Source organism: Macrotis lagotis, chromosome 3 (assembly GCF_037893015.1).
Source record: "Macrotis lagotis isolate mMagLag1 chromosome 3, bilby.v1.9.chrom.fasta, whole genome shotgun sequence".
NCBI classification, from domain to species: Eukaryota; Metazoa; Chordata; class Mammalia; order Peramelemorphia; family Peramelidae; genus Macrotis; species Macrotis lagotis.
The window spans coordinates 219,675,526-219,963,883 of record NC_133660.1 but is presented as its reverse complement, the minus strand read 5'-3'; the positions used below and the strand labels follow the sequence as shown (position 1 = coordinate 219,963,883).

The window sequence follows — 288,358 nt, the reverse complement described above, 5'->3', positions numbered from 1 at the left end:
GCATTCCCCACCCTGTTTTAGGCCTGGTTGTTCCTGTTGAGCAAGGCAACTGTTGAATGACTCCTTTTTTCCCCCTAAGGACAAAATACATTGCTGGCCAGGCCTGAATAAGAGCCTTGAATCTGAGCCATAGTTTCCTGTCCTAGGTTGCCCAGGACTGCTACTCTTCAGCCTCCACCCCCTTAAATAGTATTTGTATTAGTGGGCTGATGATCCCCAAATCCCTTGTCCCCAGGGTAGGGGTAGGTGGGTAGGTGGGTCTGCTTCAGACCAACTTGTGAGTTCAGTTCCTGTCCACATGCTTCAACTTGAACCACTGTGCTTGGGAGGAAGTTTCACAAACAGATACTACCCCGAGAAAATACTGTGACACACTGAACAGTCGAAGGCAAGTCATTCTAAAGATATCACACCTCATCAGAGGCTCAGCATGTTGAAAGAACTCTCATGTAGTTCAGGGAGGGTCTAGGATTTAGCTTGATGTGAACTGATGAGATCCTCCAAAAGAGGAAAGAGAAGAGGGCCTAGGATAGAGTTTAAGTAAATTCCAATGGTTAATGGGTATGACATGAATAAAGTATTCAGCAAAAAAGATACTGAAGAGGAGTGATCAGACAATCAGTAAAGCACAGTGCCATGAAAAATCTAGAGAGAAGAGATATCTAGGAATGTGGGGAGGCAACAGTGTCAAATGCTAGGAGACTTTTTTTGTTGGCCAAGATGTTGCCTATGCAGCCCAGGCCTTGCCTTTGCAGAGGGTTTTATCCTCCTTTATGTCCAGGTTCTGACTTAACAGTGATTTGTTACCAACTCAGTCTTGTCTTTTACCTCGGTATTCTCAGGGTTCAGACTTTGTTTGGGATTGGGATCCTCCTTGCTGGCTTGCAATTTAGCTGCTGGGTCCTCTGCTGTTGTTAAGCTGTATGGACCTGGATTGTATTGTGGCTAAAAACCTCCTGCTGGCTTTCCCACTCTCAAGCCTCCTGGACTTTACTTCCCCTTTTCCCCCAAAGAGACAGACCTTCATTGAAGATCCTCCTTGATGTCTGCAGTTGAAAACTTTGAATCTTCTCTTTTTCTTGGTGGGATCTATAGTGTGAATGTCAGAGTAGAGGCTTCATTTATCTTTGGTAGGGAAAAGCTTCAGGAGCATGTTAGCTTTATGCTGCCATTTTGGCTCTGCCCAGGAAGTCTCCCACTATGAGAATTTTTTAAAGACCATTGGATTCAGCAACAAAGAGATCACTGGGAACTTTAGAGGGGGCAGTTTCTTTGAATGATGATGTCAGGAGCCAGATTTTTTAGAACTGAGAGGAGAAGTAGAGGCACAAGGACTGACATGAAAAGGGAGATACAGGATGATAGAAAGTATAATAAGAAGTTGGGTGGTAGGAATGTTTAGAATAATAAGATAATCAGATCAAATGAGAGTTTTTTTAGGACAGGGAAACATGGATCTTTTATAAATAGCAGGGAAGAAGCCAATAGACAAAGTGAGATCGAAGATTAATGAGACAATACTGATAATCCTTTTTGAGTTGAAATCTGGTCTAAAATACTTAGTAGCTGTCTTAGGTAAGTCATTTACCTGGGTAAGTCATTTATCTTTGTTTGCTTTAATTTCTTCATCTGTAAAAATGAATTGGAAGTACCATACTGATCAAACTACCAAATAACTACTTTACTGAGCTAGAAAAAATAGTAACAAAATTCATCTGGAACATCAAAAGGGCAAGAATAGCAAGGGAACTGATAAAAAAAAAATGTAAAGGAAAGTGGCCTAGCTCTACAAGATCTAAATCTATACTATAAAGTGATTGTCATCAAAATTACCTGATACTGGTTAAGAAACAGAGTCATGGATCAGTGGCTTAGGAGAGGCTCAAAAGAAACTGCAGGAAATGACGACAGCAATCTACTATTTGACAAACTCCAAGACATCAGCTTCTGGAATAAAAACTCACTATTTGACAAAAATTTTGGGGAAAACTGGAAAATAGTATAAGCAAAAACTAGGCATAGACCCACATCTCACACCCTTTACTAAAATAAGGTCAAAATGGGTACAGGATTTAGACATAAAGGACAACACTATAGATATATTAATAGATCAAGAAATACTCTATCAGATCTATGGAAATGGGATAAATTTATGACCAAACAAGAATCAGAGCACATTATAAACTGCAAAATGAATGATTTTGACTATATTAAATTAAAAAGGTTTTGCATTAATAACATCAATGCTGAAAAAATTAAAAGGAAAACAGAACGTCGGGAAACAATCTTCACAACTAAGTGTTCTGATAAAGGTCTCATTTCTAAAATATATAGAGAATTGTATCAGATTTATAAGGTGACAGGATTCCTCAGTTGATAAATGGTCAAAGAATATGAATAGGTAGTTTTCAAATGAAGAAATTAAAGTTATAAATAATCATATGAAAATATACTCCAAATCATTATTGATTAGAGAATGCAAATTAAAACAAGATGAGAAAAAGGGAAAATGATCAATGCTGGAGAGTTTCTAGGAGTCTTGGGATATTGTTGCATTGCTGATGGAATTGTGAATGGATCCAACCATTCTGGAGAATAATATGGAACTATGCCCAAAGAACAATAAAACTGTTCATACCCTTTTTTTTTTTGTTTAGTTTTTGCAAGACAAATGGGGTTAAGTGGCTTACCCAAGGCCACACAGCTAGGTAATTATTAAGTGTCTGAGGCCGGATTTGAACTCAGGTACTCCTGACTCCAGGGTCAGTGCTCTATCCACTGTACCACCTAGCCACCCCCTGTTCATACCCTTTGACCTAGTATATCCAATTCTAGGTCTATATCCAAAAAAATCATAAAAATTTGGAAAAGTCCTACATGTTCCAAAATATTCATAGCAACTCTTTTTGAGGTAGCAAAGTTAATCATTCCCCAATTGGAAATTGAGGGGATGCCCTTCAATTGGGGAATGATTAAGTTATGGCACATGAATACTGTGTATTGAATATTATTGTTCTATATTGAGTATTATTGTTCTATAAGACACCATAAATAGTTGGACTCTAGAGAAGCATGGAATGACTTAGAGGATCTGATGATGAGCAAAGGGAGTAGAACCAAGAGAAAGAACAATGTACACATCAACAACATTGTGAGATGATGGAAGTGGCTCCTCTCAGCAGTTCAGGGAGCTAGGACAACCACATTAGACTGGCTATAGACAATGTTATCCCAATCCAGAGGAAGGAAAAACAAAACAAAACAAAGCCAACCCTTCAGAATCTGATGAACATTTTATAAAAATTATCTCTTGTGTATTTCTTTCCCTTAATCCTCATTCCTCATACCAAAAATGGCTACTCTGTAAACATGTTTATCACAAATATGTATGTATAATGTTAACCTGACTGTTCATCATTGAGGGGAGGGGGGATGAGAAGGGAGGGGAGAAAAAAATTTAAAAAAAGAATTGAAAAAGGTAATGGGAAACCACTCTATAGCTTTTGCCAAGAAAATCCCAAATAGGGTCACAGAGGTTCCGACACAACTGGATAACAAAAATTGACAAATTTATTAAAAAAAAACAAGGTAAGATCAAGGGCACATGTAAAGGGATGGTCTTGGCAAATAGGAGGGACATCTCTTTAAGAGTGAACGACAGACTTAGAAACAGACTCAGAGAAAGTTATGACTTCCTTTGCAAAGTGGAGATTGGGAAGAGTGGAAAAAAGATAAGATATTCAGATCTTTATGGCTGGGAAACCAAAAGGGGAAATTAAATGACTAGGCTCTTGGGACTCAAAGATGTCTTTCCCTTCTCTTGACCCTTTACTTACTTGACCCTTGGCACATTAATAGCTGGAAGGACAGCAATTTGGTCCTTGGTCATTCAGTCCATCAATAAGCATTTTATTAAGAAATTATTACTATGCAGACAGTGGATACAGCGCTGGGCTTTAAGTTAGTAATACCTGAGTTTAAATATGGCTTCAGGGGTGGCTAGGTGGCGCAGTGGATAGAGCACTGGCCCTGGAGTCAGGATGATCTGAGTTCAAATCCGGTCTCAGACACTTAATAATTTACCTAGCTGTGTGGCCTTGGGCAAGCCACTTAACCCCAATGGCTTCAGATCCTTTCTAGCTGTGTAACCCTGGGCAAGTCATTTAACCCTCTTTGATCCAGTTTCCTCATCTATAAAATGAGTTGGAGCAGGAAATGGCAAACACTCCGGTGTCATTGCCAAGAAAATTTCAAATGAGTTCATAAAGATTCAGACAAAACTGAAACTACTAAGCAATAGCAACCATGTATCCAGAGCTGGTTTCCTGGCCTTAACAAGTAACTTCATCTCTTTTGTCTCAGTTTCTTCCTTTGTAAAAGAATTACTCTCTACAATTCTATAATTTTGAAACATTGTATGGCATATCTTAATGATATCTTCCTCCATACTTAGCCACCTGGCCATCCCAACTGTCCCAGCCTGGGAGTGTAATGATAATAATAGCTGACATTTATGTAGTGATTTACATCCATCATCTCACACAATCTTGCTTCAGCCCACCCTTACTCCAGTCTCTTTCCTTTCAATAAAGCCTCCAGAGAGTTGCCAGAATCATCTCAGATGTTCAGTCTTGACCAAATTACTCCTCTATTTGAAGACTTTCAGTAAAGTCCCAGTTTCCTACAGCAAGTAATTACCAGAAGAGATTATAATCTCAATGCAGAGGCCTCCCAAGTCTGCATATTTAGCCTTGCTCTCCCTCCAATATCTAGTCTAACATTCCTACAGCCTGAAGGACATCTTCACCTGGATGTCTCACTGGCATCTCACAAATCCAAGCCATAACTCATATTTTTCTCTAAATTCATCCTTCTTCCAAAACTTCCCATTTCTACAGAGAGCACCAATAACCCAGATTCATAATGGTGTTATGCCCTACTTTTCTCTCTTCCTTCCCCTCATTTTCTCCTCCCCCCCTCCCCATATCAAATCAACGATCAAGTCTTATCAATTCTACCTCTACCTCTAGAACATATCTCTCATCTGTCTCATTAGAGGCACTCCCTTAGTTCAAGCCTATACCCCTTCTCTCACCTGGACTGTTGGAATAGCCCTTTAATTGGTCTTCCTGTTTCCAGTCTCTCCCCTCTCTAATCTAACTTCTACAGTTGCCAAATTGCTATTCCTAAAATTTAGATTTGACCCTGTTACCTCCTTATTCAAACACCTGGAATGGCTCCCTTTTGCTGCTAGCATCTACATTTCTGATCTTATTTTATATCACTCCCATCCTCACCATTGTCTTATAGAATGCTTTAATTCCTACCTGCAACCCTTCCTGATATTCTTGAAATTGCTTTATAAATTATTTTGTATATAATAATTATTTCCTTATCTGTTCATGTTATATCTCTCAGAAAATGAAACCTCCTTGAAGTCAGGGTTATTTCATTTATATCTGTACATCTCTAGCCTTTAACACAAGTCTTGCTATAAATAGGCACTTACAAATCATTGGCTACATTGAACTGAAGTCAGAATTTAAACCCAAATCTTTGGACTTTCAGTCCATACTGTTGTAGCTGTTGAGTTATTTCAGTAATGTCAAATTCCCCATGACCCCATTTAGGGTATTCTTGGCAAAGACACTGTAGTGATTTCTTTCCTTCTCCAGATTATTTTATAGATGAGGAAACTGGGGCAGCTAGGTGGCACAATGGATAGAGCACTGGCCCTGGAGTCAGGAGTACCTGAGTTCAAATCCGGCCTCAGACACTTAATAATGACCCAGCTGTGTGGCCTTGGGCAAGCCACTTAACCCCATTGCCTTGCAAAAAAAAAATAAAAAGATTAGATGAGGAAACTGAGGCAAACAGGATGAAGTGACTTGCCCAGAGTCACATACCTGGTAAGTGTCTGAGGTCGGGGGCAGCTAGGTGGTGCAGCAAATAGAGCATGGGCCCTGGAGTCAGGAGATCCTGAGTTCAAATCCGACCTCAGACTTATTAAGGCTCTTAATTAAGGGCCTTAATAATTACATAGCTGTGTTACCTTGGGCAAGGCACTTAACCCCCTGCTTTGCAAAAAAACAAACAAACAAAAAGTGTCTGAGGTCAGATTTGAATTAAGGTCTTCCCTACTCCAGACTTGATGCTGCATTCATGGCCTGGGCTTTGCTACTGCCACTTAATTCAGGAAGACAATGGGATCACTCAATAGGGGCCCTGAAGTTCCATACTTTAAAAAGATTTTAGCCCTTACTTTAATCTGTGAAAAAGCTACCGGAGAACAGACCTCTCCAACTGGTGAGAGGGAGTGGGGAATGGAGCAGAATTAGTGATGACTTATGTTGCAGTGAAAACAAAGCAGTTTGCATGTGAATTTTTGAGTGTAAGTCACCTCAAGTCAGCAAGAATTTACTAAGCATCTACTTGTGCCAGTCATCATGCTGAGCACTGGGTATACAAAGAAAGGCAAAAGAATAGTACTGCCCTCAAGGAGCTCATGCTCTGATGGGGGAGACAACATGCAAACAACTATCTAGCAATAAGGTGACAGTGGAATAAATTAGATGAAATGTTGGGGGCATGGCATTAGCATTAACAAAGACAGAGCAAGATTTCTGGTAAAAGGTGGAGATTGGAAGAAGTCAGGTAAGCTAGAAGGTGGAAGGGAAGAGGGAGAGAATTCCAGGGATGGGAAGTCAATTCCAAGATGGGGTGTCAGACTGTCTTGAGTGAGCCACCGTGAGGCTGGTGCCACTGGATTATGGAGTATGTGAGAGACAAGGAGTTGTAAGAATGGAAAGAGAGGAAGAAGAAAGTTAGGACTTCAAACAGGATTTTATAGTTGATGCAGGAGCTGATAGGGGGCTGCTAAAGTTTGTTGAGGAGAAGTGTGACATGGCAAGGGCAGCTGGGTGGAGGAGGGCTTGGAGTGGTCAGAAACTTGAGGCAGGGAGACCACCCTGCAGGCTACTGCAGTGTGAGGTGATGAGAGCCTGGATTAGGGTATGGGTGGGGTCAGTAGAGAGAAGGGGGTACATGCACAAGAGATGTGCTAAAGATAGAATTAACAGGAGTGCTTTTTCCATCCCACTTGCCTATAAATTTAAAAAGTCACAGAATGAGTATACAATCTTCAGTTTTCTGTTTGGAAGGACTCCCTCTTCTCAGGGAAGCTGCTGCCAAATATTCTCAATGAACCCCTTTTGGATGAGATGACTGTGTCTGGACTTCTGGGCCGAAGCATCCAGGAGGCACAGGCTTGCCTGGAAGTTGGGAGACTGGGACATTGGACAGCAGTTTTCCCCCTTGCTGAGCCTCAGTTCCCTCCCCTGTAGAATGACAGGACCGGACAAAATCATTTATAGTTAAGAACTGCTCCATGATAAAGGCTATGATTAATTTCTCTTTATCTGTAGATATGGCATCTAAATATTTTCAATTGTTTTGTTTCTAGGAATTTCTTAGTTCAAGAAAGTTTTCTTTGTTTTTTGTGTGTATTTTTTTAGGTTTTTGCAAGGCAATGGGGTTAAGTGACTTGCCCAAGGCCACACAGCTAGGTAATTATTAAGTGTCTGAGGCTGGATTTGAACTCAGGTCTTCCTGACTCCAGGGCCAGTGCTCTATCCACTGCACCACCTAGCCGCCCTAAGAAAGTTTTTTTTGTTAACCAAATTTCACAGCAAAGATCATTTTTGGTGGCTCAATATGTATACCAGACACATTTTGTGTATTTGTGTGTATGTAGACACATACTTGGATTGTGGACATTCATGTAATACTAATAATAATGATAATAATAGCAAGCATTTATATGACACTTTAAAGTATGCAGAGCACTTAACATGTTATCTCACTTAATTCTAATAACAACAAATGGAAATAGGTACTATTTTATCCTCTTTTGATAGTTGAGGAAACTGAGGCAGAGTTAGGTGACTTGCCCTTGGGTCATACAGCCAATAAGTATTTGAATCAGGATTTCAACTCAGGTCTTCCCGGCTCCAGGCCTGGCACTCTGTCCGTAGTATCTCCTAACTGCCTTATATATTGTATATATGAGTTTGAATATATGTGAACTGTAGTGTTTGTGTGTTTGTGTATGTGTATATATATTGTGTTATATGAGTACATATATAGGTATGTGAATGTATGTCTGTATTGTGTGCTTATGTCTGCACGTTTTTATTTATATATATTTACATGTACCAGAATATATGTATTACTTAAATATACATTTGTACAGCTGTGGCTTTGTGTGAGAATATATGTTTCCCAAAGACAATATATGTGAATGCGGGTATGAATTTGTACTGTCTACAAAAAAAGCATATGTGTGTGTATTGTATAGGAGTGAGAGAATGTGTGAATGTGTTAGAGAATGTGTGTGTGTGTATGTGTGTGTGCACTTGCATATGTGTGTGTAAAGGGAAAGGAATATTCCTGGTTTTGGCCAATGACCATGAAAACAAACTTTTTTCAACGGTTTAAAAAAATCAGGAATTTAAAACAGTTCAACGGGCATGGGGGTGGGAGCAGGCGTTGGATTTAAAATTGGATATAGAAACAGCCGTATGTGAGAGAGTACTTTGCTCAACACGAGAGAGAAAAAGGACCAGAAATCTTGGTTATGAATAAGAGCTAATGTTGGAAATTACTGGTCTATGGAAACAGAGGCCAATGTATGGGCTACACAGTGAGTGTTTGTGTGACTGGGGGCTCACATGGGGGAAGGGGAAAGAGCAATGGATAAGGAGTCAACTGAGCTAGGTTTGGATATTGGTTCTACCACTTCTTACCAAGGTGGTCTCAGAAAAACCACTTCTATGGCATCAGTTCTCTCATCTATAAAATGAGGTTTAGGATAGATGAGTCTCTGATCTAAATATGATAGATGTGATGATATGAAGACATGATGATATGATATAAATATGCTGGAGGAGAGGGAAACTCCAGGCTGGGTACTCTCAAGTTTATGAATCATAAAATACAATTTATTTGTCTCCAGAGACCTCTACACTTTTCACAATGTGTGAATTTGGTCATATCAGTAAACTCTCAAGTCTGTTTCCTCATCATGAAAGGAGGAGACTAGAATAGGTGATTTCCAAAGTTCCTTCTGGGTCTAAATCCCATGAACTATGCCCTCTGAGGATGGAAAGCTCTGCCTTCTTTTCTCAAAACCAGTGGAGGGACACCTTGATTCTTGAAGCCTGGGTTTGAATCCCAGTTCAGTTGTTATTTTTTACCTATCTGACCTTGATTAAATCCTGTATCCTCTTAGAGTCTTAGTTTCTTCATTTTACAAATAAGGAAGTTAAATTAGATGACTAGATTCTTTCTAACTCAACATTTATGATCTGATTTTCCTCTGATCCTAGTTTGGATAGGTTATTGTCAAGAGCAGGCTGAGATATGGGAGCTCAAATACCAGCAAAGCTTAGGAGAAAGGACTCAGGTCCTGCTGATGCAGACTTCAGGTAAGGTCAAATTAGAATCCATCTCTGAAGGGAGACGGCTCACTTAAGTCTGACTTTCTAGGTTTAAGGTGATTAAAACTGACCAGCACCATCAGCAACAATAGATATAGTGAACACAGCAGTCTGAGTGTAAAGAATGTTTGTGAGTGATTTCTAGTATATAGATTGATGCATTAACTTTTTTATGAAGAATCTGGTTTCAATTAGATGCCTATATATTTCTTATCTGTGGTCCCCAGGGAAGTTTTCTCTAGTAGTAGCATGTTCATTAGGGCAATGCAAGTGCTCATGAGAACAGTCACTGACAGCCTTGATGCCTCCAGCTGAGGTCTTCCCCCATCCCAAAGTCAACAGGGAATGGGATTTTCTAACAGACTCTAAACTCATGGTACTATTATTTTAAAAAGAGAAATATTAAGAACACAAACACCAAAGTTTAGGGCAAATTTTTTGTTTATTTTCAATCTACCAACAAATCAAAACCAGAACAGAAGGATTATTGGATAGAGAGTCTAGTTAGTTAGGGATCTCTAAAGTTCCTTCTGTTGCCAGAGTTCTTAATTTGGGAGTGTATATACTTTTTTTTTAAATAAACATTTCAATATGACCAGTTTCCTTTGTAATTCTCTGAATTTTATTTTATACATTTAAAAACATTATTTTAAGAAAGGGTCCAAAGATTTTTACCAGATCACCAAAGAAGTTCATGACACAAAAATTGTTAAGACCTCATGTTCTATTGAGAATATTCAATACTCAAAGTAATTTTCATCTAGGCATTCTAAGATCTATGTTCTAAGGAGTCTCCCATCTCTGACATTCCAGTTTCTAAAGTCCCTTCCAAATCTGGCATTCCTCATCTGAAGAGTCCTTCCAAATTAAATTCCATTTCCAATTCTTAAAGGTTTTCCCAAGGTTGTTTCCTGCTATATATGCTGAACCTAGTTATCTATTCCTCTCCTCTAAGCAAATGAGATGGTGGTAGGAGATTTAGCAAAGAATATCAGATAGTCTTTGCCCTTGAGGTTCAGGGAGTCCAGCTGGGGAGATAAGATAAACACACAAATGGAAATATAAATAACTCTGGAGGAGGAGATCCTTGAGCTAGGTGATTTAATCTAGAGGCTAAGAGATAGGGAGATTTCAGGGAAGAGAGATGAGTTTTGAGCAATAAAATCAACATGGAATCCCTCTCTTCCATACACAGCATGGTCTGAAGCAGCTAGGTGGTACAATGGTTAGACCAAGGGCTTTCTGTCTATATATACCTCAAATAACCTTGGCCAACTCATTTAATCCCTGCCTCAGTTTCCTTAACTGTAAAATGAAGTTGATAATCCCACCTACTTTCCTGGTTGTTGTAAAGCTCAAATGAGGTAATTATAAAGTCCTCAGCACAATGTTTAGCACATATTAGGCACTATATAAATTGCTAGTTTTTATATTATCTTGAATCTGAGGAGAGGAGAGACAAGGATAAGATAGTCCTTCTGGCCCTTAGGCAGAAGGGGAAGCTTTGGGCACTTGATGAGTGGGATGATTTAGAGAGGAGGAGGAGGACTTGGTGGACAACATCCTAGACATTCTCTGCCCAGTGTCCTGGTGGTCTCTATAACTTTCTGATATCTCTTATTCTCTATAATCCTGATAGCATTCTTTTTCATCCTTTCTAGGAGCTGTGATTTCATTGGCAAGGCTATTCTCCACCTTCTGTAGACCACAGCCCCTTTATATCTTTGTAGATGGTCTTATGAAGTTGCTTTGGCATTAAAAAAATCATTCTTTAGTGACTAGTCTCTTTGATTTTGTCAATGCTCTTGTGTGATGAGTAATAATAATAATTCATATTTTCATAACATTTTGAGGTAGCATGAGGTGACAATGTAGATGTTATTATTCCCATTTTACATATGAGTAAACTAAGGTTTAGGGAAATGCAGTAACTTGTCCAGATTCACATAGATAGCAATTCAGAGACTTTCTTCTGACTCCTAGGGTTCTTCCTATGGTGCACAATGTCTTCTGCCTAAGTGTTTATTTGAAAACAAATATTCAAAACTAGCCATTAATAAGAGACCATATTTTTCCATTTGACTTGTCTAAGTTGTCCTGAATTGGAAAAATTTCTCCTCCCCATCCCAAACTTTTTTATTTTTAATTTTAACGCAATGGGGTTAAGAATGACTTGCCCAAGGTTACACAGCTAGGCATTTATTAAGTGTCTGAGGCCAAATTTGAACTCAGGTCCTCCTGATTCCAGGGTTGGTGCTCTATCCACTATGCCACCCAGCTGTCCCCCAAGCTTTTTATTGGTTATGTCATTTTAAAATGTTTTTGGAATGTTATTTTAAGATTGCTTAGTGAGAAATGATGGGAGAATTCATCTAGAATGTGCCCTTTTCTCCACTGTCTTGGCTCTGTCTAGGACCAAAAGGAATGAAGCTTTCCTCTCTCATGCAACAATTTCAATAATTGAGGAAAGCAGTTATGACAGCCAATATAGAAATCTTGAACTGGCATTTCAAATAAACCTGAAAATATCTCACCTTGATCAATTCTACCCTGGAGGACAAGGCTCCTTAATTAGGTTCTTGTTTCAATCCAATATCACATTTTAGTTTCACTACAGTTCTTTTGGGAGATCAAGACAAGGATAATTATTAATGTTTTATAGATGAGGAAACTGAGTCACAGAGAATTTTAATGAGTTTTCCAAGGTCTTGCATCAGGTAAATGAAGGAATCAACATTAGAATTTACAAACTGAAAAGTTCAAAGAGTCATAAATTAAGAGCCAGCTGGGATCTTAAAGGACATCATGTCCAGCCTCCTAATCATACAGAAGTGGAAACTGAGGCACAGAGAAGTTGACTTGCCTAGGATCACACTGCCAGTAAGTATCTAAGCAAGGATTTGAAAAAAAGGAGAATAGGCATTTATTATGTATCAGACATTAGGCTTAGTGCTTTTACCAATATTAAAGTCAGATCTTTCTAATTCCAGATTCAGTGCTCTCTCTATATTCACACACACATACACATGCACACAAACACACACACTTCTGCCCTCACTACCACTGGGTATTCTCCCCATTTGGGAAGATCACAATCAATTTTTGTGTTTGTAGACAATCTTATGAAGTTGATTGTCTTAAGCAATGTTTTCTCCTTTATTTTCTGCCTTCATTTGGGCTGGTTTGCCCAGTTGCTAGGACCACATTCGAAGTCTTCCCTTCTTGACAGGACTGCTTAGAACTTGTGTGCCACTGACTGGTCCTGAAGAAACTGAGGTCAGAGAATGTCAGAGGAGGACTCTGGGAGGAGATATTTATGATGACTGATAACAAAGGCAGTATCATGTGGTCATAGTCTGGCCTTGGAGTGAGAAAGATTTGGGTTCAAATTCTAAATCTGAGAATTCTGGCTTTGTCACCTTGAACATTTAAATCGCTTTAATATCTTGGTGTCCTTAGGCAGTTATCTAAAGTTAGGAGCTACTGAACATGTGCTCATCTGTACTGGCAGAATTTCCTTACTGGGTGTTCTCTATACCAATGAAATCACAGGTCTAGTTGAAATAATAGTAACAGTAATAACACCTCATATATATATATATATATATATATATATATATATATATATATATATATATATAGTATTCTCTTGTCACAAAGATACTTCTTACAACCATATATGAAATGGGTAGGCTAGATTTTATCTCATTTTTAATAGCTTAAAAAACTGAGCCTCTCAGATTAGTTTTATTGTGATATTGAAAAGGAGTGATCATAATGAAGAAATCAGTCATTCTTATTATTAAGGCCTACCATACCTATTTATTGAATATCTTTATTCATTATTTATTCATCCATTTACTTATTTATTAAATCATCCATCCATCATTCACTTATTTATTTATTTGTTTGTTTGTTTGTTTGTTTTAGGAGCAAACCATGGAAGGACAAAAGCATCTGGAAACTTCTGCGAACAGATCCCTCATGCACCCTGGCATGACCACAGCTCATATGCTGGGATGAACTCTGGCAGTGAACTTCCAGTGAACAGGATCATTGATGTGGATGGTGTCAAGGGTGGGCCCAACAACCTGTTGCCTTCCTCAGAGTCTGATGGCAACCTCAGCTTTGAAGGATCTATCTCAGAGCTTCGAATGTGCCAGGGAAGGACACGCACAGGCGTGTATAGAACATCAGACCTCCCAAGTCTACTCACTGTGAAGAGTGAGAAACACAAGAGCACAGAGAACCAATATAAAGCAACTTTTGTCTAAGTTGCAAGACTTATTTTATACTTTAAATTTCAGAAATGTTTTTTTCCTCTTCCCTTCTATTTAATGATACTACTACTACTAATAATGCTTACAGGTTTACACAGTACCATATACACACTATCTCATTACACCTATCTGAAACAGGCAGTACAGGTATTATTGTTCCCATTTTACAGATGGAGAAAATGCCAGGGAAGTGACTAGCTTGCAATCAGACAATGTATTGGTAGTTGTGCTAGGAGTCAAAACCCTGTCTTTTGTTTTCAAGTCCAATACTAGACAACCTCTCTATCTCCCTGCTCCCTTAGATGTTCTGAATTCTCTCTTGGGATGACCTCTGTCCTGAAAATGACCTTTGCCATGCTGAAGGCAAGACCTGTGTTTACTGAAGTCAGAGATCTTGTATTTGTGTCTTGTCTCAGTCATCTGCTCCCTCTATAAACTCAAGAAAATCTCTGAACCTTTCTAAGCTTTGGATTCCTGCTTAGTAAAATGAAGCAGTTGGATTGGATGACCTCCAAAGCAGAATCTACCTCTGACATTTTAACTCTGCAATCTATGAGTCATTCCCAATCAGACTTACTCAGGACCCATTCCTCACTCATGTGTGAACACGTTAATGTTCCTCCTGAAATATTGGGTTAAAAAGTAGAGGAAATGGGCTCTCTAAGAAATCTGACCTTGGAAAATGTTTTGAGGGCAATGAGGAACAAACATGAAAGCACAATTGTCTATTTAAGCCAGATGGCTAATATTTATGATTATACCTAGATAACCCTGTGCAATGATTAGAATCCTAGACTGATCTCTGGGAGTGTAATGACTTGATTCCATTTGGAGCTCTGCTGTTACCTAACATCATTGTTACCTAAAATGAAGGTGTTGGATTAGTTAACCTCTAAGATCACTTTGGGGCAGCTCAGTGGTAGAGTGATTAGAGCACTAGGTCTAGAGTTGAAAGACTCATCTTCCTGAGTATTGACCTAGAATTAGACACTTACTAGCTGTGTGACCCTGGGCAAGTCATTTAATTTGTTTGCCTGAGTTTTCTCATCTGTAGAATGAACTGGAGCAGGAAATGGCAAACTATTCCAGTATCTTTGCCATGAAAATTTCAAATGGGAGCACGAAGACTCAGACACGACTGAAACAACTGAACAACAAAACCAACAAAAATAACCCTTTTATCTCTGACATTTTACATTGAACATGAGGCTTCTGCCAGATCTTGATAAAGATTCTTTTCTAACGTTGAAACTTTACATTCTGTTTTCTGTGGTCAGATTGTCTACATTCTAAAGTTTAAAAGTAATTGCCAGAACTAATATATTTCTTCAAATGGTTCCTTCTACCGCTCATCTTCTGTTCTAAGGACTAACATTCCATATTTATATTCTAAGGTCCTTTTTAGATCAGACAGTCTATATTCTAGATTCTAAGTTCCTTTTTTATTGCCATTAGCAATTTGCTAAAAACTAGGTGGTTCAGTGGAGAGTGCCAGACCTTGCACTTGAGAAGACTTGAGATCAAATCCTGACTCAGATATTTACTCACTTTGTAACCCTGAGTAAATCACTTAACCACTCTCTGCCTCAGTTTCCTCACTTGTAAAATGGAGTCATTAATAGCACTGACCTCTCAGAGTTGTTGTGAGTCTCAAATGAGAAAATATCTAAAATATTTAGGGCACTGCTTAGGCACATATCAAAACTTAATAAATGTTTGTTTCCTTTTTTTCCTTCTTCTGAGATACAAAAGATCCCCTACCTAAAAAACTAGGTATTAAAAGAAGAATGAAGTATATTGTGAGTTGACTAGAGCAAGGAACATTTTCTCTCTAGTTTCTATAGCTATAACTACCATAAATGGAGGCCACATTTTTCCTATTAGGTTGTGTTCTTTTAATTATATTTTTATTTTGATTTTAAAATTCTTTCCTTTCCTTCTTCCCATCTCCCACTCATTGAGAAGACAAGAGTTAATACTCATTATACACAGGAAGTCGTGTAAAACATATCCATATTAGTCTTGTTTCTATCAGATTGTATAGAAACTATGAATTAAATATATTTTCAAAGAAGGATCAGATGATTTAACTCTGACAAAAACGGGAAATGTTTCACCAAATGTAGGAGTGTATTCAGTGGTTGTCATAGTTACCTGAGAAATAAAGAAACTGCAGGGAACTTTGCTTACTCCCTTCTAAACCAGAGGAAGTGACAATAGTATGTCATCCTCAGTGATATTTCCCAAATATGCATCTCCTCAATGTGAAAGTGACCTTCCTTGGGGAATGACAACACTGTGCTGCTATATGCTGGGAAACTTGATGACTTAGCTTATCTACTGATGAAATGCCACCTTGGTTTTATTGATTCACAGTTGACATGAAACAGGAAATTTGTTTCTTCCTTCCTTTTCTGTTGTCCTATTGTTTTTCATTATATGGAAACTCCTCCCAAGTAGGTTAAACTGAGTATCCAAGGCAAGGGATAGTCCAGAAGGCATCTGGGAACACTGGGTTTTGTACTGTTCGTGTCTTAACTAGAAATCAAACAGTCACACTTAATAATTACCTAGCTATGTAATCTTGGGCTTAAGTTCCTTAATCCCTTTGTCTTAAATAAAAAACAAAAAGAAATCAAACAGTCATAGAATCCAAAAAGAAGGATCCAAGGCCATCTAGTCCAGTTGTATCTTCCCAAGACTCCTCACTATATTATCTGATAAGTGGTTAAGTAATCTCTAATTGAAGACCTCCAGTGAAGGGAACTCTTTACCTCCAAAGCAACCCATTACACTTTGGGATAGCTTCATTTATTAGAATTGCTTTTTTTCTTAGAGCAAGAATAAATTTGCCCCTCTGCTAATTCCACCTTCTTAGACCAAGCCAAAGAAATCTAACCTGTCTTTCAAAGGAAAGCTCTTCAAATACTTGGAGATTACTAACATGATGTCTCTAATTCCCATTTCTTTTAACTAGTTTTCACATGCAGTGATCTCAAGACTGTTTATCCTCCTGGTTGCCTTTCTCTGCATGTTCTCTTGCTTATCAGTGATATCCTTCCTAATATGTGGCATTCAGAACTCAACACATCATTTGAAATATGATCTAAGCAGGACAGAAAATGGTAGGACTATCCACTCTATTGTATAGCCCATGAAAATCTCTTTATAGCATAAGATAATTTTAGCTCTCCTGGCTTCAGTGTCATACTCTTGTCTCATATGGAAGTTCCAGTCCCCCAAGACCTCCAGATTCTTAAAAAAGAGAATGAATTGCTAGCCCTTTCTCCCCTTTATTGTATTCACAAAACATTTTTTGAGCACAAGTATAAGATGTATTTTTCCTTATTTACTTTCATATTTTACATTTGGCTCAGATCTGTTGAGATCTTTTTGGATACTAACACCGCTTTCCAATGTGTTAATTATCTCTCCTAGCTGTCTGTTATCTGCAAATTTGATAAGCCTGAGACCTATCCCCTCATTTTGCAGATAAGTCCTAGAGAGCTCAGATCACTTCCTCAGGTAATAGCTTACAGACCTGTGCGTTTCTAGGGTCCCCCCTTTCCTGACAAAGACACGTTTTCTACACATCCATTTGAATTCTCTCTTCCAAAGTACTCTTAGGTACAAGATCTCAAGAGACACTGTCCAGTGCAAGATTCATTGAGGATCCAGGACCTTTTTTTTTTAAAACTATAAAAGAAAGGGAGATTAAACTTTTTGTTTTTGTACTCATAGTGCAAAACTAGGAACAAGATGGGCAGTTGCAGAAAGCAGATTTTGGAAGGATATTAGGAAAACTGCTAAACAATTAGTACAAAATAGAATGTGCTGCCTTGGCCAACTTGCTTTGGTAATGAGTTCCCTATTCCTGGTGGTGTTCAACAAGAAGTTAAATGACCACATCTTGGGGATGTACTAAGGGATTCCTCCTTAGGTACAGGATGGATTAGATACCTTTAGAGGTTCCTTACTATGTTGAAATTCTGTGATTCTGGGAAGGGTTTGGGAAATATTACTTAACTCACCCCTCCAAGGATGTTTTTTGGATCCTCAAGGGTTTTTTCAAAAACAGCTTGAATACTTGAGAACTACATGTTAAATTTTCAGTATGAACATTTACACTTGAATATCAGCAAATGTTACAAATTAGGGCATTGTTTTGTTAGTTATCTGCAGTTAGAAAGTGATGGGAAAAATGTTAATAATACAGATTTCACTCAAAACTTACATTTTTTTCTTTCCAGAGAGTCTATTGTTAAACAAAAGGCATTCTTCTGATCAAGTCCCATATATATATATATATATATATATACCAAATTATAGCAACATTTTGGTGGTAGCAACACACTGGATACAAGTGGGTGTGTGGCAATTAAGAATGGGCAAATTTTGGTTGGGTAATGTAATGGAGTGCTATAACATGAAATGATAATTATGAGGGATTCCAATAAAAATAGGAAGGCTAGTATTAACTGATTCAGAGCAAAGTAGGCAGCACTAAGAGAATGGTGACTTACCCAGTGACTACAGTAATCAAGAAGAAATAATGCTAATAGACAACTGAATAGGATTAATTGTAACAACTAAAACCAAATAATTAAACACACTTCATTCCTCTTGAATAAGAAGTAGGGGAGACTATGAGAGTAAAATGTTACATATACTGCTGATAACTAAGGTCATTTTATTGATCAGTTTAAACTAATTTTTTCAGTTACAAAGTTCAGTGTGGAAGTTGATTTTATTTTTTAATGACTGGTATAAAAAACTAAAAGCATTAATAAAACTTTTTTTAAGTGAATAAGGTGGAATAAATGATCTTTAATATTTTGTGTTAAAAATTCTTCCTTGTATTAATATCTTATGTTTTAATTTGCCTTCTATCTTTAACATTTTGTGTTCAATATTGAAGTTCTTCATTACCTACATGACTTTAGGCAAACCATTAGTTCCCTCATGTAGAAAACAAGGGAGCTGGACCAGGTGATCTCTGAGAACCTTTCCTCCTATATCCTTATGAGATGGTTCAGTAGATAGACTTGAGTTCAAATCTGACCTCAGATACTTAAAAGCTGTCAAATCATTTAATCTCTTTTTGCCTCAGTTTCTTTATCTGTAAAATGAAAATAATAACAGCATGCAAACTTATATGGTATTATGAATATCAAATATGATATTTGCTCCTGCTAGAAGTGTTCTATAAATATTTATTCCTTTTCCAGCTCTAACCCTGTGATTTTTATGATCCTTTCTTCAAGGAACATGTCTTACTTGAAGGTTTCCTTGGCATGCCCAAGAGAAACTCATCTCTTCTTTCTTAAGTTTCTCACAGCACTTTACCTTTTTCTCTTTATCTCTGTGTTTAAGAGCTATTTATATACTTATTCTTTTCTAACTAGATTATCACCTTAAGAAAAGGACCTGGGGGCGACTAGGTTGGTTGAGAGCCTGGGTGAATAGTGGGATGGTGATACCTTTAAGAGTTAAAGTGGGGGTACAGTGGCACAGTGGATAGAGCACCAGTCCTGGAGTCAGGAGTACTTGGGTTCAAATCTGGTCTCAGACACTTAAGAATTACCTAGCTGTGTGGCCTTGGGCAAGCCACTTAACTCCATTTGCCTTGCAAAAACCTAAAAAAAAAAGGACCTGTATTAGGTCAGTTTTTTTTTTATTCCTGCAGCCTTGTACAAAGTAGATTTTGTTGTTGTACAATGTTTTTCAGTTGTGTCCGACTTTTGGGTTTTGTTTTTTTTGGGGGGGGGAATACTGGAGTATTACCATTTCCCTCTCCAACTCATTTTACAGATAAGAAAACTGAGGCAAGCAGAGTGAAATGACTTGTCCAGGGTCATACAGCTACTAAATATTTGAGGTTGAATTTGAACTCAGGAAGAAAAATCTTCCTGACTCCTAGCCTGGAACTCTAGCCAAGGTACCATCTAACTGTCCTTACAAAATAGATGCTTGATGATACATGTTTGATTGATTTTAAATGGTGAATTCTAAAGGACCTTTCAGCTCCAATCAAATTAAATTTTAAGTGTGAGATTGTGGAGTTAGAAATCATAGAACACAAATAGTGTGGTATTACGAAAAGAGTGTTTAGTTTGTTGTCAAACATTGTTGCTGCCATTTACAAGCTGTGTAACTTTAGGCAGATTATTTAATCTTGCTAGATCCAAGGTTCTTTATCTGTAAAATGAGGATGTTGGACTAGACATCCTCCAGTGAGTCATGCAAAATTGTGTATGGTCACTCAAATCCTATTCAGGATGAATATGGAAACATGCAGAACCACAACTCCCCTTCCCCTCCTAGTGAGGCCTCAGTCTTTGACAGAATATTCTCTGTGCATTTATGCAAACCTTATCTTGGCCCTGAGATTGAGAGTCTCGGTTTGGAGCTCTTCAGAGGCCAACCTTCAGTCTGGCTTGAGATTTTGTCAGCGATTCTGTGTTGTTGTTCGGTTATGTCTGATTCTTTGTGATCCCATTTGGGGTTTCTGCAGAGGTTTTCCATTTCTTTCTCAAGCTCACTTTACAGATGAGGAAACTGAGAAAAACAGGGAGAAATGACTTGCCCAGGGTCTCTATGCATCTTATAAATGTCTGAGGCCGGATTTTAAACTTGCCTTCCTGACTCCAGGCCTAGTACTCCATCTACTGTGCCCCCTAGATCCCCAAGATCCTATAAGCTTATGGATTTGTAAAGTAATGTTCATCCCCATTATCTGGTTTATTGAAATCCCCCAAAAGATGATTCAACTTTCTCTCCAAAAGTTGGGACCAATTTTCTGCTAACTTTTTCTTCTTTTTTTGCTGAGTTGACTGAACACACTTTATACTTTTGCATCATGTAGACACAGCTGTGGCGTCTGGGATTATCCTTACTCAATACCCTCAGTGATAGGGATGAGATCTCACCTTTCCATATGAATGAAAACAGCAGTCCTTTGGCTGGTGAGCAGAGAAAAATCTTTCCATAGCAGAGGTCTGAGCACAAAGGAAGGTCTGTGCAGCCTTGATGGTTTCAGGGAAATGGTGATTTGGTTGAAATCCCCAAATGTGAATTTTGAGAAAGAAGGTTGTCTTTTAAAAGTTATTAAAAAGGGGGGAGGGGGAGTTTTCATAAATCCAAAGGCAGTTTGGCCCTCTGCCTGGAGAACACAATGCCGTGAGCCAAGGAACATGGGAAGGAGAAGCCAAAATAATCCATCAGCTTTTCACTTGGGTTGCATTCAGAGCTGCCTATGAAAACAGAACCATATAGACAACGAAACTTTCAAAGGACTGTTTCAAATAATAATAATAAGTTGCATTTTCAGAGTTCTAAGTTTTGCAAACTGCTTTTCTCAACCCTCTAAGAGATAGAAAAAGTATTACCATTCCCTTTTTACAGATGAGCAAAATTAATATTCAAGAGAGAAAGTGATTTGTCTAAAGTCTCAGAGCGTGATATAATATTTCCCCAATGAACTTGGATGTAAAAGTATTTTGAGTTTGAAATATATTGACAAAATTCATTTTCAAAAGTAGATCTTGATGAGATTAATCAGGCTGAAGAGGAACTAGAGATCAAGCAATGAGGATCAATAGAAGGAAATATTTAGCCTAAGGAAAAGATAATGTAGGGTATACCCAAACTATACCTCAAAGTCTTTAAAGAGTGGTCACATGGGAAGGGAATAAATTTATTCTTCTTAGCTCTAGAAGGCAGAACTATAAGGAGTGGGTAGAAAGTTCAGTGAGACAGATTTGAAATCAACGGGATAAAAAAAAATACCCTTAACAATCATAGTTAAAAATAAACGACCTGCCTCAAAACATAGCATGTTTTCCAGCACTGGAAGCCATTAAGGTAGATAACCACTTTGTTGAGGATGTTGTAATAGTAATTGTATTTCAATTGTTTTTCAGTTGTATCCCATTTGGGGCTATTCATTTCCTTCTCCAGCTCATATTACAAATGAGGGAACTGAGTCAACCTAGATCAAGTGACTTGTCTAAGGGTTATACAGCATAGTAAGTGTCTGAGGCTGGATTTGATATTAGGAGGAGCAATCTTCCTGATACCAGGACCTAAGAATATCTTTTTTTTTAATGGGTTAGACCTTATAATGATGATAACTATTAATAAAGTAGCAATTTAAGGTTTGCAAGCATATCCATATTTTATTTCATAGCCACTCTGTGAGGTGGGTGCTATTATTCCTATGTTCCAGATTAGGAAAATGAGACAAACTTGATTAAATGACTTGATCTGGTTCATACAACTAGATAACTGTCTAGGGCAGAATTTGAACTCAGATCTTCCTGACTCTACTGTACCATTTAGCTGTCTCATAAGATTTAGATTTTGTGATTCTTTGAAGTGAGGGTCAAGAACATCCTTGGGAATAGGAGAGGGTGACAGATAGGAATATTTTAAAACCTGTTTTCATTCTAAAAGAAGTTGTTATACATAAATATTTTTGATCTATGCATTATTTTATCTCTTAATATTTCATAGAGAAAAATTCTGCTAAAATCAAAACACGTCACAGACCTTACCACTCAAAGTTCAGGAAACATTAAGATACTGTAGAGAACAGTTTGGGAAATGTTGCCTAAAGTTATATAACTAGCCTAGGACTTGGGACTGTTCAGAATTCCAAATGAATAAATCACCCAGGAAGATCTGTTCCCCTACAGAGTGGGCAAGGTTGAAGGCAGCCCCAGGTTGTGGAGCTTACCAAAATCATGCACCAGGCTAATGCCACTGAAACCGAAACAGTCCCCCCCCACAATATTCCAGCAAAATGATTTGTAATTTGTAATTTGGAAATGATTCTGTGCTAGTGATCGTCTTTGACCTTGGAGAGGAAGGTAATTTTTGCCAACCTGGTTAGCAAAGCAATTTGTATCCAATCACAGAAACCTCTTTTTATAGGAAAGAAAGAAAAAAAGAGAGACCAAACTATTTAATAATGATGATAACTAGTTTTATAGAGCATTTTAAGCTTTGCAAAGCACTTTTTTATAAATATTATCCATTTTGTCCTGGAGAGTTGGTGCTATTACTATCATTTTGTGGATCAGAAAATTGAACCAGAAAAAGGTTGAGGGACTTGCACATGATCATATGATCTGAAGCTAAATTTGAACTCTGGTCTTCCTGACTCTAGGTCCAGGTCTCTATCTCCTGCACTACTTGGATAAATGTTTGCTAATTTTATTTAATGAATTGAATTGGATGAACCCCTGTCAATATCAAGATATTTTTGAGGAAATTAAGATTGGATTAAGTGACTTCAGGGGTTCATTCCAGCTCTGTGATGTCATTTAATAAAGATCTTTTGAAGAAATAGACATTGGATCTAAAATTGTAATGATTTATTATTGTGAATTCTAATTCTGCTGGGTTTGACCTTTAAGCATAATGTGTTTTTGACACTTCCTACTCAACTGCTTTTGGATCCTTCTCTTACCTCAACGGTCTTTATTTACCCAAGATCTACTTGCTTTCTCTCCTTGTTAGCTAGTTAGTTATGTTACAGAAAATTTTCTGAAAACTCATTCATACTAAGGTGTCAGTGACTGATAAAGCCTTAGAACAAGTGTGTCCAACCCCAAACCCAAGGGCATGCGACCTCAAAACTCATTCATACAGCATTATTACATTTTATTATTATACTCATTGGTAATATGGATAACATTGAGGTCATAAATAAATGTCAAATTCTATATTTGGTCCTTAATAAGTTTTTGTTGGGTGATGTGACCCAAAAGAGCTACAAAGTTATATACCCATGCCTTAGAGAATACCCTCCTGGGCTCCTAGACTGCTTGTATTTTAAAAGGGTCCCAAATAGTTCACCAAAGTTGTAGAAATCTGACATCAGTGTGTAAAAATTCTGCCACCTCTAATTGCAAGAAAATATATGCCTGAGAAAAGAGGGTGGGGGGTCTAAAGCTTTACTCTAGGAAGTAGTTGTTGCAAGTCTTTGTGATACAGACTTACTATCACTTACACTATTTATTTATTTATTTTTGGCCAAAGGCCTCTAGCAGTTTTGGTTGGGCATAGGAGACTTCATTTATCAGAGACACAACACAGGGGGGAACAGACACAGGAAAAGTTATGTAATAATAATGTTAATTCACCTTTATATGGGCCCTTGATGATTTAATCCTTACTATAGCCCTTAATAAGTAATCGGGTAGTGAAAGTATAATTATTCCCATTTAAGGGTAGAGGAAGTAGGTTCAGACAGTCAAGCCCAGACCTTCTGACCTAGGTCCAGGTTCTTTTCAGAGTGCCCATGGCTCTATTTTTATTTAGACCCAAAGCTAGAAATTTCTCACAAAACTTGAGACTGGGAATAGGTTGTGGGGCTCTATGATTTATAGAATCAAATACATATGTGTGTGTATGTATATATATATATATATATATATATGCATATGTAGATATCCATGCATATACATATACAAATATGAGTGTATATACTTTTTAATTTATTCATTCATCTATCCATTCCTTCATTCCTCCATTTATTTATGTAATTTATTTATTGTCATTCGCTTATTTATTTATTCATTCACTCATCCATTTTTGTTAGTTTGTTTATATAACCAAATATAGAGTCAGACTATCTCTTATCCTACTTTCTGTAACTTACTCATACCAAGTCTAAGACTGCCAAATAGCTCACTGTAGCAGCAGTGACTAGTCAGTCTTCTTGTTTGGGGACAGATAAATTGGAAAAGCTGTGTATAGTCAGAAAATAGATGGGGGCCAACCTGAGAGTAATTGATCCTCTTTTAATGTTTGAAATCTCTGTGTATTCAGGAATGCAACCCAAGCTAATTTCAAATAAATTAAGAGCATGTGTATCTAGTCTATAAGAGTCAGTCAATAAACATATTTTAAGCATCTACAGGATGGCAGACATTGTATGCTCAATGCAGAGGAAGACAAAAGACAGTTCCAGCTTTCAAGGAGATCAGTCTAATGGGTGAGACAACATATGAACAACTATGTACATATTAATTATAAATTGGAAATAATCAGAGGAGGGAAGACACTGAAATTAAAATGCAGACAGAGGGTGCTGGCCTGTTGTGTGTTTAAGTGGATGATTGGAGTCTAGAACTAGAGATTCTCACCCCTCACCCTTCTCCATTACATAGTTATTCCAAGATTGAATGCTTTCACATAAAAATCTCATTGGTTCAGAGACTATAGTTTATTGTAGGTTTAGGATTCCCTGATTGCCTTGGTAGAGAAGTTGTTCTTGATAATTGGACTATCTCTCCAAAATGGACTATTTCTTGTCTGTTTAAACATTCAAGGCCTTTCACAGTGCTCTCAGTTCAAGTTTAGCTGAAAGGTATGGAATTAGGCAATAATACAAACTAAGCATGAATAGGAAAGGTAGCACAAGATTATAATGAATCTTGAATAAAGAGTGCAAAAGTTTAAACTTTATCTAATCAAGTCAAGGGGAAAACACTGAAGGGTTTTATACAGAGATTACAGAATGAGATCTGGAAGGCTCTCCAGAAAAAAGAAACTGAAAACCAAGATCATAGAAAAGCATCTCAGAAGGTATGACCTACATCTGAAGAAAAACACTCTTTAGAGCATCCCTGACAAGTGGTCTTCCAATCTTCCCTTAAAGGCAAGGCATTGAGTAGAATTGCATTTTTTTGTTATCTTCTTACCCTTCCCCACCACCTTATGTTCACCCAATTCTTATTTAAGGTAGATGGCTGAGTTTTAAGATTGTAAAGTAAAAGCCTTTTCAGTGTTGGCCATTCAAATCAACAATTTGGCAAGCATTTATTGAATATCTACTTTGTGTCAAACCATCTGCCCATCTGCTAAACATTAAGCTTGCAGTGACAAACAGAAAGGTGACTAACACTTAGGTGCTTGATAAATATTTATTGACTGATAGAAATAAAACAGGCACTGCCTTCAAAAGACCTACATTATCTTGAGAGGAAACACATACACAGATAAGTAAATTCAAGATATTTACAAAGCATTTTTGGAAGGGGTGAGGGGAGTCAAAGCAATTATATTTACCCTCAAACTCTATATACCTTTACCTCACATGTCGTACCATAGACTTGAATTAATTGAAATTGATTACATTTATAGTAGACATTAACAGAAGATCAAAAAACCTCCTTGGAACCAACTTATTATAAAATGTTTCAACCTAGAAATTGTTTTCTATAGGAGATTCATTAGGTCCCAGAATCTTTCGGTGAAAGGATTATATATATATATATATTTTTAGGTTTTTGCAAGGCAAATGGGGTTAAGTGGCTTGCCCAAGACCACACAGCTAGGTAATTATTCAGTGTCTGAGACCAGATTTGAACCCAGGTACTCCTGACTCCAAGGCTGGTGCTTTATCCACTATGCTACCTAGCCACCCCTGAAAGGACTATTTTTTTGAGGATGGTCAGCAAAGCGGCAAGTAAAATTTTCTTCACAGACTTGCCTATGTCAGGATAATTTGCCATTAAATTGGTAGGAGTAGAATGGAAAAGAGAGAAAGGAAAGGGGAGAAGTAAGGAAGACATTAGCCTCTAATACAATAATACATTATCTTACTTCTGTTGTGTCATTTTTGTTAGAGCTTAAACTTGCAAAGATGTTATTAACAAAAGCTTACATTCATATATCATATTCCCAAATCACCTTCCATACCTAGTTATAGTTGTACAGGAACTCCTTATAATTCAGTGTTATGCAAATGGAACTCATGCTCTCATGGAACCAACTAAGATGGAAACTCTGTAAAGGTCTGATGACAGTCTTTGATGGCTAAATATGTGGAAACTCAGCTATGAAGCTGGTGTTTCAGTGATGGAATTAATAGGATCCAATGAGTGGTTGTGTTTAATTGCACAAAAGGCAAAGGGAAGAGTCAGACATAATCCACGGATTCTGGAATAGGGGAGAGGAAAAAAAACAAATGGAGGGGCTAATGGCAGAAATAGTGAGGTTGAAAAGAAATAAATTTAGTCTCTATTAAGCAGCATGAAGGTATGAGAACCAAGCTAAATCTACAGATGAAGAATATTATAAATCCTCTCTTCTCCTTACCCAGTTTCACAAAGTGGGAGCCTTCCTCAATTTCTTGGCACTGAAGATCCTTAACACCCACATAATAGAGGTCAATGCTATCTTCATTCATTGTCAGATTGAAATGAGTCCTCCATCAAAGACATGCCTCCAGAGAGAGGCTGACCAGGGTCCATGTTAACCAGAGTCCACCACTCTGGTGAAAAGATTATGAAATTTGGTGAATTAGAATGGAACAATAACAGTAAAATGATACTATGCTAGATTGCTCTCCCTTGCAGTGACCAGGAGGACATATAGCTTTTTTTTTTAAATTAACTTTATTCTAACCTTTCTTTCTCTGGTTCATAACAACAAAGAGTAGATCCCAAACTAGTCCTGATAGGTTACAGATATAAAGAATTTTAGGATATTAGACTTAGAAGGGCTCTTAGAACTTAGAAAACAGAGTGTTGGATCTGTGACCATGAAATGTCAGAGATGGAAGGGACATAGGGATCTCTTAGACCAAGACTTTCTCATTTTACCAAGACATGAACAACAGAGAGGACTAGAGACAGGAAATATATTACCTACGTTTACAAAAGCAAGTTGATTGAAGCTCTTCTCCCAATGAGAATAGTTTTTCTATTATGTCATACTACTTGGTAATTAAGACTTACCCACAAATGTCTCTTAGGAAATGTTTGTGTGTGTGCACAATGATGTGCTGTCCAACCAGAATGGGAAAAACCATAGGTTCTGACTCATTCGAGTATCTTCTCTGCCTTGTCCCCTTCTTACAAATTAAGGAAGAGAATCTCTTTGGTTCTCCCCTACACTTCTCTACCTTCCTACCTCAGGGGAATAGTAACTGGAGATAGTGGGGGAAGACATATCCCCAGATTCTGCTTCCTGATTTTGCACAAAATACGGGAAAAGACCGTGGCAGGTTAGAAGCAGATCAGGTCACAGTTCCTGTCTTAAATAGGAAGAGGTTAAGACAGAAATAAACATTGAAATTTTCTCTGAGATGTAACTAAATCTTGATTCTATCCTTCCTTTGACTTACCCTACATGGACAAATGCTGGGGTTGGTTTGGGTGGAGAAGATACCAAGGTAGGGAATTTCTTAAGAAAAGGAGCAGCACCAAGACCTGAGGGTACTTTCAATCAATCAATCAATCAACTAATAAGCATTTATTAAATGATTGCAAATTATCATGCATTATTCTCTGAACTTAGAAAAAAAGCAAATACAGGCTCTTCTCTCAAAGAGTTTACAATCAATGTTGATACTATATGATATACAAATGAAGCTTTGGGCAGCTAGGTGGTGCAGTGGATAGAGCCCTGGCCTTGGAGCCAGGAGGATGGGAGTTTGGAGTTTGAATCCAACCTCAGATACTTGGCACTTACTAGCTGTGTGATCTTGATCAAGTCACTTAACCCTAATTGCCTCACATCCAGGGTCATCTCCAGTCATCCTGATTTTTATCTGGCCCCTGGACCCAGATGAATCTGGAGGAGAAAGTGGGGCTGGTGCCTTAGCACAGCACCCCTTCACTCAAATCCAATTCATGTGCTTGTCATGGCATCACCTCCCCTAAGGTCATGGTCTTCTTTGAGAATGAAGGACAAACATCAACATATGAACCTAGGAGGGAATTGTAGGAAGATGGCTGAAAAGGCAAGAAATATGTGGCTCTCCCAAATTCACCCATAAATAGCTTAAAACAACATCTCAAACTAAGTTTTAGAGCAGTAGAAATAATTATAACTCAGGGTAAAGCAATCCACCAATCTATGACAACTTGGGAGGATGTCAAGAAAGATCTGACTTTCCTGGATGGTTGATTGAAGGGCAGATACCTAGGGATATATACCTGAGTCAATAAATAGCAAGTCCTAGAAGAAGCTGTTTCAGCTCTGGGAACTTTCTACTTGTGGACTATGGAGAAGTCTGGTTGATGATCTCGCTGGACATGAAAGCCAGGTGTGCTGACCAATCATGGTCCTAAGCTGTGGCTGCAGGTGAGGAGAAGGGAGCACATACTAGTGAATATGATGGCAGATATTGTAAGAATTGATGAGTAGGTTGATTTTATTTTATTTTTTGGTTTTTGCAAGACAAGTGACTTTTTCCAAGGTCACACAACTAGCAAGTATCAAGTGTCTGAGACTGCATTTGAACTTAGGTTCTACTCACGCCAAGGCCAGTGTGCCACCTAGCTGCCCCGACCAGTTTGATTTTAGGAGAACATGGAAAGACTTGCATGAAATAATGAAGAGTGAAATTAGCTGAATATTGTATACAGTTACAGCAATGTTGTAAAGTAGTAAATGTAAAGAGTAAATGTGAATGACTAAGCTATTCTGAGTTATATGAATATTTAAATGAACTAAAAGGACCTCTGAAAGAAAATGTTATCTACTTTCAGAGAAAGAACTGATATATGGAACTAAGTTTGTGTTAAATGTTGGCCTTCTCTCATATGATTTGGGAGGAAGGGAAGGAAGCAGTTTGAAACACAATACAATGAAAAAAATTGGAAAAAAAGTAAAGAAAATTAAAATTGCATTACCATAGTTAAAAAAACCCATACATATCAAATGTAAACATATGACATTATCATAGTTAAACTATTTTGTAGAAGTTTTAAAATATGTATAAATGTTTTACATATATAAACAGGAAAATTTTGATTAATTATATCTTTATACATAGAAATATTGGCATTAATTAGAATAGTTGAGAACATTAATTCATAGTGTGCCTGTTACCCTTCCTCCATTAGTCTCCGTGCTTTGCCAGGAAACACAAACCAACCCTTTGGTTTGTGCTTTGGAACGCACTCAGGTTATTTCCCTGATGCTACAGAAACTGCTGGTGCTTTCCCCCGGAGTGTCATTGCAACAGGCAGAGAACATCAACTCTTCATGGCCATATGAGGAAGTGGAGAAGCTATGGGGTGGTGGGAGTAGGGGTGAGGAATCTCTCTTTCCTTTTCATGTTCACAATCCTCAAGTCAATAAGAGATCTGCCAATAACACTTACTCTACATTTCTCTCCTTCTGCAAAAAAGGCCCAGATAATGATTCAGCCTAGCTGGAGAGGTACCATCCTGAAGGGAAAGGGATTGGAATACTGATAGTCAGTCCTGTTCTCTCAGAAGTTGCTTGAGGCAGGGACCTAGGCTGTGAAAAAGTCAATTCTGAGCCTTGTAGTCGAGCCCTGAGGAGTAAATCAAAATTAGAGTGTTCAAAGCTGGCTTGAGTCCCCTAGAAACTCCAGCAAGGAATAATGGCATAGGACCCCCGTTGCTGGTTTTTGGAACTGGAACCATGTTGAAGAGAGAAGGTCGGAAGCATTTATATTGTGCTGTAAGAGGTGAAATTCTTGGACGCACTCAAGATGGACCAGAGTGAAAACATTTGTCAAGAATGTTTTCATTAATCAAGAATGAAAGTTGGAGTATCATCAAAGATGACTGGATATCATCATAGTTCCAATTGTAAACAATGCCATCTAGTGATCCAGTGGTTATTCTAATAACTCCCTGGGTAGCTTCTGGGAAACCAATGTCTTTGGGTTCCAGGGGAAATATGGTTGCAGGGCTGAGTAGAACAACTTAAACACCTTATTGAAGATTAGACCTTTGTGAGACAGGTTAGCCATATCAAAAACTACAAATGTGCCGAGCTGACAGAATATTGAAAGGTTAGGTAAGTTGTCATCAAAAATCACCATGCTGGTATTAGCCTGGTCTTGCTGGGAGGCCATGATGCCTCAATGACACAGGAGAAAAATCAAATCCATAAGGCCAGGGACTCCTACAGCATCCAAACATCACCAAAAGTCCTCTTTCCTATCAAATCAGGTCAAGAAGTGATATGGCAGATGGAAGAGAAGGATGCTTCTGTACAACACTCCCCTCACTATAATCAACACAATGTGCAAATCATGTTATCATGCATATGTTGACATGTTCCCCTTTGAATACAAATGACAACTATTAGTAAATCTGTCATCATAGAAGCAAAAGTCATAAAAATGTGTAAATGGGGAAAAGGCTAAAAGATTTCTAAAGGAAGAAAATTTAGTTAAAAACATGGGGTGCAAGCAGATAAATCAGCACAGAAGATGCTAAAATTAGGAGGATTGAAGCATACCAAAACATCCAAGAGATTACAAATCTCTCCAAATAAGTCAAAGGAAACTGAACCAATACCTGATGGGAAGCAAAACTGTATGGATTCCCAAGTGAGCAGGAAATCACAACAGGACTATTCAGAAGGTTCATGAGAGAAATCAAAATCTTGAGAGGTTAGAAGGGAACAAATGGAAAAATATTTGGCCTGGATGGCAGAAACAATGAGCAGAATGGGAGCACTTGAACTCATGGTAGAGAGGCTCTTCAAAGAAGTGAAAGACAGACCAATAGAATGGAAAAATAGATTAAAGTGAAGATTCATCTAGAAGAGAAGTAAATCACGAGGATATTAAAAGGAAATTAGAGGGGGTGGAGCCAAGATGGCGACAAGAAGGGATCCAGTCTTAGGAGTTCTCTGATAAAACTCATAAGCTAAGGACTCTAACTAAACTTTTGAGAGACAGAACCCACAAAGGGACCCAGAGAGGCAGTTCTCCTACTCAAGGTAACCTGGAAAAGAGCAGAAAGGCTCTGCTCCCTGGGGTTGGAGGGGCAGCCAGCCAGAGGGGTGGCCCACCAGAGCCAAAGAAATTCAGCCTCCTGGAGGCAGCCCCAGGGCGCTGGGAGCCTCAGCTCACAGCAGCGGGGGGAGTCTCCTGAGCTGCACCCTGGGGAGCACCAGGCACAAAGTGGGGGAACAGCGGGGGGACCTCTGCCAGAGCTAGCATGTGGAGCCTAGCCCTCAGGGCACACAGTCAGCAGCTTGGTCTTTCTGCAGCCCAGAGCTGGAAACAGAAGCAGGCAGAGCCGGGAAGCAGGAGCCCCCAGGGCATGAGCCCATTGAGCTGAGGGAGGGGAGTGAAGAGAGACTGCCAAGCTCTGTCCTCTGCCCCTGGAACAGGACTCTGGGGCTCTGACCACATTAAGATCCTGATTGCAGTACAGGCCCCCCCCCCCCCCCCATAGAACACCAGGGCCCCCTCACCTCGGCCCCGTGGCAGAGTGGGGCACTTATGGTCATTCACAGACCAGGAGGGAGGACAGAGCCTCACACACTGAGACCCTTGTGGGAGTGTCCCAAAAGCTCAGGAAACACCCCAAAACCAGGCCCAGGCTGGGAAAATGAGCAAGCAGAGAAACAAAAGGAAGACTATTGAGAAATGTTTTGCAAATGAGCCCAAGAAGGATCAAAATACTCAGTCTGAAGATGAGGAAGCACAAGCTCCTGCATCTAAAGAGTCCAAGAAAAACAGAAATTGGTCTCAGGCTATGACAGAGCTCAAAAAAGACTTTGAAAATCAAATGAGGGAGTTGGAAGAAAAACTGGGAAAAGAAAGGAGAGAGATGCAGGAAAAACATGAAAATGAAGTCAGCAGCGTAGTCAAGGAAATCCAAAAAAATGCTGAAGAAAATAGCATGCTAAAAACCAGCTTAGGTCAAATGGATAAAACAGTTCAAAAAGTTATTGAGGAGAAGAATGCTTTAAAAAGCAAAATTGGCCAGATGGAAAAAGAGATAAGAAAACTCTCTGAGGAGAACAAATCCTTCAGACAAAGAATAGAATTCAGGGAGATTGATGAATTTACCAGAAATCAGGAATCAGTACTTCAAAACCAAAAAAAAATGAAAAATTAGAAGAAAATGTGAAATATCTCATTGAAAAAACAAGTGATATGGAAAACAGACTTAGGAAAGATAATTTTAAAATTATTGGAATACCTGAAAGTCATGATCAGGAAAAGAGCCTTGACATCATTTTTAAAGAATTACTACAGGAACATTGCCCTAATATTCTAGAAGCAGGGGGCAAAATAGAAATGGAGAGAATTCACTAATCCCCCCGAGAAAGAGATCCCAAAAAACCAACCCCTAGGAATATTATAGCCAAGTTCCAGAACTCCCAAGTCAAAGAGAAACTATTACAAGCAGCCAGAAGGACACAGTTCAAATATCGTGGAGCTTCAGTCAGGATCACACAGGACTTAGCAGCAGCTACATTGGAAGCTCCTAGGGCTTGGAATACAATATACCGGAAGGCAAAAGAGCTTAGAATGCAGCCAAGAATGAACTACCCAGCAAGGCTGAATGTCCTCTTCCAGGGGAAGAAGATGGACTTTCAATGAACCAGGGGAATTTCAAATGTTCCTTTTGGAATGTCCAGAGCTGAACAGAAGGTTTGATCTTCAGATACAGGACTCAGGTGAAGCATGGAGATTGGAGGAGAGGGGGGAAATAGGAGGGACTTAATGAGGATGAACTGCATGTATAGAAAAATGATACTGATAATATTCATATGAACCTTCTCAGTTAATATAGAGCAGGTAGAGGGAGCTTTTACAGTTGAAGCACAGGAGAAAGCTGTATTCGAAGATAAAATATGGTGTAAAAATGGAGTCAATAGAAAAAAGGGAAATGGAATGGGAGAAAGAAAAAGGAGAGGGGGAATAGTCCAAGATATTTCACATGATATTTTTTTTTATTACAATGAGCTATTGCAATGATATGGAAGGGGGGAGGCAAGGGGGAATGAGGGAACCTTTGCTCTCATCAGAGATGGCTAGGAGAGGAAACAGCAAATATACTCAATGGGGTATAGACATCTGGAGTAAGAAGGAGGGGGGAGCAGGGGGAAGGGGCGGGGATGTGAATAAAGGAGGAGAGGATGGACCATGGGGGGAGAGTGGTCAGATATAACACATTTTCTTTTTTACTTCTTGCAAGGGGCTGGGATTGGAAGGCCTGCCCAGGACCATAGGGCCAGGTGGATGCTAGGCCTAAGGGGTGGTATGGGGGCTCAGGGCTTCTTGGCCCCAGGACCAGGGATCTGTATGCTGAGCCAGTCAACGACCCTACAGCAGAGTCAGAGTGAAAGGAGAGAGAAAATAGAGTACATGGTAGTGGAGAAATAAGAAAGGAGGGAGTTGCGATCAGCAATGGCAACAGTGGAAAAATATGGAAGTAACTTTTGTGATGGACTTATCATAAAGAATGAGATCCACCCATGACAGAGTTGTTGGTGTTGGAACAAAGACCGAAGCACATTTTTTGTTATTATTATTTGGGGGAGGGTGCAGGGCAAGTGGGGCTGGGTGGCCTGCCTGGGGCCACATAGCAGGGTGATCTTTGGGTGTCTGGGGCCGGATTCAGACCCAGGTGCTCCTGGCTCAAGGGCCAATGCTCTGTCTGCCACCCAGCCACCCCTACTATTATTACTATTTTATTTTATTTTGGGTCTTTTTTTTCCCCTTCTTTTTTGGTTTTTGCAGGGCAGTGGGGATTGGGTGGCTTGTGTGTCACATGGCTGGCTGATTATTGGGTTTATGAGGCTGGATATGGATTTGGGTGCTCATGGCTCCAGGGCTGGTGCTTCGTCCATTGCACCACCTGGACATACCTACAATTATTACTATTATTTTTTTAATTTTAATTTTTTTCTCTCCCCTTTACTTTTTTCGCCCAAGCAAATCTATCTATATTCATGGGGGGAGGGGTATTTTGTTTACTTGTAAACAAGAATATTTTATTAATGTAAAAAAAATTTGTAGAAAATGAGAATAAAAAAAGGAAATTAGATCTTTATACAAGCAAAACCATTGATCTGGAAGATAGGAGGAATAGGAAAGATAATAAATAGATGTTTACACACACTGCAGAACTTCTGAATCTAGAAAAGAATACAAAGATGGCCCCTAGAAAAAATAACTCTCTTGCTGGAGATCTCCAAACAGAAGCTGATAGGTACACTTATCATGGAATCTGGAGAGGAAGATGCTCTGGCACTAGAAGGGAGGTTATACTAAATGACTTTGCTAATAAGAACCCTCCCAACTCTGAGATTCTACGTCCCAAAGTCCCTCCAGTTCTGACACGCTAAACTCCATGTCCTAAGTTTTAAGATCCCTTTTCTGTCTGACAAGCTATGTAATTCTTCTTACAGCTAATACAAAAAAGTCCATATAAAAAGACCATAACAGATAGCACTGACAAATTGAGACACTGAGAGCATCTCATTTAACGCCCTGGTTTTGCAAACTGATGTTGAAGATTGTACAGATAGTAAATAGCAAAAGCAGATTCGAACCCATATTCCCTGACTCCATATCCAGAGATAAAATTCATTAAGGGTCTGAGTAGTTAAGGAAGTTTAACTCTGGGGAGGGAGAGAGCGAAGCAACTTTAAATGACAAGGATAATTTGAAGGTGAAAGGAAGGAAAGCAGGTGTCCAAGGGCTTGGGAGCAAGAGGATTGGGAGTGAAGAAAACTTTTGGCTTGATTTTTCTAAAAACAATTTCCCCTATGTCCCCTGGAGCTGTTAATCATTAATATTGTTAAGCAAACTCCCTAACCCCAAACTTTTTTTTGGTTGCTTCGCGGAGGGAACAAGGGCTTCCAGTAACCGTGGACTGCGGTTTGGTTCTCTAAGAAGCCTTACTCTTGGCTCCATTCTCCTCTCTGTAAGCCAAGGAGCCAGGGAAAGGGAGCAGGTCTCTGTGACTGGCCAATTGCCCTTTGTGCTAGGCCACTGGCTCAGAAGGAATCATGAAATACTGGTTTTGGATCCCAGGCCTTTTGCTGCTTCTGACCCAGAGTGCGGCCCAACCTGAGGCTAGCAGGGTGAGTCTTACTGAGAGATGCTGCCCTGATAGGAGGGCATAGGTCTCCCAGGGGGTTGGCAGAAGTTCTTGACCTTAAAAACTGAACTAATCTAGCAGAAGCAAATAATGCTCGATGTCTAACTTGCTTTATGACCTTGGGGAAGTCATTTGGGAAGATCTGCTAAGAATGTCTTTACAATGTCAGGACAGAGGCAGAAAAATGATGTGCTAAAATTTTGAATTAGAAAAGGCCTTAGAAATCATTTACTCTCTTCATTTAGGCAGGGGGGACCAAATCCCAGAGACTTTAGGTCACATAGGCAGTGAGTAGCTGAGTGAGGATTTGGACTTCAGGTACCTGATGATAAAAGCCAATGTTCTTTCTTCTTTACCATGTAGCCTGCTAACTTTTTATACTTTAGGGCAGTGGTGTCAGACAACTTAAAACAGAGACCACTAATCATTCATAAGAGTCCTTGGGAGTCATATATTGACTTAGTTTCAAAATATAATGCTATCTATATTTTATTGTATTTTTATTTACTTTGTTGAATGGTTTCCAATTACATTTTAGTAGGGCTTGGGCAAGACTCAATAGGGTGGTGGACTGTGAGCACTCCTTTTGACACCTCTGCTTAAGGGTCTCAAGGATCTTTGCCCCCATTAATGTGAGTCCTTTCTTTCCCATTGCATGATCCTAACAGCTCTATGCTTTAGTAAATGGTTTCATAAGCTGCTGTGGTAAATGTGTCTGTCCATATGGATATATATGCAGGCACCTGTATTTGCCTGTGTAGACATGCATCCCCTGATGGCCACCTCCCTGTGCTGAGCCTCCCTACTTAGAACTTGGCTGGGTTGGTCCTCAGACAGGGGCATAACCTTTGATAACCCAAATCATGCCCATGCCAGGATGTAGGAGATATCATGAAGTCATGGAAAGGAAACTGGATTTGAAGTCAGTGGGACCTCATTTAGATCCCGGTTTTTCTCTTTCCTATACTTGTGAGCTTGAAAAATTCATCTCTAAGGGTCTAAGCTATCTCCTCTACAACTGAAGGGGCTAGGCTAGTTCATCTTCAGGGTCTCTTTCAACTTTAAATCTACAAGATATCAGATGAATATTTCAATAGGGACCATACTCCTATAGCATATTAAAAGAAACTCTACAAGGTGCTTTCTGATTCCTTAACTTATGGACTCTTGATTGACTCTTTTGCAAGCATCTACCTATCTCTCTACCCTCCTACTCCTCTCTCTATATATATATTTGTCTGTCTGTCTTTAACAATCTAACCACTTATCTATCTAATCTGTTGATCTGCATCTGTCATCTCTCTACCAACTATCCATCTAACTTTATCTAATCTATCTATCATCTATGTATCTACTTAGCTTTCTTCCTGTTCTTCTGTCTGTCCACCCATCCATTTGTTTGTCTGTCTATCTATCTTTATCTATCTCTCTCTCTCTATCTATCATGTATCTATCATTATCTATCTATCTATGTATCTATGTATCTATGTATCTATGTATCTATCTATCTATCCTTTCATCTATCAAATCTATCTGTTTGTCTATCTGTCAATCCATCTATCCATCCATCCATGCATCAGAGTTCAGTGGGAGAGACTGACCAGGGATTATTATCCTCATTTCCCAAATGGAGAGACAAAAGGTCCTGTTTCTAGAAAACTTTTCTATCTATAGAGCATCCTCTACACCCCCCCCCCCCACACAGACCAATCTTGTGAGCTAGTGGATATAATTAAAGAAATGGAGTGTCTTGTTCAATAGAAAGAGGGGTAGCTTGGTGGTGCAATGAATAATAGATCAACTGGCTCTGGAATCAGGAGGACCTGAGTTCAATTCAACCTCAGACACTAGTTGTGGGACCCTGGGCAAGTCACCTAATCCCTACTGCCTCAAACAATCAAGGAACACCAAAGGGGTTGAATATCTGAGGATATCAGGGGAAAATATTATTGTAATTTAACACGGGAGAAAACTGAGTCCTAGAGATGTGGAGCAACCACCTAAGGTCACAGAACTTGAAAGTGTCAGAGTAGAGATCTGTGAAGAGCCCTGTGGCAATCAGTTTGCACTGTGGCAATCCACTAAGCCAAAGTCACGTCATTAGTTTGAGGCTGCGCCCTATCTGACTTCCCAGTTCAAGGTTCTTTTACCCAAACTAACCTGCCCTTCTTTAGCACATGTAGGTAGTGTCCCAGGACAAACCGGAAGCCCTGAGTGAGGCTTTGATTCATTCTTGTCCAGACATTGGTGTGTGGTCTGGAAGCATGAAAGAACAGAGCTCAGTACTCACTGTTCACCCCTCCCAACCTTCCCCTTCCTCTCCTGCTCCCCCACTCCCCTGCATACTCTACCTGGCCACCTGCCAGTATATTTGCAGAGAAAGGACAGGTTGGTAGCAGATGCTTCTTATTTTAACTGAGACTTACAATGTACCTTTTTTTCTCTCCAACCTACCACCCCTCTCTTAAAAATTCTCAAAAAATGCACAGAAATGTCAGAACAGAGATCTTAGACCAGGAATGAGGTATCTTTTTTCTTCCAAGGGACATTTGGATATTTATAACATCATTTTAAGGCTCTATTTGGTCAAATATTTAATTAATTCACCCTTAAAAAGCTCCTAGATTTATTGAATTTCAAGTCCCACCTGCCATTGCCTTGGCAATGCCAGACTCATATAACCTGCCTGTTGGAGGTTCCTGCCCCGACTTAGACTATAGAACAAAGAATCATCTTTATTTGGAAATCAAGTCACCAAGCATATATTAAGAATCTATTATGTAAGGGCAAGTGATGCAGTGGATAGAGCACCAGTCCTGGAGTCAGGAGGACCTGAGTTCAAAGCTGACCTCAGACACTTAATAATCACCTAGCTGGGTGGCTTTGGGCAAGTCATTTAACCCCATTGTCTTTCAAAAAATAAAAAAAAGTATCTACTCTGTACCATCTTTTATGCTGAACATCAAGAATACAAAGAAAGGTAAAAAATAATGACTGACCTCAAGGAACTCATAATCTAATGGGAGAGAACATGTTAATGACTAGGTACAAGCAAGATAAATGAAAAATAAATTAAAGATCATCTCAGGAGGAAAGTTCCAGTATTAAGGAAGGTTCTAGTATTAAGGGGTCAGGGAAAGTATTCTTGAAGAGGTAGGTATTTTAACTGAAAATTAACAGAAGGCAGGGAAGCCAGGAGGCAGAGAATTCTAGATATGGAAGACAACCAATGAAAATGCACAGAGTAAAGAAATGGAAGAGCAAGAGGGATAGCTTGGTGGTGCAGTCAATAGATCAACTAGCTCTGGAATCAGGAGGACCTGCACTCAAATTCATCCTCAGTTGTGTGACCCTGGGCAAGTCACTTTATCCCGATTGCCTCAAACAATCAAGGAACACCAAAGGAGATGAATAATCTGAGAATATCTGGGGAAGTAAGGTGTGAGGAAACTGGAAAGACTGGAAGGGTAATGAAGGGTTTTAAAAGTCATACAGAGAATTTTTGTCTTTAGTCTTAGAGGTAATAGGGAGCTTGGAGTTTATAGGTTAGGAGAGATGCTGGATCTAGGGTCTACAGACCCTAGAAATCCTACTCTAATTCTAAATGAAGAAAGCAATTAGGCCTCTTTCGTTCCTGGCATTCCTCTCCCTAATAGAGACCCCTGGTTTTCTGGGATTATACCTGGAAAACTAAAAGATTTCAACTTTGGTATCTTTCTTGACCAGTAATCAATCAAATACTTACTATATTGCTCAACACTGAAGATTCAAAGATAAAAATTAAAAAAAAAACATACTCAAAGAGCTCACAGTCTAAAGGCAACTTTGTAATCATTTGTGCTTTTGTACAAAATGTCTCTCTCTAATATATATGTATCAGAACAGTCTCATATGTATATATATTTTTTAGCAAGAGGGAGGTATTGTTTTGGAATTTTTTAAGACTTTTTAGATTTTTTTTTTTTTTGCAAGGCAATGGAATTAAGTGACTTGATTTGAACTCAGGTCCTCCTGACTCCAGGGCCAGGCTCTATCCACTAAGCAACCTAACTGCCCTGGGAGATATTGCTTTGGGAGAGAGAGAGAGAGATGGTATTAGCTGAGGATCCAGAAAGACTTCAGACAGTGTTGGCCTCATTACATGTGAACCCTTGGTTCAGGATGCTGATGGTCTGTACATAGAATAAGATTATCATTAGCTTCTTTATCATTATTTTTTTTTTTTAGGTTTTTGCAAGGCAATGGGGTTAAGTGGCTTGCCCAAGGCCACACAGCTAGGTCGTTATTAAGTGTCTGAGACCGGATTTGAACCCAGGTACTCCTGACTCCAGGGCCGGTGCTTTATCCACTATGCCACCTAGCTGCCCCTTTATCATTATTTTTGATACTGTGTGAATAATCCAACAATAGCCGGAAGAGCCCCTTTTATTCTATCCACCATCATCAGCCACTGAAAGGTCTCCTGACCCCAGTTCAGAGCTCTAGCCATGAAGACAAGGAGAAGGCCCACATGGTCACTCTAAGGCAATCATAATTACAGTGGATTTGCCCTTTTTATCATGGAGGAATTCCTGCTTTCCAAAGCCTTTCCACCAAATATAGGGGTCCTAAGCTCTTAGAGGGAATCCTTTCCTTTAGGTAAAACAAGAGTATTAGTATTTACTCATGTATACTGTCACCTCCTAGATAAGTAATGACCTTTCATCTGCCACTATTTATCTATTCCCTTTCATAAGACTGCCCCTTCCCTTGCAAAAGGGCTTCTGGGAGGGAATATTCACTGAGAATTCACAAGAAGAATTCACAATCTACCCTTAAGGGTAGATTTCCCATTAACTGTAGTTCTGTGGGTGCTAAAGAAACCTCCAAGGAACTTTCTGACCCCACAATCCACAGTAGAAGCATAGGGGATCCTGGAGCAGACTTGGATTTAACAATATCTGGATTTAAATCCTGCCTTTAACACTTAGAAGCTGTGTAATTTATTTTTTAAATTTTATTTAAATTTTTTCCAATGAGTTCTCAACATTCATTTTTGTAAAGTTTTCTCCCTCCTTCCCTTCCCTCCCCTCTTCCCAAGATAGAAAGTAATTTGATTATACATGCTTAATCATGTTAAACATATTTCCATATTAGTCATGCTGTGAGAGAAAAATTAGAACAAAAGGGAAAAATGAGAAAGAAATAAAAACAAATAAAAATGAAAATAGTGTGTTTTGATCTGCATTCAGACTCCACAGCTCTTTCTCTGGATGTGGATGGTATTTTCTATCATAAGTCTTTTGGAATTGTCTTTGATCACTGTATTGTTGAGAAGAGCTAAGTCATCATAGTGTTGCTGTTACTATGTACAATATTCTCCTGGTTTTGCTCGCTTCATTCATCATCAGTTCTTGTATGCCTTTCTAGATTTTTCTGAAATCTAATCATCATTCCTTCTAGAAAAATAATATTCCATTACATTTATATACCACAACTTAGTCATTTCCCAGTTTCAATCTTTGTCATCAGGGCAGCTAGGTGGCAGAGTGACTAGAACACTGACTTTGGAGAATAGGAGTTCAAATGCAACCTCAGACACTTGATACTTACAACTGTGTGACTTTGGGCAAGTCACTTAACCCTGATTGTCTCATATTCAGGGCCATCTCCAGTCATCCTGATTCATATCTGGTCACTTGACTCAGATGGTTCTGGAGGAGAAAGTGAGGCTGGTGACTTAGCACAGTCACTCAAAACTCCACTCAAATCCCATTCATGGCATCATCTTCCTGATATGATCTTCTTCAAGAATGAAGGACAAAACATCAGTCTTTGCCATCACAAAAAGAGATGCTTTGAATATTTTTGTACATGTGGGTCTTTTTGCCTTTTTGATGCTCTCTTTGGTGTATAGATCTAAGAGTAATATTGCTGCATGAAAGGATATACACAGTTTTATAACTCTTTGGGCATAGTTCCAAAATGCTTTCCAGAATGGTTGGATAAGTTCATAACTCCATCAACAGTGAATAAATGTCCCAGTTTTCCTAAATCCCCTCTAATGTTTATCATTTCCATTTTCTGATATTAGCCAGAAGCTGTGTAATTCTGGATCAATGAGTTTATCTCTGTATGTCTCATTTTCCTCATCTATAAAATGAAGGAATTGAAGTAAATGGCCTCTGGGATCCTTCCCAGCTCTAAATCTATGATTCTAAAAGTGAAGCAGAAGATGGGAAAAAAGAAGTTCCAGTTGGTGGAAATTTGGTGACTTTCCCTTATTGTTGTTCAGTCATTTTCAATGGTTTCTGACTCTTTGTGCACCAGTTTGGGGTTTTCTTGGCAAAGATACCCAAGTGTTTTGCCATTTTCTTCTTCAGCTCATTTTAGATATGAGACAAGGAGGGTTAAATGACTTTCCCAGGATCACAGAACTAGTCAATATCTGAGGTCAGATTTGAACCCCACTGCACCATCTCAATCCCTTAGCCCTTCCATATCGACTGCCTAGTATCCCGTGATTTTGCCTGGATTATACTAGGAGTGGAGAGGGAAAAAGAGAGAAGGTCCCAGAGAAAAGGAACTTAAGGTATTTGCCCCCATTTATTTTGCCCAGTCTTCCAAATTCCTAAAACATATTTGTGTGAGAAAAGGCCTGATGGAAGAGGAATTTCATCACTTCTTCTGAATTCTCCCTCATAGACTTTGCCAAGATTTCTCTGTTCTTGGGATTGTATAAAATGGGGGGAGAAGATTCAGAGAAGGGGGATTTCCTAAGCTAATTTGTACTTCCCATTTTTTTTTTGTAGAATAGGACGGAATCCCCAGACTTCAATGTGGCTGGAGAAAGACGTGTGGACCAAGAGATTCTAGAATCCAGAGGTATAGCTTTCTAGAACCCCTCCTTTAGAGTCCGTATTCTGTGCCCTCAAGAGGAAGTGTGTTACAGAGGAAAGAATTGGGTTTGAATCCTGTGTGACCTCAGACAAGTCATCTCACATCTGTGATCTTCCTCTTTCTCAAATATAAAAATGAGAGAATCAGACCCAGAGGTTCCTGCTGACCCTAAATCTATGAGGCTAGGATCTATCTAGCCCATGTTCAGTTCAGCCCAGACCCCGGGGTTCTTGTTCTGCTGCTCCAAAAGTCCCTTCTCACTCTACCTTAGGCAGTAAAGTAGTAAACACAGTGAATAAATAGAGGCTTTGGAATTCAAACTCTTCCTGAAACCCTATTATTTGTGTGTCCCAGGGCAAATCTGTGAACTTTTCTGAGGGTCAGTTGCATCATCTATAAGATGAAGATACTAAAAGAATTCACAGGGTTGTGAGTATCAAATGAGAAAACACATTTCAGGTCCTTAAATCTTTAGATATTCTATGCATGCTAGTTATCACAATTATTATTTTTATTGTTATTATTATTATTTTTATCATTTTACCATCTGTTCCACAGCAGGTCCACACCTTTCTAAAAAGCCCCCCCCCCAATTTCTTTCTGTGGTCCTCTTTTCCTCCTCTCTTCAGATGTTTTAACCTAATTGTTGAAGGACCCTTAGCCTCTCCCAGGTTTGAGGCACTGAAGAAGCTGGCATTATAAATGACTGTAATGACTTCCAATTGACTAATCAGTGCCTGGCCCATTGGGAGGGAGTGTTCAAATGCTTCCTGGCTAAGGCTGCTTTTAGGTTTACAAAGGACTTTCTTCGCAACAACATTGTGAGAGGCAGTACAAGAAGCAATATCCACTGTTTACAGATGAGGAAACTGAGGCAAAAAGATTTTTTTTGCCCAAAGACTCACAGCTACTAAGTGGAATAAGTGAGAATCAAACCCAAGTCTTTGGATTGCCTGAACAGTGTTTCCACACCTAATAGCTATACAAGATAATATTCGTTTTGGGAGTATACATGATCAGGAGACCAGAGGCAAGGTCACAGTGAACAGGATGACTCAGGAAAGATTTCATGGAGGAGAAGGGGTTTGGGGATTCAAAGGATGGGAAAGGTCTGAAAGGTAGTCAAATAGATATATAGCCAGATTATTCATGCAGACACACACACACACACACACACACACACACACACACACACACGCACATACACGCACACACAGAGGAGAGAAAAAGAAGAGAGAGAGACAGAGAGAGAGAGAGAGAGAGAGAGAGAGAGAGAGAGAGAGAGGTGGCAATGTACATTTATATAGAAAGAGAAAGAATGAGACAAGAATGAGGAAAAGAGAGACTACTAAGCACTTACTATATATTTTCAAGTACAAATTAACCATTTACTATGTGTATTGTACTGTGCTGAACATTGCATAAGGGGGAATACAAGTATGAAAGACAAAGCCTGTCCTCAAGGAGCTCATCTTCTAATAAGAGCTTATAGTTTAAGGCATAATAATGGGAGTTTGGAAGGATGTCAAGGGAGCAAAGGAAGCAGAGATGAAATGGGCAAAATATTCTAAATAAGGAGAAACTTTGTGAGCAAAGGCAAGGATGTAGAAGAGAGTATGGTCCTTTGGGGGGGGACAACAAGAAGTTCAGGTTGATTAGAACAGATGCAGCATGTGGAGAAGAATGGGGAGAGAAGACTGGAACCATGGCATGAGTTGGGGGGGGGGGGCTGGCAGGTAGGACAAGGAGGCGCAAAACAAAAAGAAAGGAATGAGAAGAATCTAATAGCTTCAACACAAATGGAGAATCATAAAATATCAGAATAGGGATGATCCAGAGAAAGCTGAAAGCTAGATCTGGGATGAATCTGTAATTGGAATGTAAAATATCAGAGATGGAAGGGACCTTATATCATAGATTTTTAGACTGGGAGATGCAGTAGAAAATAGGATATGGAATGTTAATGCTGAAAAGGGGAGCATATTGGGCCTAGAGACAAGGAGTTTTGAGTTCAAATCCAGCCTCAGACGGTTACTAGCTTACTAGGTTGATTTAGCTATTCAACCTTTGCAATTTCAGTTTCCTTCAACTGTAAAATGGGGATAACCATCTACCTCCCATGGTCATTGTGAAGAGTAAATGAGAAAAAATGTGAAAAGCATTTAGCACAGTCTGGCTACATAGTAAGCACATAATAAATGTTTGTTTCCTTCCTTTGTATAAAGGAGCTTAAGCTCATCTGGTCTAATCCTTTTGTTTTTACCAAGGAGGAAACTGAGGCTCAGAAAAGGGGAGGACACATAGCTATTGAGTTGTAAAACAGGGTCTCTTGATTTCTCAGCCAGTGCCCCTTTCCTTGCATTCTCAGTCCAGGAAAAGGAGCCTGGAAGGAATTTGTTAGACTCCAACAATTTGTGTTTAGACCAAGATTGGACCTGCCTGCTTCTCCTTTTGGTGAAAGGTTTCATGTCATTTCTGACCTGGCCTGGGTGCATGGGAGGAAGTTCAATTTCCGGGGTGAGATAGGGGTTTGACCACTTACCAGTAGAAAATAGGGATTTGGTAAAGGTTTGGGGAATGGAGAGAACAGACAAGGCAGATATTTTATTTTATTTGAATTTATTAAATATTTTATTTTCTCCTAGATACAGGTTAAAACAATTTTTATTTTTTATTTTTTGTACTCAAAGATTTTATTTATTTTGAATTTTATGATTTTCCCCCTAATCTTACTACCTCCCCCATCCCCCATTGTTTCCATGGTATACATTTGATCCAAATTGAATGTGATGAGAGAGAAATCATAGCCTTAAGGAAGAAACATAAAGTATAAGAGATAGCAAGATCAGACAATAAGATATCAGTAAAAACAATTTTTAACATTTTATGAGTTTTTATTTTTTGCAAGGCAATGGGGTTAAGTGAACTTGTCCAAGGTCACACAGCTAGGTAGTTATTAAGTTGGATTTGAACTCAGATCCTCCTGACTCCAGGACTAGTGCTCTATCCACTGTGCCACCTAGTTGCCCCTTAACATTTATTTTTAAATTTTGAATTCCAAATTCTCTTCTTTCCTCCTTCCCTACTCCTTTCATTGAGAATACAATCAATTCAATATAGATTATACATGTTTAGTTATGCCAAATATTTCCATAATAATCATGTGAAAGAAAATATAGACCACTCCTCAAAAATAATAAAATTAAAAAATCACGCTTCAGTCTGTATTCAGACAATATCAACTCTTTCTTTGGGGATGGAAAGCATTTTTCATCCTAAGTCCTTCAGAGCTGTCTTGGATCATTGTATTGCTGAGGACAGCTAAATCATTTACAACTGATCATCTTACAATATTGCTGGTTTTTTATACACAGACCATTTCACTCTACATTAGCTCATGTAAGTCTTTCCAGGTTTTTCTGAAAGCATCCTGCTAATCATTTCTTACAGCCCAGTAGCATTCTAATCATAATCAATGGTACAATTTGTTCAGTTGTTCCCCAAAGTTGTTCACCTCCATTTCCAATTCTTTGCCATCAGAAAAGAGTTATTATAAATATTTTTGTATTTAAAAGTCCTTTATGCATTTCTTATCTCTTTTGAGATATAGATTTAGGGATGGTAATTGCTAGGTCAAAAGAGTATGCACGATTTTGTTGCCCTTTGGACACAGTTCCAAATTATGAGCAGATATTTTAATGAGACCAGGGAGACAGGTCCTAATTGAGGCGCTGTGATTCTTTATGAACAAAAAATGTTTTAAGCACCTTATGGTTATCAAAATAATTTCATAGATAGTATTGCATTTCTCTTCACTTCTCCCAAACCTGTCAGATAAACCGAATAGGGATTATTGTCCACATCTTACAAATTTAAAGAACACCAACTAAGATACAAAGAATAAAGAAAATTAGTGCTAGAAGTAGAACAAGAACCTTAATTTCCTGTTGCCAATTCATTGTTTTTCCCACCACTTCATGTTGGTCCCCACCTACCAACATTGCTGGGTCTACTTAGATGTTTTCTTTAAGGAATGGGTTCATGGCTTTGTTCTGGGGGGAGACCTTCTTCTTTGACCAATCTATTCTGAGACACCAAGGCAAAGTAGAGAGGACTCAGCACCCACTGAAATTCCCTGGCTTGATTAGGGAAGGGAAGGAAGAGAAGCATCCTGCAGACCTAGGATGATAGGACACAGGGCTCAAAGGAACTTAGGGCAGAAATGTCAAACATGAGGCTTAAAACACTCCCAAACATTGTCAGAACCAGATGAAAAATGCCTTTGGGAAATATTTGAAAAAATAAGCAAAAATAAAAAAGATAACATTAACATTTAAAACTAAGTTAATATACTACAGTAGAGAGCCCTATGGTGGCCTGTATTTCAATTTGAGTTTGATACTTTTAACTTAGAGAAATATTTAGTCCAACCCTCTCTTCTTACACAGAAAAGGAAGGAAGCTTGCCCATGGTCATATAAATAAGTGGTAGAGCTGGGGACCAGAAGTTCCTGAGTGTTCTTGACGAGATTTGAACTGATCTTCTAATTCTCTGTTCTTTTGACTACAAGTATGTTTTTTATTAGAGAGCTGTTAAGCAGGCAGTTAAGCATGAGGGCTACCTTGCTACCTGAAACACTTCAGAGTGGCCCAAACTAGATTACAATTTTATTGGAAATGACAATTCCAAAAGACTTTTGATGGAAAATGCCACCCACATCCAGAGAAAGAACTATGGAGTCTGAATGCAGATGAAAGCAAACTATTTTCACTTTAAAAATTTTGTTTTGTGTTTTTTTCTCATGGTTTTCTCCATTTTGTTTTGATTTTTTCACAACTTGACTAATATAAATACAGGTTTAAGACAGTTGTATGTGTATAACCTATATCAGATTTCTTGTTGACTCGGGGAGAGAGACGGGAAATGAATGAGGGAGAAAAATAAAGAATTCAAAATCTTACTTAAATGAATGCTGAAAACTATCTTAACATGCAATTGGAAACAAATACAAAAATGTAATTGGGAAATATTTAAATTAATAAAACTGCAATAGGACATAGAGAAGTTAACATGTGAAATATAGGTACTTTGGGAGTCAAATATGCTTGAAACTTGAAATGCAGTTTTGACCGTGGCCCCTTATTCATTTTAGTCTATTGCCTGTTGGTCCTATACACCTTCCCATTCTTCCTTCCTTTGTAATCAAAATGTCCTGGGTTCTATCTTCTCATTTTTACTAGAAGCCCTCAGCTGTTTTTATCTTTCTATCTGATTTGATGAATTACTAATGTATGAATCCTCTACCATCCATGCTCTGGGGAGCAACTGGAGAATGGCTCTTATGCAGACAGAATGTCTAGAATGGGAGAGGAGCTAATCATACTGTATTCTGCTCTGGTCAGACTCCACCTGGGGTTTATCTTCTGTCTAGTCCAGGCAGGCAACACATTTTGGGAAAGACATTGACAGGATGGAGTTCAACCCTTATGGTGGGGGTTGGCGTCAACAAGAATTATGAGGGAACCCGACAGTTCTACAAGAACTGTTCTACAAGAACATTGAATGGGATAGGAAGGAAAAACATAAGAGAAGTTTTAAAAAAATGAACATAGTATCCATTCAAATTCTGTGTTTTTTACCCCCCTCTGGATGTGGATGATGTTGTCCATAATAGGTTTTTCCAGGGTTGTCCTAGATCTCTGAACTGCTGAGAGGAGTTGCATCCATAATAGTTGATCAGCTCAGTTATTGTTAATATGTAAAATGTTTTCTTGGTTCTGTTCCCTTCGTTCAGTAGCAATTACGTAATTCTTTACATACTTCTTTAGAGGCCAACCACTCATGGTTTACTATAGAACAATAGTACTCCATGACATTCGTTCGCCAATTGATGAACATTCCCTCAATTTCCAATTCTTTGCCACTACAAAAAAGAGCTGCTATAAATATTTTTTGAACATACAGGACTTTTCCCAATTTTGAGATTTCTTTTGGACATAGAAGTATTGGTATTGCTGAATCAAAGGGTATTATGAATTTTATTGCTCTTTGGGCATAGTTCCTTGTTGTTCTCCAGAATGGATGGATTATTCCACAACTCTACCAATAGTGCATTAATGTCCCAAACTTCCCACAACCTCTCCAGAATTGATTCTTTTCCCTTTTTGTTATCTTAGCTGATCTGATAGGTGTCAGGGGGCACCTCATAGTTATTTTAATTTATTTATTTAATCAATAATGATTTGAAGCATTTTTTCATATTATTATATATAGCTTTAAATTCTTCATTTGAAAACTGCTTTTTCTTATCCTTTGGCCATTTATCAATTGGGGAATGACTTGTAACTTACAAATTTGATTCAATTTTCTATATATTTTAGAAATGAGACCTTTATCAGAAAGAAAATTGTTTCCCAGCTTTCTGTTTTCCTTCTAATCTTGATTGTATTGGTTTTATTAGTACAAAACCTTTTAAATTTAATATAATCAAATCATCCATTTTGCCATTTATAATGGCAATAATAATTTAAAATTCTATATCTTATTTGACCATAAATTTCTCCCTTTTCCATAGATGTGTCAGATAGAATGTTTCTTGATCTGTTAATTGGTCTATGGTATTGTCTTTAACATCTAAATCTTCAACCCACTTTGACCTTATTTTGGTATAGTGTGTGAGATGTGGATCTAGCCTAGTTTTTGTCATACTATTTTCCAGTTTTTCCAACAGTTTTTATTGAATTGTGAGTTCTTATCCCAGAAGCTAATGCCTCTGGGTTGTTTCAGCTAACTTTCTTTGCTCCCCCCCCCATTAATTCTCTTGATAGTCTTGACATTTTATTGCTCCATATGAATTTTGTTACTATTTTTTTTCTAGCTCTGGAAAATAGTTTTTTGGTGTTTGATTGATGTGCCACTAAGTAAATAATTAAATTTGGGTAGAATTGTCATTTGGGGGGAGTAATTGTCATTTTAATTATATTATTATGCATATCTTATAATTACATATTTATAAATATATAATTATATGTATTAGATAATTTATTATTTTATTATATAGCTTGGCCTAACTATAAGCAATTGACATTTTTCCATTTGTTTAGCTCTGACTTTAAATTGTGTTCATACAGTTTATCTTGGGAAGTAGATTCCCAAGTATTTTATGTTGTCTATGGTTACTTTATTTTTTCTTTCTTTCTTTCTTTCTTTCTTTCTTTCTTTCTTTCTTTCTTTCTTTCTTTCTTTCAAAGAAAGATTTTATTTATTTTGAGTTTTACAATTTTTCCTCCATTCTTGCTTCCCTCCCTCCACCCCCAAGAGAAGGCATTCTGTTAGTGTTTACATTGGTTCCATGTTATACATTGATCTCAGTTGAATGTGATGACAGAGAAATCATATCCTTAAGGAAGAAAAATAAAGTATTAGATAGTAAAATTACATAATAATATAATGCTTTCTACCCCCTAATTTGACAGTAATAGTCTTTGTTCTTTGTTCAAAGTCCATAATTCTTTCTCTGGATACAGATGGTATTCTCCATTGCAGATAGCTTAAAATTTTCCCTGGTTTTTTCACTGAAGGGATGAGCAAGTCCATCAGGGTTGATCTATGGTTACTTTAAATGGAATTTCTCTTTCTATCTCTTGCTTTTGGGCTTTGCTGTTCATATATGGAAATACAGATGATTTATGTGGATTTATTTTATATGTTTCTATTTTGCTGAATTTAATTGTTTGAAGGAGTTTTTTAGTTGATTTTTAAAAGTTCTCTAAAGTTTTGCCTTCTTATTGCCAATTCTAATTCCTTCAATTTTTTTTCTTCTCGTATTCTTAAAGCTAATATTTCTAAGATTATATTGAATAGTAGTGGTGACAGTGGGCATTCTTGTTTCACCCCTGATCTTATTGGAAATGCTCCTAGTTTATTCCCATTTCAAAATAAAGTTTGTGTATGATTTTAGACAGTTACTGCTTAAGGAAAACTCCATTTATTCCTTTATTCTCTAATGTTTTTAAAAGGCATTTTTACCATCTATGAGATAATCAAATGATTTCTTTTGGTTTTGTTATTGATTTGTTCAATTATGTTGTGTTTTCATAATATTGAACCATTCCTGCCTACTTGATCATGGTGTATTACCCTAGTAATAACATGCTGCAATCTCTTTGCTAAAGTTTTGTTTAAGAATTTTGCATCGATATTCATTAAGGAGATTGATCTATAATTTTCTTTATTTTGGCTCCAGCATTACATTGGTGTCATAAGGGGAATTTAGCAGAGGTCCTTCTACTCCTATTTTTAAAAATAGTTTATATAGAATTAGAATTAATTGTTCCTTAAATTTTTGGTAGATTTCATTTGCAAATCCATCTGGACCTGTAGATTTTTTCTTAGGGTGTTTATTGATGGTTTCTTCAGTTTCTTTTTCTGGAAAGGGGGTATTTAAGTATTTTATTTCTTGTTCTGTTAATCTGGGTAGTATATATTTTTATAAATATTCATCCATTTCATTCAGTCAAATTTATTGGAATACAGCTGAGTAAAATAGCTCTGAATTAGCTCTTTAATTTCCTCCTCATTGATGGTGAACTCACCCTTTAAATTTTGATAGTGATAATTTGGTATTCTTTCTTTTTTTTAATCAGAATAACTAAAGGTTTATCTATTTTATTGTTTTTTTATAAAGCCAATTCTAATTTTGTTTATTAGATCAATGGTTTTCTTGCCTTCAATTTTATTAATATCTTCTTTAATTTTCAGAAATTCTAATTTGGCATTTAGAGACCTTTAATCTGTTATTTTTTAGCTTTTTTAGTTGCATGTATAATTCATTGATCTCCTCTTTCTCAATTTTATTCATATAAGTATTTAGAAATATAAAATTTTCCCCCAAAATTTCTTTGACTGCATCCCTTATATTTTGGTATGATGTCTCATTGTCATTTTCTTGGATGAAATAATTGATTAGTTCTATGATTTTTTATTTGATCCACATATTCTTTAAAATTAGGTTATTTAGTTTCCAATTAATTTTTGGTATATCTTTCCATGACTTTTTAATTACATGTAATTTTATTGTATCACAACCTGAAAAGTATGCATTTATTAATTTCTGCCTTTCAGCATGATCAATTTTGGTAAAAGGTGTCATGTACTTCAGAGAAAAAGGTACATTCTTTTCTATCCCCATTTATTTTTCTTCTGAGGATATCATATTTAAATTTTCTAATATTTTATTGACTTTCTTTATTTCCATTTAATAATGATATAACTTCATTGTCTATGGCACCATAGGTACTTTTAAGATGTGGTTTTTTTTCTTATCCCCTATTTTTGCTTTTATTTTTTTCTGAGATCAGGATTGCTACCCCTGATTTTTTTTTTTACTTTTGTTGAAGCATAATATATTTTGCTCTAGCTTTACCTTTACCTTTTGTGTGTCTCTTTGCTTCAATTGTATTTCTTGTAAACAACATATTGCAGAATTCCAATTTTTAATCCATTCTGTCATCTGCTTCATTTTATGGGAGAGTTCATCCTATTTGCATTTATAGTTAGGATTGCTAATCTTTCCCCCTTTATACATTTCTTTTTCTCTTTCCTCTTGTTCCTCACCAATGTTTTGTTCCCTTTCACCTTTGACTTTTCTTTTAAATTTTAACTTTACTTTTACCTCTACCTTCACTTTTTCCCTTCTTCCTCTCTTTTTCCTTCCCTCCCCCCCCCCACTTCCTTGTAGGGTGGATAGATTTTTAAACCTAATTGGTATTCCCTCTCTGGGTCAAATCTATTGAGAGTAGGATGTACTCAGTGTTCACGCCCTGACCTTCTTATGTCTTTATTCCTCTTAACTTGGTGTTATTTATCCACTAAATCCTAGACTTCACCTAGTATAATAGTCCTTCTTTGTATGTCTTCATTGTTTTAACCCTGCCATGTACCTACCTTTGTCAAAATATATTTCTTTTATCTGTCCTGATAGAATTCTCAAAGGTTCATTGATTGATTGCTTGCTTGATAAAAAGCATTATTTCATAGTCACTAAGTACACTCCTCTCTTCTGTCCCATTAGAAATTAAAAACTTCGGGGGCAGCTAGGTGGCGTAGTGGATAAAGCACGGGCCTTGGAGTCAGGAGTACCTGGGTTCAAATCCGGTCTCAGACACTTAATAATTACCTAGCTGTGTGGCCTTGGGCAAGCCACTTAAACCCCATTTGCCTTGCAAAAACCTAAAAAAAAAAGAAATTAAAAACTTCTCAAGCTTCATAAATCACCTCAATTTATAATTGATTTATACTGCCCCCTCTTTTCAAGCACCCTTGATGGACACACAATCCTCATCATGCAAAATTCAAATGATTTTGTGAACCATTTATATCTCTCCTCCACCAAGGGCACTCCCTCCAATTATAGCCAAATAATTTCACAATCTTTTCATGTCCAGTCCCTCATGTCCCTCCCTTTTGCTCTCTAACCATAGCATTATAACCCTTGTTAACTAAAGTAAGGATTAAGACAAAATCACTTCCTAATCTATTTATGACCAAACTTTCTAAGTAGACTCCCAGCCTCTGTCCCTATTGTCCTACAATCCTCCTTAACTAAAGTATCTAGTAAAGTAATGTGACTTCATGATTTAATTATATATAAATACTCTAAGTACTCTCCCTCCCTCTGTTTAAGTTCTCTGGGCTACCACCCTCATAGTCAACATTACTTCAAGTCTCATCTGTAACCATGTCGTCTAAGTATAATTCCTTCAGCTATATTCAACCCCTTAAGTGTGCTAAGAGACATATAATTCTCAAGAGTTTCAAGTGTTATCTTCCCTTATAGGAATATAATATATATATACATATATATATATATATATGCATATATATAGTTTAATGTTCTTGACTAGCATTCCCCTCCTTTTCCCTTTTCTTTATTATATATCTCTTGAATTTTGTATTTGAAGATCAAATTTTTGGTTTAGTTATGATCCTTTTATCAGAACATTTTGGAAATTTCTCTTTGGAAATCCTTCTTTTGTCCTTACAGAATATTCTGAATTTTGCAGAGTAGTTAATAGTTTATATTCCAAGGCTCTCTGCCCTCTGAAATATCATATTCCAGGCTGTCCGATCCTTTAATGTTGAAGCTGGTAAGTCCTGTGTAATTCTGATTGTACTTCCTTTGCATTTAAGTTGCTTCTTTTTGACTGCTTGAAGTATTTTCTCCTTTAGTTGAGAATTCTGGAATTTAACTATGATAGCCCTTGGAGTTTTTATTCTAGAGCCTCTTTCTAGAGGAGTTCTTTCAAGGATTATTTTGTCTTCTTGATCTAGTATATTAGAACAATTTCTTTCTTTCTTTTTTTTTTTTTAGGTTTTTTGCAAGGCAAATGGAGTTAAGTGGCTTTCCCAAGGCCACACAGCTAGGTAATTATTAAGTGTCTGAGACTGGATTTGAACCCAGGAACTCCTGACTCCAGGGCCAGTGCTTATCCACTGTGCCACCTAGCTGCCCCTAGAACAATTTTCATGATAATTTCATGCAAGTTATTTTCCAGGCTCTTTTTTGATTTAGGCTTTCTGGTAGACCAATAATTCATAATTTATCTCTTCTTGATCTATTTTCCAGGTTTTTTATTTTTACTTTATGTTGTCTTCAATTTTTTTAGCCTTTGGATTTTGTTTGATGGAATCTTGGTGTCTCATAGAGTCATAGTTTCCATTTGTCCAATTCTAATCTTCAGTTAGTTTTTGAGTTTCCTTTTCCAGTTGGTTAATTTTACTTTAAACAAGTTGCATTCTTTTTTTTTCAGTTGGATGATTTTATTTTTTGAAGAGTTACATCCTTTTTCAAGTTGGTCATTTTTACTTTTAAAGGAGTTGATTTCTTTGGTCATTTTTCACCATTTTCCTATATGACTCTCATTTCTTTTTTCCATTTTTCTTCTTCTCTTCTTTGGTTTTTAAACTCTTTTTTAAGTTCTTCCATGAGGTTTTGGATTTAAGTACAATTCATAAATTCATTTGAGAATTCTCATGTAGGTAATTTATCACTGAGATGGCATTTTTATCATCTCTATTTGAATAGTAACTTTCTATGGTTTGTGCTCCTTTTTTTTTTTTTGCTCATTTTGATAGCTGAGCTCTACTCCTGAGTTATAGTGAGTATAATTGTGAGTGTTTTTGTACTGGGATTGGGGTCTGATCCCTGACTTATTGCTTGCCAAGGTAGCCCAGGTATTACCTATGCAGAGGTTTGCATCATCTTTAATGGTCAGGCTTTGCCTATGGGGTAGTTTGCTCCCTACCCAACCCTGACTGTTGCTCCAGCATTCCCAGGGCTCAGAGTTTGTCTGAGGATGGGCCCTTCCCTGCTGACCTGCTATCTAACTGAACCAGGACCTAGGCTGCTGTCTAGTTGCCAGAATCTGGGCTGTGTTGTGACTAGAAGCCTCCCATGGCTTTTCCACTGACTTTCCCGCTCTTCTGCTTAGTTATTTTCTTTATTCCTCTAAAGAGATAGACCTTCACTGAAGATCCTCCATGATGTCTACTATAACTCTTTTTTTGGAGGGATCTGTAGCTTTAATGTCTGTTGGGAGTCTTCATTTAATGTTGTGTGGGGAAAAGCTCCAAGCGCATGCTAGTTTTATGCTGCCATCTTGGTTCTGCCTCAGAAGTCAATTAACCTTTTTCTATTTGGTCCTCTGATTCCAAGATGTAAGGATTCTTTGAATCTAAAAATTCTATAATTCAATCAAATGAATTTCATGAATTTAAGGATGAGTTTTAGCTAATCAGATCAATTCAACAAGTATTCATTGAATACTTCCTATGTACCAGACACCATGTGTAGTGTTAGGTAAATCAGCCCCCCCCCCCCAAAAAAAAGTACCTGCTCTCCAAAGGCTCATATTCTAATTTGGGAAACAAGAAATACACTTGAAAATAGATGCAAAATATATGCAAAGTAATTTGGGGTGGTATTAATAGCAGGAGTGGATAAGGAAAGGCCTCAGATGGAGGCAGTGCTTGAGGTAAGTTTTTGACAAGTCTGGGAATTCTAAGCACTGGGGTGAGGAGGAAGTAGAGAGTGCATTACAGGAACATACAAAGACACAGAGATGGGATTCAGAATTCTATGAATAAAATTATATGATTTTATGAGTGAGCAGTGATGAGAAATAGAGATCATATAGATCAGGCTTGCTATACAATATGCTTCCTCTTTCTGCTCTCTGATTAACTAACCAGTTTCAAGGGTGATGCCTAACCCTTATTACATTTTTTCCATTGTGTCTTCTAGTGTTCACCGAGGATGGCCAGCAATGCAGCTTTCCTTTTCGCTTTGGTGGGCGGATGTACCATTCTTGCACCTCTAATGTCAGGTCCCTGAAGAAATGGTAGGTCAGTCCAACCATCACTACCTTATTAGTCTCCTCCTTTTATAATCAATATTTATAGTCTTTCTTAAGAAGGTCTACCCCTTCCTATGTTGAGTAATGCTATGGGAAAGATGGGATATAGCATGTTCCAACAAACCCTTATTAATCTCTTACTACATTCAAGGCATTGGAACACACATATGCAAGAGACATAATCCCTGCCCTCAAGAAGTTTACATTCTACAAAGTGGATAGAGCACCAACCCTGGAATCAGGAGGACCTGAGTTCAAATCTGACCTCAGGGCAAATCACTTAACTATTGCCTTAACTATATAAATTTTCTTTTAGGTTTTTTTTTTCTGCAAGGCAAACGGGGTTAAGTGGCTTGCTCAAGACCACACAGCTAGGTAATTATTAAGTATCTGAGGCTGGATCTGAACTCAGGTACTCCTGACTCCAGGGCCAGTGCTCTATCCACTATTGTCACCTGGCCGCCCCTACTATATAAAATTTTAAGAAAGAAGTTTACATTCTAATGAAGGAAGGGCATAAATAATGTTTATAAAAAGGAGAGTGATATATGTAGAGGAAAGTTCTAGGTGAAATTTTCTGAGAAAATTGGGAGAAATTTCAATAGGCAGTTGGAAGGCTTCATGGAAAAGGTGGCACCTTAACTTTCCTTGAGGAAGGAGAGAAATTTCAATAGATTGGAATGGAGGTATTGTTGTTGTTGAGTCATTTAAGTCCTGACTCTTTGTGGCTCTATTTGGGGGTTTTCTTGACAAAAATACTGGAATAGTTTGCTGTTTCCTTCTTCAGGTCAACCTGAGGCAAACTGGATTAAATGACTTGCCCAGGATTACACTACTAGTAAATGTCTGAAATTAGATTTGGATGCATGAAGATGAGTCTTTCTGCCTCCAGGCCCATTACTCTCTCCACCTAACTGTCATCAGGATAGAGGTAGGGATATCTAAGCTAAGCATGAAAAACAGTGTGAATAAGACAAATGACAATATTACATTTTGAGGGATATGGCCCCTGTGAAGCTAAGTGACTAATATATCTATGAGTTGGTAAAGTTGGGTTGATAAATCTGGAAAACGTTCTATATTGGGGTTTCCACATTTATACAGACTTTCCATGAGACAGGGAAGTCACAGGAAGGCTTTAGAGAACTGAAAATTAAAACCATTTTGGGCAAGAGTCAGCATGAGGCTTCTCTGTTTTCTACCAGATGCACCCATACCCATATAATTCATTTTTAGTACAAGATGTGGTTCAAACCTTAGACATTTGGTCACTTGTTTGTCCTAATTGGGCCAAACCAAGAAAGTAGATGGGGCCCATAAAAAGTCAAGAGTCCACCTACTGGGCAACAATTCATGAATTCTAGAACCTGACATGTCCAGATAAAGAAAAAAACACATAGCTCAGGGAGCCCCTAGCCTTAGAATGCTTGGATAAGAAGGTTATAAATAGAAGAGAGAAGATCCTGGAATCCAGTTGGGTACTCAACAAATGGAACAGAGGGAAGGAGGAAGAGAAAGGGTAGGAGAGAGAGACTGAGGCTCTAGAGGACTGATAGACTCATAAATTCAAACAATTCCAGTGTTGGGAGCAATATATGGGTCTGTGCATCTCCTAGATAGCATCTTAATTCCCTAGGCTCATAGATTATCACAGCTGAAGGAAACTTTAGTGATCATCTAGTCCCACATTCTCATATGAAAGAAGAAGAAACTGAGGCCCAGAGAAGTCAGAACTTGACCAAAACCATCTCAGATCAGACTAGAATCCAGGTTATCCAATTCCTGGTGGAGGGCTTTTTTCAACCACAAAATTCAATTCAATTGAAACAAGCATTTATTAAGCACCTACTGTTTGCTAGACATACTAACCCATTGGAATACAGAGAAAAAAATTATATAGTTTCTGCCTTAGCAGCTTAAATTCTAAGTAGATTGTGAAGAGGGCAGAAAACAATATAGATGGATAGACAGACAGATGATTGTTGATGGTTATATTTATTTATATATGCTGTTTTCCCTTAGAATGTAATCTCCTGGGGCAGCTAGGTGGCACAGTGGATAGAGCACTGGTTCTGGAGTCAGGAGGACCAAGTTCAAATTTGACCCCAGAAACTTAATTACTTAGCTGTGTGATCTTGGGCAAGTCACTTAACTCCATTGTCCTGCAAAAACCAAAATAAAAAAAGAATGTAAGCACCTTGAAGGCAGGAATTATTTTGGTTTTTCCTGTCTATATCTATCTCTGTATCTATAGGAGATAGATAGATAAAGATAAATAGATATAGCTAAATAAGTGCAAAAGGAAATTCAAAAGAAACATCCAGGAGGGATTTGGTTAGGTAGAAGGTATATCTGATGAGAGATAAATCATAAGAAAGCACATGTAGACATTTTTAAGAGGAAAATGATATCTCATCTGAAGAAGATTTATCTTCTGGGAGAAAAAAGACTTGAAAAGTAATTTGGGACTGATTGTGATGTATTAGAATGGACTTTTAGGGAAAACTGATCATAGATGGTAAAATGGAAGATAAAAATAGACCAAAAAAACAAAACAGAAAAATCAGACATTACGTGTTCTGATGGACCCAGATTGTCTGACTTTCTTCAAATCACAATGTTTATTGTCTTGTTTGCAGGTGTGCAACCACACACAATTATGACCGAGACCGGAGGTGGGGATACTGCATCATGGCGCCCAAAGAGAACACAAGTAAATAAGATTTCCTCTCCTTGATATAAGCTGTTAGTGGATAGCCTGGATAAGTCCCTGGTTGAGAGGTTGTAGGAGGTTAGTCCTGTATAACTGGTGAGATGGGTGGCATGGATCCCTAAAGTAAATTTTAGCATGCATTAAACACCTACATTAGACTGGAAGTTCCTTGAAGGAACCGTCTTTTGCCTTTCTTTGTAGTCCTTTATTAGCATAGGGCTCTGTTCATAGTTGGCCATTAATAAGTACTTAGCGACTGGCCTGCTGTGTGCAAAGCCATATACTGCGCTAAGGGAACAGCAGAGCTCAGATAAAAAGAAGTTTCTGCCCTTGTGGAATTCACTAATCATAATAGTTCATATTTATGTAACACTTAAAGATTTGCAAAGTGCTTTTCCTCACAATATTGTTGTGGAAGAACTGGTATTATCTTCATTTTACAACTGAGGAAAAAGACTTAGAAAGGTTGAGTGACTTGCCTGGGGTCTCATGGAGAGTAGTATCAGAGGAAGGATTTGAAACTTAGGTCTTCCTAACTCAATGACAGCCTTTTTGTCTACAACTCTATCGTGTTCCCAGATGAAAATGATCCTTCTTTGAGATTTCTCATTGCACTTTATTTGGTATTCTCCTTCACACTCTCTTTTGTAGCATATTTATTTGAATGTATGTGCACACATATCCCTCCCAATTGATTTTGCAATCCTTGAGAGTAGGGGCCATGCTAATCTTTTTTATTTTTGGATACTCTGGGTCAAATGCACATCCATATAAACATTCTTGGTATAAGTAAAAATAGCAGACCTCAAAGAGTCAGTGAATCACAGGTGGATAAGAGGTTGGACTCACTGTGCATACAGAACCTACAAGAAGAGAAATTTCATGGGATACTGGCTATCTTTTTTTTTTTTTTGCAATTTTAACGTTTTATTTGTTTTCCGATTATATACAATTGTAGTATCTACCTAGTATTTTTTGTAAGGTTTTGAATTTTACATTTTTTCCCTCCCCTCCCCCCACAGAAGGCTGTCTGATAGTCTCTACATTGTTTCCATGCCATGCATTGATGTAAATTGAATGTTATAAGAGTAAACATAAGAATAAACATAACTCCCCTCCCCCCCAAGAAGATGGGAAACCTCAAGAATAGAGAGAGAGAGAAAAAGAATTTATTTCAGTTTATGTTCAGATTCCAATGACTGTCTCTGGAGTGAGCTGCTTTCTTTATCATAAGTCCATCAAAGAAGTTGCTTCAATATTTTTCCCACAGTTGCTATTATTAGCTGTATTTACTTCCATTCTATTCCTCTCCACTCTCATTTATTCTATTCTCTCTCCTTTCATCCTGGCCCTGTCCAAAAGTGTGTTGAATCTGAGTACCCTCTCCCTCGATCTTCCCTCTCTTCTATCACCTATTCCCCCCTCCCCTCTCCCCATTCCCCCTTATCCCGTCCCTTTCTTCTGATTTTTCTCTAGGGTAAGATGGATTTCCTCACCCTTCTAAATGACACTTGCCATCTTTACACACGCTGCTCACCATGTACCTAAGCAAACAGACCATCATGAAAATAATGGCAGCCTCAATGAACCCAATCTTCTCTCTGAAATGCTTAAACAAAGCATTTAGCATCAATAACTCCTCCACGATGTGATGCAGCTGTGAATCATTCCACAATTTCTGAAGCATCATAACTTCCTAACTACAGGTGATCCACAGAGACATGGAATTTGTAAGTTGACTGCAATGTGCAATTAGCAATGACCTGTATATAAAAATTAACATGAAAGACATCATCGAGGATATGTATAATTGGAGAATGATGTGGGCTGGTTATGTAGCGGGAGTGAAAAATAACAGATGGATACCCCAAGAGTGATAACTGGTACCCATAAAATATTAAAAGCACTTGAGGAAGGCCTATATCCTTTATGGAGCATTTCTAGAAAGACATGGACAAGAATTACCCAGGGTCAGAAGCCCTAGAGGAGCTTGATTTGTACAGTCCAAAGAGCATTCATCCTAATGAGCTCATTCATCCATTTGGAATATGGGAGTCAGAAAATTCTGAAATTGTAATTGGGGTTGGAAGAAAGCTCAGAGGTCCTCAAGCCTAACCTTTATCTGAACACCCTCCTCCCCCCACCCCCCCCATCCCAAAATGAGTATCCATGTTTTCTCTATAAGATCTCCAGTAATGGAGGAATCTGTCTTCAGGAGCAACTTCTTTCATGATTGGATAGCTCTAATTGTTAGCCAGATTTTCCTTCTATCTAGTTGAAATCATCTTCCCTCTAACTTTCTCTTTTGCTTTTTTTCCTCTCCCCTTTAGGACCCAGAAAAAACAAATTTAAACCATCATCTTGGGTTCAATCTTATAAAGACCCAAAGATATTTATTATGTTCCTCTTAAGTCTTTCCTTCTCCAGTCTATACTGTACTTTCCAAGCTTTTCAACCAATCCTGATCTGGACTGATTTCCTATTCCTCTCCCTTCTAGGTGCCCTTCTCTGGACATACCTTAGTTTGTTAATGTCCTTCAAAAAATACGATGTCCAGAGCTGAGCACAATACGGCTGCGTGGTCTGACCAGGACAAAGGATGAGAGAATTATCACCTCCCTTGGTCTGATAGGAGCTATCTCTTTTAATACCTTAGATTTTGGTTTCCTGTGTCACCCTGTAGAATCATGTTGAACTTGGAGACTGTGAAAATGCTGGCAGAGTTTGCCCAAATTGCCAGGTGTCCAACTGTGCTATAGCATTGGCTCAATGGGCAGTCAGTTATTTCAAAGTGGGCCCCCGAGTCAGTTGGCTGTGTTTCTCCGCGGTTTTCTCACACACGAATTAGTCTTCTTTCTGCTAAGCTGGTGGCCGAGGGAAATCTGTTACTTCTTGGACCTCAGCAAAGTCTCTGCCAATTCCCATTAATGATTTACCTTGAAGGAGTCAGTGTTTTTTAAAAAGATTCTTCCTGGACCAAACCACCTTTTCTTGTACCACTCCTGCCTGGAGGGAAAAGGAGGAGGAGGAAGAAGAACTGGTTTTAAAGGAAGATGGAAAACAATGTCAGTATTTATTTTATTTTATTTTTTTAAGTTTAAGGGAAACAGACTCCCTGGTCTTCTGGCCTGGGCCTGTTGGTTTGCAGTAGTGGTGGGGAGGGGGCCCTGCCTGCCAAAGCAGGGCCAGATCAGTTCAGAACTAGTCAAGAATACTAAGGGACCTTCAGTTAGTGAACAGAGGCTTCTCTGCATAGGGTCCTTCCACAGAGACTTGGAAGCAAGACATTCAGGGTTAGCCAATGGTAGCATTGTTGGGGTAGTGGGTGAAGGGAATAACAGAATCCTTTTCCCTCTCCTGTCTATAGCTTCTCAGATGGGTGAGCATCTCCCCCAATGAGATCTCTTGTCCTTTCAGAAGAAAATGGGGACAATCTAGTGCAATGGGAAGGAGTCCTGTACTGAGAGCCAGGGGGTCTAGTTCTTACCACAGCTCTGCCCCTAGAACTCTCAGTGTGGTACAACTCAAATATCAGAAGCTCTCACATCACTTGAAGGGTTCATGCACACTGGGGAGTATTTCTCACATCCCTTACCTACTGTTCCTCCCCAGAGAATCTGGGAACTTCATTATCTAATTCCTTCAGTCACCTCCCTTGCAAGCATATGGTTCACAAAGAGTGAAGTAAGGAAGGGTTGCTTTTTTAAAAAATGGGTCAAAGAAACAAGTTGAGTTCATAGACATTGTCAACATTTGCCAGAGATCTATAGAAGTCTATCCCTTATAATCATGGATTTCCAAAAGGAGTGGCCATCCACAGCAGCTCTCCTTAGCTCCCCACAGGTGATGGCCATTCATGACTGTTCAATCCATAGGTCAGTCTATGCAGTTTATAATGGGTCATGTGTGTCCAATCTGTAGTGTGTGGGCTGTATGGACCCTCAAAGTCCATTCATGTGGCATTATTGCAGTTCATTATTATTATATTCATTGGTAATGTATGGTCATTATACTCATGAGTTACATTGTAGTTATAAATAAATATTAAAATTCTATATGTGAGCCTTGACAAGTTTCTATTGTTTGATGAAGCCCAGGAGAATGAAAAGGTTGGGGGTGGCTAGGTGGTGTAGTGGGTAGAGCACCAGCCCTGGAGTCAGGAGTACCTGGGTTCAAATCCGGTCTCAGACACTTAATTACCTAGCTGTGTGGCCTTGGGCAAGCCACTCAACCCTGTTTGCCTTGCAAAAACCTAAAAATAAAGAATGAAAAGGTTGGACATCCAACACTCCACACCTGCTAATAGAGAGAGATCAGCTCCTGCCATTTCCTAGTGTTCTCCGCAGCTGCCAATCACTGATATTCATTGCCTCCTTTTCCAGAGAATGTGATTTCTGGCGTGGGCTCCCATCTCTGTCTGGTGAGGTGGAATATTTCACCTTCCCTGTCATGGAAGGATATGCATTAGATTATAAATCACTTAAGGAATGTGACCGCATTTCCCCTCTATAGCAGACAATTAATAAATGTTTATTGATTGATTGAGTGATTGATTGAATTAGTTTCAAACTACAGTGCCTCCACTTTTAACCCTTTCCTTTACATCTCACAAAAGTTTGTCTTAAAAATCAAGTGCAGGGGTGGCTAGGTGGCACAGTGGATGGAGTCAAGAGGACCTGAGTTCAAATCCAGCCTCAGACACTTAATAATTACCTAGCTGTGTGGCCTTGGGCAAGCCACTTAACCCAATTGCCTTGCAAAAACTAAAAAGAAAAAAAATCAAGTGCAAGTACCACTCACCCTTTCCATCTCAAAATTGCTTTCCTTCATCAGCATCATGTCAGAGACTGGGTGATTTAGTCTGATGTGATGTGTTTCCAACCTGTATCCCACTTGTTTGACCTAATTTCTTTCCAATTGTCTCTGAGGACAATTGTGGGAATGTGGGTTTTTCTGGGCATGATTAGGCAAAGGCTATTCCAATTACCCAGGGCTTCTACCCACCATCTTTCTGGTTGGGTAAGAGGAACCAAATACACCCTGGCATTACCACATGCCAAAAGAGTGGAGGGAAATGGAAAAAATGATCACCACATTTGTTCTATACCCAACTCAGCTTAGACAATCAGTATTCTAAGACTCATTCCAGCTTTCGCATTTTTAGAACTTAGATCTTAATGTAAATGAGTTTGATATGTTAATTCCTTTTGGAAATATTTACAGGAAGAAGTAATCAAAGGAATTGAGCTGTATTGGTAGAATTTCAGGCGCTTGAGAAGAGTGAACCATATACTAAATTTATAGAATCGCAGGGTTATTAGGAACCACAGATGTCACTTAATCAAACAGACCTGAGCAGAAATCTTGCCTACAGTATCCTAATTAATAGTCAACAAGTATCTGCTTAAGTTATGAAAAAATAAGACAGAACTATTAAACTCTCACTTTTCTCCTGTGTTTATTTTTTCCTGCCAAGGAGAATTATTTTTGGACTGGAAGGTTAGAAGAAAAATAGCTCATCTGAAGAAGATATTGAGAACACTAATTTCAAGTAATTAGACCCAGATGAATTATGTACTGAAGTTCTAAAAGAATTGAAAGAAATGATTCTTTGTCACAGTGATCTTTGAAAATTTAAAGAGAATGCGACAGGTATGATGTTCTGGAGAAGGACAAATAATTTGATTCCCCCTCCATCTCAAAAGGTGGAGAATGAAGTCTACAAGCTAAAGTCAGTGATCTGGCCTTAAATTATTTAATTTAAATCAGAATTTTAGGACATGTTTTGAAAACAATGATTAGTGAAAATTAAGATGAAAATGTGGTGAACACAAAAAACCACCCTGGCTTTATTAAGAAGACTAACCTCTGGGGTGGCTAGGTGACACAGTGGATAGAGCACTGGTACTGGAGTCAGGAGGACCTGGGTTCAAATCCACACTAAAGCTGTGTAATCCTGGGTAAACTGTGTAACCACTATCTAACTTAGTTTCCTCATCTGTAAAATGAAAATGAGGATCAAATGAGGTGTTTGTAATTCACTTTGTAAATCTTAAAAAGCATTTTTCAAATGTCTATTATTATTATTATTATTATTATTACTTCTACTACTACAAACTTTCTTGCACCCTCACTTCCCATCCCCATATCACTATCCCTTCCTTTTCCATAGAGGACCAAACCTCCTATTTTACAGAAAAAAATCTAGATTATCTATTGAGAACTTATTTATTCTGTAACCCAAAATCCTATATATTTTCCTTCATCATTTTTTGGTAGCAATCTCTAAGGAAGAGGTGACCCTTTTTGTCAAGTATGTGTTTTTTAAACTTGTGTTCTTGATCTTTTCATCTCTTGTATCCCTTGGGCATTAGCCCTAGAGAGAATTTTCACCATTTTTTAAATTCTTGATCTCTTTCTATGGTTCTTTTCTAGTTGCCTACCCATATGCTCAGGTCTCCAATGTCCTTAGGAATTTTTTTAAAAAAGCAAACAACTCCAATTGACCTTGCCTTCCCCCTCAACCTATTAACCAATAACTGTCCTATTTTGTGCCATATTCCTATTCTTACTACTTCCACATCCTTACCATCCACAGGCTTCTCACAAGGCTTCCAGTCCTACCATTTGATTGAAAGAATAGTCTTTGAGATCACCAGTGATTTCTTACTCCTTGACTCCAATGGTGTTTTCTCAGTCCTTATCCATTTGGACTGCTTTGCAATTTTTGACCATAGATCATCCTTTCCTCTTCTTGGATACTCTATCTTTCCTCAACCTCTGTGATGCCAATCTCATTTGGTTCTCCTTCTGTCTCTTTTGCTATTTATCACTGAGCTCACATCACCTTAACATGGCTGTTTCACAAGGTCCTCTTCTCTCTTCCCTCTAGACTTTCTCATGGTGTGCTCATCAACTTCCATGGCTTCATTTATCATCGCTATATAAGTGATTTCCAAATCTATAATCCCTTTCCCGAACTATAGTCCTGATCTGCTACATGCTTGCTGGATGTCTACATTTGGATGTTCCGTCAGTATCTCAAATTTAACTTATCCAAAGCAGATCTCATAATCTCTCCCCTAAAGTATGACTCTTCTCCAAATGTCCCCCATTATTTTAAGTGTGATGGCTACAGGATAGGAATTATAGTATCCAACTTCATATCCTGCCTCAGATATTTACTAGCTGTGTGATCCTGGACAAGTCATTTAACATTTTTGTGCTTTATAAAGTCATACATTTAAGACTGGAAGGGATCTTATAAGTCCTTTTCATCCAAGTCCTTTTCAAATGAGGAAACTGAGACTCAGAGAGAGTTAAGTGACTTCCTAAGTTCCCATGAATGGGAAGTGGACAAGATAACATTTAAATCTAAGTCCCTTGGCTCCAAACATGGTGTTCTTTTCACTGTGTCATGTTGACTCTAGAATGACTAGATTCTTATCAAGCTTCCACATTATGCTTGTGCATTCATTGAATACTGTATAAACATTTTTTTTGGTAAGAGTTGGGGAAAACATAGAGATCAAGAAGAATAGCAAGCCTGTCCAGAAGGATCTTACAACCTAGTAAAGATGCTGGTGAAAGGTGGGGCATGTAATGCATATGCAGGAATTTTTATTGCTGTTGTTTGCTGTTTTTCATTCATTTCTGGCTCTTTGTGACCCCATTTGGGGTTTTCTTGGCAAAGATACTAGTGTGGTTTGCCATTTTCTCCTCCAGGTCGTTTTACAAATGGGGAAACTGAGGCAAATAGGGTTAAATGACTTGCCCAAGGTCACATAATTACTAAGTGTCTGAGACTGAATTTGAACTTAGGAAGATGAGTCTTTCCTAAGAGGAAAGGATGATCTATGGTCAAAAATTGCAAAGCAGTCCAAATGGATAAGGACTGAGAAAACACCATTGGAGTCAATATGTAAGGTGCACTAACCACTGTGCCACCTACTTCCCCCCTGAATGAATGTGCAACTCTATATAATAAGCTTATCACAACATAGAGTAGAAGAGCATGAGAAGAACAAAGTGATAAGCAGAATCAAAAGCGGATTCATTTGGGTTTGGAGGAGGCTTCTGGCTTGAGGATAAGATTTCAGTGACTGAAAATAAGGAATTGGGAGGGTTTGCAGAAAAGCCCAGATCTGCTTGGTTTTTCTCCTGTTTTCTCCCAGTTTTCCCAACATACTAGACACTTAGTAAATGTATAGTGAATTAAAGAATCGAATGAAGGTGTGATTAGAGGCAGGAGACTAGGAGTTTACTTCAGTTGGGTTTGAAAAATGGAGTTCACAGAGGAGAGAAATGATAGATGAGGCCAGAGATGCTGGTTTGGGACCAAAAATGGAAGGGCCTTGAACATCAGAAGAAGGGCTTTATATTTCATTGAGAAGCCATTGGAGGATCCCTTTAAGATTTCTGAGGAGTGAAGGGATCCCATCAAAGCTGAGGTTAACCTGGCTCTGGGGTGGGGGTGGGGTAAAATGGGGAGAAGGGAAGAGGAAGGGAAGAAGGTAAAGGGAGAAAGGAAAAGAGGGATGGAGAGAGAGGGAAGGAGAGACAGAGACACACAGAGAGACACAAACACACAAAGAGAGACAGAGTGACAGAGACAGAGACAGAGAGAGGCAGAAAGAATGAGAGAGCAGAAAGAAAGAGAAAGTGAGAGAATAGAGTGAGGAGAGTGAGTGAGAGAGAAAGAGAGACATACAGAAACAGAGAGAGGAAGTGAGAGAGAGGGGAGTGAAAGGAGAAAGTGAAAGAACGAGTGAGGAGAGTGAGAAAGAGAGAGACACCATACACATAAAGAGACAGAGAGACAGACACAGAGAGAGGACGTGAGAGAGTGAGATAGCAGGAGAAAAAAGAAAGACAATGAGAAAGTGAGAGAAAGAGGAGAATGAATGAGAGACAGACACACACACACAGATAGAGGGAATGAGAGAGTTAGACAGTAGAAGAAGAAAAAAGAAAGAGAATGAGAAAAAAAGTGAGAGAACAGTGTGAATGAGGAGACAGAGACAGAGACAGAGAAAGGAAGAGAGAGAAAAAAGAAAAAGAATGAGAGATAAAAAGTGAGAGACCAGAGTGAGACAGAGAGAAGGAGAGAGAGACAGAGACAGAGATAAAGAAAGCTACAGATGGACAGACCTAGGCAGAGAGGAGACAAACAAAATGTATGCAGAGGTGAATGAGGGGCTACTTTAGCCATTTGTGAGTGGACATTGCCACCTGGTGGTCACCTCTAAGAATGTCTCTGATGCTTCAGACAATAGAGCCCACCTGAAAGTTTTTAGGGGACTAGATCCCAGTTCTAAAGATGGGGAGGTGGGAGGGCCGTGTGAGCCCCTGTATGCATGCTTCTGCTTCAGTGTCTATGGCATGTCTGCTGCATGCCTTTGTGTACCAACATACCTGTGTGTTTATGCAAACACACACATTTCCATCTGTGTCCCAGGCAGAAGAGAAGAGGGTACAAAGGAAAAGGCCCAATGGATTGCCTTTGATGTAGGAGAAACTGGACTCCTTTGAATCCCTACTAATTCCTGTGTGACACAGGGCAAAGACCTTTCCCTTTTCTTGGGCCTCAGTTTCCTATTCTGTAAAACGAGAGGGTCAGTAGCGGAGAGAGGACTGGATTTTGAGTGAGAGGACCCGGACCTTCCTCCCTTATCCCCATCTGTAAAATGAAGAATTAGTTGTCCTCCAAGGTCCTGTCCAGCTCTAAATCTGTGACCCTCTGCCTGTGCATGGTGAGGGTTGGAGTGCTCTTATGTAAGTCTGTGAGAGCTTGTCTGGATATTTGTAGTGTCCATCTCTATCCAAGTGGGTTCATTGCATATGTTGTGTATGGACAGTTGTGTAAGGGTGAGTCTGCCTTGTTTGCATGTGTGTCAGAGTCATGGGATTTTGGGGGACCTAGTTCAGTTATTACCTGGGGAGAAATCCATTCTGTGGCATTTCTTGGTTTATTGGGTGACTTCAACTTCCTGAGCCCACCTGTTTAGGCCTTCTGGACTCCTTGCCGAGTGCTGATCATGCCCACAAAACACCTTGAGATGAGTGGAGGAATCTAGTGATGCCATATTTAAGATGGAGACAGCTTTGAAAAATCTCACCTTTGGAGGATGAATTGGTTGACTTAGTCTAGAATGGGGAAGAACTGTTGGAATCCCACAGACACATCATTTTCCTTTTTTTCTTGTTTTTCTTGCAAGGCAATGGGGTTAAGTGACTTGCCCAAGGTCACAAATCTAAGTTAATATTAAGTGTCTGAGGTTGAATTTGAATTCAGTTCCTCCTGATTCCAGGGCTGGTGCTCTATCCACAGAGGCAACTATTTCAATAAGACTTCACCACAGAATTATCCCTTTTTACTTAGGCAGCTAGGTGGTTCAGTAGATAGAGTGTTAAGTCTGAAGTCAGGAAGACTCATCTTCCTAAGTGTAAATATGCTTTCAGATATTAATTAACTGTATTGCGGAGGTCCAGCCTCTGCGGGGTCCTTGGAACCTGACAGGAGGGATAGAGTCGGCGAAATGAGTTGAGTCAACATAGGGGTTAAAGGCAGGAGCAGGTTGATTGTCAGCTGCTTGGATTTATTTTTATAGTCTCAGAATCATGCATGCATCAAGCAAGCTAAGATCATTTCCTTGGTTACAAAAGTGTACATTTTTCATTATCAATCATATAGTTCATATGGTTACAAGTTTGATCATGTAGTTAATTTTTACCCCTGCTTAGGCCATGATGACCTCAACCTGTCTGTTACCTAGTTTGTTGCTGCATTGTAAAATTATTAATTCATTTAAAGTTATTAATTAAGCAATTCATTTAATTGAAAGTTCTTTATATTTTCTGTGTAAGTAATGTTCTTCAATATACTCCCTTAACAATCTATTGTGAGGGTCTTTATGCTTGTCCACCCATCCGTTAACTCTTACAATAACCAATTTTTCTTTCAGGCCTTGTTGGTAGAAACCACGGTTTCTGTGACTTTTTTATTCTTTCCCAAGAAACTAAGGCTGTTAGAGTTCACATATTGGTCACCTATACTAACTATTCTTTCACCATCTTTATCATATATTCCTGTGTATAAGGGGGGCAAAACTATTAATTTCCCTGGAATTCTATCTGACCCATCTTGTATCTGTTTTCCCTGTATATATTCTGACATCTCCTTGGAATTCCCAGTGTTGGGTTTTCCAGAGATTTCATAATGTTGAAGTCTTTCGTATGCTGCAGGGAGAGGCAATCCTGTTAAATTTGGACAGAGTTCACAATATGTTTTATTCAAGGAATTTTCCTTCCTTTATAGTCATTCCACTATTAGGATGAGCAAGTATTGCAATCAATAATAAACCTATAAATATTGGTCTGCATGGAATCCATATATATATATATGTATATTGAAGAAGGAAATGTTGTTCCATCAGGTGGTGTAACTGCCTTGAGTCTTCTTGCTGCGACTGTGTCAAGCAGCTTAGAGACCCTGGCTCCCAACACTGTATGACCCCAGACAAGTCACCTAACTCTGTTTGCTTCAGTTTTCTCATCTGTAAGATGAGCTGGAAAGAAAATGACAAACCACTTCAAACCCTAAATGGGGTCATGAAGAAACAACTGAAATCACCCCAAAACAGGAAACTATTTTATTTTCTTTTTTTCCCGAACAAAGATAAGATATCAGAAATCTGAGAGTAGATTTTGGTCTCTGGGATTACACTAGCATAACTCCTGTGAAACTTTTGTTAACTATCCTATATCTGAGTCTCAAAGATAGAAGTCTCTTGGTCCAAGAGATGATGGAAAGCAGGACAGTTCTGGAATACCAAGACAAGAAAAGTACAAATGTTCTCAACCACCTGTCAGTCATGGAGAAACTCCTAGATACGAGACAGAAAGTCCAAATCCCAGAATCTAGCCTTCTAGCCAGGGAAAGAATATTTCTTACAGAGTAGTAGCCTCATAAAGAGAGAAGATCACCTATATGGGTCCCGAAGATAGACGGACAACAGAAAGTTTAAACAATAAATGTGAATCAAAAGAGTTTGGCTTTGTCCTATCCTGTTACCACAAATTAATTAGGCAGTGAAGGTAACCTAAGTGGAGAGTCTTACTGAATGAGCTCCAGGAAGAAGGTTCCATTTTCATTTTAGGCTACTACCATAACACCATGTTTTGTCTTTGGGGGTGAAAGTAGAGCTTAGCAGAATGCCAAGGTATTGCCTGTCTAGTTAGCCAAAGTCCATTGTCCTTGAGAAGGGGAGAAGAAAGGAGGGCAGGAATTCAAGTAACATCCTAAATGCCTTATGGGGAGAGTCTCCTCATCAGAGCAATACAATCTCAAGTTTATTCCTCTTGAAAGGGAAGTCCAAAACTACAGAGTGGTGCTAAGAGTCTGGAGAACTCTAGGATCTGGAGTAAAAGTGGGTCTCACTAGAGAGGCAGGAGGCTTATACCAATTGTTCATGGATTACTTTGAGTCCTATGTGTTTTCTGCATTATTTGTGGGGCAGAATATAGGCTTCCTTGTCCAATACATCTATTGTTAACTCAAATGCTTGTATAGAAAAAGGGAACTCATTTAGGCCCATATGGGGAGACATAGACATAGTTCTATTCCATCTACATTCTGAGATTTCCCAGAGAAAATATGGTAGAAGCCAAAGAGAAAAGTTTTTTTGGTGAACCCCCCCCCCATATTGAACTTGCTCTGTGTAAACTTATAGTCTGGGAGCTAGTGAACAGATTACACTTATATCAATAGTATTCTGGTCTTTTTTAAAAGTCCAACTGGAACAAGAACCTTGCTACCTCTTTTGAACATTTCTCTGTGTGCATATGTATCTATTTCTATCTAAAGGATGGTGTTGGATCTATACTTCTTTGTGTCTCCTCCTAGTCAAGAAAAATATTAATATTTAGGGGAAGTTTGCCTGTGGGGGCCCCCATCGTCCTTTCCCTCCAATATCATTAACCCTTCCCTTTACCACTGCTCAAGAATCTCATCCAGACCTCATTGCTCTTCCCTTGGACACAAATCATCTAATATTTAGGTTGAGTGTGATGAACCAATTATACTCTTTATGTAGCATATTTTAGAGCAGGGGTTCTTAACTTCTGTGTTATGGACCCCTTTGACAATCTGGTGAAGCCCTAATCAAAATAAGGTCTTAAAATGCATAAGGTAAAATCTACAGAATTACGAAGGAAATCAATTATGTAGAAATGTAAACACATTAAAAGCACATACAAGCTCAAGAATTTTTGATTTACAATATTATAAGGCTAAGTTACTATGAAAAACTTACTTTAATCAACATCAGTCACCCTAACTCCAGAGAGCTCACAATATAAAATGTCATACACCTCCAGATTCAGCCTGAAGGACTTCAGAATATAGATTGAAGTGCAGTTTTTCCTTTATTTTTTTCTTTCTTTATCCTTTCTTTCTTTATATGAGTATATAAAGGATATCATGTTTCTTGCCTTCTCAGTTGGAGGAGTATGAGTTGGAGGGAGGGGGAGAATGTAAAAATGAAAATTAAATTAAATTAAAAAAATTAAAAACAAAGAAAAAAACCCTGATTAAGAAGATTAAGAGATTCCAATGATGGAATTTATTACCCTGCCGAAGGTGAGTCGAGGGACATGTTTCTGGCCACAGAATAGGAGCACAATTTGGAGAGAAAAGTATGAAATTCAGACTCAGAAGTGCTGGGTTTGGGTTCTGGTTGGAGACACTAGCTGTCTCCAACCTTGAACAAGTCACTTCCCATCTCAGACTCACAATTCCCTCTGTGAAACTGAAGTCAATTCAAGTATTTATTAAGCGTTTCTTAGGTGCAGAAGGTACACTGTGCCAGGTGCGAGGTATCCCTATAAAGAAAAAAAATGAAATTTCCACTGTCCCTAAGAGCTTTACATTCTACTGAAGTAGGAATTGATTGAGACCATGCTGAAGTTCATTCTAATACTAAAACCTATGAACCTGTTTCCTCCCTTCTCACAAAGAGGTGCCTACCCTTGGTATAAGACCAGTCTCAGCTCCTGTTCTGCAACAAACCAGGTCTTTGAGATCGTTAAAGGAGAGTTTTCTACATGAACAGAGCATCTTGTCTAACCAGAAATTAACAGAATTTCCAGTTCATAGGCAATGCCTGAGAGAGGGAAGTGAAGAAGAGAAAACGAGACACCTCATGTCCCTGTATCTTCCAGGTCGCCTGGATTACTGTGCCTCCAAACCTTGTAGAAATGGAGGGTCCTGCTCCAACTCCCAAGACTCCACTTCCTATCACTGTGCCTGCCCTGAGGAATTCACTGGCAAGGACTGCGAAATGGGTAAGGAGCCCCTGCCCCCTCACTTGTAGCCCTGAGGAACAGCTTGGGGATCTGGGAATGATGGACAGCCTTAAGAGAAGATGCCGGGTTTCAGATGACTTCTATCATCTGCTTCTGCAGGTTATTTTAGTAGAGTAGAAGACTGGATTGGAAGATAAGAGACCCCCAGGTGGAGAGCTTTGTTATGACACTTATTAGCTACATATTTTCTGGGCCACAATTTCCCTATATATTTCTATTTTATTTAAGGGGGATTGTTTGAGTTTTGGAAGGTCTATATCTGTAACTCCATTTGTGAGGGCCCTCCTGAATACCTGAATACGTTTGTACTACTGTGAATAGGCAATTTATAATCTTTTTTTTTTTGGGTGGGGTTGCAAAGCAATATGGAGTTAAGTGACTTACCCAAGGTCACACAGCTAGGCAATTATTGCCAGCACTTTATAGTCTTAAAGGGATGCTGAGAGAAAAGAAAGGATTCTAACCCTAAGGGCAGGACCCCTATTCATTAAGCAACACTGATTCTTTGTTCAAAAAGGAGTTATTTTTATGAAAGGAGATCAATCTAGTACCCTTCAGATCATTTTTGACATCTTTACATTTGGTTATCTAAATCTGACTCCATAACCCTCTCCACCCCAGTTTTTCATTTGTAAAATGGAAATACTAATAGTTTCTACTTCATAGGGTTGTTGTTCACCAACTGTGTAAAGAGTTATATAAATGATATCTCTTACTATTGTCATACCTTCAAAAAGTAAACTATTCTTTGTCTATCTCAGGACATAAATTCAGGTTCTAAATAGAAATTTTTTTATATAGCTCCCTAAAATCATAGGACACAGTTGGCCACCTGCTTCTGCTTTTCAGTATAGTGCTTTCTGACAAATATTTATTTTTTGTTGAATCATTGTTAGTAATAAGATATATTTTTATAGCATTTGGAGATGTACAATATACTTTTCTCACAACAAACCTATAAAGTAGCTTGTATACATATCATGATCCCCAACTGACTGATAGGGAAATGGAGGCATAGAAGGATGAAGGTTACCCAGTTGCAGTAGTCAGAGAATGGATGTAAATTTAGCTATTCTCTGAGAACAGTACTTGTTCCTTTACACGATACTGAAATCTGTACCTAGCCAGTCAGAGTCCTGGGCTTGGAGTTAGGAGGAAAAATAAAGGAAGATACTTTTAGGATGAAATCTTGTTTGGTTTTGCTACAACTTCTATATTTTCTTCCTCTTGAACAGAGAAATGCTTTGATGAAACCCGTTATGAGTATTTTGACATAGATGAAAGTTGGGCTCGAATCCATCAAGGGGTCGTAGAATGGTGTAATTGCTCCAGGGGTCACATTGACTGTGAGAAGATCCGATATACAGGTAGTTTCCCTGCCCACCCTTTGGCAAGTGTGGAACTAGGTAAAATAGGAGGGAGGGAACTATGGCAAGGGAATAAATGATGGGGAGGCTATCCAAATGGTACAGAGAAACAGAAGGGGGTGGGAAACATTACAGAATGTTAAAACTATAAAGAACATTAGAAAATTGGGTGTAAAATGCTGGAGACTGAAATGAAAAAATATTTTCAACAGATTGGACTAGAAAGGCCTTTAGAATGTAGCCACTGGGCGGCACTGTGGGAATGCACACCCAGCTGCCTGGTCTTCCAGTGGTGCCAGTGCGAACCAGGTTTATACGGATTACCATTCGCCTGTTGACTCCTTCTATATTACATCTCTTGGGCAAGAGCCCTAGATCTGGAGTTCAGGACTTAGTCTTGAATCTCTTCTGGTCCTTTGACATTGCATTTAGCTATTGGTAACTCTTACATTCACAGAATGATGTTAATCAAACACTTTTATTTAAGGATCTTCAGCTCAATAAATAGCTTAATTGGATAAAATCGAAATGTAATAAAAATAGAGCCATTATCATGTGGTCCCCTCCCTTTCACAAGGACCTCCAGGATGTACGATATTTTGTGAGTCAGAATCTTCTTCAAATAGCTCCTATTAATGTGTTTATTTTTACTAATCAGCAGAGGAATGCACTTAATTCAAAGTAAAGGAATTTAATAAAATAATATGAAAATAAAAATAACAGCAAACATTTCCACTATAAACCTTTGATCTCTCTATCCAATAAATATTTAACAAGATGTGAGGACAGGCATGGTGTATGGCACATACTCATGGGAGGGCATGTGGGGAGGAATGATTTATGCCTCAGATATAGCTTTCAGTTGCTCACTTCCAGTGAGATATCACTTCTCCACTGCCCTCTGACAAACATTATATAGCAACTCTTCCTAGTTGGCCATCACATCTCTCTTTCATTTGATATACTGTAAAGATATCCAGCTACCTTCAGAATCAACAAACATCCTCTCTAACATCTACTAGGGATTTGATTCAATTCCATTCAGTAAACCCTTAGTAAGAGCCTACTTTAAGTCATCAGAGATAGAAATAAGACAGTTCCTGCCCTCAAGGAGCTTACAATTTAATGGAAGAACTGGAAAATAAGAGGAGGAACCCACTAGGGAGCATCATATTCTGTGGGGTATTCAAATCAAGTAAAGTTGAAGATGGAAAGCGATGTAAGTAATGATTTCCTCTGAGGGAAAGCTATGTTTTTTTTTTTTTTCAAAGAGATCTCTCAGCCATTATCCTCCATCCATTGGGATGTGTTGTGATTAGTAAACTTCTGTAGGGAAGCTTTCTTACAGGGAATGGTTCCTGTTCAGCTATAGTCTCCAGCAGAGGTGCCACTCTCTTTAGGATCATCTACCACTTTGTTCTCCATTGACTGAGGAATTTTGTGCTTAGTAAAAACATCTCCTGAAGGGGAAGAATGCAGTTTCTCTGGCAAAATGCTCATAGAAAATAGAACAAATTATAACTGATTTTTGATTTCTTCTTCAAGGATCTATCCTTTTCCTATCCTCTCAGCATCCTTAGTTCAACTGTAACATCAATCAGCCAATAAATATCCACATATTAAGTATCTTATTATTATGTATCAGACCTTGTACAGGGTTACAAAGAAAGATAACAAAAATCACTCTGGCTTTTAGTTCTCATTTCACTGAAGCAAAGATCTTCAGGGTTCTACTTCTTTAAATGGAAAAGGATTGGGTGAATCTGTGATAAAAAACACTTTTATTTTCCCTTATAATGCTCCAGCTTTTTATGCAAATGACAAGGGTTGGAATGACTGGAGAAAGCTGGAAAACCTCATGACCTTGGTACTACTTCCTTTCTCATCTACTTTTTTTTGTTTTTAGGATATACCACAACCTTGTCTCTTCTGATCTATCTGCGCTCTTAATTAACAGTGATTTTATATCCTAATCGATTCCCATAGACCTAATCCTTCTCAGAGAGAGAAAATGCTTATGTTTCTCTCTGTGTCTCTTCCTCCTCTCAGCCAGACTGGGGTCAGAAATTTGAGGGGTTATGGGAAATGAATTATGTTTTCCTGGACTTCCCACTTCTACATGAGATGTCACATCTACCCGGAGATTAGAAAAATCAAGGTGAATTTTAATTGATTCTCATGGTCATATCTTCATGGACAAACAGGATACTGGGATGATGGCTCTTAGGTTCCCTGAGAATACCTGTTCTCCAGAGATTTAGAACTCTAGAACCTTGTTATGGGCCTCTAGAACCTTGTTATGGGCATTCTGCTCTCTGTCCTTAAAGCTCTGAACACTGAAATGAGGTGTGGCTTAAACATCTCCAAAGACTGATACCTTATGACATTGTCTGAATATGGTAGGAGACCCTGACTACCATTGTGTCCCTCCAGATTCTGTTCTTCTTGCCTCTACAAAATCATACCAAAAGTTAAGCATCATCATGTACCCATTTACCGAGGAGGAATTTGAGGCCTGGAGAGAAACGTGACTTATCTAAAATCATGCAATTGGTTACAGGGGCTGTTAAATGAACCCATATTTTCCTACTCCAAAGGCAATGGTCCTTTCTGTTGGGACCTAACTTTCAAGTTCCCTGTATCTCAAAATGATCCTATTCTTTCTTCTTTCTGCCACAAATATTTTCCCTAATACTCTGATCTAAACAATTTGGTAAACTAATTCATAGAAGCATGTCAGTGATGAAGAATGGTTTTCTGTGGCCAAGGGAAAGACTGGAACAAAAGATGACTGGAGAGGTCAATGCTGAACCCCAAAGAATGAAGCTCTAATGGTGGAATTTCAGGTCTTCTCTCAGATTGAATGTGAAGAGCATGTTTTGGAAGGGGAGTCTTTTCTGCACACCTCAGTCATATAGACAGTGCTTTTCCAATTAAGTGGACTATCTATTATTGTGGATCATTATTCAAGGAATAATTATTAAGGGATTATGCTCAATTCTAAGGATACATAAATGAAAAATGGCATAGTTCCTGCCTTCAAGGGTTTCATTATCTATTAGAAAGACATGCAGAAATAAGTATACTACCTGCTATAAAAGGATACTAGTTTACGTAGACTAGTAGAAGAGATTTGAGGAAGGAAGGAATCACTGTGGGCTAAGAGATTAGGAAGGCTTCCTTTGAACTGGACATTGAAAAAATGGAAGATTCTAACAGACATTTGTTTGAATGTAGAGCAGTGCCCATAAAAGCAGAGGTGAATGTGGAGAAAACAGGGAAGTTTGTGTGTAGAGTGGTGCCCATACAAACCAGGGAAGTGGAGTAGAGATGAAAGTGAAGAAAATGTTGTAATAGGGGCCTCGCTAAGCTCCCAGTGGAGGTGCTGAGGAATGAGAGAGAGGTGAGAGAGACCCCTAACGTGGTGTCTAGTTTATTGACCTCAAGAGCCCCAGTATAGGAACAAGAAAGGAATCTAGGGAAATTGAGATAATTCCTGCTCTATATAATGGGTCTTCCACCCACTCTCATCTGCAGCCTGCGTGAATAACCCGTGCCTTCATGATAGTGCCTGTAGAATGATTATCTCCACTGGGAAGACCATCTGTGCTTGCCAAGGGCTCTACACAGGGAAATATTGCAACATTGGTAAGTTGAGCTGCCAGTCGAAGAATTGTCTGCATTGCATAGAACATTCAAGATTAAATGGACCATAGAACATAGAATGCCAATACTGTGAGGGATTTTAGAACATGGGCCATTGGAGTTGGATAGTACTTTAGAACATACAACATGGAAAGTTCAAATTAGAAGATATAAGATGTTAGAACTGAGTGGGACCAGAGAACATGGAATATCAGAGCCAGAAGGGAAGTTAGAGCATAGAATAAAGGCTAGGAGAGCTGAGAGGGACTTTGGAACATGGAAAATAGAAAATTAGAACTAAAGAAGACTTAGCAATAGGACATTAGAACTGGAAGGGACCAGAGAAAACAAAATATCTGGGCTAGAAGGGAATTAGAACATGGAATATAGACTATGAGAGTTGAGATTTAATTATTAAACTGCAGATACCAGAGGGTTGCAGATATCACATGTGAAGAACTACTATTGAGGGTGTTTGGTAATTCACAGTGGGGAAAAGAGACAGAAGTAATACTCATGAACTTAGATGTCTATGAAGCAATACAAAAAATATTAGGAACTGGATTAGTGTCTGAATTTCAATTCTCTTATCTGTATAATGAAAGGAAAATATGTCATCTAAGGTCTATTTCAATTCTGATTTTCTATATTCTATATTTAAGATCAAGTTTGATTCCTGGCAAAATTCCTGACTATATCATTAAAGGAATATAGTTCATCAGTATTTTACAAAGGGAAATGGTGATCACCAAGAGCCAACTTGGGTTCATAAGTCATGCCAGATCAATTTCATTGAGTTTTTGGTAGGGTTACTAGACTGGATGATAAGAGAATCATATAAATACAGTTTTTAGGTTTTTAACAAAGCAATACAAATTTTATAAATTCAATAGTGACCAGCAAAAATAAATAATCAAATAAACATGCAAAATGAAGTGTAAATTCTTGTAAAATCTCATCATTAAATATGAAAGAATCAAATGAATTAGCAAGCAAACAACAAATATAAAATATTTCTGTTCTCTATCCCTTTCCAGTTCTGTATAAAATTCTATGAATCATTGGATTTCCTTCCTTCCTTCCTTCCTTCCTTCCTTCCTTCCTTCCTTCCTTCCTTCCTTCCTTCCTTCCTTCCTTCCTTCCTTCCTTCCTTCTTCTCCCTACTTTCCTGACTTTATTCCTTCCTCTGTTCCTTCTTTTTTTCCTTTCCTTTCTTATATGATTTCAATAAAAGTGTGTGTAATTCTGGTTCTCTGCAAAGCCTTTGACAGAATCATTCATACTTCCCTAGAGAACAAAATGAAGTGAGGTGGGCCAGGTGACAGTTTAGATAGATGGATGCAGAACCAGTTAAGCAATCACTTAAAAAAGAGCAGTTATGAATCAATCAGTGTCAACTTGGAGGTCTCTAGTGGGGTGTCTCAAGGATCTATCCTTTGCTCTCTATTGTTTAACTTTCCTAACAATGAGCTAAATAAAGGCAGAAGTAGTAGGTGTATCATTTTTGTAGACTACACCCAACTGGGAGGAATTGCAAACATATTAGATGCCCAGAATTCCCGTCCCCAGGGTCGGCTGGGTGGCACGGTGGATAGAGCACCAACCCTGAAATCAGGGGTACCTGAGTTCAAATCTGACCTTGGACACTTAGTAATTGCCTGGCTGTGTGGTCTTGGGCAAGTCACTTAACGCCATTGGCTTGCAAAAAAAAAACAACTTAAAAAAAATTCCCATCACCCCCACCTTTTTTTATCAACTAAAAAAGAGCTGATTCAAAAAAAGATGGAATTCAAAAGAGTCAAACACAACATTCTACAACAACCAAACATGGTGTGTGTGGGGTCACATGGTAGGTTCAATGCAAGGAAAATTTCCATATTAATTAGAATTATCTGGAAATGGAACAGGCTGCCTCAGAAAGTAGTAGGGTCTTTCTCCTTTGAACAAACTCTTGTTGAAGATATAAAAAGTGGAAATTTGGGGGGCTACAGATTGGATGGAATGACCTTTGACATCTTTTCCATTTCTGATATTCTAAGTGTCTGAACAGTTAGGTCTTTCAATTTAATATTCTATGTTCTTTGGTCTAAGGTCTCTTTCAAATCTAGCATTCTATGTTCCATAGCTGGTTCTAGCTCAACATTCTACATTCTATGTTCCAAGGGTCCTTCCTGACTTCCTCTGATTCTATGAAGGAAAGTCAAGAAAATGCTAGTTCAATCAGTCCATAAATATTTATTAAGTATTATATACTTATTGTGCTCTGCACTGGGGATGAAAAATAGCAACAGAGAATCCCTACCCTTAAAGAGTTCATATCTTGAGAAGTAGGTTTGGTTCAAATATTGAATTCCCAAGCTCATTTTGATTGGTTAAGTGGGAAAAAGAATTGGGAAGCTGCCTCCATAACTTTCTCAAGCCTGGAAGAGGATATGGAGGGAAGAATCCATGTTGGTCAATGCTCAGCAGGTATTTCCTACCCTCAGTTCCTGGGCAAACCTGCTACTCAGAGAATGGCACAGAATATCGGGGCATTGCCAAGAAGACCATGTCGGGCCAGAGCTGCTTGCCCTGGAATTCAGATGTGCTGTATCAGGAACTCCATGTGGATAGTGTAGAGAAGGCCATACACTTGGGACTGGGCCCTCACTCCTACTGCAGGTGAGTGTTCACCTAAGCTTGTCCCTATATGATCAAAACTCTTCAGGGTCTCTCTTACTCTCATCACAGGGGCAAGCAGACTCTCTGCAAATAGAAAAGCTAATAACATTTGGGGAGGGAAAACCTACATCATGGGTCATGCAGAGAGACCTTCTGCTGGTATAATCTCTTATTTTATATTTCCTCATCATAAGGATAATAATATTTGCACTACCAATTCCTTGGAGACATCCAAGTGTGAGTTGTTATAAGGAATAATAGCATATCTTGAAAAAAATATAGAAACTACAATCAGGAGACTAGGTTCTGATATTTTTTAGTCATATGACTTTGCGCATTTCAAATGGTGAGTGGAGTGACAGGAAAGTAGATTGACACACCCCATCTAGGAACAATGGCAGATTTCATTTTAATCATAGTTTGAAACTGGAAAGGGTCAGGGAGGAAGGTATATTTTGTCTATCAGCAAGGGAGTTGGCCAGGTCATGAAGGAGATGCTAAGAAAATATGAAGTGAGATCCTTATAGAAAGTGTAACACCTTGTTATAATCATATAATCAAATAATCATCTCATAAGTCTAAGGATAAGATAATGGTTTCTAAGGTTTAATAGTTTTACACATATACCCTCATGGATTTTAGGATTTTTATTTTAGCTGAAAAAATACGAGTACAATCACAATCATTTCATGACCCCCCAGTTACCAAGCCCTGCTAATATTTAGAAAGAAGTTTAGCTCTCTGCCTTAATTTACATTTTTATCTACTCCCTGCTTCTTTGTAGTTGAGACAATTTAGGTTGCTGCAAACATTTAGGTAATGAATTCAAAAATATATATAATTATTAAATATAATTATTTGAGTAAGATATATTACAGAATCTGTAGATAAATAGGCATGAGATTGAATCTTCTATTTCTTCTTCCTCAGCTTATAGGACCTTCTTTGATCTCACTTTTATCTGCCATTTCTCAGTCCCACCTTTTCTTTCTCCTATCCTTGGTTGTCCTTGTGCTATTGACTCTTTATGGCTTCTTGCCAGCTTGATCCCACTATTTCCTCTTTGTTTCCCACCTCTTGAAGTTTCTCTCTAGTTTCTAGACAGTTCAGAGTTACAATTTCTGAAATATTTTTTATAAGTTTCCAGGATGTGACCACTTCTCTCACATAATATCTTTTGTTAAATTACAAGATGTACAGGACCTGTTGTTATTGATTTTACACATACACAGAAAAAGAAAAAGAATAATAATAATAATAAGAAGAAGATAAGGAAGAGGAGGAGGAGGAAAAGAAAGAAAGAAAGAAGAAGAAGAAGAAGAAGAAGAAGAAGAAGAAAGAAAGAAAGAAAGAAAGAAAGAAAGAAAGAAAGAAAGAAAGAATTTTTACCTAATAAATGTAATTACTATTAAGAGAGATGAGATATCAATGTAACATCCTCCTTGGAGAAGACCTTATGAGCTTTATTGGGTTTCTTGACCTCTGAAAGCTCCAGGTTCTTTCTCATTCCTACTGGTTTGGCCTGAGCTTCAATTAGAAAAATCGAAACGACATCAAATTGTGGCACTCTTTCTAGAGTCACACCATAGAGGTTAAGCGAGCTTAATCTACCTTGTCAAGAAGCACACTGGCCTGCCTATTCTCTGAATCCTGGTATGACTTTGAACAAATGACTTCTTCTTAGGTCTCAGTTTCCTTCTCTGTTAAATGTGAGCATGAAACTAAATGATCTATGAGGTCCCTTCCAGCTCTGACATAATATATTTGAAGGTCCTTTTTCATACTCTTTGTTCTTAGACTGAAGACTTCTAGAAATTTCATTGTTTTGAGTTCTAACATTGTCTTCTAAGACTCTTTTTGCTCCTGGACCCTGAAGCACTCTGGTGAAGTATATGGAATCATTCTCAGTATCTTTTAAATACATAAAATAAAATACATAGATATACAAAGGAAGTCAATTCTATTGAAATACAGCTATCACAATATTAAAATAAAACAACTAACACCAAGTTTTCTAATTATGATTCATCATTTGAATAGAAAAATATACAGGTTGTATCCTATAAGCCTTTTGGGAGACTGGTTTCCAAAAAGTTCTTCTTGTTGGTATAGGGGGAATTTATCTTTAACCCTGGAGCCCCCTGGTCATATTCTTTAGTGATGGGAGGGCTAAGGGGATGAAGCTTGGCTCCCACAGCCTTATTGAATTGTTTCTCTCTTGAATCAGAAATCCCGATGGTGATGAGAAGCCGTGGTGTTACATCATGAAGGATAACACTCTCTCTTGGGAATACTGCAACATCTCAGCCTGTGGTAGGTGGGCTTTGAGCCAGGCAATGGGGAGAACTGCTGTTGTTTTAACTCATAGGCATGAAATACAGTGTCATCTAACCTCATAAAGTAAAAAAAAAAAAAACCAAACCAAACCAAACCAAACAGTTTTGCAATAAGATGCATTTTCGTGACTCCAGGGCTGGTGTTTTATCCACTACACCACCTAGCCACCCCAAATAATTTTGCTGTTTTTGATCTGAACTTGCCATTTCTTTAGGTTTTTACAAGGCAAATGGGGTTAAGTGGCTTGCCCAAGGCCACACAGCTAGGTAATTATTAAGTGTCTGAGACCGGATTTGAACCCAGGTACTCAAATAAGATGCATTTTCAAAAGCTTTGTAGGATTTTTTGGATTCCTCTGGTGTTCTCACTGAGGACATTCCTAGGAAATGTCTAGGAAACAGGAATAAAACCCCTGAGTATGTTTACCCTGCTTTATAGCCAGGAGTATGCTGGTAAATATTTAACAATAGACTGTCCAAAAAAGGCAGGACATATTTTTAATTTGAATCTACATAGAGAATATTTTCTCCATCACTTTCTTAAGTGCAGACAGTCGGAAAATAATAAATCAAGCCCTGATTTTAGTATTTGTTGATTCTTGAGGTATGAATTCTCACAGTGAAAATTTAACAATCTGCACCAACTATTTATGACTCACATGACTTTGTTCTTCATTCTCTCATTTGACCCTGTGAAGGTGACAGGGGTGAGTGGTGGGTTATGACATCTTGAGAGACAAAAGTAATGAACCCAGATTCAAATCCCAGTTCTGCTATCTACTAAAATGTTTGGCCATGAGTAAATTATTTCCTTTCTTTGGGCCTCAGTTTCCTCATTCTGAATCACAGAATCACCAAGATGGAAAGAACCTAAAAAAATCATTCAGCCCAGCCTAGCCCACACTTACAGGAGTATAGAATCCCTGACAAGTGGCAACAGCTGTTTGAAGACTTCTAGTGACAAGGAACTCACTAAATGTTAGGAAGATTTTCCTTGTGTTTAAATAAATTTTGACTCTTTGTAATATTTATCTCTTCCTTTAGAGCCAAGTAAAACAGGTTTAATGCCTCTTCCCTGTGTCAATTTTTTAAATCATTTCAGAAGTTAAGTGATGCATTCAGGGTCATATAACTATCTGAAGCAGGTCTTTAGGACACCTAGCCATCCTAGACCATCCTAGGGTTTTCGCTCCATTCACTGTCCTTATTCTTCCTCCTCTGAATGCATATCAGCTTGTCAACTTCCTCCTTAAAATGCAACATCAAAATGAGTGACTCAGTATTCCTAGTGTGGTATGACTAGGGTATATGATAAGCTTTGATTAATGCAAATGAATGGAAATTAAGTTTCCTATCACAATGATGCCTTATGTTGCCTTTACAGTCACCAAAATTTCTGCATCTTTTTCCTGAGAAATCAGAGGATTTAGATCTGAAATGGGACCTTAGTGACTATTTAGTACCACCCTTTTATTTTTATAAAGAAACTGAAGCACCAAAGGAGGGAGTTCTTGGCCCAAATTTGCATATGTAATAATTTACAGAGTTGGAATATGAAGCCGGATCAAACTTCCAGTTCAAAGTTCTTTCCTCTGAAGCATCTCTTCAAAGCATTGGGACTTTACATTACTATTAAACCTCACCTCATCCAGCTAGTCTTCCAGTCCTTTCTCTTTTTAACATTCTATCAAGTTCTGCCTTTTCTCCTGCTCCAGTGAACAATCCAAAGAGAGGGACTCGTTTCCACATGGAACTTTTCACGATTCCTGAGACTTCTCCAAAACGGACCTGTGGAAAGAGGCACAAGAAGAGGACATTCCTGAGACCTCGAATTATTGGAGGGTCATCCTCCTTGCCAGGATCCCACCCGTGGATGGCGGCTTTATACATTGGAGAGAATTTCTGTGCTGGCAGCCTCATCCACTCATGCTGGGTAGTATCAGCGGCCCATTGTTTCTCCAACAGGTAAGAGTATCCTTTTACTCCCATCATGTTGAGGAAGAACAGTTTTGGGGAAATTGATAATGATGGTGAAGATTGACTCACTTCTACTGAAATTTAATGAATGCCCAATGTATCCTTTTTCTCATATTCTTCCACTTGCCCTTAGCAAACCCATTCTCTGGAAAAGTTTTGAAGTTCCCGAACATTCACAGTCTGAATTACTTTTTCCCTTTCAGCAAGGAGTCTCCAACAACTGATGGAGATGTGGAGATAAGGGAGATTTGGGGGGAAGGGAGAACTTTCTCAGGATGAGATTGCCTGAATTTTTAGCAGGAAGCTTATTTTCCACCAGGTAAGGACAGCCATGACTTGGGGTAGAACTGAGAAAGAGAAACCTGAGCCAGGGCTCCTAGGGCAGAATATGGTGGAAGTTCATGTGACTAGAAAAAGAATTGGATCTGAAGTCAGGGGACCTTAGCTGGAATCCCAAATCTGCTAGACTCAGATACTGACTGTGTGAAACTGGATAAGGCACTTTAACTATCTACCTTGGTTTCCTTAACAGTAAAATGGAGACTTATAATAGAACCTACACAGCAAATGAGATATTTGTTAAGTGCTTAACTCAGTACAGAACCTTGCATACAGTGGGACTTTAATAAATGTTTACTTCCTTCCTCTCCTATTTGTTTGAATTTAAGGAAGGGACCTAGTCTCTTTGGACAAGGAAAAGGGGCATGGTAGCCAGAGAGAGGTGTTTTGGTATGAAATGAAACTTTACAGGGATGGCAAATTGCTAAATTCTCTGGATTCTGTAAGAACCATACAAGAGAATTCCTTTGAAAAAACATTAAAATATTAAAAAATATCAAGTGTTATATAGAAGCAAAGTATGAATGATCATCATGGAAGCTAGGTGGTGCAATGCATGGAGCACTGGGCACGGAGTGAGGAAGACTTACCTTCTTGAGTTAAAATCCAGCTTCAGACAGTGATTGTATGATTCTGGGCAAATCACTTAACCTTGTTTGCCCTAGTTTCTTCATCTATAAAATAAGCGAAGAAGGAAATCTTTGCCAAGAAAATCCCAAATGGGGATATGAAGAGTTAGACACAATTAAAATGCTTGAACAAAACCATGATGATTGAACAATTCAGTAAGCATTGCTAATGAAGATGGCAGTGGTATCACATTCTAAAAAGGACATGTACAAACTGGATTGAGTTCAAAATATGCCAGCTTGGAAGATGAAAGGTCTCTCCAGATGAAGAATCAGAGTGACAGAGTGGAGAGTTTGTTGGATACAGAGTTGGATGTTTTAGGTTCAAACCCTACATCTTCTTACCATCTTTGAAACTTTGGGCAAATCATTTAACCTCTTGGCTCAGTTTCTTTTCTATAAACTAAGGTGCTTAGACTAATTATCCTGTTAGTGTGCTTCCAGCTCCAAATCTCTGATTCTATGTCATATGAATATTGATTTAGTATATCTAGTCTATCTGGTTCCATGTTCAATGTCAACTTCTACTTAGTTTTCTTTAACTAAATTTCCCTAGGGATTCCTTTCAGAGAAAATTCTATGATTCAGTGATGATGATGTTCATGAAAAAGTGTCAGGGTGGATTGGTCTGTGATGTACTTCAGTTCTGGGAGACATTCCATTGTAGTCACTATTACACAACTGACTTCAAAACAAATGGTTGGATTTGATGGTCTAAAAGGTTCCTTATAGTTTTGATATTCATATGGATATCAATGTTGTGAATGGAACCCTAGAAGGTGAAATCCTTATGAATTGGGGAAGGGGAAGGTGGTAGTGGGGGGCCTCCTAGTTGCTCATGTCTCCAGAGGCACAGCACATGGAACGAAACCATGACCTACAGGACATCCTCCACAAGGACTTTGGAGAAATTGTTGTTCTTGGATAAGGCCACATGGTGGCAATCACACCACCCACAGTCAATAGCCTCTAGAATTATACTGGGCCCTGGAGATGTCAGAAATCTGGGGAGAGAGTGTGCTGGAATCAACTCCTATAAGTTCCAAAGAACTGATTGTTAAATTTTCAATTTGAGCATGTAAAACTCGGAAATCAGCTAATGCTAAAAATCAGGGTTCTATTTATTGTTTTGTTGTTTAACTCTGCGCTTCGAAAAGTGATGGAGAAAATGTTATTTATGCAAATTAAATTTGAAAGTGTGTATACATCAAAAAAACAAAAACAAAAACTGGTTGTTGGGGTAGCTCAGTGGTGTTGTGGATAGAACCCTGCCCTGAAGACAGGAAGAAGTAAATTCAATTTCAGTCTCAGACACTTACTAGCTATTTAACCATGGGCAAGTCACTGAACACCAACTATCTCAAAAAGAAGAAAAAAAGGAAAAAAGATTGATTGTTAAACCAATTTACCAGCATTTCACTGCTTGCACTGGTCTTCCTTCCACTGAACCAATAGAATTCTGCTGGGGATTCAGGATCCCCAGGAGATGAGGATTCTAGTTCAATTTGGTCACTGTCTTCAAAACAAGGTGGTGGTCTTAAAAAAAATCCCAAATAGCAGATATTCAGTATTTGTCACTGTTTTTAGTAATCTACTGGTGGTTTGTTCATTCACTGGGGGGGATTTGGGAGGTTCTTTACTTCTCTGAAACTCATTTTCCTTATATGATAAATGGGAATAATTACACTCACATCATCTTTCTTATATATTCACATAGGAAAGTTCTTTATAAGCCTCAAAGTACTGTTGTAGTGTGATCTATCTAATAGTTCAGTCTATATCTACTAATTGCTGCTTTTCTGTGGGTGGAGGATTTGCAGTTTCTTTTAGCTTTGATAATCTATGTTCTATAGTTTAAGGTCCCTTCCATGTCTGATATTCTATATTCCAATACTCTTATTAGTTCTGATATTCTATGCTCTGATTTTTTTCACAAATTTGATTTTTATTCATTTTTTTGTTTTTAATTGCCTAGATGTCTTCCCCTATGATAAAAATATTGAATCAAAAAAGAAAGAGGAAAAAGTGCTATAAAACCAACCCATACAATTTTAAAATTATTTTTTATGCAATGTTTCACCTCTCCATTCCCATCCTTCTTGCCTCTGCAAAGAAGTGGTAGAGAAGGCTTCTCTTTGAAATTCAAGTGTTTGTTCATGATTTTGAAACATTCAGATTATTGTTACTCTTTTTCCTTATTGTAGTCATCGTGCATCATTTATATTGTTTCCCTGGTTCATTTGCATTTTTGTCATTCCTGATGTCATAGTCCTCTTTGGAACAAAGGGTAGTTTTCCAGGTTGTAAGTTCTAAGGTCCTTCTCAGCTCTGCCTTTCTTTGCTCTACCGCCCCATTTAGGTCTGACACTGATATGGTATGGAGATTCCAAGGTTCTGTTAAGCTCAGCAATTCTGAGGTCTAAATATCTGTGAATCTGTGAATTTGAGGTTAAAGACTTTTATTAAGTCCTTCTTGGGCAGAGCCCTGGGTTTTGGAGAGAGCAATTTTGCCCTCATTTTTCCTTCCCAGTGGAGCTAGTAGGGTGGAGAATTTAAACATTTTGATCCCTAAAGTACCCATGCCCAAACGATCAAGATAAAGATTGACTCTCAAGGAATAAAAACCAAGGTTCAGCTCTTTTTTTGTGATAAGTAGATGTAGCATGGTAGAACCACTGACTTTATCATCCAGAAGAGACCTAGGTTCAAATTCTATATCAGTCTCTGTCTTTTTTTCCCCTCTGGAAAAAAAAATGGATTGTTAATACCTGCCTCATCACCCTCTTACATCTAAAATTAAATGATAGGTGTGCAAAAAGATTTGCAACTACAAATAAATGCCAGCTATTATTATCGTTATCATTCCATGTTTTCCAGTCCACCCAAGTCAAGTATTACAGTCGTCCTGGGCCAGCATTTCTTCAATACATCTACGGATGTAACACAAACATTTGAAGTTGAGAAATACATCCTGTATCCATTGTACTCTGTCTTCAACCCCAGTAATCATGATCTTGGTGAGTATTTTAAGGCTTCTGCACCAGACGTCAGACCCAGCTTTGGGCGTTCACAAGGACTGACCAAGGGAGGGCTGAAGTAGGGAGTCTGGTGAGAAAGAAGGAAGATGTCTGGTACAACCAGTCAGGGGAGCCAAGGTCAAAGTGGGAGAACTTGGGAGGAAGAAGTCAGAAGGTATCACAATCTTCTACAGAAGAGCATCACAGATAGTGAACCTCAGTTTAGGCAGCAGGAAAAATTGGGAGATCAGGAATTTCGGTTAGAATCTAGACTAGGATACTGAACAACAGAAACGGGATGCCAACAATACACACACACACACACACACAAATGGATTTCATTGAGGTCAGCAATTCATGACATCATCAGTATGGGTGCTTTCTCCATTGAAGAAGGTCACAGCCTCTCCCACCCTTCTGTTAATAGTCTTTGGGAGCCTCTATGGCCAAACCAATACCCCATGTGATGGCCAACTTTTTACTCATGAAATTCTCTAGCATCTTTGGTTTAGGGGATTTGGAATCAAATATCTTGGGTTTGATTACCAATAAAACCTGCCCCAATTTTACAGATGAGAAATAAATTACTGGAACTGGAACTGGAGTCAGAAAGACCCAAGTCCAAATCTAGCTTCAGATACATACTAGCTATGTAACCCAGGGCAAATCAGTTAACTGCTGTCTGCCTCAGTTTCCCCATCTGTAAAATGGGGATGATAATAATAGCACTTACTTTGCAGGGTTGTTGTGAGGATCAAATGAGATAATATTTATGAAAATAATTTAGCATATTTGTAAACATAACTGTGCTAAGTTCCTTTTTATAACTATTATCTCATTTGATCCTCACATTTTTCTAATTTAGTTGTTTTTGGTGACTGATCCACATGATCTCTTGATGGAGATACTAGAGTGATTTGTCATTTCCTTTTTCAGTTCATTTTTCACATGAGGAAATTGAGGCAAATACATTTAAGTGACTTGACCTGGGTCACACAGCTAATAAATGACTGAGGATGGATTTGGAATCTGTTCTGACTCCAGGTCTGTCTGTTTCTCTACCTAGCTGCCCTGGACATAGTAAGACCTATATGTTAATTATTGTTATACTTTATCACAAGGAGCATCAAAGGAAGCAGAAACCCTGGTTCTGCAATCTGGTTCTGACATGTCTTGGTCTTGTGCGATCTCTGAATTACAGCTGTCCTTTATGTTCACTTTACATATGGCACCAATCTACGGCTTCCTTGTACTAGTTAACTTTTCATGTGAGTGAATTTTAGTCTTCCCAATAAGAGATAAACACAGATTCAGTTGAGAATCTTTGATGTCCACTTGCTTCTTAGAAGCACTCAGTTGGGGCTAGATAAACATCTTCAATTCAATTTAATTCCACAAATTTCTCCAGTAGTTACTGTGTTTTCATCCTAGTTTGCTTGGGGAAATAGGGCTTGCCTCCAGAAAATAATACTGAATGATATGAATAATGTGAACAATAACAAAAAATCTTTTATTAAACTTGTTCCAAAAATTATACTAATCACTAATGATAAATAGAAAAAAAGAAAACAAAATAGTTCCTGCTTTATAGGAACTCATCCAATAATCATGGGAGCCTGGATGTAGAAGAATGTTAAGCTCTTGAGGGAGGGAAAATTCTGGAGGTCCTAAAAGGACAATGCCCAGGAAGATGGAAGACCCAAAGGACCTGTGCTTAAATCAGTAGGTCAGAATATGTGGTGGCACTCTGGTTATGGTAAGTAGGAGTGGTACAATTAATTGGATTCTGAAGAAGAGGAATGAATTTATAATTCTTTTGACTCAACTGTGGATAATTTCTCCCCTTTCTTCTGGGGCTTTGACATGGAAGAAAGATCTTTGAGTTTGGAGTCAGAAGACCTAGATATAAGTTGTTGCTCGGCTACTTACCAGCTGTGAGAAGTTGGTCATGATGTTTAACCTCACTGGGTCTCAGTTTACTCATCTGTAAAAATAAGGAGGTTGAATTTAGATGGATTTTAAAGTGCCATTCAAAAATCTAGAGCTTAAGTTTTTCTTCAAGAGGGTCATAGAATCCCAGGAATTGGTTTTTTTTTAACATTAATGGTCAGTTATGAAGGACAGAAATACTCTTGCCTCTTTAATGGTCAGTCTGATTCCCTATTTCAATTTCTTGCAGCTCTGATTAGGCTGAAGAAGAAGGGTGATCGCTGTGCTATGAAGTCACAGTTTGTCCAGCCCATCTGCCTCCCGGAGAATGGCATCACCTTTCCTGATAATCACAAATGCCAGATTGCAGGCTGGGGACACATGTATGAGAGTGAGTCTCCTGATAACTGTTGGTTCTGGGGACTCCTTGCTCATCTCCCTCCGTTGGCCCAGACCTGCCAAATCAGGGAATATTTTCCTCTGAGCTATGGGTTTTTCTATTGGATTGTCTTCAGGCTTTCCCCACCTTGTGCAAATATTACAGCTGGGGCTATCAGTAAGAAATGTATAGGATAATGAGATAGACTCGGTATAACTATGGGATACTACTTGTAATTGGAAAAGGAAATGGCAAACCATTTTAGTACCTTTGCCAAGAAATGACACGACCCAAATGGGGTCATGAAGAATCAGACGTGATTGAAAAATGAATGGGCAACAGCTATTTATAATTATTAGGGGGAGGAGACCTTGCCTTAACCTTTCTATGCTTATGACTGTCAGGGCTGTCAATCAGCATCTTGACCATCAGTTACAGGTTCAATTAATAGCTGTAGCATGGTTGGCAGTCCTGATGTCGATTGACAATAAGATCAGTCAGAGGTATAAGATGAAGGGATGCGAGAGGCCACTCCATCTGAGTATCGCCCTGCCCATTGATTAAACATAAGTAAAAAGAACTGGGCAGTTCTCTGAGAATATTAAATATGTACATGGAATATGCTGAATATGTTCATCAGCTTGCTGCTAAGCATTTCCCTTTATGACTTATATGTAAGCAATATGCTTCCAGCCAGAGCCTGGGCGTCATCTCATGGGGCTGTTCCAAGGTTAGACCATTCTTGTTTCTAACTGAAAGCTTTTTCCTTGGTTTCTTCTTAAAAGATGTTACGGGTTACTCCAGCTACTTACGAGAAGCCTTGCTCCCTCTCATTCCTGATCATAAATGTAGCAGCCCAGAGGTCTATGGTGCAGACATCACCCCCAATATGTTTTGTGCTGGTTACTTTGACTGCAAATCAGATGCCTGTCAGGTAAGGCTTGGGATGGGTAGTCCTAGACTTGTTTTGTTTCAGCCAAAGGAATGAGAGGAATAGCATGTGGTATAGTGGGAAAAGGGTTGGATTGGTAGCAGGGGACTTGAAAATGAATCCTGACTCTTCAACTCATTAGCTATGTGACCTTGGGCAAGTCATTTACCCTTTCTAGGTCTTAGTGTTATTCAGTCATTTTTCAACCATGTCTGACTCTTTGTAACCATATTTGTGGTTTTCTTGGCAAAAGATACTGGAGTTTTTTGCTATTTCCTTCTCCAGTTCATTTTATAGATGAGAAAACTGAGGCCATACCCAACTGGTATGTATCTGAGGTTAGATTTAAATATAGGTCTGACCCTGTATCCCCTGAGCCACCCAGCTGCCCTAGGTCTTTGTCTAAATCTTAAAAGATTTATAGTAGGAGGTAAGGAGAACTGAATAGATAATTTCCAAGGATGCTTTCAGATTTAAATCCTTGTGATTTAAATATGACCTTATCTGATGATATTTCTAGTCCCTTTGCTACTAAAAGTATCACCATTCTGTCAACATACCATTGTAATAAGCTCTAGACTAATTATTATCCTATCCATTACCCTTAACCAGACCCCCTTATCAAACTTTTTCTTTTCTATTATATGGAGAAGAGAAGTAGCATTGTGGGAAAATTCCTAGCTTTGGAGTGAGAGAACCTAAATTCTAGCTGTCTTACCTATTGCCTGTGTGACCTTCTTAAATTCTCTGCACCTCAGACTGTTTCCTCATCTGGAAAAGAAGGGGGATTGATTTAGGTGCTGTGGAGGATTCTTTCTGGTTCTAAATTCTATGATCTCATATGTCTGCCTCTAACCTCCCTTCAGCCACATCTCACCAACTGATCGGCTCTTGCTTACTCTTTCAATCTTCCATATGTCATCATCTCCCATTCCTCTATACCAATTACTCTCTGCCACCCCAGCTTCATAATAAATGGTCTCTATGACAGGGGCTGACCTTGGCTCCTTCTTAGAAAAAACATCCATCAATGAAGTTTGCTCATTTGGACCTTTCTCTCCTCTTTAAGTGATTCTCTCTTTCTCTCAGGCTCTGCAGAGATTCTGACAACCACAAACACTCCTTCCCCACAACAAACCTTCCTGGACCTCTATCTTTTCCCCACAATGTTCCCTGGAACACTAGCTTATCCAATCACAAATTTCAAAGCCCTAGTGCAAATCTAAAATGAAATACTTATGGAACCCTTAATGAAAACCAAGGAGTAGAGAATCGTGTGGGAAGAGCACAAGAAACATGGCTCAGGGGTGTTACTTATTAGTTGGGTGATTTAGGGTTCTCTGTGCCTTGGTTTTCTTCTTTAAAAATTAAAGAATTGTTAAACAATTTTTAAATTTCTCTCTATTTCTAAACCCATAATGCTAAAAGAATAGTGATTTTCATATAAAGATAGGAGATGACGATATCTAGTTAAGAGAACAGCTAGTAGTCCTGTTTGGAAGGAACATTGAGTTTGCAATGGGAATGTTATGAAATGAGTAGATCATGAAAGGCCAGAACCTTGAACGCTAGGCTAGGCTATTCCAGAGACAACAGGGAGTTAAGAAAAGTTTTTGAGCAAGGGAAGTGATATCATCACACCTATGACTTAGGAAAGTTATTTTGGTCATTTTATGAAAGGTGGATTGTGGAGAGGAAGAACTGGAAGCAGGGACACCAGTTGAGAGTCCATTACTATAGTCCAGGCAATAGGTGACGATGGCCTGAGTAAGGGAGATAATTTAGTGGGTGGAAAGGCAGGATATGAGGGATGCTGTGAAAGATAAATTTATAAGATCTGATAATGGATGGGAAATGGTGAAAATGAGAGAGAGAAAAATCAAGGGTGACTACAAGATTATTAGTCTGGATACCTGGGAGGATGGTGGCTTCTCAATGGAAATAACGGAGTCTGGAGAAGGGATAGATTTAGAGGGGAAGATAATGGTTCCATTTTAGAAATGTTGAATTTGAGATGCATATGAACTATACAGGAATAGAAATCCAGCAGGCCAACGTCTTTATTTATAGAGACTTGAAGTGAAGGAAGATAGAACTAATGATAGAACACAGAATATCATGCCTGGAAAGGGTCTTGGAATATGAAACGTGGATTATTGGAGCTGGAAGGAGCCTTGGAAAGAAGAAAGAATATCAGAACTGGAAAGGATCTCACAGACCACCTAGTCCAAATCTCATCTGTGATGGTTCATACAGTGAGTGGCAGAGCTGGGGTTCAGAATTATTCTTCCTATCTCCCAGATCACTGTTATACCCATACCTCCACAGTCCCTCTCTTCAAAGATGTTTGTCCAATTTTGAATCTGTTGAGTTCCAAAGAAAGGAGGCTCAATTCAATTACAGGCCACTATAATAAATAATAAAACAATGTTTTGAGGCTCTATTTAAACCTTCCAAGCTCCATGAAGCTGGAAACTAACCTAACACCCCATCTTGTGACTCTAAAAGCTGCTTCATAGTGCATCCCTACCCCTCCTCCCCCAGTAGCACCTGTTTCAGATTTGGCCCATTAAGCTCCAAATAGGGATTGTAGTATTTACCGAGTATTCTAGAATTCTGGGCTCTTTCCATGATTAGAGCCTGCTGGGATCATAAGGCCATTCTGATAGCATGATATCATAGTGCTTTCTTTCTGCCTTTCCCTAGGGGGTGATGAATTGTTAGATGAGTACATTTCATAACTTAGAGGCCGAATAGGACCTTGGAATCATGTAATCCAACTTGGTGGCTAAGTGAAGCTATGAATAGAACACCGGGCCCTAGAAGACCTGAGTTCAAATCCAGAATCAGAAACTTACTAGATATGTGACCCTGGGCAAGTCACTTAACTCCTGTCTGCCTTAGTTTCTTCATCTATAAAATGAGAATTACTTATCTCCAAGGAACAACTAGGTGACTCAGTAGATAGAGTGCCTGACCTGGAGGGAGGAAGATTCATCAAATCTGGACTCAGGGAGCACCTAGGTAGCAGGGGGTAGCTAGGTGGTGCAGTGAATAGAGCACTAGCCCTGGAGTTAGGAGGACCTAAGTTCAAATCTGACCTCAGACACTTACTAATTACCTATCTGTGTGACCTTGGGCAAGTCACTTAACCTCATTGCCTTGCAAAAACCTAAAAATAAAATCTGGCCTCAGACACTTGTGTGACCCTGGGCAAGTCACTTAACCCTCTTTGCTTCAGTTTCCTTATCTATAAAATGAGCTGAAGAAAGAAATGTCAAACCATTCTACTAAGAAAACTCCAAAAGGGATCATTAAGAGTTGGACATGACTGAAAAATGATTGAATAATAACAATAACCCAGTGTTGTTGTGAAGAATAAACGAGATAATATTCACAAAGCACGTAATACATTGCTGGCTCAAAATAGGTGCTTAATAAATGATTATTTTCATTTAACTGTTTCATTTTATAGATGAGGAAGCTGAGCCTCAGAAAATGACTTACCCAGGATCATATCTCAAATTAGTGTGTGAGTGGAGTCTCTTCATGCTCTCCTCTTTGGCCTCTCTAAGGATTAGTTATTTATTAATTTTGGTTCCAAGTCACTGGGCTAAGTCAATATTTCTGATCAGAGTTTAGAATAATGGAAGTCAGGGATTTTATTTAGCTATTAAAGAATATCAATATTTTCATGGCTTCTTGATTCATGAATATGAAACATAATTGAGACAGGACCACAACGTTTTCACATACTGTATACTAAGCAGATTAAATATCTCTTATTACAAGTACATCTGAATTGAATAACAATATTATGGAATCAATAAGCTCAGAGGGACCTTGGAGTGTCTCTAGAACAATCTCTCCCCAAAATATGAATCCTGACTGGAACATTCCCAGACAGTCATTGTTCAACCTTTGCTTGAACTCCTCCAAAAATGAGCCACTCATTACTTCAAGAGGCAAGCCTTTTTGATGAGACAGTTTGTAAGAGAAAATATTGTACAGTGGAAAAAATGAAAGTGAATTCAGCAAACCTGAATCCCAGGTCCTACTTATTAGCTGTGTTACCATGGGGCAAATTATTTAACCTCTCTGTCTCTTAGTTTCATCAACCTGCAAAATAAAAATAATTATATTAACATTAATAAAATTAATATTCACTTTGTGAACAATAAAACTATATAAATGTGAACTGTTGCTACATTATTGTTGAATGGCTTCAGTTAAGAAATTTTTCTTATATTGAAGCAAGACCCACTTTCTTGGAAATGAGGAAGGGAAAGGATTATGCATTTTATCTCTTGGTCACAAAAATTCCATCATTAGAACTTCAATTCCTTTGAGTTAATAATTTCATTTTTTAAAATGTAGTTTTTTTCCCTTAAGAGAGAAAGCCTTTAAAAATCAGAGAAACTGAGTTTATTAGGCTGATGTATCTTGTAATAATGGAGAGAGGAAGTTGTGAATGAGCATATATGTGTATACACATATATTATATATTTGGATGTTTGTGTGTATATTTAGATTTATGAAGCACATCCACATTCCAATCAGTGCAAATAATGAGTCCTCTGAAGGGGTCGAGCTATTTGAATTCATATAGCTTTTTTCCCCAATGGACTAGAAAACAATTGCCATATTTTATAATTCTAACTTCAAATAACACATTTGAATACATGAGACTTCGTGTACAACAGAGGATTCCTTATTCACACTAATCAGGACCTAACCGTAAATAGGGAATCCAGTAAAATTCAGGCAAGAGTGAGGCTGTAGCTATTTGCATCATTAGGGGCAGAATAAGGACTAGAATTCAGAATGCTTCACTGTTCAGTTATTATTATCTTCCCCTTTCCAAACCTGCTAGATGAAATATAACCATTCTTTGAAGTTAAGATGATTCACTCTTAGTTTCTAACCAACACAGGGTGATTCAGGTGGGCCCCTAGCCTGTGAAAAGAATGGAATTTCTTACCTTTATGGGATCATCAGCTGGGGCGATGGCTGTGGCAGGTTCAACAAGCCTGGTGTTTATACGCGAGTGACCAACTACGTGGATTGGATCAATGACAAGATACGACCTCCCAAGAAAACAACCACTGCCCCTGATGCCTGAGGCAAGCCATGGGGAATCTGCCTGACCCTGCTCTGCCTATGGACATCACTGGATAGATTCTTTATCACAAGTGTGTGATTGCTTTGAACAATGCTGACCCTTTGTAAGAATACTTTGCCATGATACAATAAAGCATTTTTGAAAGTTATAGTTGATCCAATGTCTGCAAATGTGAATCTCAGGAAACATTAAGACCTTTTCACCCAATGTACTATTGTATCAACACCCTTCTTGTTCCATCCTAAGAGATATATAAATATATGTGGTACAAGCCCCACTTTTAAGATTATCATCTACTGGAACAACAGAAGATAGGTGTGCACAGATGAAAAGTAAACAAATTAGCCCATCACTAGCACATGAAAAACCTGTAAAATGCAATGAGATCTAAGAAAGGAGAAAACATAGCTGAGGAAGAGATGGAGGAGGTTTTTTAAGGCACATTATTTGAGCCGGGTTTTGAAGGTTGGGTAAAATATCAGTAGGAAGAAATAGAGGAGGGCATTCCTAGTGTAGGAAACCTATGAGAAAAGGTGAAGAGGAGGAAAAGAGTAGAATATGTTCTAGAGACAATGTGTAATCCAATTTGGCTAAAGTGTAGACTACATGAAACAGACTTCAGAAGTCATTTTGTCTAAGCTGTACCTGAACAGAAAGTTCTTTTTCTTACAATTTTCCTACAATAAGTAGGAATCCAACATTTCCCAAAACACATCTGATGATGAAGAGTTCATAGCTGACCAAGGTAGCTTATTCCAATAGTTGATAGGATATTTTTCCTTACAATGAACTTATATAACCTCTCTGAAACTTTTACCCATGTGTCCTAGGACAAAGTAGAAAAATTCATTGTTGTAGTGGAAAGAACACTGCTGAATAGGAAACTTAACTCTACTATTTATTAGCTGGATTTATTATAAGGAAAGTGCATTGTAAAACTTAAAGTGCAATCATGATCATATGGGACACTTAGGTAGAGCAGTGGATAGAGCATTGGGCCTGGGATCAAGAAAATCTGAGTTCAAATAAAGCTTCACTAACTACTGTGTGATCCTTGACAAATCATTTAACTTTGCCTCAGTTTTCTCATCTGTAAAATGAACTGGAGAAGGAAATGGAAAATACTCCAGTATCTTTGCCAAGAAAACCCCAAATGGGGTCACCAAAAGTCAGACACAACTGAAATACCTGAACAAAACATGTTAATATGAATATTAACATTTCTCTTCCTCTGAATAGGACTAAACCAAAATCATTTTCTTGAGGCATCATTTTATTTTTTTAATCATATTTTATTTTTTCTACAATGACATGTAAAAACAATTTTTAACATTTGCTGTTTTTTTTAAAGATTTGAGTTCCAAATTCTCTCCTTCTGTCCTCTTCCTCCCCTGCCCTTAGATGGTAAGTAATCTGATATGATAAACCAAAATCATTTTAGAGAATTACAACTATTTCACTAAAAGAAATGATGAGCAGAATGCTCTTGGAAAAACTTGGAAAGACTTACAAGAGCTGAAGCAAAGTCAAATGTACTATGTACAAAGTATCAGCAATGTTGTAAGATGATCAGCTGTGAATAACTTAGCTTTCCTCAGCAATACAATGATCCAAGACAACTTTGAAGGACTTATGAACAATGCTATTCATGCCCAGAGAAAGAATTGGTGGTGTCTGAATATTTTTGAAGTATACTTTTTTACTTTATTTTTCTTGAGGGTTTTTTTGGAGGGGAGGGAATCTATATTTTCGTTTACAAACTGACTATTATGGAAATGTTTTACATGTACAACCTCTATCAATTTGCTTACCTCCCCACTAGGGGGAAAGGGGGTAGCAAGGAAGAGAGAGAATTTGGAACTTGAAATTTTAAAAGTGAACATTAAAATTGTTTTTACATATAACTGGGAAAAATAAAATATCAAATAAGAGAGAGAAAGAAAAAGAATCTCTATCCAAAGCTTTCTTTTGAAATTCTCTACAGGAAGGGACACTTCACAAATGGAGCATTTGATTCAAGAATTATTATTATTATTGATGATGATAGTAATAGTTAACATTTATGTAGCATTTCCTATTTACCAGGTCCTGGGCTGTGCTTTTTAAATAACCTCCTGTCTCATGATTCTTTCTTCAATTATTTATTAAATATCTAACAATTGCCAAGCATATGTCTGTTGTTATGTGAGTTGCCGCTGGAGACTTAGAAGACTAGTGCATCTTGTGAGTGATAGTTCTTAAATCCTTTCTGAGATTTCAAACTCCCTCTCCTTGTTCTGGCTTATGGTCACTAGGTCTTTGACTCCGGCTCAGCTCAGGATACCAATTACATGAAACTGTTTTTCTTCAACTGTGGTTGGATAGGTGAGAGAAAATGTAGGAACATAGTTATATTCCAGGTCTGGGATGTCATCTTGCCCCACCTTCAAGGACTATAACTCTTTCACTGTACAGAGAAGGAAACTGAGGAAAAAGAAAAGGAACTGACTTATCTAAGGTCACATAGTAAGTTTGTGACCAAACCAGGGTTCATTTAATCATACTGTCATACCATTTTCAGTAGCTTCCCTCCACTAGCATCCTCTACTTCCCCAAGAAAGAGGATGAAGAAATAGCTTTGAAGAAAACTGTGTCAACACTTATCTTGTAAAGAAACATGAAAAGAATTATTGAGAAAAGACTTTAATTGGTATTCAAAGTAATACTGAATGGTGAGACTGATTCTAGAAGTGAGAAGTCAAGAGTAACAGGGAGAGAAAGAGATGACTTTGACCTTAGTGTTTCTCATAGCTAAAATAATGTAAAAAATAATTATTAATATATACTACATTGTTAATAAATTATATAGCCTGTAACTTTTTTAAATGTAGGATTTGTTAAAAATTCATTGAGATCCAAGTAACTGCTTATAGGAAGAGAGGTTGTTCTGGTTTATTAAATAAATAATATTAATAATCTATAGTGGGAACTCAGAACTAATTTATTGGTTAATGCGAGAAAAATGTTGTATTTATAGCAATTAAATAAATAGCCAAACATACTCCATGGCTTACCTTAATATTTGGTATGAATGAAGATGAACATGGTAATGTGAACCATGGCAGCTACATGTGGGAACAGTAAACAAAATTCTGCTACGATAAGATCTTGGGCTCTAGAGCTGGTTAGGGCCCTTAGAGATCATGTAGCTCAAACCCCCTCAACCCCCCTCACAGAGGGGAAAGCCCAAAGTCAAACATGTGTAAGTAGTAAAGGTAGAATATGAATTCTGGTTCCTTGACTATATTGCCATTCTTCTTTCCATAGAACTATACTAGCTAGAACCCATGTCCTTATGATTCCCAGGTCTTGGCTCCTTATATCACAAAAAGTGAATATTTTTAGTCTCAGATGATATATTAACAACTATTGTCATTGCTCTCCTGGGAATTAGAAGACCCTGACTCTATCTAGTCCCAGTTGGTTCCTGGGATTTTAAAAAAAGTCACTTTCTGTCCAGGTTTCAAGTTCTTCCTATGTAAAATGAATGGATTGCATTAGATAATCTTTAAGGACTCCTTCAGTTCTAAAATTCAATATTCTTAAATGATCAGGTCTTCTTACAAGTCATAGATTATATTAGTGTAAGAAGGGATGATGCATTTTTTTCTCCCTTCTGTTCTGAGCCTCTAGGTTTCTGATTGGTCAGCGTTTACTATAACTATTCTGATTCATACACCATGCTGCTGTACCATAATCATTTTAATGCCATGCTTCTGTGGGCCTCTTACCTACCTTTCCTGTTCTGCATCTTAACTTTTTACCTCTAGCTCTGAGAATGGCAGTCAATAATACTATTCATTGCCAATGGATCCACTTTCTATACTTGTGACTTTCCTAACCAAAACACACCTTGCTGTCCTTCCCTCTCTTATATGTGTTATTTCCTTGAAGTGAAATGTAAGGTCCTTGAAGGTAGGGCAAGATGACATCCCAACCTAGAATATAAACAAAGGCATGATGGTAGTATAGTGTAAAGCATTTTCTATAGAAGAGAGGACTGTCCAGTTTGAAGCATAGACTATCTAGAGGATAGTAATATGATATAAGGCTGGTTAGGATAGCCTTGAATGACCAACAGAACCTGAATTTTCCTCAGATCCAGTATGGAGTTGTTGAAGGATTTTGAGGACAGGAAAGATGTGATTAAATCAAAACATAAGGTAGATTAGCCTGGCAGTATATGAAGGTTATTTTGAAGGGGAAAAATATTTCTATTATGGCTTGAATATCAATGATTTTATGAGAAGATTAAGTGACATATGGAGATTACAGTCTCTATAGGGAGATAAAATCCACATAGATGGAATAGAGACAGCACATGATTATATCCCCATATTGTCTCTGGCATCTGTAGTACAGGAGCTTATATTCAAGTCAAGTCCTTTGATTCTGTTGACTTTTTTTTAAAAAGAAAGATGGTAGGTAAGGGAGAGAGCATTGTTCCCTCCCCAAATGATAGTGTCTGTAAACTGTCTCCTAGAAAACACCCAAAAGGCAAGAAGCACAATTGGAAAAACTGATGAAAGGGCACAGTAAGTCAGCAGTATCAATTGTTCTTGTAAAAACCTGGTGGTAGACCTTGGTTCCAGTGACAGCAAGGAAAAAAAAGAGGATCCAGAAAAATTTTTTCAGGGTGGTCCTTTGCCTAATGGATACAACATGGCAAGATGTGTATCATTCACATACTCAGAATCTGGGTGTCTGGAATCAGCAACAAACTCATAAACAGATCTACTGAAGTCAATCTCTCTCCCTGGGGCAGTTTGAAATTCAGAAGACCAATCAAATCCTATGTTCCAGACCATATCCTCACCCCGGAGATAGGGGGTGTTTGGAGAAGAGTGAAGTGGTTTCACATAACCTCCAGTAGGAGACATTTCAAAGTTGGTCCTCCTACCCACATAGTTCCTTGGAGTGATATCCTGGGTGGGTTATTTTGCAATGGACCAGCATTCCATTAATGGATTTTAGTTCTTAGTTGAAACTCAGAGCCCCACAGAACATCAGAGCTAAGAAGGGCTTTTAAAACCATCATCACCATAATTATCACTGCAAGCTATAAAAACTTAACACCTGCTGAATACCGATTAAGATATGATGGTGACTACTAGCATTATACATCAGAAACTTGCTATCTTTCATGAATTGACAAATGACAAATCCCCCTACTACAAATAGAGACCTCAAAATATCTTAGAGAATTCAACCAGCAAACCATATTAGGACTGGACCATTAACACAAACTGAACTGTTGATCAGAATTGCCTGGACATAATGTTGATTCAGAAAAAATGACAAATGACAACTTATTCCAACTAATCATGATTTTCAAGTTCCTTAGAACAAAAAACGTTCAGAGTTTGATCAAAAGAGATCAAAATTGGGTCAAGGGACAAGGGGACAAGGAAGGGGTATAACACTATCATCTTATCTGCTACTGGAGCAATATCAAGGATGTTTTCAGGTAACCTAGAAACTAGAACAGATTCTTAACTTCTGGCTTATGAATGTGTTTTAAAAAATTTGATAAGTATATTTTTATATGATGGTTTTCTTTTAAATGCTATGTATTTTATTTAAGCATTTTAAATTATTATTCAGAAAGACAAAAAAGTTTATGACACAAAAAGATGAAGAAACCCTGAACAAGAGGATAAGCTTATATCCCATGTAACTACAAAAAAAGCAGATTTTTTTCCTTCACCTGTGCAATTGTTCATAGAATTCTATACAGAAACAGTAACAAGTTAGCTATTTGTTTTAGATTCACTTCTAGCTGAATACTATAATAATTAAAATGGATGAATAAAATGGATGAAAAAAATTTTAGTGCATCACACTGTATCAAAACTCTGTGCTAAGCATTGAGGATAAAAATAAAAAAGCAAAAATCATCCCTGATCTCAGGAAGCTCCCATTCTATTGGGGAGATAGATATGGAAGGACAACAGGGAAGGTTTCAGCTGCAAGACAGACTAAAAGGTCCTATGGTCCTTTGTGCAATGGCAAGGTAGATGGTAATACATCTTCTTTCTTTTTTTATGGTCTTATTTTTAATATTTTTCTCAATTGCACATAAAATATTTTTTTAATATTTGCATTAAACATTTTTTTAGTTTTTTGCAAGGCAAATGAGGTTAAGTGGCTTGCCCAAGGCCACCCAACTAGGTAATTATTAAGTGTCTGAGGCCAGATTTCAACTCAGGTACTCCTGACTCCAGGGCCAGTGCTCTATTCACTGTGCCACCTAGCTGCCCCCACATTTAAAAATTTTGAATTTCAAATTCTTTCTCCTTCCCTCCCACTCTTTCTGAGATAGTAAGCAATTTCGTGTGTGTGTGTGTATGAGTATGTGTATGTGTAGATCTGTGTCTATCCATATATATATATATATATATATATATATATATATATATATATATATAAAATCATGCCAAATATATTTTTATATTAGTCATGTGATGAACAAAAACACAGACCAAAAATACACTAACATAAAATAAAATGAAAAATAATATGCTTCAATCTGCATTCAGACTCCATCTGTACTTTTTCTGGGAGTGGATAACATTTTGCATCATGAGTCCTTTGTATTGCTGAGAATAGCTGAATCATTCAAGGCTGATCATAGTATAATATTGCTGTTACCATGTACTCCTGGTTCTGCTCATTTCACTTTAAAGCATCTTTAATGTCACTTTCATTGTAAAAACTTTAATTTTTGCTTTTATGTCATTTGATGGTATTCAGGACTTTGGTTCTTTCTTTCTGGGTCTTCAGTTAATGAAGATGCTTCAGAAACCATCAACAAGTTACAACTCCATAAGGATTGTTGTTATTTGCCCTTCTTTCTTGAAGAGGACTAATGGCATCCTGAGACTGATGTCTTGCAAATTGGATTTAAATGAGGCAGACCTACACAAAGTTGTTAGCCTCACTGTCTTCTCCAGATTCATCATAGCCCTGTGGCAAGACAAAAAGTCAAGATGACTGGTGATTATTCTACTGGATAGTCATGAAATCCAAGCTAAAATCTGGATCAGTTGTTTGCAGAACACTAAAATTATAGGACTTCTGAAATTTGGTATGTTTGAACATAATTGCTTTCATGTTATCTCTCAAATTAGACTATGAGATCCTTGAGGGCAGGGATTGCCTTTTACCATTCCTTGCATACCCAGGCTTGACATAATGCTGTGACATAGTAGTCACTTAATCAATATTTATTACCTGTTTACATTAGAGTCTGAAGCGGAGTGGTATACAAGGTCATTGTATTGTTAGTCTGACCCCCCTGGTATGGGCAGCCTTTTCCTTAGAAGCCTTCCTATTTCTTTCTAGGTTTGCCTAGCAAGTGAGCATGAATTGATATTGGTAGTTTTGGGTCTCTTCTCTACAAGGCTTACTTCTCTCACCAGGAGAACTAGGTGAGATAATAATAATAATAAAAATAATAAACAAACTGGGATAAAAAATTGTAAAATATAGAGACTTGGTTGAGGAAAGGATGCCCACTCTCCCTGTTGTCTGCTACTGGACTTGTATCAAAGATGCTGAAGGTGAGTCTACAGAAGATGAACACATATGCTAATATTTTTATTTAACAACAAAAAGTAGTTATTTTATCTATTTGCACAACACTCCACAAAACATTGAACATAAATGGATAATTACTCTGCCTGACTGAAGATAGTGCCCTGGTATTTTTTTTTTTTTTGGCGTTGGAATAAAAGGAAGCCCTTGTATGACATCCAAAATTGACAAAAGGATATTTATTTAGCCATAACTGGAGTATAGTCAATAACCATAAGCATTGTGGTCACCCGAATTTGATTCAGCTGAATGAAGCTACCTTGCTTGAGTTCACCATCTGGACATCAGAGAGCCCTTGGACTTCTTTTGGATACTTTGCACTTGGGTGACAAGGAAGTGATGTCAACAGTCTGAAACAAATAGAGAACAATAAAGAGAGACTATATAATTAAGAATTAGATTGTGTGCTTAAGGGATAAGGCTGAGCAATTTTAAAGAATAGAAAGATTACAATGTAGACCAATAAAGTCACCTGGGATAATCAGCAAATGTAGCTTGAGCTGAACCTTGGATAGGGATGGGGAAAACATATTTTAGGTGGAGGAATATTATGAAGCAGGTTTGCCTTGGGGATATGGAGGGAAATGACTTGGCTTAGAAATCGAGATCATCCTTCCTCCATTTGCTTAAATAATCTCTATAAAGTATGTAAGATAATGTCACTTCACTACTCAAAAATCTTCAGTTGCTCCCCAATGCCTGCTGAAAAAGTCTAAATTCCTTTCTTATCAAAGTCTTCTACAGTTTGATTCTGTCCTACTTTATCAGTGATGTTTACAATCAATATCCCAAACCCTCCATTCTCTTCTCCTCCTCTTCCTCTCTTCTATCTCTGTGCCTTTGCTCAAACTACATACTGTACCTGCAGTGAATTACCTACTACCACTTCTATCTTCATTTGCTGAGAAGCTCTCCTTTTTTCAAAACTAGAGTGCTATATTTTTCATGGAGTTTTCAGAATTTCCCCTTTCTCCATCCTCACAGTGAAGGTTATCTTTCTTTTCTCTAGTTTCTCATAACAATTTGCCTGGTGATTTTTTGAAGCCAGGATAGGTTTATTAGCAGCAATTCTCCTGACTCTTCTCTAATGAACAGATCAGATTTGGTGAACTCCTATCACCTTTCTTATTGAAGTCAATCTTTTGATTCTGATTTTGAATAGTAGCTCTCTAAGATGAGGCAGCTAAGTGGTACAGTGGAAAGTGTCCTGGGCTTGGAGCTAGAAAGAGCTGAATTCAACAAACATAGCCTCATCTAATACTAGCTGGACAAGTCACTTAACTTCTCTCCTTAACCAATGTCCTCAACTATGAAATGGGGATGAAAATAATAGCCCCTAGCTCCCAGGGTTAAAATTTGTAAAACACTTAGCATAGTGTCTGAAATTTAAGCATAGGAGATACTTAAAATAATTTCTTGCTTCCTTCCTTTCATTCACAGGACATAGCAAATGTCAACTGCTTCTGTTTATATTATTTGAGTCGAGTAGGCATGTCCTTGTAAGCATCCTTTATAATGGTAAACAAAGTAACATCTAATTCCATAGAATATTGAGCTGTATATTATGGACTCTGAGAATAACTATTCATCCTCTTCCTCTTTCTTGACAAAGATATGTTAATCTTTCTAAAACTGTCTTAGAACATGGGCCTTGGGTTTCATTAAAATGGCCTGGGTTTTTGTTAGGATAATTCCCCAATCTATTCTGGTTCATTTTACAGTTCCAAAAGAATACATTAAGGTTGCTATTGTTTAGATGCGAATTGCTTTAAATGGGTTCTCCTCATTTAGCTCTACCATTTAAATGAGTTCTACCTGTTTAATTCAGGATTCGAGTAAGTCTCAACATACTGCTACCACCATGCTAAATATCTTTTACTGGGACTAATCCAAACCCTGCCATCATTCTAAGACCTCTAAAACATAGAGACCTGTGAAAACCAGTGTTTACCATGATTCCTTAATACATAGGAGGCACTTATTCAATATTTATTGACAGATTGACTGCTATCTGTTAACCTCATTCCAGTTGTTCTAAGATTATTCAAGAAAAGGTACGAAAGTAGAAGGCAGCAGGGAGGAGAATGTGGGAGGGTAGAACTCTGTGACCACAGGGAACATAACTGGGGAGGATGGTTGCTGAAAACAAAGCTTCAGATATCTCAAGTGGTGTGATGTGTCAGGAGGACAGAGCAGCCGCCGAGCTAGACAAATCCTGCTCCAACATACTTGGCCTTGACCCCAGCTCCAGTGCTTGAAATACATGCAAGAATTGGGTAGGCAAGGGCTTTACAAACCAAGCAACTGCCCAGGGGAGGAAATAAGACTGTACAGGTGATGACTGATGAAGGAATCCCTGGAGAGAAAGACCCTAACCTCAAATTTTTCTTTTTTTTTATTCAAATCTTATAGTAAGAACACAAAATGACTTTAGCAAGTGCCAATAATTATTCCTCCATCATCAAAGCAAGATAAAGTGATGGGGACCACTCCCATATCTATGTTGCTGTAGAAAGTGCTTTTCCATATTCCCCATATGCCATAAATAGTACAATTAATAATATCTCCATTTTGAGAATCTGAGGCCTAGAGAGCTAAGGTTACTTTTTCAAGGTCAAAGGATAAGAGATGTAGAGGCTGATAGAGACTTTAAATGGCATCTAGTCCATTCATATCATTTACAGATGAGAAGATTGAGGATCAGGGTAATTTGCCTAGAGTCACAAAGATATTCATCTTCAAGTCTTCTGAATCCAAATTCTGCTCTATAATATTATGTGCATATATATTATACATACACATATACATATATTCACATATAAATATATCTACTTCTATATATACATATAACTATATATACACACATACACATATGTACATATATATTTATATATAAATAATTTCTCAATCACTTCTTACCTGACCAAGTTCCTGATTGCTTTTTTATTTGTGCAAGTTCTTTTATCCCCCCTTTCTGCTTTTTAGTTCCCTTTTATGGTACAGAGCTTTTCAACTCTCTTCCCCATTAGAATATAAGCTTATTGAGGGCAGGGACTGACTTTCTTTTTGTTTGTATATTTACAGCTAGATGCCAATGGTGAGAATTATGAACTCCGCCCCCCCCCAAATGGTCACATTATTCAAATTTGCACTACATGTTTCTGTTGGGTTGGAACTGATGACCATATTTTACACTGTAGCAAGGTTGTCCCTGACACGAAGGTGTCATTGTATAGGTAAAAGGGAGGAAATAATAATCTCTAGTCTAATAGGCAATTAAGTGGCACCGTGAATAGAACATCAGACCTGGAGTTAGGAAGACTTATCTTCTTTAGTTCAAATTCGACCTCAGATAATGAATAGTTAGGTGACACTGGGCAAGTTACTTAACCTTTTGCTTCAGTTCCTTATCTGTAAAATGAACAGAAGAAGGAAATGACAATCATTACAGTATATTTGCCAATTAAATTACAGAAGGGGCCAAGGAGAGTTTGGTACAAATGAAAACAACTGAACAAGTCTCTTCTTTATCCCATCCCCCTTCCTTCTCCAAGGGAGACATAATTTCCTGCCAGAAGAGAAACTTGACCATTCTGCTTTCCTTGGAGAGAAGGGTACTGGGCTAGAATTTTATCTATCTACTCTTTTACATATTATTAGTCCAGTTGATGCAGTTTTTAGGTTCAAGATAAATTTCTGATCTCTAGTCATTAAAGGAGAAAGGAGGACCCAAGCTTCCTATCAGTTTCACAAAGAATACATATAGTAAGTAATAAAGAAATTCATTTATTCAAGTCAACAGCAAAACAGAAATCAGAAAGTACATTTAAGAGAATATATATTAGACAATATGAAGTGAAGGAACTCTCTTCCAATTGCTCCATTGGGAGAAAGATAAGTCAACTCAATCTAGAGAGTCCTGGATCTCACCCAAAGGGGAAATTCCCAGAAGCTTCTTGTGTAGTAAGGTGGAGGCAAGGACATTATAGATATTGCTAGATCCTCTCATTCTGGCTTCTTCTCAGCAAAGAATTCTCTCTTTAGCCATCTGAAGGGGAGGTTGGCACCATTCATCTTTTTTCCTCAAACCTGGAAGCCAAAACCATTATCAGAAGCCAATATAGAGCTCAAAGATTGAATAAGCTAAAACACTCAAGAGACCGAAGTGCCTGAGCTCTCCTTCCCTCCACTCTCACCAACTCCTCATTCTTGCCCACCAAATGAAGGTACAGGCCAATTATCTCCATCAATGAGAAGAGAGTTCCATACTAGGGCTTTGGGACTCCAATTAGGCATACTTATAATTCCAAATAGCTAATTTGAATATATGCTACTCAAAGGGTTCATTATTTACAATAATATGGATTCAGTTGTTTCCAACTCTTAGTCCAAAGTCTCACACATAATGAATGCTTAATAAATTTAATTTAATCTCTCAATAGAAATATTATAATTTTCACATGATAATGATCCAGCCCACTTTGATGTCCCCCTCCTATGAATGTAACCACTAAATATCTTTCGACAGTTCCTCCTGAAAGGATATGAATAGAAGAATCTTCAGTTCCCTTATCTATCATCCTCTCTTCTATAGGGATGATAATACTTGCATTACCTGCCTTACAGGGTTGCTGTAAGGAAAGTGCAGATTATGGTTCAAACTGATGTTATTTTATTCAACAATCAGTGTCAGATGATGAGAGATATGTAGAGATAAGTGAGAACCAGTCATTGATCTCAATGATTTCCTAGTCCAAGAGAAGAGGTAAGAGTCTAATATGATTTCAAATTGGAGCAAGAGGATCAATATTAAATAATGAATAGATTGAAGAGTAAATAAATGAATGAAAAAGCATCGAGCACTGTGCTAAGTGCTGGGGCTACAAATAGAAGTTAGTCACTGCTCTCAAGGAGCTTACATTCTGTTTTTTTTGGTTTTCTTTTGTTTTTTAGGTTTTTGCAAGGCAAATGGGGTTAAGTGGCTTGCCCAAGGCCACACAGCTAGGTAATTATTAAGTGTCTGAGACCAGATTTGAACCCAGGTACTCCTGACTCCAGGGCTGGTGCTCTATCCACTACACCACCTAGCTGCCCCAAGGAGCTTACATTCTGATGGAGGAGAAATGCATATGGAAGGTTTTAGCTGCGAGACAGATTGAAAGATCCCTTGGTCTTTACTGTCATTTCCAATAAAAAAAATCATAGTTTCTTATGTTGAGCCATTTGAAAATGCAAAGGGCTTTGGTGGCAAGAATTTTCTTTCGTCTCTAGAAGCCTTGCCTGTAGCATTCACAGAAGCATTTACTAATGGGATTGCTTTCCTGGATAAAGGCTATGAGGGCTTGACTGGAAGAAGAATAATGAATCTGGGAGGTACTGCTATTCCCAGGGCTCTTAGGCTGACCTGATGGTTGATTACTGTTATTCAGCAGTTAGTACTGGTAGTGGTGAGAAAGATGGGCTTCTTTTCTATAGGAATATCTCCTCTGAATGATGTTTCTAGGTCCAGGATGCAAACAGGTTCAGTGATTTGGGAAAAGAAGGTGGCATTACTAATCCCAAGGCTCTTGGGTTCATGATCCTAAGACATCTTATTGGAGCCTTAGGGGAAATGTTGGTTAAGATGGTGGTAGGGTTGACTCACCTAGTGCAAGCTACTTTAAATGATTAAATAACTCCCAAACACAAATTTATTCTTTAACCCATGGTAAAAATATTTTTTAACAAATTACACTTCTGCACTCAGTGAAAGCCATTTTCCAGGAGACCTCTGAACCATATACCTGTCTTTTCTTTTTTGGACTTAGTGGTCTCTGGAGTCCAATAATACATTTTTTAAATTTTTTAAAGCTTCTTTATTTATTTTTCCAACTACATGTAATGGTAGTTTTAAACAATCAGCTTTTTTTTTTTTACATTTTCCTTCCTCCCTCCCTTCCTCCCCACCTCCCCTGAAAGAAAGGCAATGTAATATAGATTCTATATCTACAACCATGCTAAACATAGATCCATATTAATCATTTTATGAAAGAAAAATTATATCCAAATGGAAGAAAAAATAGAAAGAAAAAAGACACAATTCATAAGAACTTTTTTTAAAATTGAAGATAGTAAGCTTTGGTTTGCATTTAAACTCCACAGTTCCTTTTCGGGATATGGCTGGTATTCTCCATCACAAGTTTTTTAGTATTGTCTTTGATTATTGTATTGTAGAAATGATCAAGTCCATCATAGCTGATCATCACCTCATGCTGCTGTTAGTGGATATCATGTTCTTCTGGTCCTGCTCACTTCACTCTGCATCAGTTTGTGCAAGTTTTTCTAGGCTATTCTGAAGTCCTGTCCCTCATGATTTCTTATAGAACAATAGTGTTTCATCACATTCATATAACACAATATGTTCAATTATATCCCAATTGATGGGCATCCCTTCAATTTCCAGTTCTTTGATACTATGAAAAGAGTTGTTATATTTTTGTACATATGAGTTTTTTACCCTTTTTCATGATCTCTTTTAACCAATTACTGCCCATCTTTTCCTTCTTGTTTCCCCCAATAGCTCCACAGTCTTATTGTTTTTCCTTGATATTCTTTTTTAAAAAACTCATTTTCCCCTACCTACTCTCTTAAACAGACAATACTGCTTATAGGGCTAGCATTGGTAGAGCTCTACTCCATTCAATCTTCCCAAGGTCTTCTGAGTTCCGGTTTTGCCTCTTGTGTCTTATCTGAATCTCCCGTCCAGAGCCAAATGAGTGTTGACATCTGTCCTCTTTGTAAGAGGGAGTTCTATAGAGACAGACACAGTTATGGGCATGACAGTATCTGATAGAGGAGATGGCTAGCCTCTTAACTAAAAGATGAATGAATTTCCTCTGAGCCCCTCCTTCCCTAGAATTCTCTTGTCCTTGAGTGAATGCCAGTCTGACTGACTATTCTAAATCTCACTGTGTGCTGAACAGGCATTAGTGGATAAGAGAAATCCATTGACATTAAAAGATAAACAATGATGTAATATTTGACATTTATATTCTGCTTTATATTATACCTTCTCTCATGTGATAAAGTTTAAATACCTTCAGGGGACATTCAGGTTCTCTACAACTTAGGGACAACCTACTTTTTCAATTCATTTCATAAGATCCTAGAAATCAGAGCTGGAAAGGAGCTTTAAGACCATCTTGAGCAATTCTCTCCTTCCTTTCTGAGGAAACCGAGGACCTGAAAAGTTAAGTTGAATTACCTAAAGTCACAAAAGTAGTAAATAACTGAGCCAGAAAAATGTCTTGACTCTAAATCGAGTGGTCTTTCTGGAGTACCACACTGCTTTATCAATTCAATTAAATTCAATAATTCACTTCAGTGTAATAGGTTAGGAAAGCCAGGGATCAAATGAGTGAGTTTGACCAAGCAATTTCATGAAATTATAGACCTTTGATGGAAAAGTCCACTTGTCATGGAAGAAGACCAACATCCTTATCCTTTGCTGGGTGGAGAGAGAATTACAAGAAACTGCTCTTTTTGTTTCCAAGTAACTGAGGTTGCTTCCAAGATGATGGGTTGATCGAGACCCTGGACATAGCTAAAAGATCTGTCCCATTTCTGGTATATAATAGGGAATGGCCCATTCTTTTATAACCTTTATCCTTTAATGGAATGAACATTCTCTCTCTCTCTCTCTCTCTCTCTCTCTCTCTCTCTCTCTCTCTCTCTCTGTGTGTGTGTGTGTGTGTCAGAGAGAGAGAGAGAGAGAGAGAGAGAGAGAGAGAGAGAGAGAGAAAGTAGATTGCTGCATATTTCTGATGGACAAGAAGCAAGAGGGTTATCAGGACAGGGATAGAAATGGGTCAGCCATGTAATAGATTTGAAGGAAAAATAGATGGACAGCCTGTATGCTATACTCATACCCACAAAATATGTATTAAAAAAACCCTAAGAAGCTTCTAGTACCTTGGGTCTGTTGGAGGACATGGGCCTGAACTGAACTGGACAAGGTATGGATGTACCAATGGAGGGAACATTCACATGGATGGAATCATGGATCCTGCCAATGTATATGCAAGAAGGAACAACTACGCACTGGAAGCTCCCCAAATGAAGAAGCTCCATTTTCTTGTTACCTTCTTCAGTACCTAGGCCAGTGCCTTTGGAAAATAGTTTGTGGTTTCATCGGAGTGAGCTCTGCTAAAGCTCATCAGTCACCTCTTCCGGGCCACCAGGCCAAACCATTCGCCCCACTTTAGCAGTGGAGGAAGGTGGTGGTGGGGGGAAGGCAGCTCTTTATTCGGGGGCCAGTTTCTATGGATGGGGAGGCAGAGTGATGTGGAAGAAGGAGCATCTGGATTTGGGGTTTTCTCTGTGACTGGAGTGGGGATCGGGGCGAGTCCCCTGATACACCTCAGGCTCCCCATCTGTAAAATGGGGACAATCAGAGCCGTACCCCCACTTTGTATACCCCCAGCCCAGGGGAGGTGTGCCTGCTCGCCTTTCTGTCCCAGCTCTCTCTGGCCTCTCCCACACTTTGCCCGCCCCCTCCCCCTTTCCCCCGGCTGGTCAAGCAGTTCCCTCTTCTGTCAGCTCCTTCCCTCCCTCTCTGTCCCTGTCCGGGGCCCTAATAAAGCTATTTTGAAAGTGACCCAGTCGGTCTGGCTGCCCGAGCGCCCAGAGGGGGAGAGCTGGAGGAGGGAGAGGCCGGAGCTGAGGGCGCAGCTGTTTGGAACCATGACTGAAGATGACGGATTCGGTGGTGGTGGAGGGTCAGGTCAAATTGAGAGATGGAAAGAAGGTGAGGGGGCGCGCCCGGGACCTTCCCCCCCTCGCCGGGACCCCTGCCCCCTCCCCTGGAGAAGCGGGAGGCGGGGGTGGGGCGCTCAGCCCGCTGCGTAACGCTCTCCTTTTCTGTCCCCCCACAGTGGAAAACTAGGTGGCTGGTGTTGCGCAAGCCCTCCCCGGTAGCAGGTAAGGGCGCGGGGCGCCAGGAGGGGGCCTTCTGGGGAGGGGCGCCTGGCCTGAGGCCTGAGGGCGGCCAGGAGGGGAGCCCGCAGGTGAGGGGCGCCAGGCCGGGCACAGGTGACCAGGCCAGGCGGGGGGCAGGGGCTCTTGGGGAGAGGCCTCAGAATCCTGGAGAGCCGCTTAGGAGACGAGGGCGCGCGGTGCGGCGCCCCCCTTTCGGGGTCTGGGTAAGGGAGGCAGAGTGGGAGAAGGGGCGCATGGTAGGCTTCAGCCACGACGGAGCCTCCTGATTTGGACCGGGTCGGGGGCACCCCGACCCGGCTGCGAGGCCCACTGCTGGCTCCGGGGAACGATTGCTTCACCTGACCTTCTCTCCTCGGGGGGGTGGGGAGAAGGCTGGCATGCGTGTGTGTGTGTGTGTGTGGGGTGCACAGGGAAGAAGACCACCCAGACGCTGTCTTCCCCTCGCCCCAACATCAGCGGGAAGTCTCGCCCCTCGTGCCCCCCAAGCCCTCCCCAGGCCCTGATTGCTTTGCCCCTCATTATCTGCCAGCCTCTCGGTGCGAGCCGCGGGCCGCCCGAAATAGAAAGAGGATATTGAAGTCGACCCAAAGTGTAACAGGGAGAAGAGGGAAAGGTAACGGGATATGGGGAGGAGGGCGCTTCAGGCCGCACCCCCCACCGAAAGGCTGGGAGCCGCCTCTCCAACCTCTGGGCTCCCTCCTTCTCCCCTAATTGCCTGGCGGGGGCGGGGCGGGACACCCCGGCTCCAACCAGGGTCTTTTTAGAGAATGAGTCATAAATGACTCGGGACGCTAGGATCCTGGGTGACATGACTTTGTTTCCCACTCTGAGTCCATCATGAAACACCGGAGAGCTTGAACACCTAATAGTTCAGGCAGATAAAGAACAGCGTGGCTTAAAAAAACACTCCGATGGCTATGCACTAATAGTACAGCGTTAGGACTGGAAGGCATTTTAAAGGCCCTGGAGTCCCATCATCTCACTTTACAGCTGGGGAAGCAGATCTGGAGTGGAAGTCTTTTGTGAAGCCTTAGATAGGAAGGAAACTCAGAAAGAACAGGTGTTAGGCCTCAGAAGTAGCTGCATTTCTGAACTGAGTTGTGCAGCTGTACATGATGCATTCTTGTGAAGTTTTTCGTTCCTGTCATCTTGCCAGTTTGAATTGAATTGTAGAGTTGAATGATTGCCAAGAAACTAATTTAAAAGTGGGGGGGGAAGGTTTAGAGGTGGGCACATAACTATAAGATTTAGGCATGCCTGTTATCTATCTCCAGTCCGTTGTATTTTACAAACAAGGGATGATTTCCTAACCTTCCTAACCTGCCAGTCATCTCCCTCTTGGGTCTCTGTTTTCATAACTATGACTGGAGGGTCTGAAGGTTTTTAAAACGAATCATCCCTTGTTTGTAAAATATTACAACAGATTGGAAGTATAGGGATGCCTAGTTCTTATACTTATGTGCCCTCTTCTAAACCATTTTTCCCCTCTTTTAAATTAGCTGCTTGGGCATGAATAACATTCCAACCATTCTCCTTTCTCCACTTAAAGGATCTTCAATATTTTGGGCAAAAGGGAGTTATTTTCACTTTCTCCTATCCTCTGTCCTGGATTGGGGAAGAGAAGTAAAATTCAATTTTCTATAGAAAATTATTATTCAACATGCATTGGCTTTATCCATTTCAAGACCTCATTGAGCTGGTTTCTTGGATGAATTTGTTCTTTCAGTTCTTTGGTTTCAATAGTGTGGGCACACTTGTGCGGTCTTTAAGCATTGTTAGATTTGCAGCTGTTTGAGGAAACAGGTGTCTCCATACCATTAGGCATGCCAAAATTGTGTGTGTGTGTGTGTGTGTGTGTGTGTGTGTGTGTGTGTGTGTGTGTGAATGTGTGTTATCCCAGTGAATGGGGATGGTGGGATGTTCTCTTTTTGACCTAGGAAGTGATAGAAACATAGCTTCTTATTTTTATCCATATTATTAGATATTTTAGGTATTATATATTTAGGTATAATATATTTAGATATAAAATAGTGTATATTTTAGATATATAATTAGATGTAACATATCTAAAATTCCTTAACAGAATTAGGAGCTCAGTTCTGATTTATTACTCCCTAAGGATTAAAATAGGAGAGGTTCCTCTGTCAAGGTGTAGAAAGAGGCACTTACTTGGTTGAGCCATCAGTAGACAGACCATCAGGCTAAATGGGTAACACAGCTTCTAAGGATCAAAGTGGGAATTTTAAAAATTAAAGCATCTTGCAAAAGGTGCAGTTTTAGCTTAGACATGAAGAAATCTGGGAGGTGGAGATGAGAAGGGCATTCTATCATGGAGATAGCCAGGGAGAACGCTTGAAATTTTGAATTGGTTTGCCTAGTTTGAGGAATAGCCAAGGGCACCAGTGTTTATAGATGTGTGGATGTGGGTCTAAGTATAAAAATACTAAAAGGTAAGAAGGAACCAGGATAGGAAGAACTCTAAAAGTTGAACTAGTATTTTATATTTATCCCAGAGACAATAGGGAACCAGTCACTGGAGTTGATTGAACTGGTGGAGTGACACAGTCAAACTTAACAATGATTTATTTTTTTCTTCCCTTTCAGGCACAGTGAGATTTGAACTCAAGTCTTCATTTCCTGAGGTCCATCATTCCATCTCCAGGGCCAAAACAGAGCAACAAAGATCCAGATTTGGGATCTCATTATTGCCCCAAAGAGCAATATGGCAGAGGAGATAGAATGTTGAACCTCAAAACATATTTAGCCTGTCAGTAAGCCCATGTTGGTTAAATGCTTGCTGTTTCTCTCTGCCCTTTTACTCAGCTAGGCCATTTCAGGGCCTATGAATTCTGTCCCATGACTTCTCCCAAACATGTTTCTGTATTTCCACTCATTTATCTACCACCTTAATTTAGGTCTTTCTAGTTTCTTGTCTGAACAACTGTTGTAGCCTCCTAACTCAACCCCGCCCCCAACTCCCACTGCTTCCTCTCTCTAAGCCATCCTCTATACAGCTTCCAAAATAATATTCCATGCTCAAATACCTTTGGTGACTTTCTACTTCTAAGACAAAACTTGGGAGAGAGGGGGCTAGTCCTGAATTTCTTTGGTATAGAGAACTCATGAAATAAAGATTTATTCTAGTTCATGGAAATTTTCTTATATTTATATTTATATTTAATTTTATATACATACATATATATATATATACAAAATTTATATATACATTTTCTGCAACTTATAATCCTAAAGAGTTATACATAGTGTTTAAATGACCTATCCAAGGTCATACAACCAGCATATGTTAGACTTTCTCTCCATTGTCATGCTGCAAATTCTGTGTACTGTGGGTCACAGAGCTAGAACTTAGAGGGATCTGAGAGATCATCTAGTCCAATTCCTTCATTTTATAGATGAGACAATTGAGACTGAGAGACATAAAGTAACTTGTCTTAGGTGATGCAAATAATAGATATTAGAGTCAGTATTTGAACTCTGGACCTTTGATTCCAATCACTTTTTTCACTTCTACATAGTCATGATTTTTGCGACCTGTTTTCATTTCCCCCTCTTGGTTGGGTTTCATTTCAGATGCTTATTTATTCCATTAAAAAAAAGGTTTCTCCTCAACAGATTGGATAATTTTGTATCTTATATTGTAACTATACCAAACTCCAGAGCATCCATCCTATTTGGTGATCCCCAGAGCAATATAAAAGCAAGACATTATCATTATCATGGACCACATCTGCCGGCCATCCTGTCAGGAAATCCAATAGGCTTCTCATTAATTGTGTCTATCAACATGTCTTGGATAGTTACTCTACAAGGTGGAGATCTGGCTGGATATGTCACAGCTGAGTGCACACAGATGCCCATCCAGCATTCTCCCATTGATGTGATGTATGAGAGAACACCAAAATCTTAGAAGAATCAAATTTGTAAGGGAGATGAATGGCAATGGGAAAATGTGTGGTAAAGAAAGAAATCTTTAGTTTATTACCAATAATGACTTACTCATGAAAAATGGCTTAAGAGACAAGGTCACATCCAACAAGTCTTAGTCAGGACTTAAACCTAGGACTTACGGCTATGTAATTGGTGTTCTTTCCTCATTGCTTCTCACTATCGAAAAGTGGGGATATAGGAGAATCGGGAGCAAAAGAGGGAATTCTCTCAGGATGTGAGCAAGTATATATGAGAATGTTTCATGTGGGAAGGGACTGGACACATGGGAGTGTCAGTGGTTCTAAGATCTTGCCTAGAGGGTACAATTGATGTCGGGGAGTAGTGATAAGGACAGATAGGCAATGGTATCCTCCCTTAGAACTCTAGTATTTGTTCTGAATGCTCTATCCAAGGTCTTTCATGGCCAGCAGTTGTTTTAAACTTGTCACTCACCCTTAATCCCACATAGTAAATGTCCTGTTCCAGTTCCTCAAATTCCATTTCGAAGCCCCTGCAGCAGATTACCCTAGACACCTACTGTGTCTTCTCCTTTTCCCCTCCCTGTTCTTTCCCTTCCCACTCAGGAGGATGACCTCATTGCTTAGCTTGTTTGTCCAGTCTTCTCATTCTGAACTTTTCATCTCTCACACTGCCTTTCTGGAATGCCCTCCTTTCCATTCCTTCCCTCTGCCCAACCTTATCCTCCCTTCTGCCCTTTGAAGACCTCTAACAATCCTATGAGGGCTTTGCACAATCAGCCAGTGGATACCCTACTCTGTGTCCAGCACAGTGTTAGCTATTTCTGGGGGAAGTTGGATAAGTAAGGAGAAAGCCCCTTTCCTTGAAGAGCTTTAAATAAAATCCATGCTATGCTTTGGGGAGAGAGCCCATTATGTGGGATAGAGGCAGAAAACCTGTATTTGAATTCCCACTAGATTACCCACAACTGTCAATGACTTTGGATCTCTGAGTTTGAGACTTAACTTTTTCTTCTATAAAATGAATATAATAATAATGATGATGATGGTAATGATAAAAATAATAACTAATGTTTCTGTAACACCTTCTATGTGCTATCAGAGTCTAGGTTCAATGATTCTTATGAATATCTTCCTCATTTGATCATCACAACAATCCTGAGGGTCAGGTGCTATTATTATCATCATTCCAGTGAGCTTCTGTGTACTTGGCTCAGCTACCTTTGGTTATACATATTCAGTTAATTACCTTACCAATTCTAGAAGGTTTTGCCTTGTGGTAGAACTTGAAGTATTTTGGCATGCCCTTCAAGAATCCAAGGTTGCCCGCCTCAGCACCATGATGCATTGGAGAAGAAAAATGTCTTAGACTAGAGTCTAAAGATCTAGGTTCATATTTCAACTCTGTCATTCACTATATTTGTGACCTTGGGCAAATAAGTTCCCTTTTCTGTTATATCCCTTCTCTGCCCCTTCCTAATAGTATTTCCTACATTGTCAGGATAGAAGAATGTGGAACTTTTGGGTAGGGCAAAGGGGGTAAGAGGCCAGATCTGGCAGAAAGGAGAAGATGATATGGTTGGAAGACAAATTTCATTAGAAATGAGGCATAAAACAACCTGGGCAGCAGCTGTTTGCTTTGGAAATCTATTCAAAGGAAGCTGAATAAGAATGGTCTTGGAAAGACTTGAAAGCCCACTCTAAAACAGCTTTGCATGGGAACAGAAGTTGTTGGTTGAGATGAAGACAGGTAATGACTAAGTGACCTGCCCAATATTTCACCATTAAACATCAAGGACATTTTGAACACAGGTCTCTTGTCCAGTGTTTTTCCACTTAGTGTACAGTAGAATATTATAAAGTGGAAAAAGCATTTAGGATGAGCAATCAAAAGATCTGTTTTTTTGTTCCAATTCCACCTCTAACTTGGTTGACTGGTTGTTCTTCATTTTCAGAAAGGACCAAAATGTCACAGAAGGTCCAACTATGGCCGATAAGATCAATATGAGCTCAGAATAGACTATCATAGGTTTGGCACAAATAGTTAAGTGAACATTTGGGTTGTATTCTCCAAATTTGTGCATCTCATGTTTCTTTTGAGCTTCTTCAATTCCACTTTGCTTATAAAGAATTTTGCACCTTCTCTGATGAGGGCATGGCATGGGCAATCTGGTGCTAGTGTATTCCATGTCACATAATTCCAAAGTTCTTCAGAGTGATCTTGAGGTGCCCTTGCATCACTTCTGACCTTCATGTCCATTAACTCACAGTGTTAAATGAGGCAAGTCATTGAACTTTAGGTAGCACTTCTATTTTAAAAGATTCTCCATCCCAGCCAGCACTGCCCAGTGTTGAGAAGACACAGACACCAGGAAGGATGACTTTCCCTCTGTAGGATTTATTCACTATTGCATAGGGTCCTTCTTGTGTCCTTTTCCCAAAACTGATGACAACAGTGTAATCCAAAGGAAAGAACATAAGATTTGGAGCTAGAGGATGATTCTATTTCTTAGTACTTACTCTGTCTAACATTCTATGAATTATGAGCAGTGTGGGGACTTCAGAAGAGGCCTGGGGCTGAGGAAAAAGAAATTTTTTGTTTGAGATGTATGCAGGTTACATGATGTCTAAGACTAGGATAGATACATAGTTCTGGAAATAATCTGTGAAGAGATGATGATTGAAAACCTGGAAACTTATGAAGATCCCCTAGTTAAAGAACATAGAAAACAAAGCAAAAGGGGGTCCAGATCAGACTATGGGGTATACCTGAAGTTAGTAGGTATGACATGGATGAGATCTAGCAATGGAATCTAAGAAAGAATGGTTATCTAGGTAGGAGAAAAGTCAAGAAGGAGCAAGAAAACTAAGAGAGGAGAGGGGATCAAAGAGAAAAGGAGTCTGACATTGAAGGTTCATATCAGTTCTGTCATTCACTATTTTGTGACCTTGGGCAAATCAGTTTCCTTTTATGTTATATTCTTTCTCTATCCCTTCCTAGTAGTACTTTCTGCATAGTAAGGACAGAAAAATGTATGATAATAGGGTATAGCAAAGGGAACAATCGGTCATTCCTGGCAGTGAGTAAAGAGAAAAGACAAAGGAGAAGGTGAGATGGTTCAAAGGTAGATTAATTTAGAAATTGTGAATAAAACAATCAGGGCAACAGCTGTTTGTTTTAGGATCTTTGTAGGAATCTATTTGTAGATCAAAGGAAGCTGAATAAGGACAGCCAGTTAATTGGAAATGGCTTGAAAGTGTACTCTAAAACAGCATTGCATGGGGAAAGTGAGACAGAAGATGGTGACTGAGATGAGAACATGTAGTGGTTAAGTGACCTGCCCAGTATGCAACCAATAAGCTTCAGGGATGCTCAGTAAGAGGAAGATGGAGAAAATTTCATTAGATTCAACAGTTAATTAATCATTAGTAACTTTGAAGAGGCAATTAGATGAATAATGAGATTGGGAGTCAAAATGCAGAGTTTTTTTTTGATGACTTTTAAAAGGAAATTAGCCTTGATAGAAATTTAGAACCATAACTGATTTAGTTGGTAGCTCTAGTCAGGGTTTTTTAAGGAGAGACTTTGGCCTCTGTGAAGGCAGAAAACAAAATTCCAGTTTCTAGGGAGGGATTGGAAATGAGAGAACTGGATAAAATGGAAGGGGATAGGATCAAAGGTCATGTAGAGGTATTGACTTTAGCAAGGAGAAGAACCACCTTTTCAATAGGGACTAATACAGCCAAGAGGCAATGAGCATCAGTGGAAAAATTGCTAAGTTTGGAGTTAGGGACATGAGTTTGAATTCCGCCTCTTGATACCTGTGTAAAAGATATGGGTATATGGACAAGTCACTAAACCTTTTTGGGTCTGTTTCCTTTTTTGTGAAATGGAAGAATTGGCCTATTTGACCTCTTAGGGTATCTTCTACTTTTGTACTGATGATCCTACAATATAATAGTGGGAGATAATATTATAAAGGGAAAAGGAGGAACTTGTGGCCAATAACCTTGGTTATTTTTCTCCCCCTTTTCTCATTGGATTACATGACAAAGTTCTCATTTGAGAAGGGGTTGTGTGATAGGTTTGTGGAGAGAAGAGTTTTGAAACCCCTTTGAAACCATGACTCTGAGATGAGTCATAAGTCAGATAAAGAATTCATTAGGGAGGAGTAGAACACTGCCTTGCTACAGTGAGAACCCAGTTGAGATTAGATAATATACATTTGTAGTAGACCCGATCTGTTTAATTCCATGATTTGTTCCATGTTCATTCAGTAGTAGGTAAGTAGGAATGGAGGGGAGATCTGTGGTGGGAGTAAGCCAGGATTGAGGATTGAGTAGTGATAAGAAAAAGGAGCAAGGGATTCAAGAGTAGGGGATAGTACAGAGTTGAACTGATTCACTAAGGGATCAAAATTGGGAAAGGATCTGATTGTAGACAGCATAAGAGAAATGGCCTGGGAAAAGTATTGAAGGGTGGAAGGTTAGGAGGTTTGGAAAGTTTGGTGGTTTGGTGGTTTGGTGGAAGGTTAGGAGGTTAAGGAAGGTATGGTGAGGAGGAGGACTCTGTTGGGGGTAGTGTAAGGAGAATGGAAGAAGATTATGATTGAAGTTCTTGAATATGGAAGTGAACCCCTTGTGGAAAATAGAAGTAGTAAATAGGTTTCAAACCTAATTTTGCTGACTCCAAATACAGGGATTTTTTCTAAAAAACCACCCTGTTATGGGAAAAGTGATTGAAATTGGAAGATTATAGAGAATAACACAGTGCCCATTCCCAGTAGAGATTGTTCTATTCATTGTATTTATACCATAGTGCTTGGCATAATGTCTAATGTACAGAAAGGCTTAATAAATGGTTATTGGTTGATTGAAGTGTAACTTTCTTTGATGAACCTTGGGAACATAGTCTTAGAGATTACAAGTTGTCTAGTTCAATCATCTCATTTTACTGTTGAAGAAACCACAGAGAGATTTGGTGACTTTTAAAGTGTCACACAGGTAGTACGTGACAAGAATCAGAGTTTGAACCCAGATCTTAAATCTAGCACTTTTCCTACTGAATTTCTAGTTAGCTGTGGTGCCAAAGGAGACAGTCTTCTCAAATCAGAAGGATCATCTTTGAACTTGTATGTGAGGATTCATTCTTTAATACTCATTAGGGAGTAACCACAGCTATGCCTTTGAGGATAAGAAGAGGCATTCATGAATATTCCCATTGAACATCTGAGCAAACTGAAGATTGTTTCTTGATGGTGCTTTTATGTTCTCTTTTCCTCCAACTTCCTTCTTCTCAGTTCTATCCCATCAAATGTCTCTATTTTGAATAGTTCTTCTTGGATAGATTTCTCTATAAAATGATTCCCTTCCTTTGGAGCCCTAATGGCATTTGTGGGGAAGATGATTTTGTTTTAAACCCTGTTATGCTGATCTGTAGGATTCATTCTTTTTATTTCCAAAGGGATATATTTTATGCAATCAGGGTCTTTATTTAGAGTTGGAAATAGCCTATATTAGAGAGAAACCATGTAATATAATGAAAATAATACTGCTAGGATTTGGTATTAAAAGCTTTGAGTCTTGTTGCTAATAGTACATTTTTTTGACAACAGTCCATTTACTTAGCTTTTTTGAACTATAGAAATGAGATAATATGATGCTTTCTACCTTGGATTATTGTGAAGAAGACACTTTGATAAGCTCATGATTCTCTAGTTATTGGAGTTACTTTTGCTGCATTGCAGATGAAGATCATCAACAGTGATAAAAAAATGTCTTTTGGATAGAAGAGAAATGAAAGTTTCACGTTGATTCCCTTGGATTCTGTTTTTTTAAGTATTTTGATTTTATTTTTATTCTTTATTTCATTTAAAACTTTTATATTATGAATTTAGCAATTATCATCCAACATGAACATTTTATTATAGAAAGAACTAAAAGTATTATTTATGAAATACTGAACTTCTGTTAATATGGGTTTTTTGATTGCATTGTAACAAAATTGTTTTGTTCATGTCCCTTTCTGAACTTCTTTTTTTATGTTTTAATTTTTTTTGAAAATTTTTCTTTCTTTTCAAGGGATTTCAATAACTGTGTACTGTTTCTCTTTAGAACATTAATAGCCAGGTAGTATGGTAAATAGAGTGTTCTACTTGGAGTTGGGAAGAATTGGGTTTCAATGCTGTGTCTCAGATGCCATGGTTATTGGTGACTTTGGACAAATTACTTCACTTCTTGGCTCCTTCTTTTATAAAATGAGATATTATCCCTTGTTATAAAGACTTGCTGTAAGAATCAAAAGAGATAAAGTTGATAAAGAGATATAGATGTAAAGTGCTTTGAAAACCTTAAAGAGGTATATTATTGTCAACTATCATAATTATTAGTCAAAGTAAGTCCTCATGTTGATCATGTCTGAAAATGAATATCTCATTCTGTATTTCTAGGCTAATATTTTTCTGCTGAGTAATGAGAGACATGCTAGATTCTGTTTTCTTGAAAGGTTTTCAGGATTCCAAATGTAGACAGGATGTAACTTCTGTGTCTATGAGCCAAAGAGATTTTTATACATCTGCTTATCTAGTATTCCCACAGAGAGGAACAGCTGTCTGGGTAATAAATAACTTGTATAGCTGCCCAAGTCCCTGCTTGGATGTGAGCCTAAACTCACATTTCTGTAAAATACTTTTTTACTGATATTTTTATATCATTTTCATTTCTAAATGTATGTTTTCTCTCTCCTTAGCACTTTTCTTTGTTACAAAGACAAAGGATTAAAAAAGAGAAAAGACAAAAGAGAGACAAAAAAATCATTTATTAACTAGTGTATCAACCAATTATCTGAAGTGTTCTGTATTTATAGTGCCCCAGCTCTGCAAAGAAGGCTGGGAAATATGTTTTCTTTGTGGAATCTTGGTCCCCAGAGTTGTACTCACTTTTTGTTTTGTCTTTATTTTTTCTCATTAACACAGTTCTAGTTATTTTATATATTATTTTTAGTCTGCTTGCTTTACTTTGCATCAGTTCATATAAATCTTCCTATATTACTCTGTAGTCTTCAAATACTTTGTTTTAAACTGTACAGTGCTATTCTACTACATTCTTGGACCACAGTTTGTTTATCCAGGTTGTAATCAGTAGATTTCTCCTCCATTTCCATTTCTTTGCCACTTAAAATAAATGATTCTATGAAGATTTTGGTATCTAGGCTTTAATCTTTTACTTCTCAGTGGAGGTATGGAGCAAAGGGCATAGACATTTTAGTGGGTTTCTTAGCCTTCTTCTGAGTTACTTTCTAGAACAGTTAAATGAATTCACATATACACAGACAGAGTATTGTCTTCCCGTAGCCTATCCAACCTCTATTTTTCCCATATTTAGTTTTTTGGTCAATTTTCTCATCTTAATAAGCTGAAACTTTAGCATAGCTTTGATTTTAATTTCTCTTATTTAATGTTTTGAAGCATGCTTTCATTTCATTGTTAATAGTTACAGGTCTTATTTATTTATTTGTTTGTTTGTTTGTTTGTTTACAATTCTTTTGAGAGTTACTTGTTTGTAACCTTTGACTTTTATCCATTGAGAAATAACTCGGTGCTATACATATGTTTTAATTCCTTATCTATCCAAGCCTCTGTTTTATAAAAGGAAAATAGGGACTTAACTTGAATGAAATAACTGGTTTATTTCATGTTCGAGTTAGAGATTATTTGGATGTATATCTGTCATCTGAAGCATTCAAAGTCCTCCAGGATATAGTCCCCACCTAACTTTCCATTCCTATCTCCCATCACTCTTACCCTTCCTATTCTGAACATACAGACTCCTTGGATTCTTGTTTCAAGTATCCCTCTGGCTGGATTCCCTCTGTAGTTCTACCCTCCATCCCAGATCTTATTGGCCTTGCCTCATCTTTCCAAAGCCCAGCTCAAATTCCTTCTCCTACAATCTCTTTCAGCTCTAAATATAAGATTCTGTGAATCTGTGATGGTGCTCCCCCCTCAACCTCTAGCCAGAAGTCATAGCCAGGGTATCAGGTGAATAAAGCTTTGCTCCAGGAACCCACACAGGGAGAAGGCATTGCCCAATTCTGTGGTACCCTTGGCTAGTGACATCTTCCTACCATCCATGATTTGGACTCTTTAGGGGACAAGCTGCCCCTTCTGCCTACATTTATGATTTGCTGCCACTTCCCATCCTGTACTCCAGTTCATTCTTCACAAAGTTGTCAGAGTCATTTTCCTTATGTTCAGACCCTTGTGACTTCCTCACTTACTAGACTTTAAAATCCCCCTATTGTTTATGGTATAAAATAGAAATACCTCCATTTAGTTTTTTTAAAACTTCTTACAAATTAGCTCCAACTTATCTTTTCAGTTTCATTGCACATTATCTCCCTACCACACTCTGCAATCCAGTCAGATTGAGTTTCTTCCTTCTTCTTATAGGATATCCATCTCTTTAGTCTTATACTCCCTCCTTATCAGATCCCTCTTTTTCTTCAACACTCTGTCAGATATTGCCTTCTCCATGATGCTTTGCCCAATCCCTCAGCTGCTATGTTCTTTTTTTTTTAAGGATTTTTGAAAGGCAAATGGGGTTAAGTGGCTTGCCCAAGGCAACACAGCTAGGTAATTATTAAGTGTCTGAGACTCAGGTACTCCTAGCTGCTATGTCCTTTTGATCAAACTTGCTTGTATTTAGCTCTTTTGCATTTATTCTCTTTCTATTTATTCTGAATTTACCATGTACTTGTGTCACTTACTTGCCCCTTTCCCTCCATTGGAATCCAAGATTCTGAAGGTAAGTGTTGTTTCATTTTTTGTTGTTATATGTACAGTCCCTAGCATACTCATTAGCAACGTTTGGAATATGATAATTGTACAGTTGTTTTCAGTAGAATCTGACTCTCTGCAACCCCATTAGGGATTTTCTTGGCAGAGATACTGCAGTGGTTTGCCATTTCCTTCCCCAGGTCATTTTCTAGATGAGGAAATTGAGGCAAGCAGGGCTAAGTGACTTTTCCTTACAGCTAGTAAGTGTCTGGGGGCACATTGGAACTCAGGAAGATGAATCTTCCTGATTCCAAGCCACCTAGCTGGCACATGGTTAAGTGATTAAAATGCTTGCTGATTGACTACATCCTAGGTGAATTTGCCCTGGGTGACAGAATTGCTGTTTGTGGCTCTGCTTTCCTTCATCTGAGCTAACAATGCTTTATTTGTCTCTTTGCATACATTCCCACTCAACCTTTTGTCATTTGTCCTTTGGGTCTTTTCTCTCTGAAGGGAGGGGCAATGTCTTATGCATTTCTGTGTCCCACACTTCATTGGTGTATGGGAAGCTTGGTAAGTGTCTGCTAAATACATTTTTGGAGCCATTCTTTGGTCACAGTTTATTGATATTTTAGAAAAATGCAATGTTACTAGTTTCAGTGATGCTATCAGCTGCTATTCTGAAAAATAAACTTGGATTAGGTAATAGAACTGAAATTTAGACTTTGGGCTAGGATTTTGGCAATTGGGAAAATTGATTTGGGATTTTGACTTGGAATTCAGTGTCCTCAAGGATGAAGATGATGGCAAATACCAGCAATGCTAAACAGCTTATAAGCTTAACAGCTTATTCTCTCTTTTTTGTCTTTTTGATTTGGCTCATATTACATTACAATTGGGAGGATAATCAAGATAGTCTAAGCCCCCATTCTATACATGGGGAAACTGAAGTCCCAAAAGAAATGACTCCACTCAAGGCCATACATTGAGTTGGAGTAAAGTTCAAATGCAATCCAGATTTCTCAGGTATCAGACTAATGAACTTTTCCCCTAGAAGTTTCCTTCCTTCAAGGTCCATTTCATATGTTATCTCCTCTGTGAAGTCTTTGCTAGCTACTACAGCCAGACGTTATCTGTCTTTTGATCTCCCATAGCACTGTGTTTGTACCTCTTATGTATTTAAATCATCTGACTCATATTTGTGACTGTTATTAGATAAGTCTTCTCTCCTTTATTTGATTGTGAACTCCCTAAAGCATGATTTCTTTTCCTTTGGGGATATTCTTATTCTCCTTACTTGATTGCAGTCCCCTTGAAAATTAGGGTTGGAAGACCAGGGGGGTCCATATGCTTAACTAATAAGTTGGGTTTGTATTTCCATGACTCTCAACACAGAACCTTATAATAGTAGATACCTGGTAAATATTTGCTCCATGTTTCCATCTCATTCTCTAATAGCCCTTTTTTCTATTTCCATCATTTTTGATTGTCATTTCTAGACTGTCTATTGATGTTGGTGTACAAGGACAAATCTGAAAGAGCCAAGGGTTACAAGGAGAGGAGCAGTCTGACTCTAGAGGACATCTGCGGCCTTGATCCTGGTCTCCCCTACGAGGGCTTGACTCATACTCTAGCCATCATTTGCCTGTCCCAGGCTGTGATGCTAGGTTTTGAAAGCAAGGACACAATGTATGCTTGGGATATACGGATCCGCTACTCTTTGGGGGAAGGTAAACCGGTTGTCTGTACTTTTGTTTCTTATATGCCCATTTTTCTTTCTATTCCTTCAGGGGCCCACCTCCGTCTTGAAGCCCACTCTTGCTCATAGAGAGTTCTTACTTTTTTGAATGTTTGTAGTGATTCTCACTTTAGGGTGTAATAGGGAAGGGACTGAGTTCAGTCCACTTGGTGTAGTTGTCATTTAGTCATAAGAAAATAAATACTTGTTCTAGATGGGACACGGAATATCAGACCTCTTTCATTTTATAGAAAAAGAATTGAGTACCAGAGCTGGGAAGTGTTTTACCAATGATCATAGTGAGGGTGTGAAGACTGGAACTTTGTTCTTTTGCCATCTAATGTTTCTCCCTTTGTTAGCAGAGGACAAAAGATTCAGGAGAAAATTGAGTAGGTAGGCAAATTGGAAAGCAGATTGCCACAGTCACCTGAGATAAATACTTTTACTGAGCTGTCCCATAGGGGGATTTTAAAAGAACTCACAGCAGTTCATTCATTCCTTTGGACAGTGGCAGTTTAGAATTGGACATTATTTGTCCTCAGCTGAGCTAAGGTTGACCTTGACCTTCTCTACAATGAAAGGATTCTTGAAGTATCTTAGTGCTATAAATAAGACTATAGGGTGGCTGTTTGGTCTGAAGAATCCCAAAGTTGGAAGGTACTTCACAGGTCATTTAGTTCTCCCAACTCTTTCCTGAAGCAAGAATCTCTTCTACAGCATTCCTAAAAGCCAGTCTTTTCATGAAGATATCCAATTATGGGGAATTAATTCCACTCCTCCTCTTTATCACCAAACCAGCCCATTCTAGTATTATATTGCTTTTAGGAAGATTTTCCTTATGTTTCCAAACAGTAATGAGAGAGCATTTGGTTGTTTGGATAGGACCAGGAAAAGATAACCTTTGAGAAAAAAATGTGATGAATAAGGAAGCAGGCTGAGCCTGGACACCAGAAGGTGGCCTCTTTAAGAGCTTACACTCTTAATATTTTTCTAAGACTGAAAACCTGATGTGTTTTTAAAAAAAATCCTCCATGGGCTCCTGATGCCTTTGGGTTTGTGGAGTCATTGAATCTTCTTAGAAAGTTCCCCCTTATATGTCCACCCCTTAAAATGGCATGTCCTCACTGAACTCTGCACTAGTCACCATGGGAAACACAGTAGAAAGTATTCTCCCTGCCTTCACAGAATATAGATTATTAATAACCATGAAAAATAGAAGAATACAAGACAGCAGAGAGTTGATTGTTAAACTTTATAGTTTGAATAATAATGTAGTGGAGTTCAGAGAAAGAGGAAAACTATTTATTCTTTAGTAAATCATAACATAAAACACAATGCTAAAAGTAGAAGGGACTTTTGAGAACATGAAATCTAATTCCTTCACTTTATATAGAGGAAAATTCAAGTTTAAGTGAGGGGAATTGATGGGTTCAATGTCAGTCAGTGGAGTCATTAATGGAATAGCTAGCTTACAGTTAGGTAGTATTTCCTATGTATCAAATATGGTGTTAGGTGTTTTTCAGATATTATCTCACAGTTTACTTTTGCAGGACCTTGGAAAGCAGGTGCTATTATTATCCTCATTTTACAGATGAGGAAATAAAGGCAAACAGATGTTAAATGACTTGCCCAGGGACACATTTAATCAGTATCAGAGGCCAGATTTGAACTTGGGTCTTCCTGACTTCAGGTCAGTAATGCTCTATCTACTGAGCCACCTAGATCCTCTAACGAATGTTTGGGACTATAATCCACTTCTCTTAACTCTTTGTCCCTTATTTTAAATGTATATATATGAAAATCTTGATACAAAGGAGATGTACCATTCTGTCTGTCAACCTTCCAAAAGCCATTTATTTATTAGCAAGTGGTTAGAAAATGTTTAGCATTAGCATTATTTTTCATCTGTGAATGGCTATTAGGAGTTACTTAATTACTTAATATGCCTCCTTCAAGCATGACTGTGGTTATGTTAGGCCTCTTAACTATGCTCCTCTGAATCTTTAGAAGGTGATGATGTTCACCACAGCTGTCTCCAGACAAATGACCTGCTGGGTAAGCTATGTGTCCTTTTCTCCCGCTTCTCCCTGTGCCAGAGATGCACATGGAGATCCTGTCTGCTTTCCCTCAACTCCTTCTTGAGGTCCAGACAAAGATGTTAGAAGAAACTTAGCCCAAGTCTTGCTGAAATGGAAGAATTTATATGGTTATGAATGGTAGGTTATAGAAGAATTGGAATCTAATGTGAGTCATGAAGAATGGGTCAAATTTGCATTTGCAGGGAGGGAGGTGGCATTTCAGGTAAGCAGAGGAATACCAGGGCCACCAGGCTTTCTAAATCCAGTCTAGGATTTTATGTACTTCATCAGTAACATGGGGCTAGGGGGAGAAGAATACTAGTCCTCAGGGTCAGTAGACACAGTGTCAAGTCATGACTTTGACGAGTTATATCCATGTGATCTTGGGCAAGTCCCATTATCTCTTTTGGTTTTGCCTGTAAAAATAAATGATAATTATACATGTACTACTTACCTATCAGGGATATTATAATAGAAGTGCTTAGCAAACTTCAAAATTCGATAGAAATATGAACATTTGTCTTGACAAACTGCCTGGTTTGGAGGAAGGTATGAACTAATTTTTTTTTCCCTGTGATCTTTCTCCCCTCCTTCATCCCTATTTCTTCACCATAGTCCACAGATTTCATGTGGCTGTGGCACCTGGTACCAAACTGGAAAGTGGACTGGCTACTCTTCACCTCTGCAATGATATTCTGGTGCTGGCTAAAGACATTCCTCCTGCTGTCATGGGTCAGTGGAAGCTCTCCGATCTGCGGCGTTATGGGGCTGTGCCAAACGGCTTCATCTTTGAAGGCGGGACCAGGTGTGGGTACTGTAAGTACGAATGGGTCATGGATAGACCTTTCATCACTTAGAATTTCCTTGGTGTGCTGGTGATTATTTTTTTTGGTGAACTGGGTTTTTTCAAGAGCACAATGGTGAATATAGTTAGCTCTTGGTTATTTGAGGTGGGAGGTGTGGAGGAGAGATTTTTTTTTCCCTCAGCAAATTTTGCTTTTTGATTTATTGGACAATCAGCACCTATCAGATAGTTGTTTCATGGACATTGTTGACTTGTCAGTAGTACATAGAATGTTTTGTTCATATCTTCCTTCCCTCTCTTCTATATATAGAGAAACCAGAATACTTCATTTTGGCAGGAAAGATTAGAAAGAAGCCCAGGATTCCTACATCCCTCTGAAATATGGCTGATCATTCTTTAGCTAGGAGCTGATATTGGGAATAGAACTGAGTAGGAGAACTAGAATCTTGGGCGTTAGGACTTCACAATAAGTTTTGACTCTTCTGCCCAGAATGAAGTTTCAGAAAATGAGCATAACTGGGTCATATCTCAAGTACAAAAATATATTAGGTAGTCAAATATACATAATACTTAGATTACCTCCTTGTTAGGGTTCCTTGTATTTCCTGCCCCTTATTGAGCAATCATTCTATATGAGTTTCTGCAAATAATTTATTTTATATTTTGAGACTACTATTTCTTAGATTTTTTTGGCAGTTCAAACAAGGGAACACCATGTTTCCTTCCAATACAACTATTTTTGTTTTTGTCTTATTTTGTTTGCAAGCCATCATTTTTGTCCCATGGATGTTGATGAATCCTACTACCTCTCTTAGAAGGTTCAGTTACTAAATTAATGTAATTTCATTGTCCTTCTGTTAGTCCAAAGAACACATTTCCTAATCAGATTCCTTCCTATGACAAAGGTGTGACCTTGTATTCTCAAAAACTGTGCCAGCAGAGCATAAACTCTTTTCTACAGACATTCCTCAGACTTCTTAATGAGGTTCATGGGACACCTAATGGGCAGGAACAGATAGGAAAGGACCTTAGGAATTAAGTGGGTTTTGAATCCTATTTTACCTATTCTGATTTTAGACTTTTGTCTCCACCTCTCTGGGTCTCAGTTTCCTCATCTGTAAATTGAGGAGCTGGGAGTTTCTTTGGGTCACAGGCATAAGAGGCATAGTTGGGTAGATGCCAGTGATATGGGGCTCTAGAGAAGTTCTCCAGACTCCTGACTGTGTCTCCAGCATTGACTTCTAATTTTAGCTCCTGAGGTGTGAGGTCAAAAATAGCCCTTGGGGGTGAAGGTGCAGGGAGCCCTGCTTCCAATTCCTTAAGCAAGCTTCTGGGCTTCTTTATCAAGGGTTTGAAGCCAGAGCAGGTACAAGGGGTTGTGTGGTAATGCTGATTATTGGCTGATCCTTTAGGTGGCCTGGGACATGTCTCTGGTGTCCCAACTCCATTTTGACTCTTGCCTTTGACTGCTTTGACAATGATAAGCATTGTAGGCATGAGATTGTATGAGTCCTGTGCTTGCATCAGCTGCAGTGGCACCCAGATTCAGCTGCACCTAAGCATGGTGGGCCTAGGATACCAGAGGCAAAAAGGGGTTAGGTTTGCTTTGTTCACTTGTCTGTGATTACAACTTATCCTGTGTGGAAGAAGGCTACTGTGTAGTAGGGAAGGAACCAGAATTGGAACCAAAGGACCTGTACTTTAATCTCAGCTTTGCTGCATACTAGCTTGGGCTTACTTTTCTCAAATGATGGAGATCAACTTGACTGCCTCCCCAACTTTTTTGGAGGGGGGAGGGGTTTGCAAGGCAATGGGATTAAGTGACTTGCCCAAGGTCTCACAGGTGAGTAATTATTAAGTGTCTGAGGTCGAATTTGAACTCAGGTTCTCCTGATAATAGGGCTGGTGCTCTATGCACTGCACTATCTAGTTACCCCATTGCACCACCTAGTTGCCTCTTGACTGCCTCCCAAAATTAATCCAACTCCTGTCTATGGTTTTTAAACCACGTGACACTAGAGAATAGCCAAGTATTTTATTTCTTTTCAAAGGAAATGATTGGCTATATGCTGGCTATTTTCTTTGTAGCCTATTTGATTGTTGTTTGCCCATCACTAGAGAAATAGTTCAGTCATTTTCTGCCTCCAATTCACATCAGCAACATACCACTTTTTTTTTTATTGGCTAGTACTATGTTGACTACTAGAGACAGACAAAAGGAATTTAACATCTGATCTGTAAGCTCAAAGTGTTTACAGTTAATAGAATTGAGAATTGTAAGGAACTTGAGGGGTCCTTGGAAATTCTCTTGCTCAACTAGAGTCTTTAAACTCAAATTCTTTTCCACTTCTAAGTCGAGTAGCAAAACAAAGTTCAACAGCTGTCCAATATTGCAATCAAATTAATTTCATTTCAAGATTTTAATTCCAATAAGCATTTATTAATTGTCTACTTCAGGGAGTATAGTGTAATAAGCACAGACTGAAATAAGAGGATTTGAGTTCCAATTCTGACTCTGATAGTTTGTTAACTAGTGTGATTTTGGGCAACTCCTTCAAACTCTCTGGACTTTTTTTTATTTCATTAAAATGAAGGAGTTTGACTAGATGGTCTCTGAGGTCCCTTCTCACTCTAATCCTGTACAAAGTCTTATGATATATTCTAAGGATACAAAAACACATATAACATACATCCTGGCTTCAAGAAATTTTATGTATCAGATTTGATTGTTGTTTGTCTATCACTAGGGAAACAGTTCAGCCAATTTCTGCTGCCAACTCACATCAGCAACATCTTATTTATTCTTGTGTATCTAATGAATAGAAACACTTGTTTCCAAATAATTCTGAAAAGAGGGCGAGGGAGTTAATGCTATGAGAAATTTGAGAAGGGAGAGATCACTTGTTCCTGGGCTAAGGGGCAAAGAACAGAGGAAAATCAGGAAAGGCTTAATGGAGGAGGTGGAATGTAAGTTGGGCTTTAAAGGAAGGTATGACTTCAAAAGACAGAGCTTGAGGTTGCAGAGAAAAGTCACTTTGAGGCATTTGAGATGGATTGGACAAAGGCATAGAGATTTGACCAGAATGGACTCATAACCTTTTTGGATACTACATTTTTGGAAGTACATTGACATATTGAAGTCTATTGGGAAGTGAGGGGCTGAAATGGCTAAAGGATATGAGGCCATGAAGTAAAAAGATGAGTTTAAGAAACTGAAAATACTTTTCCTGGAGAAAGACATAGGGGAGACACATAGGCTGTCTTCACATATTTGAAGGGCGTTCATGTAGAAGACTTGTTATTGTTTGCACCCAGAAGGTAAAACTAGGAGTAAAGGGTAGAAATTGCAGAGAAATAGATTTGGGTTTGATATAAGTGTGTGTGTGTGTGTGTGGGGGGGGGGCTTCCTAATAATCAGAGTCCCAAAGTAAAATGGGATGTCTCAGGAGAAAGTAAAGGAATGAGTTTTGTGGAAACCTTAATTGAGGCATGAGATAATGTGGAGGGTATAGATTTGGTCAATTAAATTCCAAGTTCTTTTTCCAAGTCTAAGATTCATGTCAAAGTAAGTTTATTGAGGTGTGGCTAGGTGGTGCAATGGATAGAGCACCGGCCCTGGAGTCAGGAGTACCTGAGTTCAAATCTGACCTCAGACTTAATAATTACTTAGCTGTGTGGTCTTGGGCAAGCCACTTAACCCCATTGCCTTGCAAAAACTAAAAAAAAAAGTAAGTTTATTGGAAGAGGTTTTGAGTTGGGTCCAGAAGGATGATGGGTAGGAGTTGAATAATTGATCCCAGCATGAAAAAAGTTGGAATGAGGAAGTCAAGACAGCAAACCTATGCTTTTCTATTCTAAACTTTGAGGACACAAAGAAAGGGGAAAGACAATTCTTGTCCTCAGGGAGTTCAAAATCTAATGGGGGAGATCACTTACAAACAGCTAAGTAAAACAAGATATATACAGAATCCATTGGAGATGACAGAGGAAAGACACTAGCATTCAGGGGGGAACAAGGAAAAGCTTCTTGTCAAAAGTGGGCTTTAGTTGGAACTTGAGGGAAGTTAGGGGTTGGGGACAAGGAGGGAGAGAATTCTAGACTTGGAAGAAGATTCAGCAGAGACAGAGGTATGTGCAGAATACCAGAAAAGAATACTGGTAAGGAGATGGAGAAATCCAGAGTTGGAAGAGTGGGAATAGGAGGCAAGTGAGCTTGGCTGGGTGTCTCATGATTTATTATCTAGAGATTCAACAGTCAGAAGAGAGTGTGTAAGGGCAAAGCAGTCCCCAGGGGGAGAAGCCTATTGGGAGCCAGGTGCAGAAGACTATAGAATGAGGATTATCATTATTTTATGGAAAAGAAAATTGAAGCTTAGAGAGAGGAAGCAGTTTGTTCATTAAAATACAAGTAAGGGATCTGGATTTAAAAATCTGGATCTCAGAAACCAGGAATCTTTTTATCATATCATGCTAAGTAGGGTAAAATCTCCTTGTATATTGTCTGCTCCCTTGAATTCTAGTATATTTTAATTCTTTACATTTGATAAATATTTGATAAGTGTCTGTTGAAGGCAGAAAGGAATAGTCAGCAGCAACGAATAGTAGTTTAAAATCATTTGTTATTCAGTTGTTTCACTAGTGTCTGACTTCATGACCCCATTTTGAATTTTCTTGGCAGCTCATTTTACAGATGAGAAAACTGAGGCAAACAGGGTGAAGTGATTTCCCCAGGGTCACTCAACTAGTAAGGGTCTGAGGTCAGATCTGAACTCAGGAAGATGAGTATTTCTGACTCTAGGCCTGATAGTCTATCCACTTCACCTCGTAACTGTTCAGAGCATCCTTGGGTATCATGTAGTCCAAGCACCTTATTTCATAGATGGGGTAACTGAGAGAAGTGACATGATGTGCCAGTGATCATACAGCTTGTAAGAGATAGAGATGGGAGGGGGGTGGATAGGTGGCACAGTAGATAGAGCACTGACTCTGGAGTCAGGAGCACCTGAGTTCAAAACCAGCCTCAGACACTAAATAATTACCTAGCTCTATGGCCTTGGGCCAGCCACTTAACCCCATTGCCTTGCAAAAAAACTTTAAAAAAAAGATAGAGATGGATTATAAGCCTATATCTTCTGATGATGAATTCAGAACTGCTTCCTTTATACTGTATTTTAACAGTTTGGGAAAGTGGGGGGAAGTGACTTGCATAAGGTTGTACAGTTAATTAGTTAGAGAAGCCAGCCTAGACTCCATGTCTTCTGACTCCTGTGTCTCTTACTTGTACAATGGTGGAGAGACAAAAATCTCTTTCATAATCTTTGAAATGATTGATGTAAGTTCAATTTAGGTGTAGGTATAAATATCATCCACATCTCTTTTATATGTTATTTTCCTAGAGAGAATGTAAACTTCTTGAAGGCAAGATTATTTCATTTTTTGTCTCTCTACCTTCAAGGTGAAGCACAATGCCTAGGATGTAGCAGGTAATTAATAAATATTTGGTAATTAATTATCTTCCAAATAAGGCTTTTGGGAAGGAGCATTTTATAAGGCCTAAGGTGTGATACTTCCATGTTTTGTCATTTGTTCTTGAAGGGACCATGACAATCAGGGAGGTGATGCCATGATAAGCACATGAATTGGATTGAGTGAGGGGGTGCTATGCTAAGTCAACAGCCTTATTGTCTCCTCCAGAACCATCTAGATCAAGTGACCAGATATGAATCAGGATGACTGGAGATGGCCCTGAATGCGAGGCAATCAGGGTTAAGTGACTTGCCAAGGTCACACAGCTAGTTAGTATCAAGTGATTGAGGCTGGATTTGAACTGTCCTCCAGACTGCAAGGCCAGTGCTCTATCCACTGTGCCACCTAGCTGCCCTTACTTCCATGTATTCTTTCCATCATTATGTGACTGGTCTGTGTGATGGTGGAGGGTGGGGTAGGGTGGTGGTAGTGGCAGTTGGGGCAGGGTATCGAGGACGAGGACTGCATTTAGGGCTCTTTGTATTCTGGACTTACTGAAGATTAATGGGTGACCCTCTTTGCCTACCAACCTTTGCTTGCATTCTGTAATTTAAAATGTTACTGGGTGAAGTAGACTTTTATTTTCCTCCACTGATAGAATGTTGTCACTCTCTCAGAAACTTATTTGAAAGACAGAGGGCTTGAAAGAGCTCTGGTAGTGAGGAGCCCTTTTCTGACTCTGCCCAGCTTTGATATCATCCCTCACATTTGGGTGCTAAGCTCAGCAAATACCGTGTGCCTCTCAATCTGTGTTTACCTATAAATCCACCCCCATTATGCTGAATGTTATTGAACCAGCTGCATTCACTGTTCCCAAGACACCAGTGCTAGGATGTAAACACTTTTATAAATCATTGGCAAAGCATTCTGCAGTGGGGTTGTCCTCCAGCTCCCTGCCTGCCCTTTTGCAAAGTATGGTGTTAAGGTGTCCTAGATAGAGGTTAGTTTTCAGCTTTAGAATTGTTTGCCACTAGGAATGTCTTATGACCTGTTCTTACATAAGACTGTTATCTAAAATGGCACTGAGCTTAATTGATCAAGTCATTTGCCTAAACTTTAATAACCCTGGAAAACTGTTCATGTTGCAGATCCCTGAGGAATGGGAGCCTGGAGATCTAGATTCTGGCCTAAATCCATATAAGATTTTGGACAAATTACTTCCCTTTTTTTCATGCACAGTTTTTCCCTCTATATATATTAAATGTATTGGACTAGATATCCCTTTAGATTCTCCTTAGTTTTGAATCCTATTACTTCTAACTCTGAAATTCTAGTTCTATTTTGTAGTTAAATATTAAATATATCTTAGGGACCTTAGAGATAAATTAATACAACCTGCTTTTTCACAGCTACAGAGCTAGGTAAGTGACTTGCCCAAGGCCAAATAGTAAATCAGAGGCAGAACTGAGACTAGAATCCAACATAACTATATACTTCAATTTATAGTCCTTTACAAAAATCCTTCTTCATGTACCATGGACAGTTAGCCCTTCCACATCACCAGGGTTAGGGTTGCAGCACCACCATAATCTGGAATATCTTTGTAGAAGCTTTTGACCCTCTCTTTGTACTAGAGAGGATATTATACAATGCTATACATATATTTTATACATTTTTGAGTCTCTAAATTTTTTCTGTATTTGTTGGTCTTTACATGTTATCTGTAACTTCTGTAAATCTTCCCCCCAAATTGCCATTTAATTTCTTATGCTGACCCATGATCTATTGTGAAACCATGAGGAGGAAAGTCACAATGTAGAAGAGATAACTGTACTCAAAATAAATTTTTATTTGTCTTCTGTTTTTACATCACTTGAATTTCCTCACATATTCTTCCTCTTCCACCTCTCAGAGTCTTTCCATATAACAAAGATTTTTGAAGGGAAAAAAATAGAAACTCAGTAAAATAATAACTTCATTGAAAAAATTGTCAATGTATACTCTGTTCTCTCAGCAAAAGGGTTGGGGGAGTCATTCTCTTACATCACAGATACATTCTTAAATGACTTGGATACTTTGCATTTTTAATTTCTTTTTATTGATGTTCTTTCCATTTGCATAATTGTAGTTGGGTATGTTGTTTTGTTGGTTCTGCTTGTTTTACATTTTATTAATTCCTCTTCCCAATACTTCTCTGTATACTTCATATTTATAGTTTTCTTATGGAACAGTATATTCTCTTACATTCACTTGTGAGTTTTAGACAATCTCCAACTCATAGACATCTATTTTATTTTCAATTTTATTTTTCATTTCAAAAAGTATGACTATGAATCCTGTGATGTATATAAGACCTGCCTTCCTATTTTTGTCCTCCTTGGTCTATATGCTAGCATTGGGTTCTGTGGGCATAGACATTTTAGTTCCTTTCTGAACATAATTCTAAATTCTTCCAGAATGGTTGGGCTATTTATAGTCTCATCATCAATAAATGAGGTAGTTTGTATGACTTTTCCATTGATTATTTCCATCTCTTTTGACTTTTGCCATTTTGCTAGTTGGGAGGCAAAACCTAGAGTTACTTTCATTTACATTCCTCTTAATATTAGGGATTTGAAGCAAATTGATTGTTAATCTTTTGCAATTTTTTTGAGAACTGATTGTTGACATCTTTTGGTCACTGGGATGTAGTTCTTAGTGTTATATTGTTGGGCTAATTTCTTATGCTTCTTAGTTAATAGTCCAACCAAGATTTGAGTCAGAACCTTCTCTACTGTTGTAGACCAGATAAATTGTCATCCAGTCTTCATGAGGAACCTGCAAGTGATGAGAATTCATTACTTCCCAAGGATGCTTGTTCCACTGATTATATTGAGAAGTTTTTCATTATGTTGAGCCCTGAATCTACTTTTTTCAACTTGTGCCCAGTGCTTCTAATTTATTCATCTAGGTTTAGAATAAAGTCCCATTTAATCATGGCATCTTTTCAGATATTTGAATCCAGTTCTCATGTTTTCTAAAGTTGTCTCTTATCTAGATTAATAATGTGCTGTTAATGATAATACTCTGGAGGCGGCTAGGTGGCACAGTGAATAGAGCACTGGCCCTGGAGTCAGGAGTACTTGAGTTCAAATCTGGTCTGAGACACTTAATAATTACCTAGCTGTGTGGCCTTGGGCAAGTCACTTAACCCCATTGCCTTGCAAAAACCTAAAAAAAGGATAATACTCTAGATTGATCGAGATGTAGAAATGTGAGCTGCCAAAGTGCAGGATTACTATCAATGTGAAAAAGTTATGGGGAGAGCAGAGTATTTATTAAATGCTTTGTATCTATCAAATATTGTACATTGTACATTGCTGTAAGAGTACAAATAGAAGCAAAAGATAATCTTTGCCTTCAAGGAATTTGTGTTCTATTTAGAGACAACCACATGCAAAAGGGAAATAAAAAGCAGGAAAGGTATGGGAAGGGAAGGTTCCTACAAGGAGGGCAAGGTAGAGAAGTAGTCTAGAGAGTCATAGATTGGGCAGAGTTTAAAATGAGTGTAGGTGGGGTGGTTGGTTTCTCCTGGAGAAGAATTCACTGATGGGAGGGAAAGGCTGTAGGGATGGAGGGGAAGGCTGCTGGGGAAATGTGGAGAGAATAGTGTAGGGAGTGATGGGCTGGTCTGGTTAGAACTGAGGTTAGTTGGATGGAAAGATTTAATACTATTTCAGCAGCAAATTCCTAACAGCTAGAACTGCACAAAAAGTCACTGACTTGCCTTGGGAGATATTGGGTTTCCTGTTATGAGACATCTTCAAGGGAGGCTGGATGACCATGTGTTAGTGTTATGGGAGTGTGTTATATGCAGAGAGCGCTTCTCTTCATGACTTTCCTGGAAGCTCCTCCTTGCTCTATTTTCTGGGACAAAATACACGAAAAATGCATTTGTTGAAAAAATGCATGTGTTGAAACTCTGTTAAACAGTATAAGGAGGAACCTGGCCCATTAGGGATGTTTTAGAGAGAATTCTTGTTTGAATATAGGTTTGTCTATTTACAGACTGTGTAAGCAGGACCTGTCCTCTCTGGATCTCAGTTTCATCATCTGAGAAACAAAGATGTTGGATGAGAAAAACTCTCAGACCCTTTCCAGGTGTGATGTGCTGGGGTCTCTTGAGGTCCTTTCCAACTCTGGGATTCTGTGATTTAAACATTATCCACATCTCTCTCAAGAGCACATGCAGCTCATACTTCATCTGAATTTGTCTGACCGTTTGAGGACAGATTCAGCAGATTAGATGGGTTCTGTTTGACAGACAGAAAGATGAAGGGAAATATTTCTCCTTGTTCCCAAAAAGATGGTTTTGAGAAGAATTGAATACATTCTGTCTAGCCTATTGTTGCTTAGTAACTAGTGAAGGTGAAAGCTCAGATTCCCAAAGATGTATTTGGGCATTTTGCCCAGTTTTGAGATAATGAGCTGCAGAATGCCAACTTCTAAACAAAAGCCCAAGGAAATGGCCTCATAACTTTTTAAACTTGTGCTTTAATACAACTAAACCAAATATGTTCATCTGTCTTTTTCTATAGACAGAAAGTCACCACTAACTCAACCCTGTTTCAACTCTGACTGCCTCACATTCAAGGCCATCTCCAGTTATCCTGATTCTTATCTGGCCACTGGACCCATATGACTCTAGAGGAGAAAGTGAGACCAGTGACTTAGCACAGCCCCGCTCACTCAAATCCAACTCACATACATGCCAAGGTATTACTGCCATCATTCTTCAAGAATGAAGGGCAAACACCAATAAAAGACAAAGACACAACTGAAACAGGGAAGAAATATGGAAGATTAGTGATTGTCCAGTGATTGGTGGATGATGTTGGAATAACCAGTTTAGATAATTTCAAATATCTAGTTCATTTGGGGGATAAGATCAGGTTGATCATTTCCAAAAACTATTGGAAACTCAACTTGATGGGAAGAACTCTGGACTTTGAGTCAAGAAATGTGGGCATGTCTCAGCTTCAGCTATTACTTTTATTAGTGACCCTTTTGTTGAGTGTGTGGCTCTGGGGGAAGGATCTTAATTTTTCTGAGACTGAATCTTCATCTGTAGAATATAGATAATAATTATTTCAATCCCCTACATCATGGGGTTGTGGTCATGCATTGTAAATCTTAATGCAGTAAGATTTACTTAAAGCAGATATGGGAGATGATTTTATTTTAAGTCTCTTAAAACATCTTTTTTCAGGCTAAACACCCCCAATTTATTCAAATTATCCTAGTGGGGCATGATGCCTGGTCCTTTCCCTATCCTGCTTACAGTTTCTCAGATATTATCTAGCTAGCCATTGACATGCCAAGCTCACACAGATAGCGAGTGTGTCAAAGTTAGAATTTGAATCTCATCTCTTCTGATCTGAAAGCCAATGCTTTTTCCTAAGGCTTATCATGTCCCTTCTTCTGGGCTCATAGCTTCTCTCTTAAAGCAGCCTTAGATCATATTAATTTGATGGCAACTTCAAAGCTGTTAGTCATGATTTGTTTTACCTTAGAACACTTCTTTTCCCCCCAGGTGAATGGCTGAAAAGGGGCTTGATATTAGAACCTGAATAAAAGCTTTATAAATAAATCTCAATGGAAGAATAGCTCAGATGCTTTAGTATTTATTATTGCTGACTTTTAGACCTTAGTGATATCCCCACTTGCAACAGGACATCACAGTAAGATTTTCTTCAATGCAAAGTGTACTTTTAATATCAACAGATGAGCCTTCTTCTACTCTTTTTTTCCCTTATTAAACAAAATCATAAAGCTTGACAGAATTGGTCAATTAAAAAATCTCTCTTTTCTCTAAGCAGAAACAAAATTAAAATGAGATGAAACATCTGTCTAGAAAAATTCAGATAATCTCTAGCATCCCCGTACTTCACTTTCATAAGAGGGCACAGTCATTTCTTTAAGCTGATGTGCAGCCTTAGTGGATGGTGCCAGGTGAGCCAGTGTCATTTTGTGACATTGTACAGATGTGCCCTGTTTTGTGTATTTTATGTGATTCCCTGCTGCCAGTCCCAAACTACATGCCCTCCTTTCCAGGGAATTCTCCACTATCCATTTTTTTCTTGAATTTTCTCTAGAACTGTTGATCAGTTAGACTGTATCTACTAAAAAGGTTTGGGTATATGATTATGGTTGAACTTAAGCTGCTGCTTAATAGTCTCCCCACTGTACCCCTTAGTCACATCCCACATAGAAACTGTTCCAAACTTGTGTCCTCTCTTCTTGCTACCAGTGATACCCATGCCCCTATCATCTTCACTAGCTTCCTACTTCAGAAAGAAAATTGTTGCCAATCAGTAGGAACTTTTCCAGAATGCTCTATTCCACCAGTTCTTAATATTTCTTAACCCCATCAAGTCCTCTTGCCTTCTGATTCTAATTTTTGATTATGGGACCATGAATTTAAAGCCAGAAGAAACCTCAAACAAAATGTAGTCCAATCATTTCATTTTACTTATGAGAAAACTAAGACCTAAGTTAGTGAAGTGATGATGTCCATCCTACTCACTAAACCTAAACAAAATATCTTTGCTGGTTCATTTCCACCTGTGTCCTTGAATCCCATCTCCTCTAGCTTCTCAGAGGTCTTTTCTTCAATCTTTCTTTATCTTCAATCCCTCCTTCCCTACTTCTGCTTCTATTTGCCCAAGAACATGTCTGGTCTTTCCAAGCCTGGAAAACTTTCTAGCTACTGTCCTATTACTTCCCCTTCATTGCTTAGCCTCCTCTGAGTATGCAGGTGAAATGTCCACTTAAAAATGCCTGCTCTCTCCTTAATTCTGCTGATTAGGCAGAATTAGTTATCTTTTGACCTCATAGAAATTGCCCCCATTAAGGCCATCATTTCTCTTCTAATATCTAAATCCAGAAATCCTTGACTTCTCTGTAGCTTTGGTACTGTTGGCCACACCTTTATCTTCAGATGCTTCTCTTTCATTTTTCTGTTTGTGGCTTTCTTGGTTTCTTCTCATCTTCCTGAACTCCTAACATTGGTACTCTCAAAGGTCTTTATTATCTTCCAAGATATTCTCTTCCTTGGTGATCTCATTTACTTCCATGGCATCAGTTTTGCAGATGACTCACAAATCTGTTTCTAGATATGTGACCTTTTTTCTTAGCTCTAGACCTGTACCTTTAACTAATTATGGAATCTCAGAATTGGAAGGGACCTCAAAGAATATCTTTTCCAACCTATATCTGAATCAGAACCCCCTCCTTAACATACCCAACAGTTATAATCCAGCTTTTTTCCCCCCAAGGGTCTCCAGTGCAGAGGAAATCATTATGCATTGAAGCAACCTATTCCATTTTTGTGCAGCTCTAAAATTGTTAGTATGTTTTTCCTTTAAGTCTTAATTTGACTTTTTGAAATCTCTATCCTCTCTCTGCCCCACTGGATCTAAGTAGAACAAATCTAATCTGTTTTCCATTGGATAACTTTTTAAATACTCGAAGACTACTTTTGTCTCCCTATTATGTCATATTCAGTCAGTTATTAAATCCTGTTGTTTCTACCTACGCATTAATCTTGATTGTCTCCTCCTGTGTATTCCTACTGTATCTTTCTTAGCCTGAGCCCTCATTGCCACCCACTATTTCAGGCTATTTCAGTAGTCTCCCCACCTCTGATCTATTCTTTACACTGCTACCACAATAATTATTCATACTGATAGATGTGGTCATGTCAATCCTTAGCTCAAAAGCTTCCATTGACTCCTTAATGCTCCTGTGATAAAATATCAACCTGTTTAAGGAAACTCCATGATCTGCTTACCACTTACCTTTACATACATACTGGGTTTCATGCTACACTCCATCACCATTATGGTCTTGCCCAAGTGGCCAATTTATTGTTTCCAGAATTTAACATTCAATCTTTTCCTATTCATAGAAGTTATACCTGAACTTAGCTTTGACAGAAAAAAAGAATTCCAGAAAGTATAGATGATAAGTGAATTCAATTTTGGCATGGAGGATGACCTGTATAAAGGAGGACAGGATGAGATCAGGGGATAACTAGTAGTGAGTAAGAGGAAATAATAGGAAATAAATCAAGAGTTTTACTTGGAATGTTCTGGATGATTTCAGTAAGTTAGTTCTCCCTTAATTCTTAACCTTGCCCTCCAGAATAGAATTTGACTCTGAGAATAATGAATTCCTATACATTGGGTATTGGTAAATTAATTGCTATATAATGTTTTGGGAACAGAGTAGGATTTTAACTGAGGTATTTTATGTGTTGGGTCTCTCTTTTATAAACATAGTCTGACCTCAATTCCTTGGGATGCCTGGGGAAAGAGACTTTGATGAATTTTCTAGGTAACTGGAGATTTATCAGAGAAGACATTTTGTTTCTCTCAGAAACAAATAGAAGCAATAGAAATAAATCTTAAGAAAGTATAGGAATAGGAACTTAAACTTTTATAGGATTTTGTGGTTTACAAATAATTGATGTTTTTATATTGTTTATTCCTCATAGAATTCTTTTGAGATAGTCTGGGAAAATATCATTATTCCTACTTTATAGATGAGGAAACTGAGGCCTAGAGAAATGGATTGACTTATACGAAGTTTAAAAACCACATTATGAGAGAAAAGAAAAGGTGGAAAATATATGAGAATTATACTTCAGACTGTAGTGGCAATAAACCTCGGAATGGGAAGGAAGACATAAGATTTTGGAAGTCTTATATTAATGCTTTCTTGTCATCTTGGAAGAAGATCTCTAGTGCAGTGCCACAAGGATCTATTTTTGGTCCTGGGCTGTTTAAACTCTTTATTGGTACTCAGATAAAGGTTATCATGGCATGCTTGTCAGATTTATAGACAGCCCAAACTTATAAGGTATAGCCAGCACATTGAATCATAGAATCAATTATACCAAAAAATAGACTACAACACTGGACTGAATTTTAATAAGATGGGATTTAATGGGCATAAAGTCTTAACATGGGTTAAAAATTAACTTTCTAATTACAAGGTGGAGGAGGATTGTCTAGATAATAGTTCATCTGAAAGCAAGTTCAGGCACAGTGCTTTTGGTTCTCTCTGGGCCCAAGCAGGACAAATTTTCATTCTTCCCATCTTCATTATTCTGAATACTGGAATACAAGCATCATATTTTCTCTGAGCTAAATATGGATAACTAGGTGATGTAATGGACAGAAAGGACCTTGAGTCAGAAAGATCCGAATTCAAATCCATCCTCAGATACTTACAAGCTGTATGACCCTGAACAAATCAACAATCCTGTTTGCCTCAGTTTCCTTATCTGTAAAAAGTGAACTGGAGAAGCACATGGCAAACTACTCTAGTATCTCTATCACAAAAACTCCAAATAGGATCATGAGTCAAATAAGACTAAAAACAATTGAATAACAATTAGGCTAAACATCTTCAGTTCTTATAACCAGTGCCTCTATGGTGTTACCTTTAGTCTTCTCTTAACCTCTCATTACTTTTCCGCAAAATGGAATTTGAACGTTCTAGAAGTCCTCCTCATATGTTAAAGAAATCCTCACTCTAACACACCCAGCAATTGGTCATCCAGCCTATGCTTGAAAACCTTCAAGTAGGAGAAAGTCACTCAGAGTAGCTTTTTCTACCCAGGCCCAACTTTAATTGTTAGGAAGTTTTTCCTATTCATTGTTTTTAATAAAGTATCTCACTATTCTTGTGGAAAAAGTAGAGAGATATGGAATAAACTTTGGAATAGGACTTTCCTCTTTGCAGCTTCTACTTATTCATTACTTTTGACTCTGCCTCCTGGGATCAAACAGAACCATCTTATTCCTCATTCCTGACAGTTCTTCAAACACCTGAGGACAGATATCATTCTTCTCTCCACCCCTCCCAACCCCCAAACTTGAGCCTTCCCTTCTTTGTACTAAAAACACCTAATTCTTGTATTCGATCCTCCTATGACATGGACTCAAAACCATTCACCTTGTGATGCTTTTCAACCAATCGATATCGTTAAATTGTAGTGCCCGACTACACACAGTATTTTAGGCAAGGTCTCATGAGGTCATAGTACAGTGGGATTATCACTTCCTCCTTTCCCTATTCCTGGAAGCTATGCTTCACAGTGTAGCCCAAGATTGCATTAGATTTTCGGCTTGCCACACTGCTCCTGATTGATATCAAACTTTGGGTACTCTACCATTTTGTATCAGATTTTTCTTTCTTTCTTTCTCAGAACTGCTATTTAACCAAACCTCTCTCATCATGTGTTTGTGAAGGTAATTTTTGTACACAAGAGAAGATTTTACATTTCTCCCTAGTGAATTTAATCTTATTAAGTTCAGTTCAGGGTTCTGGCCTGTTAAGCTCTTTGGGTATCCTAAAGATTCTATCTTGCTAACTGCCCCTTCCAGCTTCATGTCATTTGTAAATTTGGTGAGCATGCCATCTGTAGTTTGCTCCAAGTTGCTGATATTATTGAACACCACAGGGGCCCTACACAGATCTCTGGGCTTCTCTCCTGGAGAATTCCTGTCATGTTTTTATAGAACCATTAACAACTACTCTTTGAGTCCAACCATCTCACTATTTCTGAATCAATTCAATTTCCTTATTGTCTGTTGCATATCTTTCTACTTGTTCCCATAAGAATAGTGTGAGATACCTTATCAAAAACTTTGCTAAAACCTATATAAATTAAATACATATGATTGTTCTTATCTACTAATTGAGTAATCTTTTAAAAGAAAAAGGAAGTTTGGTTTAATTTAATGTGACCTATTCTTGATAGAGCCAAGGTGGCTCTCTGTAATCACTATTTCCTTTTCTAAATGCCTACCACCCTTCTTCATTTTAGAGTTTCTCCAGGAATTACAATCAAACTTAATAGCCTGTAGTTTACAAACTCTGTTTTCTTACATTTTTTCCAAAATTGTAACATTTGTCATCTGTTTTTGTGGAACTTCTCTCGTTTTCCATCATTGTTTAGGTGACTGATGGCATCTCACAAATTACATCTGCTAGTTCTTTCCTGTTTGTGGATATAGATTATCTTGGTCAGATGATGTGAATTCATGAAGAGTAACTCGGTACTCTATTGCCTTATACTTGCCATGGATATTAACTTCCCATTAGTACCTTTCACAAATGTTGTGCCTAGAATATTCTAGAGCAGTGGTATCAAACAGATAGAAATAGGGAAGGCTGTTAAATCATATAAGGGCCATATATTGACTTCAAAAACTACATATTAACATTTCTATATATTTTTTTTATTTTGTTAAATGTTTCCAAATTACGTTTCATTCTGATTTGGACTCATGTGTTGCATTCATGTGTTCATACTACATCTGTGTTCTAGAAGTATGGTTACTTTTTTCACTGTGCCCACTCTGCTCCTGAATATGCATCCCTGTGCTCAGACTATCTTTTTTGGTTCCTGTGACATATTTTGCCTAGGATTTACTTGTTTTGATTTTTGGTCAAAACAGTTCTTTCTCTGTGCCAATAGAACCAGAATGAAAAGCTCCATGAAAAGATCCCAGCAGAGAGATACCAGAGACTGCAATAGTCTTTGTTGCCAATGGCAGATCGGTATCATTAACTGTCTCCAAAGTACAATAGTCTGGCATTTGTTTGTGGTAGAATTTGAATGCCTTGTGTTTAATAAGATGAAGTTGCAAAAAATAAAGAGTCTAAGATAATTTGTATGCTATCTTCAAATGGATAGAAAACTGTGCACTGTGTTATGGGACTGATTTAGATTTTTCACTCAAAAAGCATTTTCATTACTGTTTTTTTTTTAATAGTTGAACATTATAAATTTGTGAGAGGCAGCTGTGGAGTGTAAGAAAGTGTTCTGGCCTTGGATTCAGAAAATGAGATTTTCTATTCTGATATTTTTTAGCTTCCTTAATCTGGAATAAAGTCAATTTACTTCCTTGAGACTGAATTTTCTTCTCTGTAAAATGAGGATAATAACACTTGGACTACTACTGCTGCTGCTGCTGCTAATAGTGCTACTGCTATCACTACTACTGTTGCTGCTACTACTTCTGCTATTAACTACTACTACTTATTGCTCCTACTTCCTGCTGCTCCTACTTACTATGAGTTAGCAGGCATTTATATAGCACCTACCATGCAATAAGCATTATGTTAAGCACTTTACAGTTATTATCTCATTTAATCTTTCCAAGAATCCTGAGAGGTAGTTGCTATTATTATTCCCATTTTAAAGATGAGGAAACTGAAGCAAATAGTGGTGAACTGACTTGCCCAGGGTTACACAACTAGTATCTGAGATCTGATTTGAACTTGGGTCTCTTCCTGACTTCAGGCTAAGTGTTCTCAGTTACCAAGGTTGTTTTAGGGAATTAACTTTGTAAACCTTATGCATTATAGAAATGGGAACTATTATTTCACTTCAGATACTTTATTTTGGGAAGGCTAGGTGTCACAGTGGATAGAGCATTGGCCCTGGAGTCAGGAGTACCTGGGTTCAAATCTGGTCTCAGACACTTAATAATTACCTAGCTATGTGGTCTTGGGCAAGCCACTTAACCCCATTGCTTTACAAAAACCTAAAAAAACCCCCTTTATCTCATCTATCCTACAGTAGCTATGTCATTAGTCTTTGGTTTGAGAACCTTTGAAATATTCCCCAAGGAATCATGACCCAAGACTTTTTTAAAAAAAATTTATTTTTTTAAGGCAATGGGGTTAAATGACTTACCCAAGGCCACACAGGCAATTACTACATGTCTGTGGTCTGATTTTAACTCAGGTCCTCCTGACTCCAGGGCCAATGCTCTATTCAGTGTGCCACCTAGCTGCTCCTATGGCCCAGGATTCTTGAGTTAAAAACTAAGTATAAAACTTATACACATGTTTCATCTATAGGCTGCTAGTTGATTTCTAGCTATTCATAATGTTTCTGTTTTCTCTTAATTTTTTTTGCATTAGTAAAATGGATGAAATTTTATTTCTGTGCTGAATGAATTTTAAAAAAGGGGTAAACTCAGACAGATCTCTGTATAAGACAGGGGCATGCTCCCTGTCAATAAATGGTAAAATGGCTTACCTCCATTAATGCCAAAGACCCCAAGCAAGAGGACAGATCCCCTTAGGTAGGGTTTTAGACTAGAGCATGGGAGATAACATCATGGAATTGAGGGCAGCATGACTGATTTCAGAACTAAGGATAGGGGAACCTGATCAGGGAACCAATGAGATTAGTTGGAAATTTGGTAATGGGGACTATCAATGACCCACCTGCTCACCTTCTCTCATGAGTCAAAGAAGGGCTCATTATCTGAGTGTATGTGTGAGATAGTAGCTTTTGAACAGCACAGTGGACATTCTTGAAGGATAATTTGGAAGAGTGAAGATATTAGACCCAAACTCTCTTTCTATTCTCTCACATTCTCCAAGATCAGTTAAATATCTTGAATCAAGAAATCTGGATTTTAAAACTTAACCTATCACAAGTTAGCTGAACTTTGAATTTAGTTTGGAGGCAACAAACAATGATTTAAACAAGCTACAGGTCAAAATCAATTATTTGTAAATGGAATCAATAGTTGAAGTAGCATTTATCCTTAAGAATCAATTTTAATTTTTTCTGTTTTTGGCTTCTTCCTTACACTTCCAGAAAAGGAGATGTTTAATGAGATCCCAGTGATGCTATGACTAGGTAGATCCCACCCTGCTTTGTAAATAAACCTTGTAATGAGAGTAACAACTCATTTATACTATATTACAATATTATACTATATTACTATATTATATACTATAATATATTATATACTATATTAATATATATACTACATAATATATAACTATATATACTATATACTATATAATAATATATATACTATATATACTATATATACTATATTACTATATTATACTATATACTATAATATAATATATAAATGAGTTGTTACTCTCATTACAGTGGCATTTTACATAAATTAGATCATTTCATTTTCATAACACCCCTGCATCTACTAACAAAGCAAGATTTATTAATGTTCTATAAACTCTAGAAAAAATCATTTTCATAACTATACTTACATTTCAACATGATTGATTTCCATTAATTTATTTCCTTTGTAATTTAATTTATTTTATGTGTTTAACAAGTTATTCTGAGAAGGGTCATATGTTATACCAGACCACCAAACGTGTCCAAGCTGTAAACAAAGACCTTTGTTCACCCCCATTCTGCAAAAGAATGGACTTTCTGTTCTTTTCTACCTACTTGTTATGAATCATCATTTGCTTTGGATCCAATATAGAATGGCAGTCTTCCAGTCTGAATTAAAGATGTTGCTATGTTGTATAATTAATTATATACAATATAATTATATACAATACTTAATTATACAATATAATATATATGTATGTGTGTGTAATTATTACCTGAGGATGAAATATAATTACTTAAAACTTTTTTAAAAATTTCTGTGGGTTGTATTTGAGAAAAAGTTTCTAATTTATGGTATCTTCCTAGAAGAAGCAGTGTACTAAGATGGAAAAGTGCATTGAATTTGATATCAGAAGACCTGGGCTTGAGTTTGCCCTCTGACTTTTAAACTCATTGATGATTAGAATTGGGAGAACTCTGCACAAATTGTAAAAACTGGAAAGGACCTTAGAGATATTCAAGGACAATATTCATTTTATAGATGAAGGAGTTGAGTCTTAGGAAGAGTCTTGCCCTATGGTATGCTACTAATGTATAGCAAGCAGTTCTTATGGGGGAGGGAAGGTATGTAGAACATTATAAATTTACTCTATGTAATTATGTTTTTCCATCACTTTCTTAACTCTATAATCAATGAAATAAAAAAAAATAAAGCTGTGATTTGTGCTATTTGCTGATTTCTGAGCTTAAGTACCCATGGTGCAAATTTAACAATCTGCTCTCTGATGGGAGCAGTTTCCAGCACATCCCTTGGTTATCTAGTGTCATACAGTGGAACCATGATTCGAACTTTTTTCTTCTGACTCCTATCAAATGTTCTTTTTGCTATATCAGTGATGTCAATATAAAAAAATGGGGGGCACTAAAACTGTACAGAAAGACTTCTGCTGTCCGCATATTTACTTAGAAAAACCACATATTAACATTCTGTATATTCTACTGTAATTTTATTAATTTTGCTAAATATTTCTTTGTTGTTGGGACAACACTGGGGACTACTATGGCCCCATTCCCACATTTGACACCACTGCCCTTCACCATAGTGGCTGTGTGTCTCTGGGAAGATAATTTCCCTTCTCTGGAGTCTCAATTTCCTTGATGGTGAATGGGAGATAATAACATTTATACTACCTAGACTCCCCTTAGTGAACCCTAAAGTGTTACAGAAATGTGAGCTGCTCTAGGGCGGTGAGCTAGAACCAGAGGAAAACACCGTGCACATGGTCTCTCTTCAGTAAAGATGTTTTTTTATAGTTGGAGGACTAATTGTCCTGCAGCCTCCTGCCAACTGTCCCTAACCACGGGATTAGTCTTTCAGCCCTTTGTGAGAGGCAGTGACATGAGCTCTCCAAGCCCCTCACCCCCACAGCAGGCTAGAGGGGGAGGATTTCAGTGTGAGTAAGCAGATGGGTTGGCGTTACTGTAATGCATGCCTCATATTTCTTTGCACCCAAATGCCTGTGATGTCAGCCCTCCCCAACCCCAAAGTGCTATTCTGATTCCCACTGGGACTAGGACTTCATTGAGGTAGAGCTTTTCCTAAACTTGAGGGGCTATTCAGGTATTGCTGGGGAGGGTAAGGAAATTTGGGTACTGCTCCTGGTTTTGACATTTGTTTGCTGAGTGACCTTGGGCAAATCACTTACCTTTCTTGGGCCTCAGTTGGGCTAGATGCTATCTAAAGCCCCTTACTTCATTAGCTTGTGATTTCATTGGTATGGTCACTCTATCCCCTGATGCTGATAACAGTCTCTCTGCACCGTGGGCAATTTCATGAGTTGCCGTGTCCAAAAAAATAATGATCTCCTGCTGTCCAACTTTCTGGTGAGAAGGCATTTCCGCATTTAGCTAAGCTGACCCTCAGATGACAGACATACAGGCCATTGCCAGGTCTGTATTCACAGGCTTTCCAATGTGGTAGAAGCTGCCAGTGTTTGTACTTCATGACATAGCCCAGGGTCAGAACCCAGGGTCACCTCTCTGACAAGGTGAGGTATTAGAGGACAACTAAACCAATAAAAAATTTCTATTACCAACCAACTAGGAATCTTAGCTTTGGAAGACTGAGGATATGAGGTATGGTCCCTGCTTCAAGTATCTGAAGGGCTATCTTTGGGTCAGGAATTAGGCTTGAAGGGCAAAATGAGGGACAGTCCACAAAAATTGAAGAAAGGAAGAAGTTGCCATTATACAAAGAAAAACTTCTCAACAACCAGAGTTGTCCAAAAGTTGACTGGGTTACTTCAAGAGCAGGAGAATCCCCCTAGCCCACCCTGGGGTCCTCAGGGAGCAGCAAGATGATTGCTTTTGGGGTCAGGACTCACTGGACTAGATGCCTTCTAAGGTTCTTTCTAGCTTTTGAGATTCCATCATCCTTAAGACCCTGCCTTCTGTTTATTCTTTAAAGTCATACTGTTCCTTCTTACGGGCTATACACATTTCCCTCCAGCAAGGTACAAGGCTGATTAGACATTTAAAAAATAGTTACTTTTTGGGGGTCTGGTCGAGATCCAGTCCATACTTTAATGTATCTGGATCCCCTCCATGGCAGCAGGTCCACAAAGGTCAGAGCGTGACTGGGAGACAGATGCTCCAGTTGGGCTGGGGTCCAGCTTCCCCACCCTTGCTGGGGAGTCAACACCACAATGTCCTTTCTCCATTTTTACTTTTCCTTTCTTTGGGCAAGATGTGCAGCTAGTGTAACTCTATCAGAGAATTCCTGGGTGGTGACGGTGCCACATTGGAAGAGAAACCAGGCCATTTGTACTTGGGACCTTCCTAATGTCAGCAGAATGTGAGCCAGCCAGCTATGTGCTCCCCATTCATTGCTTAGGCTTTGAGAGTAAGCTTGGTGTGATTTCATTAACTGTTGTTGCAGAGTAGGGAGTGTGTGTGTGTCTGTGTGTCTGTGTCTGTGTGTGTGTGTATAGAGGGGGAAGGGAAGATGGTATACTTGATCAGTGCATGCCCTCTATTTGAATTCTTTGACACATCTGATTTGTGGCTTTTCCATTTTTCCAAGTCACATTAGACCCTGGGGCATTGAACTTTTAAAAGTATTTCACTGACTTGATTGACATCTCACCTAACCTCAACTTTCAGGCAGAAAAGTTTCAAACCTGTGGTTTTGATATTGTGTATATAAACAATAAGCTAGGCTTGCAAAGAGTAGAAGTTTTACTGTATGGAGGGTCATTGCTTCACAACAATTCTCTGAAGTAGGGAGTACAAGTGTTATCAAACCTATTTCATAAACGAAGAAACCGAGGTTCAGGAAATGGTAGTGACATTTTCACCCAGCTAGTGAATGAGAGAGCCAGAGCTAAAACGCATGTCTTCTGACCCCTAGTGCTCTTTCCTCCACCGTACCTTAGGACCTACGTTATACACTGGAAAAAATTCTGATCTTGGAATCAGACTTCTTGCATGAATGACAGCTCTGTGATGCTGTGTGAAGAACCTCAGTTTCCTCATCTGTATGCTTTCACTTTGACAACTCTGTGAACCAGATATCTTTGAACTTCAATTTCCTTCATAAAAAGGGGTGATACTTGTATGGCTTTTCAGGATTATGGAGAGGAAGTGCCCTGCAAATTTTATAATGTGCTGTAAAAATGTGATTTACTGTTCAGTCATTATAACCTTGTTCCTGACATGAATAAAAGTGTTTATTGAACACTTAGCAACTGTAGGCTCCTAATTAAGATTGGGGAGTCCCTTGTGAATATTCCTTAAGGCCTGTACTTTTCCTATTGCAGGGCTTCTAGAGAACTGAGAGCACATTGACCTCATACATATATTGATTAACTTTCAAAGCTAGACAGCCTTGGATTGTTCCAGAGAGCTGGGTTTATTATTTTCAGGTGATAGTCTTAAGGTCTTATTTCTGTTCTACACATGGTTTGATGGTGTGAAAAAGATGCCAGGGGTCATGTTGATAGAGAAAGATAACCCAGACATTGAGATGCTCAGAGAATGACTTGCCCCACAATAAGTGTTAGAGGTATAGGTTGAATTGCATTTTTTGATTGTAAGCTCCTTGAGAGAAGGGATTGGGACATTTTTATTTTTTATTACCTTTGGAGGTCTTGAATTCATTTTAGGGCTTAATGGATGTGTGGTGAATCAAACTGAATTGAAAAAAGAAGATATGATTATCTCTCTAAGGTGTTTTCATACTTGATAGAGAAGCAGGAGTAACTTCCATGAAATAATTAACTAATGTCACAAAAGAGTGGATAATCAAGTATAAGATTGTGTGATAGAGATGGTAGATTTTAGATGAATCCAGTTATTTGGGAACATCTGTCAGTGAGGGGAAGAATAACTATAGAGTGGGAGATATTACTAGAGAATAAAGTTCATATTTATTGAATGAATGAGTATTAGCTGCATGAATTTATTGAATGAATGAGTATTAGACCCTCTGCTTTCACTCCTTGATCATAGAATCATCCTTGGAAGGTCAATGCCTCATTTCTCAGAATTGATTGGCCCACTCAATCCATTAACAGCCTCCCTTTTCTAAAGGTGGGGTGTTGGGTAAGTGATAAGACTATCTAGAAACATGGAGTTTCAATGTTGGAAATGAGTTTTAGAAACCTGAATTTGCTGTATTTTGTTGTTACCAATTGTTAATTTCCTCACTGAAGTCCTCTCCCAAAGCCTCATCATGTTATGGTGGTGACCCTGGGTTCTCAAAGGATATACTAGCAGATCACACAAGCCTTGGTAGGTTTTACCAAGTTGGAAAGAGTTCAAGGACAGGCTTATTAATGGACCATTGACTTTCATCTGCAGATAAGCCTAGCTAAGAGAAGAGAAACTCATCACCAAAAGGTTAGTTCTTCAGGAATGAAACTTTTTGAGGCTATAGCAGTTCATGAACTCAACTAAAGTGGTATAGAGGGGCTAAGACCTTTGTTGGGGGGAAATTGTGGATTCTTGAAATTAAAACAAAGTGATGCTCACTTATGATATTTAATAAGAAACAAACCTCATTGGCACCATGTCCAAAACATTTCTTTTTCTCTTTCAACACCCAGTGAAGGATGGAGGAAGGGAATGGTGAATGTTAAGTTTTGACATCATCTGTCCAATAAAGAAATAGGTGCTCTGAGAAATCTGAAAACCCACTGATATTGGTTGGGTGGATCTCTCTCTTTTTTCATATTTGCCCTGAAGGTTACAGAGACTTACTGATTTCTCCTCTCTACTACTTCTTATCTCCATTGCCTCTCCTCTTTTCCAACTGTTATTGTGCTACCATAAGCATTTTTACCTGCCTAGACAATTGAAATAGCATCCTAACAGGTCTTTCTGTCTCTGTTTTTTACATACTTCCCTCCCACCCCCACTCCAACCTTTCTATCATTATCAGAAAAACATTATCTGACCATACATCTTGTCATTATCACTCTTGTGCTCAGAAATATCATTGGTTGTCTATTGCCTCTAGAAGGCAATTCTTTTTTCCATATATGCATATATCAAAATTGAATGTGTTGAGAGGAAAAACATAACCTTAAGGAAGAATGAAAATATTAGAGATAGCAAAATTATGTGATGCATAAGATGACTTTTTAAAAATTGAAGATAATAAACTTTGGTCTTCATTTAAATTCCACAGTTCTTTCTCTGGAGACAGATGGTATTCTCCATCACAGATCCCCTAAAATTGTCCCTGATAATTACACTGATGGAATGAGCAAGTCCATCAAGGTTGATCATCACTCCATGTTGTTGTTAGGGTATACAATATTCTTCTGGTTCTGCTCATCTCACTTAGCATCTATTCATGCAAGTTTTTCCAGGCTTTAGAGAAGGATTTCTTAACCTGGAGTCTATGAACTTATTAAAAATAATTTTGGGAGGATAACTGTATTTCAGTATAATTTATTTCCTTTGTAATCCTATGAATTTAATCTATTTATTTTATTTGAAAACATTCTGAGAAGGTGATTCATAGACTTCACCAGGTTGCCAAAGGGACCCATGACATCCAAACAGATTTAGAATTCCCGTTCTTCAATTCAGGTCACCTTGCCTAATCTTTCAAAGCCTTCCACAATCTAGCATTATCCAATCTATCCAGCCTTAACTTGTGTTAATCTCCTCTATATGTTTGACATTAAAAACCTCTCCATATCTTCCTCTTAGTTCTACAATTCGTTGTAATGACAAAGATGTGATTTTTAGCTTCTTTTTTTTAGGTTTTTGCAAGGCAAATTAAGTGGCTTACCCAAGGCCACACAGCTAGGTAATTATTAGGTAATTATTACGAGTCTGAGGTCAGATTTGAACTCAGTGCTCTATCTACTGTGCCACCTAGCCACCCCGATTTTAGCTTCTTGCTAATTATGTGTATTCTTAATAGCTTTCTACCAAACTGGAAAGGTTTTGAGTTGAGACCCAAATATAGAATCATATGCTTGTTGTCTGAAGACCTGCCTTAATAAAAGAGGGATTGCCCTCTGTCAGTTGGAATGCTTATAATGTCAAAGTTCTAGGCTCTGAAAGTGTTGAGAGGCTCTCTACTTCAGCTAAAATGGAGTTTTCTTTAACTCCAAGACCATATTCTAGGCTTTCTTTATCCATTCACCCATCCTTCTGAAAGAAGAATTTTCCAGGCCTTCATTCTATTTCATGTCTCACCTTTCTTCTCTTTATTATCTTGTTTATCCTTATATTATATATATGTATATATACATATATACATCCATATGTGTGTGCACATTATATACAAACATGATTCTACACACACACACACACACACACACACACACACACACAGACCCATCCACCTACATGGTTTCTTTTTATCTTATGTATATAACTTGTTTGTATATGATTGTTGATGTGCTTTCTCTTGTGTGAGACTAGCAGCTGCTTGAGGACTGTCTTTTGTCTTTCTTTATAACCCAGGAGCTCAACACAGTGCCTAGTGATAGCAGGTAATAAATGGTAGTTGACTGACTGCCCAGTCAGAGATGTGCTGGTCCCTGCTTGAACCATCTCATGAGAGCCAGCTGTAACATTTTTAAATGTGAGCATTTATTCTGTGGAAATCAGAAAATTCTACAAATCAGGGCTTTATTTGTTGTTTTTTGATTGTTGAGACAAACAATAATCAACAAAGAAAATGGTAGACAAAATATTAATAATGCAAATTAAAGCGTGCAATGTGAGCCTTTGGGCTTAGCCTTGGTCCCAGTCTACTTCCCTCAAAACTAGCTCTCCCCACAACATTCCTCTTCCTTTCCTTTACTTGACCTGTTTCCCATGCCCTCTTCCTTATTTTTGCCTATTGGATTCCCACTTATCTTTTTTACTCATTTCACATGGGCCCTCTATGACTCTTTTCCCAAGCCCATTGATTTTCATGCAGGGTTTAGCTCTCCTTTTGTAGTGACCATATAGTATTGTTTTTTTTATTATAACTCTCTGTGCTTTCCCTACTTTGACCTTTGATTACACTCTTCTCTGGATTTATATATTCATCTCTCCTCCTCCTCCTCCTCCTCCTCCTCCTCTTTCTCCCTGTCTTTAAGGACTTAGCTCATGGGCCTCTTTTTACTCTCACTTTTTTGGCTTCCTATTGTTCTTTCTTTGTTCTCTTGTGACACCAATCATTTGTTTGCTTCTGTAATAACTATTTGTGTCCATGTATTATCCTCTTCAAAGAGACTCAGGACCATAACTTATCTAAACCATCTTCCTCAATTCCAGTCCCAGGACTTCACTCAGTATGACAGTACGTGTATTGTAGAAATGATAACCACCATACTTCTTTGTCTTTCACTCCATCGTTTTGATTCCATCCCTTCTTTATTTTTTTCAATGAATTTCAGTTCTTATTTGAGGACTTATTTATTATGAGGGAACCCAAAATAAAAATGATAATGGTAGAATTGTAAGCTCATTGAGGGTAGGAACTGTCTCTTGCTAACTTTTTGTAATTATAGGATTTATTTGCACAGTACCTGGTGGGTGCTTTAAAAATGTTTATTGATTGATTGAGTCAAAAAATAGTTGGCTCTCAAGAAACTATTTCATAGGTTTAAATTGTAAACCCTTAATTATTGGGGTAAAAAACTTGAGAGAGGGTCTAACTCTACTCAGATATCAAGGGAGTTAAGAGCTGGAGGGCATTGTAAATTCACTCAACCCAATCCCCATTTCACAAATGAGGAACTTAGCCATATACTTTGTTTAACTAGAATCCAGTTCTCCAAAAATGAACAGAACATGCTTAAAAATTTTGGGAAAAACTGAATATTTTTAGACATTTTTATCTCATGTTGATCAATGATGCAATTACAATTTTCTATCCATGCTACCATCACCAATTAAAGATTTACTCTCTAATTAAATACGTCATGTCAATGACAAAAGTGTTTTGCTTTTCATTGTTTCAGGAAGGTTTTTTTCTTTTTCTACCCGGGACATCATATGGATCAGCAGAGATGCAAAATACTAAGGCTCCCAAAAAAAGGCAGATCCCACATAGCAGTGGGAATATCAAAATCCAGCAGCTCTGTTATGGGACTCATTTTTTAAGCTGCTCTAATTTCTTTCAGTTCATCTGCATGACTCTCCCTCCTGAGGTTTATTTGGACTAGAGAAGTGATTAACTAAGTATAGAATCTGCCTTTGCTTCTCCTTCTTGGTGTGTGCTGGGGGTTAGATTGGGTCATTTTATTCTTGGCTCGCAAATCACTCTGATTTCCTCTGGTGCCGAGCAGTCCGCATTCTTCAGGACACCATGTCTGTAGATTATTTTTTTTTTAACGCTTTGCCCAGTTGTCAAAACAAGAGCCTAGTTTGATAATGTCCTCTTTTTCTTCTTTTCCAGGGGCTGGTGTATTTTTCCTTTCTTGTGCAGAAGGGGAGCAGATCAGCTTTCTTTTCGACTGTATCGTCCGGGGCATCTCCCCCACGAAAGGCCCCTTTGGCCTGCGACCTGTCCTCCCAGGTTAATATAAGAAGTGTAGAGTGACCCTTTGGTGTTGCAGCCTCTCCCAGGATAGCACTTGTGGCTCTACTTGGAATGACAGGTTGCAGACACCACACCCTAAGATACAGGATGGTTTTTCATTCTGAAATGTCACCTCGGTCCAGATTTATCAGTCCCAGGCACCTGGCTCCCCTCCTTTGTTGTTCCCCCAGATCAACCATGTTCTTGTTACAGCCAGGACTGGTCTCTGTTTTGTTTGTCCTAACCGAACTACTAAATATTACACCTTATGACTGTCTAGTACCTTGTGGTCACATGATATTTTCACTTATATTGTCTTGCTTGATTCTTACATTATTATCTATTCTTACATTATTGGCAGAGAGGGAAACTGAGGATTATAGAGAAAGAAAGACTTTCTGAAAGGCACAAAGCTAGTAAAGAGTTGAGCTGGATCTTAGAATTACTTTTTTTCCTCTGGAAAATGATTTCTAAAGTGCCTTTGAGCTCTAAATCCTGTTTATATTCCCTGGGCTCCTGTGATTTTACTCTGAAAGGAACCTTAGGATTGGAGGAACTGAACTGGAAGGGATCCCAGAGACTGTCTAGTCCACACCCTCTTTTGTTATAGGCAAGGAAACAGGTTCAGAAAAAAAAATGAATTAATTAACTTGTCCAAGGCCATGAAAAAAGTAAAGGGAGACTTTGTTCTAGGGTAGTGTGGCTCCAGGTTCAATTCTGTTTTTCACTGCCCTCTCCTACTTTATTAAAAGTATTCTATTTTGGGGAAATGCAATCCTCTTGCTTATTCAAAAATAAAAACTGCCCCGACTTTGTTGTGGATGCAGGAGGAGAAATAGATATGAGTGTATTTATGGTTCCCAAAGACTCATGCTGCCTTGCAGTTGAAGGGATGAAGAAATGTCATATATTAGAGCTTCTGAGAAAGCCTTGCAAGGGGAGGAGTACAGGCTGAAAGATGAGACTTTGGAACATCCAAGGAAAATCTGTATATTTGGAGCTTTTGAAATCATGCTGCAGAGTGTTGCTTTTTTGATGGCCATGCCAAATCATATGGTTTTCCATTAAGCTGTAGTTAAGAGCTGCTATTCCAAGGGTTAGTATAGGTCTCTGATCAAAATTAACTGAGGTGTTCTGGGAGCTGATAGGATTTAGAGAGAATAAATCTCTCTGAACTCTTTTGTAAATCAGACTTGACAGGCAGCTGTCTTAGGTATTTCTAGTGGGCAGAGCACAGGGATTGGAAGAACTGAGTTTTTGTTCCAGCAACTCATGCATGGGTTTCCTTCTCTGGACCTTGAAGTTTCTTTCTCTGTAAAATGAGAGAAGTCCTCTGAGGTCCTTTGCTAATTATGTAGTAGATTAAACTGAATGTTTGTCAGGTGTTTTGTAGACTTGGTCAACTTTTGGAAAACTGGTCACAACAAAGTTCAAATGTTGAAATGTAAAGAGTCCATGTAAGGAGCTCTGAGTCATCCCGAGGCCTGTTGAAGTTCTTTGCACCTGTTCCACTAGCAGATAGTAAAAATCTTAAAATATTGATGAAAACTATACAGATAGAAATAAATTGTTTAGGGACCCACACAGATATATCTGAGTCAGGAATTCATGACATCAGACTCTCAGAATGGTAAGGGAACTCAGAAAGGTAGAGCTTTACCTGGAGAAGAAGCCCCTATATAGCCTCTTTAACCACTGACCAGTTAACAGAGAGATGCTCAAAGACTTTGAGTTGAGTGATGTAGTCAAAGAAGGGTTATTGGAACTGGGTTTGAGTTCTGGCCATACCCCTTCTTATTTTTGTTTCTTTGGGCAAGTCACTTCTTTTGGCCTGTTTCCTTATATGTAAATAGGACATTAAATCAGATCCCATTCCATATTTAAATCTATGACCCTAGGATCAGCCAAAACAACCTGTCCTTATTCTAGTTCGCTCCAATTAAAAGGAATTTTTTTCTTATATTGAACTGAAATTTTCCTCTTTATAACTTTTACTCTTGGCTGTTAGTTCTGTTCTCTGTCTTAACAGTGAATCTTCTCTCTTCCACACGGTAACATTTTAGATATTTGAAGACAGCTGTTCTGTCTCTTCCTAAGTCTTCTCTTTTCTTGGCTAAATATTCCTAGTTCCTTTAGTTGATGCTTATATGGCACAATCTCCTGTCTTTTCATCAAGCTGTTTACCCTCTTCTGTAGGGTAATGTAATTGAAAATAATAATGATGTAACAATAACAAAAACAATAACAATGATAGCCTTTATATCATGTTATAAGGTTTGCAAAGCATTTTACAAATACTTACTTTATCCTTGCAACAACCTTGGAAGCTAAATACAGATGGGAAAGCTGAGGCAGGGGTACAGTGACTTGCCTAGGGTTCCCCAGCTAGTAAGTATCTAAAACTAGATTGGATCTAGAGCCTTCTTACAAGATAACAACCAGAACTTCACAGAGTATATCCTATAATGTCTGCCCTGGACAGAGATACTATTTTTCCTTGTTCTGGACATTCTGCCTTTATTTAATATAGCCTAAGATTTTTTTATTTGCTTTTGAATGCCATCAGATTTAATTCATTAAACTTACAGTCTACTAAAATTCCTCTCCTACCTTTGAAAGTGAATTATGAATTTTATACAGATATGAATAATAATAGTAGCTCTGATTTACACAGTATCTACAATTTATAAAACCCTTTTCTTACCAAGACCCTATGAGGTAAGTACTGTATATATTACTGTTACCATATAAGAGATCAGGACATTGAGGCTCAGAATTTAAGTGATTTTTCCAGGATCACAGAGTTAAAGTGGTGGGCTAGTCTAGGACTAGAAATCAGAGCTGCTTCTTCTTCCAAATCCTGCTGCCTCTTGCTGTCTCAAAATATGGTGCCTGTTCCCAAGAAACTTTCTGACTAGTAATAACAACAATAATAAGAATAATCATAGATTAATGATAATGATGCATTTTAATAGAACTTTGAGATTTGAAGAATGCTTCATGTACATGATCTCATTGTACCTTAGGATGATCCTGTGAAGGTGGGTTCTTGAAATGATCCACATTTAACAGATAAGGAATTTGAGGGTTAGAGAGTTTCAATGTCTTGGCCACAGACACAAAATTAATAGGTGCCACAGTCAGAATTTGAGCTCCCATCTTTCTTGACTCCAAGTATAAGGGACCACATTTCCATTAGACTACAATGCCAGAACATAAAACCAGGAAACAATTTAGAATGAAGTTAATGAATCAGAGGTATAGACACCATGCTGGGAGAGTTGAGAGGAGACAGAATTCACATCCCTTTGGGAGAATTATAGATTTCATTCAGGAGATGACATTTGGACCGACTTAGTGGAGACTTAAGAAATGGAATTGGTAAATAAACATGAGGTGGATTCAAATGTGGCCAAAATCTTTTCTTGGGTCCAATTTGTTTCTGGGCTCTCTCCATGCAGATGGGTTGAGTCAAACCAGTTGCCAGAAATGGCTCTGTAGGAACATATTATGTAAGGGAAACTGGTGTCCTTTGTACACAAAAGGGATGCTGTCTACCCTCTATCACTAGAACATGTGCTATGAATTGTCCTCTCCCCCAGCCCCCCAAGCCATATGGTGGCAATGGATGAGAGCTAAACTAATCAACTCATTATAGTTTAATCTTTGACGCTGGCCACATTGCATTAGCTTTGTATTCTATACAAGGGAATATATTGGCCACAGGATGTTGGGACTTTGGAAGTCTCTTTTCTTCTGCCGTGTGGGATGTGCTGTTAAAACAGAACTCCTTCTTTGATGTACTTACTTAGATAGAGTACCACAGACATATGGACCACGCACAAATACCCAGATGGATACAGAAAGGCCAAATAAGCTTCTGCCTGCCTTTCCCAGAGGGTCACTAGCCAAAGTTAACCAAAGATGGCAAGAGACCCAAGACCACCCAGATAGTTAATCCACTGGGAGTCAAAAGGACCTTACCTGGCCATTCATTCCTTTACTTTGCTACACTTGGAAACAGGAATCACACAAGGAGTTGGGGGAAGTTCCATATTATCACCGAACAGAGCTTAAAAGCTGGCCCAGGTGAGATAGGGCTCTAGCCTGTCATTAAAATAAGGGATAAATGGGAATTAAACAATAAGGAGGAAAAATCAAGTGAAAGAGTTAGATTAAATGATCGCTTAAGGATCCTTCTAATAGAGCTATTAAAAATACTCACTTATATTTCTAAACTTTCAAGTCTGCAAAGAACTTTCCTTGGAGATGCCAGTATCATGGCCCCCATTTTTATAGATGAGTACATTCAGACCAAGGGAAAAAAGAGTGAGAAGTTGGACCCAACATTAATAGCCAGGTCTCTTGATAGCGGGTCCAGCCTCTTTCTTCCACAAAGGAAGGTTTCATTCTAGAACTCACATCACAGAATCCTGGTACTAGTATTTTCCCAGGACTAGTAGAATCCCTCCTATTCATTACTCTGTAGTCCTCTGGTTTGATTGTTTCTCTAGTGTGATGTGATACTTTTTGTAAAGAAATGCACGGGCTCCCCCTGCTGATGGTCTGTTAGTTTGTTACAATTGTGGCTCATTTCAGTCCGCATTTATTTATCCAAGCCCCTGCTAGGTTTGAGGCCTTGTTCTTGAGTCATTATCTGGCAAGAGAAGGTGAAAGAAAGATCAGTTTTTAAAAGAAGACACAGACACAAGATAAACTATGATGTAATGCAAAAAAAACCTCCCAAAACCCAAACCTTACAACCAGTAGAGACCCAGGTTCAAATCCTGTCATAATTCCAAGGGAAGTTACTTAAAGTCTTTGTGCCTCCATTTCTAATGTGCAAAACATTTTATAATTCTTATTACCTTCTTTACAGAGTTACTGTGAATAAAGTACTATATAAGCTTTTAAGAGTTAGAAAAATGGCAGTGAGTTTGGAGATTGTGCAATAAAAGTGGATTTTTTTAAACTGGGTCTTTCAGTGGTCTTATGCTTCCTTAAAATTTTTGGAATCCTTTGGATAATATGGATAACAAATTTGCATGAGAATGAGTTTAGTCTCTCTTCTTAAGAAGAGAGACAGCAGGAGTCCTTCCATCCTTTATTCTCTTCAGACCACACAATTTTGAGTTTCTGTCTTAGAAAGGATGTATACCACCTAATGTATATCAAGGGGAGAACAGCCAGCATGATGAAGAGACTAGAATCTGTTCCATTCAAGGAGCTAATGAAGGAAATAGAGATGTTTATAGCTAGTTGAAGAGAAGAAGATTGAGATGATAACTTGATCACTGTTTTCAAATAGCTATAGGTGTGACATATGGGATTAAATGTTTTGCTTGGCTCCAGAGGCCAGAATTAGGAATACCAGGGTGGGAAGGTGAGTAGGAAAGTAGATTTTGACTCAGTTAAAGGTAACAGAGCTACCCCAAATATAGTGGGCTGTAGTAAGTTCCTTATCACTTGGGAGGTTTTTAAGTGAGGTTTGGATGGCCATATGTCAGGGATATTTTTAGAGGGTACACATGACAATAGATGGCTTCTGAGGTCCCCTTCAATGCTGAAATTCTGGGAATCTGTGACTCTTTACAGATATCAGAAGGATGAACTTCACTGGTAAGCAATGAGTATCCCATCTCTGAAGGTTTTCAAGGATTTGTAGAGAAAATATGGATTGGATTGGATGATTGCTGGAAATCTGACCAATTTTATTTTATTTTTTATTCTAGTTGAAGGAATAGGGCATGAGTATAAGAAAAGTTAAATAGATATTTTTAAAATTTAAACATTTAAAATTTTAAAATTTAGTTAAATAATCCTGGGAAAGTTAAATAGTGAAAAATTTTCAAATGTTTAATAGTTAAAAAGTTAAATTATTTAACTTTAAATATAATTTATTTTTTTCTTTTCAAATGATTTAAATAACTTTTCTTGACATCAGCAAAAGAGCTGCTACAAGACAGTATCTGATGATGATAACTTATCAGATGATTGCTATTGCCAGAAAGCTCTGTAGGTCTTTAGAGGAGGGAGTTCTGTGAAGACAGAGATGAGATACTGGGCAGATGCTACCAAGCAAGGGGCTTCTCAGAGGCATTTCCTTTTTATAGGAAAAAAAAGCTGATTGGGTTTAAGTAAGGTCACTGGACTGGAGAAGTCTTTGCTTTGATTTTACCCAAAGGCATTTCTTCTGATGAGGAAAGACTTTGTCAAGGGATTTGGGAAAAGACACAGTTTCTATTCTCTGGCCAGAAGTGTATTTGGGAAATAAGACCCAGATTGTCATAGGGTTTTTAATCTTCTCTCTGGATTTCCCAGAGGTCAGAATCGCCCCCCCCCCCCAATATAGTGGAATCTAAGACTCAATACAAAAGTTGACTTGATATTAAGGCTGCTATATACAAGGCAAATATCAAGATTTACCCGATGAATTGACTAGAAACCCTTCAATGAATTGATTGTCTCTCACATTTTCGCTAATTAGAGTTCTTGGTAAATACATACCTCAAGTCTGGTTCTGTGATATTGTGTGTGTGTGTGTGTGTGTGTGTGTGTGTGTATCTAGTGCATCTGAGTGAATCTTGAAAATGGCTATGTTCCATTAGATTTATTTCTACTTAATTTAACTATAGTTTATCAAAATTTGTTATCTATTTCTGCTTCCCTCTTTTCTTCAGAACATTCATACTCTGTCATCTGCCTGCTATCTTCAGGTCACTGTTCTTAGGTTCTAAATTTGGTGTTACACTAGTGAGTTGAAGATTTCAGATGAGATAGTAGAAGGAGATGGTGGAGATGTGGTTGAGATAGCATTGTGTTCTAGCCTTGGCTCTCACATTTCACTAGTCAGAGGACCCTGGCTAAGTTATTTAATTTTAATTTTCTCACATATAAAATGGAGATGCTTCTTGTATAACCTACTTTTTAAGAGTTGTGAGGAAAGTGCTTTGTAGGCCTTCAAGTACCATATTAATAGAAGTTGCTGAAATTATTAACAAAAAATGGAGTATGGGTGATGGGATGCATAGACTACATAGCTGGTCCAACTGGAAACTCCATCCAGAGAGTCAGTGTGGTATGGTAGAAAGAAAACTTGTTTTAGGGCCAAAGGACATGAGTGTGAATCCTGATTTTATTACTATGTCGCCCATATAAGTTAAGGCTTTAAATGGTATCATTTTGGGATCCTATTACTTAGGCAGATACGTTTTGACCCAGTACAGAGAAGGCAAAATTACTTGTTGGTAGGTTACTTGGTACTTAGAAGCTCCTACTGAAGTGATAATTCACAAATAAAGGTTTAATAATAACCATAGTTAGCATTTATATAGAGCTAAAGTATTTTCAGAGCTGCAAATATTATTTCATTATATGCTTATAATGTCTCTAGGAAGTATTGTTGAGCCATTTCCATCGTGTCCAACTCTTCATGACCAAATTTGGAGTTTTCTTGGCAAAGACACTGGAGTGGTTTGTCATTATATTCTCTAGCTCATTTTATAGAAATGGAAACTGAGGCAAACAGGGTTAAGAGATTTGCCTAGGGTCACAAAGCTAGTAAGTATTTGAATTTTGGTCTTCTTGACTCTATCCACTGTGCCATCTATTATTTTTTTTATTATTCCCCCTCTTTACAGATGAAGAAACTGAGGTAAGACAGCAGGAACAATTTACCCAGGGTCCCAAACTGTAGTAATTGTCTGAGACCAGATTTGAAATCAGAGATTTCAGAATTCCATCTGCTGTATTACCTAGCTATGTCTCTCTTACAATAGTATGGGTCATTTCTTCATCCTATTGACATACATGCATGCACAGTTCATGAGAAATCACACCTTTGACCTAAGGAAGAGGTCTATCAGGTTCCATAAAAATACTGATTCAGGTGGCCCACATGATTAATGCAATAAATTCAGTGACCATTTATTAAGCACCACTATGGGCAAGCCAGAGATGAGCATACAAAGATACAGAAAATTCTCTTTCTCAAGGGACTTGTAACCTAATAGGGAATCCTCACTATATGGACGAGAATGCAGAAACCTAGAATGGATATATGACTTACCCACAGTTCTACAGATGACAGATGGCAAGGTGGAGATGGCAATTCAGGTCATCTTATTCTAAAAATTGCTCTTTTCCCATAGATTCATGCTAGGCATCTCCTGTGTATGCAGTTAAATGTACAAATACAAAGAATATGTACCAAGGTTATAGTGATGTTCAAAGAGCTGTAAGATTTAAGAAAGGAAATTTAACTTTTTTAAGCTAGGGCAGTAAGGGAAGGCTTCATGGAGGACCTGAACTGGGCTTTGAAGGAAGGCAGAGATGAAGAGTGAACCTTTATGGTGGTGATGAGAGCGGCAAGCAGGCTACAATCAGGGGCTAGCTAGTCAAGTTTGACTGGGATCCAGAACATTGAAAAAACTTTTTAGTAAGGGATTCAAGGAAGGTTGAAGCTAGATTGTGGACCTTAGGAGCTGAATCAAAGAGTTTATATTTTCTTTAACTCTATCCAGGATTCTATCCTTTCTTACCCACATCTGTAGGAAATCAACTTTCTCAATGCATCATGGAATTCATCTTGCCCTCTTCAAATCCCTGAAGAGTTTGCCTGAATTGATGAACCAAGAGTCAACAAAAGAAAGACAAGAAAAGGAGATATTTTAAAACTTCAAAAGACAAGTATCTTTAGATCTTTAAGATAAATTATGCTTCTGATTTCCAATCATCAGAGAACTCCAAATATAATAGTGTTTCCTATCCTGGTTCCAACACTTTTAATTATTAGCTATGTAAACAAGTTCACTTTGCTTCTCTGAGCTATGTAACTAGTTCAATTTGCTTCTCTTTAAAATATGGATATTACACTAATGACTACAAAGAGTTGTAAAGAAAAAAAAAGAAGTTTTTTGTAAACTTGAAGCAGGATACTAATGTGAATTGCAGTTGTTAGCATATAGTACTTTACAGTTACAAAATGTTTCTTCTACTTTCCCATTTGAAGCTCACAACAATTTTGAAAAGTGGGTGTGATATTTGATAGGGCAGCTAGGTGGCACAGTAGATAGAATACCAGACCTGGAGTCAGAAAGCTTCATCTTTCTGAGTTCAGATCTGACCTTAGACACTTAGTAGTTATGTGACTCTAGGCAAGTCATTTCACCACAGTTTTCTTATCTGTAACAAGAGCTGGAGAAGGAAATGTCAACCACCCCAGTATCTTTGCTAAAGAAATCTTTTATGTGGTCCATAAAGAGTCAAACGGGAGGCAGCTAGTGGCACAGTGGATAGAGCACTGGTCCTGGAGTCAGGAGTAACTGAGTTCAGAACCGGCCTCAGACACTTAACAATTACCTAGCTGTGTGGCCTTGGGCAAACCACTTAACCCCACTGCCTTGCAAAAACCTAAAAAAACAAAAACAAGAACAAACAAAAAAAGAAATAAAAAATGACTGAACAACAAAAAGGGTATTTGAAAAGTTGGTGATATTAGTCCTCTTTTATAGACAAGGAAACAGAGTCTGGGAGAGAGTAAGTGACTTCCATGTGTATAGTCACATAGCCAATAACTGACAGAGCAAGGATTCAAACCCACCTTTTCTGATTAGATCGCATTTTAAAATATTATTTTATTTTATTTTTTCAATAACATGCAAAGATATTTTTCAACATTCAATTTTTTGTAAACTTTTGAGTTTCACATTTTTCTACCTCCCTCCCTCCCCACCATCCATGAGCATGAGTGATTTGGAGTAGGTTCTGCATGTACAATTATATTTAACACTTGTTGTAACAGAAGAATCAGAACTAAAGGGGGAAAAACAATGATAAAAAAACATAAAATAAGTTTCAAAAGTGAAAATAGTATGCCTTGGTCTGCATTCAGAGCTCCCTAGTTTTTTCCTCTGGATGTGGATGAAGTCTTTTATAATTGTTTTTGGTCACTAAACTGCTGAGAGGAGGGGCATCCATCATAGTTGATCATCACACAGTGTTGTGGATGGTGTGTACAATGATCTCCTGGTTCGCCTTAGTTCACTCAGCAACAGTTCATGCGAGTCTTTCCAGGTTTTTCTGAAGTCCATCTGCTCATGATTTCTTACAGAACAGTAGTACTCTATCACATACATATACCACAATTTCCAGTCATTTCTCTATTGATGGACATCCCCTCATTTTCCAATTCTTTGCTACTACAAAAAGAGCTGTTATAAATATTTTTGTACATGTGGGTCCTTTTTCCTTTTTTATGAACTTTTAGGAACATAGACCTAGCAGTGGTATTACTTAGTCAAAGGGTACACACAGTTTTATTGCCCTTTGGACCTAGTTCCAAATTACTCTCCAGTATAGTTGGATCAATTCACAACTCCATCAAGAGTATATTAGAGTCCAGGGTGGCTAGGTGGTGCAGTGGATACAGCACCGGCCTTGGAATCAGGAGTACCTGAGTTCAAATCTGACCTCAGACACTTAGTAATTACATAGCTGTGTGGCCTTGGGCAAGCCACTTAACCCCATTGCCTTGAAAAATCTAAAAAAAAAAAAGAGTATATTAGTGTCCCAGTTTTCCCACATTCCTGCCAAAATTGATCATTTTCCTTTTTGTCATTTTAGTCAATCAAACAGGTATGAGGTGGGTATCTCAGAGTTATTTTAATTCAAATTCATCTAATCAATAATGATTAGAGCATTTTTTCATATGACTATGGATAGTTTTAATTTCTTCATTTGAAAATTGCCTGTTCATATGCTTTGAGCATATATGAAAAGGGGAATGACTTTTATTCTTATAAATTTGACTCCGTTATCTATATATTTGTAAATGACTCCTTCATCAGAAACACTATCTGTGAAAATTATTTCCCAGTTTTCTGTATTCCTCCTAATCTTGGTTGCTTCAGTTTTATTTGTGCAAAACCTTTTTAATGTAATCAGAGTGATCCATTTAGCAATTTATAATGCTCTCTATCTCTTATTTGGTCTTAAACTTCTCCCCTCTTCACAGATCTGACATATAAACTATTCCCTTTTTTCCTAATTGGCTTATTGTAGCAGTTTTTATATATAAATCCTATATCCATTTCTACCTTATCTTGGTATAGGGTGTGAGATGGTGGTCTATGCCTCATCTCTGCCACACTATTGTCCAGGTTTCCCAGTAGTTTTTGTCAGAGTGAGTTCTTATCCCAGAAACTGGAGTCTTTGGGTTTATCAAACAGTAGATTACTATAGTTATTTACTACAGTTTGTTTTGTACCTACTCCATTCCACTGATCATTTATTTACTCTGTTTCTTAGCTAGTACTAAAGAGTTTTTGATGACTGCCACTTTATAACTTAGTTTTAGAGCTGGTATGGTTAGACTACCTTCCTTTTTTTTTTTTATTAATTCCCTTGATATTCTTGACCTTTTTTTCTCTAGATAAATTTTTTTTAGGTTTTTTTTTTTTTTGCAAGGCAAATGGGGTTAAGTGGCTTGCCCAAGGACACACAGCTAGGTAATTATTAAGTGTCTGAGACCGGAGTTGAACCCAGGTACTCCTGACTCCAGGGCCAGTGCTTTATCCACTGCACCACCTAGCCACCCCTCTAGATAAATTTTTGATACTACTTTTACTAGCTCTAAAATTTTTTTGATAGTTTGATTGGATAGCATTGAATAAGTAATTTCATTTAGGCAGAATTCTCATTTTTATTATATTTGCTCAGCCTACTCATGAACACTTGACATTTTACCAATTGTTTAGATCTAACTTAATTTGTGTTCTTATAGTTTATGGACTTGTCTTGGCAAGTAGATTCCCAAGTACTTTATGTTATCTACAGTTACTTTAAATGGAATTTCTCTTTCTATCTTTTGTTGCTTTTTTTATACAAGTAATTAGTAAAGGAAAATGATTATTTTCTTTCAGAATAGTTTTTCTAAAAATCATAATAGTAAAGAGTTTGAGGAAGGAAGAGTTTTCACATGCCTGGGATTCTAGATTTTTAAACTTTTATCCATGTGCTTTCAGATTTTTATTTCATATTTAATTTTTTTTTAATTTAAAATTTCATATTCTTCTCCTGAGGGTCTAACTAAGAACAATGGGTGGAGGTTATACATTGTTTGAATTTGGCTTAGTGAGAGGAAAACTTCCTAAAAATGGGATGTCTAAAAAAAACAGGACTGGGCTGTTTTGAATGGTAATGAGCTCCTCATTGCTAGCAGTGGTTGGAGATCAGCAGGAGACTGAATTTACTACTGATTAGAGTTATTTTAAATAATTCTTTTTAAAAAAATAGAGTTTAGTCAGAGTTTGGACTAGTTTCCCTTTGAAGTTCTTAGGTTGTTTACTCTATGAAGAAATTCAGTGGTGCCTTTGTAATTACTACTGTCTCTTTCTAGAGAATGAGAATAAATTAGGTGCATTTCTGAGACAGGGAATCCCTCTCTCTGCACTGATCCATTCCCCATGTTTTTGGGGGTGAGGGGCTTACAGTTAAAAGGAAGGATAGCCATTGATACAACAGCTGCTAAAGATGCCGGGCATTTTTAAACTGTTGACAGTAATCTTGTTGAAATACCTTCCAGATTGCTACCCATATCTGCTTGGGGAGTGATGTTAAACTGAAGCTTTGAAGTATTTATAATCCAAACTTCATAATGGAGGACCAACATTAACTTGCCGTCATGCAGAGGCATTTTTTTTTCAGTATGCTAGAAAGCAGTCCTGGGGGGTTTTAGAAGTGGGGCAGGATTTTAGGGTAGGAAGAAAATTTTGAGACAAAAAAGCTGGATTCCATGGCCAGTTTTACTGCTATTCAGCTATTCACCTTGGCAAGGAAATTAACCTCTCAACTGAAAACAAAGATTGTAACTGGTCATTCCTGCTCTACTTATCTCCAAATACCAGGTCTCCTTCCTATATTGCTTTCAGGTTTGCAAAGTCCTTCCCTCCTACTATATGTATTATTATTCTCATTTGGCAGATAAGGAGACTGATTTTCAGAGAAGCTAAGTGATCTATGGTAATGCAGTTAGCAAGAATCTAAATTGGAATGTGAACCTATCTTATGTTAGAGATGCAGTGGGAAGGGAAAAGGATGGATTAAGACAGATGAGCAGGGTTCAAATCTTATTTCTGTTATTTACTGTGTGTGTGTGTGTGTGTGTGTGTGTGTGAGAGAGAGAGAGAGAGAGAGAGAGAGAGAGAGAGAGAGAGAGAAGTGGAGGAGTAGGAGAGAAAAGAGTGGGGGGGGAGAGGGAGAAGAATAGGGAGAGACAGAGACAGAGACAGATATAGATACTGTGTGCAGATCACTTAATTTACCTGTACCTCAGTTTCCTAACTATGGAATGAAAATATTGGGCTAGATGCTCTTTGAGATCCCTTCCAGATGTAGAGCAGTATGCTCCTATGTTTAGATAATCTCTAATAATCACCAAGTTGGGTGATATAATGGATAGAACAATGGATTTGGAATCGGAAGATTCATCTTCCTGAGTTCAAATCTAGTGTCAGACACTTACTGGCTGTATAACTCTGAGCAAGTCACTTAACTTCATTTGCCTAATCTGTAAAATGAGCTGGAGAAGGTAATGGCAAACTGTTTCAGTATCTCTGCCAACCCCCCTCCCCCCAAATGGGGATCATAAAGAGTTGGACAACTGAAATGACTGACAAGTTTCCTTACAGTGCCAAAGTCCTGTGATTCTTTTTGTTATGAGGTTGCTCTGATGGGTTCTGGGAAGTTATTTCCTCAGAATTCTTTTCAATATGGTCAGAAGTTAAAAGAATCAAGGGGATGGTAAAAGACAGAATCAACTTCAACCTTATGACATTTTTTTCAAATCTATAACATTGTCTTGGAACCAAGGTGGTCTTAGTTGGCATCATGGTATAGTGGGAAGAGTTATAGATTTGGAGTCAGGGGACTTGGGCTTGAGATATTGTGGGGAAAGTAACAAGTCAACCTAAAGATGGAATATCAACTAGTTATTATTATTATTATCATTGTTGCTGTTGTTGTTGCTTTTGAGGGTGTTTATGATGATCTGGTAACCCAGCTATTTGTCCCTATCAGTTGTGAACAATTATATCTCCTGTAGAACAGAGGTATTGAACTCCCTTCTAGCCAAGAAAAATGCAGAACCAGATTAAAATATAAACTTGAAAATGTTTAACAAAATAAATAAAATGTGATACATGTTCTTTTGTGATTCTCTGACTACTTATGATGCATTTAGTCTAATGCTTCTGTTGTTGAGACCAGGGATGATGGGATTGTGCATTAGGGATCTCAGAATTTAGCTATTATCCAGCATCATCTATTCTCCAAAGCAATTTTTTGGATAAAATTCTGTCTTTCCCCACTTTGAATTCTATCCCCAAAGCAAATCTCATTCTAAACTATATCATATTTAATTGTATGTACAGTAAAAATGTCCCCATTGGACTATAAAGTTCCTTGAGGACCATTTTTCATCTCTATATCTAGAACTGAACATACCAGCCCAGAATATATATATATATATATATATATATATATATATATATATATATATGTATATATATATACATATATATGTATATATAATTAATAAGCTTTGTGGAAATTGAATGAAATTAAAATTTATCTTAAGGGCTGATGGTTGGTGCAATGGATAGAAAGTGCAGGGTCTAGAGTCAGAAACACCCATCTTCCTGAGTTCAAATCTATCCTCAGATTCTTGCAAGCAAGCTGTGTGACCCTAGGCAAATCACTAAACCCTATTTGCCTCAGTTTCTTCATCTGTAAAATGAGATAGAGAAAGAATTGGCAAACTACTCTAATATCTTTCCCAAGAAAACCCCTTATGGGGTCATAAGGAGTCAGTCAGACATGACTGAAAAATGACTCATTTGCAACATTTTTACCTTAACTCAATCATTCTCTGGAGCTATGAAAAGCCATTGAAGCTCCATGGAAATCTGAGTCCTCATATTTCCAGACCTAATTAGTTTCTTTTTAGCCAACATCCAGTTGATGGCTTTTCTGTTTTCTTACCCATATTCCCTTTACATCAGCAGAATGAAACAGAGGGTGTCATAATTATCTGACACTTTGGGGGCTTTCTTTAAAGTTAGCACTGGTCACTGAGACAAAGTAAAAATCCAATTTATGAGGGCACAGTGAAGGATGTGACCCAAATGGTCCAGATTGCCTGTCAACGCTAATGAAAGTTAGAAACCCACCACTGAAACAACTTAAATAAAACTAGAGAATGAACCACTTACAAGATTTAAATTTTCACAAAACTCTGCCAGAATTGGTATAACATTAAAATGGTAAATAGTGAGGGAATTTTCTTTTGGGGGTGGGGAAGAGAAATGTACTATTTTGTTGTGGCTAATCATTATGTCCTCCTTTCTTTGCCCCCTTTGAATTTTAGATCCAAATACAAACCCGTCGTCCATGGAAGAGAGAGTGGCCCATGAAGCTCTACAGTTAGAGAAGAGGCTCAGTCTTCTTTCACATTCAAGTCGTCCAGGAAGTGGAGGTGAGAAGCCACTGAAGCCCATCAGCAACTTTTGCCACCACCCCCCCCTCAGGGATGGCATGGGATTAGAGGGGACAGAAAAAAAGCTCATCCCCTTTCTAGGGTGTGATTTCTTCTCATTAACAGGAACTAGTGAGTGTTTTCTCAGAACTTCCTAAAGCAATGTCTCCATGATAGAGACTAGATTGGTGCTATGTGAGTTAAAGGGGAAAAACAACAGTGTTTTAGGATGCGATTTATGTCAATGTTTCTCTATCACTTGTTTATACCTATGGTTCAAAATGCTAGGAGGATTTAATAATATTAACTACTTATAGTTTTATACCTTAGGGTTTATAATGCCCTGTGAGTTAGAGAACAAGGATTATTATTTCTAGTTTATATGTGAGATTCTGGGAAGTTAAGAGATAAGACTTGTCTAGCATGTCCCAACAAATGAAAGTTGGAGCCAGTGATTGAAACTTAGACTTCATACTTAATCTAAACTTTGTTCTTTTTCTATGACATCATGCTGTCTGCTTAGAGCTTCTGCATCATATGAATATCATTAATAGGTCAAGTCTTTCAAACTGGATTATTATTGTTCTTTTAAATTTTTTTCAATTATGAAGCATTTATTTTTTTCTCTCTCCTTATTCCTTGGGTTGGGGATTGGAAAGTAAAACAAAATCTTTGTAATAAATATACATGATCAAACAAAACAAATTCCCACATTGATCAAGGTCAAATTTGTGTCTATTATTCTGTATATTAATCTATTACTTCTCTGTTAAGAGGTGTATATAGAATTCTTTATTATTGATTCTCTAGAGTCTTATTTTTAAATCTTTCAAAATTTTTTAATTTTTATTGTGTTGTTATAGGATAAACTTCTTTTGGTTTTGCTCACTTCATTTTGTATTCGCCTGCACAAGTCTTTCCAGTTTTTTCTGAAATTGCCTCATAATTTCCTGGAGCACAAGAGTATTCTATTATGTTTCTAGAGACTATCTCTAGTTCCCAATTCTTTATCTCTACAGAAAGAGCAGCTCTAAATATTTTTGTTTTATAGGACATTTTCTTCTTCCTTTTATCTCTTTGAAGTATAGGTCCATTAATAGTATTGATAGTTTGTAACATTTGGGGCATGGGTACAATTACAAATTGCTTTACAGAATACTGTAACAACTTCCAAGTTTTATGAATAACATATTATTATGAGTGTTTTCTCATAGCCCCACCAACCTTTGTTATGTTCTTTTTTTGTCAACTTTGCCAATCTGATGTTATGAGGTAGAATCTCAGAGTTGCTTCAATTTGTATTTTTCTAATTATTAATGATGTGTAGCATTTTTATATGATTATAAGTAGCTTAGATTACTGCCCTTGAGAATGAAATAGTTATCCATATCCTATTACAATTTGTATCCTTTGGAGAAACAGACCAGATTATTATTTTTTCAGATAATATTTTAAAGACTTCTTGTTTTTGTAGAGCAGGGGCTCTTAACCTAGGTTCCATTAACTTGTTTCTTAAAATAGTTTGCTAATTGTATTTCACATAATTGGTTTTCTTTGTAGTCCTATATATATTTTATTTGATATACTTAAATATGATTTCTAGTTGAGGTCAGTGGACTTTATCAAACTGCCAAAGACATCCATGACACAAAAAAAGGAAAGAAATTCTACTTTAGATTCATGATATAAAATAGAGCAAAGTCCTTTTTTTTCTTTAGACCATAAGCCTTGATCAAATGTTTACAGAATAACAGAATCTCAACTTTAAAATGGATTCAGAATTGGATTTCTAGACCAAGTAAAACCTGAATAACAATTTTCTTTACAATATCTCAATAAGTAGGCAGTCATCTTCCCCCTCCCTCTCTTCCTGTACTTTCTCCTTGTTTTTGAAAATTTGGACCATATTCTCTAGTCCTGTGGTGATTCTCTCATTTTTCACAAATCACTGATAGTAATTTAGTATTCTCCTCTATCAGATTTTTTTCCTTAAAGTTTTCTGAGCCTGGTGACTTGAACTTTTCAAGAGCAACTAGCTACTCTCTTACTATTTCCTTATTTACTTTGGTTATTGACTTCCTGGTAGCCATTTTTGTTCTCTCTTTTCTAGTTCCAAAGATCATTCTTCTAGGGCAGAGAATAAAAAAGCAGAAGAATTGAGTTGAATTACCCCCATTATTAGTTTATCACTGTCCTTTCCATTGTGAGCAGCAATCATGTATATTCCTCTGCACTCCTCTTTTGCCTAGTATAGTAACACTACTTTCACCAACAAACCCCCCAATCAACCCTCAAACCTTTTGTTATCCTTGGTTTTCCTTGATAGCCTCAGCTTACTCTGTGCTTTAGAGCTACTGACACCATTTTTACTGCCTTTGCATCCTTCATTAATTTCCTTCCCTTACTTACAATTATAATCATGCCTTTTGAAAGTCTTTGTGGGTGAATGAGTTCCTTATGCATCTGCATCTCTATCTTTGGGCAACTACCTTGTTTCTTCCTCCTTTTCTTTGTGTCCTCAGAATGTTACCCTTGGGAGTCTTCCATTTCTCCTGGATTGCCTTTCTCTATAGAATTATTGTCTGTTAGGGCAGCTCGGTGGTTCATTGGATAGAGCACCAGCCCTAGAGTCAGGAGGACTTGAGTTCAAATCTGGCCTCAGACACTTAATAATTACCTAGCTGTGTGACCTTGGGCAAGTCACAACTCCATTGCCTTGTAAAAAATAAAAATAAAACTAAAAAAAAAGAATTATTTTCTGTTAGATCATATTTAATTTTTTTTCTGAATCTGAAATTTTTTCAAAATCTGTTGTACACATCATATTTTTTCTCACCTTTATTTTTTTCTATCAAAAACTCAAAATGCACAGGGTTCCAATTATTTCCATCATAGCACTCAGTTTCTTCTTGTTTGTGACATATATATTCCAAAACAGAAGTTCATCCATTGGTTCTGCAACCTTTTAAGGGGTAGTTCACTATGCATAAAGCGCTGTGCTATCCCCAGAGGAGAAAATAGGGAAGTGATGCAAGAGATGTATAAGGCACATTCTTTGTATGACACAAAGGACTTTCATTCTTCCATGGTGAAGACCATGCAGTTCAATTCTGCCAAGATTCATAACATGTCCATGTGAAGAACTCTAAGGCAGTTCTATAGAAGTTGAAAAGTATAGATTAGATATATTCTTTGCTCTTATGAAGTTTAAGTTTAGTAAGGAGGATTAGACACATTCACAGGTAACTATGATCAATCATGGTATAGTGGAAAGAATATTGATTTTTGGAGTTAATAAATCTGGTTGAAACCCTAATTTTGCCACTTAGTAGGTACCTGTGTGACATTGATTAAGCTATTTCCCCTTCTGCACCTCAGTTTCCTGATCTATAAAATGGAATACTACTTGTCTTTCCTACCTCAAAGAGTTGTTAGGAAGGTCAAATAAGATAATATATATGACATTGCTTTGTGACAGTAAAGCCTATATAAATGTAAGCTCTTATATTTATTACATGAAATAATTAGAAAACAATGTATATAATTGAATACTAAATTGTGTTCAGTGGATCATAAATTCTAGAAGAGTCCATAGAAGAAGCAATATGGTTTAGCGAAAAGAGGCTTGTTTATTCTTGGTATGTATCTTGCCAATGAGTGGTTGGCTAAGAACCAGCTGATTGAATACCATTTGGTATTTCTGGAACTTGGGCAGGAGATTTAATTTTTTTGGTGCTCAATTTGCTCATTTGTAAAGGAAGGGGGTAAACCTCAGAATATTACAAGAAACCTGATTATGGCTCAGATTTCTTGTAATATTCTGAGCAGAGAGTAGCATGAAAAGTGAATCTGGATGCTCACTTTAGGCTGGATTAGAAACAAGGATACCAATGAGGGGACTGTTTAAGTGATTCAGGGCAGAATTGATGCCTTGGGCCAAGTGACAGTGCAATTTGGAAATGCTTTTGGAAAACTTTGTCTCATTCTGTTCTGTATATTGCCCCCTTGTTCACCTTAATATCTCCTCTTCCATTGTTAGTTTTTTTCCAGAAAGATTTCATTTATTTTGAATTTTACAATTTTCTCTCTAATCTCACTTACCTCCCCCCACCCCCACAGAAGGCAATCTGTTAGTCTCTACATTGTTTCCATGGTACACATTGATCTAAGTTGAATGTGATGAGAGAGAAATCATATCCTTAAGGAAGAAAAATAAAGTATAAGAGATAGCAAAATTACATGATAAGATAATGTTTTTTTTTTTTAAATTAAAGGTAATAGTCTTTGGTCTTTGTTCAAACTCCATAGTTCTTTCTCTGGTTACAGATGGTATTCTCCATTGCAGACAACCCAAAATTGTGCCTGAGTGTTGCCCTGATGGAATGAGAAAGTCCTTTAAAGTTGATCATCGCCCCCATGTTGCTGTTAGGGTGTACAATGTTCTTCTGGTTCTGCTCATCTCACTCAGCATCAGTTCATACAAATCCTTCCAGGCTTCCCTGAATTCCCATACTTCCTGGTTTCTAATAGAACAATAGTGTTCCATGACATATATTCCTTTGCCACCACAAACAGGGCTGCCATGAATATTTTTGTACAGGTGATGTTTTTACCCTTTTTCATATTCTCTTCAGGGTATATACCTAGTAGTGGTATTGCTGGATCAAAGGGTATGCACATTTTTGTTGCCCTTTGGGCATAATTCTAAATTGCTCTCCAGAAAGGTTGGATGAGTTCACAGCTCCACCAACAATGTATCAGTGTCCCAGATTTCCCACATCCCTTCCAACATTGATTATTGTCCTTTCTTCCATTGTTAGTTTTAAGGAAGATAGAGAAGGATGGAGAATCCTATGTCATGCAACCTTTTCCTACCTTCCCCTTTTTATCATTTGGAACATTTGGAACATTATGTTTGGGCTCAGTCAGCAAACAATAATATAATTGCAACTCTAATAGGTAGTGAAATGGATGGAACATTGGACCCAGAAATCAGGAAAATCCTAGTTCAAGTATGACTTCAGATATTTACTATCTGTGTGATCCTGGACAAGTTAATTGACTTCTATCTATCTCAGTTTCCTCAACTGCAAAATAGGAATAATAGTAGTACCTACCTCTTAGGGTTGTTGTGAGGATTAAATGAGAGAGCATCTGAAAAGCATGTTGCAAAACTTAAAGAGCTATATTGAACTGTAAGTATTTGAGGTAGGATTTTAACTCAGGCTCAGATGCTGCCTACAGATCAGCACTATGCCAAATCCATTGGAGCATTTGAGAGAATCTCAGAGGTGAGAGGGATATCAGAGGACAAAATATAAATTCCACCCATTTATTTCATTCTGTTCTCTGGGTTAAGCAGATTACATATAATTTCTTTTCCATGTGTTGTTCTTTCATAATAATACTGATTCAAGCGGTGTAGAGAAAGCAACATCATTTCCCACTACTCTATACTAAACACAAGCCCTCAATAGACAGCCTGCCTTTCTTATTACCTACAAGGATTCCCCAAGCTCCTAACTGCCATATTCTCCACTATGGTAGCGATAAATGTCCCACTCTACTCTGTCCTGATCAGATACCACATCTGTAGGGTTGTACTCCATCCTGGCTACCCTACTTTAAGAAGGAGTTTGACAAACTAAATTAGATCCAGAGGAAGGTGAGCATGATAGTGCGGAGACTGGTGACTATGCCATATGAGAAACAGTTGAAAAAACTAAATATTCATATTTAAATTAACCAAGTATTTATTAATGTTAAATATTTTATGTATTTAATATATTTTATAGCTTTAAAATATATTTACATATTATAAATGTTTTATGTAAGGTATAGATATAAGATAAATAAATATAAATGTTTTATATTTGTATATAAATTAAATAATATATTTTACCAGCTTGGTGACACAGTGGATAGAGCACTGGTCCTGGAGTCAGAAGGACCTGAGTTCAGATCCAGTCTCAGACATTTATTAAATGGATGACCTTGGGCAGGTCACTTAACCCTGTTTAACCTCAGTTTCCTTATTTGCAAAATGAGCTGGAGAAAGAAATGGCAAACCCCTCCAGTATCTTTGCCAAGGCAGCCACAAAAGGGGTCACAAAGAGTCAGACACAACTGAAACAACATATATTTAATTTACATATATTTACAATAATTGAATATTTAAATTTATTAAAATCAACTAAATATTAATATTTTCTCATAGAAAAGAGATTTAGTGGTGGCATAAAGATAGGTATCATGATACCTATCTTCAAGTATTTGTAGATCTGTCAGTTGGAAGAGATTAGACTTATGTATTCTTGGTCCTAGAAACCAGAACAAGGATGAGGTAGAAGGAGATTGAAGTAAAACAGATTTAGACTCAATGAAAGGGTAAAAAAAAAAAACTTCTTAATAATTGGAGTTATTCAAAGGGGAAACAGCTACTTCAAGGGGTCCTGGGCTCCTCATTCTGGGGAGTGTTCATTAGGGTCTGGATGACACCTTCTCTGGGATGAGAGGAGAGATTCTTGTTCAGTTATATTGTACTCAATCTCCGGAATCCATCCCAGGGTAGAGATTTTTCAGTCTTGTGAAACCCTTAAAAGACTGTAATCAGTGTTGCCCTCCTCATCTTCAGTCTCTTTCAACTTCACCTACATTAAAGTGAAGGAGGCAGCATGTGTGAGAATGGATAGAGAGCCAGGGCCTCTAAGCCCTATAGAATACTTGGGTTTAGCTTCCTCTTTTAATACATATTGACTATGGAATTCCAGGGAATGTCATTTTACCTCCTAGTACTTAAGTCAATTGACTTGAGAAAGTGCCAGTCTGCATTGGTAGAGGGTTCTCCCTCATCTGAGAGTGCCTTATACTGCTAAGATCACAGGTCCAGCTTCTGGCCCCATCCCTATATTTGGTTTGATGTTAAAGCATTCCTTTAAACATCAATAATGTTGCAAGTCCATAAGGCCTAATAAGGAAACCAGACTATTCTTACTTGGAGCATTTCTGGCTGCCCATGTGCTGATCAAGAGGACTATGTTCTCAATATCTAGTCTTCCAGTGTTCTGCATATCGCAACCAAGAGCAAAGTTAATCATACTCTTAACAACTGCTTTTCTCATGGGGCCTGTGAATGCTTAATTTTGTTAATGATGACTTGGAGTGGGGATTAAAAATGGCCAGCTGCCCTGGGTCAGCCTCTAGTATGGAGGCATTCTAGAATAACTTTGTTACCTTGGAGTTTGTGCATGGCCACAGAATTTGATGGACTTTCTAATCAGTCTCCGCATACAACAATGACTGCTGTTTGAATTTTAAAATTTTCTAAGAACTTTCATTTGTTAATGGACTTGAAGAGCAAAGTAAGATGGGGAAATAAAATCCTCCCCTCCTTCCCCATTTCCCTCTTCGGATTCTGCTAGCTTCTAGAAAGAGGCAGTTAGACGATACAGTAGGTAGAGCACTGGACTTGAAATCAGGAAGACTCATTTTCCTGGATTCAAATCCAGCCTCAGAAATGTACTAGCTGAATGATTACAGCACTTAACCACCTCAATGTCCTCAGCTAGAAAATAGACTGGAGAAGGAAATGGCAAACTCTCCTGTATTTCTGCTGAGAAAACCCGAAATGGAGTCATGAAGAGTTGAACAAGCATGAACAATAACTTCTAGATAACAGTAAAATCTGATATTAGTATTTTATTAACTTTATATATTGCCTCATTTACTCCTCAGTACAGTTTTGCAATAATAACTGGGGTAATAATAACTCCTATTGCTAGAGTGCTTTCAGTGTTAGAAAGTATTTTTCTTATAATGACTCTGTGAGATGGGTGACGGTAAGTTTAATTTTTCCATTTTACAGATGAGGAAATTGAAAGCCCATAAAGTGGACATTTGTCTACTGTCTGATCACTACTAAATGATAGGACCAGAGTGTAGACCCTGGTCTACATCTTTATTAAGTGCCTACTATGTACTAGATGCCATGCTAAGTTCTTTAAAAGTAGCAACTAGTGACATTTTAATCTTTGTTTCTTCATTGTTTGGCACTGTTCCCTAAACTTAATGAGCATTAATAAATTAAAAATTATTTAATCAATGTGTGATAGATGTTTTTGGAATGGAATTGGAAGAACTAGGACTTGAAACATCAGGTAGAAAACCTGGTGTCCTTGGGGAAGTTGTTCTTTCTTTCCTCCCTTTGCCACTCTCCTCCTTTTGCTGCCCCCACTTTGGGCTTCATTTGCATTATCTATAAAAGGTGGGGGTTGGACTGAGATATCTTTCACCTTTAGTATTTTGCAATTCTGTCTCCTGGTTCCAGGTAACTAGATGACCTTGCTTTTTTCTCTTCTTTCAGGAGATGACAGGAGTTTGTCCAGCTCTTCATCAGACACCAGCCACTCAGATGCCAGTGCTGGGAGCCGGCTCACTCTCTGGCCGGAGCAGTCCTCAGCCAGCAGCACCTCCCAAGAGAGCCATGGGCTGGCAGCTGCTAAGTCTCTCCACCTTGGGGAAGAAAAGGCCCATGCAGAGGCTACACATGGTGCTGCCAAACCGCTGCCAAAACCTCTCAGGTCCAGACAACTCCAGGAAATCGGCCGCCAGAGTTCTTCTGACAGTGGAATAGCTACAGGGAGCCACTCTTCCTACTCTGGTAGCTTCTCTTCCTATGCTGGGAGCCTGGACATCTGCCATGGGGATGAGTTTGGTTCCCTGCTTAGCTTGCCATTGAACTTTGCTTCGGAACAGAGTTTGTGTACTTGCCAAGCCAGTGAGCCCCACAGGGGCCCGGAATATCAGGTTCCCAGTTCTTTCCGACATCTCTATGACACACCCAGAAGTATATTGCAAGCAGCTGCTAAAGACACTCAGCATAGTGGTGGTGCAGATTCCACAGGACCCAAGGACCAGGCTCCAGGCCCTCACCAGTCCATTGATCCCAAAGCGGCAGCAGCCCCACTCTCAGAGGCAGGAGCTGCCTCCGAGCCTGACCAAGACTTAGGGGGGGCCTCCACTTCCCTTGCTGAAAGCACCAAAGACTTGGGTGATGAGACTTATGCAGATTTTCTTTCCAGGTGGTCAGGCATCAAACCTCCAGGACAGGTGTTAGAATCCCAAAGTAGTGAGTCGGTTTCACCTAGTGGAGTGTCTGCTGAGCCCTGTGAAATGTGTAGCCCCCGCCCCGGGGCTCCAAGAGCTTTCTTTACATCATGTCCAGTCTGTGGTGGACTCAAGGTAAATACCCATCCCTGAGCAGAAGCTAATCCAGGCCCAACCTGAGTTCAAGTGATGTGATTGATTTCAGTTTATTGAGGATGCAGCAATAGCAATGGACAGTAGTTCCATTAGAGAAGCATCCTATCCATGCTTTTTGTATAAATTAGCTTAGAAAGTGAGGGATAAATGACCAACACCCCACCAGAGAGACCCAAGCCTTGAGGGTAAGTCACAGGGAGTAACTTTAAATGATAGGCTACTAACCCTGGGGTCATTTAGCCTTGAAGAGGCAGGCAGTTTTCTTCCTTCCAGAGAAGAGACCAGGTGGGTGGAGAAAGCATCTCCTCAGTGTTCAAACATATTTTTTGATGAGAGGAAGTCTCAGGAAGAGAGGAAAGGCTTCTTTTTGGAGAGAAAATTTCCAGCTTGAGGATATAATGCTTGAGCAGGAATGTGAATGCTATCCAGAAACAGATTGGATCCAAAGATGATAGAATTTTAGACCTGGAAGGGTCATTAGGGGTCATCTAGTCTCCTCTTCTTATCTGGGGAAACTGAGGTTAAGGACTGGGAATGGACTTTGCCAAGGTCTCACAGGCAGTAAGTGGCAGAGTCAGAAGTCAAACCTAGGATCTTTTGACTGGGAATTCATTGTTTCATTTCCTCAAACTGCCTTTTGGTGAGAACTTCAGAATATAAAAGATTGAGTGGCTTTGTCATCTAAGATATTTACACTAATAATTCCCATTTTTATAGTGTTTGACAATTGACAAAGTGTCCCATGCAACAGTGCTATGAGGCAGGTGATTCAAGTGTTATCCCTTATTGTACAGATGGGAAAACTGAGGCAGAGAGAAGTCCAGAGACTTATGCCAAAGGTCACAAACTTGGTAAATGATAGAGCTGAGAGACTCAAACCAAACATAAGACTCCTGTGTTCAAACTTGTTCAAAAAAGTATTTTTTCCTCCTTTTTTCCCCATATTATAGTTTCTTTAAGCCAGTATATTCAGTCTACACAAGGCAAGAATTACCAACTGCAGACTAAGGCAGGGGTAGTGGAGACCCAGGCTGAAGGTGACAGAGATAAAACTTTTTAGATTTTTTTTTGGCTTTTCTTGGTCCCCTACCTTTTGCATGTCCTTTATTTTTCTGCTTTGTGATTCTGGAAACAGAGCTCTGCATCCTTGAGTAATGATGGGTTAAGAGACAGCTATTGCTCTTTCTCTCCCCTCTGTGTTCTGACTATAACTTAGGACCATTTATTGTTAACATGAGATGAGTCTTGGATTGACTAATTAGAACTAGAAGGGTCCTTGGAATCTGGGAAGGGATCTCAGCATCCATTCTAATCTTCAAATTTTACACAAAAGGATTTAACTGGTAACATCTCTTGTGGCCAAGGTCACACAATGAGTTAGTGGCAGTCAGGTCTAGTCTTGTGATTTTTTTCAAATAAATCAAAACAGATTAGACAATAGATCTGAGATATTGATTCTGGGATTGTCAATCTAAAATGGAATTCTGCAAAAGAAAAAATCAACCCATGTCTAATAGAATTCTAAAATATGTATTAAGGACTTTTGGAAAGTTTTTTGTTAGAACAATGCAATTGATTTCAATTTGTTAAGGATGCAGAAGTAGCATTGGACAATGGTCCCATTAGAGACAAGCACCCTATCTATGCTTTTTGTGTAAATTAGTTTAAAAATACCCCTGACTCATGCAATGGCATCATGGGCTGTAGTAAAATTCTGAGGAATCTGAGAAGCTCTACCTGAATCTCCTTCCTCATCTGCTTCTCTCAATCTCATGAGTAGAATGTATAGTTTTCTTAATGTTCATATTATAAACTAGGAACATTCTTCTGGAAGATCTGTGATAAGGTGTTATGTGATCAAATCAAAACTCAAGGCATTACTCTAATATTTGAATGAAAATGGCTTCTAAGCATGTTCTCCTGAGAAGCTGAATTCTCCCAGGGAGGACTTGAGAGACCCATAAGTGGGTAGGAGATGGGGAGCTTGTTAACACAGGGCTCCATTTCCTGGTTTTATCTCTATATTTCCTGCTGAGATGGTGGTGAAGATCTCCTGGTAATAAATGGCCCCATTATTTTCTTTTTTTGTGTGTGTGTCAGTGGCCATTTTGCCTTCATGATTCCATGAGTGGGAGGGGCAAACTAGAGATGTCTGAGCAAGAGATAAAGCATGCTTTAGGTGGCTTCAATCTCAGGGCTTCCCACAGTGCCCTCCATGCCCTCTGATTCCTCTGGCCTCAACCAGACAATTTCCAGAAATTCTTTATATGGGAAATGCTGAAGCTCATTATTTTTGTACTTTGGGTCTTGTATATAGATCACAATGAGCAACAGTGGGACTTTTTCAGCTTTTGAACCTAGTAATCTTTATTGATGGGATTTTTTTGGGGGGAGGGGTTACTTTTTGTTGTTGCAGTAGAGTAGATTATCAACCTCAGTGGAATAGACTTAGTTAAAAAGGACCCACTGGAATTGCCTGAGTCTAGAATCTGGTGCAACCAGTTAGCTGGTCTCTATGACTGACTAAACTTTTGATTGTTTGAAGTTTTTTTCAAGGCAGTGATGGGAAGTGTGTTTTGGCAGGTGGTAAGAGGACCATAGGGTCCAAATGAATTACTTTACCCAGTTTGAGAACATGTAGTATATCTGAAGATCCAGAAGGATCCTCATGTTATGACTTTAGCCTGGGAAGAATGGCTATTAGGATACATGGCATCACATTCAGAATGGAGAGAGCCAAGAGATGCCTTCTCAGGGCAAAGAGAAGTGCTTGACTAAGAATCCAAGAACTTTTGGAACATAACATCAATATCCAAGATGAAAGATCAGGGCCTTGAACCTTCCAGTCTTTTCATCTTTTAGTCTAACTCTACTATTCTGTAGAGAATTTTCTTACTGACAAGCTGCATGAAGTGTGTGTTTCTTTGCAACATTTTAATTATTTTCACTCTGAGATTTTAGATGCATCAGTGAAAGGTTTTAGCAAAGTGCCTCATATGCATCACTGACATCTCCTGTTGAGAAATATGATCACTTTTGGTTTTGTACCCTTTCAGGTGTATTGCTACTCTCTCTCCTTGCTTTGGTTTGGGACAAAGTAGCTTAATGTGTACATATTTTATTCTGTAACTTTGTCAGGTGAAATTTGATGCTATTTTTATTTTTTTTAATCATCCATTGTTTGTAATATCTTCTTAGTTTGGAAATAAAATTTTCTCTTTCCTACCATCTTGTCCATTTCCATTTGGCCAATGTCCTTCCCTAATCCCTTTTCCAATATTCTGATAATTTGAGTGTATCTGAAATGCTTTGCTCCAATTGGACACTGGGTACAATCCAGGATTCCAAGGATAGATTCATCTTATATTCTATGGACAGTATCAGAGTAGAGATTCCCAGAGGTGTCTTTGAGTGTGCATGGAAACACATTTGTGGATGGAGAGATTACTGAATCAAGCCTGGGCTGCCTCCTGACTCTTCCCTCACCAGTCTCAGCATGAGATTCTTCTTTTGTGAGCCTGAGACCTTAAGGAGCTTTCAGCAATGAGGGAAATTAGACTTATTGCTGGACCACTGCCTTGAAGATTTCATTGCCCTAACAATCTATTAATTCTGCCTCTGGGTGAATGTGTGCACATGTGGCATATGTATGTTTGTGTGTGTTTGTATGTATGTGCTTCCATGTATGCATATGTTTATAGAGGAGAAGGAACCAGGATGTCAGTATCAGTAATCTTTATTTGAAGTTTCTGATGTGACACTGCACAGTTCTTGTATTTTTTTTTCTCTGAGTGGAAGGTGAGACTTTTCTACCCTTTTATATCAGAATTTCTTGGGCTTGGAAGCTTAGAAGGATGGTAAGAATAAAATAGGGTATGGTTTAATTGGGCAACACCTCTGAACACAAAGAAGAAAATTAAGTTTATTTATCTGTCAAAGATTCTATAGTGGGTATCCCTACATTATGGGGGAAGTTGGTCTGCATGACTCAAAATCACAGACTATCCTGATGGAAGGGACCTGGGAGTCATCCAGTCAACTCCCTCTCTGATGTTGGAACCTTCTCTAGAATGTTCCCTGGTAAGTGATTATTCATCCTCTGAATTGAACCCCTCCAGTCAGTAACAGAGAGTTCATTACCAAATTAATTGATCCATTTTCATTGTCTGCCTCTCCCCATAGTACACTTTCGGGGTCTTAGCTATCCTTTCTAGGATTAAGTAGATATTCCTAATCTTCCTTCTATTTGGTGATCTAATGAATCTAAAGATGGCTGCTTTGGAAGTCTCTTCTAATCCCAAGGTTCTAGGAGATGGCCTTATTGATGATGGGAAGTTATAAAAGAACTCCAACCAGGGACCCACTTAAGAGGAATGTGAATGGAACATTCCTTCTAGACTGATTTTTTTTTTTGGAAATAAAAATCCCTCTACTCCATGGTTTAAAAGACTATTGGTACCTCAAGGAAGCAGGAGGACCATTAGCTTTTACAGTTTGAAGGGACATTAGTGATCATCATTCATTCTCTCCCCCTTTGATGGTTAAGGAACCTGAGGTCAGGAGAGACAAAATGACTAATCATACAGGGACAGAGCAGTAGAGTAGGTATGTGGATCTTTCTCATTTTAAAGCCTACAATACAATAAAAACTAACAACCTTTACTCTCACTTAAAAAACACTTTTTTGCTCTCTGGGTTACTTGATTACAAGGACTTTGGTACTCAGACATGTGAGAAGGGTCTTGATGACATCTGTATATGCCTGGAGGTGACACTGCAGAGTCTGGGTCTGTCCTGATGCTTTGATCATCCCTGTCCTTTTTTCCTATGTTTGAGTCCTCAAGGCTGCTATTTGTGACATTGTTTGTGCAGAAGGCCAAGGACAACAGCTTAATGATCAATCTAGAGAAAAGGGATCTCTTGGAGTCTTTGAAAATAGATGAGATATAAATCTATAACAACATATACAATTATCTCCAGGAGAAAGCTTGGTGGCAATAATTAGCTTGCTGTTCTCACCTCAAAGCCAAAAAATAATAAATCTTCAATTTCACCCTTATTGGATCTTTTCAGTACCCCTGAGAACCTGTAAGGGGCCCAGGACATCATGCTGTTAAAAATACATATATACATATACATATGCCTCAAGGGAAACTGGAGAGGAATTAAGGATTACTAAATTAAAGTTTCTAAAGTGCTTTTAATAAATTTAGTCTTGCACTTTGGTTAAAAAACCAAATCAATCCCATGAGGACAGACATGGTTGAATGTATGACAGAGCTTGTGAAAAAGAGATGAATAAAGAACTACAATGGATTGGAAGTCCAATATCAGTTAGCAATCAAATATAAATTAACAAAATGTGAACTAGCGACTGTATCTAAACACACATATCTTATGAACTAGTAACCAAAAAGAAGTGAATAGTTTTAGGCTGTCCCTGGTTTTTAAGGGAAGGTGATGTTTCAACTATCTTCTTTCTTGGTCAGACCATAACTGGATTTTTCATACTGGGTTATAGATGCCAAGTTTTAGGAGGGATATTGACAAACTAGATTGCAACCAGAATGATGAGATTAGAAACTAAATTTTCTGAAGAATAGATAAGTGACTGGGGATGTTGATTCTCAAGATGAGGGACAGATCACATTGTTCAAATATCTGAAGAACTGTTATCTAGAAGACATAGTAGATAAAAAAATTCTCTCTGTGTCTTTGTCTCTATGTCTCTATTTCTGTCTGTCTCCATCCATCTCTGTCTCTCTCTCTGTCTCTCTCTCTCTCTCTCTCTGATTCTCTCTCTTTGTTTCTTTCTCTGACTCTCTTTCTCCTCCCTCCCCTCCCCTCTCTTTCTTTGTCCCTTTTCTCCACCCTATTTCCCCATTTTGGTCCTTACCTGCAATTTCATCTGTGTGTGAGAATTCCTTAATATGGAAACCTTCTCTATTATTCCATTTCAACAATTAATTTGTGGTATAGCCTTAGAGATTCACCTGGGACATCAGGATATTAAATAAATTGTCCACAGTCACAAAGTTAGTATGTGGAAGTTAGTATGAGGCAGGACTGCAACCCAAGCTGGTTCTCTATCCTCTAGGTCAAGTCAACTATCCAGACTTAAAGATCATGTGAGCAGATTTAGATTTATCTGAGGGATATTAGAGTTTCTCTCTTCATTTTAGAGAGAGAAAATCACTTCTTTGAGGTCACACGAGGAGTAAGGACCAGAACTGGGATTCACACTTTCTGATTTCAAATATGACACTAACTCCATGGACATGCTGTAGTTCTGAGAGCAAAATTAGAACCATTAATTAGTCAGATTTTGGACCAGTATAAGGAGGGATTGACTAACATAAAGAGCTGATCTAAAATATAGAATGGATTGCCTTGTCATAGAGCAGGAGGTGATGTATTCATTGGCACTGGAGGCCTTCAAACAGACACTGGATGACCACCCATGTTTGGTAAGCTATGGAGGGAGCTGGGCTATATGACATCTGAGGTACTTTCTATATCTGAGATGCTATGGTTTCAGGGAGTGCTGCTGCATCCCTGTTAGGGTTCTGTTTCTTTGCCCAAATCCTTTTACCACTCAATCACTGCTCTGGACTTTATCTAGGAAGCTGTGAAAGTCTTTAGGATAGATCCACTTTCATTCCTGGACTCTTCTAAGATTAGAGAGGAAGAACTGAAAGAGGTAAGATTAGACCTTTCCAGCCCATCTTCAGGGCTGGAAGCTTTAAAAAAGCTTGAGAAATTGAGAGGGAAGAGAAGACACCTATCTATCCCTATCATCTATTTCTCTGTTTTTTTCAAATCAGACTTTTCTTTAAGGAGTCTTGGAATTCTTACTACTCTTATACATCCAGATCTGAATATTTCCTTCACCAATAAGTGATAAGTTAAAGATATGGGATATTTCTAAACAGGGTTGGTAACCATTTGTTGGGATCATTGTAGAATGTTGGACCAGATGATCTCAAAGGTTTCTTAATTTATGTCCTCCACAGCTTAGTGGAAGACATAAAAAGTCTAAATGCAGATGGTTTCAGGAATTTCTGTGATTGAAATAGAAAATTCATTCCCTGGAGGGGAGGGAAGGAGTGTCCATTAGTTCTTAGCTAAGTTGGTTCTCTGAAGATGGTCCATCATCAGACCTTTGTCTGAAGCCCCTTCAGCTTGGCAGACCTACAGGATCCTGTTCTCCACTTAGCATGGACTTTAAGAACCAAGACCACCCCACCAATGAGGCACAAGACTTTAACATTTACATTTTAAACTGTCTATCTCTTTGTATAATATTCCTTTTAATAGGGAAAGCTTTGTATGTTTTTCACAGCACAGTTGGTTGCCTTTTTAATATTTAGCTGTCTTTATCTGTTAAGAATGAAAACCCTCCCTTGAGAAAGGATTTCAGAATTGGAATGTGCAGCCAAGACTTGGAGCCAAAAGATCCAGGTTCAAGTCCTAGCTCAACAATTTTTCAACTGTGGGACCTGAGTTTCATCTTCCTCAGCTGTAAAAATGAGGATAATATTTGCATCATATAGTTTTCAGGCTTGTCAGAGCAATCAAATGACATAATGGATATAAAATACCTATTAATCATGGAGGACTTCCAGCAATGTAAATTATGTCACCCAGGCCTTTCCATGTACCTTCTCTGCTCCTTGACCCACCCTCAACAATCACCCCTTTTATTTGAGCATTGATCTTGCATAATACACATATTTGTCAAATGTATAACCTTAAACATAATACTTCCCCTCTCTGGACCTCAGTTTCCTCATCTGTAAAATTAGGTAGTTGGATTGTATCACTTAAGTGCCTTCTGACTTTTAAATCCTATGATTCAAAATATTCTGATAACTATAACTCTAAAACAGCCTAATAAGTTCAAATACTGCTTCTTAGAGGGGTACAGCTTCTTAAAAATACTTATATACTCTAAACACAATATCAGTATAGAAAGAACATTGCTGAAACAAGTCTAGATTCTCACTGTGAATCTATCTCATAGATCTTTATAATTAAAAAAAAATCTCCTAAACAAGGATCTATGTCAAGAAGATCCTAATTCTATCTCCAGCCTCAAAGACTGGTCCAGTGAGACTTGAGAAGCAGCAGGTACAGAAGTCTAGATTTCCATGGAGAAAATTTCTAATTTCTAGAAATGAGGTTTTTCTGGGTTTTCTGAGAGCCCTCCTAAGGGCTGGAGGTGGTTCTGCCAGCAAGAAGTCTACTCTCCAGGACATGGAATGTGATAATGATCAGGCTGAAAGGTTTTCTTGTTTTTTTAATATATCCTAAACCCTGAAAAAAATAATTTTCCTGCAGATATATCCAGTGACTAAGGCCTAAGAGCCTGAACTTTCAGTGAGATTGACTCCCTTCTTTGGAACTAAAGCTATTTTATCTTGGCTCCTGTAGGATGCCTGGCCTCGATCTGTCAGACCTTGGAATCTTTGGATTTTTAATCCTTTGGGGGCTTTCTTCAACATTTAATTATCTATAATAACAAGGCCCCAGTAAAGGTCTGTCCTCATTTCTATTGGAGACATCTCTTCTCTTTCAATACCTTAAAAATGAAACTGCACTAATCTTAAATCAGGAATGTGAGATCTCATTAATGGAAGAGGGATGACTTTAAAAATTATTTTAAATAAAGATCAGGGATTATATTACATATGTCTTACTGAAAATAAGGGTCACATACATAATAAGCACACTGGATTTGGAGACATGAAATCCAAATTCTAGTCTTGCTATTAACACTGTCTGTGGGAACTTGAGCAAAAACATTTCCCTGTAAATTGGGGACAAAAATCTCATTGGGTCAGTTGTGAGAAAATCACCTTGTAAACCTGAATGAAGGTGGTTTAGAAATGGAAAGTATGATTTTTTTCTGATTAGAGCTGGGCAGTTACTCTAGCTTTTCATGTGTCTCTATTCTTACCAGGAGACCAGTCTCTTTTTTGGGAGAGGATGGAGAATAGATGTGGAAATTGTCACTTCCAGCCTTTGATCTTGTTTCTTGGTCAGGAATCCTGTACTTCCTCTTGTCTTTTAAAAGACTATATAGGGAAGTCAGGAATTGATTTGGTGATTTTATTTGGATCTCTGGGTTCTAGTTGTACCATAAACACGGTTTTCTGGGACTGGGAGAGGAATGTTTGGATTCCACCAGGGTTTAGTGACTGAATTCGTTCAAGCAGTCAGTTGTTAGACTGAATTATATTTTTAAATTGTTTTCTTCACCATTTATGTGTCTGATATCATTATGGCAAATGGAAAACATTGACCCTCTGGGTCTCCTTTGGCAACAATGTGATCTTGGGCATCTTACTCCTTCTCTATGGGCCTCAGTGTCTTCATTTCTGCAATAAAGAATTTTGACAAGGTGATACATGAGGTTTCTTACAGCTATTAATCCTAAGCCCTATGACCTTTGTTTTCATAGGTCTCACTCACTAATCTTTTTTTTAAATGAAACTCATTGATGAAATAATATAACTAATAAAAATAGCAATGGAACACTCTTTCCATGAATTTGGGGCACAATCTCCCAGAAATGCATATACCAGTTATGGGAAGAATGGACATGCTTGGGGATGATGCAGGGAAGTATATACATAGGGAACATGTGGAAGGACCACATGGACTTGGGCACATATGAGGCCATTCATGAGATGTCTGATGACATCTGTGAATGATTTCATCTCACTGCTCTTTCTTGGTCCAATTCTTGTTGGGCCTTATGGCCTGCTGGGAATCATGTCATATTTATATGCTTCCCTATGATTGTTGGAACTCTGCTGTTTCTCAACCTGGATGTCATGTCTCTTACAGGTTTGTTTTGAGGATCAATAGGGATGAGGGTGAAGGTGATTTGTAGCCAAATGTGATGGCACCCACTTGTTCATAATTCCTGCTTCTGGGGAGGTTGAGGTTGATAGATTGCTTGAACACACCTTGGAAGTTCTGAGATGCATGAAGACTAAAGCTAATTGGGTGCCTGTACTAAGTCTGGGAAAAATAGAGTGAGCTCTCAGGGGCCGGGGCCTAGGCGGCCTAGGGAGGGGTGAACTGATCAAGGTAAAAAGTGAAGCGGGTCAAAATATTCATGTTGATATATATCGGAGTAGGGTTTGGGCATGATAAGGATGTCCAAAATCAAAACAAAACAAAAATGAACAAAAACAGAAGGAAGGGATTTGTAAATTATTAAGTACTATAAGAACATTAGCTTCTGTTATTACTATCTCTGTTTCTATGCAAAATACACTTGCTGTATCCTGCAGAGTAGAAGAAGGATTGGCATCATTCAACATAATTTCGGGAGATAGAACTGGGGCCAGTGGGAGGGAGATAAAGGAAGGCAGATGTTGGTTCACTGTAGTTCCCCTATTGTTCTCCATTCTTCTCTCTGGAGCTATTGAGAAAAGGATAAAACTCCTTCAACAAGACAACCCTTCAGATAGTTGAATCTAGCTATCATGCCTTAAATCTTGGATTCTCCAGACCAGCCATTCCTAATATCTTTAGTCTTCTCTCTCCATACTTAGTTTTTCTCCTTTAGACACACTCAAGCTTGTCAACATCCTTGTGAAAATGTGACATCCAGAACCAGACACAATACTCTCAACCCATGTGGTCTGACTAGGGAAGAAGACAGCAGTAGTATTGTTATTTTTTTTTGTTTTTAACATTTAAATTTAGCAGAGGACTGGTGATCTCATCAGTGCATGGACTGTGTAGGTGAGAATTACAGCTCTTTCCTTACATACTTTTTTCCCCCTTCTGTTCAATTCCATATCTCTCTGGGAAACATCCATAGAGGACTATCCAATGTACTGAAGGCTATCATAGGATTCTTTTAGGGCAGCTACGTAGCACAATGGATAAAGCCTCAGACCTGAAGTCGGGAAGATCAGAGTCAAATCTGGTTTCAGACATTTACTAGCTGTGGCCTCCAGGGCAAGTCACTTAACCCTGTTTACCTCTGTTTCCTCATCTGTAAAATGAGCTAGAAAAGAAAATAACAAACCACTCCAGTATCTTTGTCAAGAAAATGCCAAATGGAGTCATGAAGAGTCAGACATGACTGAAAATGACTAAATAAATATTCTTTGAATTTTAATTTTATGTAAACATTATTACAGTTCTCAAGTTTGTAACCAGTATATTGAAGTTTTTCATTACAGAAAAGCTTGCTTTTTATGCCACATCTTGAGCACAAATCATCATTTGTCACTAACTGGTGTTGCAGCAGATAGAGCAATAGGCTTGGAGTCAGGAAGATCTGGGTCCAAATTTAACTTTAGATGCTTATTAGCTATACGGTCCTGGGCAAGTCACTTTTTCTGTCTTGGTTTCCTCATCTGTAAAATAGAAATAATAATACCATCTACTTCTCATGGTTGTTAAAAGTTTAAAATGAGATAATGTTCATAAAGAGCTTTCCAAACCTTAAAGCACTATATAAATTCTATTATTGTTGCCATTATTATTGTTATTATTATTATAACATCCTTATGGCCTATTTATGCCCTAATCTCTCTCTTGAAATGAAATCCTCTATCATCAACTACCTTTCAGACATCTCAAGTTGGATGTCTCATAGACAATTTAAACTAAAACAAAACTCATTATCTTCTTTCCCCCGCTCCCCCAGCAAATACTCCAACTTTCTTGCTACAGTTGAAGGTTATGCTCTTTTCCTAGTCATCCAAGCTCCCAACCTCAATATCATTTTCAATTCTTCACCTGTACTCACCCCACCCATCCAGTTTGTTGTCAAGTCTTGTTTCTATCTTAACATTTTCTCCTCTACATCTTCTGTTCTCTTCTTACATAGTTTCCCCCTGCCAGCAGACCTTCATCACTTTTCACTTTACTCTTATAATAACCTTCTAATTGGTCTCTCTGTCTTGTCAAGCCTCTCCTCAATCTAATATATCCTTTCCTCAGCTAAAAAGAATGACTATGTCATCCCCCTACTCAACCAACTCAGTGGTTCTATGATCAATTATTAATCCTCACTGTGGATTTTCAAGCCCTTCACCATTTGGCTCTTCTTTACTATCTGGTCTCCTTCCACTTTACTCTTCTCCATGACATTCATTCAGCAACACTGTTGTTTCTCACACATGAAACTATCTTCATGATCTCCATGTTTATTTGCTGACTGTCTACCATGACCAGATGCTCTTCCTCTTTGCTTCTGTCTTTTAGCTTTGCTGGATTCCTTGGAGTTTTAGCTCAAATCCTACCTTCTAGAAAAGCTTTGCTTAATTTTTCAAGTCAAGTCAGCAAGCATTTATCAAGCACCAACTGTATACTTGGATACTGTGCTAAGCTTTGGACATTCAAAGACATTCTCTCCTTTCAAGAATCTCATGGTTGAAGGGACGGCTAGGTGGCGCAGTGGATAAAGCACTGGCCCTGGAGTCAGGAGTACCTGGGTTCAAATCTGGTTTCAGACACTTAATAATTATCTAGCTGTGTAGCCTTGGGCAAGCCACTTAACCCCATTTGCCTTGCAAAAACCTAAAAAAAAAAAAATCTCATGGTTGAATGGGGGAGACAACATGAAACATGAAAACTAGATATAAATAAGATATACAAAAAGGTATAAATTGGAGATAATCAAAAGAGGGAAGGTACTAGCATTAAAGAGAATCTTGATGAGCTTCTTCTAACAAATGAGACTTCAGCTAGGGAAGCTGTTCAGGGAAGCTGACAGAGATGAAGAGGGAAAGAACTCCAGATATGGGGACAGTCATTGAAAATGCCCAGAGTTTGGAGATGGAATGTTATATAAGGGAAACAGTAAGGAGGCCAATGTTGCTGCATCATCCAGTGAGATCTCTTCCAGCTCTAAGTTTGATGGGATAGTAGTAATGAGGCAATAGTGCCTGTTTGGCCCACTCCTTTCTCATGATTTTGGGGGCAGAGGACAGGTGGCTGTTGGGAGGTGGGCTGCCAATGAGGTAACCAGCAGCTCAGGAAGGACCTGTCTGTTTTATTCTGGACAGAGGTTCTCTCTTCTCCCCTAGCCTCAGGCTTTTGTTCTGAGATCATGCTCTGATCAATAGTAATTGTCCTGGCTTTGATCTCTTCCCTAGGAGCATAGTATAAATTGAGTTCCCTGATAAGGGCAATTTCCTCAAATGGTAGGTAATTATAGCTCTTTCATTATTTTTTCAATAATACTTACTTTTCAATTCATTGGACTATTTAAAAAATTATATGGTTGATCTATATTGGAACCATTCAAGTATTGGCCTAATACTTATCTGTGTCTAGCCTCACTTAAATAAGATTTCATTCTCCCATCTCTATCTCCTCAGTCCCAGAATAAAAATCACCCCATTTTCAGGCCCTTTCAGTAAAATATATAAAGACACAGAAAAAACATTGGATTTGGATGTTAGGAAGAAGTGGGTTCAAAAGCCAGATCTACACTAATTGTATGACCTTGGGAAAGTCATTCTCTAGGCTTCTGTTTCTTTGTTTACAAAGCCAAGGCTGTGGAATAGATAAACTGGTTCAATCCTGCCTCTACCATTCTAGGTTCTTTGTGTAATATTGAGCTAAGCATTTCTTCTCTCCAGCTGGTTTCCTCATGTAAAATGATGGGGAGGGGCATTGATTGCTCTAGATAAAGTCTTTTTAAAATCTGTTATCCTTTGATTTAAAGTCCCTTCTTGCTCTACCTGACATGCTGTGTTTTAAGGTTTCTTGCTACTAAATTGATATGATTCAAGAGATGATGCAAAAAAAACCCCCAAAACAAACAAAAAAAGAGATGATGCAGATTATATAGCACTAGAATTTGAGACAGGAAGACCCAATTTCAAATCTAGCTATCTGTTATCAACTGTGTGACCCTGGGCAATCACTTTACCTCAGTTTCTTCATATGCAAAATAGAAATGATGGTAGCTCCTAGGGTTGTTGTGAAGACAAAACGAGATAATATTCGTAAAGTACTATATGCACACTAGCTCTTATTAATTAATTAATGTCACATCTGTTTATATGGTCAAAGGCAGAAAGGCAACATCTGGATCCCCATGTTCAAAGTCTGAAGCATTTGTCCTTTAGGATGTTGCTTTTTCTGGTCTGCTTATGAAATGAGAGTCTGCTTTGTACCAGTGAAGTAGACATTGTTCAGAGGCAGCCAAAGCAAAGGGAAGTTTGAAACACAGACAGTTCAGGAAGGGAAAGCAAATACAGATTACCTAAAACACATGTGTATCATCACCCCACCAGGGTTCATCTTGGAATCCAAAGCTACTTAGCTGCTGGGCCTATCTGCCTCCTGAAACAGATGGTGAACTTGGCTGAGCATTAGCTGCCAGACTAAGATCTAATTGTTAATTGCAAGGGAACAATCCCATCTCCCAATGTTACCTGCAGTTTTCAGCATAGTCCTTGAAAACTAGCAGCAGAGAGGACACATTCCCATTATATAAAGTTCCACATTCAAAATACCAGACTCTGAATCCCTTGAATTAGTTCTCCTCTTTTCCTATCCTGTCCTATTCTCTCCTATTTTCTCTTCTCCCCTCCCCCTTCCCTCTCCTTCATTTTCTCCCTTTTCCCTCCCCCTGACTTTTTCCTCCTCCTCTGCTTTTTCCTGTTCCTCCTCCTCCAGTGTAATAGAATTATACTAACACAATAAAGACAGATTTAGAGTAATGGAAAACCAATCCAAAACTATGTTCAAAGTCAGAAAAACCTGACTTTCAGTCCTTACTTTGACAGTAGATATATGACCTTGGTCAAATCCCTTCCCCTCTCTGAGCCTCAGTTTCCTAAAATCTAGATGATCTCAGTGATCTGTAACTTCAACATTCTGTGATTCAAATCTTAGGAATGATGTGTATATGGCCTAGGAGAGACGTGTGACATCATTTAGTCTAATCCCCTGATTTTATGAAGGACAAAACTATGATCTCTAGTTCCTTCCAGGGACTGATCAAAGCAGTTCTATTCCTAATAGCTACATGGTGCTTCACTGAACATTATATGTCCTAAGTAAGGAAGGAGAGTTATCTCATTGAATCTTTACAGTACTTCTCCAAGGAAATTAGAATAAATGATGCTTTACCAGTTTTTATCAGATGAGAAAAAATGAAGGTGAGCAATGATCAAGGGTCTACTGTTTGCTGAATACTGGGCTGAATACTTAGCTAAGTGCTAAGGGAAAAGGGGAGAAGTACTTTATATAGTCCCTATTATGTTCCTGGTCCCATGGTAGAACATTCTACAAATATCATCTCTTTTAAGACTCAGTAATAATCCTTCAAGTTAGGTGCTATCACTGCTGTTCCTATTCTTCATGATGCCATTTGAGACTTTTCTTGGTAAAGATATTGCAGTGACTTGCCATTTCCTTCTCCAGTTCCTTTTTTACAGATGAGGAAACTGAGGCAAGCAGGGTTAAATGATTTGATCAGGGTCACACAGTCAGCTAGCAGTGTCTGAGGTCACATTGGAACTCAAGTCTTCCTAGCTCCAAGCCTGACGCCTTATCTACTGGGTCATCCAGCTGTCTCATTTTTGCTATTATCATCTCCATTTTATAGAAGAGGAAATTGAGATCCAGAGAAGAAAAGAAAAGAAGGAAGAAAATAAGCATTTATTAAAGCTAGGTACTATGTTAAGTGCTTTACAGAGTATCTTGTTTGATCTTCATAACAATCTTTGTTGCTATTATTATCACCATTTTATAGAAGAAGAAACTGAGGCAGACAGATTTGCCCAAGGTCAAACAGCTATTAAATATCTGAGTCTGGTTTTGAACTCAGGTCTTCCTTATTCTAGGTCCAGAGCTCTATCTAATGTACAACTAGCAGCTTCTTTAAATCCTGGAAAAGACAAGGTAGGGTGACTACCTTCATGAAATGTATAGTCTATTAGGAGGAATCCCACTTCTGACCTTGTTTGGCTCTGATCCTCAGTAATATCTCTAAATATTTTTCTTCATTTGCAAAATGGAAATTAATTCTCACTTTACCTAATGGCTGCTGTGATAAAATGTTTGAAGGCTTTGTATAAATGTGAAATAGTAATAGGGCAAAAAACTACAAGCAACTTTAATATATATATATTAATTATTATGTATTCAAGAGGTACAAGGAAATTATTAGATGAGAATTCAGTGGGGAAGGTGGTTATAAGCCATGGGGATCAAGGCAGCAATCTTGGAGGGAGTGACATTGGAGATGGAATTTATAGGAACTCAACCAACCAAAGAGGGAGGGGAATAATGACTTTCCACTGAATCACAAAACTAGGATTTGTTTATAAGCCTCCTGATGCTAAGTGAAGAGGTTAAGTTACCATACCAAACTTTCTCTCTAAGAGTAACCTGTCTAACTTAATAACCACTTTTAGGTTCCCAGGTAGGAAAGACAGAAGGTGCTCCCACCCATATTTGAATGTAAGACTCTATAAAGTCCAGGCTTTGCCTATGGACTTCCTAGCCAATTAGACTTTTTTGAGGAGCAGCTAAATTGGAATTGTAGTTAAGGCTTGTAGTATTGGATGCTGAAAACATTCTTACAGGTTCTGGGATTTTGTCATCGTGAACTCCTCTTAAGCTGAGGTAATTACCAGTCCCACTTTCCAAGTCGTCTTCTTTCAATTATGGAGACCATTTCTCTGGTGACATTGTTAGGGTTCACTAATCCAAAAAATTGGGGGTTGGTGTAAGATGTCTGAGAAAGAAATCATGAGATGCTGACTTTCTCCCAGGCAAGTTGACCTTTTATTGGACACTGTGATGGCACAATGGGCTAAGGTGGGAGGTACTATAGCAAAGAGGAATCTGGCATATTCTTGTTTAGATAGGAGAGAAGTGGGAAGAAGAGAGGAAAAATGATCTCAGAAAAATAAATAAGTCTGTTTGAAGTGTGTCTGGATCTCAGAAGTTGATGGCACCAAGAGACAGGAGGGACAGAACTTATAATTGTTATAAACATTCTTGATAAAGAGGATTTGAGATATCAAAGAAGAACCCAGATGCTGATAATAAGTGATCAAGTGATCAAGGCAGACCCTCATGTAAGGTAAAAGGGCAAAGATAACCCCAAGCAGTGGGTACTAATAATAGGCCACTGGAAGTCAGAAAGGCCTTGGATAAAATTAGAGGTAGGGACTGCAGAGCCAGTAATTAAGTCATAGCTAGAATTCCCAGTTCTAGCAGTGATCCAGAAAGGACACTTATAGCAGATCTGAATTTTGGAGAGGGGGCTGATTACTTGGGACCCTTCATCAACATGACCTTCTGCGCCAAGCTCATCTGAATCTTAGATGCCAGATACACAACCCATCACTGGGCTATCATTAAAGTCTTTACATCTTTTAGAACATGATGGACAAGTTTGGAAAGTTACTAGTATAGCCTTGGAAAACCCCACAGTAGGGCATTGGAGGTAGACATCAGTGGAAGTTTATGCATTTTCATTCTTTATTACTTAATTTCAACAAATGCTCAATCTGTAATTATTTATAACTAAGAATGCATGAGCTTAACAGCTTGTTCTCTAGTAATATAATTAAATTCCACAATATTTATTATGCACCATCTTGAGCCAAGGCCATACTGGAGGAAATAAGACAGAATAAAACAATCCTTGTCCATGCTGAGCTTACAATTTAAGCTGTATAAGATGTATATGCAGATTAATATCATACAAATTAAAATATAGTAAATGCACAGGAGAAGAAGAAAGAGCTGGGGATATAAGGGGGATAAATGAATGAATTAAATGCAAATGGGCCTATTTCTATTACAGTTTGACACTATTGCTCCAGAATCAAGTGGTCAGTTGAATTCATCAGACCTCTAGTGTTTCTACTAATGTCTTTTACTTCAGGATCTTTGCCAAGAAGACCCCAATGGGGTTCTAAAGATTTGGACACAACTAAAACAAAGAACACCACAACTGATTTCAAGGCCAGCACTCTACTCCTACAGCCTCCACACTGTTTCCCATCTAAAGAATGAGTAAATCCATAATGAATGAATTTTTGAGACAGAAGGAGAGTGTGCATTCCAAGACTTGGAGCCTGCCTGTGTAAAGACATGGAAATAAGAGAATTTGGTGTTCCAGCAGCAGCAAGAAGGGAAGGGGAAAGGAATAAACATTGATATAATGCCTGCTATGTATACTTTACTAATTTTTTTATACAAATATTATCTTACCCATTTCTCACAACACCTGACCAGGAAAATCCTGCTATTCTTCTCATTTTGCAGTTGAGGAAACTGAAGCAAACAAAAAAGTGAAGTGACTTGCCCAGGGTCACACAGGGTCTGAGGTCACATTTGAATTTAGATCCTGACTCCAAGACCACCAACAGGCCAATAAGACTCAACCACAGGGCTCATGAAGAAAAAGCAAGTAAAATATTTCTAGAAAAGTAAGCAAGATTTGGATTTTTGAAGGGCTTTAAAAGCCAAACAAAGGATTTTGTATTTTATCCATGAAATGAGAGAGTCACTGGAGTTTCTTAAAGAGGAAAATGACATTATCAGACCTTGGCTTAAGGATTATCAATTTGATAGCTCAATTGAGGATAGATTGAATACGGTAGAGCCTAGAAGTTGGGAGATACATTAGGCTATGAAAGTAGACCAGGTGAGGAGTGATGGCCATGTAAATGAAGAGAAGTGGGTAGATAGAAACAATGGGCAGAATCACCAAGACTCATAGGTGATATGTGGGTGGATTCGAGGAGTCAGGGAGAAAATAGAGTCAAGGATAGCTACAAGGGCTGGATTGACTCAAAGGATGGTGTTCTCATAGAAATATATAGGGAAGTTAGAAAAACTGGTTCAGATGGAGATGAGGAGGGGATTATCAGTTCTTTGTTGGACATGTTGAGTTTATGATTCCTCCTGCCTCATGCTCATATATTTATCTTTCTCTCCTTTCAAGGCTCTGTTCTGGTCTGGAAGCAATTAGATTTTCCTACTGGATCTTTCCTTTGACTTCTTCAATTCAATCCAATTCATGGAATGCAACAGCTTTTAGAGCAGGGATTGGCCTGTTGCTTTTTGTTTGTTTGTTTGTTTGTCTTTGTATTTAACAGACATCAATTAAATACCTATTATGTGCAAAACACCTTTTGCACCCGGAGCTGTATCACCTTCATATATATATGTATGCGTGCGCGCACACACACACACACACACACACACACACACAGGTAATCTCAACTCCATCACTACCTCAGGTCTACTCTCCAGGAGCCTATTATGCTTCTTGAGGGTGGGATATGTAAATCATACACAAAAAAATATGTAACATATAGTAGAGAGCAATAGTGTAGAGAATAATGGGTGTGCTCCTGAGACTTTCATTGTTTAATTTTCAGACAGCTAGGAAATGTGTTTGGCAGTTCTGCTCAAAGCAGAGATCTTGGCATTTTTTAATGATTAATAACTCCCTTTTTAAAATCTGGACATAGGCAGGGGCTTGCGACATCTAATGAAGACTCATAGAAAGCTCATCATTTTAAATCTGATGCTCAGCCATCTGGCCTACTCCGAACCACCCATTTCTTTGAGATGATCTTCAAGTTGGCTTTTGATTTCAATTTTATTAGCAAAACATTGGTTTAGTCAATTCTCATCTGGTTCAGGCAGCTAGAGGAGGTCTTTTCCAATTAAATTATTTTATCCTATACTTGTCTGTCTGTCCTCTGCCATGGAGGAGGCAGATAGGCAAACCTGTAGGTTATGTGTGTCTGGACACTGACAAACTGGAGCACGTCCAGAGGAGGACGACTAGGATTTTGAAGAGACTGGAGTCTCGGTTGAAGGGTTTGGGTATGGTCAATCTGGAGGACAGAAGGATATGGTGAGAAATGGGGGCTGTTCAGGGATTGGACTGGCCATCATTTGGGTAAAGGATTAGTCTTATCTGGCTTGGACCCAGAGGACAGAATTGGAAGACTGGCAGTAGTTGTAGAAATGCAGATTTTGATTTCTAATGATTAGATGGATCACAAAATGGACTGAATCCCCTTGAGAGGCAGTGGTTCCTCAACTAGGGGGTTGTTGGGTGGCATCACCAAGGAGGTATCTCTTTGGTTATTGGGAGGACTAGCTGAGGCCTGAGTTCTGTTCAGCTCTGGTTTTCTCAGGGTTCCACTGTCACCTCACAGTCACTTTACAGAGGGACAATTCTCCTGTAGCACAGCTGCAGGCCATCATCTGTGCCACCATTATTCTTCTCCTTTCCCCAGGAACCTATCACTTTTGATGAATCCAGCAAAGGATAAAACTGCTTCAAATAGCTGAGTCATGTTCCAGTGAGTGTGAGTGATGCAATACTTAAAGACAATGAAATAAATAATTTAAATTCTATTCCACTTCCAGGACTCTGTCTAACTTTGTGTCATAGACCTTGTCACTTGTGGCTTCAATTTGAACCTAATCATGGCAGAGAACCACCTTTTAAATCATTCAGTTCCAAAAGCCTGCAATAAGTGTTTGCAATTTCCGGAATGCTCTGCTTAGGGCTGGGGATTCAGACATGAGGTTAACCTAGTCCTGTCCTCAAGAAGCTTATAGTTTACTCAGAGTCATTAAACATTACCCAACAGTGTACCTGATACAAGGTGCAATGTCAAAGTGGCAGAGACAAAGGAGAGATTCAAAATTTAGGAGATAATCAATTTCAGGAGGAAATTGGGAGCTAAGGTACATTTATATAGGTAGAACTTGACTTCTATAAATTTTGAAAAGGAAAAAGAATTTTAGCAAAAGTGGGAGTGAATGTCTCATAGGAATGGAGGTGACCCCCCCCCCCAATACACAGAAGTAGAAAAGAACAGGAAAAGATCAGGGATCAACCAATCAAAAATCAAGAAACGAAATAAAGATGTAAATAATCAGAATGAGAGAAGGTTCCTTCATGAGAAAGATTACTGGAAAAAAATTGACCCTTTATCTTTATCCTGGAAAATGGGAGGCAAGGGAATGAAGGCTATCTGGCTCCTATTGCACAAATCTGCCCAACTCTGCCATAATCTCTGATGAGTCCTGTGCAAAAATGGTGATTGAATTTGTTGTGTACTCTTATGCAACCTAGAGGGCTTGGTAATGCTAGTGGATCAGAGGACTCATGTGTTACCTACCTGTTTGTGTTTTATTTGCCGTAAGTTCCGTGATGGCCCTGAGGATCATAAGTGATCTAAATTTGCATGTCCATATATGCTGAACTTAGTGATCTATACAGAAGCTGCTAGATAGACCTAGGAAATGCTGTATTGGTATTCTGGGTATTAAGGGACAGTTGCTTACAGTGAGACTCAAAGTCAAGAGTTCTGATGCCTTATCATTGCTTTTTCCACTAGAGTATGCCATTGTTCTCTGATTCCTTCTCACAGTCTTTTCTGGGAACATTAAACCTGGAAAAGAGAGGATTTTGGGGAGATATGACATGTTCAAATAATGAACTGAAGTCACTGAATCACAATATTGGGATCAAGGGGGAACTCAGAGGCTATCTAGTTCACCCACCACCCACACCTGAAAGAGAACTCCCTCTAGAACCCTCTAAATTCTGGAGTCTAGAACCAAGACATTACCCTGTCTCTGCTTGAAGGCCTGCACAGGTAGCCCATTCCATTTTGGACCAGTGCCAGTTGTTAGAAGGCTTTTTTTTTATCCCAAATATAAATTTGTCCCTTGGCATTTTCACACTTTGCTCTTAGTTCTGCTATCTGAACTTGGGCAGAAAAAACCAATCTAATCCTTCTTCCATGAGAAAGCCCTACAAATATTTGAGGACAGTCACTTCCTTCTACCTTTGCCACCCTCAGGCCATGGAGGCAGCAAGGTGGTATAGTGGATAAGTCCTGGGGCTGGAGTCTGAGTTCAAGTTTAACCTTGGACACTCACTCGCTGTGTCCCACCATCGCCCTGTCCCAACAAGTCACTTATGCTCTATTTTCCTCAGATGGTACTCATAGCATCTTCCATGCAGGGTACTGGATACAGTATCAAATGATATTATATTTGTAAAACCCTCAACCCATCGTAGGTGTGATAGAAAGGCTTGTTTCCTTCTCTGTCCTTCCCCCATCTGTTGCCAGGCTCAGTAGGAGCTTATAAATTGATCGGTATTTTTATGTGAACTGCCATTTGGAAGAGAGATGTTCTCTTTGGACCTGGAAGGCAGTAATAGGAACAATGAAGGAAGCTATGGGGGCAGGGCAGATGTTGGTTTATTGTGCAGAAAAGGACTTTCTCACAATTTAGAGAAGTTCAGAAATGGCATGGATTGTCTTAGGAGATAGTGAGCCCCCCATTCCTGTAGTCTTCAAGCAGACATGCATAACCTTTTGGGATCTATAAAAGGAGGATGGGTGGGTCCATGCAGGAGATGGACCAGGTAACTTCTGAAGTCCCTCCAACTATGTTCACTGGTCTGTGATCATACCTTGGAATATATTAAATTCCATAGTTGGCATTCATGCCTCTATCCTCCAGAATTTCTGTTCCTATCCATCACTTAAGACCTGCTTTTTGGTATTTATTTCTGAAAAAAAGCTCAATTCATTCCAGACGTTCTTCCAATGTATTTTTCATCACTCTTCACCAGAGTCAAGCAGTAATTTGCTTTTCCCTCTCTGGAAGTCTAGTATTTGAACATGGGACTTCAGCCAAGAAGCAGGAGCCACTGAAAGGCAGCAATCGCTATTTAGCCCTTAAATGTGTCCTGTCAGGTAAAAGGTCTTGATCTTTCTTAAAGTGGTTGGTGATGCTCTATGACTAATGAACAGTGACAGAGGTAGTCTCATTTTTTTTGGGCTTTTATTAGGCAATGGGGTTAAGTGGCTTTCCCAAGGCCACACAGTTAGGCAATTATTAAGTGTCTGAGGCCAGATTTGAACTCAGGTACTCCTGACTACAGTGCCGGTGCTCTATTCATTGCTCCACCTATATGCCTCCCACCCCAGCCTCATTTAAAAAAAAATCCAAGCTATGAAGATGTTTTTGAAACACTTTTGATTTTCCAGATCCCCAGTACATTTCACAGACCAGAGGAAATCCATGAAACCTGGATCAGAGGCCCAATTTGACCTTTCTAAGGAAATTATTAAGTATCTCAGGTCAAATTTGAACTCAGGTCCTCCTGACTCCAGACTGTTGCTTTGTCCACTATGCCACCTAGCTGCCCTTCTCTCATTAACTCTCATTGTGATCCTAGGTAATAATTATATATTCCCCTTTGCTGCATTTCAAATATTTTCCTTTATAAAATGAGTTTTGAAATATTAAGTTATTTAAGATTTCCTCTCACTACTGCCTTCCCTTTATGGTATATGTTCTTTTAGTTGTTGTTCAGTTGTTTTTCAGTCATGTTCAGATCTTTGTGATCATATATGGGGGTTTCTTGGCAGAGATACTGGAGTCGTTTGCTATTTCCTTTTCCAGTTCCTTTTACAGATGAGGAAACTGAGGCAAATAGGGTTGAATGACTTCTCACACAACTCGTAAATCTGAGGCCAGTTTTGAATTTAGTAATATAAGTCTTCCTTCATAAACATGATGTTCTATTTATTGTGTCATCTATTGTGTCATCTAGCTTCCCTTCTACATTCTTAAAGCTCATCTTTCTCTAATGTTCTATGCTTTATGGTCCTTTCTTACCCCATGGTTCTTTACATGGGACTATATGCCCTTCTGCATAATTTATAGGGTCACCTTCTCTCCACAAAGAGCAATGTGGCAAATCCTATGGACCCTGTTCAGGTGATTTAAAGGAAGTTTGGACTAGCTTCACAATCAAAGATTAAAGGAAGATTTTCTAATCTGCTCTCCCAGGAGGAAGCAGGAACAATACCCTCCTGCATGTGAAAGGCAAAGCCAGTCCTGGCTGAAGAGATCAGTCAACAAAACTGATGAGTTATCTATAGACATTGGGGATACAGGATTTCTGGGGCCCAATTTTAGGATTTTGAAATTTAGAAGACTGTCAAGGGCTCTGATGCTAGTGAAGAAATCTCTCAATCTCACCTTTTCTCTTCTGTTTAGGGAGCAGCTCTTTTCCCTCTGAGATTCTTCCCAGCACCCTCAGGTGGGTACAATGTGGATGCATGTTTGGGTAGGAGGGTTTTCATTTTATTTCTTTTGGGAGTGATGCTCTTATCTCCTTTGGACTCTTTTCGTGGGAAAAATTCAAAACTCAAAAATCACCCATAGAAGCTTCTATATCTGAACTTGAAATCTGACCAATTTGCTTTGGCCACTAAAGGATTTTGGGTGTGGAGCAGAAGGAACTAGAATGGAAGTCAGATGGATACCGTACAGAGAGGGATGGGATGGTGTAGTGGGAAGCACAATGAGCTGTAAGGGAAGAGATCTAGGTGCCAATGATATGGGGCACCCAGGCTGGCCCGCTATTGGAGTTATCTTTCACCTTCATTCACCTTCAGGCCTCATTTTCTTACCAGCAAAAAAAGGTGAATGATAGCAAAGTTTAATTTTGAGATCTTAAGATTCTTTAAGTCTTTGGCTATTCTTTCTTAAATTTGTAGTTTGAGTTCTAAATTTTCTCCCTCCTTTGTGCTTATTATTCCTAAAACCATATAAGTGTCTGTTATGAGCAATGCTCTGCTTCCTGGGTACAAGGCACCCAGGCACAATTATAGAACTACAATTCCATGACCCTATCGCTATGAGTCTAAGATTCTTTGACTTTATTTGATTCAGCTATGTTTCCCTCATTCTGTCTATCTCAGGGGATCTTAGACTTATAAGATTTCTTTTTTGTTTGTTTTTGTTTTTGTGGGGCAATAGAGTTAAGTAGAGACATAAAGGTTTTTTTTTTAAATTTATATTAAGGAGACCATATAGCTAGTCCTGCGTATTCCAGAAATGCCCTATATAGTATCCTTGATGAAAGAGCTTCTTCCTGGAGACTTCCAGGGTTGGAAACTTTCCATGAAGTAGCCTATTTCATTTTTAATTGCTTTAATCAATAAATCAAGAAATATTTATTATTTGATTTGTACAAGACTTTCTGCTCAACCACTAAGGAAAAAAAATCCATGTAGATCTCTTGCTTGAGAAGTATAAATGCTAATTATGAATACTTTTTCATTTTATATCAAGCCCAAATCCTCACTGTTGTTGATGTCTATCCAATAATACTAGTTCTGTCCTCTGGGGCCAAGAAGAACATGGCAGCTCTGCAGATACTTGGAGAGAGTTATCTCTTACTCTCCTGTCTTCTCTAAAAATCTATAAAATGAGATAGTGTCTACAAAACCCTTTTTGTAACCATTAAAGTACCACATGAGCATGAACTATCACCATTATTATTAATATTATATGGAATTGAATATTAGATCTCTCAGTAGCATTTGGCAGTGTTATAATCCTCTTGGATATTCTCTCTTCTCTGGATCTATACACTATCCCTCCTTCTTGGTTCTTCCTCTATCTGACTAATAATGCATTAGAGAGTCAAGGAGGCAGTGAGATGTAGAGAAAACTTTCTACTTCACTGGAGTTAGAGGAACTGGGTTCAAATCCCAATTCTGGTCCTTTATACCCATATGACTTTGGACAAGTCACTTAATTTTTCTGGGTCATGTGTTCTTCATGTGTAAAATGAGGGATTTGATTTGGATTTGATGGATTCTGAGGTCCCTTTAAGCACTAAAACTATGTTCCTATGATTCCTGCTCTTAATCAGGAGGGCTAGACTGATGGGTAGGAAAGTTAGAGAAGTCTACCTAGGAGTCTCACAAGTAATAGAAGCACTTAGGGCCAGTACTTCAAGCAAACTGACACATGTTAGCTGCTTAAAACCAAACACAAAAAAAAACAAATGGGCATTTTAGTATTCAGTGGATTTCCTGCTTATTTTATCAAGTAATAATGAATTCCTATGCAATGGATATCATTAACCACATTATGAATGCATCAATGTAATGAATCAATTTAGAGCTCAGATTCAATTTAATGTAATCAGCTCTCAGATCACAACTAGCTTTTTTTTAAAAAAAATTTGAACAAAATAGGGAGACTGGGATGGGAGGTGCATGCCCAATTATCAAAATGAGGAACAGAATATTATATTTCCTTCAAATGAAGTATGGTTTGGAAAAGCCCTGACCCAGGAATCAGGAGACCAGAATTTTTACACCTAGTTTTAACTTGATATTGACTTTATTAACTTACAGGGTATTGTGGGCAGCCACTTCCCATCTCTGGGCTTCATTCAGTGTCTTCGTCCAGAAAATGAAAGACTTTAAAGCAACCTCCAGCTCCAACATGAGATTCTGTTTGATTCAGTATTCTATTTTCCAAAATGCCTTTTAGTTCTAACATTCCATGTCTAATGTTTTATATGGATTACAATCCTTTCCAGATCTGACATTCTCTGATCTTACATTCTTCATAATAAACTCCTCTATTATTTCATTCTTTGTATTTTTATCCCTAGTCCCTAAGATAGTATCTGACATGTAAGGGTACTTAATAATTGCTTGATTAATTATGTTGATTTTAGTTTGAAAATTCTCTGAGTCTAGGATTTCCTGGTATTAAAGTCTGACTGTAGGCCTTGAATGTCTGGAATTGTGTCTGCATTGGCTGAAAAAATAAAAGAGATAGGGTATTAATGATGGAGATTGCTCATTTCATACAAGGCTCCTGGCAGGAGGGAAGAATCTTATTAGACAGTCATCTGTATGTAAGCTGAGGAGCTATGGGGTTCTGGGGGAGATTAGGAATGCAAAATCAATCAGAAAAGAAGCCTGGGGCTTCTTCTTCTGTCTTCTCAATTTGCTAATCCCATTAGAAAGCTGCTGTTTGAAAATAACAAGATGTCCTTTCTTATAGCACAATTTTTTTTTCACTGTGAATTTCAGCAAATTCTTAATGCATGAAAATATTTATTTGCCTTTGGGGGGTGTGATAGATCTGGACTTCTCAAAACACAGAGCCAGTGTGGTATGGTCAGAGAGGCATAGAGTGGGAGCCCAATGGTGGGTGCAGTGATGAATGCCTATTGAATTGAATTAATAAAAAATTATAGCAGCTCCTATTTCTCTACTGTTTCACCATTTAAAAAACACTTTCTTCCCAACTGCTCAGTGAAGTGGGTAATGCAAGCATAATTATCCATCCTGTTTTAAGGAGGAAGGCACAGATTCAGATAAGGGGAGTGTATTGAATCAGACCCCAGTTCTTGTTTTGGCTCTAATTTGTGGTGTGACTTTGAGCAGGTTATTTTATGTGGCTGCATCTTATTCTCTCATCTGAAAGATAACAGGCTTAGATAGCACATGATAAGTCATTAATTAATGATTGTGGATGGACAAATTGTTAGGACGCCTTTGAGAGTGTTACTTGTTCATGGAGTAAACTCAGATCTTTGCTATGGGGCCAACATAATTCCTGAATCAAAGTATTTGGAAATACCATATTTTAGGAAAGACATTGACATGCTAGAGTGGATAGAGGACCTTCACTGTTATCAAGAATGATAGAGGGGTGGCTAGGTGGCACAGTGGATTGAGCACCAGCCCTGGAGTCAGGAGGACCTGAGTTCAAATCCAGCCTCAGACACTTAATAATTATCTAGCCGTGTGGCCTTGGGCAAGCCACTTAACCCCATTGTCTTGCAAAAACTTAAAAAAAAAAGAATGTTAGACACCATATCATTCAAAGATTAATTAGTTGAAGGATCTAGGGATATTTAGCCTGGTTGGAAGAAACTTGCTTGATTTGGCTTTGTAGTAAATAACTAAGAATGATACAGGATAGTTACAGGAGGCTGTTATTAGCTTGATAGAAGGAAAAACTTTCTACCCATTAGATTTGCCCAATCATAGAATGGTTGGTCATGAGGTACTGATTTCCTCATTATTGAAAATCTTTGAGGAGAGACTGCATTTTCCAAGGGAATTGGACATAAAGTTGGGAGATTTAGCTTCAGGTCCCAGCTGTAACAATTACTAGCTGTGAGACATGTCCTTTGACTGTTGATGGGAATAGTGATGATACCTGAACTATTTGCTTTATAGGGATTTTATTGAGGAACTTGTTTTGCAAAATTTAAAATATTTTAACATAGTGAGTTTTTTTTTCATCGTGAGTTTTTCTTAAGAAATATACAGAGGATTAATGCTTCAGGTAACTCTTGTTCCAGAGCAGTGGTGTCAACACTGAATCATATGTAAACATCCCTGCAGGTCCTATACTGATTTAGAAAACCACATATTAACATTCACTTTTGAATTTTCATTTTTTTGTTAAATGTTTTCCAATTATGGTTTTATTTAGTTGTACTAGTACTGGGATTATTGCAAGGGAGGTTTTTGACACCTCTGGCCTGGAGGAACTTTGAGATTCCTTGCAGATCTGAGATTCTAAGATTCTGTGAGTACAGTTAAGCAACCTGCATTGTGCTATGTGCTGGAAAATCACATACAATAGCAAAACATTCTCTGTCCTTAAGCAGCCTACCATCTAGCCTGGTGAACTAGGCAGATACAAAATAGAAGATAATTTGGGGGCAAAGGAATTAGCAACTGTTGGGAACAGGAAATCTTTTATGTGGAGAGTGGCTCTGTTGTACCCCAAACTAGATGCGAGAAATGGAGACCAAATGAATTTTGAAATGGAGTATATTTACCTTGGGGGTTATTAGGAGTTAATCCCAAATCTAAGAACCCCAAGAATAGAATGAGCAAGGTTTTTATAGTATTTTGAGGGGTGGGGGTACCATGAGTAAGCAGGGTACAGAAGTAGAAATAGCAGTTAGATATATTTTCTTGTCAGACTTGCACACATGTAATATAGTAGAGATAGGAGGCCAATAAAAGAACTGAAGAGGGTCAGGGTCTGCCTTAGGTCTTAACATGTGTCCTGTGGCACAGGACAGTCACACACAAAAGAGAGGGTCAGGGTCTGCCTGTGATACACAGTCACGTACCAGGGAGACTTAGGTCAGATGGAGTTTACTATCTTACAGTTCCAGCATCACCTGGGGAGGAGGGAGGCAGTTTTAGGAGGGAGTAGGAATATTACAGAAACAGCAAAAGGATGTTAACAAGACCATTAGATGAGTACCAGATAAAATTTATGGTATATCTCATAACTCTCAGGGTCAACTATTTTAGCCCTGTCAGGATGTTCCCAGACTTAGGGGCGTTAGCCAAACTGTATTTCTGAGGAGTTTTTCAGGACCCAGAAAAGTGTCAAGGACCCCTTTACATAGTATTAATATTTTACTTCAGCTCCTGACATGATCTTTGAAAGACATTAGGAATTCCAAGAGGCAGAAGGAAGAAGGAAGTACATTCTAGGCATGGGATGCTAGTACAGAGATAATGGGAATGGAAGATGAAATTTCAAGGGATAAGAACTGTAACAAATCCAGTTTGGTTGAGCCAAAATGGAACTCACTCTGGCAGTGAGAGGGGATTAAGGAGAGAAAGCATGGGTCCAGGGGTAGGGGAGTGTGTGGTGGGGAGAAGGGTCTTGGAACAGCTGTTCTGAGGAGGATATAGAACAGAGGTGTCCAATATATGACTGGCTTAGTCCACAATACTCTGGAGTAAGGAAGGAATTAGATTAAAATATAGCTAGTAAATATATAGCAAAATAATAAAAATGAAATGTGTAGATAATGTTAATACATGGCTTTTTAAGATAATATGTGCCCACAGGGATCATTATCATGTAGATTTTATGACCCCATTTCTATTTGAATTGGATACCTCTGGTGTCGAGAATTCATTAGGGAGGAGTAAAATTATGAGAAAAGTCTAGGGATGAGCTTCTGTTAAAATTTTTGAAAAGGAGAAAAATATGTATTTGGAATCTTGAAATTAGTAAGCTTACTGTCCTTCTCTGATGGAACTTCTAAAGTATAACATGCATTTAAAAAATAATGCCTTCATGTCTAGGAATCAGCACAGGTTGCTCACAAATGAATCATAACAAATTATCCTCATTTCCTTTTTTGGAAGTAAGAGGAATGCCACAGATATCTCGTATGAATAAATACAAGGTTCATCCCAATAGATATGAGAAGAGAGTTGGGCCCTCTCAACAGGGAGGTTCTGCTTGTCCTCTAAGAAGGATGTAGGATGTGTTCAAGGAAGACTAGTACCTTAGTGTGAGGGCTGCTTTCCACCTTTGATGTCCACTTGAGCCACCTAACTCTTATCTGTACTCCAAGAAGTTGTAATATGCACAGCAACTACACTTAGGTAAACCATTTCAGCAGGCAGGCTAAACCACATCCAGGGTGAGGGTAACCGAAGGATTTTCAAATTCATCAGTGAGTAGTGGGGGGGGGTGTCTCCCCCAAACATGTGAAGTCTTCCACTGGTGGTATGGGTGGAGAACAGTTCTTTCCAATGGCCATGAACCCAACTGAAGCAGGTGCTATGGAGTGCTTAGAGCTTGTTTAGATATTGAAGATGCCAAGGTCATCCACTGCTTCTAAAGCCTTTGCCAGTTGTCCTGACTGTTTTGCTTTGCTGGATTATGATGACTTTGGAAGAGAGAGTGGGGTAGTTGATTTTGTACAACTCTACCTCACTTAAATCCAATTTTTGCATGCAACAAAAGATATCACTCATAACCATTCCTCAAAGTCCTGTGCCAACAGGCAAGTGATGAAACAAGCATGGATACACTGAAAGCTGTAGTCACAATCTTGCACACAGGCAGTCCAGGGTTGTTTCTCCACTGAAAGCAGCAGTGGGATTTGGCAGCCCCCTGGGTGACTGAGCATCGCTTTTAAGGATAACATTGTTCACCTCCTGATGTGAGGAAAGGGCTAGAAAAGATGCTCCCAAAATTGCTTGCTTACCCAACCCTGGCCTGATTACTGTGACAGGTAGGGAATTCCAGTGTTGTTGAGACACAAAAAACTATAATAAATTCTTCAAAGAAGATTCCACTCACCATCAGTGCATGGAACATGCACACATCATAGACAACACAAGATCCAATAGACCTGAAAGTTGAACAGCTCTTGTTGCAAGAGAACTCAGCAGATATGATAGCCAAATAGCAGCCTTGAGTGAAAAAGTTTGGCAAATGAAGGCCAGTCTACTGAAGTCAGAGCTGAATACACATTTTTTTCTGGAGTGGTCACAGTGAAATGGAATGCCATGAAGCTGAGATAGGTTTTGCAATCAAAACTAATCTAGTCAACATTCTTGAATGCTTACTAAAAGAAGTGAATGACAGGCTCATGACAATGAGATTGCCACTTCCAGGAAAATGCCATATCACCTTCATCAGTGCCTGTGCTCCTACCATGATGAACAATGATGAAGACCCGGAGACCCTTATCATCAATGTACCAAAAGAGGACAAGCTTACAATTCTGGGCAACTTTAATGGTAAAGTAGTATCAGATTACCAGACATGGGAGGGAGTCTTCAGGAGGAATGGAGTTGTAAACAGCAATGGCAATGATTACCTTCTACTGAAGACTTGAGCATCTCATGATCTTCTCATCACAAACACTGTCTTTTGTTTCCTTACATGCAATAAAACTTCCTGGATGCACCCTTGTAGCAAATATTGGCATCTATTAGACTATGTGATTGTATGGAAAAGAGACTGACAGGATGAGAGTGACAAAGACAATGTGTGGTGCAGAGTGCTGGGCTGATCACAGACTCATCCTCTCTAAGTTAAATATTTATTTTCAACCAAAGTGGCAGCCCCAAGGCAAAAAGAATACTAGAAGAATTAATATCAAGAGATTAGAGTGTCTCTCTAAGTGGGAAGAGTTTGTTTGCTAACTTGGAGGGAAAACTGAACCAACACACAGTTATTAACAGTGGAGCAGAAAAGGAGTGGGCAGCTTTCAGAAATCTGATGTACAGCATTGCATTTGCTCATCTGGGCCAGAACACTTGCAAACACCAAGATTGGTTTGATGAAAATGATGGGGAAATACAGAAACTGCTAAATGAAAATATGAGAACTCCACAGGGTTTATGAGCAGGATAGTACATCCATTTCTAAGAAGGCAGCATTTAATTCCATCAAATAAAATCCAAGTGAAGCTTAGAGAGAGGTAGGACTCTTGGCTCAGTAAGAAGGCAGATGAAATTCAATTTCATGCAGACAGTATGAATCAAAATGCTTTTATGATGCCCTGCAGTCTATTTATGGACCAAAGACATATGGTGTATCTCAACTACTCAGCGCTGATAGATCCACATTGATTAATGACAGGGACATGATTCTAGAGAGATGGGCTGAAATAGTGTTCTTAAGAGACTATCATCATTCCATGTAGAATCCTTTGACTGTTTACCTCAAATTGAAGCCAATCAATCCCTAGCTGAAGTTCCAACTAAAGAAGAGCTTTTCAATGTCATTAGGCTCCTTTCAAGTGGCAAAGCACCTGGTACTGATTCTTTTCTAGATGAGATCCACAAAGTGGGGGGAGCTGTCTATTGCTCATCCAAAAACTGATTGAAATTTTCCAGGTTATTTGGCATAAAGAGGTTATCCTCTGAGAATTCAAGGATGCCTCCATCCTCCATCATCCATCATCCATCATCCATCATCCATCATCCATCATCCAGGTAAAGGGAATAGATTATCCTGTTAAAATCACAGGGGTATTTCTCTTATAGTCATTGCTGGTAAGATTCTTGCCAGAGTCTTTCTCAATAGGCTGATCCTTCACCTGGAGATTGATCACCCCCCTGACAGCCAGTGTGGCTTCAGAAAGGGTCAAGGAACAGTTGATAATGGTGTTTACTGCCCAACAACTCCAGGAAAAATGCCAAGAATAGAACAGAAGTCTGTATACAACATTTGTAGATCTGATACTTTGATACCATCAGTCATTAGGGTTTATGGAAAATTTTGTCAAAATTTGGTCGTCCAGAGAAGTTTATCAGTATTGTACAACAATTTAATGATGGTGTGCATGCCCGGGTTCTGGATAGTGGAATGCTCTTGAGATTTCCCAGTCACCAATGAGTGAAACAAAGATGTGTTCTTGCTCCCATGCATTTTAGCGTGATGTTTTCAGCCATATTATCAAACGCCTTCAATGAGGATGAACATGGCCTTATGGTCAGCTACCACACTGATGGCAAATTCTACTTGAAAAGGCTACAAATCAAGACCAAAGTGGAGGGAGTGTTGGTGCATGATCTTCTTTGATCTTTGCAGATGATTGTACTCTTAGCACAGCCTCTGAAGCTGAGATGAAACAAAGTATGGATCAATTATCTGCTGCTTGTGCTAATTTTGGTCTAAAAATTAACACCAAGAAAACACAGGTGCTCCTTCAGCTAGCACCACACCATCCATATGTGGAACCATTGATAACAGCAAATGGAGAAGTTTTGGAGTATTGTGGACAAGATCACTTACCACATTGACAATGAGGTTGACACTTGCATTGCCAGAGCTAGCTCAGTATTTGGGAGGCTCTGGAAGAAAGTATGGGAGAGAAGAGGTATCAGACCTCACTGCTATATGCCTGTGAAACCTGGACAGTCTGCCAGAACCATGTCAAGAAACTGAATCATTTCGATTTTAATTGTCTTAAGAAGATTCTGAAGATCATCCACCAGGAAAAGATACCAGACACTGAGGTCCTTTCTTGAACTAAACTGCCTAGCATTCCAATATTTCTACAGAGAATGCAACTATGAGGGGCTGAACATGTTGTTAGAATGTCAGACATATGCTTTCCAAAAAACTATTTTATGGAGAATTCACACAGGCATGTGCTCACAAGATGGTCAGAATAAATGATGCCAAGACACCCCCAAGATCTCATTGAAGAACTTTAAAATTGACTATACAGCTTGAGAGACACTGGCACAGGACCACCCAGCATGGCATGCCCTCATCAGTGAGAGGGCTGCACTCTATGAGGAAGGCAGAATTGAAGCAGCTCAAAGGAAACATGACATTTGTAATTTTAAAGTACCCACCCCAGGTATTTACATGAACTATTTATACCCAACCTGTGCTAGAGAATTCCAAGCTCATATTGGGCTGATCAACCATAGTCAGACACACTGTAATTTGTCTCAAACATAGTGACGTTGCTTTGCTCTTCTTCAATAACAGACAAGATCCAGCCAACCAACATATGATCAATAGGCCCTCCTAGGAGGGAAATCTTAAATAAAACACAAAAAAAGGAAAGATGAATATCACAGAATCATAGAATCTTTATGCTGGAAAGATCCTCAGGATATGACTGGATAGTCACATCCAGACTAATCCATACTCAAACTGGCTGCTCTAAGAATCTATAGCCAATTCAAGAAGAGGAGTAAACAACGGTGAATGTTATCAGTTCAGTTTTAGCCTTATACTGTTTATTTTCATTGTGGTGCCAGGCTAGCAGAATCATTGGGTATTTGTAACTTGGACCCCTAACCTTCATTTCAATGAGACAGTGGTTCCCATTGAGCAAAATATTTCCTCCTCAATAATCCTGTAAGAGAGGATTCCCTAATTCTCTCCTAAGAGAGGGTTTGAAGAATTGAAATGACTTGCTTATAATCACAGCCCTTATCATGTTTTTCCTTATACTCTATTTATCTGTGTAACTATTGTAATTGTGCCCATTCAGTCTGTGCCTCCTTACCACTGAGGATGGTGATGTTTCTCAGCTTTGTTTACTTACTTCTGGCAAAATTTGCTGAAATAAATTGATAAATTGATGTGAACAAAACCCCTAAATAACCCCCAAACAAAAATAAAACCTAGAGTTATTTTTCTTGTTGTTCTCACACTGAATTTGAGCCAACATCATGACGTGGTAGCTAATAAAGTTAATGCAGTTTTCGTGAGTCCAGGCCAAGAGAATGCTGCCCAAATGAGCAACACATTTTGGGAAAGACCTTAATAAACTGGAGCACATCTAGAGCAGGGCCTCTTCACATTTTTATATAATGGACCCCTTTGGCAGTCTGGTTAAGTCTATGAACTTTTTTATAGATCATTTTTATTTTTCTTCTTTTTGTTTTCCTCATTCTACTTAATACTCTTGAAATGACTTGAGTTGTTTTCTTCAAACTGGATTTATCTTGCATAGTTTCCTAATACTTTAGGAAAAGGAGACAGATTTCAAAGACAGAAATGTCAGAATCTGGTAATTGTATATAATAGCTAATAATAGTTAACATTTATATGTGATGCTTTAATGTATGACATGCATACACAAATATATATTATGTATATATATATATATATATATATATATATATATCACACAAATAAAAATTGAAAATGATAAAGCCCAGAGGAGGGACCACATAAAAAATACAGAAAAACTAAAATCAGCAGAATCTCGCTAAAGGGAGAAAATAACACAATCTGAGACTTGGACACAACTGAAAAATGGCCATCCTCAAAATATTTGACTAAATTCATCTCCATGAATGTGTGAATGTAAGTTTATAATTTCCAGTCATCCCAGTATGCCGTAGTATGCCTTGAACTAGGAATCAGAGGATCTGGTTTCTAGTCTTTCCTCTGGCTATTAACTCATTGAAGTCTTTTAGGCAATTTTATCTCTCTTGGTCTCAATTGTCTCCTTTGTCAAATCAGTGAATAAACTAGGTCACTGCTTCTAGTTTTCATAATTTCTCAGTCCTCTAGAGAGTTTTTACAAAGTTTTACAAAACTTTCCTTCCAACAAATTTGTGAAATATTATCTTTATTTTGCAGATCAGAAAGCTGAAATAAATTGAGAAATTGATGTTAAATTGATTGAGCTGCCAATGATCACATAGCTAGAAAGTGCTGAACCCCCTCTACAACCCCAACATGTCCACTAACTCATCCAGAATTCTCTTGAAGACTTCAAGGGAGAGGTAATTCACTACCTCCTAAGGGACTGACCTTGCTAGGCCCCTGATTGAAGCCTTTCTCACAGGACCTGCTTAGGTTCTACCTTGCTGATACAGTCTTCTAGGTTTGTTTCCACAATAGGAAGACACTGGAGGAGGAGGTCACTTGTGGGCTAGGCAAGCTTTCTGTAGATTGTGATTTTCCCTGGTGTCCAGACTTCTTATCCTCTTATGTTCCTGATGCTGTGCTAACAGGACAACCAAACTATTCCTTAAATTCTGACCTTTACTGCCTTTTCCTCCACTGTCTGATGTGGTAGGAGAAGTGAAGAAAGCAAGAAGCCTCTAGCTTGGCCCTCAGCAATTTCCATGCCTCTCATTCCTGGCAAAGCCTAAGTGTTGGTTTCTCTAGTGGGTCTGCCTGGGGCTGGCATTTTCTTTTTCAATAATTGATCCCATGTACTACAAATGTTGAAGGATTTACTGAAATCCCTTACCAGCACTGGGTGCTTTTCCTAGGATTGAGAGAGATAAACCCAGTCCTTACTTGGAAAATAAGAAGAATGCTATTTGAAACTAGATGTTAAATAGGGGAAAAAAACCCAAAACTTCTTCTTTTGGACAATAATTATCACAGAAATACCACACCTGAACTGTCCATATCTATATCTCTATAGCCTTTTATCTTAGCCAAGAAAATATAAATACACATATACACGTATACATAGAACTTTTTATTCTCTTGGTATTACTATGGAGAGGTAAGTCATGGACTTCAAGTTGTGGAGAAATATAGGGGTGTGTATACACTCATATATACACACACATATGGTAATGGAAAGGTGGATGATGGGTATAAGTTAACCCTAACGGGTCTACAATGATGACTAGCATTTGAAAAGTATTGCAAATTAAAGATTGCAAGCTAAAAAGCATATCAGATACCATCTAATACAATCTCACTTTTCAGATAAGGAGAATGAGGCTTGGGGGGAAGGGCAAGTGACTTACTTGGAGGCACCTGGATAGTTGGATAATAGGAGTCTCATCTGATTCTATGATCAACAAATAATCTTATTCCCTTCATCGAGGATGCCCTTGATTCATGTTTAGAAAAATGAAGATTTTTGTATAGCTGGCACTTGTCTAAGATAGTCACTTTTGATCATAGGCTTTAGAGCTAGCAAGAACCTTAGAGAACATTTAGTTCACCTACATCATTTTGCAGACTAATAAATAACTGAGATCAAGATCATAAGGGGTTAGCAAACAGCTAAGCAAGGATTTCCACCTGGTTCTTCTGACTCCCCATCCTACTCTTTTTCTACTTAGATCTGTATAATGATTTTGGATTACAAAGCAAATTCATAGTGTACTCAGCGAGACAAGACAACATGTTATTAAATGCTAAGTTAGGAGGTCCAGGGTCTCAGGGCTGTAGCCATTCAACAGAGAAATCATATTTCTTATAGACTTTAATTTTGGTTCTAGTTCAGAGGCACATCAAGATTTGCTGAAATAAAAAAATATATAAAAAAAAGATTTGCTGAAATCAAAATGAAAATTCCAAAATAGTTTTTCCTCTTTCTCAGTCCCAAACCTTCCATAATCTCAGGTTGAAAAATTTCACCCAGTACTGAATAAGGCAGTCACTCTATAATAAGGCAGATGTTCTATAACTGTCTTCAAAGCCCTGTGCTTGATGACTCAGTCTTGACCCTCAAAAGATCTTACAGTTGAGTAAGAAGTTAAGATTCACACAAAGAAATCACAACATAGCAATATATACAGCTGTGTTAAGTACATTGGGCAACTAGTTGGTGCAGTGGATAGAGTGCTGGGTCTGGAGTCAGAAAGAGTTCAAATCTGGTCTTCCTAGCTGTGTGTCCCTGGGTGAATCACTTAACCCTGTTTAACCTTAGTTTCCTCATCTGTAAAATAAGCTGGAGAAGGAAAGCACTCCAGTATCTTTATCAAGAAAACCCCAAATGGAGTTATGTCAAGTGTCAGACACAACACACACAAACAAAAATAAAATGGACAAGTTACTTTAGAGTACTTTAGGGAGAGGCAAAATAAAAAGTGTTCTATGAGGACCAAGGACAAAGATCTTTCTGTATATGGGTGATTAGGGAAATCTTCCTGGAGGGGTGGTATTTGAGTTGGAAGGATGAAATCAGAATTAAAGAATGAAAAAATATTCAAATAGGGAGGGTAAGACACTCAGGTCCAGGGAAGAGTGAACAAAGTCATGTAATGAGTGAGGGGCAGAGTTGACTACTCTGGTTGGAGCTCAGAGAACAAGAATCTCTTGAGAAAGAGAGAAACTGTCTAAGCCCCCTAAGAGGAGGAACTTTAATTTTCATGTTTTCCTTTCTTGTCCCAGTATGTCATCTCCAACATAGAATGAGTCTAATAATTGCCTTGGGGACACGACTGCTTAGGGACTCTACAAGAAATATGCTTGGGAAACATTTGTTGTATTGGATTGAGTTCAATCTGCCTCAGGATTTAGGAAAAGTTAGTTTGGGATTTGGAGTCCTAAAATGTTCTTTTCTCTTATATACATCAGCCCTAAATCTTGTTGCTACAGGCAAAGTGACAACTCTCTTTTGTAGGGTGATTGTTAGCAGAGCTGGATTTTGATCTGGCTCCATCCTGCCTCCAAACCTCTTTAAAAAAGCAAAATGAAAATTCCTATTCTTACAGGCAAAGTGAGGTGAAGCTAAATGCTCAAAATCCATTGGGAACATTTATCTGGGCAGAGAGAAGAGGGACTAGGCAGGGAGATCCTCAAGAATATGTGAATTTTAGTGATAGACCTTTGATTGACTTGGATGTGGGAAGAGGCTGATTTTGATTTCTGTTCCGGGTCTGTACAGTGTATCAGCCACGAAAAGAGATAGTAGGTAGTGAGATCCTTTCCCAACATGGGAAAAGGGAAGGCATGGATCTGGAATGCTGTTCAGTGTTAGCATTTTTGGCTCCTTTCTAAAGGGGTTGCTGTCTCACCTCCGGCACTGCCCTGCTGTGGTAGGGGTCACACGAAGAATTAAGTTGTGGACCTGAATATCATAACTATAGGAACAAAGGTAGAGAATGACCCAGATCAATGGAGAATCTGCTGTAATTAAAGAGCATTGTTCTCAGCAAGTGAAGGGGCTGGAGACAGAACTAAATTGATAGACATTTGACTCAGGCTAGTTCTGTCTGCTGCAGGCTCCTTTTGCTTTGTGATCAAGTTTTTTTTTTTAATGCTTTGTCTTAGATTGAGAGAAGAAAATAAGCACCAAAGTACAGTAAATTCCTATGAGGTGTTGTAGTAATTGAATATTCAGATTTTTTTTGCCTAAATTCATAGAACATCAGAGCAAGACAGAGCCCAAGAGATCTTGTAACACAAAACTTAAATATCCTGTTGTGGAAAGAACTGTAGAACATCAAATGTTAAAACTGGAAGGTCACAGGACCTAGAATGGAAGAGCTAAATGGGACCTTATTATTATTATTTTACATAAGACCCTATGTCCCAATAATACTAAGTTAGCAAACACAGCAACATAGATAATTAATTTTCACATGCAGTAAAACATAGTCAGCATTACAATTCTATCATAAAGACTTTAATCTTTCTTTGACAATTGAGAAAGTAGTAGCAGAATGTTAGCCATTTGTCAAGACCATCAGTAATTGGACAGGTTGTTGAAAATACAGCAGATGTAGGGATTATATGGGTGCATGTATAGATACATGTATGTGCCTATATATATGTAGGTATGCATGCATAGGTATGTGTTTACATACCCACACATCCTCCATGAAGGGTGTAGGGACAATTTGAACTGTTATAATCCATCTCTTATGCTTTATAATGAGTGCTAAGAGGACCCTAGGTCCAACACAAAAAATTTTTTAAAAGCAGCACTTTGGGTCTGGCAGATTCATCCTGAATGAAATGTTATATATGACAAAGCTTTGTGGTCTTGGCACAAAATGTGCACTATGAGCTCCTTATTCTAAAACACGAGATGAGTTTTTCTTCAAATAATTTTTTATAGAGGTTTTAGGAAAGATATCATGGCTAAGGAGATTGGTTGATAATTCTATCCAAACATGCAGAATTAACAAAAATATTTTATTTGTAATGATGAGTGTATTCTTTGCTTTTAGACCTTCTGGAGAATCTTTCAAGCAACTTAAAGGGTACAACCTAGAATTGATATTGGATAGGTTCCTGGATTGTAAACTCCTTGAGGGAAGGCAGTAGCTTTTGCCTCTTTTTGTATCCTTAGCACTTGGGGTTTAATGCATGTTTATTGATTAATTCAAGGCACTTACACATCGTAGAGGTCAAGGAGAAAGGAGAGGAGGATACAACAGATATCTCAATAAGCAAATGAGGAGACAGCATCATTTAACAGCTGAATCAAGACAGGTTTCACATAGAAGGTGGAGCATGATCTGAGACTTTGAGGAAGCAAAAGGTGATCAGAGGCGGACAGAATGAATGCATTTTGGGCACATGTATAGCCAGGCAAAGATGTCGAGGTGAGAGATGGAGTGATGAGTTCTGGGGATGGCCAGAAGGCCAGTGTGTCTGGAAGGTGGAGTAGATAAAGTGGGAGGTGGCTGATATTAAGCCTGGGTAGGGAGGTTGAAGTCAGTTTTCAGATGGTTTTGGAGATCAAATTAAAGTTTATATTTTATCCTCGTGGAGGCATAGAGGATTCCAGCACAGACTTGTGCTTGATGAAGATAATTTTGGCAGCTGTGGGAAGGATGGATTGGAGAGGAAAGAGATTGGAAGTAGGGATACTCATTTGGCTGTATTGTCTTAGGCCCACAGGCATCTCAAACTCAACACTTCCAAACTCAACACTTCCAAACTAGAACTCATTTATCTTTTCCTCCAAATCCATTCCTCCTCCAAACTTCCTTACTTCTATTGTGTATGCTAGCAAACTTTCAGTCACCTAAATTCAAAACAAAAGTTATTCTTGACTTTTTCCTCCCCTTTCATCTAAATAGTTGCCAGATCTTGGTGATTCTCTATCCCCCAAATTTCTCACATCCTTTCCCCCTCCATTCATATAAGCCACTACCCTAATGCAGACAACTATTATCTCTCACCTGAATTAATTAGTCAACCTACATCCAGCCCCTTACCTCTGCATTTCATCTTCCACAAAGCTGCCCAATGGGTGTTCTAGAATGCAGGTTTGACTAGATCATTCCCTTGAAAATAAGCATCAGTGGTTCCCCATGGTCTCTAGGATGCTGTGTTTTTGACACTGTTGGGTCTTTTACTTTATCTCTCTGGTTTTCTTTCCAGGCTGATTACATATCAATCTCCCTTACATACTCCTCCAATCTGGCCAAACTGGCCTTATCTACTTGTCATTTGCTATTCTCAGGATTGTGACTCTTGCCTCCTGCATGCCTTTACACAGATTGGAATGTTTTTTTTCCTCTTCTCCTCCACCTTGTAGAACCTCCAGATGTTTCCAACCTGAGGTCCCTGGGCTGCATGTGGCCATCAAAGCCCATTTATGCAGCAATATTGCTCTTTATCATTATACTCATTGGCAATATGGATTACACTGTAGACACAAATATATATTACATTCTATATCTGGTCCTTGACAGGTTTTTGTTGAGTGATGAAGCCCAGAAGAGCCTTTACAAGGTTTTTGACAATTCTCCTTGCTTAATGCTCTCTCTCTAGGAATTTTCTGTGCATCGTGTTTCACATATATTTATTCATTTACTTCTTGTTTTCCCTCTTATTCACCATTTACAGGAGAAAGATCGCGCAGTGAGACCCCTACCTATGTGAATATTCCTGTCAGTCCCACTTCCAAGAAGCAGCTCCACTACATGGAGCTGGAGCTTCAGGAGCCTAGCCCTGGAATAAGAGGTAGGGAAGGCTGCTGTCCCTTCTCCAAATCATCTCTATGTACACTTGGCTTCTACCACATTTGGGAAGAGGTGCCAACTGGGCATGGTTGCCAGATCTAGATATTTGCTTCCATGTCAACTCCCAGCCCGACCCAGACTACTCAATTCCAGGCTATCCCCCATAAGCCTCAAATGAGAAATCAGATTCTCTAGGACTCAAAAGTTTTGCTACCTGTTAAGCATCTGACCTTGGGCAACTCATTTCCATCTGGATATGATTTTCCCAAATGAAAAATGTGAAGATTGGAATATATAGATGATGCCTGACTCTCCTTCTTCTCTCATTTTCATCTATTCCTTGCCACTGCCTCTGGGCAGGACTGTACTTGAGATATTCCGAAGAGATAATTTTCCATGTCATTCTTATGTCTCGAGAAGAAAAAAAGAAGGGCCAACCATCTTTGGTGGTGTGCTCATCTGTCTCACAGTTTTCAGAATTGGGAATTTCATCAATTCTGTTTCACTTCCAAACACTCAGTAAGTTAATTTAGCAGGGATCTTTCTGATAAAGTAATTCATATAAAGCAGTTAATAAGTACACTTTTTGTTGCTGTTTAGTGGTTTTGGGCATAATCCTCTTTGGGCTTCTCTTGGAAAAGATACTGAAGAGGTTTGCCTTTTCCTTCTCTGGCTCATTTTTCAGATGAGGAAACTGAGGCAAGCAAGGTTAAGTGACTTGCCCGGTCACACAGCTAGCAAGTATCTGAGGTCAGATGTGAACCCAGGAAAAAGAATCTTCTGATTCTTGGTCTGGTATTCTAACCACTGTGCCATCTAACTGCCCAAGAAGTATACTGCCAACTTTTACTGAGATCTGGCTTTAGATACAGACACTTGGATTTGAATCTGAGCTCTGCCCTTTACATGCGATATGATCTTGGATAAGTCATCCTCAGTCACAGGTGCTTCATCCACACAGAGCAAGGATGAGGACACTGGTCCAGACCATCTCTGAGGCCTCCTCCAGTTCCAGGCTGTCATCCTACAAGGAGGCAGTATCATTCTGTGCTTTCTCTGGCACCTCTGATTAGACCTTGGTGGATACCTGAGCCTATGTCTCCTCTGGGTGAGAGATCCCTGCAGGCATCAATGGCCCCAGCATTGCCTGGGTCCCACTATTTAGCCTCCCAGTAATCAGGCACCTCCTCTGCCATCCAGGGAAGGTGTGCCCTGAGAATTAATGAAGGGTTTTGTTTTCAGGGGTTGGTGCTACCCGGTATGCCCAGATTGATATCACTGCCACAGAGACGGCTCACAAAGTGGGTGCTCAGCATGCCCAGACCCGGGAAGAGCGTCTGCAGGAGCTGGAACAGAAGCAGAAAGGAGCCCATCAGTGACCAGTCTAGGGAGAGCCGATGGGAGGCTGCCTTGCTGGGGCTGCCAGGCTTTTCTGGGAGGGCTCTCATCTTTGGGCAGGCACCTCTCACTCAGAGCAGGTGTCTCCTGGAGATCTCATTCTGACCCAGACAAGCAGGTGGTGGGGGTTCACCATCATGGTGCTCAGAGATCAACGTTTGCCACATAATGGGCTGGATCTCTGTGTCCTCTTGAACAGAGGCATGGGGTGGGGTGTAAAGCTGAAAGAACACTCCCTAGATCTGGTGTCCGAGCACTGGGTTTGAACTTGGCTGGGCTGTGCAACCTGGGCAAGCAAATCACCTTCTCTGGCTTCTTGGTTGCTCATCTCTAACATGAAGGCTTTGGACCAGATGATCTCTGAAACACCAACTAGCACAAATTCCTATGGTGGAACAGGTTCGGGGGCCAGGCTCCATAGCTGCCGGCTCTTAGCTGGAGACCATGACCAGGGAGCCAGCTCTTAGCCCATAGCCACAGGTGCTCAGTTAACTAGTATGATGGAAAGGAGTGAGGTGCAGCAGCCAGGGCAACTTCGATACATGCCCTTCTTGCTGCCTGTGGGTGGAATACTACTGAAAGCAGTGCTGAATTTCAGTTGGGAGGGACTGGGATTTTTCTGTTTTGTTTTATTTTTTTTTCCATCATTCCTCTCTGGTGGAAAAGGCCTAGTATCTGCAGGGAGAACCCCTTCAAAAGCCAATAACGAGTCTCTAAGCTGTTTCAGTTTAAAAATAAAAAAGGTCAAAAATTGCCACTAGCAATTCACCAATAATCCTCTGAGAAATCACCAGAGACTGAAGACATAGCCTGCTGATGAAAAATTGCAGTTTTGCACATTTTTTCAGGTTTGAGTATGTGTGGGTGAATGTTGGAATATTTTCACTGGAACCCCTGCTCTGCCCCATTCTCATTGTGCTTGACTTTGCTTGCCCTCTGGGGGGTTTCAGTTTCCTCACCTATAAAATGGGGATGATGATGATCACTGCCCTTCCCTGCCCACCTCCCAGGACTGTTGTGAGGATCAAATTTGATAATGTGAGACTCTTTATAATCCATAAAGTGTTATTTCAATGTGAATTGTTGTTGATGATGATAATGATTGCTATTCTTTATAGAAATTTAATTCATCTGTGTGGGCACCCCATGAAGATCCTAATCCCTCTGTGCCTTAAAAACTCATTTGCTTAGTGGCTTCCCACTTGGTGATGGGCCTCCTTCATACTTGGCTCAGCTGGTCTTCAGACAACGAAGGGTTGGTTCTCAATGGACTCAAACATGAATCCTTTCCAGGTGGACAGGCCTTGCCAGAGCCCATACCTCGTGTGTGTGGAGTCTTCTAGAGTCCAGGAGACACTTCCATGTTATGATGGAGAATTAGAGGGGAAGATTATTATTGATGATATGGTCGTGGTGGTGGTGGTAGTAGCTGCAGGGAATTTCCTGGAAGACAAATATGTACAGCCCCCATGGAGGACCCCAACTGGGTAACACAACTTTCTTTATTTTGTGGCATCAGCTACTTGGGAGGATAGCCAGGAACCCTTTATTTAGACTGATTTATTTTACCAAATCCCAACAACGGCATTCAAAAGACTACATTTCAGGCTGAGTTCCTATTTGAACTTTTCTTTCTGCTCTCTTATAAAGGATAGGAACTAATATCATGGACCTTCCCATGTGTATAGGTATTAATGGACTGTATTCTATCTTAGCAATGAACTGAAAGTTTTTTTAAATGAAGAGACTTTTTAAAACTGCTACCTGCATGATAGTAAACCCAAATGATTAAATCCCATTCTGTAAATATGTACTGGAGAAAGACTGTAATTTGTCTGGTTGTAATTAATTGCTTCTTGGGACCTTTTGTAGTTGCTCATGTAAATGGCTTCAAATCTTTGATACTATATTTTAAAATGCATATTATTTCCTTGTTGGAAAGCAGTGTTCTCTTTTGTAATGTCGTATTGTGTCTTTATACATGAATTTAGCTTTATCTGTTCTTGACATGTCTAAGAGTTGACTTTTGATGTTTACACTACTTTAAATTATAGGGGCAGACCAGGTACTAGGCTTCTGGAGATCTTCCTGTCCTTGCAACAGGCAGGTGGAAGAATGAGTTTGTGACAGACCACAGTCACCAACCGCAGCATCAAACTTCCAGGAATTCAAATTTTTAAACATCTGAGTGTCAATCTGTTGTGTGAATCTGGGGAAGCTTCTCAATATCTGGGCCTAGGTGTCAATGTTTACCCCCCCCCAGGGGTGCCAGATAAATTAATGACTGTGCAAAATGAGAGAACTCTTGGAGAATTCACAAGATTCCATGTATGATATCATAGGACTTTTTCATGGATTGACATTATTTATGATGAATATGCACCAACCCTTTGTTACACAGTCTCCAGTGTTTTGGGGTTCATTCCTGATTTAATTTCCTTGAAGGGTTCTCTAAAGCAAAATTCAAATGTTTATTTGAAATGACAATTAACAAAGAATTTTTCCATAGGCTCATGCTGGGGAGGTGAGGAAATTGTGACTAAGCTGGAGGTACAGAAACGGGACAAGCCTAGTCTCTTGCTGATGGTCTTTGTTTGAATTTTAAAATACTACCTTAATAAATGGTTAGGTTTGCACTATGACCTCCTCAACTTTCTGTAGAATTAGCCCTGTGTTAATGTAGGAGTTTGGGGGAGAAGAATATATGATAGAAAACAGGAGCTCTGACCTCCAACCAGAGGCCTTCCATTGTGTAACCTTGTGTCAGTCACTTCCCCCCTGGTTTCCACATTTATAAAATGGGGTCATGGGTGATGGAGAATTGTGACACACTCCCTGATCCCTTCCAGCTAAGGGTCTAGTATTGTTTGTAAATGATCCAACCACTCTATTCTAGGCACAAGCATGGACCTCTTCCAGTAGAAAACTCACTAATTAGAATGGGAGTTTTCACTAATCTTACCCGTGCAAAGAAAGTTGAAAACATCTGAGGGATGGAAAACTAAAAACATCTAAGAGGTAGAAAGATGGAGAGGAAACAGAAGTCTTATAGATAATCCACAAGGATTAAATGGGAACTAGTTTTTAATGGAATTGATATACATAGAAGTGAATGTATTGTGCACTGAGGTTATATTCATAAAGTGCTCAGAACAGAGCCTAGCATCTAGAATAAGCATCAATAAATTACTACTTCCTTTCCTGCTTCTTTCCCTTCTCTCCCTCCTTCCCTTCCTTCCACCCTCTTTCCTTTCATCCGCCCCTTCCCTTCTCCCTTCTTCTTCCCTTCCTTCCTCCCTTCCTTCACTCTTTCCTTCCCTCCTTTCATCTTCTCTCCATCCCTTCCCTCCCTCTTTCCCTTCCTTCCTTCCTTCCTTCCTTCCTTCCTTCCTTCCTTCCTTCCTTCCTTCCTTCCTTCCTTCCTCCCTCCCTCCCTCCCTCCCTTCCTTCCTTCCTTCCTTCCTTCCTTCCGTCTTTCCTTCCTTCTTTCTTTTTTTTTGGGGGTACCTAGACTTCTAGTGTCCCTTCTGACTAGGATTCTATGGCCTCACTGGAAGAAAATTAGTGTTTTTTTCCCAAGAATTAGATCTTGTGTTCTAGGGTTCTCACCACTATGGAAACAGGACTTTATCATCTTCTTTAAAAATAGTTCTGTTGGATTCCAGAAAACCAAATGTATACATACCTGGTGACTGTTTTCAGAGGTGAGGCTAAGGGAGTCAAAGAGGGCAGGAGGGCACTCTAAGATTCTATCCTTTACTACAAGTATATTTGAAGTTCAGCTCACTTCTCTTCAGTGGCTGGAAACAAGGTCAGGTAAGGAGAAATACAAAAGCATGGTCTGTTTCTGTTAAAAAAAATTACATTAGGGTTCTACATCTCAGAATGAGCTGGGGCTAGGATGATTTCCATCCCCCCCCCCCCTCGCCCCAAAGCTTTAAAAACCATACTGGGAAAGGGGAGATTTAGACCTAGGGAGGATCTGAAAAAAGCTTCTAATTCAATCCCTGATTTTACAGATGAAGGCACTTGCCCTAGGTCATCTAAACAGCCCCCAGGTCCTCTGACAAAATCCATTATTTTTTCCATTACATAAATGTTGCATTTGCCTACTTTTACTTGGTGTGATATTTACTTTATCTTGGTGTGATATTTTCCTCCCAATATTTTATTTTCAGGAGTAGAGCAGTAGTTGTTGGGGAGGAAGCTAGTTAATTCCTATGAATTAAACTTCTAAGTTCAACTGTAACTTCAAATCTCAGCAATAAAGTTCTTGGAATTTGGTCCACATAGAGATAGCTCTCAGCACAGCAGGAAAGGCAATGCGGCTGAGCCACAGGAGTGGAAAGGGAACAAGTATGGCCACAATTCAAGAGAATACCAGCATTTCCACCCACATAAGGGCTGTTATTAAACCCTGTATTTACCTAGGGAAGAGAACAAAATGATTAGTTGTATTTTTAGATTGCAAGGAGTCCTTGAAGTCAGAGGTCCTAGGTTTAAAGCCTGTCTGTCCCACACTGTGTGTCCCTTGGACAAGCTGTTTAATTTCCAGGTCTCTGATTCTCATCTATAAAATGGGGGTGGTGGTAGATCAGATTAGGGCTTTTCAATGTGGGGCTGGTGAACTTGTATTTTAATAAATCTGGTTTCCTTTGTAATCCTATGTATTTTATTATAGTCATTTAAAAACATTGTTCTGGAAAATAGGGTCTGCAAGCTTAACCAGATTGTCCAACTGGTCCATGATACAGCAAAAGTATTAAGATCTTCTGGAGAAAATGACTTTTAAACTTCCTGTTCTAAATCATGGGTCCTATGATCCTACTATGTTGACATGGAACAAATGACTGAGTGCTCACCTATGTATGGAGCTCGAGGAGACTTTCTGTGCAGAGTCAGGGGGGCATAATGGAAGAATGTAGTCCTTGCATGTCGGGTTTTTTTTTTCTGGGGCTTCACCATATACTCACTATTCTGGGAAGGGACTTCAAAGTATACTTCTTTGGGAGAAAGATCACAAGATGATCTTTCAAAAGATCACAAATTATTTGAATTAGAAGGAGCCTGAGATATTCTGTAGTCTAATTCACTCATTTTACAAAGAAACTGGTTTAGAAAGGGGAAAATCCTATTGATAATGTCAGATCAGAAATTTAAATTCTGGTCTTTTCACTTCAAGTTTATTATACCCTGCTGCTTCCTATTTTTGTGGCATTGTGACAAATGGCCCAGAGGTCACTGAATGTATTGAGCCACTGGGATAGGGGGTAGACTATGATGATTTTTGTGCCCCAGACTCAGCAAATGCTATCTGAAACTTTTTGAGAAATTCCTTTTTTCTTGAAAGAAATGCTCCACAAGAGTCCATCAAGTATTGTATGAACAGAGATACTTCCTTACGTGCTGAAGTCTTATATGCACAAGCTATTTTCATGCAAGAGTTATCAATTCCTTTTTAGGGGCAGTAAGTGGTGTAGTGAATAGAGCACTGGGTCTAGGGTCAAGAAAGATCTGAGTTCAATTGTGACTTCAGACACATACTAGCTGTGAGACCCTGGGCAAGTCACTTAATGCTGTTTGCCTCAGTTTCCTCATCTGTAAAATGAGCTGGAGAAGGAAATGACAAACCACTCCAATATTTCTGCCAAGAAAACTAATGGGGCCACAAAGACTAGAACATGACTGAACAACAAAAATAACAAACTCCCTTTATGTAGAATAAGGTAATCCGACAAACTAAATTCTGGTCAATTTTGAGTTAATAAACACATCCTGTACTTTCAAAGAACAACACCAAGTGCATGTAAACACCAAAATTTTACTAAGCATAATTTTGCTTCTTTTGATGATTTAGAAGGCATTTGAGGTCTGGGTCAGTAAATAGATCAGTAGATAGAGCATGAGCATTGGAATCAGGAAGACCTGAGTTCAAATCCAGCCTCAGCTATGTGAATGACCCTGAGGAGGTCATAAACTGCTGTTTGATTCAGTTTCTCCATTTGTAAAATGGGGATAAAAACAAAACGCATCTCATAGGATATAGTGTATAGAATAATGCTGGTAGATGGTAAGGCAACATGTAAAAGCTAACAATTAGCTGCTATCATCATTAATGTCATTAAAGATAATCTCATGATAAAGGCTTTGAAAAACGCACGTGTTATTTGCACTGAGGGCTGTCTAGGGTCTCACAGTATAATAAATAGTACAGTATAATAAAAAATTGGTATGAGTTCTCCATCTTTATGGATTTTATGGGACCTTACATGAGAGGCTGTTAAAAGACTAGGCCTGATGGTTTTGGATCCACCAGGACAATTTCCCCCTAAGGGAGGCTTAGTTTATAGAAACTGTGCATGGAAACCATTGTTATAAGATTACCTGATGGTTTTGAGTCTATCTTTCTCCTTAAGGGAGGCTATAATTTATAGAATATACTATGGAAAAATACTGACAATAATATTTTTCAAACATTGGTACAGCTGTAATCCCCAAATAATATTTTGTCTACCATGAAATTGTTTTTCTCACTCATATGCAAACCCCCCATAATATTTTGTCTACCACCAGTTTATTTTTCTCCTTGATAACAAACTCTCCAAATAATATTTTCCCCGACTCCTGGTACACAGTTCGGCCAACTTCAGAGGAACACTGGAATATCCCATGCCTTTCCTCCAAATGCAAGGTGCCATTTCCCTGCTGGTGTACCCCCTTTCTGCTTAATGGTGCATGTCTGTGTTTCCCCAGTGTGGCACAGTTCTTATGTAAAGTGTATATGCCTGAGTTGTATGTCAGGGTCCCTTTTCATCTTTCCCCTTTGCATTGAACTAATTCATATTGTTTTCATATTATTTTTAGCAAGGTACTCATTGGGGGGATTGTTTTGGGGGAGAGTGTCTGGCTGCCCCAAGGGCCTTGCATAAATTGGGTACTTGGACAAAGACAACCTATGGCTTGACCTACATGGGGAGGGTAAGTAAACTCAGTTGTAGATAGCAATATGGGTCAATATGGGTCAATATGCGACCCTATGACCTCCCAGGAGGGGCTCCGTTAGGCCCATTAAGCCAGAGCATAGTGTCTAGAAAGCTGCCCTCTGAGTCAGAGAGTCTTGGGTTTGGGTCCTTCCTCTGAAACATTGACTCTGTGAACCTAGGCAAGTCACCCTAACCTTAGGAATCTAGAGCAAATTAAAGTCAAGGTAAAGGGAGTTTTCTTAATGTAGGTTCTTTGCATCACTGAAATCACAGATCTATTCCCTGGCCTTATCCTTAGTCTAGAAATGAAAACAAAGCATTCTAATATCATCTTTGATATAAAAGAAGGGAAGGCACTACCTCCCATTATCTTTGCCCCAAACCTGATCTTCCAAGCTCTGCAATTTCTTATCATCTTTTTAAGTCTTTCAGTTTTGAAATTCTGGTGCTATCTTAAACTCCTCACTCCCCCTCAAGGCACATAGTTAATCTGTTGTCTAATCTGGCTGTTTCTACTTCCTAAATATCTGTTAGTCTCCCTGATTTAAGTCTTTTTCTTACTGCTACTCAACCTATTTTCCTTATATGCAGATCTGATCATGTCACTCCCCAACTCAATCAACTCCAATGGCTCCCTATTGTTTCAATATAAACTGCTCTGTTTAGCTTCAAAAGCTCTTAGCCATCTGGCCCCCACCTATCTTTTTTAGTCTCATTGAACATTCATTCCCTTTCCCACACTGTGATAAAGTCAACCTGGTCATCCTCATCCATGACACCATCTCCAGTTTTCATGATGTTGGTCTAGCCATTACCTGGGCCTGGAGTACATTGCCTGTTGGGTACCATCTCAGAGTCTCTCTTTTCCTTTAAGATTACATGAACCTTCTCCTTCCCTCCCCACTGTTAGTGTTTACCTTCCCCAAATGACCTTATATTTAGCCACTTTGTATTTGTCTTTATATGTATTCTAAACAAATTAATATAGGGACTCGTCTCCCTTCATAGAAAGTAAACTTGAGGGTGAGGGTGGGAGTGGTGGTTATCATTCATTGTTCTGTATCCACAATGGTCAGGATACAGTAGATCCTTAATGAAGACTTATAGATTTACTGATTGCCCAGTGCTCATGCTATATCACAAGGAGTGATATAAATTACACAAGAAATTTAGGTAAATTACTGATCTTGTCTTGAAAATGACTTTCTAATAAACAGTAGATTCAGCTAGTTCTCCATCAGTTCTGAGAACAAGTCTGTTAAAAGACTAGACTTGATGGTTTTGGATCCACCAGGACAATTTCCCCCTAAGGGAGGCTGAGTTTATAGAAACTGTGCATGGAAACCATTGTTATAAGATTACCTGATGGTTTTGAGTCTATCTTTCTCCTTAAGGGAGGCTATAATTTATAGAATATACTATGGAAAAAATACTGAAAATAATATTTTTCAAACATTGGTATGGCTGTAATCCCCAAATAATATTTTGTCTACCATCCAATTGTTTTTCTCATTCATATGCAACCCCCCTACACTATTTTGTCTACCACCAGTTTATTTTTCTCCTTGATAACAAACTCTCCAAATGGGGAGGGCCTGAGAGTAGGGAGAGCTGTGCTCCAGTCCCTGCTGTTTCTGACTTGCTTTGAAGCCCCAGATGTGTTAATTCCATTTTTTAAATACTCTTTCTCTTTGTTTGACAAACAGGGTGGTGGTGATAGACTAGCTGAGATCTCTGCTCCAGCCTTCTTCTGCATTGCAGGTTGGTTCTGAGATCCCTTCCAGCTTGACCCTTCTAGGTTGAAATCCAGGCTTTGATGCTTGCTTCTACTTATATGACCTTGGGAAAGGCCACCTAGCTTATCTGGACCTCATTTTCCTCACTCCTAAAATTTGCCTTCCCCCTTGAAGTGCTGCAATCCTATGAGCTAACATTCTGTGGTTTATTTCTAAAAGCTAATTCCATCTTGGTGAGCATGTCACATGTTCCTCTGCCTTATATTTTTTTCACCGAGGTTTTATTTATTAAATAGTCCAACTTACACAAGGCAGTAACTGAAATATCCAGCAATGATAAAGATGACTGAATCTATCTGGTGACCATGGAAATTTGACCATATTATTTAGACACAAGAATAACAGCACTGGGATTGATTTATTTGTTTGTTGGTTTATTATTTGCAAACTAGTCAACAGAATGACTAATGCCATTCTTAGAGCCATGATCTGGCACTTAAGCATAATGGAGCTAAGCTTCCTTTTTAGGTTCTTTGGCTAATGCTGCTGATCTAGACCCAACTTCAGAACATCTGGCAATTTATCAGGTCTCTGATGGAACTACTTCCAGTATAAACATTTATTCTTTCAAGTCTATATTTTTCTAAAGAGAAAAAAGAACCTTTTGTAGATTAGCATTATATTGAGCAGACACATGAGTCTCAGAATACTTTTATAAATGCATGAAATAAAATACAGGGGGAGTTAAAGAAAACTAAAGGTGAGGTGCAACAAAAATGTAAATTTTTCTCCCAATCAGATTAAGTTCATGAGCCTTCTGAAATCTATACACAGCCCCCCCCCCACCATGGGTCCTAGATTATGAAACCTTGGTCTAGTGTAATTCTTTCATTTTATGTGAATTCACAGAAGGTAGGTGATTGATTCCGGTTCACATTGGTAGAAACAGTGACTTTTGAGTCCTGGACTTAGAATCAAGGATTCTTTCTACTCTGCCCTGTTTTATTGCCAAATAAGGCAGTGGGTGTATGGGAATGTTATTGGTTCCAATTCAATAGCATTGGAGGGAGGGAGTGTGGTAGAGGGTGAAGAGGCTTGGACTAGAAATCTGGATGCTTGTGCTTGCCCCCCAGCTCTTTGGACATTAGCTGGGCTGGGGTAGTTCTGAGTCTGAGCTTCCCCAGCTCTAGGATGGGAAGACTAACACTACCACATAGTACTAGTGGGAAGTTTGTGTGGGGTGGGGGGCTTTGGCCAGCGCTGCATTCTTGTTAGAGCCAGACAGAGGACATCCCACAGGGTCAGTCTGATTGCAAGAAATCAAAGGGAACAAGTCAACTTGAAGGGAACCTAAAACTCTTTCATGCTACTCATTTAACAATTTATTTGAGTCACTTCCACTTTGGGGGGTAGGTTTTCCAAGATGAACTTCTAGTAAACCTAAACAAGAATTGTGCAGGATGAGAATGAATGAATGAATGAATGAGTGAACATGCATTTATTGAAGCACCGTGAAGACCCGTGATGGGATAGATGGGGTACAAATAGACAAGTGAAACAATTCCTGCTCTCCAGGAGCTTCCATTCTACTGGGAAGATGTCACTAAGAAGTGATCATAACTAGCATTTATGTAGCTTGAGGTTTGCAAAGCACTTCCTCAATATTTTCTCCTTTGTTCATGACAAGTCTGGGAGGCTGAGGGAGGGGTGGTGACTTGCCTAGGATCCCACAGCCAGTAACTACCTGGGTCTGGGGCCTGCTCCTCACTCTGCCCCCAGCTGCCTAGGTAAATACTTGGTCTCCTTGTTTGGTCAATGTGGTCAGTACAGGGAGCTTGGTTAAGGCTACATACAGATCACATCATGATGGGGAAGGGGGTGTGCACCAGTGACTCTGGGATTAAGGAAAGGCCTCATCAAGGAGGGGGCTCTGGAGCTAAGCCTTGAAGAGTTTCAAGAGTCAAAGGAGGAATGAAGCCCAACCTGTGCTGGCCAGGGAGGACAAGGAATATCCAGACTTGCAGATTCAGAGATGGAGGACAGCTTAGAGGCTATTTAAGTTTTCCTTTTATTTTTCAGTTTTCCCAGTCATAGAGGGAATGGGTGTGTCTGTCAGGAATCATTTATGGAGTTACCACTATGGGCCAGGCTCTGGATACAAAGCTGAGGATACAAAGAAAGGGGAAAGCGGCCCCGTTCTTGAGGAGCTCACAGCTGAATGGAGGGCAGGAAATTAAGGGAAGTGGGAAAGGCTGAAGGTGGGTGAAGATTTGAATCTAAATCAATTCACTCCAAATCCTACACTCCCCTCTCACTAAAGGAAATGATGAGGGGGCCAGTGTGATGGGAGCAGACAGGGTATAACTGGCAATGGATCAGGCTGGCATCGGATGTTGATGGGCTCTGCCAAAACAGAAGAATTTGTCTTTTATCCTAAGCAGTGGGAGCCTCTGGAGCTTCCTGGGCAGCAGATGTATGCGATAGGAATATCTATTTGGCAGCTGGGTGAAAGGCTTGGTGAGAGAAGAGACTGGAGACAGGGAGACCATTGAGGAGTCTGGTGCAAAGGTCTGACTGCTGAGGGCCAGACCCAGGGTGGAGATAAGGGGATGGGAGAGAGAAACGTCAGGAGGTGAAAACAAGACTTGGTAAATAGGATAGAGGGTTCGAGGGTGAGAAATCAAGGGGAATTCTCACTTCACTTGCCAACCTTGGTTACTGGAAACCCAGGGGCACCTACCATGGAAAAAAGAAGGGGGGGGGTCGGTGAGAGGGACTGCTTGCAGCCTCAGTGGAGAAAGGACCATGATGAAGAAATCCTGCATCCATCATAGGACCAATGAGCACCTACTATGTGCATCACCCTGAACTTTACAACAGAAAACAAGGCCGAGCAACAAGATTCACAAATGAATCAAAATGGGGAGGCTAGGTGGCGCAGTGAATAGAGCAGGGGCCTTGGAGTCAGGAGTACCTGGGTTCAAATCCGACCTCAGATACTTGATAATTACCTAGCCGTGTGACCTTGGGCAAGCCACTTAACCCTGTTTGCCTTGAAAAATCTAAAAAAAACCCCAAATGAATCAAATGGACATAGTTTATGGTTTATACATTTTTTTCATATGCATCAGGGATAGAGTTGTTTTTTTTAAACTGAAAGTCTTTCCTATTTGTTAGTACTCAAAGAATTATCTAGTTTTTTTTCCTTCTGAAAAATAATTTCTGAATGATGTACTTGGTGAATGTCTGGAGCATAATACCCTGGGTTTGCAGAGGGTTTGTTTGGATTCTTCCAGGGATGTTGCTGAGGGCTGAGATATAATGCTATGCATGATAGGACCACAGGGCCAGAATATTTTTGACTTTATCACTAAAGTGACTTTGGTTTTGCATTTTCTTTCATCTCTATTGTTTGTGCAATTGTTCAATCAGAAGAAAAGACTGTTCTGGTGGAAGAGAATATGAACGACATTATTTTCATAAATCAGAAAAGGCAGATGCTCAGGCCAGAATAAGAGAGAGAGATCTCTGCCTCTCTCAGAAGACTCTTCCCCATATTAATACCATCTTTACTTGGGCCCTGGCTCACCCAAATGGAGCAAACTCATGAATACAAAATGCAGCCAGACATTATAACACCCTAACACTTGTGCAGTGGAGAGATCAGTCAGGACTCGAATTCAAATCCTGACTCAGTCACTTATCTGCTGTGTGACCCTGAGTGAGTCACTTACCCTGCCTGCCTCAAACTTTCTCTTCTGCAAGATGGGGATCAGGATAGCATTTATCTCCTGGAGTTGTTTTGAGGATAAATGAGAATGTTTGTGAAGTGTTTAATACTTGTTCCTTCCCCTTGGAGGCAAAATTAGTACAAAGAGCACTGGAGTCTGAGTCAAAGGACCTGAGTTCCAATCCCAGATCTCCTGTTTTACAGGACTTGGTTTCCTTATCTGTAAAATGCCACAGATAGGCAAGATGGTTTCTGCATCGCCTGACAGCTCTGAATCTCATGGTTCTATGTGTCCTAGACCTTTTCAAATCTCTGTCAATTTGGAACTCAGAAAGGAGAATCTCTTTAGGCAAATAACAGAACTTAAGAGGACTGTGTGTTATAGTAGAAATATTCCTGAACCAGGGATCAGAAAGCCTGTGTCCAAGCTGCTCTTTGTTATTCTCCTCTTAGAACCTCAGTTTCTTCAGTGGTAAAATCAGGGGATTAGATTAATTGGTCACTAAATTGGTTTTTTTAGATTAGTTTGCTTTTTCCAAGCTCCAGTCATATTGGATTCCATTTATTTAAGGCTTCCCTAATATGCACAGAAAATAAGGGAATTCAGCAGTAATAGTGTCTATGCTGTGTTCATTCTACTTGCTGAATAAATCCAATTTAAGCCATCTATTCTCTGCAGTTTGCAATGACTTGAATCATGTGGGTTTTGCTTCAAAGTAGAAAAATTCTGATCCCCTACAAAAATTTCTTAATTCAACTAGAGATATTTTTTTTTAAAGTCCTGCTTTTCCAAATGATTTGTTTTAGGGATGTGAGGAGAAAGTAAGGCATTCCAACAAAGTCAAAGTATCTGTTCTTTGAACAAAAATACTGCAGAGAAATATTCCCTTTTCCCTTAGCTACTAGCTTTTTCATAAGCCAGTGTGCAATCACATACTTGGAGAATCTCACACCTCAGAAAGCAGCTAGCCCAACTAGCAATTGAGAAGGAATTCCTCTATATAGTAGCCATTCACTAGTAGGCCTCCACAGATGAGGAGCTCACCACCACTGAAGGCAGCCCAAGGGAGGAACTCTTTCCATTCAGTAAGCCCATCTCCTTGAAACTTTTCCTCCTCACTCTTCTGGGCCTGTCTTCTGGAGCCAAGTGGATCAAGGCTTAAGTCACTTTTCACACAGCAGGCCTTCAGACTTGAAGTCAATTATGAAGTTTCCCCAACAAGCCTTTTCTCTTCTGGGCTAAGTATCCCCAAGTCTTTTATTTGCAGTGGACATATAATTTGCTTCCATTGACCTGAATTCTGTCCACTTACAACAAACAAGTCTAATTCTAGAGTTGAAAGGTACACCAGAACTGAGAAAGGATTAAGAAATAAATGAGCATTATCTAACAGATGATTAAAGAGAAAGAACTACACATTCTTTCCCTATTTTTCTCTATTAAATTATCTTAAAGATTTGAGACTTTAAAAGTGGCACAGTAGCTACAGAGCTGGGACCAGACTCTGAAAAAATCATCTTAATGAGGTCAAATCTGGTCTCACTTACTAGCTGGGTGACCCTGGGGAAGGAAGTCACTTCACCCTGTTTGCCTCAGTTTCCTCATCTGTAAAATGAGCTACAGAAGGAAATGGCAAATCATTCCATTATCTTAGCCAAGAAAACCTCAAATATTGTCATAGAGATTCAGAAAAGATTGAAATAACGTAACAACAAATGTGTGTCTACATATTCATCCAGATCTGCGAGTTCCCTGTTGTGGGAAACTTCCTATACTAAATCGGACTAGATGGTTTCTGGATTTTCCAGGCCAATGATGTCAAATTCAGATAGACATGCTGATCTTTAAGCCCTATATAGTGATTTATGCAGGTGGCCTATTAACTAATTTTAAAATGTTATTTATGCTTTCTTGTATTTTTATTTATTTTGTTAAATATTTCCCAGTTACATTTTCATCTTAATTTTCACCTGAGTTTATCTGCCCAGTTGAATTCATTGCATGGATGAGACTGACAAGTTCACTGTTTATCAGAGTGCAAGAACCAGAGCTGGACCTTATTGAGGACGTGCTAGGACTGATGGAAACTGAAATCATTTAGCCAAACTCAACCTAAACCTGAAGACGGAATACTGCCCTCTTGCTTCCTCTCCTTCCCCTCCTTCCCCTCTGACAATAAGCATGGGATGGAATTTGGTTAATTCTGTGGAATTGTTTTTTTTTGGCCTTAATTACTAGATTCCACCCCCCTTATTTTTAACTTTTCCTTCATACTTTCACCAGTTTTTTGCCCCACCTCAACTAATGGAATTCTATAATGTTCCTGGAGAGTAATAAAAGATTTTTATTTCATTAAAGACCTCCCTCCTTTTATAGCCTGGCAAGGGACAGGGAATGGGTTTCTATCTAATCTCTTTTATCTCTTTAAACTTCATTAGTTTCTAATTCACTTTCTCTCATTTTAATTAAACAATGAACTTTGACTCATTAATGAAAATTAAAATGTGGATTAGGAAAAGAACAATCAACAACTACTTTAATATAATTGTAGGAAAGAGGCTACCTACCTCTCTTTCTACCTTCTTTTGCTGAGCATCATCTTTTTTTTCCCTTTGGGAAAAGGAACTTCTAAGGTTCTCATAGTTTGGGTTACAACAAGGAACTACTTATTCCTTAACAGAAAGAACAGTTAAAAGAGCAACAGAGAGTCATTTGAAGAAAAGAGGGGAAGATAGGAGCAGGGAAACAGACAGAGACCATGGAGAAAAGGTTTAGTATTTAAACCCCAATCAATTTACGAGTCCTGGATTCAAATGCCATAAGCATACATTCATTAGGTCAAATTGAAGTGTTGTAGCAGCAGGAGAAAGACTGGAGTTTAAGTCTCTAAATTAGTTCTGTGTAGACTCTGGGGAAGACAATTCATGTTTCTGGGCCTCAGTTTCCCCATCACAGAGTTGTTGTAGGGAAAAGTCTTGTAAGCTTTAAAACACTATATAGATGACAGCAATTATTTGCTTAGCTCTCTTGAAAGCTGCACTGTATTCAACTGCTGGTTGAATATGATAGTTGCTTAATCTTTTTCTTTTTTTTTTGAGTTGTGAATCCTCCTGCCCTTTTAGAAATAAGGTTTTTAAATGCACAAAATACCTAGGTATTCTTAAATGTGACTTCAAAGCAAAGCAGTTATATTGAAATATAGTTATAAAAATGTTTGTGTTTTAAGTGCACGAACTCTCAAATCTATCTGTAGACTCCAGGTCAGCATGAGTCAACACATATATATGAATCAGCACACTGCAATAATTATCAAAAATACTGGGTCATATCTGTATAGTTGTGACATAATGACTGTTTAAATATCTCTGCTTTCTAAGGGGAACTCCTCTGAACATCATCAGTCCAGTGATCTAGTCTCCCAGTCACTTCTGTATAGTTTTGGTAGACTTTTAAATTGAACATGAGCATGAAGCAATATGAAGGCAAATCACCAATGTACACAATCCTTCTTTTTTGCTCATTAATGAGAAAAGATATTGAAAGAACAGATAGTCTCCTAGTAAAGCTCTTGGTTAGGGGACTATTGATGCAATGAGAACAGTCTTTGTTAGAGGTATTGACAATCCAGGTAAAAGAGTAACGACTCATTTCTGCAGTCTTATTTCAAGTATAATAGCTGAAATGGAAGAAATTGGTTCCCTAGATTTGTATGATGCCATCCTCTTTCATTAATAAGCTTGCTCATTTTCAAGGTAGTTACTGAGTTTGACAGAAAGTGTAGTCCCTGGTCTGATAGCCTGTTTAATTTCACTTTGAGCCTATTTTCCTGAATATTCTTATCAAAGACTTGAAGGCATAATTGTGTTATTAAATTTACAAAGTTGGAAGGGGCAGTTAAAATACTGGATGAAAAAGTCTAAAGTAAAACAAACTGATTTCAGTGGGCTAAAAATGTTCATCTAGTAAGAGGAAATGTAATAAGGATAAATGCAAAGTCCCACACTTGGGATAGAAATAGTAAATTGCATATATTTAGGATGGGTGAACATGGCTAGATGGTTGCTTTTGGGGAAAAAAGATCAAAAGCGTTTTAGTGGATTGTAAACTCATGTTGGAAGTTAAAGCATGACAAGGCTGCTGAGAAAGTTATCTTGATCTTACAGTTACACTTAAATACTGATGTCTAGAACACAAATGGAGATGGCTCTCATCCCTTTGGTCCTGGTTGGACAAAATAAAGGGTATTGTGTTGGGTTTTGGGCACATTTTACAAAAGACAAGCCTGGAGGGTGTGCAGAGTTAGACACAAAATGGTAAGGGAACTGGAAACCATGCCATACAAGAACTGACTGAAGGAATTAGGGTTATTTAGATTTAGGAAGAGAAGTTTGGGATAATGGGACAAAAAGAAGTTTTTGGGAAAGACAAGATTTCTGTCTCCAAATATCTCAAGACCTGGTAAAGAGAGGCAAGGTGGATTAAAGAATTGTTCTGCTTGAATTTAGAAGACAGAATTATTGGCAATGGTGAAGGTTGCAGAGAGATTGCCTCAAATAGAAAGTTTACCTTGGGTGATGGTGAGTTCCTTCTTACTGCTCTTTAGTCTTTAAGTGAGGGCCAGATGTCTGCTTGTCAGTGATGGTTTATGGATGATTCTTGTTCAGGCCTTTGGACTCCAGGTCCTCTGAAGTTCAAATCAGAGATCACAGAATCATGGGATCTCAGAAAAAATATTGTTTAATTATTATTATACTGAGCCCCAGAGAGGGCTCAGTAAGAGGCAGGATTTGAACGCATATCTCCTTACTCCCTTCTAATTGAGTCTGCTGTCATACCGTGAGATATGTTCTAGTCCTGGAGCTGTGTTGACCTGAACAGCAACCAAAATCCACTCTAGGTTTGCATTCTTTTCATCTGTAAGAAGAAGGGGTTGAACTGGATGGTCAGCAAGATTCCTTTCAGCTTTGACATTCCATGTTTATATTGGTTGGATTTAAACCTGTGTGGTAATCAAGTTGATTTAGCTTGGTGCAGTAGAAAGTAGAGGGTTAGTTTTTAGGAAAATCAATTCGCCTTACTGTGTTTTAGTTTCCTCATCTTCACGAGGTGGAGTGAGATGAGATGATCTCCAAGGTCCTTTCCAAAACCATAAGCCTCCTCCTCTTCATACAAAGACAATTCTTTATGCTCAAGGTTGCTATTTACTTACTCCACGTTTTAAGTCATAAAGATTTAAGGACCTCAGGGAATCAGGGTTCAGGCCTCACCATTTCTCAGAATGACCTCCTAAATCTCCAAATATACAGTCCTTTTCTCCTTTGGGTCTTTTTCTGCAGCCTTGGATATTGTGGCTCTGCTCATCTTATGAGATCCCTTGTGCAGACCCCACTCTTGGCTCTTGTCTTGTCTAACCGCTCTGTTTTTGGCAGCCCAGTGCTTTTAAGACAGGTGCCATTCGTAGTAAGACAGGCTGGAGCTTTAAGGATACTGGAGTCAGAAGACTTGGGTCTGAAGTACTCAAGTGATGCCAGAAAAGTCCCCTTCACTTTTAGGTTCAAGTTTCTGCAACTATCAGATGAGAAAGTCTTTTATGGTTTCCAGGTTCCATGGCTTCTACTAGCACCTCTAGATGGATGACTTCCAAATCTCTCTAAACTTCTCATTTCCAACATCTATCCACTTCCCCCTCTCCCCACCCAAAACCCCGAGTTCATCTTTCCTCCTTCTAACTTCACTATTCCTGTCTGTAGCATATCATACCATTTCATTTATCTGCATTCCCATATCCAAAACCTTGGAGTCCTTTTTCTCCCACCTTTGCCACCCTTCTCTCTACTCCAACCCAAACACCACCATCCTGACATAGTTCTTTATTTCAATGGTTTTCTTCTTAAGATCTTAATCCTTATTGGGATCTGAGCTGCCTTGAGACAGTTAGATGGCAGAGTAAATTCACTGCTAAATTTAAATTTGGACTTAGATAATACTTACTAGTTTGTGCCTTGATTTCCTCAACTATGAAATGGGGATGATAATATCATGTACTTCCCAGGCATGTTGGAAGAATCAAACAGTATTTGTCAGCTGCTGGGCAAATAATAACATTTATTAAGCTTGTTTCCTTCCTTATCTTTCTTCCCTGTAGCCCATCTTTCATAATGCTTCCAGAATTATCTTTCCTACCTATAGGACTGTTCATGTCATTTCTCTATTTAAAAAGCTTCAGTTTCATTATTTATCAGCTTCATATATTGTTTGAATTTCAAGGCTCTCAAAAACCTGGTGCCTTCCAATGTTTACAAGCTTCACTCTCATTACTGTCTTCCCCCACTACTCTGTATTATTCTGACCAGAAGAGGCTCTAGAACACATCCTAAGCTTTCCTGGCTCCATACTTTTACTCAATGTTCCTTATGCCTGAACTATTCTTCCTCTCTCTATACATGTTGAGTTCTTACTCAAACTTTAAAATCCCAAATGAAATGCCAATTTCTTTATAAAAACCTCCTGATCATCATAATCTTCCTGTCTCTAACCCCAAGACCACCTCACATTGCACTTTCCTGGAACTCTCCTAATATTATATATTATAGTGACTGGGGTCCTATGCCTTTATTAGACCATTCCATGACCTTTCCTCACTTGTCAAATTGGGAGAACATCCCTAAGAGCAACCCCACAGGTTTAGAGAATTAAATGAGAATGTATATAAAGCACATTAAATACATAAGGTTTCTTAAGTAAATATCAGCTATTATCTAATGTTTTATGTCCCCAATGTTTTGCCCAGGTCTCTGCATTGATTGTACTGCCTGATGTATATGTCTCCTATGGACAAATATCACCCACTAACATATGTCCAGTTGCTTGCCTTCTTTTTCCTCACTTGTCTCCTGCCTCTTTTCAGGTACACTCTTAGCTCTAATTTTTCTCTTATCAGAACTAAGGGGCTGCCTTCCCCAAGATAAATATGGCAAACTCTTGACCCATCCTGAAGAACTTCAGGCAGTTTTGTAACCAACCTATGATTTTGTTACTTCCAAATTTTGTGGTCTAGCTTCTCCTTTGATGGTGGTGTCATTGTAGATAGGTTTTAGATTACCCTAATATCACCTTGTGGCATTCATCTGGTGGGTACTGAGTATCTGGTGACTGTTGAGGACTCGCAAATAGGGATTTGAGAAGTTGGAGAACATCCAGAGCAGGGTAACCAGGTTACAAAGAGAATTTGAAGCTGTGTTGAATGACGATAGGCTGGACATAGTTAACTTGAACAAGGAAAGGTTTAGGAAAGAATATCTAATGCTTAGAGCATTGTTGTATGGAAGAGAGATTAGATTTTTCCTACTTGGCCCAAACAGCAGAACTAAGAGCAGTGAGTACAAATTCCTGGGTGACAGATTTAGTGCAATCAAAGGAAGTTCTGACAGTAGGAAATGACCTCAAATGGAATGGGCTGAGTTAAGTTCATAAGTAGAGTTCTTCAAGGAATAATCAATGAATAGGCATACTGCAGAATGGAGGCTGGCCTAGGTGACCTCAGAGGGTCTCTTCCATCTCTGGGATCTTTTAATTCAAGTATGTGATAGAGAAAATTAATGGATTAGCCATCCTAGACACCTCGTTCAACTAAAATAAATCAAGCATCTTTATAATTATATTTTAAAAGTCAAGTTGAGAATACAATGAAGCAAACCAGTACTGATCATGTGGACTCTGCTGATGAAGTTCTCTTGAGTGCAAAGCTGTTATTTGGCCTTCTTCCACCTGCAAGCTTTATGATACTTTCCTGTATTCATGATCTTTCCTTAAGTTACTGGAATTTGGATCTATATAATACTCAAAATAATAGGCAGGCAGGCAGATCTTAGGTCTCAAGTCTCTTTATATCTAGAGAGAGATTAGGAATTGATTTCGCTTTCTTCTACTTGAAGCAGAAAGTCTGAGGTTACAGAATGACTTACAAGGTATATTCTGAAAATCCTGATACATAAGACCTCTAGACCAGGATGTTTTAAATTTACCTCTTTACCATGAAGGATATGTATTCTTGCTCTGCTAGTCCCATAAATGATTTATAACAAAAATGGAGAAAAGAGAAACAGAAGAGTTTTTGTTGAAAATATTGTAGTTAGTTTGTAGAACAAACTGTAGGTTTTCATTTCTGATCTTGAATGAGAGATACTCTCATGGTAAAGTGGAAAGAACATTGCTTTTGGAGTTGGAAGGGATCTGGGTTTGAAGCCCCCCTCTGACACACACTACTTGCATCAATCAATCAACATATATTAAGGGCTTTTTGTGTGCCAAAGAACTAATATGTGCTGGGGATACATGAGGCAATCTAATGGAGGATCATGAACAAGTTCCTCCATATTTTTGAACCTGTTTCCTCATCTCTATAGTACTTAAAAAGGTTGCTGTGAATCTTAAATAAGATCATGAATATCAAGGGTTTTATAAACTTTATTTATGCATATTTAATTTACCTTTTGTATCTTTAGCATCTATCATTCTTTTTATTCCACAGCTTACCAAGTTCCAATTAAAAGGCCTATTGGATTGTGAATTTGAGCTCTGTAGACAGTGAGCACTTAACATGTGTGCGTGTATATTTACAAGCTTAAATACAGCAAGTAGATTCACTGATACAGATAGGGAAAATGATGGATTTCTTTTCCCTTAAGATAAGATGATGGATGGGACTGGAAAGGGGCTGGAGAACCAGATGATGATGGGCAAGGGAGAATTTCTAGAGAGAAAGACAAAATCATTCCCATGTTTTCCTTCTGTTTAATTCATTACAGTGATGAGGAGGATCACAGTATTTCATGTCACATGATAGTTATTTTTTAAAAAACAGTCCAGTTCCATAATTATGAATAACCTGATAGCTTACTTCAGTAGCTTTTAATGATTTCTAGTGATTTCTTTATATAAAATTTCTAGTCATGAATTACAGATTTGTGGATAGAGGCCCACTGATCTCAAGCTGCAGCTTTCTAGAGATGGCCCCAGACCTTGGGTTCAGACTCAAGCTGACTTACTATTTAAGTGCCTGGCTCACCTTATCATGTACAACTTTTCCACTGGATGTTAGATAAATGGGAAATGCAAAACTTATCCTCTCTTCGTGAGGGCACTTTGATCCATCTGTGAAGGTCCCCATGATCCATGTGTTCTATATTAAAAAGGTCAGTATTTTAACAAATTCTAAGAAGGATGAAAACCTAGAGGAATAGATGAACTAATATTTGCTGTAGACAGTGACCAGGACCTCTGGATAACTTCACAGTTCATTGTGCTGAAGACCTCTTGAAATTCTAGTAGACAAGTCTTGTAAGTGCTTCTTTACCTAAAGATGGAAAAAACTTTTTTACCAGTTGGGCAGGCAATTCCAAAGTCAGTGTGTAGTACTCTTATTTTTCTTTTTTTTCAGGTATTTGCCTGAATCAGTATTTTCAGATGATACTTCCTTAATCACCATTTATTAGTATTATATCTATCTCTTTTAAGCTGTAGCTCAAAGGGTCAAAGATTTCAAGATTACCTTTCCATGAAACCTTTTCTGTTTTCTACAGAGGAACAAAAAATACAAAGACAAATAAAATAAATTCCCACTCTATGTTCAAAAATTCTTTGTCTAACTGTGGGTCCTTTGCCTCTCTGTTGGCTTGTTACCATCATCAGTCCTCTAGAATTATGGCAAATCATTGCTCTGATCAGAATTCTGAAAGTCATTTGTTTTACAGTGCTGTTGCTATTAGGCAGAATTTTCTCCTTGCTTTGTTCACATCTCTCTGGATCAGTTTATACAAGTTTTCCAAGGTTTCACTAAAATGGTCTTTCATCGTTTTAATGATAAAACAGTATCTGATTACATGCAGATACCGTATTTATTCTGTGATTCCTCAACTGATGGCTATCTTCTTAGTTGTCAGGTCTTTGCCACTATAGTAAATCAGCTGCTCTAAATATTTTTGTACAAATGGTTCATTTTATTCTTTCTTTGATCCTTTTTGGAGCCAGCTGGTGGCATAGTGGATAGAGCACTGGACTCTAAATCAGGAAGACCTGAGTTCAAATCTAGTCTCAGATACTTGCTAGCTTTGTGACCCCAGGGCAAGCAATTAACCTTTTTTGCCTTGGCTTTCTCACTTATAAAATGGGGATGATTACAGTGTCTAGAATCTAGAAGGGCTGATGAGAGGATCAGATCAGATAATATTTATAATAAGTGTTTATAACTTATGACTTTATACTTATTATAATAAGTGTTTATAACTTAAAGTTCCCAACTTTCCTCCACTTTGGAATATTAACTTAGGAATGGTTATCCCTGGGTCAATATCCTCAATACAGTACCTTCTGGACCATTGTTCTAAATGGCTCTGAAGAATGGCCAAGTCACATCCCAGCTCTACTACCAGCACATCCTTGTGCCTCTTTCTCCACATTTTTCATTTTCATTTCTGTCAATGCTGCCACTCTGATGGATGTGAGGTAGAACTTCAGAGTTGCTTTAAAGTGTATTCCTTTAATTACTAGTGATTTGGAACATTTCTTCATTTGGCTAGTGATCACTTAGTGTTCTCAAAGCGTGGTTCCGGGACCCCTGAGACCCCAGGGATTCCACAAGGATAAAATTACTTTTATAATAATATTAAGATGTTTTAATTTCTCATACAGAAAATACTAAATATAACCTACATCAACAAAATCTCTTGGGGGGGGGGGGGGAAGAAGTCTGTGATAATTTGTAAGAGCGTAAAGGGTTCCTGATACCAGAGAGTTTGAGAACTATTGGCTTAGACTCTTCCTCTAATAATAGTAGCAGTTCACATTTACATGGTGCTTTCCTCACAAAAGCTTTATGAACTAGGCAGTTCAAAGCACGACTATTCCTTCTTTACAGATGAGTGAACAGAGGCTCCAAAAGACTGGGGATTTGTCCATGTCTGGACATTAAGGATTGGGAGCAGACTCCAGGTCCCTCTTCACTCTCCCACGACTGCCTCTCAGATCTGAGATCTCTCTGCTGATTGTTAGATCTCTCTGCTGATTGTTAGGTCACTGGGGCAATTCCTTCAGGTCTAGGAGAGCTAACTTATCTGACCTCTTATGGTCTAATATGGGGTGTGATCCTTCTACTGGAATGTCAGTTGCTGGAGGTCAGGGACTAGACATTTCAAGTATTTGCTGAGTTAAATAAGAAAGTGAAGATGCCCTTCAGAATCTGAGCTATTCTAAGAAGCTTGTGCTTCATTGCTTCAGGGACTGTTCATTGCTAAGCTGTCTTAGAGCAGAACAGTTCTAGAGAACAGCTCCCACCAGAGGCTGCCCCGGGGGCTTGGGAAGGGCCCTGGGCCCAGAGTCCCATCTGTAGGAGTAGAATTTCAGATTTGTTACCCAAATGCTCCAGGGTGACTCAGTGAAAAGAGGACTATTTTTGAAGTTATAAAACCCAAGAAAGTGAACTGTTTTTTGGAGTTGTATGCCCCTTATACCCAAGTTTCCTGGATTCTTACTCTCTACCTCAACAAATTTCAAGAAAAATATTCTGTAAAACTTACAGAGCAGCTGAAATGTGATGTATATTCTTTATTTAGGGTTATGCTACATATCAAACTTAATTTTTTTTTTGTTTTGCTCAAAAATTTCCCAAAATCTTATCCTAAAGAAATCCTAATACCACCATCTTCTCTAGATGAAGGTTTATAGGCTCTGCTCTCCCACAAGACCCAAAGTGTTCTGTGGCCAAATCATTTTGGGAAGTGCTGGTCTAGATCATCTCTTAGTCTTTTGAGCTCTGATTCTATAATCATCAAATTAATCCACTTTAATCCCAAATAATCTAAATTCCATGCTCTATTGTTTCTATGGTGGAATTCTCCTGAATGTTCACAATCTCACTTCCAGTTTAAGGTGGATGACCCTGTTTTCTGCCATAAGTGGATCTGGCCACCTCTCTCAGATATGAGATGATTAAAGAGAGAAATCAAACCTACCATCTCAATTCCTTCTGTTTTTCTCTACTTCCTTTTCTTGGTTAAGTCAGTAATAGAAACAGTTCTCCTATTTAGGTTCTCAGCACAATGGTTGATACGATGATGATTAAACAGGGATTCTTCCAATGGAGAAGACTTGGGAGAAGGCCCATGTGCCAGCATGGCTAATGTAAATTCAGCCTTGGCTTCCTTTAAAGGTGAAATCTGGATTTCTATTTAACCCAAATATACCTACAGTAATTAAACTCTAAGGAAATAGGAACTCACTAGACTCACTCAGTAAACTTCAATATTAGAATAATTGATCAGGGAAGAAATTCAAATGCTAAAATAGTCCTAAAGTTAGATGTAATTGGGCTCTCTCAGCCACACCCACACAAAGAATGTTTATCTGAAGGCTTAAGCCCATGGATCAATTAAGTGTCAATGAGTGCTTATTTATGTATTCTCTGTCAGTAAACACTAAACACCTACTGAGTGAAACTCTCTGTACTGGGGATGATACAAAGTTTAGCTACTGGCTTCATGTAACTTTCTAGTCTAGTAGAACACAAACTTAGACAATTATACTTAGCCTGGAGGTTTCTATTTACTCTTCTGGCTAGGATTTTTTTTCTTTTAACAATAGAATGAAAAAAATAATTTATTAAGAAAGTACCACTGCACACTACACCACTATGATATGTTAACAGCTCTTAATGAACACTAAGATATTGGGAGATGGACAAATCATTGTATTAGGAACAGGCATGTAAGGTCAGGCCCAATCTTAGGAATGCAAATACAGAAAGGGCTTTTATGCTTCATTCACTCCTAGCAGAGTGCAGGCCCTGCCTGGTCTCTCCTCCTTGTGATTTACATGCCAAAGAAGGCTGAATGGAGAGGGAGGAGACCAGGACTGGACAATGTGGCTTCACTTCTTGGAAGCTGTGTGAACAAAGTGATGTCAATCCTCTTTTTAGTTTCTTCTCCAAAAGGAGAAACAATATGTCTGTGAGTGGGACTGTTCTTGCACAATCTGCCTCATGGAACTGTGGTGACATGGCCCATTCTAAGGGTCAGAGTTCAGTATCAGCAAGCTCTGGGGGTGGGGGTGGGGCTCGGAGCACATCCACAGTGGGGGAGCCCTGCTGCCAGTACTTGGGTTTTAAGGGGCTAAACTTTCAACCACAGAAATCCACCCAGACCATCTACTAAGGCATGGGCTGTGGTCTGCACTGGGGAAGGTCAGATTCATAGGGACAAAATCAGGAATCCCTGAAAAGTTAAAGAATAAACACCAATGATCGATCTACAAGGTACTTTCCAGCTGTGAAGAGCTTAGCAAGCAAGTAGACACATTAGCAACACAAACCTTGTAGCCCAATTCTTTAGTCTTTTCTTCTAACATGGCATATTTCTCTTTATTCCTGCTAAGATGCTCTTTATCGCCGGTTCCTTCTACATGCTTTAGTTTTTGATGAGAAATTTCCAGCTGTTTCTGATAATGATGATGCTTTTCAATTTTGACTTCAAAGTGTTTAAGCTCCTCCTACAACAGACAGTTAATAAGAATAAATAATTTTGATTCTCTCTATCATATTCTGGATAATAACTTGAGTCCTTGAAAATGTTTTTAAAAATTTCATAAGAACTTCATGCAAAGGCTTTGGATGAAAGACTTAAAAATTTTAGGGTGAAAACTAAACTACTGCTCATGCCTGTTGTAGCAGGGGAAAGGTCTTACAATTTTGAATAATCAAGACGTTATATTCCATAAAACTGTTACTCTATAGAAAAGACGAGAAAGGCAGCTTCTCAAATGACCAATGAATTTCTGCCACTACTATTTGTGTGACCTAGGCAAGTCATTAATCTCTCTGGGCCTCAGTTCTTCATCTGTAAAATGAGAGAATTAGACTAGGTGAACTTTCAGTTCTAAATTTACATTTTAGAAATAAAGAGATTAAAACTAATCCATTGGCTGATTTAAATGAAGTACTCTCATTTGATTTTCATTGGAGTCCACCAGCACCAATGCCTAACCATATGGAAGATATTCCCTCAAAAATACATACATGTTTTATAGCTGTGAATTCATTTGTGTGGGAATCTCCTCTGCCAATGAAGAACAGAAATTAAACTTTTTCTAATATGGTAAGCCCTTGGTTAATCATCACCAGGCAAGCAGAATAACCTGAAGAAACCAGTACTGGAGAAAAATCTGGAAGAGTGAAGATGAAAATCAGAGTGAGCCAAAATGGAGAGGTAAAGTGGTACGAGCCAAAGTGGTAAGAGGTGCTATGGTGTCACTGACTACAAGTCTCAAGAGTCTTGGGTTTTTATATTAGTAAATTTCTTTCCTTAATCCAATGAGTTTTTATATTAGTAAATTGATCTTCTTAAATCACCAGTTCACCTAATGTTCTTAACTGATATTTTTATTCAACAGGGACCATGTGTTGGCATGGAAGACCCCTTTAGAGGAAGTGGGAAAAGCTGGGTTCCCATTCCAGCTTGATCACTTATGAGTTTGTGCAACCTTGAAGAAAATCATTTTCCCTCACCGAGCCTCAGATTTCTCATTTGTAAAATGAAAGGTTTGGACTACATGGTTTCTAAGATCTTTCCCTTCCCTAATATTTTATGAATCTAAGAAAATTCATGCTTGCTCATATCTTCTTATAATGCAAAATGAAACCGGAAGGAAAAAAAGTAGGTAGCTTATTTTGGAAAGATACAAGATTTTAAAAAAGCAATGGTGAGACCACATCTAGAGTGCTGTGTCCAGTTTGGTGCTTCATTTTTAGGTTCCAGACGGGAACTTTCTAATAATTGCAGCTGCCTCACAGAATAGGCAGTCTAAGATGTATCAAGTTTTCTGTGACTGGAAATATTCAAGTAGCAAGTTGGAAGGAATTCTTGCTGAGGTAGAGCCTGTAATGGATGTCTTAAAACAGAGAATCAATGATTCAACAGAACAATTATTCTAAGCCTTTCTTACCCGGAATGCATCCAATTCCTTCTGAGTAAAATTTGCTGTTTTAGCCATGTCCCACAAATCAATTACTCTTGGTTCTTCAAATTCTAAAAGAAAATTTAAAAAAATATAAAAACCATAGCTAACATGCAATTTTAAAATTTTTCAAATAACATATGATTTTTAAAGAAGGCAAATAGGAATGGCCAATAACACAATGCTTTTCCACAATAATCCTGTGAAGCAAGGAGTATTGGGGCCATTTCCCCTCTGTATGGGTCTCAGTTTTCCCATCTGGAAAATGAGAGGGCTGAACTAGCTGGTCTCAAAAAGGCTTCTCCTGTGTTATGAATCTAAATCTCCTATGTAATTTAAATGAATCTCAATTCAATATTTGTTTAGTGATAATTATATGCAATGCACTAAGTTGAAAAATGTCCAAGTTCAGCTCTTGAGAAAGTGAAAATCTCAAAATGGGGATAGAGATATGATCAGACTATGTTGAGGGTAGATGGAAAGTGTGAGAAGCCAGTGTGAAGAGGAGACATGGCTTTCCTCTGAGTGTGTCAGGAAAGGTTTCAGAGAGGAGGCAGCAATATGGCCAGATCTAAAGAATGAGCAGGACTGACTAGAAAGATGGGGCGAGAGCAAGAGAAGGCAACCTAAATATAGAGAGGGTGAAGAGAGACAGTATGAAATAAGGCTGGAAAGAGAAACTGGAGAGGTCCTGTACAGGGCCTTAAATGTCAAGCAAAGGAATGAGTATGGGAGGGATGTGGTCCCAGATAAGATCTAGAGTTCTGGCAGTTAGTTGTACACTGGAGAATCTGGAGGGAGGGAGATCAGTGAGAGGAGATTGAAAAGAGGAGGGCCAAGGTCAGAAGGTAAGGGGATCCTCCCAGGAACAAACCTGGAGAGAGCAATCCCAGAGAAATGAAGGGCAGAGGAAATATGTCAGAATGTGCAGAAAACAATGTTAATTGTCAAGGAGGATCATTAGATTTGGTATTCTGGAGATCCATGGTTGACCTCAGAAGATAAAGGAGTTGAGGAGTGAATGGGTCCTGAGAAGGCAGAGATATTAAGTTTATGATTCTCATTTTAAAACTGAAGAAAGTATAGCAACATTTAACAAACTGTACTGAAAAACTCTGTGATATGTGATATTAAAGTGAAGAAGGGGTGGGATTCACACTGGTTAAAAGAACATTCACAATATAAAATCAAAGATCCTTGACTCATTTCTTTGGAGTCTTTATGAAATATTTTACATAATCTTCCCACTCGATCCTCAGGATAGTCCAGTTGGTTAGTAAGGAAATTAAAGCTCCAAGAAGTTAAGACTCACAGAAGATCACAAAGCAAGTAAATGACAGAAGGAGTATTCAGCCTAAGGTGTCCTAAATTGTGCTGTCCACTATACCACACAAAATGCATTCAACCTAAAGCAAAAATTGATCCATAAAGAAAATCTTGTTGCATCAACATTAATCATTCAAAATTCAAATGAGGTGCCTTCTGTAAGTCCAGTACTGAACCAGATGCTCTAGGGTATAAATAATGAAGGGTACAATCCCTGCTCTGGAAGAGATTAAAATCTTGGTAGAAGGACAAAGTATCTAGGCACAGCTCTATGAAATTATGTTATAAATATTATATTATTATAAATATAAGTGATGTGGGAGTTCTGACAAAACCAAGATGATGAGGTTATATTTAAAATGAGGAAAGAGGAAAGAAGGTCCTCTAGATGGGTGTCCGGGGCAACCAACAAAGAACAGAAAGAAGGGATGGGAAAAAAAACCTTCCTGCAGAAGGCTGAGAGGCTGGATTAACTGGCCCTGAGGGGAAATGGGAGTGGAGATGAGGCTAGACAGATCAGGGTAGATGGATGATGAAAAGCTATTACAGTAGCAGGAGGAGAATACTAGACTTGACCCAGTCTTCAAAAAATAGTCCAAAATCTTTTAAACCTTGGCTCTGTACCACTGGCCCTGAACGTGGTGCCCCACAAACTGAAGGTACCACATTACATAAAGTCTGTTGATGATGAAGATTATGATCGTCAGGAATAGGCATTTTAACCTTGTTGGACTCAATACATTTATATGCCATCACAGTAAAATTTTGAGCTGAAAATAAAACTGAAAGCTTACCACTATTTGCATCATAACCTTGATGACTGACTTTCCGTAAACGGTCAAACCCATGGTTGATGCTCCGCAGTTTGTCCTTCAGTTCTGTGTGTTTGCTGTGGAGGACATCCTCTTTGATGGGGCTCCCTTCCATCGGGCTGATTGCATTTTTATGGCTCTCTGTTGAAGAAATAGTAAAAGAATGACTGAGTTGGCTAGCTTTCCTCACAAGGGGTCAGGGTAAGGAAACACTTGTCCACCCCAAGCGACAGAGGAAGGAGCTGCAACTCAGATGGTTGCTGAGTCTCCAACAGTCATTGGTGTCAGAGGCAGGAATCAAACTCGGCTCTTCTGAGTCTTGAGCTCAATGCTTTACCATGCTAGAAAAACAACAAAAATCAAATAGAATTTTCTGTCAGACTTTCTTTCACCTTACAGAGAGTTTAAAACTAATTTCCTACTCCACTGTCTCATCCCCGACATAGGATGGAACTCTATACTGATTCTGTAGCTACCCTTTTCTTAATGGCTAAAATAAAAACCATCTTTCCTGCAAGGAGGATATTAATTTCTCCCTCAACAATCTGTAGAAATCTAACAATAATCTTATATAATAGTTTATAGAGTAGGATATCTACCTTAAAATAAAGTAACAGCAGGAAAACTACCCTTTTACAAAAACAAATGTCTGCTAACTTTGTACAACTTGACAGTTAACTTTTATTTCACAGCTGTCCCAAAATTCCTGCTTCATCCCTGTTCATCAAGCTAACCTTCTGTCAGTTTGCCAGCAGATCGTCTACAATCTGCTCTGTTTGGCAGTTTGTGAGAATGGAAAAACACAGATCTGTCACTTTGGATAGGTCGTGTGTCCAATAATAGAGTCTGATAACATATAAAATTGTGTTGGTCAAAATATCTGAAAATGTCTGCGATTTTCCACTTCTATGAAGGGGAGCATGATCTGTTAAGATTATGAATTCTAAAATGTCAAAGAAAACAACTACTCTGACATGTAGTGAAAAGAAAAGCAGACCAGGAATCAGAAGACCTGGATTCTGGGAGTAGCTGGATGGCTTCAATTCTACAAACAGCAACCACCACTTTAGGTCTGGCATGGTACTCAGCACAACACAGTGCTGGAAATGACGCCATCCTTGGCCTTGGGGAATTTACAATACATGAGAAGCACAAAAAATGATGTCAAGTAGATGGGAAATAGGCAAAAGAGATAGTCAAGCAAACACCTGAGGAGAGTTCCAAGGAAAGAGGCCTTGGGGATATAGCAGTGGCAGGAGACAGGCTCAGGACATGACGTTCAGCTGTAATGTACAGTGTAAGAAGGAAAAGTATATCCAGGGCAAAGCCAGGCTGTGGAGGTCCTACAATGCCAGGCTAAGGACTATGCATCTCATCCCACAGGCAATAAGGAAACTTCAAAGACTTTTTGGATAGAGGAGTGCCAAGGTCACAATGTACGTTAAGAGGATGAACTGGTCAACTGGGAAAAGAGTGGATGAGAAAGAGTATGAGGCTAGAGGCAGGAAGACTAGTTGGGGGCTATTACAATATTCTAAGGAACAGGTAATTTTGTGTGTGAGAAGGGGAAGAACAATAATCATAATAAATATTTACAAAGTACTTTAAAATTTGCAAAAAATTTACTTTTCATATGTTATCTCATTAAATTCTTAAAACAACCTTGTGCAGTGTCATTATCATTTTCATTTTACAGATGAGGAAACCAAAACACAGAATGATCCAGCACCTTCTCCAGGGTGATGCTTCTAAGTGTCAGAGGCAGGATTAAATCCAGGTCTCTTGCTCCCTTTCTGCTGCACTAAACTGGCCTTGATGTGATGGGAGAGAGATGGTGGAAGAATCAACAATGGGGCATGGCCTCTGCCTGGATATGGGGAGAGCCTGAGATAACTTAGATCTTGGTGACATAATATCAGGTTTTTTGGGAAGATTAAATTGAGGGAAGGGTCAGTAGAATTAAACACTAAAGAGAGAATGGATGAGAAGGAGGATGAGAACCAAGAATAGATTTAGTGTTCCATGGGGAGAGACTGCTAAAAGTTATAAGACCAAATGCTGAGGAAGTAGAAGCACAGCTGAATTTGAAGATAAAATATGGTGTAAAAATGGAGTCAATAGAAAAAAGGGAAATGTAATGGGAGAAAGAAAAAGGAAAGGGGGAATAGGCCAAGATATTTCATATAATAAGATTTTTCTTTATTACAATGAGCTATTGCAATGATATGGAAGGGGGGGGAGGCAAGGGGGAATGAGGGAATCTTTGCTCTCATCAGAGGTGGCTAGGAGAGGAAACAGTATATATACTCAATGGGGTATAGACATCTGGAGTAAGAAGGAGAAGGGGAGAGACAGGGGAAAGGGGAGGATGTGAATGAAGGAGAAGAGGATGGACCATGGGGGGAGAGTGGTCAGATATAACACATTTTCTTTTTTACTTCTTGCAAGGGGCTGGGATTGGATGGTCTGTCTGGTGCCATAGGGTCAGGTGGATTCTGGGCCTAAGGGGTGGTATGGGGGCTCAGGGCTTCTTGGCCCCAGGACCAGGGATCTGTCTGCTGCACCACTCAGCGACCCTACAGCAGAGTCAGAGTGAAAGGAGAGAGAAAATATAGTACATGGTAGTGGAGAAATATGAAAGGAGGGAGTTGCGATCAGCAGTGGCAATGGTGGAAAAATATGGAAGTAACTTTTGTGATGGACTTATCCTAAAGAATGTGATCCATCCGCAACAGAGTTGGTGGTGTTGGAACACAGACTGAAGCACATTTATTATTAAAATTATTTGGGGGGGGGGTGCAGGGCAAATGGGGCTGGGTGGCCTGCCTGGAGCCGTATAGCTGGGTGATTGTTGGGTGTCTGAAGCCAGATTTGGACCCGGGTGCTCCTGGCTCAAGAGCCAGTGCTCTGTCCACCACCCAGTCTACCCTACTATTATTACGATTTTCTTTTATTTTAGGTCTTTGTTTTTCTTTTTTTGTTGTTTTTTTCAGGGCAGTGGGGTTGGGGTAGCTTGCATGTCACAGCTGGGTGATTGTTGGGTGTATGGGGCCAGATATGGGTTCAGGTGCTCCTGGCTCCAGGACTGGTGCTCCATCCACTGTGCCATCTGGCCATACCTAGAATTATTACTATTATCTTTTTAATTTTAAATTTTTTTCTCTCCCCTTTACTGCTCAAGCGAGTCGGTATTTTGTGAAATGTAAATTAAAGCATCTCTGAGATACCACCTCACACCTCTCAAACTGGCCAATATGACCAGAAAGGTCAATGATCAATGTTGGAAGGGATGTGAGAAATCTGGGACATTGTTGGTGGAGCTGTGAACTCATCCAACCTTTCTGGAGAGAAATTTGGAATTATGCCCAAAGGGCAACAAAAATTTGCATACTCTCTGATCCAGGAATACTACTACTGGGTCTATACCTTGAAGAGATTATGAACAAGGGTAAAAAACATCACTTTTACAAAAATATTCATAGAAGCCCCGTTTGTGGTGGCAAAAAACTGGAAATTAAGTGAATGTCCTTCAATTGGGGAATGGCTTAACAAACTGCGGTATCTGTATGTCATGGAACACTATGATTCTATTACAAATCAGGAGGGATGGGAATTCAGGGAAGCCTGGAAGAATCTGCATGAACTGATGCTGAGTGAGATGAGCAGAACCAGAAAAACATTGTACACCCTAACAGCAACATGGGGGTGATGATCAACCTTGATGGATTTACTCATTCCATCAGTGCAACAATCAGGGACAATTTTGGACTATCTGCGATGGAGAATGCCATCTGTATTCAGAGAAAGAATTGTGGAGTTTGAACAAAGATCAAAGACTATTACCTTCAATTTAGGGAAAAAAAATCTTATTATGTAATTTTGCTCTTATACTTTATTTTTCTTCCTTAAGGATATGATTTCTCTCTTATCACATTCAACTGAGATCAGTGTGTACCATGGAAACAATGTAAAGACTAACAGGATGCCTTCTGTGGGGGTGGGGTGAGGGAAGCAAGAATGGGGAAAAATTGTAAAACTCAAAATAAATAAACTTTTTCTATAAAAAAAGAAAAAAACTTCAGACAACATAAAGTACCTAGGATTCTAACTGCCAAGGCAGACTCAGAAACTCTAATGAAAATAATTATCAAATACTTTTCATGTATAATCAGATCTAAATAACTGGGCAAGTATCAATTGCTCTTGGATAGGCTGAGCTAATATAATGAAAATGACAATTCTACCTCAATTAAGCTACTTATTTAGTGCCATACAAATCAAACTTACAAAAAAATTACTTTAATGAGCTAGAAAAAATTGTAACTAGATTCATATGGAGAAACAAAAGGTCAAGAATAACATGGGATTGATTGAAAAAAATTGCAAAAGAAGGTGGCTTAGTCTTATCAGATCTAAAATTATATTAAAAAGCATCAGTCATCAAAGCTGTCTGGTTCTGGCTAAGAAATAGAGCGGTCGATCAGTGGAATAGACTAAGTGCTAAAGAGACAGCAGGAAATGATTATAGTAACCTGCAGTTTGATAAATCCAAAAACTCACTCTTTAATTAAAAACTACTGGGAAAACTGGAAGGTAGTATGGCAGAAACTAGGATTAGACCAACATCTCTTACCCTATACTAAGATAAAATCAAAATGGGAATAGGATTTAGATATAAAAGACAATAATATAAGCAAACTAGGTGAACAAGGAATAGTTTATGTGTCAGATCTATGGAAAGGAGAACAGTTGAGGACTAAGAAAGAGATAGAGAACAGTATAAAAAACAAACTGGATTATTTTAATTACATTAAATTAAAAAGCTTTTGCAGAAACAAAACCACTCTAACCAAGATCAAAAGAAATGTAGTAAATTGGGAAACATTTTTTACAACTAAGCATTTCTGACAAAGGACTCATTTCTAAAATATATAGAGAACTGAGTCAAATTTATAAAAAAACAAGCCATTCCCCAATTAACAAATGGTCAAAGGACAGGCAAAGGCAATTTGTAGAGGAAATCAAAGCTTTCTTTAGTCATGTGAAAAATTGCTCTGAATCATTACTGATTAGAGAAATACAAATTAAAGCAACTCTGGAGTACTACCTCATACCTCTCAGATTGGTCAATATGATCAGAAAGGACAATGATCAATGTTGGAAGGGATGTGGGAAATCTGGAACACTAATACATTAGTTTTTTTTGTTTTGTTTTTTTAGGTTTTTGCAAGGCAAATGGGGTTAAATGGCTTGCTCAAGGCCACACAGCTAGGTAATTATTAAGAGTCTGAGACCGGATTTGAACCCAGGTATTCCTGACTCCAAGGCTGGTGCTTTATCCACTATGCCACCTAGCTGCCCCAACACTAATACATTGTTGGTGGAGCTGTGAAGTGATCCAACCTTTCTGGAGAGCAATTTGGAATTATGCCTAAAGGGCAATAAAAATGAGCATACCCTTTGATCTAGGGATACCATGACTGGGTCTATATCTTGAAGAGATCATAAAAAAAGGTAAAAACCCCATATGTACAAAATATATTTATAGCAGCTCTGTTTGAGGAGGCAAAGAATTGGAAACTGAGGGGATGCCCATCAACTGGGGAATGGCTGAACAAATTGTGGTATATGTATGTAATGGAACACTATTGTTCTATTAGAAATCAGGAGAGATGGGACTTCAGGGAAGCCTGGAAAAACTTGCATGAACTGATGCTGAGTGAGATGAGCAAAACCAGAAGAACATTGTACACACCAACAATATGGGGTGATGATCAACCCTGATAGATATGCTCACTCCATCAGTGCAATAATCAGGGATAAATTTAGGGGATCTGTGGTGGAGAATACCATCTGTATCCAGAGAAGGAACTGTGGAGTTTAGGCAAAGACCAAAGATTATTACCTTTAATTCTTAAAAAAAGTTATCTTATGTACTACATAATTTTGCTATCTCTAATATTTTCTTTCTTCCTTAAGGACGTGGTTTTTCTCTTAACACATTCAATTTTGATCTATGCACATACAGATATAAATGTAAAGATTATCAGATTGCCTTCCGTTGCGGGGAAGGAAGGGAAGGTGGGGGAAAAATTGTAAAATTCAAAACTGCAAAAAAAATTTTTGGTAGAAATTATTATTGTATATAATTGGAAAACAAATAAATAAAATATTTACATTTAAAAAAACAATAAAAAAGAGTTAAGCCTATCATAGCTGATCATCATACAATGTTGCTATTACTGTCTTACAATGTTCTTCTGGTTCTGCTCACTTTACTCAGCATCAGTTCATGTAAGTTTGTCCAAGTTTTTCTGATGTCCATCTATTCATGATCTTATAGAACAATAGTGTTCCTTCACATTCATATACCACAATTTGTTTAGCCATTCTCCAGTTGATGAACATCCCCTCAATTTACAATTCTTTGCTACTACAAAGAGTTTTGTACATGTGAGACTTTTCCTGTTTTTTTTTTAAGATCTTGCTGAATACAAGCCCAGCAGTGGTATTGCTGAATCAAAGGGTATGCAGTTTTACTGCCCTTTGAACATAGTTCCTCTTTGCTCTCCAAAAGAGTTCACAACTCCACAAATAATGCATTAGTGTCCCAACTGCTAATCTGATAGGTGTGAGGTGGTACCTCAGAGATGTTTTAATTTACATTTCTGTAATCAATAATGACAGCATTTTTTCATATGTCTTTTAAATAGTTTTAATTTCTTCAGTTGAATACTGCCTGTTCATATCCTTTGACCATTTGTTAATTGGACAATGACTTGTATTCTTATAAATTTAACTCAGTTCTTTATATATTTTAGAAATAAGTCCTTTATCAGAAATTTTAGGTATAAAAATTGTTTCCAATGTCTAAAATGTTTTTTCTTTCTTGTTAGTTTTGTTCTGATTTTTCTTTTACGACATGACTAATATGGAAATATGTTTATTAATATGGAAACATGATTGTGCATATTATATTAGATTACTTATTGTCAAGGAGAGGGGAAGAAAAGAAGGTAGAAAATGTGAAACTCAAAAATCTTCCAAAAAATGGTGAAAACTATCTTTACATGTAATTATAATAATATAAAATTTAAATTTAAAAAAAAAAAAGGAAAGGAGGGATCCAGTATGTTTGTAAGCAGAAAGAAGCAAGGAGGAAGATTGAAGATGAAGACAACTGATAGAATATCCAAAGGAGCAAGGCTGTGTTTTACCTAAAACGTGGATTTCTTCCAGCTCCTCAAATATTTTCCTATATATTGTAGATGCTTAAATAAAATTTATTGACATCTATGATATCTTGGACTAAAATCCATATAACAATTAAAAAAACAAAAACAAAAAACTATTCACCAAGAGGTCCATGGGGGGAAACCCCACACAATTATTATACCATACTTTGTGTGTCTAAAGCCAATAAAAACTCAAGAAGTGATATATCAGAATTACAGAACTTCTTAATTGAGATGAACACTAAAAACCAAAGATTTTGTTGTTTAAGAATATTTCAGTATTATCAGGAGTACCTTCTGTTCTGCTCACAGTCTCTAAAAGGACATTATATTCATGGATTTTTTCTTTATGGTGTTTAAATTCCCGCCACAGTTTATCCAGCTCCTCACTGGAAAATTTCCCAGAGGTTTTAGCCTAACAAAAGAAAAAGAGAGAGAGAGAGAGAGAGAGAGAGAGAGAGAGAGAGAGAGAGAGAGAGAGAGAGAAATTCAAGTTATAAGGTTAAATTCTGTTCACATCAATTAGTTTACATTATGTAGGACTTTTCTCAGAACTACCCAGTATGAGGATTTAGAGAAGGAACAACAAATATCAATTTTAATTTGCATAACTTACTGTTAATGGTTTAGAGTATTCTTTCAGATGATTAGTAGTTTGTAGTTCTTCTTTTGAACACTGTTCATTTCTAACTTTTTTATAACTTCTTTATTGGTGATGGTTCTTAGTGTTATATATTTGTGTCGGTTCCCAAGGTATCTTTATTTTTTACATCAGACTTTTATTAGATATATTTACTATGGAGATTTTCCATTAAAACTGCTTTTCTTCTTCTAAGGGCATTGATTTTCTTCATGCAAAAGTCTTTTCACTTTATATGACCATGTTTTACTTTACTCCCTGAGCATCTTTTTGCTGCATTGCTGTCTTCCAGAAACCTTTTTCTTCACAAAGTTACTGTTTCTGAGGCAGAAGAAGGTAGAAATTGTATACAATAAACTTCCTGACCTCAGGGTCTGCCCTCATTAAAATCATTTGTCAAAGATTTAGTGTGGAAAGGACATTATATTTGGAAGCAGAGGATGTGGATTCCCTCCTGGCACTGCTAACTACTAAGCCATGTGACCTGGAGGAAGTTATTTGACTTTTCTGAGTCTCAGCTTCCTCATTTGTAAAAACAAGATGCTGCCTAGATGGTCTTCTACAGGCAGTGATGCAGGCTGAGGTTCTAGTGGTGAGTTAGGGATAGAGAGGTGAATAAATTTACAAAAAAATTTGACTCAGAGTTATAACAGACATATAAGCTTTATTATAGAGTGGCAAGGTTACTGCAACTGGGCTCTAAATTGGAGGAGGGGGAGAAGCAGCTAGCAGGGGGAAAAGGCCATATAGGAAAGCAAGACCTGGTACAAGCTGGGAGAGATAGGGTCGACACTCATGTAGGGTAAGGCTTATGCCAAGATAAAGAGTTCATTTTTGGGTTAACAGGTTATTTTGTCATTGGGCTTCTGCCCCTGCCTCTCTGTCCTGGTAGGAGTCTCCTAGCAATCCCTAGACAGATCTTATCAACTCAAAGTCTGGTGGGGAGACATTCTCAGGGATGGTCGTAAACTTCTCCCAAAGAGACAGTGTTTCTAGAACATAATATTTCTCAGAATATAAAGGTCATCATAGAAAGTCCCAAGCTTGAACATTTTGCTGTCTGTGCCATCAGTGCCAGTACTCTAATCCTTCAATTTAGAAACTGTACTGTGTCAGCATCCAGACATCACACCTCTTGTCTACACATCTCAATACTTGTTTCCTGGAAACAAACCCCTTGTGAAAATCTTGGGAACTGTGTCATAAATCATAAAAATCCCAAACATCAAGTTTAAACTATGAATTCTAATGATAAAGAAAGTGAGTCAGGTCCTATGTCATAACTGTATTCTTACAGTTGTGTGATAACATCAAAACACCTTTATAAAGTTAATAATATACATCTAAAACAAATCCAACTCTCAAGCCAAGAAAGTCAACATGTTACCTGCTACACCCACTCCTGGAGAGTATGACACTCCCCAGGGAGAGGTAAAACGGAAAATTCACCATCAAATAAATCAATAACTCACTCAACATTCTCATTTAAGAAACAATGAATTTTCTGTGACTATTTAAAAAAAATACTACGGGATAAAAAGAGAGAAACAAAGTGATGTAAAGATGTTGTTAACAATGTTTTTTCCCCACATAATAAATCACCTTCCTTAAGCTGATATCTATTACAGGATTTGGGATGGAAAGGCCTTTGGATAGGATTCTCACCCTGCTCATTCTGAACAAAAGTCAAGTGAGGCTCAAAGTGGGCCATGTCTTGCTCCAAGTCAGGGAAGCCTGGACTCAAACTCAGTGGGGAGAGCCTCCTAGAGGGAGAGGAATGAGGGCGCCCTTGCAGTAAGTCCAGGGGGAAAGGGACCATGCATGATCAAGACCCCTCTTAGCCCATCATGTCTAACCTCATTTTATGGATGAGGAAACTGAGGCCAAAGAAGGTTAAGTGACACAGAGTAGGCACTAAATGCTTGGTGACTATGTAATAACACAAATACACAGGCTTAATCGAACAAAATTAAACTTTACCTTATTCCACAATTTTTCTAATCTTGGATCGTCCAGTACATCATTTTCTGTGCCATCACTGATGTAATTGGTATTTATCAGTTGAACATCCTTCTTCCCATCTAGTCCATATTTAGCTAAAATGACTAAGGAGAAAGAAGAGTTTTTTTTATTACATATTCATATTACTTTCATTCATATATATATATATATATTTTTTTTTTTTTGAATCTTTAAGATATCCATAACAGTCCCATGTCTTGGCAAATAAGTGACAATATCAACAAGTCCCATTGCTATGGTTTATAAGGCATTTTGATTATAACGACATTAAGATGTGAGGAATGCAACAATCATCATCCCAACTTGCTGGTCCCAGATGTCACCTCTGCTGCATGCTAGTCATTTGTTCCAGACCAAATCACTTTGGCTCTATGAGCCTCACTCTTATCTATAAATAGGAGTCTTATCTATAAAATAGGAGTCAATGACTCTAAAGAGAAGTAATGTCAGCTACCATTTATATTGGGCTTTAAAAACTGCAAGATGTGCATTCTCTTGTGGGATTCAGTCCTTGCAACCATGGGAAATAGGTGCAATTCTTATTCTGGTTTTACAGATGAGGAAATTTGAGTCTGAGAGAGGTTGAATTGACTTCCCTAGAAGCTCCCAGCTGATAAGACTCAGACTGAATTCAGACTCAAGTTTCTTGACTTGGGCCTAGCCCTGGGTCCACTGAATCACCCAGCTGTCTATCTAACAAGGTTAATTACTCCCACCACTTCATTTTACAGATATTGAAACAGAGACCCAGAGAGCGAAGGTTTGCTCTCTCTCTCTCTCTCTGGTGTACCACCTCCTTGGGGTTCATCCAGCTAGCACCAACCTCTTTACACATATTCTCCTTCCCACATTGTCTTCCATTTAAAATGGACTCCGTGCTCTTCATTATCCATACCATTCCATCTTTGTACAGGCCGGCTCTTCCCCTTCATCTCAGCCTAAGGAGAATAGCTGGCTTCCCTTCAGGCACAGATGGGGCCTATCTTCCACCTCACTGAGGATAGGTCCACACTTCACACTTCCTCACTAATTCATGTCTGCCCCATCAAACCTGTGCATTTCTTTCATAGATATCCTATACTGAGACAAGATGAAGAGCTGTGGAGGGTAAGAGACAGGCTCTGAAAACAGGCTCATATAATGGCCGTGGGATCCCACCCATTTGAGCTCTCAGAACACAATGGCATGTTCTGCATTGAGAGAGGAAATGTCCTCACCTTACCTTACACTAATGACATATCAAGTCTGGATCCAAAAAAAATTCATGTATTTATCTGTGAAATTTTTCTTTCTCCTGCTTCCCCTCTATGTAAGCTTGAGGGCATGCATTACTACTCTTTTGTCTTGTATCCTCAGTTCTGAGCATACAGTAGGACTTCAGTTCTCTTACTGATTCTACCATTACTCTCCAATCTCTTTAGATGTACACAAGCTAAGTCTAATCCTTTTCCCTACCTGAAGACTTGCTAAATCAACCAATAAATGCCTCCTGTGTTCAGAGCACTATTAGGATCCGGGGGAGAGATAGAAGATAAAGAATTTGGCTTGCAGTCTGGTAGGGGGTTGAGATATAAACATAGGCCATTTTACTACTTCTAACTAGGTAAATACATTAAAATGTGCAGAATATTACATGAAGTCCAAAGAAAAGGATTTGTTAATAACCAGAGACATCAGGAATGGCATTACAGAGGACCCTTTTAGCATTAAAATATGGATAGGAAATTCCTGTAGATGTTTAAAGATATCTAACTTGCTTGCTTTCCAAAATGGACTGATATACATATAAAATTATGAAGGATAAAAAATTAAAAGATGAAATAGTTACACTTGGCACCTGGGTGAGGGAACTACTGCAGGAAGGAACAGACTACATAGCTGAGCTTCCTGAAGGCCCAGGGGTGCATGCTTGGTTTATCAGGAAGTCTACCCATTCAGGTGGATGAGCTTTCACAGAACAAGTTAAATTCTAGGTGAAGAGCATTACACGGACCATTACATGAGCCACAGCCCTGCCTATTTCAATCCTTCTCTTCCTTCAAGGCCCAGATTGGGAATAGTTCCTCCATTTCCAAGTCTCCTAGTTAGAAGTGACTCCTCCCTCCCCAACTTCACATCCTTCTCTGAGATCCAGGCATTCTAGCTTATTTCCTAAAAGATGGCAGAGTTCTTGAGGACAGGGGCTGTGTTGTTTTTTATCTTCAGAGGTCTCACGTGAAAGCCCTACAGGAGTTTATTAATAAAGGCTGGTTGAACTGAATTGAATAAAAGGGTATGCTGCTTAACATAATGAATGGTATCTTTAGCTAGTTTTGCAAAAGAGAAATATTTATCAGACAGGCATTTTAAAATATTGAATCTCTCTAAAAGCTGAGGACTACCTTAAAGCTTAATGTTGAGAACACTGAAGTTAGGAGCTCAGAATTTAGTGGGGATGTGGCACATTCAGATACAGAGGAACATGCAATTACTGTGTCTATTAGGCTAGTTCCCAAATCTCAGTATCCCTAATGAGTTTTTGACAAGAGCTGGCCTGTAGTCAATGAATGGCTGAATTTTAGCTAAAAAGTGGCCAAGGAGTTGACATTCTGTGTCATGGATTAAAGAGGAATCACTTGCTTCAGCTCCCAGACATATGGGAGGGAGGGTCAACATTCTCCTGGAAACATTTAGGAGTGTGACTTGTACCCTTGCACAGATGATGGGTGCAGGGCTGCCTGGGGGTAAGAAATATTTCTGTCTAAAAGACTTAGTTTTACAAATTCATTATGTCTACTGTTATTTCTACACCAAACTAAGCAACATCTAAAAAGTCCAAAGAAAGTGGAGGTCAGGGGTTGGGGCACACCTAACACTAAATAGAACTTTGTCCACAAGTGAGTCCATGGCTTCCTGTAGGAAGGCACCCAATAAATGTGCCTAGTCAATCTGAACTAACTTGTCGGCCTCTGAGTGAAAGTGAGGTGGAGAGGTTTGGGGGAAGGATGTACTGTGGAAAGAACAGGTGATAACAGGAGCTTAAAGGAATCAAAAAGTGGTGAGCAAAAAGGAGCAAATGTTGGCAGAAGGTCAAAAAGGAAGCAGAGGGGAGGCTATCTTGGTCTTGTAAAATGACCTCAACCATTTTAAATTCTTAAGATTACAAGATTTACCAGAAACTTTGGAGACTAAGTTTCATACTAGTGCTGCTACTAGTACTTCCTCTTTGAAGATCTCGACAGTTTTCTTCTCTCATGATAAACTTTTCTCCAATCACTTTGCTATCAAATGATAGGGTTCTTGGGGATCTTGGACTTGTTAATTCATACATAGATTTCTTCTGACTTCATTTGCCCAGACACTTTGATGTTACCTTAACCAAAACTCTGGTAGTCACACTTCCCTTTAAACTTGTCAGTACATTCTCCAGTCCTGAATGGCTTCAATAATTTTATTTTCTCCACACTTGCTTGAGTCAAAGAACATAGATGGAGAAAATCAGAAATACAGTTGATCTGGATGAGAAATTTTTGCTACCTCTCCTGAGTAGCTCTGGCAACCTTTTATTGATTACTTGATTCCCTGAACACAGGTGACCCCAACTGCTATTTTAAATGGAGACCTCAATTCTGCCCTCCTTCTTACATATTCTGGCTAATGACTTTGCCTTGTACTTCACTGGAAAGGCTGAAATCAGCAGGCAAAAGTTTTCCTTTTTTTCCCTCTTGGAAGGACACGGGAGCTGGCCACTCAAATAATTCAAGGGTTGTCATAGGGAAGAGACTGACTCTGGAGAGCAGAAGCAAATCAAAGGGTGAGTTACAGGGAGATGGGTTTCACCTTAATAGAGAGGAAAAAACCCTAGCAGTCTAGGCTGCCCAAAAATGGACTAGGATTCCTTAGGTCAGGACTCTATGAAATAAACACCTGTTTCTACAGGCATCCTTTTCCTTTCTTCCTTCTTTCTCGAGTCAGGAGAGGGTCCTTTGTATCTTAGTCCTGTTCACTCCAATCTCCTCTCAGACTTGAGGCGCTTCACCACACCAGAAAGAGCTCTTGCTTTACAGTCATAAGTCAAATCTTGGCTCTGCAACTTACTTGTGTATCAACAAGCAAATCCCTCAATTTCTCAGGGCTGGTTCCTCTGGTACAATCTGGGGAGTGTCTTAATGACCTCTAAGGTTCCTTCTAGCCCTAAATATATGTTCCCATGACTCATCATGTCCTCAGCAGCATCTTTAGTTTCTGACTCCCTTAAATCTATTAGCGTATTCTTCTCTTAGCCCCCCTCACTTTGGTTGGAGCCACTTTCCTTTGTCTACTTTGGCTCCTGTCCTTATATGTCACACAGAAAAGCCAGGATGGCTGCAGACTGCTGCCTAAGTACTGATGTAGTTTTTGGTTTCCGCTGTTCAGAATCCTTATCTGAGTCTTTCTACCTTAGGTTCCTTTCCCAACACGCCTGAAGAAGCTGGATCAGTCTTGGAGGAAGCCCAGGGAGTGAAAGGTGAGGAAGCAGAACATCCCAAGCATGGCAGAGGGCCAGGATGGAGGCTCTGAGATGGGGAGTCCTGAAGAGCACAGCAGGTCAGTCATGGAGCCAGACTGTGGTCTGAAATGAGCAGACTGGCAGGGCTGGAAGGAGCCAGGATGGGCATGTCAGTAAATGCCATGGGGACAACTTCATACTCAAAGTTACAAGGAGTCTGACACTGTCAGGCCTGCATTTGAGGGAAATTACTTTGGCAGCTGGAGTGGAGGTTACTCTGGACAAGGAGATCAGATAGCCTACTTAACAGGTGAGTGGTGATAAAGGGGATATCAGAGGAGAGACACCTTGAAGGTAGACAAGCCAAGACTGGGTAAGAGGCTAGATACCTGGGGTGTGGGAGATGTCGAGCATTAGACTGAGGTCAGTCTCAGTACTTGGAAGATAATAGAAATAGGAAAGTTGGGAACACCAGGAGTTTTGGGATTTGAGGCGTTCTCTTGTAGATGTATTGAGTTTAAATGCCAAAAGGACATCTAATTTGAGATATGGGCCTACATAGAGATTCTTAAACTTTTTTTTTTAATATCATGGACTCCTCACGTAGTCTGGTGAAGCCTATGAACTCTTTCTTAAAATTTTTATAAATGCATAAAATACAAAGAATTACAAAGAAACAAACTATATTGTATTATAGTCATTGAAGTATATATTTTTTAAACGTTCACAAACCCCAGGTTAAGAAACTCTGACACAAAGAGAAAGGAGGAGGGCCCAAAATAGACATGCATGGGCTGTGGGCATGGTCCGGATGAAAATCTAGCAAAGGAGACTGAGAAAGCATGGTCAGACTGAGCATGGAAAGAGCATCCAGGAGACTCCTGTTAAAGACTACAGAAAGGTCAAAAAGGATGAGGATAGAAAAAGTGACCATTAGATCAATGGTAACTTTGGAGAGGGTAGTTTCAATTGAATGATGTGATGGAAGCCAGGTCAGAATCTGGATAACATGGATTCTTCATTCAACTGATTTACCCTTCATGGATCCTTAGGTGATTCTCTTAAGTGGTTATGGACCTCTTCTAAAAGTCTCTTTATTATTTCAGGGCTTGAGAAAACCAGCACAATGTCTGCTGCAAATATTTGGAGGATGTCACCATCCATAGAGCCTGTTTATTTGTTGTTAATACCCTTCAGCAAAGATTCCAAAAACATTAGCCCAAAAGCATCTATTATATACCAGGCTGGGGATAACCAAAACAAATTAAGTCCTATGGGATTGTTGTTCCCATTTTAGAGCAGAGAAAGTTGAGGCTCATAGATGTGATCTTCACAACACTCCTGAGTTTTAAGTGTGTTTGGGATCCAGGTCTCTTGACTTCATAGCTAGCACTCTTTCTACTAAAATGCATCACAAATCAATAAACATTTACTGTCCTCACTTTCTTGTTTCAGTAGGCTTCAGAAAAGGCACAAATGATCTCTTCCAGTCAATTAAGACTCAGTCTTGGTGCTTTCTTTTTCCTCTCAAGTATCCTCTTGTGAGGTAAATCTCAGGTTACAATACATATGGACTGTGGGAGATTTAATATTTCAGTATTCAAGAATTTAAAATTGAAGGGGATCTTAGAGATGATCTGGTCCCAGCTCTTCCTTTTATGGATGAAGAAGTCAAGATGAGGCTAGTGTCACATTGCCATAGCCAATAGATAACAAACCCAAGATTCAATAACAGGGCTTCCAATGCCAATAATTTCCATAGTTTGACACTGCCTTGAATCACTCTTAATATACTAATTATCTCTTGTTCCCTCTCTAGACTGACCACAGAGAAAGCTTGGACCTGAAGTCCTCAAGGATTTCCAGCTGTGATGAGTGGCTAAACCCTTGGCCGAGCTCACGCCTCCCTCTGGGCAGTGGCTCTTCAGATTTCCTAATGGGTAAAGGAGATGCTAACCAACTATTTCCTGCCCCTTCAAGGTACCCACTGGAAACATCATGCTTTGGCTATAATTAGAGTAAACTGTTTTCAGTTTTGTTCACTTAATCTGTCAGTTCTCCTGCTGCTGCTTCACTTGACTGTTATGTGAGCCTCCTTTATGTAGTCTTGGAGCATGGTGGCAAACAAGCTCAATAAAACTAAACCTATTTCAAAACTACCAACAATAGGGAGTGTGAAGACAATACATATAATTAGATATTTAATCAAAGTGAAATCGAGATTTTAATACCAGTAGGCAAATACAACTTCAAAGACTAGCTAGCAGTTAGCAGAGTCATTAGCTGAGCTGGATGTACTTGGGCCTAAAAATGGAGTTTTGGAATTATCTACCTTGATCCCCCAGAATAGATTTGCCAGGAGAGGCATCAAAGCAGCACTGTTTACAAACATCACTTACATGATGTCCCCATTTATATATTCTAAGTTCTATCCAAACTGCACTGTCATTGGAACACAATCTTACAGAAGGGGAGAATAAGAAGACATATGTACAAATACTTATGAACTACATGGGGGATTAAGGAAGCAAAGGAGAAGTCAAGACAGTGTGAAATGAGAAATGTGACAAAGAAATGAAGTTTATTTGGGGAGATACAGGTGGTCTGGAGAGTTTTCATTTGGTCTTGGCCCTGACCAAACTTGCTCTGTACTTCTCCGAAATACTTTTGTATATTATTGTGCACTGTACTTATCTGTTATGCTCCACCAGACAGTTAACCTTTTAGAGTTGGGTGTATAGTAATCCTAACAGATGCTTTCCAAATTGAATTCGCAAAACTGAATCAAAATAAACTCCTTTTGAGAAGCCACAATTTCTTGTAGGTCAGAGAACAGAACCCTATAAAGTATCATGATACTATTAATAAAAGTTTCCTAACTGAAGAAAATGTCATTTTTAATGTATATAAAAGAAATTAACCTAAGACCTTTCAATGATGGTGTTTTCAATCTTCTAAATTCAGGTTAAGGGCTTTTTGGAAGACAAAGGGCAGGAAAAATTGTTGGACATGTACATAGAAAAATAGTTGGACATGTACATAATGTCAAAGAATAAGCTATTTTCCTTGAAAATGGTTTAACCCCAATGATGAGTTCTTAGGGAAAGAGGTATGGTACTTCATGAAGATTAAGAAGAAAAATAGTCATTAATATTTTCAAATCTAGACAATCAACAAACAAAACATTAAATCAAACTCCAATTTGTAAAATTGGCTCTTATAGAGAGGTTCAAGTTGGCTCTACTTTACCTGTTCTAGTTCTGGTCCATAAAATAAGTCTATCCTCATTTCCACGTTATAGTCTTTCAAATATCTGAAGATGGCTAATCCTCCTCTTCTCTAAATTACCCATTTTCAGTGTTTTATATGTTGCCCTAATGACAAGATTCCCAGAGCCCTGATCAGCCTTTCATTCCCTTTGAGCACAGACTCAATATTCTTCTAATATTGTAGAGCCCCGAAGTCAACACAACAGAGACGATGTGTTCTGACGAGGATGGAGTACAGGGAGAATATTACTTCCTGTGGTCTGGACACTCTCCATCTGTGAAGGCAGCCTAAGATGCTATCAGTGCCAATTTCTGAATTATAAATAACAGGTCAACAAGATGTGCATTCCTTATATGAAACCCCTTTATACCATTGAAATTGCGGATAAGTTTTGCTTCTTTTTCTCCATCATCATCTAATCCTTCAGCCTTCATTTTTTTCCAGTTGAGTTCATCCTTTTCTTGCATCTTCAGATCAACATTGAGCTCTGACATTTTTATAGGAGAAAAATGAAGCTGTGAAATAAGAAGAAAGAAATATTTGATAACCAACTGTAGTTTAACCAGGTACACAGTATGTTTGGCACTGCTGCTAAACTATGCTAGCTTGGGAGAAAATTGATAGTGGATGAAATTTTATAACAGATATTGAAAGATTAGATGAAAAATATGAAATTACTGCCACAGACAATACAATTCAAAAGCACCTAGACATTTGTAGCAATTGAAGCAAAACAAATACGTATTATAAAATAAAGTCAGGATATTGGAAAGGGTACTCATATCCTAAACTAATAGTGTCAGATAAGTTTACCCTTGATAGCAGATCTGGAGGTCTATTTCAGTGATGGCTATGTGGTTATAATCAGAAGTAGAAGTTTCATAGGGACAATTTCTCTCCTAACATTTTCAAGGAGAGTTATTGGAATCATTCTGTTGACTTGCAGAAGGGAATTTAAAGTCTAGTTTCTATTTTTCCTGTTAATTTTCTAGGTCACTGTTAACTCTTCACACATATGCTTGATCTAGTTACTGTATCAGAGAAATGGAGGAAGCAGGCTCTTTCTTGAACTTGATTCTACAAATGAGGAAAAGGGTACACAGAGACAGTTATGCAACAGTCAGTTAGCTGGCATTTATTATGCTCCACTATGGACACAGCCTCACTGTGCTAAGCACTGGGGATACAGATAGAGGTAAAAGATGGTAACTGCTCTCAGGGGCCATGAATTGAAGCAGGACTGGGAAAGGCTCCTTGGAAGGATCAGTGCCCTTCAAAGATGCTCCCTATCCTGGGGCAAACCTAGGATCCAGCTCTCCTACAGTCACTTTCCCAACTCTTCTCAGATAAGGAAGAATTTGTGATTTCCTTTGCAAGAAATCATTAGCTCTTGGGAGATGAGAAACCCATTTGGCCCATCTTGCATTCCTGCTGTTGTTTAAGACAGGGCCTCCTACCTCGCAGGTGCCTCCTGACACTCACAGAATGACTGCCTGCAGGTGTCATTCAGATGAGAGGGACTGAAATGTGCCAAGATTCACTTCTCTCTGGTGACGACGGGCTTTGCATGTCCATGGTGATCATGAGCAATTACTCAATGAATGAAGGAAGCCAAAGATAAACAGCCTGGGCTAAGTCCAGAGCACAGGAGCCAGAGGAGCTGCATCTGAATCCTGGCTTCGCTCCCTACTCTCCTCCTTGGGCAGGGCACCAAACTTCTAGGTCCTAGTTTCTTCATCTATAAGAGGAGGGTCTTGGATCACATGATCTCTGAGAGATCTCCAAGTTCTAAATCTAGGATACTATGATGGCTCTTTTCATTCTGGGTAAGTGAGTTACTATTCCCTCTCCTCAGGAAGTGACAAATCCATTCTTCTATATTTCATATACCATTCTGGTCATGGTACTAACATACTAAAAACATATACCCCCTTTTGTGTTTGTGTTTTGCTCTTCTCTCAAGTATTCAAAGGTCAATTTTTAATATGGGGGGTCTTAAAATGGTCTCCAACAAACAAAATAAAATAAAATCAGGGGCAAGGAACAGTGAAAAGAACCACCAGACCCTGAATTCCAGCTTCCCTCTGATGGGCAAACAAATCCCTCTCTATTTTACCACTATCACAAATATAAAGGTGAAAATTGGGGAATTGAGAGATACTGTACAGGGCTCACAATGCAGTGTATATAAAAAGTGGGGGAATTAGAGATGAATCAGAGTTTCTTAGATCTGCCTTTTATTTCTATGTGACTTTCAGCAAGGCCTCTGTTTCTTTATCTGTAAAGTAAGGGAGGATGGACAGGATGGACTCCAAGGTCCCTTTCATCTCTAAGATTCTGTAATCTCCCTGGGTCTCAGTTTCTGTAAAAACAAGGGGCTAGGGTAGATGATCTTTGAGTTCTAAATCTCATTAGTCTAGGAGTAGCAAATTTAAAAAATGCTATGTTTTATTCATATATCTATCTATCTATCTATCTATATATATATATATATATATATATATATATATATCTATTATCACCATGCCTGATGACAGCACATAGCCATCAAATACTAAAATATTAGCTTATCAGTGTGCCTTGTATTTATTTTAATGACACAAAGTTTACAGGAAATCATCGAGGTGGTAGCTTTCAGAGATCCTCTTCACTGCTGGAGACCATGGAGCCTTCTGATCCACGGCTGCAACCTACAGCATGGGCAGATTGTCTTCCTCTAGACTGTTGGGAGTGCTCCTGGTCGGCTCTTAGAAGGGCTTTGGAAGAGGCTCATTTAGCAAAGCCACCAGCTAGTCCACCTTGCAGATCTTTTTTAAAGACAGAAATGGCTCCTGTGTCAAGGCAAATGCTCTAGTTCCTGGTGCAGCAATTTATGTGAATGCTGAATGGCACAGCTATATATAAAGCCCAAGATGACAATGTAGCATTATGTTTGTGCCCATGAATACATTTTGGTGATTGCCAATCTAATCCTAAATCTGTGTTCTAAATAAACCAAAGTAGATAGAGAAAACATTTTTGTTTTGTTTTTAATCAAGAACTGAGATGTATCCTGGTTCCCTTTTGTCTGAAGCAACCAAGACTTCCTGTCTCTATTAACAATTTTCCCTGGCTTAGCCCACTTCCATCTTCCACATCCTGCTCCATCTGCAGGGGGATGTTTGCTAACGCCTCTGCAGAAGTAGGGAAAGCTGATACCCAACTGAATCAATGAATAAATATTTATTGAGTATCTACAATGCAGAAAGCACAGTTATACATTATAAGGAATAAAAAATGCCATAAGACACAATTCCTTGCTCTTAAATCTAGCTCGAGAAAATACACACATACACACACACACACCATTACATACAAGGCAGTAAAGGAAAATAAGCATGCATTTTCTATGGCTAAAAGCAGAGGTATAAGATATTCTTTCCTAAGCTGCTTCAGGGTTTCCTGCTTGACTTCTTGGTCAGTTCTTGTAAACAGCTTCCCAGCTCACCCAAGTTTCAAGGTCAACTCATCGAGGGCTCTCTTCTCCTCCCAGGGTGGTCAGGATTCAGCTCCAGGGGCCTCTCCTGCAGTTCTTTTGGTGGGTAAAACTGACCCTGAGCCTTTCTTACTAACTTCATGCCTCCTCCCATGTGTTTGGAGCCCTCAAACAAGTTCTAGAAATGTTTTAAAGTTGTCCTCCAATGTGATTCCTTTCACCAACCTCTCCCCTGCTCTCCTGGGTCCTTAGAGACGTTTTTCACCTGTGCCTTGCCTGCGTGGGCTCAATGCTATGGGCAGGAGGCATAGATGCTGGGGCTTCTATCTCAGCTGGGGCTCCCTCTCTAACAGCACCTGTTGCTGCTTGGTGGGTGATGAATAAAGATATGGTGTTTGCTTTTTAAAAACCTACTTTAGGGTTATGAAGTACCCTCACATCCAGTTTTTCTTTTAAAACTCCAGGAACTCCATGAGAGGGGCTAGTAAAGGATGATGCTAGGATTTAAACATCTACCTTGAAATCTCACACTATGAAATGATATGGCACTGCTATTTTCAGGTGAAGGCTCAAGAGCATCTGAGGGGAAAGAGACCACTTGCAGATGGGATCTTCAGAAATGGTTTTGCTAGAGGAAGAACATGGATTGGGCCTAAAGGAGTAGGATTTGTGGAGCAGAGGGGCGGCCTAGGCAGGAAAAGGCAACACAGACTTGGGAAACAGGAGTGGGTCACGCAGAATCCTACAGAGCTGCCAAGTATGACACCTAGCTGCTCTCTCAATTTATTCTGCCTAACAATTTTAAAATTTGACTTCAACCTATTTTCATTCTGTTTTGCAAAAGCCTCCAAATCTTCTACCGTGACAGATAAGCAGACTTGCAATAATGAAGCCCAGTTTATTTCAATTTCCCATTCTCATCCTAATTCCTCATATAATGGGGGGAAATAGTGATTTTTTTAAAAAAAAATGATTAGTGTCTCTGTAATTAAATAACATCTTATCTGATGCTCTACATAAGTACTTTAGTTTTGTGAGTTATAGACATAAGAAGTAGAGCCTACAGTTCATCATTCAGGATGTGAAGAACAAATTGGGTAGGGGCCACAAATTTGGCAAACATTCACAAGAGCCATTCCCTGAGCTGGGGAGGGAGTAAGGTTTTAATATTACCTGCTATCTCCTAAAGCATCAAAGGCCCATTGTAGGAGTTACAGAGGAGGCAAAGGAACTCTAGTCTAGGCTTTTTCCTGATAGAATAATTGATGCCAGATCAAGGGAAAGAAGGTGCTTTCACTTTCCTCTTGAACATCAGGATCTTCCTTTTGAACATTTGAGTCAAAAAAGAGACTTTGGTTGTTTTTAATTTGACCAATACCCCAAAGATGCCTTCTATGAAATAGTTGACAAGTGTGGCAATGAGGGGGAACACCCTGCCTTCAGAGACGGTTTATTCCACTCTTGGATAGCAGCTCTAAATGTTGGAAAGTTCTTTCTTATATCATGCCTAAAGTTGCCTCTTTGATAACTGCTGCTCTGTTTGACCCCAAGGAAGCAAAAAGCACAAGTCTGATCTCTTTTCCACATCACTGACTCAAATCTGTAAAGACAACTCTTGTAGCATCTAACAGTATTCTTCTGAATTAATTTCCAAACTTAGCTCAGTCTCTGACTAGATCTCTTGTCTCCCTTTTCAAATTATTACTCTGCTCCAGAGGTAGAATTATAGGTGCCAGTCTCAAAATCAAGATTTCATTATCAGTAAAATAAAATTCTCCCCTATATGCAAGCAGAAGCACTGTGACACTTCCTGGAAACCTTTGCCTTCTTCTTGACCCTGTATTTCAGGTGCTGGGCTCACACCATCTACTTTTCCAACTTTATGTCATGCTGCTGCCCTTCAGGCACTTTGCATCTCAGCCATGCTGTTTTTCTCTTCTTTCCTTGACTTACTGCATTTGTATAGATTATTTAATACCTGTGAGCTGGTAGTTCCCCTGCAGAGTGACTGCCACTCACAGATTTGGGACTGGGAGGGATCTCAGAGGCCATCGAGTTCCACCTCCTCATTTTCAAGTTGAAGACACTGAGGAAGTGAAGTGACTTCCAAGATTGCACACAGGCAGGATCTGAATCCAAGTTATTTTTCCACTATACAGTCTTGGCCAAAGTTCTTTTTTTCCTCACATGAAGTACCACCTTGTGTGCTAGCTTTTGCATGAAATCTTTACTGACCTGCTGCCTCAGTTACAAGTGTGTTCTCTCTTTTCCAATCTGCAGTGCTATTCTTTTCTTAGATAAAAAAACGTAAACACTGCTTTTAAAATCTTACTCTAGTTGCTTACTTCTCAGAAACTGACTGTTAAGGAACTATGACAGATTAAAAATGACAAAATTATCTTACTTGGCAAAGCCATTACAGTAACTGCATCATAGAATTAAGAACATCCTGATTATATGCAAAAGGATAGTTTCCAAATAGTTAAAATTTAACTGTATAGCACACATTCATTTTTTTAACCTTTTACTAATTAAAAGTTAAAATATGTTGGAAGTTAAAAGAACCGGTTAATATAAACCAGAAATGTAAAGACTGTCAAACATTAAATACAAATAACTATTAGGATGAAATAGTAAGAGAGGGGAAAAAAAAATCAAGCCTTTTCTTTTCTCCCCAAAATGGTTGTCAGTGATTCTCTTCCTCTCTCTGGGACTCAGTTTCAAACATCAAATTCAATGAAGGGGCTATCTCTAAGGTAGCTTTAAGTTCTAAATGTTATAATACTGTAAGTGCATTAGGGTCATCCTCTAAGAGCTTCAAACACACTTTAATTTCATGGGGGCAGGGAAACAGACTTCTATAGATCTCTAATTTGGATGCAGTTTGTATTTTTCTTCACAGAGAATGATGATGATGATAATGATATCTAGAATGTATAGAACACTTGAAGGTTTTCAGTGTGCTTTACAAATATTACCACATTTGATTCACAGAACAATCCTGGAAGGTAGTGCTATTATCCCCATTTTATAGATGAGGAATATGAAGTAGCTAGGCTAAAGGATTTGCCCCCAGGTACACAGTTTAGGAAGCATCTGAGGCAGGATTCCAGCTTCAGCGCTCTCTCTCCACTGGGCCCCCTAGCTGGACCTTGATATGATTTAGAGAGTACAATGATACTGTCTTGGCACCCACTTTACATGAGTGTCTTATCCACCATCAGAGTCACAGTGCTGCTGACTTCTAGAGGGGGAAGGGTCATCTCTAAGTACAAGTGATGGGTGAGGAGAGAGCAAGCCCAGTTCTGGTCCTCTCTCCACCCTCCCATCAATGCTGTGACCTGAGCCAAGTCACTGCAGTTCTCTGGCTCTTCCTGTCCTCATGGGGAGAATCAGCAGTTTAAGGACTGAATGACCTCTAGGGTTTTTCCAGCACTAACATTTTATAATTCTAGAATGAGAAATGAAAAATGAAAAGGACAAGAAAGGAAAAGAGCCTTATCCCTGGGCAGCCTAAGAGGTGCTTGCCCAGCACCATGGCCTGTGGCTTCCCACGAAAATTCCACAAGCTCTTCTAATTCTCAAATGGATGAAAAATGCTACCAGATGCCTCATCTTCTGGGAAACCTTCCTGGACTCTGAGGTCAAGGCCCTTCCCTCTCTAACCTTATTCTGTTTGTACTTTTCTAACACCCTCATAGAAGGCAGGTAAGGTCTTCTAGGCAAAGCTGCAGGTCCCCTTGGGGTAGAAAACAGGAGGCAGCATGGGCCTCAACCCCAAGTAGAGACAGCCCATGAGCCCAAAGCCCAGAGCACTTGGTGCAGCTGTGGAGTGGCATCCTAACCCACTTCTGCAGGGATTGTAGCCTGTTTCCTCAGCAGTTATGGATTAAAAGGAAATTCTCCCTGCAAAGCTCTTGAAATAGTCAATGGTCCAACATCAGAAATGAACATGGTTTCATCAGTGGAAATGACAGAAAAAGAAGATGGATTGCCATGTACTTTGCTGCTGTGCCCTAAGGACCCTGGGAACTTTCCATCTCCCTTGCAGCTCAAAATTGCTCTATATGTTCTTTCCTGCATTGAAATGCGAAGTCCCTGAGAGCAGGGGCTGATTTTGTTTTTCTGTTTGAATCTAATGTTTAGCATACAGAAAGTACTGAACAAACACTTTCATTTATTTCATTTGTATCTTATCCCTTCCTTTAGGGGCTATAATCTTGAAGCCAGCAACTTCATCTCATTTAAACTTTTTGCATCTTCCCCTTTATCAGGTCCAGACTAGGAATGAAGGCTAATAAATGATTGCTGAATGCTGTATCAGACCCTCTGAGACTTGCTAACCTTGTTTATTTGAATAACTGACCAGAGCTGCTTGTAAGTCAGTTTTTAAATTTAAGATCGAAAGATTTGTCTCTAATTTTCTCAGGCTTATTTTTACTATTTAGATTAGATTTTTCAACTGTGAAATGGGAATATAATGACATCCCCCACAAAGGAACAAATGAATCAACAAATTATGACAGCAGAACTGCTTAATAAACAGCTTTCTGAGGTCAACTACTTTGGGGAGCTTTATGTTCAGCAAAAGAAAACTAAACTCTTCATATTTTTGATGGGGAGAGATTAACAAATATGTCTTCTGATGCTATGCTGTCCTTGAACCTTTTTAAATTAGTTAACACAAGAAATAAGAAATTGTCAATGAGCCTTTGTGCTTTTGGGCATCTCATTCTGCAGCCAAGGGTAAAACCTGGGGCAATCTTTAGCAGGTCTGGCTGCATTGCTACTCTTACTCTTAGGCTGACAGATGTCTTAAAATTAATTCTAAGAAAGACAGAATTGCTACTGCAATTATTGCAAAATCTATTTTAAGTCATTTAAGGAGAGCAAATAAATCTTAAAGGCAAAACTACAAGTACATGAAGAGAACCTATGTAAGTTTGCTAGAGGAGACCTTGGAACTGCATAGCTTAAGTGTCAGCTCAGTGTTAATTCTTGAAAAAAAAAACCAGGATGGTCAAGTGGAAGAGACACTGGACTGGATTCTGAAAACCTGGGCCCTCAGCTCAAGTCTAACCTGCACTAGCAGTGTGACTACAGTCAAATAATTCCTATCTTTGAGTATCGGTGCTTTTCTGGTGTTTTTCCTTTTGTAAATTGGAGCTTGCCTCATAGGTTTTTTTTTTTGGGGGGGGGGGGCTTTGTAAGCCAGAAAGCACTATAGAAATTGGACAAATCATCATGACTATTCTTTCCTACACTGCTGAATCACCAGCTCTAAAGCCCAGTGATGATGGACTTGCGACACATATTCCTGAGCAAAAGCCACTAATTTAAATCATATGAAATCCTTTTATAAATCAGGAACTTCCCCTTCCCTCAAATGCTACAAAAAATAATTTGCGAAAACAATGATTTATGATCCCATGATGGCATTCTGTAGTAGAGCCGACTCAAACCTCAAATAATTCCTGACCTAGTTCCATAAAACGCAAAGCAATTTTAAATGCTTCCGTATCACATTCATCCTTCTTGTATTTAAGAACCATGACAGAATCTAATTTTCCAAATTCCATGAAGGTCGCAGAAAGGAAGCAAAGATCGCAGTGCCAAGTCCATCAGTCCCTTCAATGCCCCAAGACTTAAATGATGTGTATTATTGCTAGATGATGTGGATACATGTAAAGCTTTGTAAAATTTTGCTTACTTTTCCTATGTGACCATCCTGATTTTGTAAGAACAGTATCTTCAACCAGATTGTAAACTCAAGATGAAACACATCATGTTCTTATACATCCACCTACAATACTCAGTAGGGACCTGAGCACACAAATCTGCTGTCGTTATCTGATGACCCAGGTGAGTCTGAATCTTTATGACCTCATGGACCCTAGCATGCCAGGCCCTTCTAGTCTCCACTATTTCCAAAGCCTATCTAAATCCTCTCTCGTTGTTTCCATGACATTATCAATCCATCTCATTGTCTGCCACCCCCTTTTCCTGCTGCCTTCAATCTTCCCCAACATCAGGGTCTTATCTAAGTCTTGTCCTCTCATTATGTGACCAAAGTATCTGGCATTCAATCATTCTTGTTTAATGAACAGGAATCATCACCTGTACATCATAAGTATTCAGAACATGTAGCTGGTTGCTAATTTCATTCAATTCAGCTCCAATGGAAGTAGGGACTTCAGCTCCTTACTGCAATGCATGTGGAATGGGTGTTATGATAAAGCCAAAAAATAAAAACACAGTGGAATGCTAAAAGAAAGAGCTTAGTAAGTTGTTGCTAAATGAATGCAAGAATGAACCAAGTAATGTTGGCCTTGAGTACTCAATGATTTCTGTTGATACTTTCAAAGTGTCCAAATCTAAGCTGAGATCTGTGTGGGGATTCCTTCTAGCCCTACAGACTGGGGCACGCTGGGCATCACCTTTTGAAGCCTGGCAGTTAGTGCCTGTCTCTCAAGCTATCTCGCATGGAGCTAGTTTATATTTCTTTGTGTGCATTCTCTAAATTGACTCTGTGTGTGTTTATATGTCTCCTTGTCTCCCTGTGGAATCTGAACTCCTGGATACATTAACAGTATTTGCATAGTAGCTGGCACCAAGTGCCTTAGAATCTCATCTGAGTCAAAAGTCACACAGTCATGGGACAGCAAACTGCTAGAGTAGTTAATAAAGTGAAGAAATCCATCTGCAGTGATGCCAGTCTCACAAGAGAGCTTGTGCTTAAGCATCAAAATCAAAAATGGAATTGGGGGGGGGTCCCAGAGGATCCTCCCTTTAACTAGAGGTTTTCAAGAAGAAGCTGTTGAGCTGTACAGTTGTAGAAGGCATTCTCAGCCAGGTCAAGGGTGGACTCAATATCTCTGGAGTCCCTTTCACCTCTGAGATTCTGTGCTTTTCCACATTTAATTAATTATATCTCACTCCAGCATCAAACCAAGTTTAAACTTTTGATCATTACTGCACTGCTTTCTCCTATTTACAGACTTATAAACTCTAGATACTCTGCCCTGTACTATTCTTCTTTAAAGCACCCAGGGTTCTTTCAGCAAGAAGCCCTAAATCTGTGACCAGCTCTGCCAACAGCCGGCTATATGATCTTAGACAAGTCATTACCCCTACCTCCCCCCCGGAAAGCCTCAGTTTACTTATCTCTAAAATAAGATGACTGGGCTAGCTGGTGTCCAGAGCCCTACTAGTTCTAACACTCTGGGATTCTTTTGTGTTTGTGGTCCTGGATAAAGCCATGAAATATATAAGAACCCAAGAAAAGCACAAAACAAATTACAACACAAGAAGGTCAAAGAGGGCAGAGGGGAGGCTTTCCGGAGGAGGGGGTGGTTTACTAGAATAGAGGAAGATGATCACTAAGATGGGGGAAGGAGGGAGTCAAAGTCAACTCTAAGGTTTTGACATAGGAAACTGGATAAAAAAGTGGTTTTACAGAAAGAACAGTGAAGTCAGAATGAGGAGCATTTTTATGGAAAAGATAATAAGCTTGTTTGAGACAGGTTGAATTTGAGGTCCTGGGGACTGGTGAAGATGCAAATTTAGGGGCAGATTTGAGAGGTATTAACACTATCAGAAGAGAAGAAGACATTAAAAGAGATTAAAGACCTAAAAAAAAAGAGAGATTAAAAGATGGGAACAGCCCTGGAGAGACTAGAGGTTCTGGCAGAGGGAAAATTTGAAGAATGTGGTTTCTGAAGTGGAGATTAGAAAAGTGGTCGACAAGTGGAAATTGTGTCATCTCCTCTCTGCTATTTTTGTGTCTGCTGATGGAAGTTGGACTAGCTAATCATGGAGGACCCTTCCAGCCCCACCATTATTGTAAGCCTCAATAAACATATTGCAAACAAAAATCCCATTTAAATTTAAAAAAAAAGGGCAGCTAGGTGGTGCAGTGGATAGAGCACCCGTCCTGGAGTCAGGAGGACCGGAATTCAAATCCAGCCTCAGACACTCGATAATTACCTAGCTGTGTGGCCTTGGACAAGTCACTTAACTCCACTGTCTTGCAAAAACAAAAAAAACCTAAAACAAAATTGGGCTTTCCCCTTAAATATGGTGTTCAAAGTTCAAGCCACTTAACCCCACTGCCTTGCCAAAAAACCCCTACAATAATAATGATGATGATGATGATGATGATGATAGGCAGTGGGAAGCTTGGAGGTACACAATGGATAGAGCACAGGCCCTGGAGTCAGGAGTACCGGGTTCAAATCCAGCCTCAGACACTTGATAATTACCTAGCTGTGTGGCCTTGGACAAGTCACTTAACCCCACTGTCTTGCAAAAACAAAAAAAAAACCTAAAACAAAATTGGGCTTTCCCCTTAAATATGGTGTTCAAAGTTCAAGCCACTTAACCCCATTGCCTTGCAAAAAACCCCCTACAATAATAATGATGATGATGATGATGATGATGACGATGACGATGATGATAGGCAGTGGGAAGCTTGGAGGTATACAATGGATAGAGCACAGGCCCTGGAGTCAGGAGTACCGGGTTCAAATCCAGCCTCAGGCACTTGATAATTACCTAGCTGTGTGGCCTTGAACAAGTCACTTAACCCCACTGTCTTGCAAAAACAAGAAAAAACCCTAAAAAAAATCATTGGGCTTTCCCCTTAAATATGGCGTTCAAAGTTCAAGCCACTTAACCCCATTGCCTTGCAAAAAAACCCTATAATAATAATAATAATGATGATGATGATGATGATGATAGGCAGTGGGAAGCTTGGAGGTATACAGTGGATAGAGCACAGGCCCTGGAGTCAGGAGGACCTGGGTTCAAATCCGGCCTCAGACACTTATTGATCACCTAGCTGTGTGGCCTTGGCCAAGCCACTTAACCCCACTGCCTGGCAAAAACTTGAACAAAAAATAAATAAAGAAAATAAAGTGGTCAATAAGTGGCAAAAGCAGAAAAGGGGGAGGGTGTGGGGTGGGGAAAAATGGAGAGGGGGTCGCTGCACTGGAGTGGCGCTAAGATGGTTGGGGGGGGCAAATGCCAGGTTCCTGCCTCCTCCCTTCGGGGCTAAGCGCAGGGCAAACAGGAGGCGCTTAATACATGCTTAACACGGCCCCCCGCCCCAGGGCCCCGAGGCGCCCCTCCGACTCACCCGCTTGGCCTTCTCCCAGAGCTGGTTCAGCTTCTCCATCCGGAACTCCGTCCCGGGCTCGCGTTTCGGGGGGACCCCGGGCTCATTCTTCTCCCTCGAGTACTTGCCCCCGTGCGCCCAGCTCCCCGCGGGCGCCCACAGCAGCCCCAGCCCCAGGAGCAGCAGCAGCTGCTGGAGCAACTGCCCCGCCACGGCCGTGCGCGCCGCCATCTTCCGTCCCCGCCGCCTCAGCCCCAGGCTCCGCCCAGACACGGCCGCCGGCGCGCCGCTGCGCGCGCGGCCTTCTGGGACGGGTAGTTCAACCAAGGGGTCATCAAGAGAGAAAGACCTCCTAGGAACTACAAAACCCAGGATGCCGAGCGACATGGCGTCCTTCACTCCCGCGAGCCTAGGTGGTTGCCTAGGCGACTGACGCGTCAACTACCCAGGGGCGGGACGCCAAGGCTGGGGTAGCTATGGCAACCCTTGGGGGGCGGAGCTACAGGCAGGCCCTTCACCATTCCTAGTTGGAAGAAGTTTGTAGTTGTTGTTTATTGTTGTTTTATAGGAGAATCTGGATGAACCCCGCCCCCAGCCCCTTCCCCCCAGCTCTCCCTTCTTGTGAGCGGTAAACAC

General features: G+C 38.7%; 4 protein-coding genes across 7 annotated transcripts in view; 3 read left to right on the top strand and 1 right to left on the bottom strand.

The window, feature by feature from the left end:
- RGS12 (regulator of G protein signaling 12) overlaps nt 1-23,105 on the top strand; it is a 249,029-nt gene extending 225,924 nt beyond the window's left edge. For 2 of the 3 annotated variants that reach the window (XM_074229864.1, XM_074229865.1), the window contains exon 16: nt 13,428-23,105. In XM_074229864.1, coding sequence (XP_074085965.1) covers nt 13,428-13,771 — 344 coding nt within the window. In that variant the 3' untranslated portion in view covers nt 13,772-23,105. The remainder of the gene's footprint in view (nt 1-13,427) is intronic. The other variant, XM_074229862.1, reaches the window with a different exon arrangement.
- Nucleotides 23,106-35,372: 12,267 nt separating this feature from the next.
- HGFAC (HGF activator) lies at nt 35,373-97,613 on the top strand. The gene is made up of 14 exons (XM_074229861.1): nt 35,373-35,614; nt 42,423-42,495; nt 55,814-55,910; nt 58,565-58,638; nt 72,859-72,981; nt 74,238-74,369; nt 77,907-78,017; nt 80,501-80,675; nt 82,903-82,988; nt 84,727-84,976; nt 88,833-88,972; nt 91,152-91,292; nt 92,066-92,214; nt 97,145-97,613. The coding sequence occupies exons 1-14, from the start codon at nt 35,540-35,542 to the stop codon at nt 97,331-97,333; spliced, it is 1,815 nt and encodes a 604-aa protein (XP_074085962.1). The 5' UTR covers nt 35,373-35,539; the 3' UTR covers nt 97,334-97,613.
- A 15,945-nt stretch (nt 97,614-113,558) lies between these two features.
- DOK7 (docking protein 7) lies at nt 113,559-229,821 on the top strand. 2 transcript variants are annotated; one of them, XM_074229859.1, is made up of 10 exons: nt 113,560-113,753; nt 113,881-113,926; nt 128,147-128,377; nt 131,079-131,279; nt 159,819-159,938; nt 175,366-175,473; nt 183,836-184,713; nt 208,804-208,846; nt 226,393-226,509; nt 227,751-229,819. In XM_074229859.1, exons 1-10 carry the CDS (start codon nt 113,700-113,702, stop codon nt 227,885-227,887), a joined length of 1,935 nt encoding a protein of 644 aa, XP_074085960.1. In that variant the 5' UTR covers nt 113,560-113,699; the 3' UTR covers nt 227,888-229,819. The 2 variants fall into 2 exon arrangements, with proteins under 2 accessions (XP_074085961.1, XP_074085960.1); XM_074229860.1 differs by lacking the exon at nt 159,819-159,938 and having other exon boundaries at nt 113,559-113,753; nt 227,751-229,821.
- A 19,312-nt stretch (nt 229,822-249,133) lies between these two features.
- Nucleotides 249,134-288,122, bottom strand: LRPAP1 (LDL receptor related protein associated protein 1). The gene is made up of 8 exons (XM_074229858.1): nt 287,744-288,122; nt 275,503-275,647; nt 267,353-267,477; nt 265,027-265,147; nt 257,480-257,638; nt 255,348-255,430; nt 253,719-253,895; nt 249,134-249,711 (listed from the first exon to the last, which is right to left on the bottom strand). Exons 1-8 carry the CDS (start codon nt 288,107-288,109, stop codon nt 249,646-249,648), a joined length of 1,242 nt encoding a protein of 413 aa, XP_074085959.1. The 5' UTR covers nt 288,110-288,122; the 3' UTR covers nt 249,134-249,645.
- Between the last annotated feature and the right edge of the window lie 236 nt (nt 288,123-288,358).

What these genes read in the sequence shown, in the direction of transcription:
- HGFAC (XM_074229861.1), top strand. Translation starts at nt 35,540, where the DNA reads ATGAAATACTGGTTTTGGATCCCAGGCCTTTTGCTGCTTCTGACCCAG. An exon ending in AGGGAAATATTGCAACATTG is followed by an intron (nt 78,018 to 80,500) that starts GTAAGTTGAGCT and finishes TCCTACCCTCAG; the next exon opens with TTCCTGGGCAAACCTGCTAC. An exon ending in GCAAATCAGATGCCTGTCAG is followed by an intron (nt 92,215 to 97,144) that starts GTAAGGCTTGGG and finishes TAACCAACACAG; the next exon opens with GGTGATTCAGGTGGGCCCCT.
- DOK7 (XM_074229859.1), top strand. Translation starts at nt 113,700, where the DNA reads ATGACGGATTCGGTGGTGGTGGAGGGTCAGGTCAAATTGAGAGATGGA. An exon ending in CAGTCTGTGGTGGACTCAAG is followed by an intron (nt 184,714 to 208,803) that starts GTAAATACCCAT and finishes TCTTCTGTTTAG; the next exon opens with GGAGCAGCTCTTTTCCCTCT. An exon ending in GCCTAGCCCTGGAATAAGAG is followed by an intron (nt 226,510 to 227,750) that starts GTAGGGAAGGCT and finishes TTTTGTTTTCAG; the next exon opens with GGGTTGGTGCTACCCGGTAT.
- LRPAP1 (XM_074229858.1), bottom strand. Translation starts at nt 288,109, where the DNA reads ATGTCGCTCGGCATCCTGGGTTTTGTAGTTCCTAGGAGGTCTTTCTCT. An exon ending in TCTGGGAGAAGGCCAAGCGG is followed by an intron (nt 275,648 to 287,743) that starts GTGAGTCGGAGG and finishes CTTATTTCACAG; the next exon opens with CTTCATTTTTCTCCTATAAA. An exon ending in TAGAAAAATTGTGGAATAAG is followed by an intron (nt 265,148 to 267,352) that starts GTAAAGTTTAAT and finishes TTCTTTTGTTAG; the next exon opens with GCTAAAACCTCTGGGAAATT.